The sequence below is a fragment of the Rhinolophus ferrumequinum genome, chromosome 11 (assembly GCF_004115265.2).
Source record: "Rhinolophus ferrumequinum isolate MPI-CBG mRhiFer1 chromosome 11, mRhiFer1_v1.p, whole genome shotgun sequence".
Taxonomy (NCBI): Eukaryota; Metazoa; Chordata; class Mammalia; order Chiroptera; family Rhinolophidae; genus Rhinolophus; species Rhinolophus ferrumequinum.
In genome coordinates this window covers 59,002,838-59,245,107 of record NC_046294.1, presented here as the reverse complement: position 1 = coordinate 59,245,107, position 242,270 = coordinate 59,002,838, and the positions used below count along the sequence as shown (strand labels likewise).

At 38.7% G+C, this 242,270-nt stretch overlaps 5 protein-coding genes and 3 non-coding genes across 9 annotated transcripts; 2 read left to right on the top strand and 6 right to left on the bottom strand.

The window, feature by feature from the left end:
* Positions 1-14,461: 14,461 nt before the first annotated feature.
* Positions 14,462-45,976, bottom strand: CCDC81 (coiled-coil domain containing 81). Its single transcript, XM_033120968.1, has 15 exons — positions 45,819-45,976; positions 41,618-41,679; positions 40,033-40,189; positions 36,259-36,515; positions 33,935-34,014; positions 32,190-32,311; positions 30,586-30,709; positions 28,182-28,275; positions 27,630-27,776; positions 26,877-26,981; positions 23,433-23,605; positions 22,175-22,253; positions 21,728-21,948; positions 17,025-17,150; positions 14,462-14,811 (listed from the first exon to the last, which is right to left on the bottom strand). The coding sequence occupies exons 1-15, from the start codon at positions 45,955-45,957 to the stop codon at positions 14,670-14,672; spliced, it is 2,028 nt and encodes a 675-aa protein (XP_032976859.1). The 5' UTR covers positions 45,958-45,976; the 3' UTR covers positions 14,462-14,669.
* Positions 42,929-43,141, bottom strand: LOC117031391 (small nucleolar RNA U3). Its single transcript, XR_004424534.1, has one exon. It is a non-coding gene; the product is annotated as a small nucleolar RNA U3 (small nucleolar RNA).
* A 13,097-nt stretch (positions 45,977-59,073) lies between the features above and the next one.
* On the bottom strand, positions 59,074-59,599 carry LOC117030509 (signal recognition particle 9 kDa protein). Its single transcript, XM_033120622.1, has one exon. The coding sequence runs from the start codon at positions 59,508-59,510 to the stop codon at positions 59,250-59,252; it is 261 nt and encodes an 86-aa protein (XP_032976513.1). The 5' UTR covers positions 59,511-59,599; the 3' UTR covers positions 59,074-59,249.
* A 9,054-nt stretch (positions 59,600-68,653) lies between these two features.
* Positions 68,654-105,467, bottom strand: HIKESHI (heat shock protein nuclear import factor hikeshi). The gene is made up of 5 exons (XM_033118804.1): positions 105,223-105,467; positions 102,101-102,338; positions 75,905-76,056; positions 69,606-69,724; positions 68,654-68,733 (listed from the first exon to the last, which is right to left on the bottom strand). The coding sequence occupies exons 1-5, from the start codon at positions 105,250-105,252 to the stop codon at positions 68,679-68,681; spliced, it is 594 nt and encodes a 197-aa protein (XP_032974695.1). The 5' UTR covers positions 105,253-105,467; the 3' UTR covers positions 68,654-68,678.
* On the top strand, positions 87,378-87,510 carry LOC117031367 (small nucleolar RNA SNORA61). The gene has a single exon (XR_004424514.1). It is a non-coding gene; the product is annotated as a small nucleolar RNA SNORA61 (small nucleolar RNA).
* Positions 105,468-106,271: 804 nt separating the features above from the next.
* On the top strand, positions 106,272-125,798 carry LOC117030187 (N-alpha-acetyltransferase 10-like). Its single transcript, XM_033120031.1, has 2 exons — positions 106,272-106,331; positions 122,210-125,798. The coding sequence occupies exon 2, from the start codon at positions 122,379-122,381 to the stop codon at positions 123,084-123,086; it is 708 nt and encodes a 235-aa protein (XP_032975922.1). The 5' UTR covers positions 106,272-106,331; positions 122,210-122,378; the 3' UTR covers positions 123,087-125,798.
* Positions 125,799-125,933: 135 nt separating this feature from the next.
* EED (embryonic ectoderm development) lies at positions 125,934-155,697 on the bottom strand. Of its 2 annotated transcripts, XM_033120029.1 has the most exons (13): positions 154,736-155,697; positions 149,493-149,645; positions 147,607-147,699; positions 145,841-145,906; positions 144,614-144,739; positions 143,871-143,952; positions 140,628-140,719; positions 138,797-138,930; positions 136,774-136,879; positions 135,358-135,432; positions 127,549-127,707; positions 126,735-126,808; positions 125,934-126,333 (listed from the first exon to the last, which is right to left on the bottom strand). In XM_033120029.1, the coding sequence occupies exons 1-13, from the start codon at positions 154,847-154,849 to the stop codon at positions 126,207-126,209; spliced, it is 1,401 nt and encodes a 466-aa protein (XP_032975920.1). In that variant the 5' UTR covers positions 154,850-155,697; the 3' UTR covers positions 125,934-126,206. The 2 variants fall into 2 exon arrangements, with proteins under 2 accessions (XP_032975920.1, XP_032975921.1); XM_033120030.1 differs by lacking the exon at positions 135,358-135,432 and having other exon boundaries at positions 154,736-155,336.
* Positions 155,698-156,369: 672 nt separating this feature from the next.
* On the bottom strand, positions 156,370-156,572 carry LOC117031417 (small nucleolar RNA SNORA73 family). The gene has a single exon (XR_004424554.1). It is a non-coding gene; the product is annotated as a small nucleolar RNA SNORA73 family (small nucleolar RNA).
* Positions 156,573-242,270: the final 85,698 nt, after the last annotated feature.

Below are 242,270 nucleotides of genomic sequence, written 5' to 3'. Positions count from 1 at the left end.
CAACTAAATGAACAAACTTTAGCTATACTGTCCCAGACAAAAAGAAGATATAAATTACATTTCCTTTGTCCAACCACAATGAACATCTTGCTGGCAGTAAACATATACACTCTCAGGTCTGTGTGACCACACATGCTAGGTCTCCACCTGGAAAGTCCTTCTCTCTGCTTCCCTGCCCTTTATCAGTTAAATTTCAGATTACCCCAGCTTTCTGCCTCGAGACATCATTCATCCTTGGAGTTCAAATGCAACTGACTCCACAAAGTCTTCCTGGACAGAATTAATAATCAAATTAGAAATCAACAACAGGGGAAATAAATGGGAAATTTCCAACTATTTGTAAATTAAACAATACATAACCCATAGTTCAAAGAAGAAATTGCAAGGTAAATTATATATGTTGAATTGAATGAAAAAAGAAACAAAACCAGAATTAATGCACTGTAGCTAAAGCAGTGCTTAGAGAGAAATTGTATAACTTTAAATGCCTGTATCAGGCCCAGCCTCCTCTATCCCGGAAGTTGATGCCCCACGCCCGACCGCAAGCTGCTTGCCAGGGGTGTCGCCTCAGAGATCTATTCAGGCTGGGCTTGCGACTACATCCGTCCTTGGAAGAGGAAAAGAAAAAAAAAACATAAAAAGAAACAGCTAGCTCAAAGTCAGAAAGTTTTAGTTACTGGGGGAAAAAATGCCTATATCAGGAAAAAAAAAAAAGATCTCAAAGCAATAACATAAAATGCCTCAAGAAACTAAAAATGAAAACCAAACACAATCCAAAGCAAGCAAAAACTAAAGCAGAAATCAATAGATCCATGCATAACAAGTAAAGACATTAAATTAGTAATTAAAAATCTTCCCACCAAGAAAAACCCAGGCCCAGATGTCTCCATTGGTGAATTTTATCAAATATTTAAAGTAGAAACAATACCAAGGCTTCACAAACTCTTTCAGGAAATAGAGGAGGAGACACTTTCCAAATCACTCTATGACAATGGTATTACCCTCGTATAGAAACCAGATAAAGACAACACAATAAAACTACAGAACAATGTCCTTCATGAATATAGATGCAAAATCTTAGACAAAATATTAGCAAGCCAAATCCATCAACATAAAAGAATTACATACTATAAACAAGTGGGATTTATCCCAGAAATACAAAGTTGTTTTAACATTTAAGAATTTATCAATGTAATATATGATATTAAGAGTGAAGGACAAAAACTACAAGATCATGTCAATGGATATGGAAAAAGCATTTGAAAAAATACAACACCCATTTACAATAAAATCTTCAACAAACTCGGAATAGGAGAAAACATCCTGAACCTGATGCAGAACCAAAGGCTGACATCATAATCAATGGTGAAAGAATGAATACTTTCTCCCTAAGATCTGAAACAAGGCAAGGTTGGTTTTTGCCACTTCTGGTCAGCATGGAAGCTCTAGCCAGTCAATAAAGAAAGAAAAAGAAATGAAAGGTGTCCGGATTGCAAAGGAAGAGTAAACTGCCTTTATTCACAGGTGACATAATCACGTATGTAGAGAATAGAATAGTGCTTCTCTCTTCCTTTCCTCTCCCTCCACCCTGCACCCCAATAAATGAGTTTAGAAAGCTCGTAGGATGCAAGGTCAATATACAAAAATCAATTGTATTTCTAAATACAAGCAGCAAAGAATCTAGAAATGAAATTAAGAAAACAATTCTATTCATAATAATATCCAAAAAATACTTAGAAATTTAAGAAGTGTAAGTCTTGTACACTGAAAATTGTAAAACGTTGCTGATAGAAATTAAAGAAGACCTAAATAAGAGTGTTCCATGTTCATGGATTTGAAGACTCAATATTGTCAAGGCTACAGTTCTCTCCAAATTACTTACATATTCAATACTACACTTACCAAAATCCTTGCAGCCTTTTTTTCTTTTTTTTTGGTAGAAATTGACAGACTGATCCTAAATAACAAACTATCCAATTCCAAAACCTACTATAAAACTACAATGATCAATACTGCATAGTTATGTCAATCAGTGGAACAGAGTTGAGAATTCATGAATAAGTCCTTTCATTTATGGTAAATTGATTTGTCAACAAAGTTACCAAGATAATTCAAAGGGGTAAAGAATGGTCTCTTGAACAGATGCTGCTGGTACAACTGGATAACTACATGCAAAAAACAAAAACAAAAAACTAGACACTTACTCACACCATACACAAAAATCAATCAAAATGGATCACAGACCTAAATGTAAGAGCTAAAACCATAAAATTTGTAGAAGAAAATACAGCAGAAAAATCTCTGTGACTGATTGAGTTCTTAGGTACAATTTAAATGCATGATTCATAAAAGAAACTGATAAATTGTACTTCATCAAATTTTAAAACTTTTGCACTTTGAAGCACACCATTAAGAGAGAGAGAAAAAAAAAAGACCAGAAGTAGACTAGGAGAAAATATTTGCAAATTATGTATCTGAAAAAGGCATTGGATCTAAAATACATAAATAAGGGCTGGCCCGGTGGCTCAGGAAGTTGGAGCTCCATGCTCCTAACTCCGAAGGCTGCTGGTTCGATTCCCACATGGGCCAATGGGCTCTCAACCACAAGGTTGCCGGCAAGGAACGGTGGGCTGCGCCCCCTGCAACTAGCAACCAGCAACTGGCAACTGGACTGGGAGCTGAGCTGCACCCTCCACAACTAAGAGTGAAAGGACAACAACTTGACTTGGAAAAAAAGTCCTGGAAGTACACACTGTTCCCCAATAAAGTCCTGTTCCCCTTCCCCAATAAAATCTTTAAAAAAAAAATAAAATAAAATACATAAATAACTTTTACAGCTCAACAAAAATCCAATTGAAAAAACTGGACAAAATATTTGAATCGACATGCTACTAAAAAAAATATGTGAATGGCTAACCAGCACTGGAGAAGATGCTTAACATCATTTGTCATATGAAAATTAAAACCCCAATGGGATATCACTTCACACTCACCAGAATGGCTATAATAATAAAGGCAAGACAATCAGTGTCGATGAGAATTGGAACCTCTTCTCCTAGCAAGACTTTGTCTCCTAAGCACTATGAGATTAAGGAAGATTTCCGTCTACGTTTTAAAAGTCTTCATTCTGACTCTCCAGCCTCTCACATAGTCCCAGAAATCAGCAAGTGTCATTTAGAATAGTGGATGTTATAGTTGCACCACCCAGATCCCTCTTCAGGTCTGAAACACTCATTCTCCCAGCTGCCAGGAGTATCTTCAGCTGAAAGCTTATAGGTGCATCTCTCCCTGGGAACTGCACTTGATAGAAGCAAGATGCTTCATCCAAAGTTATTCCCTCATCCCCATGGACAGTCTGCATCCAACGACTGGTTGATTCAGGTCCAAAGGCCCAATCCCCTTACCTCAATTGGGGACATCTCTAAACGGCCATCCCAGCTTCAGAGTTCTGTGCAAGATTGGCTGAGACCACTGTTGCCACTCTGTGTATCACCAATCAACTTCTTCCATATCCTGGTTCTCTTGCTCCCACAAAGGTGTTGTGGAAATGACTCATCAGTAAACCTCCAAATGCAAATCTCAGATTCAGTATCTGTTTTCTGAGGAACTCAACTTGCAACGTGTGGAGGGAACTGGTCAAGCTTCTCAATTTCCCGATCTGTTGCACCCACATGACCACCAAAAGCTTTGCTGGGCTTCTCTTTCCCTCAGTAGAGACCCTCTGCATGGACCGGGCCTGATCCTTAGTCCAAGTTCAGAATCAGTAAATGCTGCCAGCCAACAAAATGGCCACTCAACGCAGGAGAGCTCCTCACTTTCTGGAATTCTTACTCACCTAGTTGTTGTTTCGCAGCTCTCACAAGTCTTTAAATATATGACCTTTGTAATTTATCTGTATTTTTCTGGTTTGTGCAGGAAGGGGGTAGAGTTGCCATGACTTACTACATGCTACCTAGATATGGCAGTCTCTAGACACAGATTTTCAAAATCCAAATGTATGGACATTAACTCTTTTCCTAACTTAAATGAATTGCAGTCAGAAAAGTTATTTGTATTATTCAAACATTTTAAATTTGATGAAATTGTTATGTTAAATATATAGTCAAATTCAATAAAATATTTCATACGCTCTTGAGAAGAATATATAGATCCTCAGTGTTGAATGTAATGCCCCTTATACGTCCATGGGATCAAGCCTGTTCATTGTTTTGTCCAGATCTGTATCCTTACTGATTTGTCTACCTGATTTGTTTCTGAAAGGAAAGTACAATTTCCCGCCACTATGGTAAACTTGTCACTTTTCCTTGTAGTTCTCTCCATATTTGCTTAATATATTTTGGCCCAAAGTTGTTTGATACATAAAATTTAGAATTGTTATAACTTTCTGGTGAATTGAAACTTTAAATAATGATTTTCTTTATCTCTACTATGCCTTTGCGTACTCTTACCAATATTAAATTAGCTACACTATCTTGCATAGATGGTGTTTCTCCTGCAAGTCATTATTTATTTAGATGTTTAAGCTCTTGTATTAGCTGGTGAATGGTGAACAGTGACAAATTATCTCCTGCAGAACTGTATTCCCAGACAGAATGATTATATGGTTAAACTAACATATCACCATTTTATCAATTATATAACAAAGTATCAAATATCCAAATATTAAGTTACACAGTTGAAAAGCATATAAAATATTAGATGTCTGATCAAGTCATTATAGAAGTGTGTAGAAACCCACACTTCTTTTCTGGTTGGGAAGACAAGGGAAAAATACCACACTTCAAACAAAAATAATAGTTAAACAACGTCTAATAAGTATGGTGAAGAATTCCAAGATTTTCAGAAATTTTATAATTAAAAAATGTTTTAGCTAGAAAGCATTTTTAAAATGCATTTACAAAAGCATTTTAAAAATGTTGACTAAATAAAAGGACCTATTCTACACATCCTGCACAAGACAAAGGCAACATTTTATTAGGAATATTTCATAGCCTCATCCTATTCTGTCTTCAGGCCCTCCCCTCTAAGTTGCATCCAAAGTGTAAACATAAATTTTTGAGGCTTTTTTTTCTGAAGACATTACACACCTGTGCTTCTGTACAATGTGTACTTTATATAAACTTTCAACCAGAGACCTGTGATTTTTTTTCAAAATGGAGGTTTTCATTACAGCACAAAATGTTCAGCAGTGAGGTAGCACTTTTTCTAGGATAAATTCGCAAAGTTAAGTGTCAGACCTCATAACCCAGTCCACTAGATGGGGCAGAGCAAGGTAATTGTGCAGTAGGTGAGTATGCAGAGGATAACAGAATTGGGGGTGGGGGTGGTAAGAAGGGCATTCATGCAAGGGTGGCATCCTTGTGCAGACTGTCAAAGCCCAAGCAGAGTAGAGGAGACATACGTGTAGGAGAGCAGTCGTGATCAGAGATTACATAAGGTTTATACAGTAATACATGAAGGATCATGGAAATCAGATTTCTCATTGTCAGACAGGAGTTAAATATGGAAAAGGAGAAGAGTAGAATTAACTAGGATTTTGGATTGGAATTGGTTATATTGGTGTGAACTCATAATTTTCAATATAGTTATAGATGCATAGGTGTGTGTGTGTGTGCGAGAGAGAGAGAGAGAGAGAGAGAGAGAGAGAGAGAGAGAATTCCCTAACTTCATCTGCAGAGAGGCGAGAGGGCCTGAGGCAAAGACATCCCAATAGCAATGAGAACAAGTAGCACTCAGATCAAGGTTTCTTAATACTGTCCTACACTAAAAGAAATCAAGTTTCCTTGGAGAAATGGCTGATTCCAGAGCTTGATCAGGAAAAGTACAAGAGAAGCCTGGAACATCTTGTTATGACAGAAAATAAGGAAGTGTTCGAAGAATCATAGGAACGTGACAAAAGGACATAGAACACAGACCAAAGGAAGCTAAAGACACTTGACATCTAGATGTAATGTGGTTTCCTGAATAGGATCTTGACACAGAAAAAAGACATGAGGGAAAGGCTAGTGAAATCTGAATAAAGTATGAAGTTTACTTCGTGGTAAAGTACCAGTGTTGTTTCCCTAGTTGTGACAAAAGTATCATAGAAATGTAAGATGTTGGCAGCTGTTTACTCTAGACTCTACCCCTGGCAACTCTTCTGCCAGTGTTTCTCTTTGTGAATATACTTTCTAATTGGAAAGAAAGAAAGAAGGAAGAAATGGAGGGAGGGAAGGAAGGAGAGAGGGAGGGAGGAAGGAAGAAAGGAAGGAAAGAAGGAAAGAAAGAAATGTAAGATGTTAACAATAGGGGAAACTGGGTGAAGAGTATATAGGAAACTCTATAAAACCATTGTAATATATTTTTTAAATTTATTTAAAGTAAAACAAAACATAGAAGCCAGCTTGAAGGAATCCCACTGGCCACAAATTTTATATCAATGATAGGAGTGGATTAGAACTCACTGAATAAAATAGAAAACCTTAAATCTGTAGTGATATAAATAAATAGGGAGAAACAAATACTTTGCCTTACAGTAGAATGCCAACAAATAAATGTAGCAGGAATGGTGGAATAGAAAAATTTGTACTTAGCAATCATCATCACTATTATTCATCTAGCAAAGAAACATCATCAACAGATGCTAAAACTGGTGGGTGCAAGTTAATGCGGAATGGGAAATTCAAAAGTACTTAATACACATACACACCAAAAAACAAAAAACAAAAAAACAAAACTAAATGTTATATATGATCATAGATTAGATCCTTTTGCTTAAAGGATATTATTGGGACAATTGGCAGAATTTGAGTTGAGACTTTGGATTATACAGTAAGAATAAATCAATGTTAACTTATTTTGATGGTTATTTTGTGGGTTTATGGGAGAATATTCTTATTTGTAAGGCATTATACTCTATTCAGAAGCAATAGGGCACATGTCAGCAACTTACTCTTACTTAGTTACAGGGAAGAGGGGGGCATAAAGGGAATATTTGTACTAATCTTTTTTTTTTTTTTAGATTTTAGGACACAGCCCACCATCCCTTGGTGGGCAACCTTGTGGTTAAGAGGACGAGGACACGCTCCAACCAACTGAGCCATCCGGGAGGCAGCTCAGCTCAAGGTGCCGTGTTCAATCTTAGTTGCAGGGGGCGGAGCCCACCATCCCTTGCGGGACTCCAGGAGTTGAACTGGCAACCTTGTGGTTGAGAGCCCACTGGCCCATGTGGGAATCGAACCGGCAGCCTTTGGAGTTAGGAGCATGGAGCTCTAACCGCCTGAGCCACCGGGCCGGCCCCTATTTTTACTATTCTTGAACCTTGTCTGTAAGTTCAAAATAAAAATTTATCTTTAGCCTTAATTTAAAAGGCCTAGATTATAGGTAATTCACTGATGTTTACTTCTCTGGATTCTTGCTCCCATTTTGTATTGCAAATCTGGAGACTTATCTTGCAGCTTTACATTTTAAAAAGATTTTAGCCAGATTGTTAGGTATTTTGTAGCTCCCTCCACCAAAATTTCAGGACATGGCATACTGGTTGTCCACTATGATCCGTTTTCCCCATGTTTAGCACTAGCGATCCCTAAGTATTTCTCTAGACACATGGCCACTAAGCTAAAGACTTCATTTCCTAGGCTCCCTTGCAGCATGGTGTGGCCATGTGATTAAATTCTGGCCAACAGGACATGGGCAGAAATAACGGTGCCACTTCCAGGTTATACTCCTAAAAGAAAACAAAAATACACACTTGCTCTCTTGCCCTTTGCTTCCTATTTGTTAATTGGTAAATGATGAGAACTGGTGCAGCTAACTTAACCCAGTGTTAGAAACCACAGAAGCTAGTAGTGACACATTACCATCTTGGAGTACTTACCTTTAGACAGTTTCTTGAGAGAAAAATGCACTCTGTCTTGGTTAAACCACTATTATTTGGTCTCTGTTAAAGCTTTATCCTAATTAATAAAATTTCAATGAAAGGAATGAAGTGCCACCTGATTTGGTCAAAAGGTGAAAGGAGGAAGAATAAAGACTCAAAACCATACTAAGAGCCTTCTAGCGTTGGCCAAGATAGAGGAAACTCACTACAGCATTTCTTTCTGACTGATTATAACTGAACTAAAAATAAAAAGCAACTAGCTACCTGAGGACTCTGAAAAGTAAACAATAGCAGGGAGATTGTGTAAGGAAGTTACAACTTAAAGTATGACTAGCATAGTGATGAATTTACTGGTAAATTTACTCCCCTTCTGATTTTGACCTGAGGATAATCTGAGATCTAGAACTACGCAGACAGCAGACACTCGAGAGAACCCCCTTTCTAGTCAGATAATCAGGAAATGTGGCCCCTGTGAAATGGAATAAGTGAAGGGAGTGCCTCCCCCACCCCCAGCTTTTCTCCCTCCCTAGTGTGCCCCAAGACCAGCTGCAGTCATGAAGCTGCACAGCAGCAGGGCAGCATTGGTGGTAGTGACATTATAAGACCCTGAGACCCTGAGAGGTCCTGCCTTCCTGGCCAGAGGAACCAGGAAAAGGGACCCCTGTGGTCAGAGAGTGTGGGAGGAGTCCCTGCTATTTTTTTATGTCTTGTCTCTCATTGCTTCACCCCAAGGTTAGTGCAACAGTGAGAGAGCAAAGGCAGCCAAAACTCTGAGAAAAACCCTAGCTTTACAGCCAGAGGACTGGGAACAGGGGGCTGGAGAGTGTGGGAGAAATTCCAGAGAGGAGAGAACTAGAGAAAGAAATCTTCTAATTCTGTATCTGAATCAAAACAAGTCTCAGGTTTACTCCCAAGCTGCATGTGAAAAACCGATCCAAAGAAGCATAGGCTTGGAGAATTTAACTGGTATCATATCTACAACCCACAGAAAGTGACACAGAACTTGAGCTCTGAACTTTAAGATTTTGCTTGCTTAAAAAAATAATAAATAAACATTCTCCAGAGGATTTTAACAGAACCCTAATTTTCACAACGTAATATTGAAAATGTCCAAGATATAATACAAAATTACTCAACATACAAGAAAATCTAATTCTCAATGGAAAAGACAAGAAATGTCAACCCAAGGTGACCTTGATATTGCAATTTTCAGATAAAAACCTTAAAGCAGATATTATAACCGTATTCCATGAGGTAAAAATAAACACTATGAAACAAATGAAAAGATAGACATTCTCAGGAGAGAAACTATAAAAAAGCAAATGGAAATTTTAAAACTGAAAAATATAATGCAAAATTTACTGGGTGGATTTAATTGCAGAACACAGATGATGGAGGAAAGAAACAGTGAATTTGTAGATAGATTAATAGAAATTATCCTAGCTGAAAAGCAGAGGGAAAAAAAGGTGAATGTAATAATGAATAAAGCCTCAGAGACCTGTGAATCTATATCAAAAGGTTTAATACGCATTTCATTGGTGTCCCAAAAGAAGAGAAAAAAGATATTGGTACAGAACAAATATTTGAATAATGGAAGAAACTTTCCCAAATTTAGTGAAAGATATATATTTAAAGATTCAAGAAACTCAGTAAACCCCTAAAATAATAAACCCAAAACAGACCACATCAAAGATATACCATAATCAAACTACTGAAAACCAAAACTAAAGAAGGAAATCTCTGGGGCGGCCAGTTGGCTCAGTTGATTAGAGTGCAGTGCTCATAACACCACCATCACCGGTTTGATTTCCACACAGGCCAGTGAGCTGCGCCCTCCACAACTAGAGTGAAAACAACGACGACTTGACTTGGAGCTGATCGGAGGGTCCTGGAAAAACACATTGTTCCCCAATATTCCTAAAAAAGAAGGAAATCATGAAAGCAGGCAGAAAAAAACAACAACACAGTGCATATCTGGGGAACAATGATTCAAACGACTGAAATTTTCATCAGAAACCATGGAATCAGAAATAATGGAATAATACCTTGAAAGTGCTAAAAGAAAACAACTGTCCATTCAAAATGTTATTTTCAGCAAAAATGCCCTACAGCAATAAAGACAAAATTAAGACATTCTCAGATAAATGAATACTAAAAAAGATTCTGTTGCCATTGTTACGGGATGAATTGTGAGCCCTCTCAAAATTCATGTGTTGAAGTCCTAACCCCCAATACCTCAGGATGTGACTAGAGGTCTTTAATGAGGTAATTAAGTTAAAATGAGGTCAGTAGGATGGGCCCTAATCCAATATAAATGGTGTCTTTATAAGAGAAGGAAATTAGGACACAGATGCAAAGCAAGCAAGAGAGACAAAATAATAAAGAACAGAAATCAATCACATTGAGGAGAAAAAAACAATGAAACCAAAAGTCGGTTCTTCGGAAAGACCAATATTTTTCTTTAAAACTTCTAGCCAGACCCAAGAGAAAAAGAAAGCAAAATTTACTAATATTGAGAAACAAAGAGGAAATTTCACCATAGACTACACAGATGACATTAAAATAAAAGGACAAGAAGGGAATACTACTAACAACTCTAAGCCCATACATAAATTCAGCAGTAGCTGAAATTCCTTGATATTATACAACCCTCCAAAATTGAATTCATCATTGGAAACCTCACAACAAAGAGGAGTCCAGGCCTGGATGGTTTCATTAGTGAATTCCACTAAGTATTCAGGAAAGAAATAATACCAATTCTACATAATCTCTTCCAGAAAAATCGAAGAGGGAACATTTCCCAACTTATGTTTTGAGGTCCTCAACACGGTATTGAAATGTAATAAAGACTACAAAAAATAAAAGAACATTACAAAACATGACAAGAATACTCCAAGAAAACCATAAGCCTTTATTTAACGTTTGAAGTGTCGAATGTCCTTCCTTCTCCACCTCATTTCCCTCCATAATCCTGCAAAACCAAAACGAACTAAACTAAAAAAGAAAAAAAAAGGCACTCAGATACATTTATGCAGCTAAGACCCAAAGGAAGAATGCCAGCAGCTTCACGTCTCTTACCGCATGCCCTCTGCAGGGTTTGATTAGTGAAGTGCAGCTTGGGCTGAATTTTAGATCCTACTCACCGTGTGGTAGCTGATGTGGTCCAGATCCTAATCCCTGGAACCTATGAATGTTACCTTATATGGCAAATAGTAGTCTGCAAATGTGATTAAGGATTTTGAGATAACTTATTGGGGAAATTATCGTGGAGTATCTGGCGGCCCTTAAAGGAAATCACAACTCATTTTATAAAAGAAGTCAAGGGAAATTTGACTGGAGGAGAGAAGAGAAGGCAATGTAACAACAGAAACAGAAAGATAATTGAAAGATGCTGCACTGCTAGCTTAAAATAGAGGAAGGGGCCATGAGTCAAGGAATGAAGGTCGAAAAGGCAAGGAAGAAAATTCTCCCCTCAGAGCCATCAGAAGAAACCCACCCTTGTCAACACCTGGACTTTAGCCCAGTGAAACTCATTTCAGACTTCTGACCTCCAGAAATATGATGTTGTTTTGAGCAACTAGGTTTGTGGTCATTTGTAACAGAAGCCATAGGAAACTGGGAGCTGGGAGTCTGTCCAGAGCCCAATCTGCGCACACTTCAAGATGACCCTGTGTAATCTCCTTCTTCCTCTTCTACCACAAACTTGGGAGTTAAGACCTAGACTGTGCCTAATAAGCATTTCTTCTTTCTTTGGATTCCTAAGACCTCTCCCAGCCTGCAGCCGAGGCATTGGGGCTTTGTTTTCACTTGTTCTATCTCGGGCCTCAGACCATGTATGTATCAGAAATAGAAGTTCTGGGACTTAGCTTTGGGAGGTGGAGCAAATACCTCCGTGCTTTTCTGGGGTACCTCAAAAGGAGGAGGTCTGGTTATGGCAAGACAGGACCTAAACATTCGTCAGTCTCTCCTAGTCGAATACCATTACAATACCACCATAACCACTAACAAATTCCAGCAAACTACAAATGAGAGCATAGTAGAAGAATCAGATTAAAACTGTTTATAAAACTAAACATTATCTATTTACATTAGTGGATTCTTAAATCAATATTTTTCAGTCTAATCTCAATTTTTTAATGAAATAAAATAGAAAATATCAGAATGCATTGCAGATGGATGGTGTAAGTATATCATGGTAAAATTTTTGTCTCAATCATGTGTGGGCAGTGGGCACAGTTCCTGTGTGCTGCAATTTGAAATGTATTTCTTTTACTGAGTCTTTAAAAAGTTTGAAAAATACCAGAGTATGTGCTTTCTAATAGCCATTCCAGTTCTCATCTCACTATTCTTACGAAGATTCAAAGACGAAGACAAAAATGGATATACTTCTCTAGAATTGAAAAAGCATTTTCAAAAGTGAAGTCCTTCACTTTGCTCCTTATTGATCCCTTAAGCTTGTAATAATAATGAAGGAAAGCCACCTAAAGCAGGAGTTATTAACCTGTGGTCCAGGTGGTCTAGGAAACTTCTAATTGCATGTGGAATGTTGTACATGAAATGTACATCTTTTAAGGAAAGGGCCCGTATCTTTTTATCAGATTATCAAGAGTCCACGACTGTCCAAAACATTAAAAACCACCAAAATAGGAAATCATTTGATACACTAAGATGGTCTGGCAGTGCCATAGTTCTGGGAATGACAGAACTTCATGGTAATAATTCAAACTGGTTTAGAAAAAGACATTCTAATTTGAGTCTGGCCTAATAACAAGGTTGAACTAATGCAAGATTAGCAGTTATCAGTTAAGATCAGTGAAGGCTCCAAATTACGAAGACTTGGTAAAAAAAAAAAAAAAAAGACTGTCCTTTCTTATTGTATGAAATCAGCTGTTTTAATGCAGGACTGTAATAAAATTTGAATTTTAAAATCGTTAAATGACACACAAAAATATTAGATTTCATAACCTAACTCACATCTTAGCCTTGACAGACAGAAGCCCAGGGGCTTGACATCTATTGCCATGACCCCTCTTCACCTAGCATATTTCCCATTTATCCTTAAAAATTCACCTTAGGCCTCATCCCCTCCAAAAGTTTTTCCTCTCCACGCCAGGCTAAACTGACGACAAGAACTCCACCTGGCTCTTCCATAACAACAAATGCATAGCGCTCTTAGATATTGACCTTGTCACACGGAAATTTTCTAGTCACGCATCACCTCTGCCCTACACAACAAGGACGCAGAAGGTAGGCAGGGACTGATGACCTCTTGGTCTCCAGGTCACCAAATCAGCTTGTGCTTGGCACGCAGTCAGAACCACTACCGAGGATGATAAACTATAAGTGCAGTTCCTACAGTAAAAAATGTCTATAAAGTTAAATCTGTTCACCTAAACATATCAAAATTGCCTAGAGTATTTTTTCTTTAACAAAGCCATCTATATTTTTAAAAAAATTAATACAACACTATTCTAGTAATTTATTATATATTAGAGACAGAGAAATACTCCAACAGTGTAGCAGGTATGGACTTCGGGCAAGTCTGGCAGTCCTGGGGAAAGGCTATTGTTTTAAATATTGGTTGGTAATGACCGGACCTGCATGAGTGATCTGAGGAAATGGGTGGAAGTGGCAATGTTGGAAGCTTTAGGGGAGAGGTTCCAGACAATTCCAGTCACCAGCTGGCATACTTATTTACACAGAAAAAGGTAATACTCGCAACAAAATGTGTCCACTATCAATTTGGGTAAGTACTTTAACTGTTCAGGGCTCAAATGTTCCTATTTTGTACTTGTAGTAGGGAAAAACAGTATTTTAGATTTCTCCCCACGTATACTTTCCCCCCATTTTCTAAGAAAGATGTGGCAGGCAGAAAGCAAACGGTCATGGGACTCCCCAGCTTTTGTATTTCAGAAATCTAGACTTCACTCTACTTTGTTAATTGTTTTACCTGAGTTTGGTAAGACAAGGCAGGGAGAGGAAACATAAAGGATGAACATAAAACTTTTTTTGAGAAAAGTTTTTGGTTGAGAACACCTGTACCTTAACCGAAAATCAGTCCTTTGACAGGAAGCTATTCCTCTTCCACAGCACGTGCAGCTTAGAATGGATGCAGTGTAGCCATGAGAGAAGGCGGCGGCACCCGGCAGGCCAGCCGGACTCCCCTCCCAGTACACACTTACAAACAACAATACCTACCCGCACGGTGCAGAAATGGCTGGACAGTGGAATGGTAGACCAGAAGGCCACCAAGGGAATGATATCCCCTGAGGGCCCAACAAAGTCCCAGATGTGTCATCAACCGGAAAACTCAGGAAGCATTCCTCTGATCCCTCCACCTGAGGGAAACAGCCTAACCTGCTTCTGGGATGTTCACACATCCAGTCCTCTGGAAAAATCTAGGGCCAAGGGTAGGATGGTAAAACTTAGCATTATGAATTGTTACACACAGTCCGGCATGTAGAAAATATTTATTATGACATTATTCATTATAGATGAAGAAAAGATATAGTTTCTTACACAGAATCACAAAGGGGGTGTCAGGGCGAGATCAGCAGCAGCCCAGCAGCCAGAGTGAAGCAGGTCCCATCCTCAGCCCTGATGGCGGCAGGGTTCTGCAGGGGTGGGCGGAAGACGCGGGGAGAAACTGTCTTCATAAATTCAGTAAGCGGTTAAAAAGCAATCTCCCAAAAGCACCAAAACCACACAATAAATGTTCTTCCTCTAAAGTACAAATATATAGCTTCACTATCACCCCCAAACATTAAAATAATAAAAACTTTCCCCAGGAAACGCAGGTCCGAACTGGACTTCACACAAACAAGGAGGAGCCATGCAGGTGCTTGTTCAGGGGCCACAGGTTGCTCTCACTCCTGTGGGAGGTGCATCTCTGGCACTGCTTGCAACGTCGATACTTCTCACACTGGTCCAGGAGGAAGAGCTTGTCTGAGGCACTGAGGAGAAGCGAGGAAAAGAAGCCATCAGCAGGTGCTCCCTGAGTCCTTGCTGGGGCCTAGTTTCCAAGCCAGTGCAGTGGAAGGGACACAAAAGAAGAGTAACACCTTGTCCCTGCCCTCCAGGACTTACTACCCACCTGTCACCTCCCACCTGCAGTTTCTCCCTCTCCACGCTGCTACCTGCAGCTCACCCCAGCGCAGCTTGGCATCTCCTGCTTCCAAACCTCCAATGTCTCCTCCTTCCCCAGTAAATAAAAGGCTCTGAGTCTGGTGCCTTCACAACAGTCCAGCCCCCTCCCCCACCACAACTACCCAAACCCTCAGAGAACACATAACCTGCCCAAAGTCACCCAGCCAGCGAATAGTGGCTCCAAAGCCTCTGTGCTGGCTGCTTTGCCGCATGAATGCACCTATACCTGGCAGGCTCCCAGGAGACAGTGTTTGAGAGGACACCAGGTCATCAAGCTGCTGGTTAACAGTTAACACCCAAGCAGCCAGTGAAGAGTAGGCTTGCAATAAAACGTCCCAGGAGGCCTGAGGCATCTGGAGAGTTACAGACAGGCCAGGGAGTGGAGACCAAGAGGAAGAAGACCAAAGAGGCTCGAAGCAGAGATGAAGGGACATCAGTGACTGATTTTCCACTTGAACAATTTTTCTCGATGATACAAGACAGTGCCCCTGCCCAATCAAAATTTCTCGTACACGGGTGAAATTCTGTAAGAAAAGGAGCATCACAGACAGCCATAAAAGGAGGAAAACACAAAACCAATCTTGGCAGTGGACAGGAGAAGACCTACTTGACTTGCCTTGGTAATAGTACAGAGTATCATGTGCTAACTGCATACAGCTGAACCTTGTTTTTGATTTTGCTTTGTTTTCTTTTTAACACCAACCAATTCCTTCTTCTTCCCGGCAGCCGACTGAAGTCCCCTTGGCCTAGGTCTTCAGGGCAAGGTCCGCTCTGCCATGTCTCTGGAGCAGCTTCGTTATCCTCACTCAAGGTTATTACCTGTGTCTCCTCTATCCTTCATCACCATGTTGGCCAAGCATTCCCCCGAAATCCAACTAAAATCTCCCTGGCATTAATCTCACTGCTTTCTCCCAACATTGAGGGAATGGCTTGAAATTGCCAACTCCCCTTTCCCTCCCTCTTCCCAACAACCAAACAACCCTAGTTCCCCTTTGGAACCTATTTTCCGTGGCATCCCTCATACTTTCATAGTCACAAACTATGGGTTCTCCCCATTAGAAAGACAGGCGAGAAATGCCTGCAAAGAAAATCTAAAAGGAAAAGGAGAGTTACAGATCAAGAACCATTGTAACAAATTTTACCCATGATAAAAATTAGTTGATAATTAGCAATTTAAAATATTATATTGGTATATTCAGGTTTGAATAACATTTGATTATATAAGATTAGTCTGTTTCTTCAAGGTTTTAACATTCTATGAAATCATACATTACATTTGTAAAGTGTTGTAATTTTTTTAAGTGTAATACTCGTCCATCTCCTTATTTAATCTCAAAAACAAACTCCTCTGTTAAGCTAAGTCAGGCAAGTGTTTACTTTCCCCATCTTACAAATAAGAAAAGTAAGACAAAACTATGACCTGCCTTTCCAAAGTTAGTATCAATGTTCAAAGCCCTGAGCAGATGCGTTGACTCTAGATGGTAAGTAGATAGCTCATGGAGAGGGGACAGGGATATAATAATACATTTCAGGAGGGTGTCCTTGGTTGGTTCCATAATGGGCTTCTCACTTTTCCAGATGCCAAACTTACCCACCACCCCTTGTCTCTGCTCTTAAATGACCATGCTGTAAGCCTTGGATGTGTTCATATGGAAATTCACTCTCCCTAGTTCCAACTAGTTATTTTCAACGAGAATTCCCACCCTCCTCCTCCCCCACGCCTCTCCATCCTCCACAAAAAGAAAGCTGCCCAATGCAGAGGCAAAGCTTAGGGCAGAGACGGCAACTATATAACATACCACACAGCATCCTCCAATCCCATACTCATAACAGACATTTCTAATACATCACAGCAGTTTTTCCCACTGGACCCAGGATTCTTTTCTCCACAGAGTTCTCTAGGCAGACACTACTAAACACCTGGAATTAGCACTTGAAACCAGGATTACAGGAAAGTGAACCAAGAGCAGAGGGGATTTTCTTTGCAAGCAAAGAACTTCTGGATCCAACCCGGTATTACCGCTGGAAAGTCTTCTCCTCCAGGTCCCGCTGTCTCTTCATTGCAGCACTCCTTTCCCAGTCCTCCTGTAAGCTTTGCTTCATTCTGTTCGCTAGCTCCAGCTCAGCATTTCTCTCTGCCAAGCGCCTACAGAGAAAAGGATACTCCAATTCCATTCACAATACTGGGAAGGGCGTGCACCAACCTGCACAGCCCCGTTCCTTTTATGGTAAATTAAACAAAAACCTCTGGCTTTGTTCACTACTCTTTGAAATATACTAAAAGTCATGAACACTGTAAAAAATAGAGAGGAAAATCCTAGCTCTCAAATAAGTTATAGGTCTAGGACTTTTCATCTTCAATTCTGATTTAAGTGATTAGGATTGAAAACTTTTCCTAATTAGCAAATTCAGCTTTTAAAGCCATTATTTTCCTTTGAGGCTAATTTAACTGATCTGACGAATCATCTTAAATAGATTTCCAATACTTTATGTGTCTTTCCTTGTATTCCAGCCTCTCAGCTGTCAGTAATCAGCCTACCAGTTGCTATAGGCATTTTACAAGACAAAGTAGACAGGCATACAAAGGAGAAAAGAAACAGAAGTGACTGGGCAAAAGAAAATGAAATTGAGAAAATATCTAACATTGTGAAGAAGGTAGGAAAAAAAAGGAGCAGTTTTTGAAGGTCATATCTTTAAAGACTATAACATAATATCTCTCTCTCCAAGTACAATGTCCCAATATTCCCAATGTTAAGTGCTTCTATTACTCGTCTCCAAACACGTAGTCACTGCGGTTGTGAATCACCTTAAACCTGGTTCAAATTATTTATTTGAATTAGTTATTGTCTATTTCTTGCCAAACTGAAAGTCTTGCCATCAGTTCTCAATAAACACTAGAAGAGACTTCACGATATGAGACCATTGACTTAGCCTGTTCTGAAGGGCTTCGTGTTACAGATAGCAACCACCATAGGTGTCAGGACGCAACAATAAAAATCAATAATATGGGCCAGCCAGGTGGCTGAGGTGGTTGGAGCGCCTTGCTCCTAACACCAAGGTCGCCGGTTCGATTCCCACGTGGGCCAGTGAACTGCCTCCTCTACAGCTAAGATTGTGAACAAAGGCTCTCCCTGGTGTGAGCTGCCCTGGGCTGCTGAGTGCTGCCGCGGGCTGTTGTGTGAGATGACTGGCGACCGACTGCCTCAGTCTGGGGGAGCACAAGGCTCATAATACCACCTTGGGCCTGGGAGCTGTGCCCTACACAACTAGACTGAGAAACAAGGGCTTGAACCAGAGTGGGGGTGAGGGAAGCGGAAGAAGGGGGAAAAAAATCAATAATATGCTCTGCGCCGATTCACATTTCCTAAAACAGCCTGGCCACATTTGTCTCGAACTAGCATTGGTTCAACAGCTACTATGCGGTCATTATAAAGATCAAATGAAATAATATACAGAAGGGCCAACGCCTATCCCACAATGGAAACTCAATGACTGAATGGTACCTATTTTTTTTTCATAACTTTTTTCCTTTCATAGTTTTTTAATTGTAGTAAAAAACAAAACACATAAAATTAGCCATCTTAACCACTTTTAAGTGTACAGATAGTGTTAAATATACTAATATCATTGTGCAACAAATATCCAGAACTCTTTTCACCATGCAAAACTGAAACTCCATACTCAGTAAACTACTCCCCTTTTTTCCCTCGCCCTGACCTCTGGCAGCCATCATTCTACTTTGTTTCCATGAATTTTACTTCTCTAAATACCATATATAAGTGGAATCATATAGTATTTGTCCTTTTGTGACTGGCTTATTTCACTTAACATAATGTCCTCAAGGTTTATCCATGGTGTAGCATGTGTCAGAATTTCCTTCCTTTTTAAGGCTGAATAATAATCCATTGTATGTGTATACCACGTTTTGTTCATCCATTCATCTGTGGTTGAACATTTGGGTTGCTTCTATTGCTCGGATACTGATATGAACATGAGAGTACAAATATCCTTAAGATCCTGCTTTCAATTCTTTTGGATACATACCCAAAAGTCAAATTATTGAATCATATGGTAATTCCATTTTTAATTTTTTGAGGAACCGCCATACCATTTTCCACAGTAGCTATAACAATTTACATTTTCACCAACAGTGCACAGGTTTCTATTTCTCCACACCCTTGCCAGCACTTATTTTCTGTTTTGTTGTTGTTTTTGATAGTAGCCATCCCAATGGGTATGAGATAATCTCTCTCTCTCTCTCTCTCTCTCTTTTTAGTTTTCTTTATATTTCCCCTTTACAACATATCATATTTGCATTTTAGTGGTTTTTGCCTACCACTAAATAATCTATTTTCTTCCTTTCTAATCTTTTGAATAGTCTAAAAGAAATATCTGTTAAATGCTTCATGGTGTGTGTAGTTGTAAGAAAAATCTATAATTGTTCTTGATTTGGATATTTTACAAGGCAATCAAACCACAGACACCATAATACAAGATAAAAGATAACACATTTTATCTTTGCATTTGTGAAATCTTATTATATTGTTCTGAAAAGGTATAAATGTTTTCTTTTCATAAGGCCCTAAAGAAAAAAAAGATAGCCATCTTATCTATATTTATATCTATATCTATATATCTATACATCTATGAATGGAATTAAATTATGAATGGAATTAAATTATTAAATTGTATAATATAAAACACAGTTTAAATCTCCCTTTCCTTCTACCTTGCCATCTTTATTCACTGGAGTGGAGAATTGCTGTATCTCAGATTCATATAAGTAAATATCCAATACAACATGAAAATCTCTTATCTTGGACAGGGAAAAGTATAGTTAAATGCTAAATGACCTCTACTTCAAACAGTGCAAATGCTGACTGCTGATGGTTGAATAAGGCTCATCCGCACACATTCCACAAAATATAAAAACCATTTGTTAATGAGCAGCTATCATTGTGGTTTTGATTTGCAATTCCCTAATGATTAGCGATGTTGAGCGTATTTTCATATGTTTTTTGGCCATTGTTATATTATTTTTGAAAAGATATGTTAAAAAGTTAGTTTAATTTAAATACCTTGGAAGTAAGAAAATGAAGTGGGTCTAGACAGGAGACGAGTGTTCTCACAAGACTGATGGTAGAAGCAAATTGCTGTACCTTTTTAGAAAGCTACTGTGTTTCCCTGAAAATAAGACCAGGTCTTATATTAATTTTTGCTCCAAAAGACACATTAGGGCTTATGTTCAGGGAATGTCATCCTGAAAAATCATGCGAGGGCTTATTTTCCGGGTCGGTCTTATTTTCGGGAAAACATGGTAACTATCAGTATTTGGTAATATTTAAAAAGTGTTATACATTATACTTGAAACTAATATAAAATTGTATGTCAACTGTAATTGAAAAATTAAAAATTAAAATAAATAAAATGTGTCATACACTTGATCTGGCAACCCAACTTTTAGGAATTTATCTAATAGAAACCAAAAAAAGTATAAATTTTATATAAAACCAGTATATATTGAAACTGTTTCATGCAGAATTGTTATTATAGCAAAATATCTGGAAACAAAATGATGTTCATTAATAATGCAAAAGTTAAATGATAGCAATCCGTACTGTAGATATTGTGCTGTGATTAAATGGTAACAATGAATTTCATATATAGGTACTGACATGAATATAAATTAATGGCACATTATAAGATTAAAAAAAGGTTGGGTTGCAGAGTAATGCATAAGAGCTCACAGGTCTCATTTTCATTTATAAAAATGGAAAGGAAAAAAAATACATGTGCCTGTTGTTTGAATATATTTGTAAAGAATAGGAAAAAATGTGGAAGGCTACATATTAACCTTAACACGGACTACTTGGTGGGGGAGATTATTAATCTTTCTTTAATCTCTCCACTAACTGACATTTAATCAGATTGAATTGTTTTTGTTTTTGTTTTAAACAAAAGCAGAAAAGTTTAAAGAAAAAAAGTGAAAAATACTTCAGCGAGCCGGTTTGGGTCACACAGACTAAATTATTCCCTTTGGGGAAAAATGACCTTCAATTTGCCACACAAACACCTAAGATCACATTTTGACATGGACCAAAGGGCAGAAAGCTGGAAAAGATAAGAGAAGTGAGAAAATCTGGAATAACCCGTAAAAGATATCGAAACAGAAGACAGGAGTCTGACACATACCGAAAAGGGGACCTATAACCAGGGCTTCTACAAGAGAGAGATACCCAAATAAAGACCACAGCTCATATTTGTTCAGAGCTTTGTGGTTTCCAGAAATGCTCCCACACACGTAATCTCATTGAAGTCTCACAGTAAGGACAGGTAGGGCAGGTATGACTATCCTTACTTTTCACAGGAGGCAAAGAGGGCTCAAAGACAGCATGTGTGATTTGGTCCAGGTCGTACAGCTTGGAAGTGACCGCGTTTAACCATAGTGGTGTTAATAGTAGGTGTTAATAACTTTTCTTCATAGGGTGAATTGTGAGAACTAAACGAGATGAAGCAGAGAAGCTTAGAACAATACTTGGCACACAGTAACTCCTCAGTGTGCTCACTATTATTATTGCTTCTCTGCTGGAGAGAGAGAGAGAGAGAGAGAGAGAGAGAGAGAGAGAGAGAGAGAGAGAGAGAGAGAGAGAGAGAGAGGCGGGGAATAGGGGAGAGGAAGAAGAAAGCGGGAGGAGGAGGAAAAGAAATTACTGGGTCTCTTACTCTTCTTTCGTCCTCTGAAGCATCAGCAAATCCCACTTCTGCTCCCGCAGTTGGCGCAGGATGGCGTTTCTCTTGTGGTTAGCAGCTGCCTCCATCTGGTGCTTCATGTAACTCTGTTCTCTCTTTCGCTTTTCCTCTACCAGCTCAGCCCAATTCTTATCAAAGATGGGCTCAAAAGAGTCTGGATCAGACATGGGCAGCTGTGAGTGTTTGTTCTTTATCTGAATCAGGGACACACATAACGCAGATTACAATTATATCCGGGAATAAACTCTATGCCCAAGGCACAGTGAAACACCAATACCTTAGAGGGAGGAAGGAATGGGGAGCTCAGAAACCACCAGATGGGTAACACATACGGGTATTCATAACATACAGTATTTATACATCTTTTTAGAGTGCTGCTGAAGTACTGCACAATTTTGAAACTCATCATTGTTCCCATACCTGTGCATCCAAAGCTCTCTTGTAACATTCTATTTCTTCCATCTTGTCTTTTATACATCTGGCTCTTTGTGCAGCAAGTCTGGCAGCAAAGAAGAAGAGAAGGTGGGGACAAAGTTTGTTACAGAGTCTTCAGTCATACAGTTTAACATCAAAACACATCGAATAAGTATTAATAGGAATAAGAGCCCGGTAAATAAAAAGTGGTATTTCCTTCTAGGAGCTTTCATTTTAAGAAAGAAAATTTTAACCCACAGGCCAGTGAAGAATGTATTGAACACAGCACAGACAGGACAGGCATAATCAGAGGACCAACCATTGTACAAATGCCCTGACAACTAAGAGAAGCCCTCCTCCTCCCCCGTGCTTTAAAAAAAACCTAGATAGGAAAAGAGGAAGTGTCTATTAGTTCTATAAAATGATTCATCATAAGATTCCTTTTTAAGAAAAGTGATCTTTCCTATTATAAATTAGGATTCTATTACATACCACCTCCAGGGAACCCACATTATCTATAAAGTGAGTGTAACGGAACATATACATTTTACAGAAATACATTTTTTTGCTCACAGATACTAGCTTATGATTTGTTTTGGGAGTCTCTCTCACACTGGAGTAGCCTCCTTCATTGCTCTCCTAACCACAGCCCCAGAAGTGTGATCCCCTTAGGCATGTTTGAACTCTGTGGGCCTCATCCTATCCTGGGCCCCAGATCACGCAAGCAGGACCAATCAGATTCTCTTCCCTGAAAATTTGGAATTGAGACTAACACTTATCCACATTTAAGCTGGAATAAAGACAATGCCATTTAAGGAGCTGTGGGTGTGAGCAGAGGGAAAGCTTTTATTACATGGCTTTTTCGTCCCCATCCTTTCCTACCCTTGGGTAACATAGGACACCCCTATATACTTATAATAAAACCTCAGCTTTGCCTTGACATCACCTGGAAATAGCCTGAAATGATGTCCTGTTCAAGACAAGCCCCTTCCGCCATCTACCAGTATTAGTGACCACAAAATGATACTCTATAATTAAAGTAATTACAGGTTGGCCATCATTATTATAGTGATCATTATAATAATAATGGCCTTTTCACTTTTTTAATGGAATGTTATGCTACGGTACTGGCTGCTAGTTGGGTTAGTTTGCTCAGTTGGTTACAGTTGTGCTAAACTGCCAAGGCTGATTTAATCCCACGTGGAAATAAGCTTCACATGAAAATTTCGAATCTGTTTTTCAGAGAGTGTCTAGTTAGACTCACTCCTCTGTGAGTTGCACTTGTTCTAGGCGGTCCATCAATTCTTTGTTTTGTCTTAGCTTGTTTTCCTTTTCCCGTCTATTATCCATTTGTTTCAGGAGACTCTGTAAATATTCCTCTTGCTTTAAAGCATTAATCTCAGGACTGAATGGCCGTTTATCAAATAGGAAGGATTTCTAGAATGAACGAGAGCAATTTATTTATTCTAGAATACCAAAAAGCAACAAAGAACAAAAGTAAAAATTCAGATGACTAAAATCCATCAAAAAGTGTGGATTAATTTATAATATTTGCCCCATCCTCAACACATTAAGCACTTAAGTGTTCAGATAACCCAGAGCATCATATGAATGTGCTCGAGGGTGAATCTGAGCAGAAAGGACCGAAGCCCAATGTCTGATACTGAGACGAAAAGGGACTTCACGGACTAGGTAGGTCCTGACCTGGGATGTACATACTTGTACAGAGATGGCAAAACAGAATTCTGAGTGAGTGCAAAAGCATGAGCGAGGACAGGGAGTTGGGAAGGAGAAGAACTGAACACTCAGCTGTGGACCCGGCCATTTCAGAGACTGATGATTCAACAGAGACAAAGGACAGAGATCCACAGAGAGCCTCGCTCTCCTTGAGCCTGCATTCTGTTGCAGGAGACAGACAGGGGACAAACAAATAATACAGCAGATCACTTCAGGCAGTGATACGTGCTACGAAGCCCTTATAGCAAGTGACTGGGTGGGAATAGGATTAATTTGGTTGGGTATTGGGAAGCCTTTTCAGTGGAGATGATTGAATCACCTTCAGTGCAAATATCAGGAGAATTTGTGTCCCATACAGAAGGAACAAGCGAGGTGTGTTTAATAAGCAGAAAGGAGGACTATGTGGCTGAGGCATAGGGAGCAAGGGGAAAGCAGAAGTATATGAGCTCCAAGAGGGAGGCAGGGGCCGTACCATATAGGACCTGATAGGTCTGAAACAGGCCCAGTTGGGACCCCCACAAAAGAGGCCTTGCAATGTCCCTGGCCTCACCTCTCCCTGCCCTAGAGCTTAACAATTGATCAACCCCTCCCTGTAGTTTGAGCTTGGAATGTCCTGTCCCAGTTCCTAAGCTTAGGATGTCCCATCCCAGTTCCCTGCTTTAGATAATTACCCCGAAACTTATGCTTGCTTACTAGACTCGATGCCCCCCGCCCCTGTGCTTGCCGATTACATTCTCTATGGCCTAGCTTTCTTGCCAGGTTACTGTCATCACTGCTCCTGAGTTGATGACCACATTAGAGAGGCACATCGCCAGAGAGGAAGCTCCATTCAGACCCCCGGAACCATCACGCAGCCTCTGGAGAAACGCCCGGATTTTCCCTCAAATATCCCAAGCTGGTCTGAGAATGTTAAGGCAGTTTTTGGAGGTGTGAACCCTCTGCCTTCTCAGACCACCGATGCTCTGATAATCAACACATTCTACGACCCAACTCCTCTGTCGGTCTATTGGCTGACAACGCAGGCTGCACGAGCCCCGGACTCATTTGGCCTCAGGTTTCTGGTCCAGGTAAGCTTCAATTTTGTTTGCATTCAGTGGGAGCCCATCTGATATTTTAGACAGGAGGATGCTACGTTTTGGTTTATAGTCCTGAAAAATCGCTTTGGCTGTGGTGTGGACAACCGATGGTAGGAGGGCAAGAAGCGTACCAGCAAACCTCATTAGGGAGGGCGCTGCAGAAGTTTAGCCTTATAACGTGGCTTGGGCTAGGGTGGTAACATTGAAGATGAAGAGCTGTGAAGAGATGTTGGACACATTTTGGAAGGCAACTGGACTTTCAGATGGTTGGAGGTGGGGGACAGAGGAGGAGGAATCTGGAATCCCTCCTAAGTATGAGGTGTGGCCACTGTCTGGCTGGCGACACCACTTACTATAATGGGAAGGCTGAGAGAAGAACAGGTTGAGGAGGGGAATTACAAGTTCTGTTTTGGTATTTTTAATTTTAAGATATCTACAGATATACCAAAGAAGAGATACTAAGTGGGCAGTAATAAATATAATCTGGAATTTATGTTAAGAGGAAAGGCAGATCATGCCTAAATCTTAAAAGCACCACCTCTCCCTCCATCCCTCCCTCCCTCCCTGCTGCCCCTGCCTGGAAGGTTCTTCCTCCATTCACTTCTTTATCTAATTCCTGTCTCCTAGGAAGTCTCAGATCTCTGGTCTGGGTTAAGTGACTCTCTTTTTTTTTTTGCTCACATAGGGCCTTGTTCAACGACTTATCAACGTAGACTACACTCTTGTCTCTTTCAATCTGTCTCCCCCACTACTCTCTTTTGACCTCTTTAGAAAGGAACCTTGTCTAATCCATCTTTGTATCCCTAGCTACCAGCAAAGTGGCCAGCACGTAGGACCTACAGATCACCTCAGTATCTTACTCAAATGTAGATCCCCATTCTGGAGGGCTGGGGAGGGGCCCTAGATTCTGCATTTCCAGCAAGCTGCCAGGTCATGCTGGTTCTCTTTCGATCAGCAGTTCCTGGGGCAGGACGTTAGTATATTGCCCCCTACCACCTATCTCAGGTCCTGGTTGAGAATTTCTGTCATTAGCAAGCACTGCAGTGGCTAAGGAACTGTACTGTGAACAGTGTGAAGGCAGACACTGGACAAGTCCTGCCCTAGCAGGAAGCTTCCACCTTGCATACCCACATTTCACCTCTGCCACTTAAAAACCGACACAACCTGCCATACAGTGTGAACGAAAACGAGGCCATATACTACATCTGACAAGCTCAGGGTGGGGCCACAGGGCAGGCCTTATAAACTTGGTGACCAAAAGTTACTACACGGGATGGTCTGATCACAAATTCCTAACTGGGCAGGTGGTCACATCCCAGGCCTATAGCTTCCTTAGCAAAGGTCAACCTTCACCTTAATTAAGGGAGCTCTGTCCACTGTTTTTATACATCTAGGATAATGTACCTTTGAAATGTCAGAGTAATTTTCTTTTCCTATCCCTCCAAGGCACCATCATAGGCACCAGAGCAGAAGACCACAGAACCCCTTATACCATCTCTATGTGCTGTAAATGTTAATTATTGACTATCCTGTACCCACCAATGTAAAAGAAGTATGTATTTCTCCATTTTGCCTTTTATCAAATCCTAGAGACTTCCCTACTTTGCTTTCTCCCGCCTCCCTTATCTACCACCAATGGGTTTGATGTAACCCCCCTTACGTTCTCTCCTTTGATTATAATGTATTAAATAAGCTGCAAAAACTACCACTGTCTGGAGCATTTTCTCAACCCGTTGAGATTTTGCTTCCAGGCACATCCTCAAAATTTGGGCTCAAATAAACTCTTAGAACACTTTTCTATAGGCTGGACGTTCTTTCGCTGACAACAGAGAGTGGATCCAAATAATCACAGATAAGGAAGGTATTCACAGTAGAAATTCTGAAAAGACCCTTACATAAAATTCAGGTTTCTCATTCTTGTGGCTTCTCATAGCGTCGGCAACTCCAAGATTATAGGCAGCATTTTTTTGATTCTGTTGTCTAATAGCCAGGCTTCTCATCTTTGGGGGGAAAAGCATATATTGAAACAGAGCCTTTTAAAAATTTAGTTCTATTACATAAAACTAATCCAACCAAGGTAAAAACCTGCCTTTGGAGGCCGTGGTAATTCCTGATATCATCATAGACTTATAAAAGCTGTTCTTGGGCTTCAAGCAACACCTCTACAGGGACCATAAGGAGGAATGGAAGATTTCATAAGTGGTGACCTGATACCACAAATGCGGGAGAGGGCAACAGGGACAATTATTGGAGGCCACAGAAATCTGGACAGCGCAAATGTGAAGGCGCCATTCTGTCTTTGCTTCTTGAGAGGGGCCATGAATTTGAAGGAAGCAGCCTGACCAAGATTATATTTTACCAGAAATCAAAAATAAAGCCATATAAATCCAGGAATTCCACCTTTAACACTCAGTCCTTATGGGGGGAGAAAATCAGCGATATGTACAAACATTTAGCTGCATGAATATTCTAACATTGTTTATTAATAGTGAAAACGTGGACCCAATTCTAAGTTTCAGTCCTCAGTAAGTAAGTAAATGATTAAATATGCTACAGTACAGACAGATGATGGAATATTTTGAATGGCATTTTATAATCCTCTTCTACTGTCCCATGTTAAATACTCTTTAACTGAAGTGTTCAGCTACCTGGGATTTGAAGAGAGCTTCTCTATCTTTCAGTATTTGATATTGCTGTGTGAGCTGCTCGTCTTCTTTCTCTTTCCTCCTCCTCTCTTCACTGAGGAACAATGGGGAATTTCGTTGAGCTCGTTGCACACAGACATAACACATCTCCTACAATACCAAGTTTTACAACAAATTAATTTTTTCCTTTTCCTTTTTGGCCTTCACCTTCCCCTCATAAGCTCTCCAAAGGCTGAGGGTGTCAGAAGCCTACATTATAAAAGGATATGTTAATGACAATTAGCAAAGTGGGCCTCACAAATATTCAAAAGGATTTACTGAAACTCTCATTTGGTCAGAAGTATCTATAGCAACTGAAAATTAGTAAGACATTTCCCAACCCTATTTCTGTTCACTAATAGATTTTGACTAGTAGATAGATTTTTCACAGTCCGCTTTGGGGTCCTGAGTACTTAAGCCATACTCATATATGAAAGAAAGAGCAATTCCAAGAGCTCTCGTTAAGAAACAGAAGGAAGATTCTGTCTGGGTTTTATTTGTCTGAAGAAACTGTACCTGGCCTGCCTGATGATGATCCTGGCAAGAAGTAGCTGGAGAAATTTTAGGCTTTATTTCATTGTCATTTTTTAGACATCCTGGAGATGATAAGCTATAAAAAATAAAAATGCAACATTAGTTAATGTTTAATACAGTTTGACATCTAGAGCAATAATTTTAGAGGCAAGTGTAAGAGAAAGAAGAATATCTCAGTGGTTTTCTTCAAAGGATCTGTATGTATAGAGGTTAAGAGCCTATGCTCTGTATCAGATAAAACTGGGTTTGAACCCCAGATTTTTTGCTGTAAGCTGACTGGCATTAGACAAGCGGGGCAATCTTGCCAAGTGTCAGTTACCAATTCTGTGAAATTGGGATAAAATGTATTCATTCTACAAAAATTTATGGAGTGCTTGCTATGTACATTGTCCTCTGTATGGGAGGTGCAATGAAGAACAAAACATACACACACAAAAATCCCTGTCTTCATGGAATTAACATTCTCCTGGGGACAGATGGCCAATAAACAAGATAAACAAGTGAATTACATAGTATGGTCGATGGTGGTCAGTGCCACGCAATGCTGAAGGAATGGAGTATTAAATCATAAATAGAAGGGCCTGGAAATTCTCACCAAGAAGGTGACATATGAGTAAATACCTGAAGGAAATGAGGCAAAAATAATAAGAGATACTTGATTTTTTAAAAAGGCATCCCAGGCAGAATAAATGAGGGCAAAGTCCTTGAGGTGGAAGCATGCCGTGTTCAGTGTGGCTGGAGGGAGTTACGTTAGTGGGATAAAAGGAGAGAGATCGGGAATTAGGCAGGATGCTTGCAGGTCATCGTAATGTCTTCGGCTTTTGCCCTGGGTGAGAATGGGAAGCCACCGAGGGTACAATGTCCAGTATTAGCAAAGCTGTAGGGAAGACAGCAGGCCCTCATATGATTGCTACTGGAAAGATAATTTGGTATAATCTTCCTGAAGATAATTGGTAATGTGCATCAAAGGCATGAAAAATGGTCTCATCCCTTATTGCTAAAGTTGACTTTAAAGTTTTTATCCTATACAATATTCAGATATGTATAAAGAATGATGTTTAACTAGATTTATCACAACATTATTATAATATAAAAAATTTAAAATCATCTAAATATTCAATAGGAGGTTAAACAAAAGGTTTAATCAATGAGATGATATGTAATCATTTGTTTATGTTTTAGAATATTTAAAGCCATGGGGCTCTTCCTCACTTTGCTAAATGTACCAAAGTTTTATTAAAAATGTGTGTATACAAGTATATTGCAGTATAAATACATGTATTAGGTTCGTGCAAAAGTAATTGCGGTTTAAAAGGTTAAAAATTGTAAAACCACAATTACTTTTGTACCAACCTAATATATATTGCATGTGCATTAAAATGAAGAATATATACCATAATGTCAACAAAAACTTTCCTCTATTTAGTGGAATTATGGGTGATTTTTTTATATCCCTTGCTTTTTATCATTTATTCAAAATTTCTGTGATAAACATGTATGACTTCAGTAATCAGCACAAAAAAACAAAACAAAACATTTTTTGGTCAACTTTTATCGGAAACCTTCATTAACAATTAATTACTTCCCCCCCTTTGCAGCTTCTGTACTTTCTTTTGTTGTCTTCATGACATGAGTGCATTATTTCTTTAGTGTCAGTCTCCCTACCCGACTAAGTTTTATGAAAGTAGGTTTATATGTCTTTTATATGTTTTATAGCTCCGTATCTTCAATGTCAGGAAATTTCCTGGCACAGTGGTGCCGATGTTTATTGGATTGAACTAAATTAAAAAGTACTAGACATATAACTCTCAATCTTTCATAACAGTGAGATTATCCAAAACAAGCAGGCTTAGTGTTTTGAACATTTTAGTTATCCAGAGTACATAAACCACACATATGATAGCTGACACATTGTGACAAATTAGTAAACTGAAAATTGACAGCACAATACAAAGTACATAAAGGTACTCAATAAATATTTGAGTAATTTGAGGTCTTAAAAAGTATCCTACTCAAAGGGAGAAGGAGAAAATATAAATTTGTGACATAACATAACAAGAAGAAGACATGGCCATCATAAATTGCAATATATTCATTAGTTCAAAGAACATTTATTGAATACTAGCCAACTTTGGAAAAACTGCTTTCCAATTTGATCTCAACATGAAATTGTGTCATATCATAATATCCAAGCACTCGGAAAACAACGAGGGAAGTTTTCCCAAATCCAAAAGGAAAGTTAGATGTTTCCTCCTCTGTGCTATTTTGTCCCACTGAATTTAACCCTCTCTGCATGGCTCTTTCCCACTAGATCACGAGTCCTACTCGTGTTTACTATCCCCACCCCCTGGCATAAAGTGCCACAGGAAAAACACCAATGCATTACCTTTCAGGGCTCACATTCTTCCCACTATTCCCACTCGGCTCACATTTATTTGGCAAGTTCATGCCAGTCACTTTGGCAGAGGAGACAGCTTGTCTATCTTGAAGTCCCGTGGGTGATACGATCTCTGTAGAATGAAGGAAAGTGAGTTCACTTTCAACTTTCGATGGGTGGTTTGCACTTAACATAGATTTTTAAAACTCATAATTTTACCAGGGAAATTTTTCACCTAAGATATGCTTTCTTAATGTTCAATTATTGTCCCTTATCCTAGTGTGGTTTAAAAATATGTTTACTATATACTTAATATATGCAAAGCACATATGGCTGGGTACTTTAGAAAATACGAGGAGGCAAGTCTTTGCCCTTAAAGATCTTTCAATTGATATAGTTGGAGAGAAAAATAAGATATAAACAAAAAACATGAGAACTCCCATGTGTGGTCATCTTAATACGTGCCAACAGTGCTAAGTGCTTTATGCACGTTGCATAAATAGCAACTCGGGACAATGATGCAAAATGTCTCAATCCCAAACAAATGGTGCAATCTTTAAGAGTCTGACATGTTCAGGGTAGAGAGAGGCGACTCAGAATCCGGTGATGAAAGAACTGTTCATGGAGGAAGTAAGATGCGAAAAGGGTGCTAAAAAGGATTGGGATAGACTGTAAGAAAAGGAAGGGCATTGCAGGCAGGAGGGGAAAAGTGAACAACAAAAGCATGAAGTCAGGGGAGGACAAGCATGGTAGAATAGACAATTTTGCTCAAAGAAGTTGTCTGTAGGGAACAGGGACAGATGAGGCTAAGGAAATGAAAGCATTTGAATATTAGGCTAAAAGTTTATATGTAATCGTGTAGGCCACATGTCACAAAACCAACATCTACAAGACAACGTTTGCCCATTGACATGTTTTGTTTGGTCCAATCAGCGTTTTTTGTTTCAACGTCAATTAGTTGTCAACATTTAACAACCAGCAGGTTTCACACGTCAAGATCTCTGCTTCTCTTGAAAAATCAGAAAATGTGATACCAGTTGGCTCACATTTCCACAAATCAGCAATCTGATAGAGGAACAGTCCTCAGAGGGTAGTCTGGCAACGCCTGTGGATTCCCAGTACCCTTTCAAAAAGCCTTTGAAGTTCTAGTTTTCTTCATATGCTTCAACCAAAACAACACATCACAAATTTATGAAGACATAGATATGAGTGTCTTCTATGAAGCCAGATACTAACGATGTAAAATGACCACTCTTCGTTTTTCATTAAAATTATTTATGCTAACATGTTTCCCTATCATGTTACATCCAGACCACTTTATGCATTTACTACCTGCTTGGGCCCTACAGGCCTCTGAGGTTTAACCTCATTTAGCAATGGGGAGCCAGCGAAGAGACCATAACCTAAGAGCCTGAGAGTCATAGAGTGGTTAAGGGAAGATACAAGATTCCAGGTATAGGAGATGTTGGTTAGAAGAATACATTCGTGATAGATTCGTGATTATTCACGAATCTAACGTTATTTACTTTGGGCATAGGAGTTACTAAACAATATAGCTACAATCTGTCACTCAGTAAAGAGTGACAGATTATACCCAGAAACCATTGGCTTACCTCTGACGCCTTCTTCCTGGTCTGTCGGGTCTTTTAATTTGCTCTTCCTTTGTCTATTCTTTCTACCTTCTTCTACAATGGTCTCCATAGGTGGTTTGTTCTCCATCTCCTTGAGCTCAATCCTAGGAACAAGCCAAGATGTGTGCCCATTTGGACCTGAATAGGTGGCTGTGTAAACTCTCAATTCTGAGAAGCAACCCAGCTAACTCACTGATTCTGAAATAAGCCCACTTCTATCAAGGAGGTGAATGCTTTGATTTGCTGAGTACAAATCACTGAGTCACTATCTTTCAGGATAACTCTGGGGGCCAACCAAGACCTTCCTCCTCTCTACTGAGGGCTCAGAAGCAGCTCTTATATAAATTGCTTTATAGGTCTGGATTTTAAGTTTTTCATTTTCATTTTTCAAAGTGTCTGTCTTTTCTAGTTCTATAACCAGATGCCATTGGGATGATACAGTGAAAGGTAGTTGATGGATAGCATGGAGGCAAGAATTCATTCATAGCTTGATAGATAGAGAATGCCCAGAAACAACCATTGCTTTCTTCGTTCTTTCTCCTTCCCACTTCTCCATCCTTTCCCCCAGGCAAAAGTGAGGGACTTGTAAAGGCACGATGGGAGAAGGGGTCTGCTCAGTTTGTGTGTATAGTTGTAGATTTTCTTTGGTCTCAGGTATGGAGTGCTGGGTTAAAGATTGGGAGGAGGGTACTTCTAGTAAATTCAGGGGCCAAACTTTAAATACATAAAACACTTACAATTGTTTTGTGTATTTGAGTCCCTGTGTCCATTTGTAGGCTCTCTAATTGACATGGAGGTTCTATTCCTTGACTCCCTGCAATTATTTCCCTCCTAGAGTGCTTTAAGCCAAAATACGTCCAAGAGGACAGCCAACTTTGCCTTCCAAAATATAATTGAATGAAATTAATTTGAATCCATTGATTTATTTTTAACAAGTAAGGCAACATGGTACAATGGAAAGAACATTGTAACAGTCAAGAGCCATGGTTTTACTTCTGGCTTAGCCACTCAGTTGTACGGCCATTTCATCTGCCAGAGGAAGGGTATGGACTAACTACCTGATCTCTAAGGCTTATTCTGGCCTTGTTACCGATTTTTTGAGGTATGTGTCATTCGAGGAGGGAGTGGTTCCAAACCAACAAACATAAGAGGATGTCACAGACTCAACAAACATGAGAAAATAATACTGTAGGAAGCTGGTTGTTATTCCCCAAACTTTCTCCACTTGAAATGCACAGTAGGTAAGGGCACAGAAATTAAGAACTTGATTAAGATCACACAATGAGTGAATGATGGATACCCTGGAAATAAAACGCAAGTCACCTCTTACTCCAGTGCTCTTAAAACTACACCATGTTGCTACACTTGTTTTAAAAAATTTAATTAGAATTAACTTTGCACTTCTATAAAATGGATCACATTATAATACATATCTGAAATGACTGTAGTGAAGATTAAATGCAATTAATATTAAGAAAGTGCTTAATAGTACCTGGCAGCTAGTAAGTGCTTCATAGATAACTAGTCTTATTTTTATTCATTACTATTCTTAGCATCATTTTAATCATTGTCAACAGTGCCACCTGTAACACCCACTGCACTCTCGGGGTACAGCCATTACTGAAAGGAGCAGGAGCTACAAAAGGCTGAGAAACACTGCCGAATTAGATCCACAGAGCGGCAAGGATTGCTGGTGCCTGGAGGAACCTGGGAAGTAAAATACTGACCTTGGAAATGCAACGGCGCTGCTGGGCTGCTTCCCAAAGTTCTCTCTGCTGGATAACACCGAGTCCACAGTGCCAGGCCGCTGGAGGACAGGGACAGAGATTACACCTGGGCTGTGGTCCAGGACGCAGACAAATCGAAGCTACAGGATGTCTCAGAGGCAAGGTGACCATAATCATCTTCATTGTTAGTTTTGTTTTGTGCTGAAAGTCTAGAGCTTAAACTCCAATGAGGAATAACCTCATGTATCAAAATAGTCACAAAGCAATTTCGTTGATGCTGCCTTTTCTCAAACCATTTCTTCTTTGGAAACTGCCGTCAGAGTTGATGGCTTCTTTTATCCATCTTTAAGAGGAGAGCTGACTTACTGAGCTCTCAGGAAAATGAGCTAATTCTTTGGGTTTTAAAAGAAGGGTTGTGGATTCAGGTGGATTCATGTTCAAATCCCCACACTGCTAACAGCTAAGTAGTCGTAGACTCTAGGTATCTGGGGATAATAATCGCATCTAGTTTATAGGAATTTTATGAGGTACTTTATGGAAGTGGCTAGCACACAGTAAGCACTCAATAAATAGCAGCTATTAGAATTAATTATCATTACATTATATAATCCCATTATTACATTATACCAGTAAAGGATAATAGAATTATTATCCTATACTCCATTCAATATTCAAAATTATTCTTTTTGGATGAATGCTATGGCTTGCAAATGGCTTTGAAGGGAATTCACAAAAAAAGAGGTTTTAAAAATGTCTTGAGCAGAAGCAGCATCACTGAAATAAGCACACAGCTTCCCAACAGAACTGTTCTGAAGGACAGCACTCTGGTGTAAGTTATGAGTCATTTGGGGGGAAAAACAATCACTCTCACCACTTTATAGCCATTTCCCAAAATATGCTTTGGAGATGTTACTGAGCATTGGATCAACCTACAGTTCCATGACTAACTATACTGAGGCGGTCAAAGTGGCTTATTTCCGGCCAGACGGCTCAGATCCTTTGATACGCCACGTGCTTTGTGTATCTGTCCACGCGGGTGGTAATAGGCAGCAATTGCTCGTCTGCTTTGGCCTCCAAACCCTTCTTTCAGAGAAAGTCTCCCAGGACTAGTTCTTTTGGAAAATGCCCCCTTAAAAATTATGTCTCTGAGTGCAGCCGGACAATTAAAAAGTTATCCTCTCTTTTAAACACACATCAAAGCTACGCAGTTCTGTAGCAGCCTGGAGGTTAGACATAGTCCAGAGTTGGGCCTTCCTTCTGATTTCGCAGGTCTTGCCTTGTGTTTTCATGGAGAAGAGAGGGTTACACCTGTGCGTGTGTTTCCACTTTCCACACACAGGGCTGGTATCCCTCTCAGCAACCCTATGTGAACCCCGATTGTGGAGAAAACACTAACAGCCTCCATATGCACAACTCCATCTCCTAAATTCCTATCCCAAAGCTCCACGAAAGGAGAAATTACAAGGTACAATTAGACCATATTGGTAGCCTTTCATTTTTATAGAGTTTTCATTTAAAAGTCAGGCCTCTGTTCTAAGGGACATAGAACTAAATAACAATTGTGATCATCCAATTCACTGATACCAACTTTGTTAGTGCCTAGAGGTGCAGCTAAGGCACACGAAATATTCGATTAACCCTGTTGATTGACTATTTCATTGCCTCCTTAAACTGTGCCATGTACAACTTAACATGAAGGTCACACCAGTTACTTAATGGTTAACAAGGATGGAGTGAATTACGAAATTTCTTCCACAACACGGCATATAAAAGCTAAAAATCCATCTCCATGACTTCAGTTAGATTTTGTTGTAGATGTTCATTAAAATAAAATACTATAACCAGAAAAAAAAAAAACAACAAAGGTGATTAGAAAGTCTGGGCTTAAATTTCAGTTCTACAGCTTATCAGCAGCCTGCTGTCAGGCTTCTCACACAGCATCCCCGAGCCCCGATTTTTCTCATTTGTAAAATCGGGATGACAATAATGCTAGTTTTATAATGTTTTGAGATCCAAATAAAATAATATATGTGGAAGAACTTTTTAAACTGTAAAGTCCTATATATAACATTTTCAGAATTGTGAGAGTTTCTATCACTTTTTTATATTTTTTAGTTGGCATTGACTCAAAACTTAAAGTTCCTTTGCCCTTCTAACCTTTCATCAAAGAGTTATCATCTATAAATAAACACTTCTTTGCACTTGGGGTAATTGCCGTTTAAAACACGTCAGCCTGAATTTTCCTTAACGATGACACACTCACAGATGATTTAGAGCTATGAAGGGGAGAAGCGTTAGGAGAAGGAAAACATTAATTTGTTTACATTGGCTAGGGCTTTTGCCAAAGCCCCACTTCCATCCATTGCACAAAAGAAGTCCTTATAAAATCTCATCTTCACTTTCCCATATCTGATCACGAGGACCCCAATTCCTTTGAATGTAAACTCCACATTTTGTTTGATGGAAATAGATCGTGATAAAAAAAGCAACGTCTCCTTCACACATCCTTCCACTGTATCCCTCTTAAATGGACCCTCCAGGGATATCACGACAAAATTAAGTGGAACAATTGGGATATCACCTAGAGGAGAAAAAGACAGTTGGGGTGGGGAAAAGGAAGAGGAAATTACAACAAGGACGTATCACACATACTTACAAACAATTATCTGATTCTCACTTAATACTGAAAAATAGAATTGTCCATGTGAAGCCTTTAGTTGTACCCAATGAAACATTATCCCCACAGACAACTAACACTGGTTATTAATAGATACTAACAAGAACAAATTTTCTTAAAAACACATTGTTTTTTGCTCAACATAAGAGCAAATAGCTTTCTAAACAATACTCGAGATAAGTTTTTATTTTTCTCTTGGAGGCACGGTAATACCTGACTTCTCTTCATTGGAGAGTTTTCAGAATTTTTCAGCCTCCTTATCATTCAGGACATGCTGCAGCAATATTTGCCTATCTCCTCCAGTTATCACGCCATTTTTAAATGATAATAAATACCTACAAACATTAAGTGTTTTGAAATGCTAGTCACCTTCACTAGAAGTTACCATTCAAATGAAATTGGGTCTTATCAGAGGATATCCGACTGCATAACTTGCAGAAAGCTTTTCCATAAGAGACAGTGAAAAAGGAATATGACTATATGTAGCTTAAAGGAAGCACAGGGTCTATTCAACTAGAGCAGCCAGAGAAGCTATGCAAAGTCCACAAATCAGAAAAGGCGAACACAGCAATGATCAACATGATAAACCCAAAGAGAGACAGGAAACAAGGTCCACTGATAGAGGAACAGGGTAGAGAGAAGATAAGAACATTCTAAACAATCACTCAGCAAGCATTAACGTATAGCCTTCTGAATGTCCAACCTGCTGGATGATGAGGATTAACAGCTCTGCAAGACACAAGCTTCCCTCTATTAGCTCCCGGTCTCCTGAATAATGTAATGGGGATTCTATACCACCTCCCTCCATTTCTCTTCTTAAAATAAATTTCTTAAAAGACAAGGCTACATTGCCTGCCCTTAGATTTCCCTTCCCATTTGCCCAACGCCTCTCTGCAGTCTGTCTCCTAGCATACTTATCTCAGCAAGGACACTACCATCTCATGACGGACAAGCCACTGGATAGGTTGCAAATCTTATTCTCGTGACTTCTGGTAACTTCTGTTAACCATGCCCTCTCTTCTCTTGTACCCACCGCAGCACTCTTCATTCTCCAATTTGCTGGCTTCCTTCTTCTTCTACTTCTTATAAGATGGTTGGTTGGTTTTACAAGATTTTGTCCTTTGCTCTCTCTTCTTCTTACTTTATATTCGTTCCTGGGTAAACTTACTCAAATCTTGACCTCCAGTCTCCACCCCTTTCCTGAGCTCTGGAATCGTCTCTACCTAAATATCCCTACAGGAAACTCAAAGTCAACATGTCCAAAAGCAAACTCATTATTACATTTGCCACCACAACCTGCTGTTTCCCCCTTCACTCCCTATGGCAGTTAATGGCACGAGTATTTATCCATTCTCTGAGAAATCTGAGTCATCCTAAAGAACTTCCCCTCACTACCTAATACTCTCAACTAGTAACTGGCTCCCATCAATTCTACACCTCCGATGTCTCGTGAATAGATTCCCTCATCTTCCTCCTGACTGCCATTGCCTTCATTCGGCCTTTTACCATATTTTACCAAGCTAATATAACTAAACAAGCTATCTTCCTAAACTAAAAACTGGACCAGTACATATAGTCCCCTGCTCAAAAACTTTCAGTGGCTCCTTAGTGCCTCCGGATGAATTCCAAAGTCCTTACCACACCGTTTAAGGCACCTCACAATTTGACCCCTATGAACCATTTTTGTTTCACTTCCCTCCACTTGCCTCCACAATCATATGCCATGATCACACAGGAGCCCTGAACAGGCTTCACTTTTTCCCTTATTCTTGCATTGTTCATACTGTTCCTGAAATATCTTCCAGAACTTCTCTACCAGCAAAGTCCTATCATCCTTTCCTTTCAGACCTCCTCACATATCATCTTCCTAAATCTCCCCAAGCAGATTTAGGCAATCCTAGCACTTGATCCAGTTCTGATCAATGCGGCTCTTACCGCACTTAATCATTTTGTACCATTTGCTTATATATTTATCTCTCATGCTGGATTCTGAGTTATTCAAAGCATGGGCCACGTCTTAATAATCTCTAAGATCACTATATAATGTTTGATTAGATACCTAGTTAGTTAAATGATGAAGAATCATAACCTCAAAGCTAAACTGTAGATAGAATTATTCTTGTGAACTAATCCTGTCATATATGTTTAATTCTGAAATTTCCTCAACCTTGTGAAAAAATTAATTATAGAACTAAACTACTTTTTTGGACTACATTGCAAGATCCAAGATAGAAAATAAGCTCTAAGGCACAAATGTTTTTTGGGGAAAAAAAGGCTTTATTTTTATTTCATTTTGTAGGCTTTTGATGAATTAGGATATTTCCTCTGTCATAAAACTCTAGGTAAAAATGGCTGAAAAGTCCATCAAACCTATCATCCTGAATATATGAACATAACGAATTCTAAGTATAGCTTGTATTTTTCCAATATATAATTTTTTGGTGAAAATTTACTCTGAAAATTAATTTCCCGGGAACTTAATTAACATAAAAGAAAGTTTCAGCCTTTCCACCTTCTTGCATTGGGGGTAGACTGTCTCTCTTCCTCCAGATATGAGTTGGATGCATGAGGACATACTGATAAGGAAGGTCAAAAAAAACATAGCCAGACATCAAGGAGGAAGCCCCCAAAGGCCTCAGTAACTAGGGCAGGTGTCACAATGTCCACACACTGAAGATGGAATGTAAGTGTTCTGTGATAGGTATCATGTCTGTTTTGTTTACCAGTGCAACTCAAGCACCTGGAAGAAGGCCTGACACATAGTTCACCCGCAATAAATATTAGCAGAAGGAAGGAAGGAAGGAAGGAAGGAAGGAAGGAAGGAAGGAAGGAAGGAAGGAAGGAAGGAAGGAAGGAAGGAAAGAAAGACGGGAGGGGAGGAGGTGGGAGGGAGGGAGGAAAAAAGGGAGGGAAAGAGGGAGATTTTAGAGTATGAGAAGTATACAAGGTATTCATTAACCTTTCATGGAATTATTAACTTTCTAACTTTTAAATTTCAATAATTTTGATTATATATGAAAGGTATACAGTTATTAATCTTCTTCACAACTGATACTGATTGTAATTCTCCAAACCAGAGACCCTGATTAACTTTCTCATCTTTATAACCATTTTTAATTTCGTAGGGTCTGAAATACGAATAAAGTCTGCACAACTCTGTGATATGGCTTTTGTATACATTTGCCTTGAATGTCACATCAGGACTTCTCGTGCCTGTCTCCGAAGCTACTGAGGTTTAAAATGGCCACAAGATGACTGTACATTCCTACCTTAGTCCCACCCTCTGCCAAAGGCACCACGTAAAAAGTGAGCCCCTCAAATCAGAAACCAATAAAACAGCAACTGGCCAAGCTTTGCCCTTTCATTGTCATCACCAGGCCAGTCACCCTCTGGGAAAATCTAAAATATTAAATGTGTTTACCAGGAGTATATGCTTTGTTTTGTTTGAGTCCATGGATTTGTATTAACTTCTCGGACATGATAAACATGGGCCTCAGAATCAGAATAAACTTGTTGTTTCCCACTTCAAGTTTTTGTCTTGTGAAAGTGAAAATTCCAAGTCCTGGAATATGAACACCCTGAAAGGAAATATAAGGGGAAAAAATAGCAACAATTTCCTGAAGGGGTGAAGAAAAATAATCCTTAGTGCTATTATCCAAAAAGCATGAAGAGAATTAAGCTTAACCCTCAAAACTTCAATGAGCTCTACAATCCTTTATAGCTATAGCATTTTATGACTCCAAGTTTTCAAATAAGTTTAATATAAAATTTAATATATCAATCTGTGGTGTTTTCTGAGATCAGATTCCTTGTCTCCGTATCATTCAAATGCTGTGAGGACTAAGAAAACTTGTACAGTTTTCATTAGTCACTTGTACAGTTGCCATTAACTGTGTTTAATCTATATCTAAGATTCTCGTTTCCTAAACTGTGTAACATTTTAAATTTTAATCATTTGCCATGGGAAGGAGGGAATTGCAGGAGTCATGACGATTTATACTTCCTCATTCTTTCTTTTAAATTGTATGTCCCTCACTTAAAATCAGACAACCCAGCATCCAAGGCATATGCTACAGATTGGTGATCTTGGCTGATGGGTAGAAGCAAATGCTTTTGGGTCTCAAACGGGATCTCTGTCTTCCTGGGAATACCTTACATCAAGGGTTACAAAGTCAAATGCAAAGTCAAATGCCTACAGGGGCCAAAAAAGAATGCAAGCCAGTGAGTGAAGGTATGCAGTGGGGAACTCAATGGCTAGAGAGTGCATGCTCCATCTGAAGGGGGGAGCCCGTTGTCAGCTCCAGCCACGTACCACATGCAGGAATGGCAAGACTGGTGTTGCTAAGCGTGCTGGGTTTTTTGAGAAAAAAACCCAAACGTCTATATAAATGCTCCCAATTTTAAGTGGTGATAACTAATTCAAATTTTCAGAACAAAAATAAGTTTGAAGGATAAATTCAGCTCAAGGACTGTTACATTGGGACCTCTGAGTAAGGCATAAAAGTTCCACAACCTTCCCCAGCTCCCTCCAAATTCCCCAAATCTCTGTCTAGTTCTATGGCATCCAAATTCAAGATTTGACAGGAGAAAATAATCCAACCCTGGGCAAAGTTTCTCATTTTTGGCAAGTTTATTCCCTGACTGTCTTCTGATATTTCAATCAAAATCCATTCCTTGCAAGGAGTCAAGACAAGAAGCATTGTATCCTTCTAGAGCTATGTCAGGAACCATAGGATCAAACATAAACAGAATTCATCTAGTTACTTTCCACAAACCCAGGCTGATCAGTGATACAGTTCATATCACTACAAAAGCAGTGCTTACAAATTCATTACCTAAGGATGAAATCCATGCTTGTGAAATCTACTATTCACAAGTCCTAAGTATAAGCATCATAAAGTCACTGGGTGGCTCTAGCCTACAATGCTGCTCCCAGCAAAATTATATGAGACAAAGGCAGAAAGATTCTTTGGACTCCTACATTAAAATTAAAATATAAATCCTACCTTGTACAGGGATAGCTGCCGTTTCACAAAATCTGACACATGCTCCCAAATAGTAGAGACTTCTGGAATTGAAAACAAACAAAAATCATTTAACTTATGTAAGTACCCATGTGTTAGTGTCTTAGTGCTAATAAACAAAAATGCAAATGTGAAATGCAGACTCAAATAACAGTAATTCCTAATTAATTTAGAATTAACAGAAAATAAGGTCATTCCCCAAAGTTAATTTTCCAGGTAACTAAAGCTTACCCCTTTCGGTTCCAAAAGCGTAATTTAAAATATAATAATAATAATAATAATTAATAATAATAATAATTTCAAGAAAATCTTTCTAGAATAAAAGGAACTCTATCACACATCTCCCTTTATGCTATACAGTTAACCACGTATAATCTACCCTTTTCTTAAGGACCCATTCAACAAGCAATTGTGTACTCAGGGCCATCAGAGTAATGTGAACATTCATTCGTCCAATCTGTCACACAGCCATAAGGCCAAGGACACTAAGGCATGAAAGGCTGTTGTCTGTACATTAATTGTCTCAATACTTTTATTTTTGCTTAATTCCTGACTCTGCTTTTCGTTCTCATTTGTCACTCTTAGACTACCAGCTGTCACTTTTTTCTAACCAATGCTCTTCAGGCTCCTGGCCCTGTCCTACTTCACTGCTTCTGATCTGCTGTGTTCTTGATTTCAACAAACATACTAATATTATGTCTAAAATAATAATTTTTAAAAGTAGATCTTTGGGTAGGGACCCAAAGAGCTTTACTTTGATTCGGTGCATAGACTTCGTGTTATTTGCTTTTGAATGATCAGAGGGAGAACGTCTATGTTTATTTTCTGGTCCTGAGCTGTATTTCAAAAAGACTGTGGTGAAAAAAAAAAAAAAAGTAGTTGGCAATAACTAAAGTGTTAATGTGTGATATGAAGGTAGACTCTAGGTATAATATTTAGAATATAGAAAATGATATCCGTGTTGACATCTCCATTCCCAAACCTAATCATATATATTAAAGACACTGTTCAATGAGGAACTCTTTGAAAATGAAAAGAGTATGTTTTAATTCTCAAAATAAAGATCAAGGATGGTGACATTTACCAGGTTGCCACTTCAGGACATAGATGCAGTTGATGACAAAAGCCCAATTTTTTTGCCCACTTTGGAAACTGCTTGATTTATTCATATACCTTTTTTTTTTTTTTCTGGTAGTTTAAACCACTAACTAAAGCAGGAAAATGAGAAATTGCTGTCTTTTAATTCCAGTCTATTGAGATTATAATTTTTTTTTTTTTTTTTTTTTAACGAAAGCCACTCAGACTGCGTTCTCTCCCTCTTACTCTCCCAAAGGAAGAGAAGAATGATCACCAATGGCTAATAGCAGTCGCAAAAGCAACACCAAGAGCCAGCTTCCCACTCAGGAGAGAACACTGCTCCTCCTCCTTGTGGTCTCGGGTGCTCTACACGTCAGAGAAAGTTCTCTAGTAACAAACTATAGAAACGATCCCTGAAAGTATAGTCTTTATAAATATTTTTATAAATATTTTATTGTATGTCAGAGAAGGACAGGTTAGGCAATGAGAAGGAGCAGTGACTCTCATGGGCATCTGAGAACAATGTGGGCGATGGAAAGTCACTCACTGACCAAGAAAACGGGGGCTGCGTGCTACAGCGAGCCAAATGCCAAGATTCTGCCCTTTGCTCTGAATCATGGATACACAGTTTACTATAATTAGGTATTTCCTGTATTCTTCCCATCCTATTGTTTTCCCAAATCCTCCCCACCCCCATAGACAAAAGAATTCTGCTGGTTGCTAAGACCTAAGACGGTCTTTCACCCAGTCTTGAACTCATGACCAAAAATATTATGCATTCACTAATCATACAGAATCTCAATATCCAGCTTTACATGGAGACCTTTCAAAGTTATTAGGTCAAAGCTGTTAAGTCTTTCATCTAGACTCATGATAATGCAGCTCAAATTTCTGAAAAACAATTTACACCAAACAGAAATGATTTAATTAGGGTCAGGAAAAACTATATAGCGTGCAACCAAACCCTAGTGAAAAGACTTGGCTGAGCTTTATTGAAAACTTGAGGATCATCTGTCTTCATTTGGATGATACATTCAAGTCCACAGTGTTGTTTTACTCTATAAAATCTAACAGGAAAAGTTGTATAAGAGCAGAGTTCATTATTCTAAACTGAAATTTGCTATTTCCCACTGAAGAAAAAGAAAAACATGCAAATCATTCCCTTTAGATAGTTTTCAGTCCCTGCATTTCAACTGGAATAGATTTGGAAATTTTATAGACTATGAGTTTTAACTGTTCTGATTTTTCTGACACTTCAAAGTGTCAAGTTATAGAATATTTTAAGGAAAGCTGGTGTTATTTATTTTAATCAAACACTGAAATACCAAGAATCATTACTATAAAGAAATAATCCCTATATTCAGTTCAACCTTTTTTACTTCAAATTCTAAATATTTTGTGCAGTCTAAACTATATTTTAAAACACAGTACCAGTGTGGCCAGTTAGTTCAGTTGGTTAGAGCATGGTGTTGATAACACCAGGGTTACCGGTTCGATCCCCGCATGGGCCACTGTGAGCTGCACCCTCCTTTAAAAAAAAGAAAAAAAGAAAAAAAAAAAACAGTACCACGTAACAGGAATACTGTATCTTATATATGATCATTATAAAAAAGGACTATCATTATGTAAATTATAGCATAACATATGCTTGAAATAGATATTAATATAAAAACTGAAAAAATAAGTTCCTTGACTGTATAAAACATCTTCTAAAATTAAAATTCTGACATACAAACAGAACAAATTACTACAGAGTGATGTGAACAAAGAAACATATTCCCAAAACATAGTGCAGTGGAAAGATCAGTGTGCTGTATGTCTGAAGACCTTCCTGCCTCCATGGATTGCTAGCTGTGTAGTCTTCAATAGTTCTACCCAGTTCACATTTGTAAAATGATGACAGGACCTTTAAAATACTATAATTATGTACATAACATTAAACTTTGGTGAAACATATGGAAGCAGCAGGACTTCATATACGCAATGATGAACACACAACTTATGTGTTTTGCTGAGATTGGGAGTTTATCCTCATCTCCTTTACAATGAGTCATTTGTGCAAGTTAATAAATTGTAATTTGACTTCTACTTCTGTCATTCAATCAATAAAGCTTACTTACTAAAGTCACCAATGGTCTCCTGGTCAATAAACTCAATGGACATGTTCAATTTTCACCTCTCTGACCCTCTGACATCTCTGACACTGGTGACCACTTACTAATTGTAAATTTATATTTATTTCTGTGATTATTTGGTTAATGTGTATCTTCCCCACTAGATTGTAAATTCTAAGGTTTTTCTGTAAGGCCTAGCATACAGTAGGTTCTCAAAATTACTTGAATGAATAAATTATATATAAATTTATAAATATGGCAAATATTTTTAAAATCCATAAAACCATTATCTTTGATGATGCTTCTAGAATTATTTTAACAGGAAAAAATAGGAGTGATGGAGAGGAAAGAGAAAGAAGATGCATCTACTCTTATTATTTTGTCTCCTCAAATCATTTGGTTAAAGACTAGGCAACACCCCAAAGTTATAATAACTTCATAGTAACAAAAGCTTCCATTTCTGAAGTACTTTTCTTCTCAATGGCTCCTATCGGTTGCAGACAGATGTCGGTGTCAGTTTGGGGCGACTCTTCTAAGAAACTGTGCTTTTAACCAAGCCTAGTAAGTTTTCTATGAGAAGTTGCCAGGTCTTCTTCCAAACACCCAGTTCTTTTTATGATCATCTCACTTAACACAATCCCAAGATATCAAGGGCAACAGAAGGAGCGGTGTTTTTGCAGGAACTCTAGGAGCCGTTTTGGCATGGTTGTTTTTAGCTAACATTTACTGAGCACTTACTTTCTGCTAGTCATGGAGCCAAGCGCTGTATATACGTTATCTTGTTGAATCAAAACCCTCAGCTCGCCCCTGTCCCTTAATAAGGCAGTCAATAAAGAAATTGTGCCTGGGCATCCAGCATGAGCCTGCCGTGATTACCGACCGGCTGGTTGCCAAGGCAACATGGCCACTCCAGGGATGGGGAAAGAGGTCTTCCACCTCGCCCCCAAGCAGGTGAAGGTTCAGCCCCAGTGCCCCCACCTTATAGTGCTCACCTTCCTGGCTCAGTGAGGGCAGCGTGGGCATTACCTGCCTGCCCAGGTCCTGCAGGGAAGGGACAATGGTGTCCAACATCTCCAGTCCCCAGTCGGCTCTTGCTGGGTCCTCAACGGGTCTCTTTTCTTCCTTCTCCATATGGAGTTTGAACAAAAGTGATTTTCCCACCCGGAGATGTGGATGAGCCTTAAACTTAAAAAAAAATTACCAAATCTTGAAGAAAAAAATTTTGTTTGTTTCTTAAACGTGTTTTCTCGCTGTCCCTTCCTTCTGCTCCTCCTGAGCGGCAGAGACCCGAGAGCTGAATGGCACCAGAATCAGAGTGTGCAAATGCAAGCCTTGGGACCCCTGAGAAAGCCCAGGGAGTGAGCTGCAGCCACCCACTCGGGAGGGAGAGTAGGCCAGCCTAGGCAAGGGCGGGGTGCGTTGCTAGGACCCAACAAAGGGTCCCTGCGTTGCTAGAGCTCCAAAGTAGGGCCTTGGCCCCGCCCCGTTCTATGGGCCTCTTGTTGTTGGGTGATTTGGGAGCTCCAGACTGCCAGATTGGAAAGGAACTTAATGTTTTTCAACTTTGTTTTTTCCTTCCCCTCTTACCCTGGGCAGTGAAGAGACTGGCCACTTTTTAAATCACCTTGTACAAATCTGGGAATACTTTTTGCCCCGAATGACGGACATTTGAGTCTTCGGATCTGTTTGAGTATTTGAGTTTGAGCTGGAATTTGTTTCTCTCGTTTAGTTTTTCCTGGTCTCCCCTCCTACGAAATGGAAAGCTGGAAGATTGGGGAGGGAGCTGACTTTTTAAAAATCACAGTCATTTTTTTTTTTCCTTTCCTATACACTTTACAAATCTCATCCTGCAGAACTGTTTTCATACACTCCCCTCTGCTGATAACGAATTATCACAAGATCAACACCGGTGTAAATCCCACTCGGGTCACGAACCAGAACTCCATCAGTACCACAGAAACACACCTCATTCCCCCTCCAGCCATTATGCCAAAAAATAATATAAATTTGTTTTGCCTGTGTTTGAACTTTTGGAATCATATAACATGTATTCGTTTCAATGTGGCTCTGTCACTCAACATTGTGAGATTCCTCCATGGCTTCTGTGGTAACCATTTGTTCATTTTCATTGTTGCATATGAAATGATTCCTTTGTATGACTATGGCACAATTTATGTATCCATTGCATTACCGAGGGGACATTAGAGTTATTTGCATTTGGGACTACTAGGAATAATGTTGCTGCAAACATTCTTGAACAAAACTTTTGATGCACATATGTACTCATTTCTGCTGTGCATGTAACTAGAAGTAGATTGCTAGGTCATGGGAAATGGTGATTTTAACAGACAATGCCAAGCAGATTTGGTTGTCACAGTGGTGGTGGTAGAAGAGGAAAGCTTCTGGCACTTAGTGTGAACAGAAACCAGGGATGCTCAACCGCCTTCAATGTACGGGACAGTTCGACACAGTCAAGATTGTTCCACATTCTGTACCATTTTTAAACATCTCATCAGATTTCCGTGTAAAAAAAAAAAAAAAAGAAAAAAGAAAAGACTACTTATGAGCCTAGAAGAAATCCACTTTATAAATACAAAGAAGTTTTATTTATGACTCTAGGAAAAAATCCACTTTATAAATACGAAGAAGTTTTTGCTCAAATTCAGTATCATTTAATTTCCTAAGAACTCAATTCCAAATAAATTGGGGAAAGATTATGCATTTTTTCAGGATTTAAGAAGAATTCTTCACCACTTAGGAAAATTGTATCGTCACCATCGGTGAGGCTGGTGGTAGCTGAGTAGCCAACCTACCCGACCCATGCTGCTTTTGTAGCTGTTACATTCACTGTGGTTCTTCCTATAGGTAGAGGCATGTGGTGATTTCCTTTGCCTTCCAGCATAGTCATACCTGTACATATACAGAGGATGCCAAAAAAATGTATACACATTTTAAGGAAGGAAAAGACTGTATTAAAATTGCAATACAATGAATGATGTTAGCATTCATTGTAACATCATTGATTAATGCCATCTTTTGAGCAAACGTCATATTACATATTGCTACTATAATTCAATTCAACTTCAAAAGTAATACATGGATAACAACTCTTAAAATGTGTACATTTTTTTTGGCACCCCCGGTACATGTTAAAATATGTATTATTTTACTTACCTTTAATCTCTCTATTATACTAGATTTACGACTTTATATTCATTTTTAAATAGTATGGGTAGATAATACATTCAGGATAATAACAAAACATTACAAAATATTTGTTATTGAAAAAAACATCGTATCTAATAGGACTGAGAACCTCTGTGCTAAAACATGGCAAGCTCTATAACTCAGCCTCTTTATCTTGTTTACTAAGAAGGTCCAAACTAAGTTTGGGGCCTTTCTTAAGCTAGTTTCTTAGAAAAATAATTTCCTCCCATTCTCCCTTTTACCACCTGCCCTTGTCCTTTAGTCTGTTGATGGTGTTTAATTTTGAAGCACATGTCCTTGTGGAGAAAGCTGTCTCAAATCCTTTGGGGAAATGAGCAGAGAATATTGTTGAATGGATCAGCAGCAAGCAATGGGCAATCCCTCTGAGACACTGTCTTGACAAGAACTGTCAGGGCAGCTAATTTTTAGTGGCAATATCAGCATTATCATTCTATCTTCAGATAATCAGGAAATTATAGAAATATATTCATTTCTTAGAATAATAGATTAGATTTTGAATTAAACAAGGTGATGACACTTTTAGTCTCTAGAAAAGCTGTCTTCAGTTTCCGAAGATGGATATAAATGACTGCTAATTATTAGTGAAATGTAAGTGGCCAAAGGAGGAGCTACAAATAATAAAGACTTTCAATCTTTCAATCTTCTTTTCCTTTTGTCAAAGGCCTCTTGACAAAAGAGACTGTGGAAATACATATGACCCTGTGTTTACTAGCAACTTCCAAGGAGCTATAAACATTACATATCCTGAAAATATTTACCCTTCGGTTAACAAAGCACAGGCAAACCATGCAATTCCACTGCTAGGCATTCACTTGTTGGATATTCCTGCATGACCCACGCAAAGATACATGTATATACAATATTGTTTCTAATGCTAAATCTTAGAGTTAACCTAAAATAGTTATCATAGGGAAGTAGGTAAATTGTAAATCCATACTTTGGAATTCATTTTTGAGAGTTTGCTGAAAGCTGTACATTTATGTGCCGATATTTTAAAAGTCTCCCGATATATTAAGTGAACACCTATTGCAGAATAGTATTAATAATACAACCTATTTGTTTCAAATATATATACATATGTAAGTATACATGCATATTCCTATATATGTTTGTAAATACATAGAATATTTGAGGAAAGAGACACAAAAATTTTAGCAGTGGTTATTTTTGGATAGTGTGAAATTGTGTGTGAAGGTGGAGGCGTTCACAGAATTTTTACGTTCACTTTTCCCCTTTATCTACTGTTAACCAAGAGGATGAATTACTTTAAAATTTTAAAGTTAATTTACCAAAGAAAGAGAGATGGGGGCAAGGTGGGTACAGGCAGAGTACAGGGATTTATGCAAGCACTGAAGGAAATAAATTGGGCCAAAGTTTGCCAAAGTACTTCAATTTACATATACTTTTCTGCAAGCTCCAACTCACCTTGCAAAAGCCACATTGAATAGGCAGTCACTTTTACCCAGGCCCCAAAGCCCCAGGCCACAATATTCAGTGGCTTATATTAAGGGCAACTTGGAAACCTATTGAAAAAGAAAACATTTACAATACTCTTGTTTTGATATGAAACAAGATCAGAAATAAAAATTTGCAATAAATAATTTAACCTGCGTCTACTGAGTATCATTTGTGTCGAGCACTTTGGTATTTATTTGCTAAGAGAAATACAGCAGTAGGATATCCCTACACATGAAGAGTACACAACACAGTCACCGTTTAACAAATAGTTATTAAAGAAGGTTTTAAAACCAGGATTGGGTTCCAAAGTTAAAGTGTACATTGAAAATTGGATATGGGCAAAATTACTCTAGGAATACCTTCTTAGGAAGGCACCACGTGGGAGACCCACATACCATCTGTTGCTTCACAGACCCAACACAGCCAGTCTTTCCCTCCAGCATTGGATCAGATCACTTTCTTCAGGTGAGCACGTAATGAAATGGTCGGCTTACGGTTAGGAAACCAGTGTTGCTTGAAATACTCAACCAAATAGTAGAATTGCACTCACCACTGTGAGGTGCTTACATTATGAGAAGTACTTGGGAACCGAGACAGACTGAAAATATACCAAATGCATATCTTCAATCCGTTGTCTATCAAGGGTTTATGCAGAAGTGGACTTGGGTTTTTTTTCCATGTCAACTTAGCTAAGACAGAACTGCATTTCCCAGAATTCCCTTCCCTGTATAATTCTAGGTTAGGGTTAGTGAAAAGAGAAATTTGTGTGAGATTTGGAAGGCAGAAGTAAAGCAAAAGACAATTTTACGCTCTGCAGATTACCGTAGGGTCGGACACATCCACAGGCTCACTGTGTACGCGTGGCCCAGCGGCCTCGCCTGCAGCTCTCCAGCTCCTGTCGGACTGCCTCCTGCAGCTTCTCTGAATCTTCTACTAGGTGCTCGTTCAACACAGTGGCCAGAGGCAACACCTTATCCTGCAGGCCACTCATATCACCAAAGTTGAACTGTAATCAGAAATTTCTGAGAGAGGTGAGGGAAAGCTACCAAATAACTAAAAGGATAAATCTAGCTATGGGAAGGCTGGCCACAGGATGATGAATGTCATTGAGAGTGACAGCTGTTTATAAACGTTTGATGGATGAAATAGCCAAGATACATCCCACTGAAGAAAGATAACTAATGTGACAAATGAGAATCCTTTGAGAGTAAGTTATAGAATGATCTTGAGACCAAGGAAGAAATATAGGAACTCGAGTCAGACTATTTAAAAATACACCATACCAAGTAATGGATAGATAGCACACTTCTTATTCTGCCTGCACTATCTGTAGGATAAAAGTCACACAATAAGACTTTTCCATGTTGCATAGATGTGACCTCAACGAATAATAAATATGATAGTGATACCCATGTATATATAACATTATTTATTTATGAATAGAAACAATATTTATGCCATATTCATCTGACCTGCCCCTTTTATAAACATTTTGCATCTTTTTTCCATTTCACGTATGCTAAAATGAAAATCTGGCATTTGAAGACCTGAGTTCAAACCTGATATTAGCATAAATAATTTGTATGACTGAAAAAAATTAATATGTCTAAGCCTTAATTTTTTATTGGTAAAATAGGAATAATGAGGGTAATGCCAACAGAGGGAATTCCACTATACTTAAAGAAGCAATGGGAAAAGTTAAAATGAGAAAGATTTTTTTGGCTCCCCAAAATTCTAGTTACTCGTCCAATTTCACCATTATATTATACCATTCTGCACAGGCAAAACAAAATGTATATTCTACAGACAAATACCTCAACTATTTTTTTTTTAAATGGAGACTATTGATAAACATACTCAAAAAAACTAAAATGTAGGTGATTTTAGGTAATAGGTGACAAGTTGGTCTGCCAAATCATCTCACACAATGCTCAAAGATTAACTTAAAATGGATCAAAGATCTAAATCTAAAAGTAAAAACTATAAAACTTCTAGGATAAAATATAAGAAAAAAAAATCTCGTGATCTTGAAGTTAAGCAAATATTTCCTGGGAACACAAAAAGCATGAATCATAAAAGCTAAAAATCGGGGCAGCCGATGGCTCAGTTGGTTAGAGCGCGAGCTCTCAACAACAAGGTTGCCGGTTCAATTCCTGCACGGGATGGTGGGCTGCACCCACTGCAACTAAGATTGAAAACGGCAACTGGACTTGGAGCTGAGCTGCGCCCTCCACAACCAGATTAAAGGACAATGACTTGGAGCTGATGGGTCCTGGAAAAACACTGTTTCCCAATTTAAAAAAAAAAAAGTTTTTTTAAAGTTAAAAATTTGATAAATAGGATTTTATCAAAATTTAAAACTTTTACTCTTAAAAAGACACCATTAAGAAATGTAAAGGAAAGACACAGAACAGGAAAAAATATTCACAATACAAATATCTGAGAAGTGGTATACAGAATATATATATATATATACATATATATGTATATGTATACACACACACACACACGAGTTTTATGTATGTGTGCCTAAAACTCAATGATAAGAAGACAGCTCAATTTTTTTTAAATAGGCAAAATATTTGAACATACATTTTACAAAGGCAGATATACAAATTGCCAATAAGCAGATGAAAAGATTCTCAACATCACTGGTTATTAGGGAAACACATATTAAAACCACAAGAGATACCACTACAACATTAGAATAGCTACAGTTAAAAAGACTGATATACCAAGTGTTGGTGAAGATGTAAAGCAATTGGAACTTAGTTCTGCAGGTAAGACTGTAAAGTGGTTCAATGTATTTTGAAAAACTGGCAGTTTCTTCCAAAGCTAAATATACACCTACCATGTGACCCATCCATTCAAGTTCTAAGTATTCAACTGAGAAAAATAAAAACATAATGTTCACACAAAGTGTTATACACAAATATTCATAGCAGCTTTATTCACAATAACCAAAAATTTGAAATGACCCATGTGTCTACCAAATGGTAAATAGATAAACAACAGGTAGTATACAATGTAATACTGTTCAGTAAATGAAAAGGAATGAACTTACTGATAGAGGCAACAACATGGATGAACTTCAAAATCATTATATTGACTGGTAGAAACCTGGCACAAAGAATGCATACTGTTTGACTCCATTTATATACATTTCTAGAAAATGCAAACTAATTTTGAGTAACTCAAGCCAATCAGTGATTGGTTGTGGTCAGGATAAGAAGAAGAGATGAACAGCAAAGAGGAATGAGACATCTTTTGGGTGTGAGGGATACATTCTGTATCTTGAATGTGGTGGTAGTTTCACAGGATTATACCACAGTCAAAACTCATTAAAGCATACTCTTTAAATGGGTGCAGTTTGTTGTATATAAAATATATCTCAATGAAAATTTTTAAAAAAGTAACCCAGGGGCGGCCGGTTGGCTCAGTGGTTGGAGCACAGTGCTCATAACACCAAGGTCGCCGGTTCGACTCCCACATGGGCCAGTGATGTGCGACCTCCACAGCTAAATTGAAAACAATGACTTGACTTGGAGCTGATGGGTCCTGGAAAAACACACTGTTCCCTAATTTTAAAAAAAAGTAACCCAGAGTTTTAGAGGAAGTAAGCTTAAATAAATAATTCATAAGTAAAATAAAATTAAGAACTTGTTGGAGGGTTTTAACAGCAGACTGAACAAACAGCATATGTCAAGATTAATGAACTTGAAGAAATTATCTAAATTGAATCTCAAAGTGGAAGATGGGTGAAAAGAACCTAACAGAGTAAGAGAAATGTGAGACAAACGAAGTTCTAGGGAGAGAGGGAAGAGCGAATAAGAATAAAAAAGATATAGTCATTTGAGAAACAGTGGCTGAAAAGTTACCAAAGTTATGAAACACATTAACCACAGTTACACATTCTAAACACAAACAAATAGGCTAAAACTAAAGGGGTGACTAAAAGTATACTATGCTAACATCTATCAACTGGAAACTGGAGTGGTTCTAATAATATCAGACCAATTAGGTTTCAGAGCAAAGAATGTTACCAGAGATAAAGAGTGTCATTTCATCATGATAAAAGGTCAACTCAGTAGACATAAAAACCCTAATTAGTACATCCTATTATTCTATTACATTAATGCTCTTAATAACAGTTTCAAAATACATGAAGCAAAAACTGATTAAGTTGGGGATTACCAGTTTTCAATTTTCTTAATGTAAGGACATGTCTATTGCTTACTATTTTTATATAAACTTTTAATTCATCACTTAAGATATAATAAAAAATAATTTAAAAATACATACTACATCATAATCAAGAGGGGTTTACTCTAGAATAAAAGGATAGCTTAAAATTTTTGAAGTCCACCAGTGTAATTCACAGCATTAACAGAATAAAGCAATGGGGGAAAACACGATCCTATCAATAGGTAAAGGAAGCACATTTAATAAAACAAGCATTCTCGAGTTAAGAAAAAAAAAATCCTCAACAAAGTAGAAATGAAAGGAAATTTCCTTGATCTTAAAAAGGTTATATAGTAATAAAACCGTACAGCTACATAATTCTGGATGGTGAAATAGTCAAAGCTTTCTCCCCAAGATCAAAAACAAGATGAGAATGTTTTCTCTCACAGTTTTTATTCACCGTTGTGCTGGAAAAGCCCTAGATGGTGCTGTAAGACTAGAAAAATAAATAAAAGGTATACGATTGGAAACAAAAAGTAACACAGTTTTCATTTAAATATTACATGATTATAAAGGAAGAAAAGAAAATATATCAACTCTTAGAATCAATAAGTAAATTTAGCAATAAGCTCTCTATATAAAAGGTCAACGTATTTAAAAAATTATATTTCTATATACCAGCAAAAAATGATCAGAAAAAAATGGAATTTAAAAAATACCACTTAGAGTAGAATCAAAAGAATCAAATATCTAGAACAAATTTAAGACAAGTTCCATAAGGCTAATACTGACAACTACAAAATACTGTGTTTGTACCATAGAGAGAAAATACAGATGGACTAAATAAATGGAGAACTGTATCATGTTTATGAATCAAAAGACTGAGTATTGATAAGATGTCAATTTCCCACAATTTGATGTATAGTTTTAAGGCAAACCTAACCAAAAGCCCAGCAGGAATATTTATTTGGTGGATATTCACAGGATAAACCTAAAATTTATACAATGCAAATAAATGCAAAGAACCCTAAAATATCCGATCTTAAAGAAGAATAAAGTTGGGAGATTTACACTATCAGAGTTCGAGACTGTAAAGCTGCAGTAATTACGACCTGGAGTATTGGTGTAAGGATAGACACATAGACCAGTGTAACAAAATGGAGTCTAGGGGGTGGCTGGTTAGCTCAGTTGGTTAGAACGTGGTGCTGGTAGCACCAAAGTGGCCAGTTCGATCCCCGCATGGGCCACTGTGAGCTGTGCCCTCCCGAAAAAAAAAAAAAAATACACCTCTACTTAGAGAGTCACTTGGTTTCTGACAACAGTATCACTACAGTTCAGCAGGGAAACAATAGTCCTTGTCATTAAATGGTGCTCCAACAACTGCGTATTCATAGGGGAAAACAATAAGCCCTGCCTTGCACCAAACCCAAAAATTAATTCAAGGTGGATCATAGACCCAAATGTGAAAGCTAAAAAATAAAGCTCAAGAAGAAAACAGAGTAATTTGACAACTCTGGGGTAGGCCAAGATTTCTTAGACATGACAGAAAAAGTACTAACCTTAACAGACAAAATTGATTAATCTGACTTCATTAAAATTAAGAACTTCTATTATCAAAACACATCAGTAGGAAAATGAATAGGCAAATCACAAACTAGGAGAATATATATATTGGCAATACATATATCTGATATACCTGATAAACGATTGTATCCATAATATACAAAGAACTTTACAGGTCAATAAGAAATCTTTTAAAATGGGCAAAATAGTTGAACAGGCACATTTCAGAAAAGGAAGTTAAACATACCTTATGATACAGCAATTCCTTTCCTAAGTATATCCTCACCTAAATAACATATCAAGTGTGTATGTCTGTAAAAACTTTCACGAGAATGTTTACAGCAGCTCTATTCCTAACAGCCAGAAACTGGCAATAACCTAAACATCCATTAACAGATGAATGGATAAACAAATTATGGTATGTTTATACAATGGAATATGGCACAACAGTAAAAAAAGAAAAAACTACTGATATGCTCAACATAGGTAAATCTCCAAAATATTATGATGTGCAAAAGAAGAGAAACACAAGAGAAAAACTATATATTCATTTATATGGAGCTGAAGAACCTGCAAACTAATTTATGTGACAGAAGTCAGAAAACTCACCTCTGGAAAATGGGGTGTCAACCAGAAGGAAACACAGAGTTTCCTTGGGGGCTAACAATGTTCTGCATCTTGATTTAGGCGATGGTTACACAAGTATATACATCTGTAAAAAATACACATGCTTAAGATTTATTTTACAGTATGTACATTAATCTCTAATTTTTTAAAACTATGGGCCAACAGTGCACATATTATTTGACACATTGCAAGCACAAGGCTTTGTGCAGCCCACTCTTTGGTATCACGGCATTTAACAATTAAACCTTCTTAATCCTATCTAGGGACACAAGATAGCATAGAGGCTAAGAATTTGGGCTTGACAGTCCATCTTTCAACAAAAATTTTTGAGTTCCTTATTATATGGCAGGCTTTGCTCTGCACAGTGGGACAATAAACAGTAAAGAACACACCAAGACCCCGCCCTCACAGAGATCATAGTCTAGTGGGAGATACAGAAAACAAAATATAAATAATGTAAAGTAGGTACTACAATGAAAAATAAGGCATGACAACTGGACACAGGGTGAGGAGGCTACTGTAGAAAGGTTTCTCCGAGATTACATTTGAACAGAGACCGGGATGATGTAAAAAAACAATAACAACAAAAAAAAACAGCCATGAAAAACTAACCTCTAGGCCTTTAATTTTCTATTCTGGAAACCCTGGACACGCTACTTAATTTCTCTCAGTCTTAGTTTCATCATTAGTAAAATGGGGATCATAATAACTCCAGGTTGTATTAAGGATTGATTGAGATAATATATGTAAAGTGCTAACACTGTATCTGACATATCACAAGGACAATAAATAATAACTGTTTAAATCATAAAATAAGACACAAACAGAATGAGTACATCAGCGCTACAGTATATGGACTTTTTCATATTATTTTATATATACAATGTAACTGTTCTATAAACATTTTGGATTCAGAGTATTTGAATGTAACACCTGTTTTTGCAATGAGTCTGTTCCAACAGAGCTCTACCACAGAAAAAGAAAGGATGAGAAAATGGGGGAAATTGGAGAACAAGAATTGGATAAAGAAGCAGTGAAATAGAGTCAGAGTAGTTATTCTGAACAGACAGCTCACTTTTCCAAATCTGGGTTATAGGATACAAAATCGAGATGACAAAATTATCCTTCAAGAGTAAAGGAGAAATAAAGGCTTTCTCAGAAAAACAAAACCTGAGGAAATTCATCACCAGCAAACCTGCCTTACAAAAAAATTTAAAAGAAGTTCTTCTAGGAAAAGGAAAATGACATAGGTTAGAAACCACTTGCAATTCCTAGTAGATGGCACTGTGCTTTCTCAAGCCTCTCTACCTCTTTAGTTGTTCTTAAGTGGGAAGTCCCCTCCTAATTTCTATCACGTACCGGTGCCCAAGTCTCAGCTCTTATTAAAACCGTGCCCTCCGCATCTGTACAGGTGTCTGTTATCTGGGCTCACATTTCTCATTTCCAATAGGAACTCAATATTTCTTGAATGACTATTACACAAAAGCACTTTTTAAACAGCAGGTGTTTGGGAATGTCCCCAGGTCCCATGTCATACTACATACTGTATGTTATGTACAGTTTAACATACTGTATGTTAAAGCACCATCTGGTGGTGAAAGAAGATGGCTGTACTTGTAAGTCACCAAGAGGTGCTTTCCAAGCTCTCAGCTATCAGAGCTTTAACAATCATGTTAGACAAAAAAAGCCATGATGACTTGTATATAGATGTACCTTTGCCAAAACATAATTTTTCTTGAGGAAATGTTTCCTGCTCCTTCACCTACTCCAATTTTTTTTTCACCTTCCTCCCCATTTCCTCCCGTCCTTACTTCTGAATCCCTTTCTCCTGCATTTCGACGGGTCCATTGAAAACACAGTTCTGGTTGGCAATGGCTTTGTTTTGGCTGCCCTAAGAGCATCCAGATTTCCTTTTGGAATTTACACATCTAGACTGTGTGTAATTTTGGTGGGGCACTAATTCCTGGTGACCACATTCCATTGCCAAAGCTGAAGAAAACAGATCCCAGGGGCATGTGACCCAAGCTGTTATCACACGCTTTTTCTGAAAGGGCCCAGACTGTTGGGCCAGTGACAGAGAGACAACAGGAAAGTCTGGGATATACGCACTGCAGGTGGCGTGCTTTCCTCACGATCCTCCTTTGTAATTGTCAGGGTTCCGAATGCCCAGCCCCCCACAGCCCCTCGATTCCTGCCCGTGTCCAAGTCTGAGTCTCCCAGCCCCCAGTGCTCTGTGAGCTTCCTAATCCTCGTCGTAACTCCCTGCTCTTTTTTTTTTTTTATAGTCATATAACATTTTATTTACTGACCTCTCTGAAACATGTCAAAATTTGTAACAGCTAATGGAACTTTCCATCTTAAAATGTTGCTCAACATGACAAATTCCTAACAAAAAATATTTTAATGTACGAATCAACATGTGAACATTACATTCAGGTTACAAATATAAGCTAAATATCAAATAATATCATACTTTTGGTTTAATGGAAAATATTAAGTTGTACCAGTCATGCTTTAACACTTTGGTTAAGCAAAGAGCGAAATGAGCAGGGAGGTGAGAGGTATGCAAAGGTTTAACAGTTTACATAATCCATAGCCCTTCTGAGAAACTGGAAATATATGGCAAATATTTCTGTAATATGGTGCTTTCAGTCCATCAGTGATCGTTCTCTTCGTGCATTTAAAGGAACTGTTCGGTGTTTTGGGCACTGAAAACTAGATTCAAAGTAAGTCTGCTCAACAAGATAATACTATGAATCCTTTATATTCAAAAATATTGTTTAAATTTGGAAAGTTTAAGGTAAAGCATAGGTTTTCCTAATTACTTTGGGGTACAATCGAGACACTACTGTACATTATCAGTATACTGCTGTATAGTTAATTCTAGTTATATATTTGGTGGTCATCAACAGCACAAATTGTATGCTCTAAAAGAAATCTATTAATCCAGCAAAACTGGTTACATTTAATGTTTTTTAAAGATGGATATACTAAATTTAAGGAAGAATATGCTTTCCTTGACATCTCAATTTCAATTACTGATACAAATTTACCAAAAGAAATAATAATATATTTTGCCTTGGATCAAATAATCTGCAAAGTTTCCGAGATAGATGCATTTCTTGTTCAATTTCCAAAAATAAAGGCTTTCTAACTGAAAGCATTTACATTCCTAGCTCTCTAAAACACTTTTAAAAAAGTACAAAAAGAAAAAGAGAAGAAAACAAAAACAAACAAACAAAAGTACAAAAAAATGATCTCAGGTCTTCTGAATAACCCACTTAGTTACATAAAGTATTTTCGGTCTCAAAGTCAAAAGACATTTACTTCTAAGAACATGGCAAACAGTCTTCATTTCAAACCCTTCAGTCTGTTTCCATGGCAACACTGCGGGATTCCTTGGCTACCATAAGTCGCATTAGTTGACTGTGGAATTTCTCAATCTTCTTCACATCTTGAGCTTGGTCTGTTCTATACACCAAACAAACTAAATCGTCTGTTACTTTCATACACAAACTCCCATCAGCATGTCTATATTTGAGAACCACACGTGCCTTCATAGGGTCGGCGAGGTAGAGTTTCTCGGCCGCGCGACTGAACTCCTCCCAGGTCTGGTACTGCGGCATCGTGGGCCCCGCGGCGCAATGGGAGAAGGAGGCACCGTCGGGACCAGAGCCGGCGCAACCCGGCCCACCTACTACCCTAGGCACCTAGCTCCCACCACCGCCACTACCACCACCTCCACCCGATACAGCGCCCAGCAGGCCCCTCCCTGCTCTTTAAACTAGCCCAAGTCACTATCTGGGGTCTTGTCTGCTTACAAGTTTGTAAAACAACTCAACTGCAGACTAGAGTGTTGGCATAAAATGAGGCTACCCATCCTCCCACTCCATCATCAGGGAATAAACTTGAGGATTAAACCCTAGCTTTAGTCAGTCAGGTGGCTTAAGCCACACGCAGTTAATGGGAGAGTCCTTTGAAGTGAAAAACAGAAAAGGGGTAAATGTCAATAGGAAGACTAGACATTTCTAATGTAGATGAGATGAGATAATCCTGGAATGAAAATTAACCCGCGTAATAGCACACTAATTTGAGGTATTGTAGGAGAAAAGCGGCTGCAGCTAGGAAGCACTCAATGGACTTCCTCTGCTGTCCCCCATTGTATAGAACCTCTCTCCCTACAGAGACAAATGGGGGGAGCAGAAAGAACACCTGCATGCATCCAATGAGTACCTCATACAAAGGAATTTATGAGACCAAGAGAAACTAGAGGATAAAACCTGTTTACCCTGTCGGATGAAGAGCGTCTTGTCCAAAAGACAAAGAAATATGAAGGATCTCTCCTGAAATATTCTGTCACCTGATGGCGTATGCAGTGAAGTGAGGTCCTCCACTGCTGTGCAGTGAACAGGTGAGAGAGTTAACTAGACCAAAGGCCAAATGCGGGCTCCCTGATTATGGAATCTATGACTTTGGAACACTCATTGGACCTGTTAGTGAAAACAGCTTCAAGTTCCATAAACATCTAGTGTGTGAGAAAATAACCTATTAGGAGCAGGAAAACAGAACCTTACTCCATGACTGCTAACACCTTATTAAGTATTTTTGTCATGGATCATGATTTTGGTGTATCTAAAAAGTCATTGCTATATCCAAGGTCCAGATTTTCTGTTATCTTCTAAGAGTTTTAGAGTTTTGTATTTTATATTTAGCTCTATAATCTATTTTAGGTTGATTTTTGTGAAAGATGTAAGTTCTGTGTCTAGATTCATTTTTTTTTTTTTTTGCTTGTGGATGTCCAGTTGTTCTAGCATTTGTTGTAAGACTATCTTTGCTGCACTGTATTGCCTTTGCTCTTTTGTCAAAGATCAGTTGACTGTATTTGTGAGGGTCCGTTTTCTAGGCTCCCTAGTCTGTTTCACTGATCCATTGGTCTATTATTTTTGCCAATACCACACTGTCTTGATTATTGTATATTTAGAGTAAGTCTTTAAATTGGACAGTACCAGTCCACCAACTTTGTTCTTCTCCAATATTCCATTGGCTCTTCTGGGTCTTTTACCTCTCCATATGAAATTTAGAATCAGGAGCATTTGAGATCTTGTTCCCCAGCATATGTTGTCAGTTTGGCTCAAATAAACTTTTATACAAATTCAAAATAAAATTTTAGAATCAGTTTGTTGATATCCACAAACTAACTTGATGGGATTTTAATGCAATTGCACTAAATCTATAGATCAAGTTAGTAAGAATTGACATCTTGACACTATTGCATTTTCCTATCCATAAGCATGGAATAGCTCCACTTACTTCTTTCTTTTCTGTTTTGTAGTTTTCCTCATATGGATAGTGTACATATTTTGTTAGATTTATACCTATTTCATTTGGGGGGGTGTCAATGTAAATGGTAATGTGTTTTTTAATTTCAAATTCCACTTGCTTATTGCTAGTATAGAGGAAAGTGATTTGACTTTTGTGTATTAACCTTGTATCCTGCAACCTTGATATAATCACTTAGTGTTAGGTTGGTACAAAAGTAATCGCAGTTTAAAAGGTTAAAAATAATTGCAAAAACCACAATTACTTTTGCACCAAGCTAATAGTTCGGTTTTTTTGGTCAATTTATTCAGATTTTCTACAGATGAGCATGTCATCTGCAAACAAAGACAGTTTTATTTCTTCTTTCACAATCACAAAAGCATACCTTTTGTTTCCTTTTCTTGTCTTACTGCATTAACGAAAACATCCAATATGATACTGAAAAGGAATGGTGAGAGGGGATATCCTTACCTTGTTCCTGATCTTAGCAGAAAAGCTTCTAGTTTCTTTCAATTACATATGATGTTAGCTGTAGTTTTGGAGATGTTCTTTATCAAGTTGAAAATGTTCCCTTTTATTCCTAGTTTAATGAGAGGTATCATGAATGGGTGTTGGATTTTGTCAAAACATTTTTCTACACCTGTTGATATCATCATGTAGTTTTTAATTCTTTAGTCTATTGATGTGATGGATTACAGTGATTTTCAAATGTTGAACCATCTTTACATACCTGGAATAAATCCCACATGGTTGTGGTATATAATTGTTTTTATACAATGTTGGACTTGATTTGCTAATATTTTGTTGAGAATTTTTGCATCTGTGTTCATAAGAGAAACTGGTCTATAGTTCCTTTCCTTGTAATATCTTTGTCTGGTTTTGATATGTGGGTGATGGCTGGCCTCAAAATGAGTTAGGAAGTATTCCTTCTGCTTCTATCTTTTAGTAGATTGTAGATAACCTGTATAATTTCTTCCCTAAACGTCTGATTCACCAGAGAACCCGTATCTTAGAAATGACACCAAAAGCGTAAGTGACAAAAGAAAAAAGATAAACTGGAATACAATCAAAACTTTTGTGTTGCAACTCATACTCTCATCAAATAAATGAAGACAACCTACAGAATGGCAGAAAGTATTCGCAAATTATATACCTGATAAGGGACTTGTATCCAGAATATATGAGGTCTGACAATTAAGTTCAAGAACTTCTTGCGATGATGTTGCTAACCTTTTTTGATATCAGAGGAATTACTCATTATAAATTTGTACCACCTAGACAGTTAACCAAGTTTACTATTTGGAAGTGCTGAAAAGGCTGCATGAAAAAGTTAGATGACGTGAACTTTTCACCAACAATTCATGGCTCTTACATCACCAGCTCACAGGGCACTGTCTATGAGGGAGTTTTTAGCCCGTAAACAAATAACTGTATTGAAACACCCTCCCTACTCACCTGATTTGGCTCCCAATGACTTCTTTCTTTACCTGAAGATAAAGGAAATATTGAAAGGAAGACATTTTGACGACATTCAGAACATCAAGGGTAATACAATGACAGCTCTGATGGCCATTCCAGAAAAAGAGTTCCAAAATTGCTTTGAAGGATGGACTAGGCACTGGCGTTCGTGCATAGCTTCCCAAGGGGAATACTTCAAAGGTGGTCATAGTGATATTCAGCAATGAGGTATGTAGCACTTTTTCTAGAAGAGTTTGTTAATTTTATTGTCAGACCTCATATAATGAATGCTTATAACTCAACAATAAAAAGACAATCCAACTAAAAAACAGACAAAGGATTTGAATAGTCATTTTTCCAAAGATCATAAACAAATGGCCAGTAAGCATATGAAATGATACTCAACATCATTAGTCATCAGAAAATTGCAAACCAAAACCAGAATGATACCACTTTACACCCACTGGAATGGCTACAATCTAGAGAGACAATACCTAATGTTGCCAAGTACGTGGAGATATTGAAACCGTCCTACACTGTTGATAGGAATGTAAAACTGGGCAACTGCTTTGTAAAACAGTTTAGCAGTTCTTCAGAAAGTTAAACATAGTTACCATATAGCCCAGTTAAATCCACACTATAGTATATACCCAAGAGAAACTGAAAGCATAGACCCACGTAAAAACTTGTACAGGAATGCTCATAGCAGTATTATCCATAATAGCTAAAAAGTGGAAATAACCCAATGTTCATCAACTGATACATGGATAAACTGTGCTATATCCATACATTAAATACCAGCAATAAAAAGAAGTGGTTACTAGTGCGTTCTGTAATATTGACAAATCTTGAAAATATTATGCTAAGTGAAGGGAGCCAGCCATAAAAGAACAAATACTGTATGATACCCCAAAATACCCCAAAATGCAAATCCACAGAAAGTTAATCTACTTGTTGCTTGGAGCTAGTGGGGGTAGGTGGAGTGTGGCGTGCTGGGGATTAACTACTAATGGATAGAGGGTTTCTTTTAAGGTAGGATGAAAATGTTCTACAATTAGAACAATGAGTCTTGATTGTTGCACAAACCTGTAAATATACTAAAAAACATTGTACATTGAGTGAATTTGATATGTGAATTTTATCTCAATAAAGCTTTTTTAAAATAAGCAAATGCTGAAAGCAGGTGTATATACACAAGTTATGGAAATATGGAAATAGAAGATGCAGCAATGAAAAATAATTTAATCATTCTAGTTGATGGTTATAACCTAAAATGAAAATGTCTTACAACTATGGAGCTAAGATAGCCATCGTCTCTTCAGCAAAATTATTTGCTGTCAATTTTCAATTAATTCTTCATGTACTGCATTTTAATGATACAAGAACCATAAATAATAAGATAGAAGCTATCGGCAATGCATTCGAAATCTAGAATCAGCATTTTCAAGATGTGTATGTCCCAGGTTCATACATGACCATTGATGCAGCTATATTCAGAAGACAATGCCCTTATCTTGTACATATATCACCACAACTATGAAGCTATGAAACACATATTTGGGTTTGCTATTTTCTCATTATTGTAAATTCTAATAAATTTCCTTATTATCCTTTTTTGTTCAGTGAATTATTCAAAATGTGACTTACAAACATTTTAAAAATGGACCCACAGGTGGCAAATGGTGTTATTAGTTTTTCCTAGTATACTGAATATAGATATTGGCTGAGATTGTTTCTTGCCTTTGGATATTTTTGACATATTCTTGTCTCCTCTGACAACTCATGATTTTGCCTTTCCCAATCCAAGCATAATAAAACTGTTGTCTTTTTTGCCTGAATTCTTCGGGTTTCCTTCACTTTATGGAAGAAGAGGAAATATTAAGTTTGTTTGGCATTCTCCAAATTTTAATTAATTCAAAGCTACTGTAAGAGCTCTTCTAAAAATCAAACTCTAAAGAAAAAATCTTGACAATCAAGAGTTCAGCTTTCCTCGGTTAAACGGCATGAGTAAAATTCATTAATAAAAATGTTTCAATGTACCTCAGTCCGCTCAAACTGCTGTAACAAAATACAATAGACTGGGGAGCTTATAATCAACAGGACTTTGTTTCTCCCACTTTTGGAGGCTGGCAGCCCAAGACCAAGGTGCCAGTGTGATGAGGTGCCAGCCCGCGTCCAGGCTGCACATTTCCCCATGTATTCTCATATGGTGTAAGGGGCGAGTGCGCTTTCTGGGGCCTCTGAAGGGCATTAAATCTCCTTCATGAGGGCTCTGTGTTCAGGAACTAATCACCTCCCAAACCCCACCTCCTAATACCATCACATTGGGCATTAGGATTTCACTGGATGAATTCTGTGAGGACATATACATTCTGACCATAGTAAAGGACTGTACATTTCAGGTAAAAAGAAACACACTCAAGTTCATGTAAAGATTTATACAGTAACTGTCTACAAAAAGATATATTGTATGAAATAAACTACAGGCCTAGAGAACTGTCATTGTCCACAATGTTTGTTTGTAGCCTCATAATAATCATGATAATTTATAGTAATTGTATAAATTGTGCTGTACCTCAATAGTGGATTCTACTCTCCTCCATTCTACAAAAGCATCATCGTCTGTAACATCCTCAATTCAGCACATTTAGTCTTTTGGAAGAGACATCAGAGAAAAACTGCCCTCAATGAAAAATTAGCTTATCAGATACTATAACAACTGGCGTGGCAATAAAACTCCAACACGTTGATTCCTGGATTCATTTTCCAAACTAAACAACAAATATCTTCTCCAGACAGCTGGTCAACCATTCATTCAGGAGTCTTTAAACAAACAATTCTTAGGAATCCTCCAGAAGCCAATGTCTTTGGAGGAAGACTACTTACTGATCAAGACCCTCAAGTCAAGCAGATAACAGAAAGTGGAAAACTTCTGCCCAAGGAGAAAAGCAAGATTAATTTTCGAATACCTTTTACTCCTTTTGCTTCTTATGGTTTGGCACATCCTAGAGATTGCCTAATGGTTTTTTAATATGCTCCCACATATTTTTATCATTTTATCCTTAATCCTTTATGGTCTGTCTGGCCATTTTAAGAAATGCAAGACTTTTCAGCAGTTTTCTCAGACCATAGCTACTCTCTGAATCTGTCAAATTCCACCGTAAAAAAAAATGTAATAGTTAATCCTTTAAACTCCTGAGGTCAATTTCCTCCCAAAGTTCCCTTCTGTTGTTCGAATTTTCCTCATGTCATTCGTCTATCTTCATTCTTTTAAACCTGGGACTTTACTCTAAGTCAACAAAATGTGTCCGCTATAATCATTACAGCAGTCCCAGAACCAAGCTCACCAGGAGAGAACAAATGCTGAAGCTATTCTCCCTGCGCTAGTCATATTCTCCAAAGATTTTCCAGACTTCCATGCAGGAACTAAACTCCACTGAGAATGTGCCCACCTCAAGGAAACAATTATTGGCTCATTCCTGTTGTGATAAAATATATTTATATTCCTAAAATTATGTGTACTCACCAGGTATTATTTATGTCAACACCAGGCTTTCAACCACCTCATAAATCCAAACCTATCTTGGGTGTATGAAATAATTATTAAGAAGCTTTCAGGTATTTTCTCTCCCGTGTTGTTTTTTTCTTCTTTTTTGTAGTGTATTTCCTTAAGGGTATTTCCTTAGTGTTCCTTAGTGTATTTCCTTAAGGATAACCAGAGACTTCCAAAATGAAACAGGCCTTGGCTAACTCAGGAGAGTGTTCAGAAGAGATAACTGACTCATTTAATCATACTATGTAAGAGTACCTACTCCAACAGCAACAATTAGAAAAGGTGGTTCAAGTGTTTACTCACCCACTACTGTGGAAGCCCAACAAACCAGTTTCAATTCACTACCCAGGACTGTCATGGACAATCACATTCTTTTATTTCCTCTTGGCAGGCCAGGGGGCAGTTTATATTTAGTTAACACTTCCTGTTGTAGCTCTATAGAGACCACTGGACAAATGGTCTAGGCTAAAGGAAAAGGCTACCTGACTGTAGATTAGATCCAGCTGGACTTTGGGACATGTTTTTGTAGCTTGACTTGGTAACCTAGGTGCCTGGCTTTGCATTCTAGTACAAGAACGATCATTTTGCTTCTGTTACTACAGCTGACTGATGCTTTCTGTACATAGTCTTAAACGCTATTGAGCAGCCACTGTCAAGTCACATGATTCAACAATGATCCACCATTATTAACACGAAGACCTGACACTAATGAATACCACTGAATACTTGATATACAATCATAGCCCAGTAAACAGCAATACCAATCTGGATTGATTACAACTCCAGAAGGTAATGGCCTACCCTTCGACTTAGGCTAAAGAAAGACCAGAAGAGAACTGAGAATTGAAAGAGAAATTACAATTTACAAAAATGTACAATTTGCAAAACACCATCAGTCTGCCAACCTTTGACAATGCAAAAAGTTACCTAAGCTCAAACTCTTTACACCAGCTCAGATGCATGTTTTAAGACCACAAACTGATCTAACAATAAATCTGCATAGTTCATGTATTCTAAAGATACTGACTATACCAGTAACTCTAGTTTTCAAAGACAATCCAAGATAATCCAAAACTAACTCCAGGCCCTTCCTTTGAGGACACCCCACAGTTCTTCTGGTGTATACGAGGCCTGACAATTAAGTTCGCGAACTCATCCCAGAAAGTGCTACATACCTCATTGCTGAATATCACTATGGTCACCTTCAAAGTACTTCCCTTGGGAACCTAAGCACCGACGCCAGCGCCCAGTCTACGCTTCAAAGCCATTTTGGAACTTTTTTTCTAGAATGGCCATCAGAGCTGTCATGTTACCCTTGATGTCCTGAAGGTCATCAAAATGTTTTCCTTTCAGTATTCCCTTTCTTTGGGTAAAGGAGGAAGTCATTGAGGCTCAGATCAGGTGAGAAGGGAGGGTGTTCCAATACAGTTATTTGTTTACTGGCTAAAAACTCCCTCACAGACAGTGCCATGTGAGCTGGTGCATTGCCGTGATGCAAGAACCCTGAATTGTTGGTGAAAAGTTCAGGTCGTCCAACTTTTTCAAGCAGCCTTTTCAGCACTTCCAAATAGTAAACTTGGCTGTTTGTCCAATTAGTACAAATTCATAATGAATAATCCCTCTGATATCAAAAAAGGTTAGCAATATTGTTGCATCAAGTTCGCGAACTGAAATGTTAGACCTCGTATTCATATACTCATTTGGCGCAGCAAGCTAATAAAACCTAGCTTTGATTATACATGAGATCCTGGTGAGTTTTGGTCAATGGGAGTCACCAGTATAAATGAGTCAGAGTTCCCTTTTGAATGAGACACAACAGTTTTATCTTCACATGCAAGATAATGAATTCTATGTATTCTATACAAAAATGCCTAACAACATTACCAGTATTAAACAAAAAACAAAAACCTCATCAGTACTAGTTATGGCAATTTTGTTAAACAAATGCAAATGCATGAATTTGCAGATACAAAAACTGACAGCCAACCTGTTCTAATTGAAAAAGACATAATCTTAAGCAATACTAGCTGAAAATAATTTCTCCATATGTAAAAATGTGTATTGCATGTTTTTCAAAAATTCCCCATTTGATATAACTGATTTTAAGTTAACTACTCTAGCAAACCAGTATAAAAATACATGACAGATTATAAATGCAATGGTATTTGGCACACTATGGTTGTGAATATGCTTTATTTTTAAGTAAAAAATGAATCATAGCCAAAACAAAATGTTTTGCCTCTGAATAATATTTTCAGCTTAAGGGAAAAAAGTCATTAAAGAGGAACATATTTTCATTTTTCAATGTTTTTAATTTTTTATAAAGATTTTAATTAAGCTTCACAGTCACTAAGCAGTTTTTAAACTTAGGTTTCATAATGCTTTTGATTTCATGCTTTTAAATGAAACTTTATCTTTAAAACATGACAAATTTCAGAATCCATTAAAAATTATTTTATTCAAATTATGTTTTCCAAAAGAGAGGGTTCTGTGCTAGTCGTCTTTGAAAGTTTTCATACCTACAAAAGAAAAACATATTTACAAGAAAATTAAAATAGAATCTTTCATAATTTGCCAAATGACTTACAAAAGCAAACAATTTTACATGTCACTTCTAAAAAGCTAAGATTAAAAAGCTAAAAAGTTAATCCTAAAGTTTAAGTATTAATTTATAAAAAGATAACAAGTATAACTGGCTTGTATCAAAGAACACAAATCATAATAAATTTTATTAATTTTTCTCTTCTTCAAATCTGAGAGCTAGAAGGGAACCTAAGGAGAAAATCAAATGTAACTCCTCTCTCATTTCATAAATGAGTCAATGAGAGTAATTAGCTCAAGGTCATATAGCTAAATTGTACAGCAAACTTCTCAACAAACTCTCTCTATGCATTCCCCACCACTGGACAAAGTGAAAAGAAATACCTAGAAAACAGAAACATGGGAAAGCTAGGAAAATATATGTATTAATCATTCATGTACAGGATGCTATATAAACCACCCTGATGCCTTAATACATATTTACTTTATATCAAGACTCCCTAAACTTAGAAAAAATAAATTTTGATTGATATTTCAAGCCTCGTATGTAATACTTATAATTTAAAATATAAAAAAATGTACACTCTTTAATTGTGGTCCCTAAAATACAGGCAATTGTATTTTCTTGTTTTTATTAATTCAAAATGACTACTATCTAAGAATATTTAGGTAAGAACCATTTCTAATCTAAACTCTACAGTACATACTTTTTAATGACATGCAAATATTAATATATGCTGATGTCCACAATTAAAGAATATGTTTAGATGTCAAAGAAGAAACATTCACAGGCAAAAAATATATGGTTACTATAAAAACGTTAATATTAGTGATAAAAAGTACGCCATACCATTTCAGAACCACATTTGCTGGAATGAACATTTCAGATGGACTTGGTGTCATCTGGGCCTGAGAGATAGCAAATGATGAAGCAAAATTGTAGAAATTGTCCAACATCTTTTGTGTGAACTGCAAAGTTAATAATGAATAGATTAGTGGATTATACTAAATACTCCATTTAGACCTTAATATTTTAAATTTAAAATGTTCCCACATTAACTCGGTTTTAAGGACTGAGTTCTAAACTGTAATGTTGAAAGTTAAGGAAGGTCATAAAATGATATTATAGCACAAAACTCATAACAATCTCTCTTTAGTACTTTCTTCTTTATATCTCAAAGAACTTCTGTTATCAAATATTTTATGCTCCTAACATATTCATTTTGGGAAAAAAAAAGAAAAATGTTTTTCCTTCAAAAATATCTTCTTTTTTCTCCATCTCTGTATCAACTACGCCCATCTCCTCAAATACCACCCTCCTCAAATTAACCTATTTCTTCATATAAAACAAATAACCATGTCTAAGAAGTCTATTTCTTGCCAAAAAGATAAAACTTAAATATAATAAAGGAACTAGCTACTTGCCATCAATTGTAAAGAAGAGAAAGGTTAACACTCTTCCATTTCCCCTATTTCCTGGCCTGTTTCTTCTCATTGATCCTGAAATGGGCAGATCCACTAGCATCCTTCATGACTCCATGGTAAAAGTTAGAAGTAAACTGATGCATGTTTCTTGAGAACCAAATGTTTAAGCACTAAGCCCAAAAGTAAACAAACTATTAAGGATAATACTACCTTCTATTCACTCGATAATAATCTTCCCACTACCACTTTCTCAAAAACATAAAACTAGTCAATAAGGCTCCTGCTGTCTCTATTCTATATGAAAGGAAATGTCTCATTAGGGTTTTTGTTTGTTTAATAATATCAAGGTAATTTAATCAAATAGAATCTACCATTAAGGTACTTGAACTAATACCAGAGTACAGTAAGATCACTAAAAGATCAGTATGGGTGTGGGGGGGTAAAAACCAACAGCAACAACCCTCCACACTAGCAACAAAAATTTTTAAATGAACTTTAAAAAGATCTAATTCAGAATAGAAACAAAGTCTCCTAAATACTTAGGAGAAAAGCTAAGACAAGCTGATAATAAGACTTGTGGAAAATAGAAACTCTAAGACTCTCTTGAGAGACAGAAAACAAATGAAAGGACCTATATACCATGTCCAGGGGGAAAGATAAAACATGTTCACAGATGGGAAGACAATGTGATAATGGCAGCAATTCTCCCCAAATTAAACCTATAAATTCAATGTTACTTCCAACTCAATTCCAACAAGGTTTTTCATGGAATTCAACAAACTGATACAAAAATTATGAAGAATACCTGAGCCTAGGTATTTTTTTTTGATGACTAGGTAGAGGGGCTTGGCCAACCAGATATTAAGATTTTTACTGGCAAAGGAACAGGCAAATAAACCAGTTGGAATAAGAGAGCCCAGAAACAACCTAAGCATATGTGACGACGTGATATATCTATAACAAAGATGCTATTACTCAGAGTAAAAAAAAGGACTAACTATTCAATTAATGGGGCTAGGACAACTAGTTTTCCACAGGGGAAAAGTGAATTTAGATACCATCTCATACCACACACAAACATAATTCAAAAACTAAAACATTAAAGCTTTAATTAAGAACTATAAGAGAATCTAACATCTTATCAGGGTAGGAAAGGATTTTTCAAATACAAAAAAACTCACAAATCATAAAGGGAACAACTGATAACCCTCTCTACATAAAAACATGTCAATATGCATTAGATATTATAAACTATGTTACAGACAAGCAACATGCTAGGAGAAGAAATCTGCAACATATATAACAAAGGATTATTATCCAGAACCCGTAAAGGCCTCTTCCCAAAAAAGGTAAAATTAAAAAGTACGATAACACAATATAAAATTGGGGAAAATTTATAAACAGTCAATTCCTGTAACAGAAAATACAAACGCAGACCAAAATGTGAAAAGATGCTCAACCTCATTAGTAATTTAAAACTACAAACCAAAACAACAGTTATAATTTCACCCATCAGCTGGGGAAAAATTTAAGATCTGATAAATATTAGTGAGACTGTATAAACATTTATCAATATGGAAATGAAAAAACCCAATTGTGGCTCATTCATACAGTGACATACTATACAATAAGTAAAACAAACTAGATCTATGCCATGTATCAACACAGATAAATCTTTAAAATAATGTTGAGTGAACAACAGTTAAGTTATAGAAGTTTGTGCAGTATGATACCATTTATATTCATTTTAAAAACATACAAAAGAGTAAATCAACAAGAAGGAAAAGTAGAGGAACCAAAGAACAAGGGATTCAAAACAGAAAATAAAAGAAACTTGTACAGTGATGGTGAAAGAAAATATCCTGATAACAGCTAAGCAATAGTCGAATAATCAGTACACAGTAAGACAAAAAAAAAAAAAAAAAAAGGAGCATTCCAAAAAATATGTTTCTAAGGCAAACTTTAAATGGCTATATTTATATAAATATACTGAATGGGAATGTACACTTGGCAGAATCTGGGCATAAATTAGAAATGGAAACAGAAATCCATGCAAACGGGAAAAAATGAAGTATTTATTAACCAGGAAAAATGAAGTTACACAAGAAATGTAATCATAGCACTACACACAGCTCAGGTCTGAAAAATATTTACCTAATCATAATACTGAAAACTTTGAATATTAATTTAACAAAAATCTATATTGGAAAGGTGGGGAGAAACGATGTCTGTGTTCATTGAGGAGTAGAGAGCTAAATCATGTTACATTTGGTAAGTCAATGGAAAACACCTACAACAGACAAATTAATAAAGAACAGTTGAAGTTTTTCTGATACATGGAAGAAAATACAGGAAGAAATAAGGGGAAAGTTAGAAGGGGATGCTTCTGAGAATAAACAGAATATAAAAAGTAAAACAGAGGATAGTTGTTTTAAATGTACAACTATTTGACTTTTTAAACCATGTACATGCACGACCAATAAAAACTAAAATGAAATGAGAGTAACTAGAATCATAAATTAGACAAAATATAAATGTAGGTGGAAGATACAGGGAAGTCTTCATATATAAATCACTATAAAAGAGAGCTCTATGAAGACAGGTATTATTTTATTTTGCCTATTTTTATATATTTGTGCTTAGAAAACACCTGGCACACAGTAGGTACACAATAAATATTTGTGGAATATACTTTATAATATACTTAAAATATTTCAAAATAATATGTTTAATAAAAAATACACGTTTATAAAAAAGTTCCAAGACCCCCAGTGGATGCTGGAAACTGCAGACAGTACCGAACCCTGTATATACACTGTTTTTTCCTATCATACATACCTATAATAAAGTTTAATTTATAAATTAGGCAATTTGACACAAAATTCACTTTTACCATAGATATTGGCAACCTCAGCATATGATTTTTTTTTTTCCTTTCCTTATTGAGAACGTCCACCTCTCACTTCCAGTGAGCCCTTACTTACGGCTTCTTGACACATCCAATCGCCAGCATCACTGTTCTTGCCCTTTGGGGCCATGACTTGAACAACTATGATACCAAGACAAGTGAATCTGACAAACGAGACAGCTGCACACAGTGTGGCTACGCTGGGCCAAGGGATGATCCACATCCCAGGCGGGACACAGCGGGATGCTGAGGGACTTCATCACACTGCTCAGAACAGCATGCGATTTACAACTTATGAATTGGGCGGCCAAGTTGGCTCAGTTGGTTAGAGCGCAGTGTTCATAACACCCAGTTCACCGGTTCAATTGCCACCTGGGCAAGTGAGCTGCGCCCTCCACAACTAGATTGAAAACAAAAACGACTTGACTTGGAGCTACGGGTCCTGGAAAAACATACTGTTCCCCAATATTACCCATAAAAAAAACCCCACAAACTTATGAATTGCTTATTTCTGGAATTTTCCATTTAATATTTTCAGACTGCAGTTGACCACAGGGAACCAAAACCACAAAAAGTGAAACCCCAGACAAGGATACTATAATTTACAAATATATAGAGTAAAAGGTCTTCTTGCCCCTGTCCAGGGAAAAAAACCACTTTGGTATGCATTTTCCAGACATTTTTCTGATACAGTCTATATGGGATACTATAAGAAATATTTCACTGCTTTCTTTTTTCAGCAGTTATTTTTTTAATTATTGAAAAAAATTTTAAGACCCAGACTCTGACATTCTTAATTCAGCACATTCTCAAGAGATCATGTGACGACAAGTCTACTTTCAAATTCATGGCCACAACCCTCAAAAGTGTGTTGCCCGGCATACCCATGTGGTTTTCCTAGTACATTCACCCTCCTCCTCTCCTAGAGGACTTTATTTAATAATCTTTTCAATTTATATTTCCAATATTTCCTCTCCCCTAATTTTAGCTGATGACCTTGCTTCCTCTTTCAACTGAGCAAAGAGAAAGAACCAAGTGAGAACTTACACAAGTTCTAATCCCTTACCAACCTCCTGAATCTGTGCCTACATCCATTACTATAAACGCTGTCCATTATCCTATCTAAAGTCAACACCTCCAAATGTGCTCCCATTTCCTAAGCAAGGACACCCACCACTTGTGCAATTCTCTCTGCTCTTCTGCACCACCATTTTTTTCTCTAATGCTTTCTTCCTGTCAGTCAAACATAATGAAATGCTTCCCATTAAAAACAGGGGGAAAAAATTCCTTTTTCCCACAGCCCTCTCACGTAACCAAACCATTTATCTGCTGTCCTTTATGACAACACTCATCAAGAGTCATCTATAGTCACTGTTTCCATTCCCTCCTCCAATTCCCTCACACTCTCTGCAAACTGCCCTTCCACCTCTCTGAACTCTTGCCAGTCCTGAACGACCTCTACCTGCTGAATCCAATGGTTAACTCTTAGCTGTCATCTTCCTTGATCCATCAGCAGTCATACTATTGATGGTCACTTCTTTCTTAAAAACCACTCTTCACTTGGCTTTCAAAGCACTTTTTGGGGCCTCCTACTTCAGGCTGCTTGCTCCTTTTCTTCCATTTCTCCTCATTTACTAAGCTTCTCAACTGTGAAATGGCCCTGCAAGTGACTGGCCAACTTTCCTATTTACAGTTACTTTTCGAGTGATCACACCCCCTCTACAACTTTAAATACCATCTCTATACTGATGACTCCCAAATATTGATCTCTGTATCAGACCTGTCTTAAACTCTGGACTTGTCATATCCAGTTGGATATCTAACAGACATCCCAAACACAATGAACAAAAACCCAACTCCTGACTCTACTCCCAGCACATACTTGTTCTTTTCACAATATTCCTATGTTCCAGTCCTCAGGTCAACACCTCTGGAGCAACTGCTGATGTCTCTCTATCTCAGACCTCACTGTGATCCATACTGTGAAACACGACTGGTTCCATCTTCAATTATCTCCAGAAGTCAACTGCTTTCCACCTCCCCATACCCAATGGTTCAAATCATTATCATCTTTCATAGCAGATTTTCACAAGAGACTTCTAACTGATCTTCCTCCTTCCATCTTTGCCCCACTACAGTTTCTCTCCAAAGATGTAAAGTTGATACTTAAAAAATGCAAGTTAGATCATATTACTCTTTTGCTCAAAGCTCTCGTTTTCTCTTTCAAACAGAACATAAGCCCAAGTCCTTATAAAAGGCAATGAGGTCCCGTATGATTTATCCTACAGCCATCTCCCCTATAAACTCCAGCCTCATCTCCCATTTCTCACTCTTGCTCACATTACTCCAGCCTCAAGGACTTTCATGTTATTCTTCAAACATAACAGATTTCTACCTCAGGGCCTTTGTACTAGCTATACCTCTGCCTAGTCCACCCTCCCCTCAGGCCTGTGCCAAACGGAGGTTAAAAGTCAAACCTTAAAAAAACCTTAAAAAATCCATGAAGACAAAGATCTTGCTATTCAGGTTCACAACTATATACTCATAGTCTAGCATACTAATTGTGGGAGGAAAAAAGGAAAACAATATTTAAACCTGTTTTTATCATTATAAAAGCCTAAGTTCCATAAGAGCATTTACAAATTTGAAAATACCAATAGAGAAAACAGACAAACTGAAAATACCCATGGAAGCCAATAATTTATGTCATATATGTTTATGTTCCTTTTCACATGTTCTCTACCAGGCTAATTTCTAACATATAGAATAAGATTTTTAAATTATTTTAGAAAATGACGAAATGTACATTGCATTACCTGAGTGAATGAATCAACTGAGGATACAGCAGCATTACCTACAGGAGTCTGCTGAGCCAGACTGTCCAATAATTCCACGGAAATTCCAATCTGAGCAACAGATGGAGTTCGTACAATATTCATGGCTCCAAAAGGGTGTTGGCTTCCTTCTCCTGAAAGAAATTAACATGTGCCACATATTTCAAGTTCAACCTGTATCCATACAAATGTCTCATATGTGAAGAACCTCTGATCTACATGCTCTAAAAAGTTCTGCTACATGAAAGTTTGTCTCTTTTCAGATAAATGTAAAAAGCTACATAGTATTTTTTATATTAACAAAGAATAAGAAAACTGAAAATTTTCCCACCAGATAAACAGCTGTTACCTTTCTAAAACTTATGAGAGAAAAATAAATGAATAAGCATTAATTAGATAAAAGATTTTCAATGCTAACTCTGAGGGAAGGATGTTTTTAAAGATTTTTAGACTTAGTTTTAACATCTGATTATTCCACTAAAGAAACACCTTTAAAATTGCCATTATGACTGACAAACATGGCATATTTTACTAAATGTCATGGATCACCCCACTTAATACCTGATGATGTTATCAAATAGGCAATAAAGAAATCTGCAGCTTATTCATGAAAGATATTTAATAACGTTTGCCTTGTATATTGTATATTTTATATTTTCCCCTTTAAAATATATCAAGTGTACATCTGATCCTGTAAGTGCCAGCTAACTTATACATGGGAAATACAGGCCAATTTTCCACTAAGACATCATCAGAAAATTTAGCTTGATGAAAGGGAAAGAATCAGACAATAAATAGATTTTTTGATTATCTGCTGTTTTTATATAACTATAAAATTACTTAAACAAATAGTAAACAAAAATCTGGGACAACACACATTCTTAATAACTAGAACACTCATTGCAAGTAACAAAACTCTTAAATTTTCAAACATATGAATAAAAACTTACAAATGTACTTTTGCTGTATTTAAAATACACACACACCCCTCACTAAACATGACTGGTTTGGATATTTTCAGTATTTTTAAATTATTTGTTTTATTTAATTTTTACGTATTTGTGAGTTTTCCAGATTTACTTCTATTATTTCCAGTTTCTATCAGTATAATCCAAGAACATTCTTTGGATGATTTCAATCTTTTAAAATACCAGGGATGCCAAAGAAATGAATACACATGACTTGTATTCATCTTTTGTTATCAGTATATATTGACTATCACAATTTTAATACAGTTTTTTCCTTTCTTAAAATGTGTATACATTTTTTTTGGTACCCTCTGTATATTGAGTCTTGTTTTGTGGCTTAATATACAGTCTATCCAAAGAAATGTTCCATGTGCAGTTGAGAAGAAATGTGTAGTCTGCTGTTGTTAGGTAGAATGTTCTATATAAATCTGTTAGGTCTAGATGACTTATAGTGTTCCTCACATCTTCAATTTCCTTGATGATCTTCTATCTAGTTGTTCTATGCATTATTGAAAATAGGGCATTGAAATTTCCAACTATTATTGCTGAACTCTCTCTCTCTTCAATTCTGTCAGTTTCTGCTTTCTGTATTTTGAGGCTATTAGGTACATACAAGTTTATAATTTTTATATCTTTTCTATGGATTGACTCTTTTTATCGTTATACAATGTCCTTCTTGTACCTCTCCAACAATTTTTTTCTTAAGTCTATTTAGTTTTATTTTAATACAGCCACTCCAGCTTTCTTTTGGTTTCTTATATCTTTTTTAGCCTTTACCTTCAATCAAGTTGTATCTTTGAATCAAGTTAGATCATGTTTATCCATTCTGCAAATCTCTGCCTTTTAACTGGAAAGTTTAATTTTGTGTTAAAAATATACTTGTTAGTATAGTAAATTCTTCATCATTTCTTTTAGTATGTATTTTTTGTTATTTTCTTAGTGGTTGAAATAGAGATTACAATTAACATCTTAATTTATAACAACCTAATTTGGATTACTACCAATTTCAATAGTATACAAAAACTTTGCTCCTATATAACTCCGCTCCTTTATGTTGTTATTGTCATAAATTACATCTTTGCACATAGTATGCCCATAAACAAAGACACAGATTTTGTTTTATGCAGTTGTCTTTTATGTAAGATAGGGAAATAAAAGAGTTAGGTATAAACAAAATGTGCACTAATACTGACTTTTATAATTACCTACGTAGTTACCTTTACCTGTGTTTTTTCATTCATGTGAATTCAATTTATTGTCTCATGTCCTCTGATTTCAGCCTGAAGGATTCCCTTTAGCATTTCTTGTAGGATGGATTTTCTAGCAATGACTCTGTTTGCATTTATCTGGGAATGTTTTCATTCCTCCTTTATTTCTGATGTTTTGATTGATAAGAGAATTTTTGATTGACAGCTTTTTACTTTCAAGTACTTTCAATGTCATCCTACTGCCTTCTGGACTCTACTGTTTCTGATGAGAAATCGGTTGTAATCTTAAGGATTTTTGTATGTTATGAGTTGCTTCTCGCTGCTTTCAAGATGCTTTGTCATTGGCAGTTTGATTATATGTCTTGGTGTGGAGTTTATCCTTCTTGGAGTACATTGAGTTTCTTAAGTGTGTAGATAATGTTTTTCATAAAATTTAGCAAGTTTTGGGGCCTTATTTCTTCAATATTCTTTCCACTTCTCTGTCTCCTCTCCTTCTGAGATTCCTATTATACATGTGTTGGTACACTTGATTGTGTCTCATAGATCTCTAAAGCTCTGTTCATTTTTAATTCTTTGTTCTTTCTGCTCTTCAAACTAGTTGTTTCAACTGACCTATCTTCAGGTTTACTGATTCTTTCTGCCTATTCAAATCTAGTGAATTTTTCATTTGTAACTGTTACTTTTCAGCTAATTTACTTAGCTCCTTTTATAATTTCTGACATTCTCTATTTGATGACACATCATTCTCCTGGTTTCCTTTATCTCTTAAGGATATTTGAGACAGTTTACTTAGAGCCTTTAACTATTAAGTCCAATGCCTGTGCTTCTTAAGGACAGTTTCTGTTCATCTGTGAAATGGCCTTACTTTCTTGTTTCTTGCATACTTCATTAACTTTTTGTGGAAAGCTGGATGTCAAATATTACAATGTAGCAACTCTAGCAATCATGTTTTCCCCTTCTCATGGTTTATTGTTACTGTTTGCTGTAGTTATTCCCTTGTTTAATGGCTTTTCAGAACTAATACTGTAAAGTCTGTATTTTTTGTCATGTGATCGGTCAAGTCTCTGTTCTATTAGCTTAGTGGTCAGCTAATGATTGGAAAGAGATTTCCTTAAAAGTTTAGAACCAAAAACTTCTCCCAGTCTTTGCAGATGGGTTGTGTACTGGCACATGCTTTCAATACTCAAGCAAGCAGTTTACAACTCTGCCTTAGCCTTCAGTTCCTGCTTATGCAGAACCTCAAGGTCAGCCAGAGGTTGAGAATATAGGACCTTCCCAAGCACATGCACAGCCCTGGAGAAGGTCAGGTTAGATTCCCAGGTCAGAAAATTTCAAAGCCATTATTCCCCAAAGTACTTTATTCCCAGCCTTTCCTCCCAAGCTTTTGGTTAGTCTACTTTTTGCCCCAGCTGTTGTCACTGCCTCAGGCAGCAATGACCAATAGCCTATAAATATTTTTGACAAACACTCCCAGGGTAGTAACTTTAGCCCTGGAAGAGTTTCAAGTTAGGAGAGAAAAAGGCAAGTCTGTTGAATCAGTCTTTCGGGGAGCCACCAGACAGATCAAAACAAATTCATTACAATTGGTTGTGAATGAGGTCCATTCTGCTTCCTCTATACCATGGGCTGTTATTTTCAAAGCTACCACTAGGCTGAAGAACGGGATGGGAGCAAGGTTAAGTCAAAATACAACAAACCTCACTGTTCTAAGCTCAAGATTCAGTGGTTTTTCTTTACTAAATGTTCCCCTGGTTGCTACAAGCTTTGAGTTAGTTTCCAGAGTCCTGGAAAAGTTAATTCCGACAGTTTTGGTCTATTTCTTTATTATTGTTGTTGTTGTTGCTTTTGGATAGACTTTTGTAGTCCCTACTTCACCATTTTTATTGTTTTAAACTTAGAATTATGCTAAGTTCAGAAAATGCACTGCTACTTGCATAACAGTCTCCAATGATCTCAATCAAGGAAAGAATTTCAATACAACCTTCTATTGCTTTAGTTGTAACTATCTGCCCAAGCAGAAAGTCTTGTCATCTCTAACCTTCACATTGCATCACACACAATCTCTTGTCAAATGAGTAAGGCCCCTAAGTAAAACTGGCTAAGATGCACTGTAAGAGATGGAACTAAGGAAATATTCTGACTTCTTCATTTTAAGAGGAAAAAAAAGAGACTCAAAAGTCTTCAGCAGTCTTCACTCTATGTTGTCTGAGAGCTATTGTGAAATTATATCATTCTTTTAGTAACTCTTATCCTCAAAATGGGTTTGACAGTAATTGATACCCTCCAAGTACAAAGGTTCTTATTTGCAAACCATAAAATAAAATACTGGGAAGAAACTCTGGAATATATTATACAAATTTACAGTTAGTGTTTAATTTTGGAACTGAATTTATGACAGCCAAAGTGAAAAACAAAACAAAACAAAAAGACAACTATGATCAGTTATATTGAGTCTCATTGTCTGGGGGGGAAAAAACAGCTGAGAAAGTAAAACATGTGACCTGTTCTTTTTAAAAAATACATTAAAGTCCTCAATAACATTCCAACAGTAAAAGCAATGGCAATTTTTTTTAAAAAGATTTTTTATTGGGGAAGGGGAACAGTGTGTATTTCCAGGACTTTATTGGGAACAGTGTGTTTTTTCCAGGACCCATCAGCTCCAAACCAAGTTGCTGTCCTTCAATCTGGTTGTGGAGGGCGCAGCTCATCTCCAAGTCTCGTTGCCATTTTCAATCTTAGTTGCAGGGGGCTCAGGCCACCATCCCACGTAGGAATCGAACCGGCAAGCTTGTTGTTAAGAGCTCGCGTTCTAACCAAATGAGCCCTCTGGCTGCCCCGCAGTAGTAGCTCAGCTCAAGGTGCCGTGTTCAATCTTAGTTGTGGGGGACTGCAGCCTACTACCCCATGCAGGAGTCGAACTGGCAACCTTGTTGAGAGCACGCACTTCTAACCAACTGAGCCATCCGGCCTCCCCTCGGCAGCTCAGCGGCAGCTCAGCTCAAATTGTTGTCTTCAATCTAGTTGTGGAGGGCACAGCTCACTGGCCCATGTGGGGATCGAACCAGCAACCCCGTTGCTCAGACCTCGCGCTCTAACCAAATGAACCAATCGGCCACCCTCAACAGCAAATTTTTCAAAGCTATTTCTCAAAGTGTCCATCCTCAAGGTAAGGTCAAAGCCTAACACAAGGCTCAAATCAGAAAGAAATCCTACAGGAAACTTGTCAGTACACAAGGAAAAGCAGTCATCATCATTTACTATCTGGTTCTAAAGGACTCTTTTAAAAAATATATACATTTTGATTGAAACAACCAGGATGGTGCAGTAGATAAACACTGTGCTTACCTTCTTTCACAACCACATCCAAATTACAACTAATCTAGAAAACAACCATCATTGAGAATCACCTAAAATCAAGCTGAACTGAAGCCTTTCAACTAAGGACATGCAGAAGAAACCACCTCCAAAGTGGAAGGGCAGAGCTGCAGAACGGGCTAGTCCCACACCCATGTGTGACCATTAAAGATCTGGAGGGATATTTTGTCTGTGGGGGTCCGACCCCAAACCTCCAGAGGAGCGAGAGGTGCCAGCCGCACCCCAGCCCAGGGTTCCAGTACCAGGGAAAGAAGTCCCCATAATTTCTGGTTGTGAAAACCAGCGGAGACTGTGACTGAGACTGAGGGCGGCTGCACTCCCAGGCGCTCCTCTGAAAGGGATCGCGCGCACGGACTTTACTACCCACCAGTGGAATCACTCGCTCTGATCTCCAGGGCTGGGGCAGGAGCTGGAAAGGCAGCAGGGACATATGGTGGGGAACTGAGTTGTCCGGCTTGGGATGAGGGCTGGAGAGGCGGCTTTCTCCTGGACAGGGAAGCTGGTGGAGGCCATTGTTTCTTTGCTGAGCCTTCTCCCTTCCCTGCATGTGAATGCAGGTGACTATCATTTCTGAGTCTCTGCCATTCATTCCCACACCCTGGCGATTTGAGACTCGGCCGCACCCAACTTTCAGGCACACGGAAGCCACTTCCAGTGGCTTTTCTGTGCAAACTGCCCGCCTTAGCTCAAGCTACAGATTTTCCCAGGGTCTCTCAAAGGTTCGCGGAACTGAGACAAGCAGCATTTGGCTTGAGCTTGTCCTGTATCTCTAGCTTAACAGCACTAAGCTGGCACTAGTGGCAGCCGGCCTTGGTTTGTGGTTTGGCCTTTCAAGGCACTTCCAAGCACAGCACGGCTGCAGCTATCTGTGGATTTCTTTATGGCTCCAGCCAGGTGGCCCTGGGTGGGGCAAAGGCTGTGGCTGAACTTGACCTACAGTGGATCCCCTCCAAAGTGGTGCTGGGGCTGGAGCCCCCAGTAGCCAGCTTCAAAACGAGCTGGAGCATTACCCAACCGCCTCCTAGAACAACACACCCAAGGGGCGGATTGGGCAGATCCTGCTCCGTGGGGTCAGCCCCTGCACAATAACTCTTCCACTGTAGTCAAGGCCAGTACTCACACGACCAGTGAGCCCCAGGGTCAGTCCCTCACACTGATGTGCAACTATCAACCAAGGATCAACTACAAAAGGAAGGCACACACAACCCACACAAGGGACACACCTGGAATGCATGGCTCAGGTGACCAGAAAGAATGTACCACTGAACCCCACAGCACACCTATTACATAAGGCCACTCTACTAAGACCAGAAGACATAGCAGCCCTACCTAATACATAGAAACAAACACAGGGAGGCAGCCAAAATGGGGAGACAAAGAAACATGTCCCAAATAAAACAGAACAAAGCTCCAGAAAAAGAACTAAGCAAAACAGAGATAAGCAATCTGACAGACATAGAGTTCTAAACACTGGTTATAAGAATGTTCAATGATCTCAGGAGGAACTTCAACAGAGAGATAGAAAGCATAAAAATGGAGATGGAAACCATGAAAAAGAACCAGTCAGAAATAAAGGCTACAATAACAGAAATGAAGACTATATTACAGGGAATCAACAGTAGATTAGATGAAGGAGAGGATCTAACCAGCAATGTAGAAGGTAGCAGAAAATTCCCGACCAAAACAGCAAAAAAAAAAAGAAGAAAAAGAATCCAAAAAATTAAGGATTAAGGAGCCTCCAGGACAATCTCATTTGCATTATAGGAGTACAAGAAAAGTGAGAACAAGAAATTGAAAACCTTTTTGAAGAAACAATGACAGAAAGCTTCCCTACCCTGTTGAAGGAAACAGACATACAAGTCCAGAGACCACAGAGTGTCCCAAACAAGATAAATCCAAAGAGGCCAACACTAAGACATATCATAATTAAAATGCCAAAGGTCAAAGACAAAGAGAGAATCTTTAAAAAAGCAAGAGAAAAGCAATTAGTTACCTACAAGGGAGCCCCCATAAGACTGGCAGCTGATTTCTCAACAGAAACTTTGCAGGCAAGAAGGGAGTGGCAGGAAATATTCCAAGTGCTGAAAAGCAATGACATACAACCAAGATTGCTCTACCCAGCAAAGCTGTCATTTAGAACTGAAGAACAGATAAGGAGCTTCCCAGAGAAGAAAGACCTGAAGGAGTTCATCATCACCAAATCAGTATTACAAGGAATCTTAGAGGGACTTCTTTAAGATGGGAGGGAGGGTTAAGGATGGGTGAAAGGGGAAGGGATTAAGAAGAACAAGTTGGTTGTTACACAGTAGTCATGGGGATTAGCATAAGGAATATACTCAACAATATTGTAATAACCAGGTATGGTGCCAGATAGGTACCTGATCTATCAGGGTGATAGATGGGAATGGGGTTGGGGGCAGGGCGAAAAAGGTGAAGGTATTTCACAAATTGGTAGTTAATACAGTATGGGGAATATAATCAACAATGTTGTAAAGATCATGTAAGGTGCCAGATGGGCACTGGGGTTATCAGGGGGATCACTTTATAGACTGTGTAGATGCCTGACCAATGCAGTATACACCTGAAGATAAAGTAGAATAATATTGAATGTCAACTATAACTAAATATACAGGTATATATAGTTACAGGATGTGGAGTAAAACATAGGGAAGATAATTGATGGTATTGTAACAGCTATATAAAATGGTAGAGGGGTAGTGGCTTGGGGGGTGGGTTACCACTTTATGAGGGGTTTAAATGTTTAACTATTATGTTGCTTTGCACACCTGAAACTAAAAATATATATATATGTGTATATATATATATATATATATATACACACACATATATATATATGTATATATATATACATTTTAAGTAAATTTTTAAAAGTTCAGAAGAGACAGTGAAAAACAACTTTATTAGAATTTTTATTAAGTATTGAAATACAGCAAACCCATATATTCATTCCACATTTCCCCAGAATTTAAGTTATAGATAGGCAAAATAAGCCAAGTTCTCTGACTACAACATTCATCAACTGCCGTGGATAAATGGGGAAGATATCCGTCTTATAAAATCTGACTACTGATTTTAAACACATCTCTAATAGGTTCTAGTTTATCATTACTTCTGGTTATTTTTCTAGAAATTGCATTATCAAAATGTCAATACTTGAAACCTTGAAATTGTGAAACTTCTAAGGGCTCATAATTTGTTGAAAACATTATGGCCATCTTCTTTGATCTGTAATTTGTCATTTTTAGATTTATAAACATTATTTAGAATAATCAATCCAATTAATTTTTCATTTCTACACCTATTACCTTCTAATTACCTTTGTATAAACACCCACTTTCAGCAATGTCCACTTGTAAACTGTATCCAATTTTGGAGCACACATATAAGAGATAAAAGAATGCCAGCATACATCCTTTCTCATGTCCAAGATTTTGTCACAAAATATTGTGTGGTTACTTCCTCCTTGCTGAATTGTGAAAGAAGGAAGAAACATACTATTCAATTATCAATTTTTTTAGTTTGAGAAAATTCACCTAAGAGACCATCTGAAAATTCAGTCTGAGATTTTGCTTATATGATCAACTTCGCCATCATCAGAGCCCGGAATGCTGCTATTTCTCTCTTTGTATTCATTTTCTGATTCATGTAATAACTATGAAATTTATTCCTTTGTCAATTTTCTTCTCTTTGCCATTAAGAACAAAATATGAAAAATTATGAATTTCCAATTCTGTTCAATAAAAGTGAAAAGCAGATAATGAAGATGGTGTCTCCAGTCTCCTTTTATACTTCTTGAAAGATGACATAATCCTTTGAACAATGCAATATGGAAACTGGGATAATGAAATGGCAAACTAAGGTGCACAAGATAAATCTGTCCCACAATCTATTTTTGTATGATCTGGGAGGTAAGAACGGTTTTTACATTTTTAAAGGGTTGTTTAAAAAAAGAAAATGCAACAGTGACTATATGTGGCCCACAAAGCCTAAAATATTTGTTATCTTATATCTTACCCTTTACAAAAAAGTAATTCCATCATTCTTCTTTTTTATTTCATTTTTTTTTGCATAGTTGAGAATAATTGATGAGTAATGATGAAATAATTCTTTGGATGAAACAGCATGATGTAGGTAAAGTAAAATCACTAATACCTCCAAACACATCTAAGATTTATAGACTCGTCCAGAGCACCCATATGGTACTTGCAAGATAAAATGAGTTTAAAAAACATACAAGTAACTGTTGTTTGGAAGAGCTCCACAAAAGAATAAAACTACTGAAGTATCAATCTTTCTAAGAGTTTTAAGTATCCCAAAAAGAAACTGAAAAACTAAAAATGAGTTCACTGGGTAAGACATTATAGGTGTGCATAGCAGCAAAAAGAACTAAAGAAAAAATACTTATGCCAAAAATAAGTCATTCACAATAAAGTGGCATTTGAATATGACATGCTAAAAAAAGCATATGCTAAAAAATATGACATATGCTAAAAAGCTATATAGAAACAGCTTAATTATGCCTGCTTAAAAATCTTCCTAGTATTGAATATAAATATTTAGAAATTGCATATATATATTTCTAAAACTTCTTTGCTTTGCTTCTATTGATAGCCTGACAAGGCTAAATTACATTTTTCATATTCTAGGAGGAATGTGATTTTCAAAGGTTTACCAACAATATTTTAAACCAGATAACAATGGCTTATTTTTTGACTTATTTGACATTATGTCTAGAATTTAGATCTCTGAAATTTTAAATATTGCTGTATTTAAACAAGCAATATTTTCCAAGTATATAAAGTCCATCACTGTGCTTCTACACACTCTAAAGAACACAAAATAAAAGATACAAACAGCCCGTATCTTTCAGGAGTTTATACTCTAATGGGGCAGTAAGAATCACTTAACATTTCTGAATAGGTTTCATTATCTGGATGATTTTTAAGATCACTTCTAGAGCAATCTTTCTGTGATTTTATAAAAACATAACTATTTCTTCAGTACCAAATGTGCCAGGCACTATTAGTCATTTTGCATTCATTATCTCTAATGCTCACAAAAACACTTGCACTACAGATATTGTCATCTCCATTTTACCTGAATTCTCCTGTAAATAACTAGGTCAAGACTACCCAGCTCGTAATGAGTATCATCGGGATTCAAAACAGATCTATCAAGCTCCAAAGCTGACGCTCATTATCCTACTTGTTCATACCAAATTCTATGGCACAAACTCTTCACTGATTTTAATTTACTTCACAATAAGCAATTCAAGAAAGCGATTCAGGAAATATCAGGAAGTAAAAGGTTCCCATTCTCGGTCATTAGCTCCACTTCATGTGAACAGATTAACATTAGCATCTTGAGCTTTTTTTGTCCTTCCAAATCCTCTTGACAAGCTCAACCCAATTTTAAAATGAAAACTAGAATAAGTTTAAAAGTATCTTCTTGGCAACTGAGCTAGATGAAGTGAGAGGAGACAATTCATGTACAGAGAAAGCCAAAGCAAGAACATTAAAAATGGCAGCAACCCCAAAAATAGATGAGCAGAATTATAAAGAAGAAATCCAAATGATGATTTCGAACAAATTTTAATTTTAACATTCCTTAAAAATTCGTCTTTGGTGCTAAGCCTTTTTTCATGGGTATTTTTGTCACTGACTTGAAAAACAAAGAAAGGCTAAGCAACTGTACCAGACTGAAGATTAAAGAAGTGTGACAGTTAAAAGCAATGCTCGATCCTGACTGGATCCTAGGTGGGGGCGTGGGGGTGGAAGACACGCCACTGCTACAAAAGGCATTACTGGGACAATTAGCAAAACTTTAATGCAGGCTGTATATTAGACAAGAGTATTGTACTAATGTTAAATTTGCTGAATATGAACCCTCCGGTTCCCTTTCCCATCGTTTCTGAACACCAGTCTTGGTGGTTGTAAGGGGAGTAAAAGTAGTACTAAGGCTGGCCTCAGAGTGCTTATAGTCTGCTATATAGTGTGTGGGCTAGTTTCAAATAGGGTCCAAAAAAACAAACTGTAAGAAAAAAATTTGAATATTATTATTTATACTGTGATTATATAAGAGAACACCCTTGTTCTAGGAAATATATGCTGATTTAAGAGTAAAGGGGCACGTCTACAACTTATTCACAAAAGTTTCAGGAATACACACATACATACACACACACACACACACACACTTTGATCTCCAGAGAATGTAAATAACATGTAGTAAAATTTATGAATGTGGGAGAACATAAGAAATTTTTTATACTAGTCTTGTAATTTTTCTCTATTTATAAAATTATTTCAAAAAAAGTTGTTTTAAATCCCTAATACAAAAACATTCTTTTAAATATTAGAATTTAGTTAGAATTTCATTGCAAACTATCACAACCTCACAGTAGGACCTTGGTCAAAGAAAAAAAAAAAGATAAGGTGCCTAATTTACCCTGAAGGCCTGAAACATAAAATACTAGCTAATTCTATTACAAAGCTCTACCACATTCATTACTCTATATTATTTACATAAATATATAATCCCTCTTTTTGAGACGACAGGTGATTTGATCAAGTCTTTCTTATTCTTCTATTAAGTACAATCATATGTTAAAGTACTAAAGACACAATAAAAAATATTTGTTAAGTTCCACATAAGTGTTTTTAGTATATCTGACCTAATGTCCTACTCCCCCACCTGCTCTTCCAATCTTCGCCTCTTCTGTTTCCCATCTCCACATAATTCTCCACTGCAGATGTCACTGGAATTCTCCCTGACTGAGGCATTGAGCCTTTCCTCATTGTGTCTTGAAACACTTTACAAATAGTTAACCTACAGAGAAAAGGAAGGTTTTAAGTTGAACTTTCTGTGTATGAAAGAGTATGTAGATGTGATTTAAACAGATTTTTCAAATAGTATATGAACTCTACAAATATTTACCTTTGAAAAATGCATATAAACATGCATAAATATTTTAATATAAATTCTTTCAGTCACATATTTTTGATTAAGAGAAATTGCTTCCACCTTCCAAATTCAGAATCAAAAATTTAAACCATAATTTAAAAGATATTATACTTATGTTCGTTATACATTATGAACCAAAAAACTTCTTAAAGTTAACATTACATGGCATCTCGTAATTCATAGTTACAAGTTTTATTATAGATGTTTAAGTCGTTATAAGTAGACACCAGCATTCAGCTGACCTACTATATGAATGTTAAGTTTTCTTATACATTTTACAGTTTAATGACACTACTAAGGCTATATACCACTTTCAGAAGTCGGGTAAGACTTTTTAAGGAAAAATTTCAAAAAGTACTGCAAAATCTGACAACACTAATATCATAAAACTAGAAATACTTGAGTGTATGTGGAAAATGGATTCCCAATTCTAATTACAGGTACCTTTTATGTTAATGAGATGGACACACAGCGGAAAAGCAACCTATCTCCCAAAAAACTTCATTAAGAAAATTAAAAATGCGGGGCAGCCGGTTGGCTCAGTTGGTTAGAGCGCGATGCTTGTAGCACCAGGGTTGCCAATTCAATCCCCACATGGGCTGGTATGAGATGCACCCTCCACAACTCCCTTTAAACAACTACTACTTGACTTGGAGCTGATGGGTCCTGGAAAAACACACTTAAAATAAATAAAAGTTTAAAAAGTAAAATAAAAAATGCAATCCATTGAGAAAATTCCGAGTACAACCTGCTGTGAAGAATGTGAAAATTCTGAACTTAGAAGAAAATATACAGAGTATTTATAATAGTCCTTTTGGCTTCCTATTATCCATATCTGACTTTCTCATATGCTATTAAGAGTTGCAATGCTGAATTTTGGTATGAAGATGATGAGAACAGATATGAGAATAGTCCCCCAAAATAAGACCTACCTGGAATATAAGCCCTAGCATGATTTTTCAGGATGACATCCCCTGAACATAAGCCCTAATGTGTCTTTTGGAGCAAACCTTAATATAAGACCTGGTCTTATTTTCGGGGAAACACAGTAAGTATCTTTAACCCAACATCTGATTTTCACCCTAAGGTTTTTGTCATTATATTCAGAATTTCACTAAGTGGATTGAGATAGCCAGGAAAACTGAAGATGAGGCCCGATAAAAATGACCAAATCCAGATTCATAGTTGTCAAACAAAGATGTTTGTTAATATTAACTCAAGATACATTGTGAAAAGTTAATAATGCATCATAATCCTCAAAGAAACCACTAAAAAACTAATGCAAAGGTAGATTAAAAAAAAGAAAAAAAAAAGAAATATGGATTAAAAAAATACTCAAACCAAAACAAGGCCAAAAACAGGAAAAACAAACAGTAAGATAAAAATTTAAACCTAACCACATCAGTAACACTAAATATTTATGGACTAAGCACCTCATTTAAAAGGCTAGAAACTGTAAGAAGAGGTTAAAAAAGAGGCAGCACCTAACTATATTGATGACAAGAGATACACAGATTTATGTCAAAAGTAAACACACACAAAAAAAATATAGCATGAGAACTCTAATCATAAGAAAGCTGAAGAAGCTATACAAGGTTTAGATAAAGTAGACTTCAAATCAGGAGCATTACCAGAGATAAAGGGCATTTCATACGGATGAAAGAGCCAATTAATTAATCTTACACACCCATAAAACAGATGAAAAGAGAACAGTTGCTACATCTTTTATTTCTTTTTCTTGACTCACTGCACTCTTACTACTTGTATGCAACATGGTACACAAAGAAGGCCTGGGAAACGCAATAAAATAATAAAAAGAAATAAAAGGTATAAATATTGGAAGGAAAGAAGAAGTCTTTTCCACAGAAATCATGACCACCTATACAGAAAATCCTAGGAAGCTACTAGAACTAATAAGGGAAGTTAGCAAGATATTCTACATATGTCAACCTTTCCTTCATCCTTTGGATACAAAGTCAACATAAAATCAACTGTGTGACAACACCAAATGTTGGCAAGTATGTGGAGCAACGGGAACTCTCACACATTGCTGATGGAAATGCAAAATGGTACAGCCACTTTGGATGACAGTTTGGCAGTTTCTTACAAAACTAAACACTCTTACCATATGATTCAGAAATTGCACTCCATGGTATTTACCCAAGTTGAAAACTTTTCTGCACACCAAAACCTACGCATGGATGTTTACAGCAGGTTTTTTCCTAACTGCCAAAAACAAAGCAACCAAGATGTCCTTCAGGAGGTGAATGGATAAAATGTGGTACATCCAGGCAATGGAATATTGTCAGCACTAAAAAGAAATGAGCTATCAAGCCATGAAAAGACATGGAAGAACCTTAAAACATATGAAGTCTGACAATTAAGTTCGCGAACTCATCCTAGAAAAAGTGCTACATACCTCATTGTTGAATATTGCTACGGTCACCTTTGAAGTACTCCCTTTGGGAAACTATGTACTGATGCCAGCGCCTAGTCCACTCTTCAAAGCAATTTTGAAACTCTTTCTGGAATGGCTATCAGAGCTGTCCTGTTACCCTTGATGTCCTGAAGATCATCAAAATGTCTTCCTTTCAGTATTTCCTTTATCTTCAGGTAAAGAAAGAAGTCATTGGGGGCCAGATCAGGTGAATAGGGAGGGCGTTCCAATACCGTTATTTGTTTACTGGCTAAAAACTCCCTCACAGACAGTGCCATGTGAGCTGGTGCATTGTCGTGATGCAAGAGCCATGAGCTGTTGGCAAAAAGTTCAGATCATCTAACTTTTTCATGCAATCTTTTCAGCACTTCCAAATAGTAAACTTGGTTAACTGTCTGTCCAGTTGGGACAAATTCATAATGAATAATCCCTCTGATATCAAAAAAGGTTAGCAACATCGCTGCAACAAGTTCACGAACTTAACTGTCCGACCTCGTATTACTAAGAGAAAGAAGCAAATCTGAAAAAGTTTCATACTGTATGATACCAACTATATGACATTCTGGAAAAGGCAAAACTGTAGAAACAAAACAAAAAATCAGTGGTTGCTGGGGGTCGGAGTGGTTGGGGAGGAGGTAAATAGGCAGAGCACAGAGGATTTTTAGGGCAGTGAAAATACTCTGAAATATGTCATTATACATTTGTCCAAACCCATAGAAGGTATAACAGCAAGAGTGAACCCTAAGGTAAACTGTGGACTTTGGGGGATTATGATGTGCCAATATAGGTTCATCATTGGTAAAAAAATGTACCATTGTGGCAGGTGACGCTGGTAATAGAAGGCTATGCACGTGTGTGGGCAGGGGTATATAGGATATCTACGTACCCCCCTGCCAATTTTGTTGTAAACCTAAAGCTGCTCTAAAAAAATAAAGTCTTTAAAAAAATCAATTGTACTTCTATATACTAGCAACAAACAACTGGAAATATAAAGTAGGTTCAGAGATTTTGGGGGGAAAAGCCAAAATGTCCGACAAGAAATAGGTAATCAAACCATAATTTATCAACAAAAGGTAATACTATACTACCATTTAAAACATAGAAAAATGGAATGTATACTCAACGTTAAGTGTTTCTGAAACTCATGTCACCTTTTCGTTTTAAGTAAACATAAAAAGCTCATCTTCTATTCACATTCCAGCCCATCTGAATGTGTCTGTTTCTCATTTTACTTGGTTAATAGGAAAGCAGGGAAAGAAAAGAAGGGAAAATTAAACATTTAATACTTTTTAAATACATCACAATTTTATAACCCATTATGAAATAATATTAACTAAAAATGGCAGAACACAGCAGTTACAAACATATGGACTACGTATACATATAAAACACTGGAAAGGAGTTAGAATGCAGTTTTCTCCTTAAACTTACTTTGGGAGGAGAAAAGACCTACACTTACAATACTGAACCAAAAAAGATCTAATCCCTGCTCTAAAACTTTCTCGATCTCAAGAGTCTCAACAGTAAAATTATGGATTAGATTAAATTATTTTAGGGCCTTCAATTCTAATATTCCATGGCTTACTCTCTTATTACACTTGGCAAGAATATGCTGTATTAGTTTTTTATGTAGTACCAATTACACTGTACCTTTATTACGACTCTCTAAAAACTGCCATGACAATCATGATCCATTATCCACATTCAGTACCCTTTCTCCAGGGTTCCTATACATTTGTTTTAAAGGTCATTTTAATCCAGGAATTCAGTTCCACTTCTAGGAATTTCTTCTACAGAAATACAGTGCTAGAAAATATGTACAAAGATACGTGTAAGAATATTTATTGCAGCATTGCTAGTAAAACAATAAAAAATATGGAAAAAAACCAAATTTCCATCAATTTATTAAATAAATTATGGTATTACCAAGCAATATAAAACTGTTTGAAAGAGGTACATATATACGTACTGCCTAAAGGTTACCAGACTTTCTTTTCTGAGCAAAATATTAAATTTCTCTGATATCCAGCCTCTTAAAAACCAGAGGCTGATAATACCCATCTGTAAATGTTGTTAAAGATTAAATAGATCAGTACACATGAAAGTCTAGCACAGCGTATCGCACAAGCAGATATTCAATGTTACCCTTTCCTTCATCCTTCAATTATAAAATCTTCCTAACTGACTTCTCTGGCTCTAACTCAACAAGATTCTTCAAGCCATCCCAATGATTTTCCTAAAACATCATTTTTAATAATATCATATTCTTGCTCAAACACTTGCTTACCAGAAAAAAATTAAATCCCACATTGTATGACCATCAGACAACTTCATTTTACCTTTAACTTACCCCTGCCCATCCTCCCAAATGGGAGCCTATCATGCCACCCTCAAAAGTCTCCTCCTCACTGCCACTTAAGGTGCAGTGCATATTACTTTTATGAGTTTGATCTTCTCTAAATGCAATTCCCATCCCATTCAAATCTATTCATACTTCAAGTTCATGCTCCAGTCTAATCTTCCAGAGTCATTTTCAATTATCTCAGCTCACTAATCTGTTTCCTTTTAACACTGTCTTAGAGTGATTTTAACCTTCACACACTTATACAATATTCTAATTGAGAGCAGTCATCAATTTGAAAAGTATGTGCTAAGAATGAAGTAGACATTCAATAATTACTTGAGGAATAAAATATACAACAAAGTTTTAACTACACAGGCAGGTAGTTTTTTTCTGTAATTTTTTAATGGAAATGTCTAAAGTAATTTCTAGTGTATATCCCAAGCTTTCACAATGTAAATAAAACAACTTAAAAATCATGGTAAGGCAAAAGACCTACGGTACCTATAGTAACCCACTTTTTAAAGCTCCATACCATACAAATTTTAGCTTTGTTAATATTGCTGTTTATGTGCTAATTTGAGTTTGCATACACCTTCCTGTAAAGCAAAGAATCTCTTTATATAGAACTGTCAGTATTTCATAATTTTTACTGTTTTTCATTAAATGCCTCTTCCACTTTATAAAGAACATGGACAGCATCTGAAGACAAAATTGTAAGAAACTCATTTCAAATTCTCTAACCACCAAATTGTATCTCCTAAGCTTATGCCTTTTTTAGGATTTCTATATCCCACAGAGGGAGGGAGCAAGGAAGGAAGACGTTTCTTCTTATTTCTTAGTATCAAAACCTTCCTTTTGGTTGCCAGTTCAATTCCTCAAGTCCCGCAAGGGATGGTGGGCTTCGCCCCCTGCAACTAAGATTGAACAGGGCACCTTGAGCTGAGCTGCCACTGAGCTCCCGGATGGCTCAGTTGGTTGGAGTGTATCCTCTCCACCACAAGGTTGGCGGTTCGACTCCCACAAGGGATGGTGGGCTGTGCCCCCTGCAACTAGGAAACAGCAACTGGACCTGGAGCTGAGCTGCACCCGACACAACTAAGACTGAAAGGACAACAACTTGAAGCTGAACAGCACCCTCCACAACTAAGATTGAAAGGACAACTTGACTTGGAAAACAGGCCTGGAAGTACACACTGTTCCCCAATAAAGTCCTGTTCCCCTTCCCCAATAAAATCTTTAAAAAAAAAACAACAAAATACCTTCCTTTTGTATTTTCATGTTTAGTCCTATCCTAGTTCTTTACCATCACCCCAGATTGTTCTAGTATCATCCTAAAAGTATATTCATCATAACTCTTTTTGAGAACCTAAGAGTCAGAAAGAATCTTCTTCAATCAAAATAACTCAAAGTGACTGGCTTCAAGACTCGCCTACCAACTGCAATTCTCCCAACAGAGCTCTCTTGACCTTCCCCAACCAAAACTGTTCTATCCGATGTTAAGAAATCTGTTCATCATCCATCAGAGAACTGCAAACACTGCCAAAGTTTCTTAACATGAAATCAGTTTCACGTGACCTAATCTTCTACCCTCCCTACTCCCATAAAATTCTGCTGGATTTGTTATTTAAATTCTCAGTTCAATCACAACTGCCTAAAGTTATTTCAACAAGTCTCTCTACCACCTTGATGTGCCAGTTAGCTAGGTTTGCTCAATATAAAAATTTATAAAGGGCACCTCAAAGGTTCATAAGTATAAATCTATTACAAATCCACCTATTCTTGTATTTTTAATAATATACCATACCCTAGTATGAGTAACAAGTCCAATCTTTTATATATAAATGAAGAATTCTAATACTTTAAACATCCAAAAAGTGCTTTTCCAAAACAATACGAAAAAAAACCACCAAAAACATTTTAACATTTTATCATTCATTTAATGTTGATATGGACTAAGTCTCTAAATATTTTAAGCTGCTTTATTTTTCTTTAATAAAGCATTGTGATTTCCCCATTACAAATACTACCCTGACATTGTTTTGTTTGCATCAATAAAACTATTAATCACTATGTAATAATGGAAATGAGAAATTTATGCGAAAAAGCAGGGGGGAAAAAAAACTAGTCATCACCATAATGGAAATAAATCCATTATTCCATACTAGATCAAGTATTACTCTGCGATTAGGTTTTGGACTATTTTATCTAACTCCACAATAGAAAACACATCTCACTGAGTATTATTATTAAAGTTTGAGTTAGACCAATCGATTGACTCATTTTTGATTGCTGAATCAAAATTTCTCCAGATTGGATGAATCTTCTTAAGATCTCAGAATGTACCCCACATCCCCCCTCCAGATCCCAACATTCTGGGTGTCACAAGAGAAAAGGAAAAAGACAGCCAAAGGCAATGCAAAAAGGACAGGAGAAAGCATTTTTCACTATTCATCCCAAAGCATCTGCTGCAGGGAATATAGTGATGATAGAAACAAAAAGAGATGTTGTACCCCCTTCCCAATTCAAAATGCTGCCAAAGCCGGGGCAAAGGAAGAAACGGTAAGGTGGGGACACTTAAACTGACAATTAATTGGTATGTCTTGGAAAAGAACCAGAGTCCTGGTCTACAGATTCATGGCCAATATTAATCTTAATTAATGCAGAGGAGTCTGGGTACAAAATAGCCTATACTTTCCAACTATGCAAAAGGTTAACAGCTGACTACCAGCCCTATTACTATACAAACCACCTACCACTATTTTTAAGGCACTGCTATCATGTTCCATATAGGCTTCTCAAACCAAAACCAAAAATATTCTCTCTCTCGTTCCTTAAATTAGTTGCTCCTTTTCCTGTCTGTCTTATTACTGTATTTACCAGTATCCATCTAATCTTCTCACATGTTTCCAACCAGTGATTTATTGTTTAAAAAAACTGTAATATCCATTTCCATTTCTTTCCTTTTTAAATCAGTACATAAATACTCATATAAATATCCATTTGTATGTTTATATTTTACCTTAAAATGGAGCAGTTTTAGAGCTCCCAAGTATTAAGTGAATATGCTTGATGCTGGATGCAGAAGAATGTGTCATTATTTCATCTTTTCAACAAATGGTGTTGGAACAGTTTGATATCCTTTCGCAAAAAAAAAAAAAAAATTGAACTCTAATCCATACTTTGCACTAAATATAAAAATTAATTCAAATCACATCCCAGATATAAATATAAAATTTAAAACTAAAAAACTTGTAGGAGAAAACCTGTGTGACTCTGTATTAGGCAAATTTCCTAAACATAACACCAAAAGCACAATCCAGAAAAAAACAAATTGAAAAATTGGACTTCATCAAAACAAAAAACTTCTGCTCTACGAAAGACATTTGTTTAAAAGACAAGCCAAAGACTAAAAAAAAAAAAAAAATTTCAAACCACATATTCTATAACGTATCAAGAATATATACAGAATAGTCAAAACCCAGTAATAAGAAAACAACCCAATTAAAAAAGCAGGGAAAAGATTTGAACAGATACCTCACCAAGGAAGATATGGAGATAGCAAATAAGCACATGGAAAAAATACTCAATATTATCAGTCATTAGGAAAATGCAAATTTAAAACACAATGGGATACTACTTCACAACAATTAGAATGCCTAAAACTGACCATATCAAGTATTGGCAAAGACGGGAGGAATCAGAACTTTCATACATTGCTGGTTGAAATGTAAAATGGAACAACCATGTTGCAAATTAGTTTGGCAGTTTCTTAAAAAGTTAAACATACAAGTACCACATGATCCAACCACTGCACTCTTTGGTATTTACCTAAGAGAAATGAAAGAATATGTCTATACAAAGACTTGAAGACAAATGTTCCTAGCAGCTTTATTGAATGAATCAAAATTAATTAGAAATAATCTAAATGTCCATCAACAGGTAAATGGATAAACAAATTGTGGTATATCCAAACAATGGAAAACTACCCATCAATAGAAAGGAACAAATTACTGATACACACTACAACATGAATGACTCTAAAAATTATACTGAAAGAAGGCGAAAAAGAATACATACTGTTATGATTTCATTTACACAAAATGCTATGAAATTCAAAGTATTTTTATAGTCACAGAAAGTAGATCAGTAGTTGCCTAAGGTTGGGGAGAAGATAGGAGAGGAAATTACAAAGGAGCACTAGGAAGCATTTAGGGGTGAGAGAGATATTCATTATCTTGATTGTGGTGATGGTTTTACAGGTATATACATACACCAAACATTTCAAACAGTACACTTTAAATATATGCAGTTTATTGCATGTCAATTATAACTCAATAAAGCTGTTAAAATTGCTAACAGCCAAAAAAAGTTAATTTCTCTGTTCTTTGGAAAATTTCTTAAGGACAAAAATCATGAAATATCAATATCTGCCTAAAAAAGAAACTGAAAAATTTTAATTAGGTCTAGTGGATCCTGATAGTATACCAGTGGTTAGAATACATCAATATAAATAAATACACACACATATACATCCATGATTTTATATTTTTTTAAAAAAAAGACTGATTACTTCTGAAGGTTGTTAGGGATCGACTCATTTTTTTGAACACTGGTATACAAAGAGAAAGAGTCAAGTATTTGTCCTGCCTTTCCTTAATGACTCTACCCCTGGGTAACCAAATAGTAGATATGCAAGTGTCTCTTTCTAGCTAATAAATGATAGGATTATCATGTTGAACCTACTCTTAATTAACAAATCTAGGCATTGCACATAAATGGCTGTCATATATGTACTTCCTTATCAAAGAACACACCACTACCTATAATAATCCTGCCAAAAAATTTTAAAAATGAATTCGAATAAAATCTGATCAAACCTCTAAATCCAACTAATTTACTGAAAATAGAGAACAGAGAATATATTAAGTTTTTTATTTTTATAAATAATACTTGAGAAAGCTATCAACCAACTGCAATGTTAAGGACCTTACACAGATGCTGATTGAAAAGTATGTAAAAACTTTAAAATATATAAACATAAAACTTCTGAGACCTTTGGAAATCAGAACACTGATTAGATAATTCGATATTAAGAATTACTGTTTGGTTTTAGGTGTGATGACAGTATTACAGTTGTTTTTTTAAAAAAGACCTTGTGTTTTATAGACACATACTAACATATTGACACATTACATGTTGTGACTCTGCAATCTGCTTCCAAATAATATGAGGAGTGGGAATATAAATGAAATAACATTATCCATGAGTAGGCCATTTTTGAAGCTGGGTTATGAGCAGAGAGGAGTTCAATATCCCATTTGGTCTGCTTTTTTTCCTATATACTTGATTTTTCTATAATGAAAAGTTTTTAAAAATAAGATACCTTGTTGAATTCACTTCGTTAACTTTTTTATATACATAGATGTAAAAATCCAAAATAAAGTGGCTTAGGCTAAATTTCCTCTCTTATATTGGTCTTGTCCTTTTTGATATGAAGGTTATACCAGCTTCAAAACATAAACTGGTAAACTTTGCCTCTTTTCTATTTTCTGATAGTTTATAAAAGATAAGAACAATTTGTTTCATAAAGGTTTAGTTGAACTTCGTAAAACCATCTAGGCCTGACAATTGCATGTGGAATCGAGGTGTATTTTTAATTACTGATTTTAATTTATTGATATTATATCTATTCACGATTTTAATTTCTTGAGGCAGTTTTGTTTAGTGTATTTTTCTAGAAAATAGCCAATTTCACGTTCGTCATTCTCAAATGTATTGACATAAAATTCCTCATAAACAGTACTGAACCTCTACTATATTTATGATTATGTTTCCATTTTTATAGTTTTAATAACATTATTTGTGACTTTTTCCTCAATACATCTTTTCAGTGGTTCATTATTTTATTAGTCTTTTCAAAGAATCAGATTTTTATTTCATTAAGTCTATCGTTTCTTTGCTTTCTATCATTAATTTCTATTCTTAGAATTATCATTTTCTTTTACATTCTTTGGGTTACTTATGCTAAATACTTAGCTCACTCATTTCAATCTCTCTTTTCACACATATGCATTTAAGTCTATGAATTAATCTCTTTAGTACTCCCTTACCTGATTTCAAAAGGTTTGATACATGTTTTACTTTGTTTTGGTTTCTTATAGAAGTTTAATATCCATGATTATTTCTTCTACAACTCATGAATTATTTTAAAATATTTTTTAATTTCTAACATGACAATGCCTTATCTGCATTGTGAGATGTATATTGTCTGCCATTTGCTGCAGTTTGCTTTGTGATTTGGTATGTGGTGAAATTTCATAAATGTTCTGTATACTTAAAAATGTGTATGGGGGCCGGCCCGGTGGCTCAGGCGGTTAGAGCTCCATGCTGCTAACTCCGAAGGCTGCCGGTTCCATTCCCACATGGGCCAGGGGGCTCTCAACCACAAGGCTGCCAGTTCAATTCCTCGACTCGAGCAAGGGATGGTGGGCTGCGCCCCCTGCACCTAGCAACGGCAACTGGACCTGGAGCTGAGCTGTGCCCTCCACAACTAAGACTGAAAGGACAACAACTTGAAGCTGAACAGCACCCTCCACAACTAAGATTGAAAGGACAACAACTGACTTGGGAAAAAGTCCTGGAAATACACACTGTTCCCCAATAAAGTCCTGTTCCCCTTCCCCAATAAAATCTAAAAAATAGAAAAGTGTATGATCTAATTATTAGTTGTAGGGTTTTATAGATGTCCATTAATTCAAGCTTCCTAACTCTTTTATCCAAGTCTTCTATCTTTACTAATATTTAATTTACTTGATTTGTTAATTATCGGGAGGTGTATTAAAATATTAATATTAAGGCTGTTCATTTATCATTGTATTTTTCCTTTATGTATTTGAAGTTGTTATATACACACACAAATTCATGACATTTACCTTTTCCTAGAAATATTTAAGTCTTCTTAGTAAATTATCTCATTCCTAGTAAATAAATCCCTTAATCCTTGATAATGCTTTTGCCTTAGTCCAAGTTTTCTTAAGATTAATATACCTATGACAGTTTTTTTTTCTTTTTTTTTTTTTGGTTCTTTGGGTTACAATATTTTAGACCCATTACTCATAAACAGCAATACAATTGTCCGCTGCCTTAAAAAAAAAAAATCCCATTCTGCAGTCTGTGTTTTCTCTGTTAAGTTTAGTCTGTTTACATTTATTTTGATAATTGATATGGCTGAAATTATTTCCATCATCTTTGTTTTTAACATACTATGCTTCCTCTCACCTTTTTTAGTTTTCCTTCAAATTTTAACAGAACTACTTGCAAGTGCAATCTATTATTACTCTTTCTAAACAATAGGACCTTAGAAAGCTTTAACTCAGATCACTACCCTTCCTGTCATATGCATTGTTTTCTAGCACAGTATTTAATTCTTGTGCATTTATTGTGCTGTTTTATAAAATCAGGTTGTCCAGATTTGTCTACATGTTTATCAATTTCTTTGCTAACTTTGTGTCTTGCACCTTCCTCTACATTCTGGGTTCAATTTCCTCTTGTAAGTACAATACCTTTAGAAATTCTTTCAGTAATGGTCTATGAGTAGTAAACTCTCTATCTCCATCTGCAAATACATTTATTTCTCCTTCACTTCAAAATGACCATTTTCAGAGTTATTTTCTTTTTCCTTGGCACTCTGAGGATATTAACCTATTGGTTTTTCACCTCTTTTCATGCTCTTGATATATCTGCTAAACTGACTAATTGCTGTTCAGTTATAAATGACTTGTCTTCTCTCATTGGTTCCTTTATTACTTTCTCTTTATAGTTAATGTCCAGTAATTTTCACTAGAATATATTGAATTGTCTGTTTTTTTCCTACTTATAGATTGTCTATTTAGTATTTCTAGGCACAGCCGCAGAGAAGAGAAAAAGTGATCTGAGACTATTTCTTAATGCCTCTCATAGGCCTGATAAACCAGGAAACCGTTCCCAACATACTTAAGAGTTAATTGCTCCCTTTCCTATTCTATCTCAGCACTTTATACAAACATCCACTGTTACTTTACACCCTAACTGCTGGTCTACAGAACCATCTTCCTCTATAAGAATATGAATTATCTCAGGCAAGAACTTAATTACCTTTAAATATCCAAAGTAGATATCCCAATGTTTGTTAAATATATAAATATGTTGCCTAAACATAATTTTTCCTTGGACTCTATAAACAATCTCTAGGAGAATGTATATTTATATTCTAAGAATTTTTATGTCTTTTTTTATCTAGCTTTTCAAGGGAACCAGAGATTCAATGGGAGTAAACAGTACCTAGTTGCATTCTCACATTTCTTCACAAAATAACCCAAAGCATCAAAGAAGAATTATGTCCCTGTAAGGTCTAACAGCTGCAATATCAATACAACCAACAGAAGAACACTGAAGAGGTAATCAAATCTAAAGTTCAAAAATCTGCACAGAAAAAAGGACTCTCATTTTATTTCCTATACAAGTCTACTTGGTTTATCTGTTTATTTAAACATAGATGTGCATATTAGATATTATGAGAAGATTCCTCCCATTATTTATTAAAACACCCACTAATTCAGAAACATTCCTTTACGAAGGTATATACCATACAGAGAACAGAGAGTAGTTCTCTCCAGGGGGAGAGGATGGGAGTGTGAGGAGCTAAGGAGATCTTTACTTACTATTTTTTAAATGTTTTAGTGTCATCTAATTTTTTTTTAAAATGTTACATATTACTTTAGCAACCAGCAGAATACAATGAAAAGTTAAAAAAAGCCATATTCTACATTACGTTATGTTAGAAAGCAGTTTAATTATGAAACCATTTTAATATATTATTCTTACCAGATTTAAGACCTGAAATTTTGAAGATGGCACTTGGTTTCCCATTTGTGACAAATCCTAGGAGTTGCCATACTGGCAATCCATTTGAATCAGGGTAGGAAAAGTAGACAGATCCTCCCATTCCCTCAGGAAATGGAATTGTTCCCAGCATAAAAACGACCACATGGTTGATATTTTCATAATCAGGTATGTCAAAAACAAATTTATCTTCTGCCACTTGCTGTGCAACTGTTTGTACCTAGAAAATAAGAAACTGGTCTTAGTTCAGTAGTTTGATGAGTTTTCATAGCCCTTACAGTATTGGTATAAGCTGTTATACCAATATAGTCATATAGTCATATACCAAGTATAACGCTGGATTGATCTGATACTCTAATTATGGAATTACCAAATATACCAGAAAGAACACTAATATTAATAGTGAATCCTATAAAAATGGGATTTAGAGGATAGCAAAGGGCATATAGTCAATAATATTGTATGGTGTCAGATGGGTACTAGACTTACTGGGATGATCACTTCATAAGGTATAGAAATGTCTAATCCCTATGTTGTACAACTGAAACTAATAATTTCAGAAGTTCCCTGAAAGGATTTTACTTATATAAGTAAACCACTACAGCTTCATAATGTTATAAAAATTAAAGGTTGGTCAAAACACCACACCACCAAAGATTGATCTTCTACTTTGAAGGTAAAGAACCTCAGCTAATTAAAACACGTAATCGGGCCAGCCCGGTGGCTCAGATGGTTGGAGCACCGTGCTCCTATCGCCGAGGTCACCGGTTCAATTCCCACATGGTCCAGTGAGCTGCGTCCTCTACAGCTAAGATTATGAAATAATGGCTCGCCCTGGAGCTGGACTGCCATGAGCAGCCGGAGATCGGCGCAGGATACTGTATGCTGCCTTGAGCCACCGTGAGTGGCCAGCAGCCAGCATGAGTGGCCGGCAGCTGACGACTGGCAATGACTGCCTCAGCTAGGGGGAGCACAAGGCTCATAATACAAGCAAGGGCCAGGGACCTGTGTCCTACACAAGGAGACTGAGAAACAACGGCTTGAAGCCGAGTGGGAGTGGTGGTGGGGGGGGTCCACACTATTTGCTGATTCCATATTTGCTAACTGGCTTACTCACTAAAATATATTTGTAAGCCACAAATCATTATTCCTTGCACTTGCAAAGCAGCAAAACATTTGAGATGCCTGATGCACATGTTCCCAGCTGAGGTAGAACAAAGCTACACTTGCCTTGTTTCAGCTCTCATACTGTAAACAAGAGTCCTTTTCACAGTCTATTGAGTGCTACGTTTGCATTTTTGTGCTTTTTGTTGGTGATCTGTTTAAAATGGCCAAGCTAAAATGTTGGCTGCCTAGTGTCCTAAGCCCAAGAATGCTGTTATGTGCCTAACTGAGAAAATAGGTGATATATGTAAGTTTCATTCAGACATGAGTTAAAATGCTATTGGCTGAGTTCAGGGTTAACAATCAACAATACATATTAAATAGGTGTCTTTAAAATGAAACACACATAAAAAAAAGATTGATTAAAAAAATGTGATCAGACACTTGCAAGAACCTAACCCTGTCTTTCCCCTAATGATTCAGTATTTACCAATTCAGTGTTCACAGCAACTTTATAGAACATAACTGCCGCAAATAATGAGAACAGACTACATATAAAATGTAAAAATTCTACCTTGAATATGTTAAGTGGGAACTTTTAAAAGTGTCCTTTTAACTCATTTGGTAATCTAATTTTCTGTTTTAGAACTGAACAAGTTATACAATGAGATCTTGTCTTATTTTAAAGTTTGAGAAATCTTTTACTCCTTTTTACTTTTAGAAAATTACTGATAATTGCTATACCACATCCATTACCGTGTTTCCCTGAAAATAAGACCTAGTCAGATCATTAGCTCTAATGCGTCTTTTGAAGCACAAATTAATATAAGACCAGGTCTTATGTTAATATAACACCCCGATCTTATATAAGACTCTAGTCTTATTTTAATATAAGACCTGGCATAATATAATGTAGTGTAATACCAGGTCTTATATTAATTTGTGCTCCAAAAGACGCATTGAAGCTGATGGTCTGGCTAGGTCTTACTTTCAGGGAAACACGGTAGTTAAAAGAAGTATCAATTCTGAATGCACTCAGGTGAACAGGCCACTAAGAGTTTACCTTCTACAAGTTTTTTGGTTTTGTTTTTTTAATTGCTATTGCTTCTCTATTCACCAAACCACCAAATCTGTATAACTATCAGTATTTCTGAACTCTAGTCAATCTCCTGACCCAGAATGCAACTTCTTTTCCTTTCGTAATTATTTGCTGATTGTAACTAAAATGCTTACTTTTTTCCTCTATAATATCCTATCTACTACTACAATGACACTTAAGAAAAATATACTGCTATGTAACTGCATCTATGTATTAGTGATAAAGTATCAATTGCCTTAAATGTGTTCCCAAGACACACTCATCCTTCCTCCAGTGAGGAAGGAACACTCATCCTTCCCCCAATGAGGGAACTCGCTGTTCACATCCTTCATGGGTCATCTCAGATATGGTCACACTGAAGTTTCAGACTTTTCTATCACCCAACTTACAATTACGTTAAGCATGTTTTTACTAGGGCCCGTCCAAAAAACCCCAGCAGAGATGCACTTAATCTGTGAGAAACGGGTCGATTTAAATGCCAAATTTACGTCTAAGTCACTCTATGAGTTTAGGCAAGTACTTATCATGCCGATCGAGCTTCAGTTTCTCAAGTGCAAAAAGGATGGAATGTTAACCTTCTCTCAAGTTGTGAGATGCGCAAGTTTGAGGTGCCAAATATGCGCTAGATAGTAGACTAAAATGACAAGAAATGGACAAAAGGCGTGCATTGCCTAGTATACAATGCACACTCAATAAACGGCCGCTAATGCTGTGACTACTACACAAATGGATGGGTGCAAAGGAGAACCAACACCCCGGCGTCCCACTCTCCATCCCCACTCTCAGCGGGAAATCAGATATGACGGGTTTCCCCGCATCCCTCAAACCACACCCTCCTCCTCCGGGAGCTTTGCCCTCGGTGTCCTGCCCCCTTCCCGATACCACGCGGCCCCATCCTCACCAGCCTTCCCGCCACCAAGCAGCCAAACATGGCGGCGGCGGTTCCGCTCAGCAGGCAGGGACCTGAAGACCGGAACTAGAAGTCCTTGGGCTACTACGCTAGTAGAGCCTAAGAGCCTTCCAAAATATTTCGGAGAACGCAAGCCTCCCAACTACATAGCGACTATGCCAGGGGCAGGAACGCCTTCTGCCCCCGCGACCTCTGACACTTCTTCGTAAACAGCACGCCTCTCAGGACACAAGTACTTCCGGGGCTTATACCCAGCCTTCCCAATTAATGGAGAAAGGTGGACCACAGCTGGTGCAAGACTACAAGTCCCAGAGGGCCCTGCGCGAGTTTCCGGGAGGACTTGTTGGGATTGATAATAGGATTCCCTGTTTTGAATCCAGTGCTGGGAGATGTTTCTCCTAGTGCGCTTTAACAATCATCACTTCACTAGATCCTTACAAAAGCACTGTAAGGTAGGTATTATTATCTCCATTTTGTAGTAGAGGAAATTGCCCAGAGTGACCAATCCCAAATCTTTACACGGCACTAAGGGTTGGAGCCTGAATCCAAGTTCTGATCCAAATTAAGGGTTCTTTCTGCTACACAGTAGCTCAGAATTACTAATTTTTAGCCAGCTGTTTTGTATTGTAGTCTTTCCAGCTTCACTTAGCTCCATCACTTACTCTGTTTCCCGGAAAATAAGACCTAGCCAAGACTATCAGCTCTAATGCGTCTTTTGGAGCAAAAATTAATATAAAACCTGGTCTTACGTTATGTAAGAGCCGGTATTATTATATTATATTATTATACCTGGTCTTACAGTAAAGTAAGAACCGGGTCTTATATTAATTTTTGCTCCAAAAGAAGCATTAGAGCTGATTGTCCAGCTAGGTCTTATTTTCGGGGAAACATGGTATTTACTGTAACACTATAAGCAAGTTATATATTTGTGCTATAATGTCCCCATTTGTAAAATAATATTAATGTGCCTTTATCCTAGAGTTGCTGTAAGGATTAAATGACTGTACTGGAGGTGCCAAAAAAATGCATAGAAGTGGACAATTTGGTCAACATTGCTCAAGCAGTAGTTCACCGTAATCAGAAGTGTCTGGACGCTGATGGTAACCACTTTGAACACTTCTTGTAATTGCAGAAGTCAAATGTGACTTGTATTTATCTTTTGTTATTGGTATATATTGAGTATTACAATTTTAATAGTTTTTTGCTTTCTTAAAATGTGTATACATTTTAGAGGTTAAATGTGTATACATTTTAGAGGTCGGGGGGCATCCTCTGTATATACAGAATATTTAGAATAGAGCCTGGCGGTGCTTAATTAATTGCGGTTTTATTGTAAAATGTCTTATTTTTTTTCTATTGTCATTTTCAGAAAAGGGTCATAGGAAATTAAAAACAATAGCCAAAACAACTGGAATTAAGTACTGATTGCTACCAATAGTCATTGTACTTTTCAGAGCTTCAATTCCCTTTCCTTTTCTATAGGAAGGTAGGATATCTCCTCCAGGAGGGTCTCTGCCCAACCTGAAATATCAGAGTTTAGTAAACCAGCCATCAGCCGGTCTGTCCTCCCAGCCTCAGGTTATATGTAGAAGATAAGAGTGTTTGGAACAGTCCTCTGGCCTCCCCTCTGGTTCCATAAACTTGCACCACCTATCTTATCTCAGATACTCCTTTGAAATAGCCAACCCAAAAATGAAGAGATAGAAGAGGATCTTTTTACCAATATCTCCAACTTTCGACCTAAAGTATCCCAGAACTTTCAGAATAAAAAGGCCATTCATGATAAGACCATTTCATGAAAGACAAACTGCCTGGCTTCAGAGCCCATGTCTCATTTATTAGCTATATAATCTTAGGCAAGTTAAACTAATATTTCCATGCCTCCTTTTCCCCACCTGTAAAATGGGATAACAGTTTCTACATCACAAGGTTGGTATGAAGGTTCTTACATGTAAAGTATGAAATAGTAGCCAGAATATAGCTCAATAAAATATTAGTTTAGTACCTTTAGCATTATACCTTTCCTGACTAATTTTCCATATATTCATCCCGCCTGGTACCCTGTGAAATAATAAGAAATAGATATATAAGTCTCTGTCCCTGTTCCTGACACAGGGCCCCTGAAACCCTTGTAAATTCCTAAGTGATAAGAGTACTAGGAGCATCTTTTGTTCTGAGTCTACTCTGGGTGGCTCCTAGATAGCTCCTAGATGGGGTCTGGTCACCAAAAGACCAACCCTTGATTAGAAGATTGAGCTTCAGCCCCATCCCGCATTTCCCAGACAGGGGAGAGAGGCTGGAAATGGAGTTAATTGATCATGCCTACATGAGGAAGACTCCATAAAATCCCAATAGCATGGGATTTGGAGAGCTTCCAGGTTGAAGACATTCATGAACCAGAAAGGTGACGTACCCCAGCTCTGAGAGGACAGAAGCTCCTGCACTTGGGACCCTCCCAGATCTCACCCTATGTATCCCTTCATCTGGTCGTTCATCTATATATTTTAGTATATCCTTTAATAAACTAGTAAACATGAATGTTTTCTTGAATTCTGTGAGCTGTTATAGTAAATAATCTAATTCAAGCCGGAGGAGGTCATGGGAACTTCCTATTTGTAGCCATGTTGGACAGAAGTTGGGGATAATCTGGGGCCCTACTACTTGCACTGGCATCTGAAGTGGGGGGGCAGTCTTGTAGGACTGAGCTCTTAGCCTATCTCCAGGTGGGTAGTCTTAGAATTGAGTTAAATTACAGGACATTCAGCTGGTGTCATAGAATTGCTTAGTGTGGAAACAAAAAACCATCGGGTGTCAGAAGTGTTGTAAATATGGTAGCAATATAAAAGTAAAGGAGAAACATGGGAGCAAAAACAGGTTTATTTCCTTTACATACCCTAACCATACTTTTGGCTCTCTAAGCAACACATACTTTTCAACCTTTCTCTGCTTATGTAACTTGTTTTGTCTGCCTGTAACATTCATGGCAATTTCTTACACATTGTCCCAACTGAGTTGAATCTTTTTTTTTTTTTTTTTTTTTGCCATTTTTCTGCCTTCTCACCCCCACTCCAGTTCAAGCCGTTGTTTCTCAGTCTAGTTGTGTAGGACACAGCTCCCTGGCCCATGCTGGTATTATGAGCTTTGCGCTCCCCCGAGCTGAGGCAGTCAGTCACCAGTCGTTGGTCGGCCGCTCATAGCAGCCCATGGCAGCTTTCGCCAGCTGCCAGCCATTCACACCCGCGCTCCTGGAAGCACAAGGTAGCCCACGCTGACCTCCGGCTGTTCATGGCAGTCCAGCTCCAGGGAGAGCCTTTGTTCACAGTCTTAGCTGTAGAGGGCGTAGCTCACTGGCCCATGTGGGAATCAACCTGCGACCTGAGTGTTAGGAGCACGGCGCTCCAACCACCTGAGCCACTGGGCTGGCCCCTTGAATATTTTCTTCAGGAAGATTTCCATGATCTATCTGATAATTAGTCATTCCTTCTCTTTCTTTTTTTTAGGGTTTTTAAAATTAAATTTATTCGGGTGACATTGGTCAATGAAATTCTACAGATTTCAAGTGTATAATTCAGTAATCCATCATCTATATATTGTATTGTGTACTCACCACCCAAAATCAAATCTCCCTCCATCACCATATATTTGACCTCCTTTACCCTCTTTACCTTCCACTCTCCCCCTTTACCCTCTGTAACCACTAAACTGTTGTCTGTGTCTGTGACTTTTTGCTTGTTTATCTTGTTCATTACTTGCTTTCAGTTTTATATTCCACATATGGGTGAAATCATATGGTTCTTGACTTTTTCTGTCTGTCTTATTTCACTTAGCATGATGCTCTCAAAATCGATCCATGTTGTTAGAAATAGCAGAATTTCATCGTTTCTTATGGCTGAATAATAGTCCATTATATATATATGAAAAGATGCTCAACTTCAATAGCTATTAGGGAAATGCACATCAGAACCACAATTAGATACCACATCACACCTGTTAGAATGGCTATTATCAACAAGACAAATAATAAGCATTGGAGAGGTTTTGGAGAAAATGGAACCCTCATACATGGCTGATGAAAATGTAAATTGGAAGATCTAATACCTGTCCTACTCAAACTCTTCCAAAAAATTGAAGAAGAGACAATACTCCCTAACTCATTTTATGAGACCAATATTACCCTGATACCAAAATCTGTAAGGATAACACAAAAAAAGAAAATTACAGAACAATATCTCTGATGTATACAAATACAAAAATCGTAGAAAAAAATTCTAGCAAATCAAATGCAACAATGCATTAAAAAGATTATTCCTCACGACCAAGTGGGGTTCATCCCAGGGTCACAAGGATAGTTCAACATACGTAAATCCATCAATGTGATACATCACATAAACAAAATAAAGGACAAAAATCATATGATTATATCAATGGATGCAGAAAAAGCGTTTGACAAGATACAACATCCATTTATGATTAAAACACTTAATAAAATAGGTATAGAAGGAAAATACCTTAACATAATAAAGGCCATATATGACAAACCCTCAGCTAATATCATAGTTAATGGTGAAAAACTGAAGCCCTTTGCTCTACGTTCAGGAACATGACAGGGCTGTCCCCTATCACCTCTCTTTTCAAAATAGTGTTAGAAGTCCTCGCCAGAGCAATCAGGCAAGAGAAAGAAATAAAAAGCATCCAAATTGGGAATGAAGAAGTTAAATTGTCACTATTTGCAGGTGACATGATGCTATATATAGAAAACCCTAATGACTCCACAAAAAAAGCTATTAGAAACAATAAATGAATACAGTAAAGTTGCCGGCTACAAAATCAACATACAAAAGTCCATTGCATTCCTATATACTAACAATGAAATATCAGGAAAAGAAATAAAAATAAAACAATTCCTTTTGCTATTGCAACCAAAAGAATAAAATACCTAGGAATAAACTTAACCAAGGATGTGAAAGACCTATATGCTGAAAACTATAAGACTTTTTTAAAAGAAATTGAAGAAGATACAAAGAAATGGAAAGACATTCCATGCTCATGGATTGGAAGAATCAACATAGTTAAAATGGCCATATTACCCAAAGCAATATACAGATTTAATGCAATCCCCATCAAAATCCCAATGGCATTTTTTAAAGAAACAAAAAAAAATCATCAGATTTGTATGGAACCACAAAAGACCCCGAATAGCCAAAGCAATCCTAAAAAAAAAAAAAGAACAATGCTGGAGATATTACAATCCCTGACTTTAGCTTGTACTACAGGGCAACAATAATCAAAACAGCATGGTATTGGCAGAAAAACAGACACACAGATCAATAGAATATAATTGAGAACCCAGAAATAAACCCACATAAATATAAACAGATAATTTTTGACAAAGAAGCTAAAAACATACAATGGAGAAAAGACAGCCTCTTCAATAAATGGTGCTGGCAGAATTGGAAAGCCATATGCAAAAGAATGAAACTGGACTGCTATCTGTCACCATGTACAAAAATTAATTCAAAATGGGTCAAAGACCTAAGCATAAGACCTGAAACAATAAAATGCATAGAAGAAAACATAGGTAGTAAACTTATGGACCTTGGGTTCAAAGAGCATTTCATGAATTTGATTCCAAAGGCAAGGGAAGTAAAAGCTGAAATAAATGAATGGGACTATATCAAACTTAAAAGCTTCTGCACAGCAAAAGAAACCATCGAAAAAGAGGCAACCAACTGAATGGGAGAAGATTTTTGCAAACAGCACCTCTAATAAGGAGCTAATATCCAAAATATACAAGGAACTCATACAACTCAACAACAACAAAAAACAAAACAACCCAATTGAAAAATAGACAGAGTACCTGAAGAGACATTTCTCCAAAGAGGACATAAAAATGGCAAATAGATATATGAAAATATGCTCAACATCACTAATCATCAGAGAAATGCAAATAAAAACCACAATGAGATATCACCTCACCCCAGTCAGAATGGCTATCATCAACAAGACAAATAGTAACAAGTGTTGGAGAGGCTGTGGAGAAAAAGGAACCCTAATACACTGTTGGTGGGAATGCAGACTGGTACAGCCATTATGGAAGGCAGTGTAGAGGTTCCTCAAAAAATTACGAATAGAATTACCATATGACCCAGCAATCCCTCTCCTGGGTATCTACCCAAAAAAATTTGAAAACATGTATCCCTAAAGATAAATGTACACCTGTGTTCACTGCAGCATTATTCTTCAAGGCCAAGACATGGAAACAACCAAAATGTCCTTTGATAGTAATTGGATAAAGAAGATGTGGTGCATTGTCATTCCTTCTCTTGTACAGCAGTCGTTTTTTCATTTTTGTTTTTTGTTTTAAAGATTTTATTGGGGAAGGGGAACAGGACTTTATTGGGGAACAGTGTGTACTTCCAGGATTTTTTGCAAGTCAGGTTGTTGTCCTTTCAATCTTAGTTGTGGAGGGTGCAGCTCAGCTCCAGGTCCAGTTGCCGTTGTTAGTTGCAGGGGGCACAGCCCACCATCCCTTGCAGGAATCGAACTTGCAACCTTGTGGTTGAGAGGACACACTCCAACCAACTGAGCCATCCAGGAGCTCAGTGGCAGCTCAGCTCAAGGTGCCGTGTTCAATCTTAGTTGCAGGGGGCAGAGCCCACCATCCCTTGGCGGGATTCGAGGAGTCGAACCGGCAACCTTGTGGTTGAGCCCACTGGCCCATGTGGGAATCGAACCGGCAGCCTTTGGAGTTAGGAGCATGGAAGTCCAACCGCCTGAGTACACCGGGCCGGCCCCTACAGCGGTCTTATTTAATGGATTGAGGGCTGGCTAGCTTAGAAACTTTTTTTTTAAATTATAACTATAGTTGCTGTTTCTTAATTGTCTCAATCTTTGTTATGTGAGATTTGAGCTTTTTCTCCATTTTGCTGGTAAACTGTCTAGTTCTAGGTTGGACAAAGAATTAGAGGCAGTTTAGTAACCTAAAGAGGGCAGAACTAGATACAATGTATGAAAGTGAATAAAAATGTTTCAGAGAAAAAAAAATGTTTTCTGTAATCAGAGCTCTCTGAAATAAGACTAGACAGACATGGGATAGTGAATTCTCCCATTCACATTTATATTTTAACTAAAATCCTCTTATAATGCTAAGGAAATTCATCGAAAACCTGAGGAAAATGGCCTAGGACCTCAAATGTACCTACCAACTGTATGCTTCTATGAAGAAAGAACAAATAATACTTCAATTTTGACCAGGAGATTAGTTCTGAATTCTGATTTTAGCTCTTTCATTAACTAGCTTAGGGATGAAGTAATTTATTTGATCATTTGGGGCATTAGGTTTATACAGTTCTAAAATGATGGCATTGAATTCTGATTTCAAGAGAGCAAAAATATTTCTTCTTTTTCTGAAGAAAATTTTCCTTTCAAAAACAAGGAGAACAAGAAATAGAAACACAAACTCCATCTTCTTTGAACTAGGTGAGATCTAGAACTCCAAATCACAAAGATATCAATGGAAAGTGGATAGAAAAAAGGCAAGTGACTTAGCAGAGCACAGGAAGATTAAACTCAGGTACCTATCCAGAAAGAGAATAAATACCAGAGAAGCTCAGGAAGTAGAGATACAAGGGGCCACAGAAGGCAGAGGTATTGCAGTAGACTGAAAATAGACTGATTGCTTAAAATCTAAGTGAGATTTTATATCTGTCCCTCACCCACACCTCACCCATTGGCATGGAATCTCAGGGGAGAGGGGGTGCGGGGGGGTGGGGAGAATTGAATAGGAGTGTTCCCAGGCACAACTAAACCAGATAGTGAGAAAAGTGATTGTGGGACAAGACCATCATGTACAAATTAGGTCCTCAGTAAGGGTGCCCAGGTGAGAGTGGAGCACTTGGCTCAACAAGTCAAACACACCAATGTGGGACTGTGTCCACCTAAAGGGGGGGTGGCTTTTTCTAAAACATCCACTTAAAGGGTAGGATATGCCATTTTCTATATCATCCATGTAGAGAGAGATATCCTTTACTAATTCATCCATAGGGGAGGAGGGTCACTTTTTAAGGATCATTTAAAAATCTGATACCCTTTCATGATTAAAAAACATTCAACAAACTAGAAATAGAATGGAACTTTCTCAACCTGATAAAGAGCATCTACAAAAATCCCACAGCTAACATACTTAAATGTTGAAAGACTGAGTGCTTTCCTCCTAACATCAGGAACAAAACAAAGATGTCTGCTCTAGCCACGTATATTTTACATGAACTGGAGATTCCAGCCAAAGCAATTAGGCAAGAAAAAGAAAAGGCATCCAGATTGGCAATTAAGAAGTAAAACAATCTATTTGTGACATGATCTTGTATATAGAAAATCCTAATGTACCCACTTGAAAAATATTAGAACTAATAAACAAGTTTGCTGAGGTTGCAGGATACAAGATCAATGTATAAAATTCAATTGTATTGCTAAACACTTGCAATGAGCAATCCAAAAATGAAATTAAGAAGATAATTCCATTTACAAGAGCAGCAAGAAGAATAAAATACTTAGGAATAAATTTAACAAAAAAAGTGTAAAACTTATACTATGAAAACTACAAAACATAAGAAGTTAAAGATCTAAATAAATGGAAAACATCCCATATTTGTGGGTCAGCAGACTTGATACTGGAAAGATGACAGTATTCCCTAAATTGGTCTATAGATTCAATGCAATCGCCATCAGAATCCCAGCTGCCTTTGTTACAGAAATTGACAACTTGATATTAAAATTTATAAGGAATTGCAAGACACCGAGAAAAGCCAGAACAATCTTGGGAAAGAAAAAAAAACAAACAAACTAGGATTAACACTTACCAATTTCAAAATTTACTGCAAAATGAGCTAAATAAATTGGAGATGTTTTATTATGAAGCAAAAGCTAACTTTTATGTAGTTCCTTCACAATCTGTGATTACTTTATTTTCCTTCCCTATAAGAAATACTAGTAGTTATCTAGTTAATATCCACTTCCCCACTTCTTGTTAACAGAATCCCAGTTTTCTTCAGGAATCCATCCCTCCTCCATGAGACTCAGGAGCCCCAGAGGAAGCCCCTGCTTAATCTAATCAACAAGTTTCCATTCCCTTTGCTGTGGTTTAAGATTAGCCCCATAACCCAATTCTGGTCAATGAAACCTGAGAGAAAATCTACTGGGGGATTCTAGGAAAGGTTTCGGTTTCTTGGTATTAAGAAAGTTACACAAAGAGATTATCACTTTCTCCCTCTGTACATTGACGTACCTGAAAGTGACACCTGGAGTTTTAGCAACCATCTTCAAACTTGAGATAAACTTGAAACAACCTGAGATAAAAGCCAGCACAACCAGGAAGGCAGAACAAAGAAATGGAAATAACTTGAGTCTTTTTTTTTTTTTTTTTTTTTTTTAGAAATATACTAGTTTCAGATGTACTGCATACTGGTTAGACATTTATATAATTTATGAGGTGATCCCCCCCCAATTAGCCTAGTACACACCTGGCACTATACATAGTTGTTGCAACATTATTGACTATATTCTCTATACTATACTTTGCATCCCCATGACTATTTTGTAATTACTAATTTGTATTTCTTAATTCCTTCACCTTTTTCACCCCGCTCCACAACCACCCTCCACTCTGGAAACCATCAGTTTTTTCTCTGTATCTGTGAGTCTGTTTTCGTTTTGTTTATTTATTTTGTTCTTTAGATTCCACTTATTAGTGAAATCATATGGTATTTGTCTTTCTCTGTCTGACTTATTTCACTTAGCATAATACCCTCTAGGTCCATCCATGTTGTCCCAAATGGTGAGATGTCATTCTTTTTTATGGCCAAGTAATATTCCTTTTTATATATGAGTATATATAAATTTCTTTACCCAGTCATCTATTGATGGGCACTTGGGTTGCTTCCATATCTTGACAATGCTGCAATGAACATAGGGTGCTTATATCTTCTTGAATTAGTGTTTTGGATTTCTTTGGGTAAATACCCAGAAGGGGAATTACTAGGTCATAAGGTAGTTCTATTTTTAATTTTTTGAGGAAATTCCAAAATGCTTTCTATAGTGGCTGCACCAATTTGCAATCTCACCAATGGTGTACAAGGGTTCTCTTTTGTCCACGTCCTCACCAACACATGTTTCTTGATTTATTGATGATGGCCATCCTGACAGGTGTGAAGTAATATCTCATTGTGGTTTTAATTTGCATTTCTCTGATAATTAGTGACATTGAGCATCTTTTAATATGTCTCTTGGCCATGTGTATATTTTAACTTGAGTCTTTTTAATGTGCTGTTGAACCAACCAGCCCTGAAACATGTCTTACCTCTGTACTTATGGTTATGCAAGATAATATATTTGTCAATTGCTTAAGCCAATTTTACTTGGCTGTTGTTACTTACTGTTGATGTTATATATATGATTAACACAACTCTCACTAGAATATAAGCTCCAGGAGAGCAGGGAACACGTGTGTTTTGTTTACCATTATATTTCCAGTCTAGCCCAGCATCTGCCCCCTAGTAAGCATTTAATAGTTACTTGCTGAATGAAATATATTAATAATTACTTATTAAGTACATATGCAGTTGACACTTGACTGGACAGTCCAACGATCTAATTAGGGAGCCTGACTACTCAACTATGAGCCCTTCAAGAATAGAACTCTATCTTTGCTCCCCAGTACCCCACATACGGTAGATCTCTACACATTTGTTAAATACATGTTCTATGTCACAGAATTTTACCAACTCCTTGGCTATGGGCGCACACAACCAGGTGTTCTGGGCTCTAAGAACTGTCCTTTATCAGCTCATGAGCCTCTTTTTGGCTGCTTTCCCCTCCATTTTCCCCACTTGGAGCCAAAGACCACAGCAGTGCCTATGGGGAGCTCAGCAAAAGGGAATTTTTCATTTTCAGAACCTCAGTGTCTATCCTGTCCCAGCTTCCAGCACCTGTTAGAGAGGGCTGAGAACATGCTTCCATCATCAGAGAAAGTTCTGTTTAGGTCAAGGTCAGACAAAGGTTTTCTGTAGAAGGCCACATAGTAAATATTTTAGGCTTTCTGGGCCATAAGGTCTCTGTCCTGTCATGCCCTTGTAACACCAAGAACTGTGGAACCAACCACAACTGTGGAGCCTACTCTACCTCTGTACTTCTGGTTATGGAAGATGATATCCCTATTCCTTTATTGCTTAAGCCAGTTTTAGCTGGCTTTATTGCTACTTATAGCTGAAGATATAATTAACACAACCCACAACTAGAATATAAGCTCCAAGAGGACAGGAAACTTAATAAGTAGATACATAAAAGAATAAGTGAAAGAATGGTATGACTGTGTTCCAAAAAACGTAATTAACAAGAATAGACAGCTGGCCAGGTTTGCCTAAACCCTGCTTTTAGGAAAATAAGGGGCTGCCTAAGGCAGTGGTTTTCATACGTTAAGGTTCATCAGAATCACCTGTAGAGCATGTCAAAATACTGCTGGCTGGGCTTCACCTGAGTTTCTGATTCAGTAAGTCTAGACTAGGGACTAAGAATTTTAATTTCTAAGGCATTATGGTTGTCAAATAAAATACGTAATGATCCATATGTCTTAAATTTTAATTTCAAATAATTGGTGAATCATTTTTAATTATAAGTATGTCCCAAATACTGCATTATTTATTATCTGACATTCAGATTTAATTTGATGTCTTTCATTTTATTTGCCAAGTCTGGCAGCCCTAGACAAGTTCCCAGGTGATGCTGATGCCGCATTGTAAGTACTTGCCTAAAAAATTTGGCATTTGAATTTACCCGTTTCTCACAGATTAAGGTGCTTAAGCCATGCATCTTTGCTGGGTTTTTTTGGAAGGGTCCTAGTAAAGACATGCTTAACGTAATTGTAACTTGGGTGATAAAAACGCCTGAAACTTAAGTGTGACCATATCTGAGATGACCCTTGACGGATGTGAACAGTGAGTTTTCCTCATTGGTCAGAAGAGATAATAACCTTCCTTGTGGATCATTAGAATTAAATGAGATCAGCACCTGGAATTGTTCAGGAACACTTAGAACCATTGGCCTTTATATTAATACATATAGGAGGTTTGTTAGTTCAGAGGTCTTGAGTGGAGTGAAATCAATACCCACCACCCCAACTTAAGAATCTGAACCACTCAGTCTGTATATATGAACATGTACCGACTTCATTCACAAAAGAGTTTTTTGCCTAGATACTTTAAATATGAATTACTTTTCAATAATTACTTATGTGTTACGCACTTATGATGTATGAGCTTTTTTCCAGGCTCTAGAGATAAAGCAAGGAATGAGGAAGTTCAGGTCCCTTTCTCTCACAGAGTTGACATTCATTGGTTGTCTGGGGGTAGATATGATTGGGCATTCATCTGAGGAGTTACTGGACTGCATGTTGTCAGGTATTTACTTAAGACACGTAAACTGTGTTGTATATTACTATGGTTATAAACATGGACCCTGGAGTTAGAAATTAGTTCAAATCTCAGCCCCGCCACTATGACACTGGACAAGTTACTTAAAAAACTTTAGTCCTCAGATTCCTTATCTGTAAAATGGGGATAATAATTTGTTCTTCATGGGATTCTTGAATGACAAATAAAATAACGTATACAAGGAACTTCGCACAGTACAAGGTAGGGAGTAAAACAGTTAGTACTCATCTAATAATACAGCTAAACCGCTACTCCTGTTGAAAATTCAGTGTTTCTCAAAATGTGACCCCTGGGACAGCAGCATCAACAGACCTAGGAACTTGTTAAAATACAAATTCTCTGGCCCCATTCCAAACCTACTGCATCAGACACTGTCTTACGGGGCACAACAGTGTGTGATTTAACAAGCCTTCCAGATGATGTTAAAATTTGGAGAATACTCGTCATGCAGGGAGTCATGAAGGGTCTCTGGTCCCGCTCCCCCCATAAGAATGCAGGACATGGTGAAGCCAAAAAGGAACACCCACGGAGACATAGATAGGGGAGTCACACCACTATAGTCTCGCTGGCGGCTGGGTTGGAGACACAGGAAGCAGGAGCCACACAATCCGCAACCTGCCGACCGCTCCTCTGCCAACCAACCTCACTTGCTAGCTGCAACCCGCCGTGCTAACCACAATCCGCTCTTGCTAGCTCAGCCACCGTCTTCTTGCTAGCCCCCATGTGCTGCTAGCGTAGCCACAGCAGTTATATTAGTGGCCAATGGCTCACTGGTTACAGCTGACGGCCAACTAGCCACAGCTGATGGCCATCCAATCACAGTTGATGACCACTTACTACCCAAGCCAGCAACTTTCCACGTGAGGCCGAGAGCCTAGAAACTGCACTCCTGGCTCTGTTCCCATAACACTGTTAAAGAATATAAGAGGCTAGACTCTGTGTGTGCTAGGCTAAAAATATCAAGACCAATAAGGTGAAAATCTTCCTTGTTTTCCCAGGACAGCTCTACAGAAGGGAGTAGGCCTAGTTGTGTTCATCTCTCTATACACACACGTGCAGAGTCCATACTACCTGAAACTCATCAGAAATTCACTTAAGCAAAGATTTCTTAGTTTATTTTTAGTTCTTTCAATATTTCGTTGAATGCCTATTACGGTATGAACCAGTGTATTAAACACTGGAATTCAAAAAATGAGGACAGGCTCTATGTTTCAGGCTCTATGTTTCAAGAGCTATTAGTGTGGCACTGATTTTTATGGCATAGGAGAAGAAACCACAATAGTGCATGCATGCATTTCAGTGGGATACTAAAATGAGCAGGTTCGACCAGAGATATTAAGAAGGTAAGTGGGAGAGAGGCAGTAACTCAGAAAGTGGAAACTCTTTTCAGAGGACAAACATTTAACTGAGCCCCTGTCAGGTGCTTACAGAAAGCAGCTTGACTACCTGGAACGCCTCTGCCAGGGAGGCAGCTTGGCAGGAGCTGGTCTCTTTGCTCTACCAGAGGAAAGAGACAGGGGCATCAGCCAGTGAGGGACCCTTGACAGGAAGAAAAGAGAGACTCCAGGCTACGTGGGGCCTTGAACAGTTCCTGTCAAGTCCCAGTCTATTTGCAGTTGTCTCTCGTGGATGTCCTGGTGTTGGGTACAGGCCAGAAGACTAGAGAGGAAAGCCACAGAGAAGAGCGCTGGCAGGAAGCGGAATCTGACCCAGATCTAGGCCCTGGGACAGAATGCTAAATCCCAGACACACAGGTGATTCGACAGCGGAAGTATTAACAATTATCCACCACTCCCACCAGTAGCCTTGAACATGAGTTTGGCAGGCACTGGTTAGCCAGAGTGTGAAAGTTTGAAATGACTGTGGAAAGTTGTGCTGGTTGGGCTAAAATAAACTTAATCTGTCCATCAGAATCATCAGGGAAAGCTTTTAAAAAAAAATACTGAATTTCAAATCTCTCAGGTTGGGACTCAGATATCTGCCTTATGCTCCCTAAATAATTCTGGTGCACTCACTTTTTTATAGACCAACATTTGGAAACCATCGCCATGTCACAGGTTTATCCAGGTGCCTAACTAATGCAATGCTTTGCACACCTGGCCAATGAAATGTATAAATAAATGATTCTCTCCTGTCTATTAGCTCACATTTTAAGGCAACAGTAAGAAATTATTATTTTGGAAGGCCCTTCACAAAGGGTTTTGACCTCCGAGAGTTACAAATACTGTCACAGCCAGTTTTACTCAAGAATTTGAAGAAAACAATGCAGTTTTCTTTAATAGGTTGCTATACCAGAACTGGGATTATTAAGCCTTGACTCCAAATCAATCTTTCAGAGAGATAAAGCAAACCCTTTTTTTATACAAAATTTTAGTTTAAAAAGTAACTTTGCATCAAATTAAAAAATGAAATAATCGCCAATTCAGTACTATACATTTCTCACAAACTGATTTTCTGACAACGTACAATCAAACAGTTCTAGAATTAAACACAAATACACACTTCCTCACTCACTACACAAAACATAACAGAAATCACCCAACTTTTTACACTTCACATCAGCCTGGGGTAAATGAAGCAAGGACAGGTGAAATGAGTCTGCTTTCATTCATCAGAAGTCTTATTCTGCATCAGAAAATAACCACAAAATGCTAAGATTGTTTTTGAAATTCACCAGTTCAATTCCAAAATGATAGTCATTTCCTACAAATTATAACAGGGGAAACCCACAGGTGATAAATGAAAGTAGGGGAAGTTACAAACCTTACAGTGTTGGAGCTATGTTCTGTGGTTAGAGACCACACAGCATTTTTTACATATGCTTGTATTTCTGAAAGTCCTGTTCCCAGTCTTTTTGGTAAAAGCCATCTAGACTCATATCCCCTAGATCAGTGTTTCAAATTGCAGGTTGAGATCCATGATTGGGTTGTGAAATAAATGTAGTGAGTCACAGCTGCATTCAAAAAAAAAAAAATTACAGCATACATCCAACAGGGTAAGTGTATTCTTTCATGGAATTTTTTTTGTTTCAGTTCTGTATATGTATGTGAAAATGGGATATATGTAGTCTATTTCTTACTGTGGGTTGCATTTTTTTTAAGTTTAAAAATTACTGTCCTAGATGGTACCTCATCCAAGCTTGAAGATGCAGTTAAGCAGAATGACTCTCCCCTTTGCCTCAAATGAGCATTTTAATTCTTTAAACATTTCTGAACAAGGTGGCGGCCATAGCCCTTCTCAGGCTATGGCTTAAAAATAACAATTATAAAATCACCTAATTTCTATCCAGTCACTTTTCCAATGTTCTATAGGATGATACACCCAAAGCCACATCCCAGCCTTTTCTTAGCCCATTTTATTTCCTTCAGATCGCTCTGAGACTTCATCATACTTGTCCCCTCTGCAACAGCAACCATCCACTTACTGTGCCTCACAGATTTCAGATTCAGGTCTCCTCCCCACAGTGTACAATATGGATCCCAGCTTCTCCCCTATTTCCCATTGCTGAAACAAACACTAAATTGTTATTTTGGGGGCGGGCAAATGTGGGGCAAAGGGGAGGTAGAGAACTGTTCTATTCATTTTACTTAAACCAAAGAAACCAAGATAGAGCCAGAAAGAGACTGATAACAAGACTGAACAGTTTGGAAATCAGAACCGATCAACAGAGATGTCAGTGCCAGATGGAGCAGCTGGGGAAAGGAAGGCACAGGACCTCAGGTCAGCCCCAGGCAGGGTCAGCTGCAAGGGTACGTGACCTGTGCAGTACTACAGAACTGACCTTGGTTTAATGCTCTGCTGTTTCCAACTTGTCATTGTTAACAATTTTGTATTTTGTAAGTCAAGTCCAGTGAGACAATGCAGCATGTGTGTTAATTGAGGGGACATGTGCAACATGTATGTCTGCTGTTCCTTGATTTTCTATTCACATATTAGCATTTATGATTCCCCGTGAGCACAGAATTCCACCGGACCCATAACGTGTGGAATTTTCAGTAAGACTCCAAACAAGTGTAAGGTGTGTTACATCTAGAACTGAGTAGGGAAGGGTGCTGACAGCCCCAAGAGGCCATGCTTTCAGCTTTAACCAGAACTTGGTTTAAACAAAGACAGGGCCAGGGAACCTTATTCTTGCTTACGTTACTTCCTTGTATTAGCCGACCATTGACGCTAAAGATGACATAGAAAGGAAAGATAAGGCAACTGATAGATTTTCCTTTCAGATTGCCCTTACACATCAGTTAGTCAAATGCAGAGAATGTTGGTAGAAGGTGGGGTATCAAAAAGTGAAATAAAAAGTGACTTTTATCCAGTATTGCCACTGTACTGATAAGAACAAAATACATATGAATGTAAAAGCTACAAAATACCAATTATGTAGTAATTTCAATAATTCCGCATGGAGTGAAATGCTTTTTTTGCAATGCAAATCGTTATTGTACAATATAAATGGTAAGATCCATGCTAATATGAAATTTTAACTTTTCTTTACTTAGAATGGCATTAAAAAACAAATTTGAAAATACCACGACAAGTTGAGAAAGAAATCACAGAAGGCCCCTCTCCGCGAGCCTGGCCCCGCCGCCCCGGCGTCCCTTTGGAGCGCGTGGCAGCAGCTGACTGCGCGTTCACGACCCACTGGGAGCCCGGAGTCCCGCTGCCGTCATGAATATCCGCAATGCGAGGCCGGAGGACCTGCTGAACATGCAGCACTGCAACCTCCTCTGCCTGCCAGAGAACTACCAGATGAAATACTACTTCTACCACGGCCTCTCCTGGCCCCAGCTCTCTTACATCGCTGAAGATGAGAACGGGAAGACTGTGGGGTACGTCCTGGCCAAAATGGAAGAGGACCCAGATGACGTTCCCCACGGACATATCACCTCACTGGCTGTGAAGCGTTCCCACCGGCGCCTCGGCCTGGCTCAGAAGCTGATGGACCAGGCCTCCCGAGCCATGACCGAGAACTTCAATGCCAAATACGTCTCCCTGCATGTCAGGAAGAGTAACCGGGCCGCCCTGCACCTCTATGCCAACACCCTCAACTTTCAGATCAGCGAAGTGGAGCCCAAATACTATGCAGATGGGGAAGATGCATATGCGATGAAGCGGGATCTCACCCAGATGGCTGATGAGCTGAGGCGGCACCTGGAGCTGAAAGAGAAGGGCAGACACACGGTGCTGGGCTCCGTTGAGAACAAGGTGGAGAGCAACGGCAGCTCACTCCCAAGCTCAGAAGAGGCCTGTCGTGCGGAGAAGGGCCTGGCTGCCGAGAACAGTGGTGGTGACAGCAAGGACCTCAGCGAGGTCAGCGAGCCCACTGAGAGCAGCGACGTGCAGGACAGCTCAGAGGCCCGCGACTGGGCCTCCTAGAGCTGGCGAGTACTCCTCTCTCCACCCTGGCCGGCCCACCCCATCCTCACCCCTCAAGGTTTCACAATAAACTTCACCCAGTGGCCTTGGGGGGAAAAATCACAGAAGGAAAAAGCTTTGTATTTCAGTGACTTCAATGGCACCTTTTTCCTGCTTTTTAAACAACAGGCTTGCATGTTCACATTGCACTGGGCCCTGCAAATTATGAAGCTGGCCCTGTCTTCAGGTCTAGAAAAGGACCAGTAGCCTCCCATTACTCTTGAATTCCTGTGCTTTTCTTTCGTAGAGCTGGGTGTGGGATCCAGGAAGCACAGGGAGCTCCAGACTTCATTCTGCAATCCAGACAAGAATCCTCAGTGTGCTTTACCCAGCTCTGGCACGTATCGTGACTGTAGACTTTGGGGACAGTAAGCATGAGCTGTCCTGCATGGGCAAACGTCACGGTGTTGACACCTACACTTGGAGGCTGGAGGTCCTGGCGAGCTAAGTGTGCTTTCAGAAGTGCCCTCACTAACCCAAGTACCATTGTAATCCAGAAAAGCAAACGGACCCCATGATGTGGTAAATGGAGAACTTATGACTTACCACAGCACTGAATACCGGTGGTGAAGGACTGAAAGAGGGAGTCTGGATCAAGCATCAGGCCCTGGGGAGACCCACACGATCAGAATGCCAATCTTTGGTTCCCGTTGTTGAAGAAACAAATCCACCCAGGAACTCCCACATTATTGTCCTTCAAATTGTGCTGTGGGCAGCCTTGGAAAAACCTGCTGTCCTGGTGAGCACCTTGCCTCACCACAAAAAGCCACAATAGGGACGACACATTTGGCCCTTTGTCCAGCTTCAAGTATACTGTGGAGGCTTTTTCTCAGGACATGATAAAGAGCAGGGTGAAGTTCTGGGCTTGGTAGAGACTGAAGAGACTGATGTTTTAGTGGCTATGATTGCAATGGAAGTGGGAGTAAAGGTGATGGTAAGGAAGATGCCGGAACCACAAACGATCTCCTAATTCTATCACACATATACCCACATGGTGCTCTTAGATATCACCACGGTTAGCAAGTAAAGGATTTCTCCCAATATTGCATTTCATTTTCTTCTGGATCTCCAGTTAAATGTATTAGACCTTTTCATCCTGTCCTCTATAGTTCTTAACTCCTTGTATTCTCCATTTTCTCAATTCTCTATGCCACATTCTAAGTCTTAGGATTTCTTCCAGTTCACTAATCTCTACTCATCAGCCTCTAATCCCGTCTAACCTACCGAGTTTATCTCAACAATCATATTTTTTTTCATTTCTAAAAGTTCTATTTATTTTTCAAATCCTAGTCAGTCTTGGTAGTCTCTTGCTGCTCGCTCATTGCCATGTTTTAAGTATTTCATTTACTGGGCACCTACTATGTGCAAGGCACTGTTCTAGGTGCTGGGGTTGTATGTGAAACAAAAACAAAGTACACCTTCTTAAACCCTACATCCCAGTGGGAGAAATACAACAAACCAAAGTAAGTTAAGTATGCAGTATATTAGGTGATAATTGAAATGGAGAATAAGGAATGATGGGGCACATTTTTAAATGCTTTTAAAATATCCTCTAAATCCAAACTCTGAAGTCTTTGGTGGTTTCAGTATATTGTTTCATCTCTCAGGACAGCTTGTTTCATTGTTTATCTGGTGATCTTTATAGGCTATTTGCTCGACCTAAATTTTCAGTAATCTTAGGGCCCCCTTAAGGGTTATTTTAATAGCTAATAACCACAACAGGGGTTAGCAAACTATAGTTTGGGGGCTGACTATGGCCCACTGCTTGTTTTTATTAGTTTTACTGGAACACAGCCGAGCCCATTCCTTTACATATTGTGGCTACTTTCACATTAAAGTAGTAGAGTTGAGTTGATGTGACAGACTGTATGGCTCACAAAGCTTAAAATATTTACTACTTGAAGTTTAGAGAAAAAGTTTGCTGACCTCTGTCTACAGATATACACAGGAACTAAAAACCAAACAAATGGGAACTAACACACTGTTGGAGCAAGTGAATTTGGTACAACCTTAATAAAAATACCCTTTCACTCAGTAATTCTGACAAATGTGCCTAAGGAAATAAGCTGAAAGGTACACAAAGATTTGTATAGTGGCTGTTAAAATACTATTTATAATAGCAAAAACTTACCAAAAAGGTAATAATGGTATAGTCATGGAAATATATGGATTTATAGAAAAAGTCTTATGAATCTAAAAACTTGACAAAATTCAGTCTTTTGTATTTTACCCTGAACCTCCTCATTTTACCTACCTTATCTATCGTAAGATCACCCAGGTTTACTTAATTCCCTCTGCTTCAGGTTAACCCCTCCACGTCATCTTGGGTCCTAACTCTTTTGGGATTTTTCTAGTCTTTTAAATCTCGATTTCATTTTTGCTACTGCCTCCTGTCCATTAGTATAAGCTAAACATCCTATGTTTGAACAAAATAACCAGCTACTCTCAACCCTACATGACTCTGCAATCTACTTATTTCTCTTAACCAATACCCTTCTAGAAAAGGGGACAGGAACTCACTGTATGAATATACTCCCCATTTCCATTTTTCTTTTTCTATTTTTTGGGTTTTCTTTCATTTTTCAACTCATTACATTTAAAAGTTTCTATGTCCTATCCTCCCTTGCTCTAATGATAGTATTTCCACTAAGATTACTTAGTGGCCAAGTTGTAAATTGGATGGCAATATTTTTAACTGTAAAAATAGGTTATTGAAACACTGTTACAGTGCTGTAAAATTCTGAACATAATTACTTCTCACATTATACAGCTTTCTCCAGTTCAGCGACTTACAAAAATGATGATTACAAAAAGAAAAGCATAATTTTATTACCTTCAACATTTGTTTTCATCACAAACTAAAATAACACGTGGCTTTATAAAAATAAATTTTTATTAAAAGCAGTAGAGTCTGAGCAGGAGACAGTACAAAGAGTGTAAACAATGTAAACATCACTACATTCAGCTCAGCCTGATTGAATGCTGAAAGACAACTCTAAATGCTCTATGTGCCCTTACTAGCGAGATACATTAATTCTATTGTACACAGAAAACGCACTAATTTTTTTAGGAAAAAGGATTTTATCGAAGTCGGTCCCAACGCCAAATACTGGCATCATCACAAACAGCTATAAGAATGCTGCTATCCCTGCTAAAACTGGTTTGTCGAATAGCAGCCGCACATTTTTGATGAGTCAGCGTTGTACATCTAGGGAGAAAACATGAGAAGAGGTTAAATTAAATATCACACAGACACAATGTTGTCAGTATCTATCTTAAAACAATATACGTATTACAAATGAATAGCTATTGTAAGACATAGAGAAAGCATCTGAAACCAGAATATACTTCACTAAGAGCTCAATCTCAAATTTCATAAAATTGGGGTATATTTTAAATTCATGAAGCACACTGTATAAAAAGAGAAATAACTTGTTACCAAGGTACTCATGGAAAACAATTAGAATAAAAAAAGAAACACTCTGAGACATGTAAATGTTACAAATGATTTAAAGATGGTATTGCAACGATCAATTATTTCCTCCACATTTGGCGTAACATTTTTGGAAAAAAGGCAGAAATTATGAAGAGGAATTTCTAAATACTTACTTGGCCTTATGAGGATCTTCTACTTCTAAATCCCAAACATAAAGTTTGCCAACCTGATTGCCCAATGCAAGCATCTGTATAAACGTATTTTTAAAAACACCAAATTATTAAAATAAGCTATAAAGGTTTCAAGCAATCCTAAAACATCTTTCTTATTTCAAAAAAACTTCAGCTCTAGCCTCTGGCTATGCTCTTGATTATTTCTTGGCATCTTATATTTCTGTTTTGTAAGTGGGGATACAAAGCAACCAATGCTTCACAGTTGTCTTGAGTGAACTAAGAAAGCATTTTGTGAATTTATGAAGGGCTTTACAATTTACACTATTAGCATGTACACCTTATTCTGCCTTACAGACAACTGTAGCAAAAGCTATAGAAAGCCCTTCCAAAGCTTTCTTATAAATACCCAGGTAATTTGTTACCACAAAATCCTAACATCATTATTTCTTTAAAATTTCACATAACTGGTATTTTATCTCTATCTCCATATGATTTTTTTCGAAGTTTTTCTAGGAAAAAGCCACATAAAAATATAACACTCTAATTAACCAAATCATTAAATCTTAGTAACATATGTTGTGGAAAGTAAACACCTAACTGCCACCAACGACACCTGTCACCTTCACTTATAAGAAGCACTGCAGATGGTGTGCAGAGCCACCAGGGTAGAACAAATAACATCAAAGGCCGAAGCAAGTAATACAAAACCAGGTAGATTCTTAAAAGAAAGAGAACACAGATGCACAGCAGAGAAAACTAAAATCACCATGGGTTTTTTAAGTCAAATAATTTGGAAAAGTAAAAGAGTTGCTACCTTTTGCCAGAAATCCATAGAAAACCTCATGTACCAAATGTCACACTGGCTGTAATCAAATCGCCCAAGAATAGTCACATTAGACTCACTGGGCTTAATTTTATCTATATCATCTTCCATTTTGCCAGGTTTCCAGCATACTATGGCGTTTTCACAAGACTTTAAAAAAAGAAAGACATGAGAAAAAAAGAAATATTACTTGTAATTATAAACATTGAAACAAAGCTTTTTCTCTACCATTTTAGAATTGACAGCTCGTAGAATCTGCTTACCCATCTACTCAGTTATATACACACATTTATATTTACAATCACTGTCTACACGAGGACCAGAGAAGTCTGATTATCAACAGATTTTGACAATACAAAACTATTACATTGTCCGGAGAACATTCATTTTGAAAGTCACAATTTCTCTTACAAACCGCACCAAATTCAGCTCTGGATACTTTAGCATCCGGAGACTAGAAGTGTTTTATAGCAAAAGTAAAATTACATTGTTTTAGAACACAGAGCTCTTTGATATGGCCCCTGCTTACTTTACTAGTTTCATCTTTCCCCATTCAGCTGCTAACTTCTAACTTCTAACACTACATGATTCCACTTCTAACTCTACATGATTCCCTTTATCTGGATAACTATTAATCATCCTTCATCCCTGGTGTCTGTGCTACATGGTAGGTGCTCACTAGATGTCATAGGAAACCTAACAAATTCACAGAAAGGGCCTTTGAGATCAGATTATATAGAAGAAAAAGCAGTGGTTTAACATTAAGACATTGATATGGGACTGAAATAGGCTGAGCTATACTGTACCTTCCCTATCCTCTAAAATCAAAATCTTTGCATGCATTCTACTTAAGCATCAAGTGGTAAAGAATACAATGGAAGAAAATTTGCAACACCCCAGACACTATTATCCATATTACTGTGCAGGCCAGTGGTTTGCCAGTTAAGGCACAATGGGCAACGTGTCCCGCCTCTACTGAATACAGGCCAGAGATGCTGCTGAATACCTCACGATGCACATCAATAGGTGCCAGGACTGAAAATTCCTGGTGTAGGTGAAGAGTGCCTCCTGAAGTTTCACAGGACACAGCCTACACAGCCACATGTGGCAGCCCTGTGGGCTTGACTGGCCTTTAAGCAGCCTAATAGAGCCACAGAGGAAGATTGGGGGACAACACACTCCCCACCCCCTAAACACTGACAGACTATTGTGGGGGGTTTCTACCTGGGATCTCACACGCTTTTCTTCTTCTCTGCCTTTTTTAGATTATATAAATTTCCAGGCCTATATGTTATACAAGTTCTTTACTGTGAAATACCTTAGAGATTACCTAGTCTGAAGACTCTTAACTAAGTGTACAATTAAATCAATAGCCTGTAGTTTTCTCAACTCATCTTGGCCCCAACACCCTAATGAATTAGAATCTCTGAGAAAGGAGGCTGGAGCAGAATTGTAAAACAGTTGTTCAAGTGCTTGTTACTGACTATAATCGTCAAGTATCCTAAATTAGTAGAGTCGCCTCATGGAGAACTACAGCCTAGGTAGGTAAAAAGAATTTACCCACACTAATGGATGACTGCACTCGTTATCATCTAGAAAGCCTTTTAAAAATCACCAATTCTTAGGTCCTTGTGCCAGATTTAGAATCTCTGAGGGTAAGGTCTAACAATCTCTTTTTACAACGTTCTCCCAATGATTCTGATGCAGAGCCAGATTTGAGATCACCAATAGTCCATTCAGTTCAGCTTCCCACCTAAAATGCAGAAACCCTTTCTATCATCTGATTAAGTTCTAAGAACAGAAATTTTAGAGCTTTTTTATTTATGCTTTCAAAACGACGAAATAGATGTTCTTTTCCTTATTTGTCCCACTAAGTACGGCTTAAAAGTCTAAAAAGTAGAGAGGAGACAGACTGATTAGGAATCCTGGGACTGGAAGGAAATTGAGTTCCCTGGTTTTCTATTCCCTCATTTATGTAATTCAGACTGGATGCTAGAGAAGGCAGCAACTCAACAATGCTAATGGGTGAAGGGGAAGACTAAAACAAACAAAAGAACCAAAATTCAACAAAATCCTGCTCCTACAAGGGACCAGGAAAGTAGCACCTAGGAAGAGAGACAATTTTCAGACAAATGTTCTACTATAGCCAAATACAGAAAAAACTGTGGACTTGCCCCGTATGAACCAGCAAAGGCCCAGAAGGAAACCCTTCTCAGGTGGTAACTAAGCACCTGAAGTACATAATATACCCCCGACTCCCCACTGCCCCGTATGGTAACGAGGTGACTCTCCTCCTTTTCTCTGGCTGGGGAGGTGTGAGAGAAGGCCTAGTAGAGTCAGGATGATGTTCACAATTACCCACCACCTGCAGTATCAGTGGCGACCACCTGGGGAGCAGCAATAAGTGATGTCAGCCCCTTCTGCTAGAGTAGTGTCACCTGAGGCTTTTCCACCTGAGTGGAAAGCCTGAACTCCCACCCCAGCAGTAATGAAACACCATTACCAAGTCAGCGGAGTGGGAAACCTGGACTTCCCTTGCTACCTGCCAATCAGTGAGGCAGCGCTCCCCCCCTTCTGCAGCTGAAAATTTATCCGAGGGAGCCTGCTGTAGAGGCAATCTAAAAAAAGATCCAGAGTTTCATCACATAATAACCAAAATATCCGGATCTCAGTAAAAAAACATCATTGCCATATCAAAAAAAAAAAATCTCAACTTCAATGAGAAGACAACAAATGCCAATACAGAGATGACATGTTAGAATTATCTAACGAGGATTTTAAAGCAGCCATCATAAAAATGCTTCAACGAGTATATAATTATAAACACACTTAAGGATTCAAGAAGGTGAGCAAACCCCAATAAAATACACTCAAAGAAATCTGTATCACAACACATTATAGTCAAACTTCTGAAAACTAAACACAAAGAAAAAAATCCAAAAAGCAGTTAAGACAGAAAGAACACCCTACCTGTAGGGGAAAAACAATTCCAATGATGGCAGATCTCTCATCAGAAACCAGAGAGGAGAAAGAGGGCACAAGATTTTTAATTGTTTAAAGAGTTGTTAACACAAAATCCTATATTCAGTGAATATACCTTTAGAGAATGAAGGGGAAATGAAGACATTCTCAGACTCTAAACCCAAGAGAATTTGTCACCAGAAGACGTACCCTAAACAAATGGCTACAGGAAGTTTTATGAACAGAAAGGAAATAATTTTAAGAAGAAACCTTGGGACACCAGGAAGGAAGATCAACAGAAAAAGTAAAATGAGTAAATACAATATTCTCTTTTGCCTCCTGAGTTTTAAATTACGTTTGATGGCTGAAGCAAAAATTGTAACACCATTTAAGTAGTTCTCAATTGTAAAGGGAATACTTAAGACAATTATAAATGGAGGACAAAGTGACATAAAGGAAGGTCAGGTTTTTACACCTTACCTGAACTGGTAAAATGTTGATACACAGTTAAATAGACTGATATACAGTTGACCGTTAAACAGGGGTTTCAAATGCATGGGTCTACTTATATGCAGGGATTTTTTTGGGAAAAAAAATGTTCAATATGCAGTTTGGAATCCACATATGCAGAGGGCCAAATATATTTACACAAATTCTTGATAAATATATTTATCAAATATATTTATCAAAGGGGTTGACACCCCCAAACTCCCATGTTGTTCAACGGTCAAATGTATACATCACATATATAGTAATATCTATGGCAAATACCAAAACCTACACAAAGAAATATACTTAAAAATACTATAGACAAATCAAAATGGAATTCTAATATATGCTCACATAACCTACAGAAAATTAGGGGGGAAAAAACCAAAGAAATTAAGAAATGAAAGAAAAAAAGACAATGTAATAATTGATGTGGTACAGCTCAGATATAAATGGTCTGAATATACCAAATAAGACATTTGACAGGATGGATTAAAAAATGAACCTGGCGGGTCCGGTGGCTCAGGTGGTTGGAGCGCCGTGCTCCTAACACCGAGGTTGCCAGTTCGATTCCCATATGGGCCAGTGAGCTGCGCCCTCTCCAGCTAAGATTGTGAACAACGGCTCTCCCTGGAGCTGAGCTGCCATGAGCAGCCGGAGATTGGCATGAGCTGCCGAGGGATGCTGAGTGCTGCCGTGGGCTACCATGTGCTGCCATGAGCGGCCAGTGGCCAGCACTGAGTGGCCGGCAGCCAGCATAAATGGCCAGCAGCCATCCTAAGCAGCCAGAAGCCGGTGAGAGCTGCCGCGAGCTGCCGACTGACATGTGGCGACAGCCGGGGGGAGCACAAGGCTCATAATACCAGCATGGGCCAGGGAGCTGTGTCCTACACTAGACTGAGAAACATCAGCTTGAACCGGAATGTGTGTGTGTGGGGGTGGGGGGTAAGGGAGAGGCGGAAGAAAGGGGGGGAAAAAATGAGCCAGCTATATGCCACCCACAAGAAACTCACTTCAGATATAACAATATATACAGAGATTAAAAGTAAAAGGTCGGAGGGAACGGCTGGATGGCTCAATTGGTTAGAGCATGAGCTCTCAACAACAGGGTTGCCGGTTCAATTCCAACACTGTGAGTTGCACCCTCCACAACCATACTGGAAGACAACGAGCTGCTGCTGAGATGCCATGGGGTGGTCGGATGGCTCAGTTGTTTAGAGCACGAGCTCTCAACAAGGTTGCCAGTTCAATTCCCACATAGGATGGTGGGCTGTGCCCCCTGCAACTAAAGACTGAAAATGGCGACTGGACTTGGAGCTGAGCTGCTCCCTCCACAAACAGACTGAAGGGTAACGACTTGACTTGGAGCTGATGGGTCCTGGAAAAACACACTGTTCCCCAATATCCGCCCCCCCCAAAAAAGTAAAAGTTTTGTAAAAGGATATACCATGCAACCATTAATCAAGAAAGCAGGAATGGCTACCAGAGAAAGGAGACTTCAATGCAAAGAAAATTACCAGAGATAGAAAGGAACATTACACAATGATAAAAGGTCAAGTCACCAAGATATCTAGCAATACTAAGTGTGGAAACACCAACCAATAGAGGTACAAGATATCACAGAACTGAAAGAAAAAAGGGAAAAATCCACAATTACAGCTGGAGACTTCAACACCCCTTTCTCAGTAATTAATAAAACCAGTAGACAGAAAATCAACAAAGATAAAGACAAATTCAACCACACCAATAGCAGAATACACATTCTTTTCAAGCTCCCACGGAACATACCCAAAATAAGGTCATGAAACAAATCTCAAAAAATTTAAAATAATCAAAACCAGAGAGTATGTTCTGACCACAGGAGAATCAAACTAGAACTCAAGAAGAGAAAGATAACAAGAAAATCTCTCAATACCTGTAAACTAAACAACACACTTCTTAGCAAACTTTGTGAGATCCAGCTAAAGGAGTGCTGACAGGGAAATTCATAGCACCAAATGCTTATATTAAGAAAAGTCTCAATTGAATAATCTAAGAAATATAATCTCAACTCAATAAGCTCCCACCTTAAAAAACTAATAAGAGCAAAATATACCCACAGCAAACAAAAGGAACAAAAGATAAAAAGAGATTTAAAACAATTGACAAACACCTAGCAGAACTGAGAAAAAGACATGAATTACCAATTTCAGGAATGAAACCCGCACTAGAGATGTTGCACATATCAAAAGGATAATAAAGGAATACTATAAACAATTCTTTATACATAAATTTTACATTGGATAGAATGGACCAATTCTTCAAACAGCACCAACTACAACTCACCCAATATGAAATAGTTAGTCTAAATAACCCTTTAACTATTAAGGAAATTAAATTTGTGATTTCAAAAACTTCCACGTAAAATTTTCTAGGCTCAGATATTTAACTGGAAAATTCTACCAATCATTTAAATGTCATACAATCTCTTCCAGCAAACAGGAGGGGAAGACTTGCAATTTATTTAATTCATTTTATGAAGTCAGCCAGGATTATCAATACCATAATCAGACAAAAACAGTACAAAAAGAAAACTTCAGGTCAGTATCATACCTCATGAACACAAACACAAAAATTTTAAACAAAATATTAGCAAAGAGAATTTGGCAACTTATAAAAGAACTACACAGTATAACCAAGTAAACTTACCCCAGGGATACAAGACTCTATCAATATTCAATGACCAATCAATGCAACCCACTGCTTTCATAGATTAAAGAAGAAAACCCCATGATCATATCAACTGATGCAGAAAAAGCATTTAATAAAATTCAGCACCCATTCATGATAGAACTGTAAAAAAATTAGGGAAAGGGAACAGTTCTCAACTTGAAAGACAAGATCTACAAAAAACATACTAGTAAAAACATAAATGTGAAAGACTGAATTTCTTTCCCCATAAATATCAGAAACAAGTCAAAGACGTCTGCTCTTAACACTGCTAATCAACACAATACTGGAAGTTTGCCAGCGTAGTAAGGTAATAAAAGGAAATAAAAAGCATGTTGATAAAAGATAAGATATAAAACTATCCCTAATTGCAGATGTCACAATGGTCTATGTAGAAAACCCCAAGTAATTAACTGAAAATACTTCTAGAACTTAATAAGGTCTATTAGGTTGCAGGATTCAAAATTAACATGCAAAAATCAACTGTGTTTCTTATATACTAGCAGTGAACATAGAAATGGAAACTAGAAATACCATTTACAATCACTCAAAAAGAGAGAAATACTTAAGTATAAATCTAACAAAGCAGGTACAGGACTTGTACGCTAAAGACTACACAATGTCAATCATAAAAATCAAAGAAGACTTAAATAAAAGACATACTATGTTCGAGGATTAAAAGACTAAACAGAGTCAAAGTATTAATGCTCCACCAAATTGATATATGGGTTTAACACAATTCGGATCAAAATCCTCCCCACCCCCAGAACACCCCAGCAAGATTTTTTATAAATGTAGACAAGATTATTCTAAAATTTATATGGAAAGGCAAAGCAACTAGAATAGCTATAAATAATTTTGAAGAATAATAATAAAATAGAAGAACTCACTCTACCCATTCCAAGACTAATTATAGAGCTACAGTAACCAAGACTGTGCATGTAGTACTGGTGGAGAGAACAGAATAGAAAAACCAGAAACAGCCTCACACAAGTGTGGCCAAACAATTTTGACAAAGGTACAATAGCAATTAAAAGGAGAAAGAATAGTCTTTCAATAAAAAGTGCTGAAAACAATTGGATATCTATCTATAGGCAAAAAATAAACTTCTAACTAAACCTCATGCAAAAATTAACTTAAAATGGATATATTTAATGTAAAACATAACACTATAAAGCTTTTTGAAGAAAACAGAAGAAAATCATTAGGATCTATGGCTTGGTAAAGAGCATTCAAACACATCAAAAGCATGATCCGTAAAATAATTTTTTTAAAAAAATCAAGCAATTGAACCTCAGAATTAGAAGTATTTGCTCTGCAAAAGAACTTGTGAAGAGGATGAGAAGACAAGCTACAGACTTGAAGAAAATATCTGCAAACTACATATCTGACACAGGATTCATATTTAGAATATATTAAGAACTCTCAAAACTCAACAGTAAAAATAAAAAAAAAAACCAATCCAATTAGAAAATGAGCAAAAGATATGAAGACATCATCGAAAAGGATATATGGATGGTAAATAAGCACATGAAAAAGATGTTCAATATCACTAGCCATCAGGGAAATGCAAATTAAGACCACGATGAGATATCACTACACACCTATCAGAACAGCTAAAATAAAAAATAGTGACAATACCAAATGCCGGCGAAGATTCCGAGACACTCGATCTTTCATACATTTCTGGTGGGAATGTAAAATGGGACGGCCACTCTGGAAAATAGTTTGGCAGTTTCTTAAAAAACTAAACAAACTTAACCATGACCCAGCAATTGCCCTTCTAGGTATTTATCCCAGAGAAATGAAAACTTAAGTCCACAAAAAACCTGTACACGATTGTTCATTAGCAGCTTTATTTGTAATAGCCCCAATCTGACCAAACTGTCCTACAATAGATGAATGGCTAAATAAACTGGTACATCCCATACCATGCAATACTACTCAGCAATAAAAAGGGAAAACAATTGATACACACAACAACTTGGATGGCATTATACTGAGTGAAAAAAACAAATCTTTAAGGCCCCAAACTGTAACATTTTTGAAATGACAAAATCACATGTGATAAAATGACAGAACTACGCACACACATTGCACAATGTCAATTTCCTGGATTTGATATTGCATTAGTTATGTAAGACGTAACCATTGGGCGAAAGGCAACATGGGGCCTCTCTGCACTGTATTTGAAACTTCCTGTGAACCTAATCTCTAGATCAAAAGTTAAAAAAAAAAAAAGGTAAAACTGTATCTACAAGAAAAAAATAAATCAGGCTCTGACCAAGAAAATGTGAAATGTCCTGAAATCCACACAAGAAAAGAAACTGGATACCAATTTCTCCAAATTTGACAGTCCTAAGTAAATGTTCAGATGACATCACCAACAACTTCTCTAAATTATCAGAAAAAAAATATTTCTATATATATATATGTGTGTGTATATATATAAACATATATGTGTATATATATATATATATATGCTATACACGTACACACACACACATATATATACATATATTAACATGCTAGAGAAGGGGTTGGCAAACTACAGCCCATGAGCCAACTCCAGCTGTCTGTTTTATACATAAAAGTTCACTTTCATGAAATGGACACAAACATGAAAAAAAAAACCTACTGGCTTTAGATGTTGGTTATTTCACACTAACACTGATATCAGAGAACAGTATCATCTTACAAATTAAATTAACATTTTTCATTTTATTGGAGCACAAATTTTAATAATCCATTGGGATGTTTTTATGCCTAAAACAAGTTTCCAAATCTATCAAAATATCATGAGACTTTTTAAAAAAGCAATTTCCCATCTGCCATCCAATTTACCAAACTGCATAAAAAGCTGTGCTCCCTAAAAAGTTCTAAGTCACTCTGAGTGGTAAACACACAATGTGAGATATAGGTAACGTATCACAGAATTGTATACCTGAAATCTATGTAACTTTACTAACAATTGTCACCCCAATAAACTTTAATTAAAAAAAAAAAGTTCTAACTTACACAAACAATGGAATTACAGCTTAACAGCAGTTACCATACCTTCGAAAGTATTAAATCACCTAACCATCGCACACAATCGACATAATTCCTATGTATGTCTCTGGTAGAAAAATCAGGAAAGTGAATTTTCTGAGAAATAAACGGCCTGAAATGGAAATGTCAAAAGTTAAGAGAAAAAAGTATAGTAGAATCAATTTTTGGATTTACAGAACTTTGAAAAATTAAATATATAACTTGATTTTTGTGTTCCTAGAAAACTGAATACCTTGTGTGTTTATTGAGAGCTGAAGTCTCCTTCCATTTTTGTTTCTGTATTTTATTCCATCATCGGCTCTCAATTAAATTTTGGTTTTATCCCATGAACTTTCACTTATAAAAATTCAGCTTCCTATGTTACTATATGTAGGCCAAATCTAATCACTTCAATTCTGGCTACGCTAACAATTGAGAAGCAAAGACATCTGATTATAGAGCTGAAAGTTTCTCATACGGAAAATACAAAGCTACCTACTCAATTCTTTAAAATTAGTTTGTGAAAGTCAACACATTTGGATTATTTCAAAAGATAAGTCATTTTTCTAGGAACAATGACACATCAACCCAAAGGCTACTGCTAGAGAGTTATATGAGAGACCTGCCTTGAGGAACAATTTTTGAAAATAGTATCTGACAGGAATTTGACATTAGTTTTAAGACTTTTCCTGTATTTAGGAAAAGTAAAATATGGTGCCACTTTTTTTCCCTTAATATCCCTTATGATATTTGTGGAAAATATCATAAACTAGAAGTTGCAGATAATTCTGTAGTTTATTAAAAGTATACCTAACATTTTGTAAGCACTTCAGTATTTATTCTGAAATGACTGTAGAAGTTTGATATGCCATGAATTAGTTATGTCTTGGGCAACTCACATGTCCTCTCTTTACTTTTCCCTCATATGTAAAAAGGATGCTGGGCTGAATCATTTCAAACATTCCTTCCAATTCAAATTCTGGGGTCCTTTCCTTATTAAAACATTAAAATGTTATTAATGATCTGATATAAACTCTTAACTGCTATAATTACATTAACTGCTTTTAAATGAAATACATAGTATAATCTATGGTTGAACCCCTCTCAAGAAGACCAGCATAACTCAGTTATTTTCTGTAAACTGCGTAAAATATAACTTCCATGTATTTCAGAGCTCCAGAAAATATAAAAACATAAATTGGTGTTTTACAATAAAAATTTGAAAGCTGTACTACCTTAGAGACCACTGAGGTCTGATGAATGTTAGTGTACTGAAATTCTACTGATGGTTACAAATTTAACTAACAATCTATTAATAATCTGGCCTGATAACCAGAAAATAAACTCTAGCTCTTTGCTTCAAGCAAAAGTGCAAAAAAGTTAACGTACATAGACATATGATAGTTATAGTGAAAGTCTTAATAATCTGGTAAGATTCTGAAAAGATAGTTAAGAATTGAAAATACAGTTAAGAAAAGATAGTTAAGAATTGAGGCATTTCAAAAATACATTAAGAAAACTGCAAAGTTCCCACCTCTTAGTCCCATGGATCAAGGCTCCTGCTTTTGAATATTCCCCATTTAATGAAATGAGCACCAATAAAGGGAAATTATTATATTATCATATCATTAAGAGCTAAGAACCCATTTAAAAACCAAGATTTACTGTTTTGAATTAGAATGTACAGTGCTGACAAATAACGCTAATATTATCTTGAAGGGTCTTTTGCTCTATTCCACAGTAAGTTTAAGAGGTTTACAACTTTTATGTTAAAAGGCGAGGCATATGCAAAACCAAATAAAAATAAATGTGCTAATAAGTTAGTAAAAACGGAATTTAAAGATTTTGAAAATGAACCACAAAAAAGATTAAAAGTAAATGACTTCTATCGAAAAATCAGTGAATTTTATGGTATGTAAATTATGCCTTAAAGTTTAAAAGAAGGGCTTCTAAACTCAGTGTGGGGAACTTACATAATAATTTAGGAAAAGTAAACTCATTTATTCAACAGCATGAGGCAGAAAACTGTTTTAAATACCACAAATGTTACCTGTTAGTTTTATTTGGGTTATAATCATAAGATTCCTTAATTGCATTAATCATTCTCTTTGAATTGATCCTCCAAAGTTTAAGAGAGTGATCCATACCACAGGACATTATTTTTTCACCTAAAAGATCATAATCCTGTATGTAAAACAGAAAAGCTTAAGTTAAATGTTTAAGATTATTTTTCCAAATTATACTATCCAATTTTCACCTGATGCATAGTACTGTGAAAACTGTGTTTCAAATCACAACACTAACATTTTGGGTTTCATCTATGTGGGACATAAAACAGACATTTTACTGCTTTCAAGATTTTGTCCTCACCACAGTACATGAGCTTATACACTACAGAAGGCAAAAAAGTTAGAATTTCATTTTATCTATTCAGTTATCTTTAAAATATTTGCTTTGCTTGATTTTGGAGGTAAATAGAATGCTGAGGTATGACAAAAACCTGAACAGTTCTAGTTATATTACTTTTCTTTGTCTAGCCCTGATCAAACAATGAAACTGACATCTATGTGAAACTACAATGAATCCTCACACAACTGAAATTTAATTTTATCTGTACATCTATGTCAAAAACTTCAGGTACATTGGCTTTAGAGTTCGCTTTTTAAATGAATAGAAAAACTGAAAGGAAATAATATAAAGTTTGTCACTTGCTGTTTACTAGTTTTTAACAAGGCACCTAATAGGTGTTCTGTTGTTAACCTTATCCCACCTTATTTCATAGATAAGACACTGAGACACAGATACTATTTAATTTAGTACACAGTGTTAATGAAATCTCACGCAATCACTTTAGCAATGACCTCCTGTATTATAAAGACACACAGACCGTCTCTGCTCATTTTAAGAAATAACAATAGTTCTACTTAAAGAAATTTTCCTTAGTAATCTAGATATTCTATGTTAATTCAACCATTGAAATAATCATGAACAATATTTTGCAAGAGCCTAAGACCTTTTAGGTTGGTATTTATTGAATTCACCAGTCTGGTTTCTGCTACTTTTACTACCTATCAACAGCAACATGGCAACCTTAGAGCCATTAGCTGATTTAGAGTTTTTTAATAAAGGATGGTAGTTTTGGCTTTCACACATCGAGCCAGATGGAGAATGCTACTGCAACTTCTATAAAATCCCAAGTTGGCAGGTATCTTAAGGTAGGTATGATTCTCACAAAAGCATACAAATCCCAACTATAGAAAAATGCTATAAGCTTCAAAATATGGTGCCTATTTAAATAGTTTAATGAAACAGAACTGTGTAGCTGTAAAATTACTAAATAAGCTATACACAGAACATAAGTTAATATAATGTATATAAAAAAAGAAACCCGAGCAGAAATACTTGTATCATTACAATATAAAGATTATAATATAAAGATAACACCATACCATCAAAGAAAAGTTACCTACAATTCAGTGTGAGCACAATAAAACACTTACTAAAAATGGATAACATATTTCAAGTTCAAAGAAAAGATGCAAAGTTCCTTAATTGCTAACTAGTTGAACCTTTAATAACTGAGAAACAGCAAAACAAAAGGTAACTTGGTGATTTTAGATCAGTAAAGGAAAAGAACAATTTCATAGTATTTTCATGAGAATCCAGGCGCTGGTACAAAAAAGTGCTTGAGTACGGATAAAAGACAAAGAGTCTGACTTGCTTTATTCTTTCACCTGTAAAATAAAAACCTTGCATGTCACAAGTAAATGAACAGGCTGTATGACAAAAACGCACTTGCTGTCTTACAAGGGAAGAGGTCCATTGGGACTGTTCACAACTATGAGAATGCGGAAGTTACTGCCCTGTAGCTTTCAACTTACAGCACTTAGAACTTCATCTCTGTGCCCTTCTACACCTCCAAATATTGCCACGAGAGTGTCCGTTTGGATATTCCATAATCTTAAAGCATGATCTAGTATAGACAAAAAAATAAGATGAATTTATATCATTTATTTACTGTGGACTTTCAAAACCTCTTGAATAAAGTAAATATTACAAAAGTTTGGACTTATTTATGTGCAGTAAAGACTAAGAATGGAATCCATATTATACGGCAACTTAAAATATTTACATTATACATAGATTTAGCCATGTATGAGCTCTGTCAAGAAATATGTATGTGGTCTTAAAATAAATTATTTACCTCACACAATTTCCTTTAAATCTCCAATTTGGTGGAGATCTGACCTAAGGTTTACACTGAGCCACAGGACAAGATACTGGAGGCTCCTGTGCTCCCCCACAGCACACTGACATACTGCAGAGAACTCAGCAGATCTGTAAGATTTCTACAATAAATCCCAAAACAGGACTGGAACTTACATACATCATGCCATAATTTTATAGTATGACAGACCTTTTAAAAATTATAACTACAACTTGAACAATCTCATTTTCCAATAAACATTAGCAACAAAATAGTATGCAGCATTAATATAAATGCCATGCAGAACTTGAACTATTAACAATGTTCATGCTGTACATGAATATTACATATTACAGCAATTACAATGTACTTACTAATTACAACAGACATATTACACTAAATACATTATAATACATTGTGTTAGTAGTACTAGAAATTAGCATGGCCATGAAAAAACGATTACTTGATTCTAATTGTGTACAAATATTTAGGTGGACATTTGTTTTCATTTCTCTTGAATAAACATATACCCAGGAGTAGTAATTCAATGTTTAACTTGTTGCCAAAGTACTTTTCACTCTGGAACTGCCAAACTGTTTTTCAACATGCCTACATTTGACATTCCCACCACAATACGGTGGGGGGGGGGGGGGGGGGCGTTCCAATGTCTCCACATTCTAGTCAACATATTATTGCTAGTCTTTTTTGGTTATAGCCATCCTAAGTAGGTGTGAAGCGGTATTTCATTGTTTTGATTTGTATTTCCCTAATGATTAATTATACTGAGTGCCCTTTAATGTGCTTATCAGACATTTGTGTATGTTGTTTGGAAAGATGTCTATTCAAAACCTTTGCCCATTTTTAAATTTGGATGTCTTTTTATTGTTGAACTGTAAGAGCTCTTGACACAAGTCCCTTATTGGATATACGATTTCCAAATATTTCTCCTATTCCGTAGGCTGTCTTTTCACTTTCTTAATGGTACTGTTTGTAGAAAAATTCCTATTCATTTTGTAAAGCTATTTGATTTAAAAAAAAAAAATGACGGTGGCCAGTTGGCTCAGTTGGTTAGAGCGCAATGCTCATAGCACCAAGGTCGCCGGTTGTAGTCCCACATGGGACAGTGAGATGCGCCCTCCACAACTAGATAGAAAACAAGGACTTGACTTGGAGCTGATGGGTCCTGGAAAAACACACTATTCCCCAATATGTCTCCCCGCCCGCCCCCAAAATGCTGTTGCTGACAGCAGGGTTAAAAAGTTGTAATGTTTAGAATAAGTGAGGCATTACTGCCTCTGTCACTTGTAAATACCTGAGCCCAACAACTGTTATCAAGAAGAGGAAAAGTTGCCAGCTCTTCTCAGGTGCTGATTTCCGAACATAATATAAGTATTTTAATTTGAGGACATCTTTTAATATTAGCAGACTGTAGGGGGAAGTTACAGATTTGACAAGTCTTTAAGAATAAACTCAACTAGAATAATAATGTAGAAATAAGATGACTAGAATGTAGAAATGAAAGAAAGGGCAATCAAGAACAGAATGTAGCTATAAAATCAACCCAAATCATCTCAGAGAGCTCAGAAATTATTAAGAGGCCTGTCTGAACTAGAATGAACTTATAATGCTAACACAGCATGCAGAGCAAGGCAATGTCATAAGTATGGGAAACCTTCCAAAGGCTTATGCAGGAGAATTTAGCATTTTAAGGCATTCTATAAGGAATCCTTTATAAAACAAGTTTTTAAAATATACATAAATGTTGTCACGCAGCAGCCTAGCCGACTGTCTCCTCGTGCCTTTCCTTAGGAAAGGAGAGTCTGTGAGACTGTGCCTTCTTGGGACCCTGCTTCATCTTTATGCTTATGCTTTATGTCTCTGTGTTTGGCCCCCAAAAGATGGTTTGTCAGCCAAGGATAGGTAGGATTTCTCACGGGAGAGACAACATAAGACAGGCAGAACCATGTGGGGACCCCCATGAGCTACCATGAAAAATATGGAAAGGGGCATTGTCTCTTTCCCCTGTTCAAAGAGAGCCACTGCTGACACTGGCTTTGCCTCTCTCCTGATTGTGAGAGAAGTGAGGAGAGTGAAAACATCAGCTCTCCCTGTTTCGCTCAACAATAAGGTTTCAACATGAGAGACTCGTCCCCAGGAGGGTGCATACCTTGATTAAGTCCTCATGGAACTTTCTGCTTCAGCTGTTTGCAAGCAAGGATGATTGGTTTAAATCATTTTTCTTGTATGGTGTATGAGACTCACAGACCATGGAAAAAACAATGTTACTTCCTTGTATGAACAATAAAAGCCACCAGTCAGCCCGATTTGGGGCTCTAGTCCTTAAAACACTGTGAGACCCTTGGCCCTCTGTGATTTAATTGCATTAAGTCTCTGTTTCTTTCTTTCTTAAAAACTTAACCTAATGCTGCCCCTTCTCGTTCCCTCACTGCCCATGCTGCGCTGGACGCGACATATATAAAGGCAATATGGATTTTCAGATGCATTATTTCTTCTTACACGATTGGACAGAGTGGTAAGTTGACATAAAACTATCTTAAAAACTCTTAAAAATATCATTAATTTTGGTGATCTGCCCCTTAAAATTAATGAAGTTTAACATAATAATTCAGTTGAGGATAAAGTTCTAGAACTATCATAATGTAACATAATAAATAAGAAGAGCAACACAACTAATCCTCAGTACCAATTATTTTATTTACATCTGATGAAACAGTGTATTTCATGGTCCCTTTCCCCAATTCTTGGTTTGGGGAAGCTAATATTATTGCCTGTGATTTTTTTAGTAAAACTTACTGTTATAAATCTGGCTTTTTTATTTAGAACAGTTTGTCCCTTAAAAAAAAAAAAAAAAAAATTTCCAAAGAAATAGGACTAAAATAACATTTGCTTCTCTTACCTTTACTGACTGACAGGAGAAGATTTGGATCTCTGGGGTGGAATTTCAGCTCATTGATAGCATTTCCATGACCAACATAGTGCTACAATAAATTTAAAATATATATTTCATATAAAAATAATAAATTCTTTTTCATTCATCTTAAGAGAATGGAAAGAGTTTCACTTAAAGTAGTATTCTCAACCTTGCATTTTATGTCACCCAACAAACTTGAAGGAAAAAAAACAAAAAGCTCAAGTCCTACCTGCAGACGTTCTGATTTGATTGGATTGGCTGAGGCAAGGCAAAGATTTAAAAGATTCTCCTGTATTCTATTGTGGCCCCAAAGTTCAAAACTTCTAATGAAAGTGATTTGTAAAACATAACATCAAACTTCCAAGGCTTCAACTTTCAGTCCTCCATGGTATGCCCTCGACTCTATATCCCTAGTTATGGCATCTTGGAAAATGGACTCACTTTTCTGTTATTGTTCATTAAGAGCCTTTTAGAATAAAGCAAGGCAGAAGGAGGAAAATAATTTAAAAAGAAAATATTGAAAATAATATTTTCCCACTATTCCTTAATTTCCATTACCTAAATGTGACAAAGGTTCTCAAAAACCCATCTAAGGGATGCAATAAGCAAAGTATAAATCATATTAGACATTTACAGACATATTTTCCATTACTTTTAAATTCAACTTCCAAGTTTTCACAGTTGTGCATTCAAAAGAAAGCAGATCTACAATTTCCCAGAAAACCCACCTTTATGCACTGCATTGTTATGGGATTAATTATTCTAATTATGCCTCTAGATCCAGCCACAGCCAGCAGAGGATGGCTTGTATTGCTATCATATGTCCATGCACAAGTGTAAAAGTTTTCATCAGCCTAAGAAATGCCAGTTAAGAAATGTAATTTTTTTTTTTGAAAATTAAACACATCAACAATTACATCTCCAAAGAACTGCTGCTGAAGTCTTTGACATAGAACTTCCTTTTTTTCCTTATATTACCCGATTTAAACAATGGAGATTTTTAGGTCAAAAATCTATAACAAATGATCACACAAAACCAGTTCCTCCACTGAATCTTGATTACTAGTTAGCTGTTTGTATAACTCAACTCTGTTTTTACAAAGCAGCCACAGACAATATGTAAATGAATGGGCATGATTGTGTCCAAATGAAACTTTATTTACAAAAACAGGTGGCCCATTACCTCAAAAACAAAAAGCAAAAACAGATGGCCAGCCCCACCAACTGTACTCTGCAGACCCCTGCTCTATACCCCAATACCTCTGACAATGTGCTTCTAGATAAAAATGAAGAACTGTTCAGTTTTGCAACTTTTCCTGTATGAGACCTTCCCAGTATCACTACGGGTCACTTCCTTCCATATCATCTAGGGAAGACTGAATGTCCTTGTCTTTTCTCGTTTATTAAGTTTTGCAAATGGATCTAGAAGAAATATCTTACTATCAAGCGCGGACTGTTATCTAACCTTTTGGCTTTTTTAACCTTTTTCTTTTATGAACCCATGTTTTGCAAAATTTTATTCCCTAAACAAACTGCACGTTTATTTTTTCCCTGTAGGCTTAGTTGATCATATACTTGGTATGACTGCCAGTAATAACTTTTCATCAACCCAAGTTCGTCAATGTAACTACTCTGAAATGATCAAAATCTAAGCGAAGTCAAAAAAACAGGTTTTGGCTACTTGCTTATCATTTTCTATTATTGGATTTCCACTGCTCATCTCTAGCCACCCACACCCTCCTCCCTTGTATCTACCTTACAATGGATTTCTAGGGCTCAGGAAAGCTGGATAGATAGATACCAGAAATCTCCTGGGTGGTAGTGAAGAAAAGAGCATTGGTTAAGATTAAGAAACAATATAACTTTAGGGAACTAATTAATTTAGAAAAATTTCAGTATATGTGTTGAAAGTCAACTTCTTTAGCCAAAGACATAGAAAATCCAGGAAAGGATACATCAGCATCGATATAGGACTGTAACAGCCGAATTTCTCCTTGTGAGTGACATTCATATAAAGTAACCTAGTGGAAACAAAATACAGTGACTTTTATCTCAAATATAGAAATACATGTTTTAGCTTTCAAATATATTTTAGTCACAAGTGTATCTTTAAGATACTACACAAACTACTGCTTTAAAATAGCTCCTTTAACTTTAGAAAGCTATTATAAAGCCTGTGTTATATATATGTAATTTCCAGAATATATTAAATACTGTAATACTAACAACTCCCGTTATCAAGTTAATTTTGATTGAGAACAGAATATCAACACTAAGAAACAGAAAACAAATATAGGTGCATAAACGAAGATGTGAAAACCATCCCCATTTTGTGACCTTTGACTGACCTCACTGTCCTTAGTAAACATATCAAAGCCCTGGAGTCAATGATTATCTGTTCCCTAAACCTTAACCATAAATAAATATCAAACTGATGATAGCACTGACACTAGGAGGTATGGTCCCTGGCACTACTGCATACTTTGCCCCTTTTCTTATTGAGCAATAGTACCTGAGTTGTATTATAAAAACAGTACAGCAACAGGAGTCTTTAGTAGAGAAGAATTTAATTTGTGCAAAACTGCTGGGCTGGCTGTCCGCTCTCACCCAATCCTCCTAAGTTAAGTTACCATATAATGAATTCTGTTATATTCTACGGAGTTGCCTGCTTCGTCTTTTGTCCTGCACATAACTTCTTTTTATGGTGGCCATTACACCTTTGCTCCACCATCAGATAACAGGAAACAATGTGCATTAAAAGTCTCGTTTTTTTATTTCTCTAAGAAACTTAGCAATTACTAAAGCATAAAATTTTGTTTTATTCAATAAAAAGAAACATCTCTCAGATTAACGCGTCTTCCCCTCTTAGGCTGAAGGTAGAGTAAGTAACTTGGATTTGTTTGTCAATGCATATCCAATTAGTCTATTTCCTCCATCTTTCTTTTTCTAAATACAACCAATCTATTTCTATAGTATTCCTCATAACTCCTAGTACAGTATTGATGGATACCCAGAATGTTACCTAGTAAAGACTTAGGAGGACAATTTTTCTCTGAGGTGATTTCAATTTAATAGAAAACTCCTGAGACTCTCTAGAAAGCACTAGGGAGTCTTCCTGTTCTCCATTTATTTAGAAGTAAATGGAAAGAATAAGTAAGTCTTTGCAATTCACATGTTCAGCCTCTGGTACAACTAAAAAGTTAAATAATGGTTTACATTAAAATGTGCCCGACATGGTTTTTTCCATGCACTTCTCTCCAAGATACTTTTGGCTTCCTTAAATAAAAACAAACAAATGCTTACTGTAAATAATTAATATATTCTCAATAACTATTAAATCCACTGGATTTATGCTTTGCATTTATATAGTCACTAATTACATTTATTTTTAAGAAATCAGACTTCTTGTCCAAGTTAGAATAATAAACAACTATTACAATCACTTCCAAAAAGAGCTAAGTCAATTATTTCTACCTCTCAAAACAAAATATGAAGACAAAATATAAATAGAAACCTGTTTTGTGAACAATTGGGAGTAACGTGCAATAAAGATGTTGTTTTCAGTCATGAATACTGGATTTAATTAGTCAACTTCTAGAATGCTTCATTTTTACATAAAGGATTACTGTCACAGCTATACAAAATTTATTTCAAAATCATTACACTTAAGTATTATATTAACACGCGAGTCTGATAATCAAGCAGGTCCCTTAACACTCACTCTGTTGCTTCCTACAGTCGCAAACACTAGTGGGTCTCCTTCTTTACTGTGCCAGTTAAACTGAACTCCAAACAATGGTTGATTATGATCTTCCTAAAAAATAATCATGAAATAAGAAAAATAAAATTTAGAAACCAAAAAAATGGTAGTATGCTAACCACCCCCTTATTAACTTTTTTCCAAAATGCAAGCCACTACTATTTTGTAATATCATACATCAACTGATTTTTGACACTAAAAAGATTATATACTAGTCCAGTTTTTACATTTTAAAATACTGGTGTATGGTCAAGTTTTATAACAACCAAAGACTTAAATCATAAGTTAGGAACAAGTACTTATGTATGAAAATACTTTGAAATTTGCCTTCTATTTTCTTACACCCAACCGTATCTTTCTGAATCAAACTGGGTAATTGTAGTAGATGAATTTACTGTCAGGATATAAGGACACAATTTATTTTTCTGAAAGAGAAAACTAACAAATGACCTAAGAGTTACTACAGCTTCTTTAGCACTCACTAAACTTGATTGGGTTTAATTTTTCCCTTGTAAAATGAAACATATCAGACTCCACTCACATCACTGCTTTCTATTAGTCCTGTAAGATACAATTTTAAATAAGCTTGAATTTGGGTCCAAAAAGTAAAACATCCCAAGAAGTTTTATAATGAACAAGTTTTGTAATTGAATAGTGCGGACCCGTGGAGCCGATGGACAATGTAATTTCAGTTACTAGGAGGCTCTAAAGAAGTGAATTAAAAACAAGTATTCAAGCTTTGTTCAGTTATTTTTCAACCTTAGGATTTAACTGGCAATCTCTTGGCATTTAACAGTAACTTTCATATTCACTTTAAGGTACTGTTTTCACTTTCAAAGCGTAGCAACTTTCATTTCTTATCCTTTGAAAAGCCACAGCTTAAGCTTTGAAATATTTAATGGAAATATTTAGCCAACAGTTAAAACCACCTTCCAGACATATTATCTAAAAACAGGTTAATATAACTAAATACTAACATGAAACTATAATGGACACTTTGCCTTTTAAAAAAATACATACTGAGATTAATTTCCTTCCTTTTAAGAGTATAGTTTGACACACTGAGCAATGAATTCTGCTACACAAAGAGAAAAATAATATCCACATAGCTATAGTTGTTTATGCTTTCGGAAGACCATCGAAAAGTATACTTAGATATTTAGAAAAGATTCTTACATAAAAGATAATGTAATGTCTATTTCTGGTCAGCATAGGGAAAATACCCCTAAATTTAAAACAGAAAATGAATATATGTAAAGGAAAACATTTTATGTAAATACCAGTAATCCTTTTTATAAGTAAAAATACTACAGAGAAGCAGTAATTTAACTCCAACCATTTGTTTTCCACAAATATTGAATACTCAAAAAAAGTTTTAATTTATATACCTCTTTCTTTGAAAACAATTACAAATAAAGGATAACAGTTAAATTTTTTAAACTAAGAACTAAGACAGAAACTAAGACATCTGTTTCAATTTACGCTGGTTCAGTCACATTAAGTTCTTTTCAATAACAGGTACCAGGAAGTGGCCTGTGTTTTTAAGTTTTACCAAAATGTGAAGAGTAACATTTTCCAAAATCCTCTATTTGAAAACAAACAATAAAGAAAAACCAGCCCGCAATACTAAGTATTATCTATGTAAGTTAGAACAAAATAAAACAAGCTAAATAAATGTTTAATGGATTATAAATATGCATTCTGCTCTACAAAAAAATTTCAAAGTACTGTAATTTAAAAATATTTTTAACTTGACAAGATATCTTGAGCATAAAATATTTACCACTGAGAAATAATTCTGACGCATACTAGCATTCAGCCCACAGGATCTGTCTTTCTGCACATACCTTGAGACTATTTACACATTTGAAAGAATATTTGCATTTCTTTGACTTCCATTTTCCCTTCCCCCAGCTTTTCCTTCCAGGTGCATTTGGCGTATTTGTAGGTGTATCAGGGCGTTCAGTGTTTGTACCACTTTCTATACTGACAGCATCATCCTGTAAGCAGTAAATTAGAAAAAAAATTACATAAAACAGCAATACTGTACTTAGGCAGCAAATGACGGTACTGGATAGCTGCTGTTTCAACAAAAAGAAAGAATTAATAAATTCTGCAAGAAATGGAAAATTTTATTCCTATTTCCAAAGGATAAAAAGCAAACCGGCCACACATTAGGATTTGTGGATATTTGACATTTCATCAAAAATATAAACAAGCTAATCAGAATGATACCAGTAATAATAATAATACCTCCTTTACATAACAAGGTCCTGGTCCTCTGTAGCTCTTCAGAGGTACTGCTAGATGAGGACGTGTAAGAGGGCGTAGGTGGCCTCTTGCTTGTTAGGATTGCTGGGATTCAGATTCAAAGCTGTGATTCCTAAATCTGACTTAACTGCATGCATTCATAATTTATTTGACTGCTGCTCAGTTTGGAGCCTTGGGTGGGGGGTTGGCAAATTGAGACTGGAGTGTCAGTGCTTCCTACTTTAGATGCAGTTTCTGAAAATCCTCTTAACCATTTAAATGTTTATAACACTCAAACTATTTAGACTTTTTTAAAAGTCCTCCATATTCTGTACAAGTGAAATCTGACTCATAGCTCTAAAATAATTATACTTCTAAATATATTAGAAGTCCAGAAACGCTATGAAGTAAATTCCCTCCAGATGTAGAAAGGGCTGCAGAAAACGCTGGACATTTCACCTAATTTCACCTTATCTCCAGTCCAGATCTATTAATGGCCCTCTAATCTCTGAAGAGGATTTCACTACCTCCTTCCATTACATGGTCTAATGTGTTCTTTGGAATAAAGCTTTATTTAAACCTATTACCTTAGGGCAGAAGTCACTAAATTTACTACGAAGGTAACCATCTTTCATGGAGCGCCTGCTAACACAGCCTGTGAACCACTGCCTCTGGAGCTATTTCTAAATTATTGCTTCCTAAAGCTGGTTTTATATTGCAAAGGTTAAAATTAACTAGAATGGCCAAAAGTATATAAAAATTTCACTTAAAAACAAAAAGGTATCATACAGTAGTCTTGGGGTAGTTTTCAAAACTGCAAATGGTACCTACACCAAAATAACATGCTTTAAAAAAAAATACACCATTATTCTGGAACATACAATCTGGGGTGAAAAAAGGAATAAAGTATGGATAGATGGCACACAATAACTGCTCGATAAAAATCTGAATTGTAATTTAATGTAAATGTAAAATTTTAAAGTTCCTAGGTTGAAATCACTGTTTTTCTCTCCCAATTTCTCCCTACCTTTCCGTTTTATTTAGGTAGAATCGAGTGTAGAAAACAATTTTGCATTTCAATGGAAAATTATGCATTATCTTTATAATACATTCTTCCATGTTATATTATAGCCCTCTTAGTTGCCTTTAAACAATTTTTCATCTCTTTAAGTTGTAGATCACTGGTAATACAAATTTTCTCTCTAATGGTAGAGGTTCAAAATGTCTTCCCTTCCTCTTAAAAAAAATTCATTTTTGTCTCCATTTGGAATTTCACATTTACATTCTTTCAATCCATGTAAATTTGTATTGTTTGACTTACATTTGCCTGGTTCCCTCATGAATAAAATAAAATTTTAACACGTTCACTTACTTTTCTGAAAATTACCTTTTAACAGTACAGAATGAAATAATAGAACTAGCACAAATTTTTTCAGCAGCTTCTGTTTTTTTATTTAAATTTATTGGGGTGACAATTGTTATTAAAATTACATAGATTTCAGGTGTGCAATTCTATATCACATCATCTATAAATTACATTGTGTGTTCACCACCCAGAGTCAGTTCTCCTTCCATCACCTGATCCCCCTTACCCTCATCACCCACCCCCCACCCCTTTACCTTCTGGTAACCGCTAAATTACGTTCCCCAGATTAATTTTCAAACCCCGTGGCCATCCTGTGGTCACCGACTGCCCTTCAATCCCTTCACCCGCCCCCGCCCCCCCAGCAGCTTCTTTACTTTCTGGCTAAACTCAACTGCTAATCAAGAAGCCAAACAAAACACTGTCTATAACAAGGCACGTTGCATTTCTTTTCTTCCTTTATTTTTGAGCGCTTAATTTACCCATCTTCTCCAAAGGCATATCAAGATGGAATCAAATGGAAATGCAATGTATTCACAACCATTTCATTTTATCTTTAAATTAAAATCAAACCTTTGTTGAGTGTCTAGTATGTATACAGGCTGATTTTCACCTTGGCCCCTCCTGAACGTATAAAATGACACTGTGCAACAGATATGGCACTATCATCTTCATTTGCCCAACAAGGAAACGAAGTAATTTGTCCCTTAATCTTGCCACAGATTACTTAAGCAAAAGACAAGTCTCCAAATTTAGCCCTCTGATACCACCAGGCAACCATTAGTTCTCTTGAACTAACTACTCTGTAGTCATACGATCTTTAAAAAGTTCAATAAAATGGCAGATACATATATAATAAACATATTGAATGTTAACTAGACTTATTGTGGTGGTCATTTCACAAGGTATACAAATATCAAATCATTATGCTGTACACCCAAAATTAATGTTATATGCCAATTACACCTCAAAAAAACAAATGTCCTTTTAATCCTGATTCACTTAAAGTAGCAACTACTCAGGTTACCTTACCTCCAACTCAAAAACACCACATCCTTTCCCCACTTGCTTTTGGTCTTCTTGTCATCATTCAGCTCCCTCAAGAGTAAAACCACTGCCATTGTTTGCTTTTTCTGAAGTCATTTTTTTTTTAACTTTTATTTATTTTAAGTGTGTTTTTCCAGGACCCATCAGCTCCAAGTCAAGTAGTTGTTTCAATCTAGTTGTGGAGGGCGCAGCGCACAGTGGCCCACGTGGGAATCGAACCAGCAACCTGTTGTTAAGAGCACCGAGCTCTAACCAACTGAGCTAACCTGCCGCCCCGCGGCCGCCCCTAAAGTCATTTTTATACAGCATTCTCTATTCCCTTCCCTTAACCTGTGTCCAATATCTGTGTGATCCTTAGATAAATTCCTAGGGCCTGTGAATTGAAATGATCCAAAAGAAAACAAAAGGCATTTTAATTTTCACCACCTTTATCTGAAATTCAGCACTTTCTACTGTAATGGAGGTAACATACGTACTAATGTTATTGTAGCTGTGACTTTCTTACCAATGGAAACCAGGTATTTTTATATCATATAGCTGTTGCAGACCTCAAATATTATGTATCCCCCTTACTATCAGACGTGCCGCTAGATCTAGTTACTTAATGTGCTAAAGAAGCACTTTAAACACTTTATATTAAAGTAGTTCAATTAAAACAAATCTTAAATTTGTTTTTAAAATATTTTTATAACATATTTTAAAATTTTATCACTGATTTTGTATGTAACCTCATATACTTTATACACTTAAAAAATGTTATTCTGAGAAGGCTTCACAGTATTCATTAAGCTGTAAAGAAAGTAAACTTTCAATTTATTTGGTCCTTGGAAATCTTCCTCAGTCTGACTTTCTTAATTACATTTCTGCCTGATCGTTTGTTATGTGGAAGTCTACACTTTGTGATCACAAAATAACTAATAGTAATTAAATAACACTTCTATAAACTTATTATGAGACAGGCATTCTTTTAAGCACTTTACCTATACTAACTTCATTTAATCCTCACAAATACTCCACGAGGTAAACATATTACCTCCATTTTTAAGAAACTGAGGGAACTAGCTCAAGTACCTTGCTCAAGGTCAAGCAACCAGTAAGTAGCCGAGTTAAGATTTTAATTTAACATTTGGATCCAGTGTGTGCTCCTAATTACTAACCTAATTGCCTAAAAAAGGCAGAAATAAAACAGGCTCCAAGGACTGGAATGAAAGGCATAAAAAATGCTATTTTTTATATACATATATAAAATTGGGAAAAACAAACAAAATTTAACATGCAATGCCTAAGATTTCCAGAAATTTCAAGTCCAAATCCCACAAACTGACAATTTCCTAAATATCTTTCTTCTATTTACAAAAAGAATTCTTTTCCACGTCTTCAGTGAAAATTCTGGTCATGACACCATGCCACATATGCTTCAACAAGTGATGTAATTGAGATGCAGAATTTAAAAACTGGGTAAGAGGTTAGTTACATCTATTCCTAAAACTAGCCAAACTGAGAAAATGAAGAACTTAACACCACCCTCCTATAACACTTTAAAGATTTTAAATCGACACTCAGACATGTATCATGAAAAGGGGTTCACATTTTGGAGTAATTAACATCTCTGAATAAACTGTCAAGACATTTTGCTGACTTTATTGGATATAAACTTAAAACATGAATGAAACTGACAATTAATGTCAATTCGTTTATTACCTGCGTCTCACCTAAACACAATTGGGACTAGATGATTACCAGAGTTCTTTTTTAAAAATCCACGAGCCCACACCTAAAGACATGTCCCTTCACCACCGTTGCCTAAAATCTTCCAGTTTGTCCCCTTTATCTTTGTAAACTCTTTCAAAAGGCTAACCGTCCCTTCTCCTTCCTTCCTCAAGGAGGGTTTCCCCCTCAAAGTCAGAAGACGACCCTCTCAACTCTGCTCCTCCTTAAAACAGCCGACTAACCTCCACGGACAGGATGGTAGCAGACACAAAACCCCCTTTACAATAATCACCGAAACTCCTTAAGATCTCCTCTTCCCATCAGCTGTCTGCAAGGGTCTAGGAGTGACATGGTCCCTGAATTCCTGTAAAAGAGTCCGTAACATACCCTGGCCTTTCCTTCTAACTTTCTCAGAAAACCTCTAAGTTGCCTTTTAAACTACTGGAATCTCAGCTCCGCACTCTCCCCAAATCCCCCAAAGGCCCAAACACTCCCCACCCACGCAAAAGGATCTTTCCGCCAAGTTTCTTCTTGCTTTCGGCCCCAACTCAAACCCCCACAGAAACAAGTTCGATTTTCTCCTCCACGCCCGCGTTTTCCTGAGTAGAGGGTGACACCTCTCCCTCCCCCCACAGCCGCCCGCCCCCGCTTCTACAGTTTAAAAAGAATTTAAAACTTTCACTCCAGAGTCCCATCCGGACTGCTCAGGGCTCTACTCACATTCTCATCCCCAGAGAGGTCCGGGTTGCTGTTCTCGTCGCTACTCAGCTTCTGCTTCTTGGCCGCAGGCATGTCTGTTCCCGCCGGGGCTGTCGACACTTCCCTCTCGGACATATTCCTCCGCCTCCCTCCAGGTTCCTGCCGCCTGGGGCGGGGCCTCCGCCACACCGCCGTCAAGCAAGCCCGGCCGGAGCTTGCCGCAAAGTTGCCACTGCCGCCGCCACCTCCACCGCTCCCCCCACTGTCGCAAACCGCGCCCAGCCGCCGAGGCGGGCGTGCGTGCGACCCCGCCACACTGCTGAAAAAGGGGCGCGCGCTCGCGCGCCCTCCCACGCGGCTTCCTGGCTGCTTCCCTCTCCCTATTCCCGTCTTGCCCTTTTCCCGCCGCCCTCCCGGCAGTTTGCAGGGAGAGGTGTGACCCGTTGGCTTTCGAGGGCAGTATTTAGTAGGTCCCCCTTCCCCACTACCGCCTCGAAAAAGGAGAGGTGGAACTCAAAGGGATGTCCCCTCACCCCCTTCCTCCTTCCAAAGACGTTTCAGCCGCAATTGGCCCAATCCTTCGATCCCCGACCCGCTGCAAGGACTCGAAAGTCTGTGGAATGGACTAGACCACCAATGTCCCAGGGGACGGGGAAGATATGAGAAATCACCTCTTGCTTTAACGGTGTATGTCAAGTGTCCTTAATTTTGAACTCGGAGGATAACGCTCTCACATTATTCATGGTATTGTTTACTATCTAATTTTTTGTTAAGAATAGAAATTCAAAAACTATAGACTGCTTCTCATGTGCCTCCCCCGCCAAGCAAATGGAAGTTACCCGCTAAGATGTGCGCATGCGCCGGGGCGTATTCTCGCGCTGGGTTGCCCGAACCCGCCTCCGTCAAGCCCCTCCTCTTGGAAGTCTTACTGAACCAGGTAGTCTTCCACCGGGTTTCCGTAGCCTAGGGTGGATTTCAAAGCGCTACCAAATCATAGTCTATGGACGCATCCTAAACTCTTGATGAATATTTATTCTGATGAATATGTATTGCGATGAATGATTGCCCTCACCCAGTTGGTGCCAACATTGAGTAAGGTTTAAGTAGGAATATCCAAAAATTACATTCTAGACTCCAATGAGTTACAGCCCAAAGTGCTCTTTTTAACTGTTACACAGGATTATCAAGGCCTTGAACAAGGCCCAGGCCTAAAAATCAATGGTTATCTCCAACTATGTATGAGACTGTTAAACGATGGACAATATTTTTTGGCGCACCAGATACGATAAAATTTTAGAAGTAGGCAAGGAAACTATTCACCAAAAAAGTTTATCTTTAAATGTTACCATGTCTAGGCGCTTGACAGATGCCAAATACATTGGTGAGCCTCGGTGGATTTGTTAGATGGGTCATTAAGCCACAAAACCGAATGAACAGCAGAAAAAGGAGAATGACAAATAAGAACCCCTCTCCCTTTTTTTATAATTTGGTTGTGACTATTTTGGGGGGCCTCTTTGCCCTCATCTGTAAAAATGAGAAGACAGGAAGGGACCTAACATTTCTTGAGCACCTACTTGATATTATATTTTTTCTTTCTTAAAATTTTATTTACCTATTTATCTATCTATTTATTTATTTATTTATTTTTAAATGCGAGGTGTTTCCCGCATGGTTTGTCTCTTCAGTCATTGTCCACAGGACTCTGAGAAGCTGTAGGAATATGCAGGCGCAGACTCAAGGCTCAGCTTTATCTCCAACGTTGTGGAAAGGGACTGTACATCATGGGGCAGAGCCCTATGTTCCCCTACACCACTTGGACAGAGCCCCTGGGAGTGACCTCCTGGAGGTACCCAGTTGGATATATATTTTTCTCTTTTAAACCTCATTACATCGCCCAAAGGATAACCAGTATAGAGTACCCCAGCCATAAAATTCTAGGGTACTGAATTACTTCTGCATGATGCCTTAATAGAGAAAATATCTGCAGATTGCAAGGTACTCTTCCTTTTGGAGCTAAGAGAACTCAGTTAAGAATGAGAAAAGGAAGGTAAAGCAAAGGCAGGGCAGATTAAGAGGTTTTTTCAATGAAGACTCAAGAAAAACAAGGAAGCTAAAACAAATGAAAGTTCAAGTCTTAGTAATGTTAATTGCAGTAATTTGTTGAACTCTTCTAATGTGCCAGGCACTGCTAAGCACTCCTCAGTTGGTGAGAGAGACTGACTGGTATGGTGTCAGACTCGTACGGTATGGTATGGTTTCTTAATTTTGAGAAAGTAAAATGTGCCTTTGTATGACATTTTCATGCAGAGAAACAGCAGAGAAACATACTCCCCTTGTCTGTTGAGAAGAATGTTTGTGAATATATCTCTACAAATAAAGGATAATCAACTAAAGCATTTCCAAACCAAATTAAAATGTGTGACATCAGTGGGAGCTGGGAAGTAGGAAACAACTTTTAGTAATAAAGTTAGAAAAGTGCTGAATATTTGGGTAAAAGACACATATGGAAGGATAATGCCTTTCAGCAAGCATGTTATGGGTAGCAAAGCAAAAATATTTTTAACTATTGTTATTAAAACTTGGAGGGATATTTTTAAATTTTTCTGATGAGTCAGGGATCATAAATGGAAATCAGTTAATATTCATTATTACTAATGTTAAAAAAAAGATTGACACTTATTAAAACAGCAAGGAATTTTACCAGGGATTATTGTAATAAGTGTCAAGACTATTGCAGTGAGAGAGAGAGAGATAGGGCTCAACTCTGAATACAGAAAGGCGAGGGTTTTTTAATCCAGGAGCAGAGTCGGGGATGAAGGAGTTCAGAATGTGCCACCACAATATGCTGCTTGGTATATTGATTATTTTGAACTGAAGGTACTTGAGAAACAAGTATGCTCTGAACTCCCCTTATCTGCCTAAAGACAGACCCTCCAAAAGGAACTCAACTGTCATAAATCCCCTCCCCAGGAGTTTCATCAAACAGGGAAAATTGACTCTTATCACAGAAGAGATTAGAAGTCCATACCACACCCATTCATCTAAGGGCCCATTTATCTTTCCAAACTGTCATTTACTCTCCCTTACGTGGTATACATCCCTTGCTTTCCCCTACTTTGATGGTATGAGCTCTCAAATCTCACTGCTTTTTTTTTTTTTTGGCTATCCACTTTTTCCCCCTGTGATGCTCTTGCACATGCAATATTAAAAATTAATAAATTTGTATACCTTTCCTCCTGGTAACCTGCCTGTTGTCAGTTTATTTCATAGATCCAGCTATCAAACCTCGGGGGGTAAAGGGAAACTTTCCTCCCCTACAGGGATTGGTGGGTGGAAACTTACTAGAGGAGACATCAAGGAGAGGGGGCTTCTTCCTAAAGCAACTTGCCAGGGTGATCAGATACATCGAGGGTGAGGGATGAGGAATTTGATCAGTTATCAAGGGTGATCAGATAACAAGAGGGAAAGATTCTTTCAACTGACTTAGCAGAATTCTTACTACATCTGGACTAGGCAGGCAAAGACTCAGGCGCAATGCCTAGTTGAGAGGAGAACTCAGAGGAGCCTGACCAAAGTTTGTTCAAGGAGAGAGTCTTTGTTACTAATTTCACATATGTAAAATACCGCAGGTTTCCTATTCAGCATGCTATCTTTATGGTATTAATTTAATAAACACAAAAGCTTAATTACCTATTAAAAAACTGTAAATTTTTAACACTGAATTCTCCTACTGTAAAGGATTTCGGGAGCCATCATAGGTGGAGAGGTATTACTACCCACATTTCACAAATGTGTGAACTGTGGCTTAGTGAAATCAACCAATTAGCCCCCAAACACAGCTCTCTTCAAAATAGCTAGGGATCTTATTTAAGCATGACTGATTGAAAAACCAAAGTACTTTTGCCTCAAGATGGACCCAGTCATCTCTAGGTTTATGTAATTCTTTTCTCAGAGCTTGATCTTTAGACCATGTAATCTTTCATACACTATCGAAGGACATATAAAAACTGTCTTGCTTGGGACAGAGAGGAAATAACTGGAGAAACTGGGGAAATCTAAATAAAGTCTGCAGCTTAGTGAATAGTTACGTATATATTTCAATTTCTTAATTTTAACAAATGTACCATGACAATGTAAGATGTTAACAGTGAGGGAAACTGGATGAGGGGTATACAGAACGCTCTACTATCTTTGCAACTTTTCTGTAAAAGTATCCCTCCCCCCCAAAAAAACCTCTTTAGTTCTTTTTTTTTTTTTTTAAGTGGATCTAATATTAGACTGCTGAGACCTCTAGTCAGAAATGCCTTTTTGCCTTTAAATAAATGGTTGTTCTACCTTGGAAAATTTTCAAAGATCAATTATTTATAAAGAAAAAGAAAATTCACAGCCTCGGTATTGTCTTCTAGTATCTTTTAAGCTTCATATCAGGAAATGAGTTTCAAAAGCTAAACTAAATCCTTCCCATTTCAGTTGAAGTCTATTTCTCATTCACTCAACATTTTTTTGTCTTTTCAGCTTCATAGCAGCTGTTCATCATCACTCATGCAGTGTGTAATCATATGCTCACAGATCCAGTTTTCTATGGATCTGCGAGCATATGAACAGAACATCATATGGCTTCTTTGAACATTTTAAAATCAATCAGAAGGAATTTACTGAATGTCATTTATGTGCAAAGCAGTATGGTAATTGCAGGGGAAGGGAGGAGATAAAAAGGGAAAATTAGACACAGTCTCTAGTACCTTCAAAAAACCTAATATTCTTCCTGCACTACAAATGCCTCATGCATTTAATAAATGTTTACTGAGTACCCACTATGTGCCAGGCACTGTTCTAGGTGCTGGGAATCCTTGATAATAAGCAAAATCAGACAGTTTCCTATTGTCCTATACTCATAGGTTACTGTTCACTGGGGGAAACAAACATTAACCAAATGTTCGCACAAATAAATACACAATTACAACTGTGGTGAGTACTATAATATGATGGGGAAGTACAAGGTCAGGCTGCTGCTTGCCAACATTGTATCTTTGTACTATTTTTTAAAAGGTGCCCCATAGAAACAATCCAGAGTAGGCAGTGTGTGGCACGCAGACAATGCCTTTGATGAATTAGAAAAAGGCAGCCCTTCTGGGTTGGCACAGGCCTGCTCCTGTGCAAGGCTTTGTGTGTATAGCACAAGCTGGATTTCAGCCGTTATCACCTCAGCTAGGAACCCTTGTTTAGATGAACAATTTACACAAGCATACATAGCAGCCCTACAAACAGTTTCGTGGACACATAATCAAGTGAGATTTGGGAGGGTTTCCCTGAGGAACAGACAGAAGAATTAGAACTAAAAGAAGAATGGGAGTTAACCAGGTGGAAGGGAAGAGAAAGAGAAACATTCCAGGGAGTGGTAACAGCACGTGCAAAGGCTCTGGGACAGGCTAGGAATATATGCCACTGGGAAACTGAAAGGTTAGTGCTGGTAAAGGACTGAAAAAGCGACAGGAGCTTGGTAACAGGTAATGCTAGAAAAGTAGAGGTCAGATCATGCAGGACCTTGTAGACCATCTTAAGATTACGATGTAAAAATATATCTCTTGCACAGAAAGAATTAGATAAAACACAGAAGGAATTAGAATGGCATTTATTCTATTTCAATTTTTTGTTGGAATTTCATTTATAATAGTGAAACGAACAGGTCCTAAGTATACAGTTTGATAAGTTTTGACATAGGGGTTGGTCAGTGTTTCCCTAGTAGAATCTGAGAGGCAGAGACAATCCAGTGGAGGCAAATGCTGTTTTACAAACACTAGAAAAAGTACACTCTATTGTGGATTAAGGAAAGTTTATGGAAATCTATGGTAGATTTCAGTCAATAAAATCTCCCTTTACGACTATGGAATGCCTTTGCTTACCAAGAACTGCCTTCTGATTGCTAGTTAACTTTTCTTGTTTCCTTGGTAATAGGAAGGAAGTGTGCTAAAGAGTGGACATTTGTTACTTTAGTCATTGGAGACGTATATTCCACGGCATAACTTTAGTACTTTGGCATATGATTTGTAAATAGGTGTCTTACTAATCTGAAAGGGAATGGATCGTGAAAAGCCTTATGTCATTGGTCTGTAAGTAATGGGTGGCCAAAGAAGAGTTTTTCCTTTGGTAGACAGCAGGGCGTAAGACTGGAGACAGCGAGATGAGTTTCAAAGCTGTTGCGACATCGCAGATCTGAACCAAGGCAGTGCCAACAAAGATGGAAAGTAAGGGGTTGTTTCTAGAGGTATTTCAGAAATAATATCAACAAGACATGGTATGTGAGGGTTGAAGCGAGAGAGTCATAGGATCACTTGGGTTTATAGCTGGACCAAATTTCTAGATAATTATCTAAGATAGGGAAAATAGAAACAGGTGAAATTTTTAACTTTTAGTGTTGAGTAAATAGACTTGATGTAATTTTACTTTTTCCCAAATCCAAATATGGTCTTCAAGGATAAATGCAAATGACAATGACTATCATTAACCTAAGAAAAGAGTTTTGTTGTTGTTTTTTTAATGGAGACAATTCTATAATATCTACATAAGAATGTCCAAACCTCCTGAGAATTTTGTTTTACTCCTCTGTGCTTCTGTGGGTGCTCCTGGAATCCTCCCTCCTCCCCCATCCTTCAAAACTTATTTTAGACTTAACAATAAACAATTTTTATGAAAATTTCTTTGAGCCAAACAGAGGATCCACTCCCTTTTTGTCCACAATTCCAATGTCTTGTTCTTCCAGAAGAGGTTTGTGTGAGCATTAAATGAAACAATACATGTGGAAGAGCTTAAGACATTTATTCGTGCATGAAAAATTGTTGAATGATAAATTTATTTTGGTTTTTGAAATGAAACATTGCTCTTGTTTTAAAATCACCAGTCTTAATTTTAGGAATAATAATATTATCCACTATTTTCCTCTTGTACAGGTTTGTTTTTTAAAGTATGCAAATAATGTATTTTGATTACATGATTATTTTCTGAGATTCTCGGAGACTTTTCAAATGTAGATCAAAACCAGCAATGCCCTATTTGAAAAACACTAATAAAAAAGGATCTGGAAAGTTGAACTAAGAGTTAACATTCATTGAAGTCTCTATGCTAAGCACATTGAGCAATTTATCTAACTTAATCTTCATGACATCCTCGCACCTCTATTTTACAGATGAGAAAGCTGAGATAGAGACATTAAATTACTAGTTCAAAGTCACAGAGGTGGTAAGCGGTGGAGCTTAGTTTGAATGCACACAGTTCTCAGCTCTGTACCATACGGCTTTATAGTGAGTTGTCAACATATTTATCTCTGGATGGGTAGACCTGAGTATATTCCTTATTTCTTTCTTTCTGCCTCTCTGTATTTTTGGTAATAAGCATGTATGACTTTTGGGTTGAGGGAAAAAAAAAAGATTATTTGAATTTAAAAAGCAATCAGATAATTTATTTTGTAATAAATAGGCCATTCTCGTTCGTTCCGTGAAAAGAATATCTCTATATCTAAGTTGATTTTAAGCATTAAATCTGCTATTGTTCGAAGGCAAAGTTTTGTCTGATGCATGGTTCATATTATGCTCTTAATTCTCTGAAAAATAGACTACAATTATTGACAGGTTAATTAACTGTCATCTTAGGGTCTGGAATATTATCTGTAACTTTGCAATTCTGAAATAAGACTTAGGCTATCAAAGCCAGAGAAACACGAGTTTTTTTGTTTGTTTTGTTTTGTTTTTTAAATCATTTGTAATCTTTAGATTGTCTGAAAGATTGTTATTCAGCAATAAGACATTTACTCCCCAAAAGATTGAAGGGTTGGTTATCACTATGTGAGGGGTGAAATGTCTAGCTATTACATTGTTTTGTACACCTGAAACTAATAAAAAAAAATTTGGTTAGATTAAAAAAAAGAAGAAGAAAGAAATTTACTCCCACATGTAAGTTAAAAGTCAGCGCCCATATAGTCCTGATGTTTAATTTAGAACTGTGAGGTTAGCCCCTTAAAAGTGCAAAATTGCATTTCTAATTTCTTGGTCAATATTTGGTTTTCCTTTTCCCTGTGCTCATATTGGTTTGTTGTTGTGTGATGTCTCAGGAGTATTAGTCTGTTGGATTGGATAGTGCTGTTTTTGTTGGAATAAGGCAACATCAGGGAGGTTTTTATGTCGAAAGGGTAATTGCATATATTACATTACATGGACTTTGTAAAACAATATGAGGTACTCATGGGGAAACAAAAACCAAAAAACAGCCTCTAAAAAGGCTGCATTTGGATCCAGTGACATTGACACTAATCCACCATCAATACACCTTACCAAGGCACGAAAATAAATATACTTACTTTATGCAAAAATTACTTGCTGCTTTTGTTTTGAAGATATGTAGATGTTTTTAAAATATGTCCGAGAGAGAATTTTGAATAGATTTCAGATACCAGACTGTTTTTTTTTTTTACAAATGAAGATGTGATAAGTAAAAATAAATGTCTTGGTGTAGAATTAACCCCTGGTCATTCTCAGAATGTAAAAAGAATTTATGAGACTCTACAAGAGTAAGCAAAGATTTATTGAAAGTCAAAGAGGGAGAGAGAGAGTTCTATTTGGAACTGGCAGGAGTTTTGCCAGGGCAGTTGGAGAGAGAGAGCTGCAGAGACAGAGGGGTAAGAGCGAGATACTGGCAAATGGAGTTTAGCCAGGGCAGAGTCCGATGGGGGACAAGTTGCACTGATGAGGAGTGCAGGGGTTTCATATTTTTCCATGCAGGATGTAGGGTGCTTGTCAGCTTGCAGGGGGCTGCTGTTATAATTGTCTTCTCCTGGGAACTGTGCTGTTTCTGTCTCTAATGGATGCCAGCTTGCAAGGGGGTTGTTGTTGCAATTGGGAACTGTTCTGTTCCCACCCACCGTGTTTTCCCGAAAATAAGACTTAGCTGGACCATCAGCTCTAGTGCGTCTTTTGGAGCAAAAATTAATATAAGACCCGGTGTTGTATTGTATTATATTATATTATATTATATTATATTATAGTATATTATATTATATTATATTATTTAAGACCCTGTCTTATATTAAAGTAAGACTGGGTCTTATATTAATTTTGGCTCTAAAAGACATATTAGAGCTGATGGTCTGGCTAGGTCTTATTTTCGTGGAAACACGGTATGATGGATGTAAGATGCTTGTCAGCTTGCAGGTGCAATGCCAGCCACTGGAGTTAGAGCCGAGCAGTTAATGTTACGAGCTTGCTGCTGTTAAGTATTTACCTGTCCCATCCTGCCAGCTCACAAGCCCCCTCCTACTAACTCTTTACTTGTCTCATCAATAAATATGCTTTAAAAAGGGGGAATAAGGAATTAAATTAGTAACTGTACATTTTAAATTTACTCTAACTTCGATTCTTTATTTCATTTCTTTGAGAGAGAAAAAGGTGACCTATGTTTCTTAGAACAAAGACTTAATAGAGCTGGTTAAAGCATTCAGAAGGCTCAGAGTGACAACCGTGAAAAGAGATTTTGATGAGTTAAGTATAAATGCATCAGAAATATATGGATTACACTCCTTAAATTGCACATGAGTTTAAAAGTGCAGAAGAAAACGTGTTCAATAAAATGCTCAGGGACATTCTAAAACTCAAATACTTGAAATGCTTAAGATTTAAGGTGTGTACTTAATGAGACCACGGCTATCCATATCCAGGGTAAATGTGATAAACCTCATTAACTGCATTTCTCTGTCCCATGTTTTCTAATCTTATGGCCAAGAATAGGCAGGCATATTGTATTAGTCAGTCTTTTTCAGAAACACAGAACAGCTTTTGCTTTGTTTTTTGTATGTGTGTGTGTGTGTGTGTGTGTGTGTGTGCGCGCGCGTACACACACGAGTATATACATATATATGGAGAGAGAGAGGTATTTCTTTTAAGGACTTGGTTCCTCAGTTATGGAGTCTGGAACGTTGATAATCTAAAGTGTATTTGCTGGCAGAATTTCTCTTGCTTGGGGAAGGTCAATCTTTTGTTCTACTCAGGCTTTCCACTGATTGGATAAGGCTCACCCACATTATGGTGGGCGATTCTACTTTACTCAAAATCTACTGATTTAAATGTTAATCTCATCCAAAACACCCTCACATACACATTCAGAATAATATGTGACCATATATCTGATCACCATGGCCCAGCCAAGTTGACACATAAGATTAATCATCATAGATGCCTAGTGGGCTGATATTGTCTGCTTATTAAATTTGACATTTAGAATACTTAGCAACGCCAGTTCAAATGAATGAATAGAATTCACTGACAAACTTTTAGAGCTGAAAAGGCCACTGGAGACCATATAATGGTATTTGTCAGTGGTGATGCTATTAGCCCTGGAGGCAGAGTAATTTTCGTATGTTGGGAACTGTCCTGAGCATTGCAGGGCATTGAGTACCCCTGGTCCTAAGGCCTGAATGCAGATAGCTCTCCAATTCACTGTGACGACCACAAAACCATCCTGCAGATTTCCAAGCACTCTAGGGTGGAGGTGACACTCTTCATTAAGAATTACCCTCTACTCTCTTTTAGAGGAGGAAATAGATTTACAAAGGCTACTTTTTACCATATCTTATATGTAGACTATTACTTTCCCTCTTTTTTTTTTCCCCTGATTTGCAGCATAGTTAATTTTATCAGACCATTTTGCTGTAAATAACGTGTAAATAATGTGTAAATCTATAATTATGCTACCTAAAATAAGGTTTAAAATGTAAGCTTCGAATAGTATGACAAATTATAATGTACAAAGTTGGGTAAGGATTTCAGTTATATCAAAAACTCACACGTGTGAGTTTGGGGTATTAAACTAAAAGCATGAATAAATTACCTCCCAATTTTGGAAAACTTTTTGAAAAACTGATTAGTTGGGGAAGCATTCATCCAAAACAGTATACACGAAGATATTGTACGTCGCCATCCATACTGAAAGGGAGTGTTTCTGGGATGACAATTCGTTTTGTTTTGGTTAATGAAAACTCACTCTTTAGATATGAGCTTAGATGTTTTTTTGCTCCAGGAAGCCATTGTCAACCACACAAATGAACATCGACATCCTATATTGTCTTCATCACACAAATCATCATCACAGATTGCAGTTGGCATTGCTATCTCCCGCACTGAATTGTAGGCTCTGTGAGGTCAGAGACCTTGAGAAGTTTGTTTGCCTGCCTTTGTGCTCCTAATATTGAGCCAAATGCCTGGCATGGAATAGGAGCTCAATAAATATGTGTTGGGTAGGTGAATAGAACGGAGCAGCATAAAGAAAATAAACTTCTATCTTTACTGAAAACTATGCACATATTATTTTCAATTGTGAAGCCTATGGAACAATAATAATTTTATCATCTGTGTGTTTCACAAGTTCATAGCATTGCACCTGGCATACATAGTATCTCTCACACTTTATTGAGGTATAATTTGTATACAATAAACTGCATTTATTTAAAGTTTACAGTTCAATGAGTTTTGACATTAGTGTAACCCCTGCCACCAAGATACAGAACGTTTAAAATATTCCAAAAGTTCCCTAAGTGCCCCTTTGCAGACGTCTTTCCCCTCCACTTCCATCTCAAGCAACCACTGATTTGCTTCCTGTCACTATAGATTAGTTTCCATTTTCTAGAATTTTATATAAATGAAATCAGACAGTATGTACTCTTTTATACATACATACTTCTTGAGATTCATGCACGTTGCATGCATAGGTAGTTTGTTCTTTGTATAGCTGAGTAAGTATTTCATTGTATAGATATATAATAATTTGTTTATCCTTTTACCTGTTGATGGATAATTGGGTTGTTTATAGTTTGGGGCTGTTATGAATAAAGCTGCTTTGAACATTCATGGAGAAGTCTTTGTGTGGACCTGTTTTAATTTGTCTTGGGTAAACGTCTAGGAGTGGAATTCTGGATTATACGGCTAATATATATTTAACTTTATAAGAAGCTATCAAACCATTTTCAAAGTGGTTGTACCATATTTTTATTACCACCAGCAATGCATGAGAGTTCAACTTGTTCTGCAGCCTTCCCAGCACTTGGTATTGTCAGTCCTTTTAATTTTAGCTATGTTGGTGGCTATGTAATAGTGTCTTATTATGATTTTAATGTGCATTTCCCTGATGACTAATGATGTTGAACACTTATTGATTATCGATATATCTTCTTTGGTGAAGTGTCTGCCCAAGTCTTTAGTCCATTTTTTTCCTTTGGATTGTTTGCCTTTCTTTGATTGCGTTGTAAGAGTTCTTTATATGTTCTGAATACGAGTCCTTCGGTTGATATATAAAATGTTTTCTGTAGTCTATGGCTGTCTTTTCACTTTCTTAATGATGTCTGTTAAATAACAAAAGTTTTTAATTTTGATGAAGTTCAAATGGTCAATTTTAAAGAAATTTCTTCTTTTTTCTCTTCGGTCTGAGAAATCCTACCCCATGGTCACAAAGATTTTTCTTCTAAAATTTTTAGTTTAGCTTTTACATTTAAATCTATCTGACATTTTGAGTTATTTTTTTATATATGATATGAAATAAGGATTAGGTTTAATTTTTTTTTCCCCATGTGTGTATCTAGTGGTTCTAGCACCATTTGTTGGAAAAACTTTCCTACCCCATTGAATACCTTGACTCTTGTGTCAAAAATCAACTGACCACATATGTGTGGTTCTACCTCTAGGTTTCATTCTATTTCATTGATCTGTATGTCTATCCTTTTACCAATACAATAGTATCTTCATTACTGTAGCTTTATAGTAATTCTTGAAATCAGGTATTATCTATCCTGAACTTTTGTTCTTTGCTACATATATTTGTATGTCCTTTAAATGTTCATCCCAGAGATGACCCTACTCACCAAGACCAAATATAACCTTGCAGCTTTCATATCCCCTGAAGCCTTAAAGTATCTATATAGCTATAAAAAGAAAGGATCATGCTTTCTCTCCTGTCATTTCTAGTTTCTTCCTCTGCCCCAAGAGACTATTTTATGTTTTGGCCAGGAGACTCTTTGACTTACCAAGAGCTAAAACTTGGTTTTAACTAGAGAATGTAGAGGGTCGTGAGGATGGGCAGACGAGGTACTCCTACAAATGCTCAGGTAAATTGCAAAAAGAGATTCCTGTGTGGTATTGCAAAAATCATTTGGGGATAAAATTATAATAAATAGAAGAAACATGTCTTTACAATCCACAAGATAAGTCTAAGCTTCTTTACCTGGCATTCTTGTCTCCTCAAGACGTGTATATGTGATGATCCAGGTAAACTGTTTAACTCTGTTGTGGCTTCCTCACCTCTCTGCACTGATGTTGCCATCATCTGAAATGCCTCTACCTCTCATCTCAGATATCTAAGTTTTCTCCTTTTACAAAGCCTTTTTTAATCTTCTCAACCAGGAGTAATTGTGCCCTTTTTCGATCTCCCATAACTCTTTATTTTTATCTCTTTATTGTACTTATCTTAGTAACATTGTAGCTTGCATTTATTGATGACGTACTATGTGCCAGACCTTGTGTTAAGTACATAACATGCATTATAATTTTTAATTATCATAGACACATTATAAGGTTGTGATTATGGCGATCTTAATGACAGATGAGGAAATTGAGAGACAAAGAAAGTAAGTGATGTACCAAGATCATACAATTCATACATTTCAGTGTTAGGAGTCTAGCTACTCTTAGGGCCTGGTAGATGACAGAGTCTGTGGTCCTAACTGATATGCTATTTTATCTCCAAACAGGACCTATTTTACTTGCCTGTCTCAGAAACTCTGGCATAATACTGCAGGCCATCAATAATCCTGTTTGCACATAGCCACCTAGTATATTTGAAAAGTTGGCCAAGGCTTTGGCTTTGCTTGTGAGGTCCAAGGGATACCCTAATTAAAAACCCTTGAATAAAAAAAGATGTAAGAAGACTCCATGTAGGTACTAGTGAGTGTGCCCCAGACAGGGTGGGAAGTGACACTTTCCTTTGGGTCTAGATACAAGTTCTGTGAGTACTGTTTTGAGTTGGCACAGTTGGCATCACGAAAATAGCTTTCTGTTATAGTCCTTGGGGGAATTTGGTGAAACTTCTTTGTCAAAAGGAGCTACAAAATAGGAAGAGGTAGACTACTTTTTGGTCTTTCTTTTTAAAAATGTAATTTATTTCAAATAATGAAAGTAACACATGTACATTTTGGATAATTTGGAAAATACAAGAAAACCACAAAGAAGAAAACTCTCCTGTAATCCTACTACCCAGAGATAACTTCTATTAATATTTGAGTCTTCTGTTCTAGTTTTTTTCTGTGCACACACAAACATGAATATATTCGTATTTGGAAAATATAATTAATACCAGTTATAGTTTCAAGTAAGCAATTTTTACAACAGCATATGGTGAATATTTTCCTGTTTTCCTAAAACTTAATTTTATTGGCTGCATAGTATTATATCATAAGGATATCCACAATTTATTTAACCAAATTGTTCTGCATTTAAATTGTTTCTGATCTTTTCAAATAAATGCACATACATGTTTATATCCATCTCTGTTTCCTTAGGAGAGGGAATAGGGAGGGACCTTGAAATAATCATGTTCAAACTTGCATTTGGAATCTATCTAAATGCAACACACTTATATAACTTGGTTTTATAGCATACATATCAATTTTTTATTAAATCCCTGTTCATGTCAGCAGGATAAATGTGCTCTTTCAACAAGATTTGTGTTGAAACTTGATGACCAAATTTTATTTTTTCAGGTCAAATTCCGGTAAAACAGTTTTCACTATCACGAGATGGATTATAGTGAAAATATTCCTAAGCTTTTGCAGGCCCATAATAATAATGTTTGTCTAATATCTTTATAAGGAGATGATCTACTTATTTCTAACACTCATTCATGTCATACTTGTGAAAACTACATGGACCATCTGCCACAGCCAGTATATTTGCATAAAATAAAGAACTCTGTGGGGTAGAGCAAAGCCTTAAGAAGTCCCATAGGGTATCCAGTTAGCTCAGTTGGTTAGAGCGTGGTGCTGATAACACCAAGGTTGTGGGTTCGATCCCTGCTATGGGCCAGTGAGCTGCACCCTCCTTAAAAAAAAAAAAATGAAGTTCCAGTTTTCTCTTTAATGATCACAGTACAGAAAAGATACCACTTAGTTTTGATGCCTTCATTATGGAAGTTCTGAACACAGGTATCCTTATGCAAACAAAGAGTTAAGTCTCTGACTGTGAGTGCTAAAGGAAGGGATTGGAATTTTAAGGGAAGGTGTTTTTTAAACTTCTTAGGAACCTTAGTTTCTTGCTGTGTAAAAAGCTGGGGAATAAGGTGTATTGAGGGAGGTTGATATCGTACTAGTATCATCTCTTTCCTACTTCTGCTTTCCTGGTTTTGCTAGTGTGTGTATCTACAAACCATGAGAAATTTGAAGCCAGCCTGGTGGGAGGAAGATCTCTGGAGTGTGGGGAAGACTTGGGTTAAAATTCCAGCTCTGATGTTTAATAAATGCTGTGAAATCTTGGGCTAGTCATCTAAATGAGCTTAAGTTGCTTATAAAATGGGACGCTCATAGTAACATCTGCCTTAAATACCTTAGGGCTGTCGTGGGTTTCAAATAAGATAAAATTACTTGGATCCTTTGTTATGCCAGTAAAAATCTTCCAATGTTCATCAAAAGTCTTTTCTTTACATCTTTCTTGGGCTCCTTTGCCTCCCCCTATCACCTATCTACTTTTCTTAGGGTTCTGCATTTCTTCCTTTTGTTCCCATATCAATGAATATGTAATCCTCAGATGACCTATTTCATGCTCATAGCTTCAACTATTAAATATATGCTGATGTCTGCTATTGGTGTATAGTGCTTTTGTTGAGCTTCAGACCTGTATATTATGCTGCCTGTATGATATAACCACCTACGTGCCCCAGAAGGTCAAGGTCAAATGTTCAAAACTCAGCTAATCATTTTTCTCCCCATACTTTCTCCATTTTATTTTGGTGACTAATACCACCATTCAACGAATGGGCCAAGCCCCAAACTTGCTATCTTAGATTCAGCTCATTCAATCACGTCCCTACCCAATCAATCCAAAGTGCTGATTTTACTCTCTTAATAGTTCTCTAATATCCTATCCCTTACTGTTCTCACTGCCGTTGCTTAGTTAAAATCCTCATAAATTATTTCCTGGATTACTTGAATAGTCCCTCTGGTCTTTCCACCTCTTTTCTGGTTGCCTTCTAATCTCTTCTCTTCGTTGTTGTTACAGGAAAAACTTAACTATAATCATGTCATTGTCATTCTGCTTAAAGCCAGTCAGTGGCTCTGCATATCTTTCAGGAGGTCCAATATCTTAGGTTATCCAGGAGGCCCTCTATAATCTCCATCATTTTGAATTGAGTTTCCTTGCTGGTCTTTCTGCCACATTGACCCTTTCCAGGCACAGATTCTTCTCTACTTATGAACATATTTATTTCCAAGTGGCTGTTTTTCGGTTTATTTGTCCCCAAGACTAAAAGGACTAATAGATGTTTAAGTTTGCAGGCCTAGGATGCAGTTCCACCTAATAGATTCTTTGAAGATTTCAAATCAGACAGACTTATTGTTTATAATAGGAAAAGACTACAATATAAACCCATCAATGGAGTATTGATTATATAAATTACGGTATATTTTTATAGGTTGCTTTTAAAATGAATAAAAGGTATCTACATGAATCTCCAAAATACATTAAATGGGAATACAAGTTGTAGAATTCAGTGTGTAATACGCAGTTGCTTGTATGAAAGAAAACGTAAGAAACTCTTAATAGGGTTGTTGCAGAAAAACAGCAAGGACTGAGAAACTCAAGCGGCACGCAGAGATCAGGGAGAACACAGCTTGATTATGCAGCGGGCTCAGCGGGATCCTTCCCAAAAGACTGAGCCCCAAGCAAGGTTTTGAGCAGGTTTATGGGTTGGGGACTTTCTTGAGTCAGGGAAGGGGTAGGTGTCATCTGGTGATTGGCTCGGGGTGTGGCTTGGAGGGGGTTATTCGGAAGTGGGCTGGGGTTTAGGCTGGGGACTTCTCTCTTCTCTCCGGCCACCATTTTAGGTCAGTTCCACGTGGCAGGGAACCATTTTAGGTCAGTTTCCCCATCAGGGTCACCTCTAGGGAGAACTGAGGGTCTAGGGAGGAAGGAAGACTTGTTTGCTACTATGTATCTTTTTACATGATTTGAATTTTTAAACATTTATAATTATTGCTTAAAAATCAGTTTGTCTTTAAAATCACAAACCCGACATTGCTCTTTTCTTCTACTTTCTGCACAATCTATCAGCTATCTTTTCTTATAGACCAGTTTCTACTACATTGAACATATGTTGAGGTAGGTAATTCCTCTCTGTGGTGATGGCTATAAGTATAGAAAACTTGGCTGCTATAAAGTCTTTAAACTATGCAACTTAACTGTGGCTGTGTCAAAAGTTTCAGGAGCAGCATTTTTAACAGGTCCAGACTTTAAGTTCCTAAACAAATGCTTGTCTTTGTCCAGAATTAACTTTATTTACATAGGCATCTGACACTGATCTCCCTCTTTCAGCTGCTGTGGATGAAAACGGGTTCTGTGGAAAACAGTCTCACTGGGTGATCTGCTCTTAAATTCCTAACTGGGCAGGTCATGGTGGGTAGTCACGCCCCAGGCATACCACTTCTTTCCTAAAAATTTTATTTTTGCCTTAAGCAAGCCCTGTCCATTTTTTCTGAGTATCTAGGTTAACACACCTTTGAAATAACCACCCTAAAGAGAGCACATCTTCTTAACTATTCTGTAATCTAATCCCCACCTTGCTTTCTCCCACCTCTGTGTAATCTTCCTTAGTGCCCTCCTTAATTTCAAATGCATAAAAAAAGCTGCAAAACTGTCTTCAGAGCATTTGAGATCTTGCATCCCTGCATATGTTGTCAGTTTGGCTCAAATAGACTTATAAAAATTCTGTACAGGTTTGGACATTTCTTACATTTACACTCTTAAAGCTTTTCATGCTGACAATCAATGTTCATTATTCTCGCTCATTATTGTTGATGGCATAGATATACGCACGACTGGGTCTTTGTTCTTCAGAATTGTCGTTATTACTGAACAGTTTATCCCATAAGTATTATATTGGTCATTTACAGTTGTTTTTATTACCTCTATTTTTGTTTCGATACTAGTTGTATGTCTCTCTACTAGCACTGTAAACACTCTAGCTGCCTTTGTTCTTACTGAACATGACGGTTAATAACATTTGTAATTTGTGTAAAACACTGAAAATTAAAAGCAAACATATGAAGTATACAAAGATCACAAAGGTTGCAAAGTGGTGGTCAGCAGACTGAATTCAGCCTACCTAAATTTTGTTTGGCTGGCAAAAAACTTTAAACATTTGAATTAGGTATCAACATTTCAAAATTGAAGGAGGTTTTTGGTTTGCCTTGAGAGAGGAAAGGCATGGCAGCACGGAGGCTACATTCTGGCAAAATAAAATCAGCTGGTACCTTGGGCTGCTCCACGCTGTAGAAGGCTGCGCAGTTCACCTCACCCTTCACTCTTCACCTCAGTCCCTGCCCTGCCAGCTTCACTCATGAGGCATTTGAGTTTGCCATCCTGCAAATCAAGGAATTAAATGGATTAAGGAATAACCCAATGGTCACGTGACTGGGACTAAAATGACCTCACCTGACCACCAACTCCTGGCATGTCTGAAAGAGTTAGTACACCTTTGCTTGGGAGCATAGCTTTGTATTTATGAATATTGACAAGCTGCAGGTGTTTAAGATCTGGAGTGAATTACTTGTAGTTTCCTGATTAAGTTGTGACCTATTTTATATTTACGTGTATATAGATTTTTTTCCTTTTTTCTTAGAATTATAGATTTTGTTCCATAATTTCTTGTTTGTTTTTTTAAGTGGGCAATATTGGGGAACAGTGTGTTTTTCCAGGACCCATCAGCTCCAAGTCAAGTCATTTTCACTCTAGTTGTGGAGGGCGCAGCTCACTGGCCCATGTGGGAATTGAACCTGTGACCTTGGTGTTATGAGCACTGTGCTCTAACCGACTGAGCCAACCAGCCACCCTTTTCTTTAGTTTTTTTTTTTTTTTTTTTTTTAACCAGATTGGGAGCTTCTTGAGAATAGTTGTATGTTGAGTTCATTTTATATCCTATAGGCCTCCTATTTTCACTTTATCATAGAGGTCTCCAGTATGCCTAGTGTCAGGCATAGAAAAGGCTTTCAACAAATACTTGAGGGAATGAATAACTGAATGTCGCAATCAGCACCAATTTTGAGCTGGAGTGTATAGATTGACGAGACTTGACTTATTCCCTTAAATTATCAAATTACAGTTCATACTGGAAAGTATTTTTTGATATATTTAAGTGTTGGAGAATAGGAGACGCAAAGAAAGTTCAGATCTAAACTTACAAATCTTGTGTGGAGACTAAAGTTGTTAAAAGGCATCCACCTCCCTCTTCCTAGAAAAGCTATCCCAGCGCCAGAATATTGAATTCAGCTGCACATTCTTATGAGTGTCTGTAACATCTAATTATCAAATAAATGACTCAGAATAAGATGGTATTGGGGCTAGATGAAATGGGGGGGGAGTGCTGTAATTACTAAGTGAAGACCTGCTGATGTCATTAATTTGCCTATTTAAAGTTAGTGGGAGATAAAGTGGGATGAAATCTAAATGTGACCTAATGACTTAGTACATTTGAAAACTTGGTTAACAACACTGTCGGCATGATCATTATAAACTGCTTATTAACTGTATATAGCCTTAAATTTACACCCTTAAATTCATTCTCACCCTCTGGTATCATAGAAACATATTTGTTTTTTTTCTCCAGTCCTGGCACAGAACTCCTAGAACCCTTGGAATTTCCTGAGTGATAAGGGTGATGGGATTGTCTTTCTGTCCACTCAGCCCCCACCCCCCATCCTGAAGCTTCCTAGAGATACTCTAGATACAGAACAAGTCTTGATTAGAAGCTTAGAACTTCCAGCCCCGCCTCCTGGGAGGGGAAAGGGGCTAGAGACTGAGTTTAGTCATCTATGGCCAATGATTTAATAAATCATGCTACCTAATGACACTTTCATAAAAACCCCTAAATGATGGGGTCCAGAAAGCTTTCAGGAGGTGCTGGGAGGGGCCTGTTTCCATAGGGACAGAAACTCCCATCTGGACCTTGGACTATGTACCTTTTTCTCTGGCTGTTCATTTGTATCCTTTATAATAAACCAGTAAATATAAGCAAATGCCTTCTTATGTTCTGTGAGCTATTTTAGCGAAATATCGAACCTGAGGAGGGGGTCATGGGAATCCTTGATTTATATTTGGTGGGTCAGTAGCACTGGTGGCCTGGAATTAGAATTGATGTCAAAGAGGGGGCAGTCTCGTGGGAAGGAAACCGAAGGCTAACGGAGACTGGGGCTCCTCCTGCTTGCGAAGCACAGCACCCGAGCTCTGAGAAGGCAGTGGGTTAACACTTCCAAACACTGCCTGAATGTTCTCAGCCCGGCTTGGGATTTTAAGGGAAAATCTGGGCGTTCCTCTAGAGGCTCCGTGACGGTTCTGGGGGTCTAATGGAGCCTTCCCTCTGGCCACGTAATACTCTGATGGAGTCAGGAATCCAGGAACAATGATGGGAGTAGCCTGGAAAGAAAGCTTAACCATAGAGATTGTGATCAATACGCCTAGGGGTATTAATCATAAATTTCATGGTAATTTTCTAAAACAGGGAACTGAGTGGGACAGGGGCCATTCAGAGCTCAAGCCGCAGGGGGATGATCTATTATTAAGCTGTAGGTAGGTCCAGGAACGGGTGAGCCCAGGGACAGGGAGAGTCCTTTCCTTTGGGGTGCCGACTGGGCCCTGTTTCTCTAGAAGCAGACACCCATCAAAGAAGCACATATACAGATTTACTACAGTAAATGCTGTAAATGAGAGGTATCAGATGTATGATTGTTCTCATCAGAAAGAGCATGACACACTTTCCCATGACACACTTTCCCAAGGAAGCTGAGATCTGAAAAACTGTAGGAGGATAACTAAGTGGAGATGTGGGAGTGGGTAAACTTTGACCTTGCTTTTTGCAAAGTCTTCTGAGGCTTAAGATTCTTTATCTTCACCCTCCTCTTCTAGATTTCTTCCTACAGTGTAGTTTCTATTAAGAGCCTCTCAGAATATACTCAGAATAGTGTCAGAAGAAAACATTTTGTATAAGGGTTTTTTGTTTTTTGGTTTTTTTTTTAGCATAATGGCATGAGATGCTCAATAAAGAAAGGCCTCTAACTTCTCATAACTGAGTGCTGCTGTTGTAACCAGTTTCCTTCTCCCTTGCCATGCTGATCCCCAAGTGGGTACACCTGGCATTCACCAGCTAGGGCCCCAGCATTGAGAAAGTAATAGAGCTATGAGTCAAGACTGTTGGACGGCAGTGGAAGCAACTTACTTTGCTGACTGACTGTGGAGTCAAGGATGTCTTCACCGAAGTCTAAAATAAGTTTTGAAGGATGGGGGAGGAGGGAGGATTCCAGGAGCACCCACAGAAGCACAGAGGAGTAAAACAATACCATATATTTGCAGGGACAGGGGGTAGTTTAGAATTCTCTTAAATAAGTCAGGAAAACACAATAAACTAGTGAAATTAAATCAGCATTTTAGAAATACGAAGAGCTAAATCTTAGTGAACTCTACAAGTCCCATTTTTAAAAAAAAGTTCCCATAGCTAGAACTCCTTTGTCTAAAATCCTTGATAAACATTACTGAAACCAGAGGACAAACAAGTCCAGAGCTCATGCTGACTGCACCGCTCCACCAATAGACCAACACAGGAGTTGGGTTATAGAATAAGTGTTTATTATTAGAGAACCGGTGGTCTGAGAAGGCAGCGAGTTAACACCTCCAAACACTGCCTTAATATGCTCGGCCCGGGTTGGGGTTTTTAAGGGAAAATCTGGGCGTTCCTCCAGAGGCTACGGGATGGTTCCAGGGGTCTGCATGGAACTCCCCTGTGGCCACATGATTCTATGGTAGTCAGTAACCCAGGAACAATGATGGGATTAGCCTGCTAGACCATTGAGACTGTGATCAATAAGCCCAAGTGAATTAATCATAAATTTCAGGGTACTTTTCTAAAACAGGGAACTGGGTGAGACAGGGGACATTCAGAGTTCAAGCTGCAGGGGGATTGTCATGCAGGGATTCTGGTCCGGCTCCCTGCAGGAGAACACAGGATATGGTGAGGCCAAAAAGGAACACCAACGGAGCCATAGATAGGGGAGTCATACCACTGTATTTTCGCTGGTGGCTGGGTTGGAGACACAGGAAGCAGGAGCCGCAATTTGTCCGCTTCTCTGCCAACCAACCAACCCCCTAGAGTAGCCACGGCAGTTACATTAGTGGCCAATGGCTACCTGGTTACAGCTGATGGCCAACTAGTCACAGCTGACGGCCATCTACTACCCGAGCCAGCACCTTTCCACGTGAGGCCGAGAGCCTGGAAACTGCTCTCTGGGACTCTGTCCCCACAGGGATGATTTATTGTCAAGCTATAGGTAGGTCAAGGAAAGGGGGGCCAGGGACATGGAGAGGCCTCTACGAAGGAGTGCCAGCCGGGCCCTGTTTCATTACTACATGTATTGACCTGAACATCTGCAGCTGTCCTAGGTTCCAGAAACTTTAATTAATTCCCTGGAATCTGTTTATTTTCCTGGCATACCTTATTTAAATTCTTTCCCATTTTTTATTGGCTTCCAAGTGTTAGCCTTCTCCTTTCTTGCTTACCATATAGAACAATTTTTGTCAAGTGATTTTCACATCTTCCCAGACTGTTGGGGTTCGGAATGAGTTACCTCAAGATGTGTCCGTGTGGTATGGGGATTGTTTTGAGCTAAAGGCAACTTTAGCTGTGGGTTCAAGAGAAACTTCTGCCCCTCGGTTAACTACCTAGAAGAACTTGAATTTAGGGGCTTTGCCCATAAGAAGAGATTACCAAAGATAACCTCTTTTGACCTACCTATAAGGCAGGGCAACCTTCTATTTACTAAACATCTGCTGTGATCCTCCTGCAATGACGCTTTGAAGCCCCGAAGATGCATTACCTCATCCCTGGCTCAGAATGTCTTATATACCTCAATCCCTTTTTCCATCTCTGAACCTCTTCTGCATGTGGGTTGTCTGACTCATATATGCGGGGTTTCCATATGCATGTATGTATTACATTTGGTTATTTTTCTCTTGCTAATCTGTCTCATGTTTGATTACTAGACCAAAAGAGGGTAGAGGAAAATTTCTTCCTCCTACACACCATGACGTGATTGACTAAGAATTTGTTTTGGCATAGTTTTGTTTTCAGTTTTCCTCCAATTGCCGGAATGGAAGCTTCTACCTGAAATGGCATATGACAAGAGCTAGAGGAAATAAACTATAAGAACACATTTTCCGCCTATTAAGAGACCCAACCACCAAAAAAAGGTTCTTTCATAAAATATATATCCAGAGGGAAAACAAATGTTTCTGCAATATTTTTGATTAAATAAGTTGTACAGTTCTCCAGTACCATGTTGTTATCAGGCAAATATTCTTGTATGTGCTCATCCTCAGTGGATATGAGACAGGTTAGTTAGCATGTTGTTAGGTAGACAGGAAAGTCCCTGGTGGAATAAACAAAGGCAGCCATATCGTGAAATTCCAGGTTCTGAAATAACTCATTCACTCCAGGACAAAAATGTAATTTGCCCTCTGAAGTTAATAAGTTATCTCGTAAATTCCTTTAGGCCGGACAAACAGAACAAATCTGATAGACAGAAATGGGTTATTTTGTAAATCCCTTCAGGCTGGACAAACAGAGCAAATCTGATAGACAAATTCCATTAGAAGGCACCAGCTCCCTTCCTTAAGCAGGCAAGGGAAGGTATAAAAATAAGAACCTTATGCCTTAGCTAGTGGGCATCCCAGTTTCGTGTACCCCCTCTCTCAAAGAGCTATACTTTCACTTTAATAAAAATCTTTGCTCTTCTACCTCTACTTCCGAGTCCACGTTCTCATTCTTTGGGTACAAGAGACCAAGATCTCTGGGCACCAGACATCAGAATCCTATGTCATTTGGGGGATCGTCAGATCCCTATATCAGATAAATACAAACTTTCCCCTTTCTTAAAATTGAGAATGTTGCAGAACATTTTCATTATGTGTGAAGATAAGGAACTAACATTTATTAGCACACACATTATGTCAGGCTCTGTAGCAGGTGCCATCTGAATGCTATCTTGTTTAATCAGCTATCAGTGTGCTTAAATGGGGAGATGGCAGCTTTTTTAATGTTAAGGCAGTTTTTGGAGGTGTTAACCCGCTGCCTTCTCAGACCCCCGGTGCTCTGATAATAAACGCTTATTCTATGACCCAACTCCTGTGTCGGTCTATTGGCTGAGCGGCACAGGCAGCACGGGCCCCGGACTCGTTTGGCTTCCTGTTTCACAAGACTGCCCCCACTTTGATACCAATTCTACATCTAGGCCACCAGTGCTTCTGACCCATCAAATATAATGGAGGATTCCCATGACCCCCTCCTCAGGTTCGATATTTCGCTAAAATGACTCACAGAACTTAAGAAGGCATTTGCTTATATTTCTTTCTTTTTCAAAATAGGATGTTTGAAGTCATCCTTCAACAACTTAATTCAACATTTATCAAATGACTATTTTATGCAAGCTAGATCTTGACCTACTGGGCATTTGGTTGGACATAGTAAGATAAGCCATATAGAGATAACTGAAATACAAAGCAGCAAACATAAGTGCTTTGTAAACAAGTTCTTTAGGATTTCAGAGGTGGGTCTGGGGACGCTGGCCTGAGACTTGGGCTTTTAAGGAAGGAAAAGATTTTCATAAATTCATAAGGGCTGAGGGAAGAAAAGAATTCTGGGTAATATGAAAAGAAATAATAAGGAAACAGAGGAGAGAACATGTTGAAGAGATGTCAAATAGAATCACACGACTAACTGTTTATATTAGAGGAGAAAATGGAAGACAAGACTGGGAAACATAGTCTGTGCTGTTTAAGCATCAAGCCTTTCTATTATTAGGACTAAAGTAACTAAACCACAAAGAGGATGGAAGCCCCAGTCAGGTGTCATGGAGACTGTAGACAGGTCACCTAGAAGCTGACTGGAAATGAGTGAAAGTCAGCAACCAAGTTACCCATGGTTGCTGCTCAGGTGAACTGGGTGAAATGAGTGAAGAGCCACAGTTCAGACACTATTTCTAGGCAAACTACTACCTCCAGGGGGAGCTCAAGGTTACTGTCCTTCATTCCAAAAAAAAAAAGGAACTGTGAAATAAATTGAGAACAAAATGAATGGATATTTTATAGAAACGCTGATTCTGCAGGAGATTCTGTTGGAATGAAGTCATTATAAATGGAAGTGGACTGCGAATATTTTCCCTGTCAATCATCTCTGGAAATTTCGGCTTTGGTCAGCTCTTGTAATGGTCTTTTCACTTTTCTCTGCCTTATGATTAGTGCCTGGGACATTCTTAAATCAGAGGGCAAAAGTATCCACATTTTCTAGCCTAGCTGCCTGAGCAAGACACTTGATAGGATTCGGGGCCAGCATGAGCTGGCAGTAAATAATGGGCATTAACCCTGCGTGTCGTTTTTGCATGTGCCTGGTGAGAAGCTTGTGCATATACATGCATGATCCGGGACCCTGATCGATAGTTTTCACCTAACTGTGTGTGATTAGCACCTGGTGTGGCCACACAGGGGACTAGGATTAAGGAGGCAGGATTTCATGGGTAAAATTCTTGCTGAGAGGGGATCTTGCGCAAAGCTTCAGCTAGTGATTACCAATAGGCAGAGATGGAGAAATATTTCTGGCACCAGAAAAGGTACCCTTGAGAGGATACCGGTGCAGCTCCATCCCGCAAGGGGAGAGCAGAATCCGGCTTCACTGGCATTTGCTTCTTGGACTAAAACAGTCTCATCAGCAGAAGCCTGGAATTTGAAGAAATACAAAGCCAAATGTGAGGCATGTACCTTTACTAAAATGAAGGCTGTCTTCTTGGATAGCGCTGGCCTTCACTTAATTTAGGAGTGAGGAGCTGAAAATGTCAAGAGTAATGGCATAAATGTAGGACCCTGGAAAGGTGTTTAATTTACAGAAATGAAGGAGACCTGTCAATGACCTAGGGAAGAGAGATGCCAGTATTGTAATTCTCAGTTAGCTAGCTCATAGTGGCACTTAGATGCAAATCTCTGGGAGGTCAGACAGCCTGCACAGGTATTGGACTTACCCTGAGTCTTATTTTTTCTACATGCATTCAGAGAGCACTTTTTTTTTTAACTCCTTTCAAAGTTCCAGTTATAGGAGCCACATTAACATTCCAGCATGCTATCTGATATTCTAAGATGAAGGCCTAAGGATTCTGGCCCAAATAATCTCTTATTCTATCATTTATGTTCTTCTAATTTTTCTAAATTTATTTAATAAGAATTTATTTGTAAATTTCATTATAAAATTATTGATTAATGCAGAATATTTGAAAACACACACACAGACACACACACACACACACCCCATAAAGTAAAATAAAAATTAGCCATATATTTTTACTACTCAAAAGTAAGCACAATTAACATTTTGGTGTGTGCACTTTCACCGTTTCTTCCTATGTAGGTGCATATTTTAAAATAAAAATCATAACATTCTGTTTTGTAGCTTTTTTTCACTATTTGTGGGACTATTTCAATGTCAATAAGTAGTTGACATCATGATTTTTCTTTATAATTCTTTTATTGTACAAGTATTATCTTTGTTATGAGGTTAGACAATGGAAAAAAAATGTACCAAAGGAAATAAGTCATCTAGAATTCTCTCATCCAGAGACTGCTTATGATATTTTACTTTACATCCTGGCATTCTGGTTTTCAAAGTTCCATACATAATAAGTAAATGTATTCTCACTATAAAAGTTCAAATAATACAGAAAGATTTTAGTCTTTATTCTTTGCATGTAATAAATAAAAATCATTTTGTTGTTTCTTTGTGTAAAAATTTAATATGTCCACATATTTTTAATTAAATACAGAAAAGTATAAAAGAAGGCATAAATCACACTGAAACCCACCATCCAAAGGCAACTATTATTAAAATTTTAGTAATTTTTCAGACAATTTTGTTTGCCATTACTGTACTTTGCTTAAGCTACGCAATTTTTACAACATCCCTAAGGGGTAGATACTATTATCCTGAATTTACAGATGGGAAACTAAGGCTTGGGGGAGTTACATAATGTGTCTGAGTTTCCACAGCCAAACAGCGTCTTAGCTCACAGTATGGAGTGCAGGCATCTGTGTGATGCTGAAGCTTTGCCCTTGACCTATTATGTAATACCGCCCCTCATATTTGAGAGCTGATGTGACACAGGTTGTCGTGTAACTTTTTATGATTTGACAATATGTTGTCGAGATCTTTTCATGTCAATGAATTCTAAAATATTTCATAACCATTTTGATAGCTTTATAGTATTCCATTGCATGTTGTCCTAACATTTATTTAATTAATCTCCTACATTTAGATTATTTCTAGCTTTTCCTATTATAATTAATACTGCAATATATATGGAGGTACATTGCTAGTTTCTCTGGATTATTTCTTACGAATAAATTTCTGGGAGTAGAATTGCTAATCAAAGAGCATATATATTTTAAGGTTTCTGATGTGCACTGATAAATTGCCCCATGAAAGGTCATAGTCATTTATGCAGAGATGACCTTTGTAGGAGTATGCTCAGTTTCCCCACACCCTCTAGATAAGTGAGTATTGGCATTTTTCCTTCATTTCTTTACTATTCAGTTTGAATGTTTTTGAATGTTAATTGGCCATTTTGTATTTCTTTTTTTGTGACTCTCCTGTTCATATTCATTGCCTATTTTTTATTAGAATATTTGCTTATTTCTTCAGAGTATAAAGTCTATATTTACAATTAAGATACCAACCCTTTGATTGTTACATTGTTGTAAATTTACTTTGTCAAATTTCATACTGATTACCTTAAAATTTTGTCCTTTAAAAGACATTTAATATATTTACATTATTTAGTTTTTAATACACTGCAATAATGTTGTCATCATTTAATTTTCCCATTTTATGGATAATTAATTCCATTGTAAAATTCTTAGATTTCTGCTTAATATTCTGTTGGGAAAAAACTGTCATTTAATTTGATTATAAACCAATTGATTCCACATTTGAGGGGTGGATTCTGGTTTTGTTGTTTTGTAATTAATAGGCTATATTTTGAGCTGTTTTAAGTTTGTAGAAAAATGTAGCAGAAAGTTCCCACATACCACCTCACCTCCATCTCAGCCCAGTTTCCCCTATTATTAATATCTTGCTTCATAGTGGTACATTTGCTACAATTGATAAACCAATTTTGATACATTATTATTAGCTAAAGTTCATAGTTTACATTAGGGTTCACTCTTCGTGTTGTACACTTTATGGGCTTAGACAAATGTATAATGACATGTGGCCACAATTACAAATGCAGAGCAGTTTAACTGGCCTAAAAATCCCCTGTACTTTACCTTTACATCTCTCCCTTCCCACTTACCCCTGGAAACCATCGATTCTTTGTCTACAGGTTTGTCTTTTCCAGAATGTCATTTATTTGGAATCACGCATATATGGCCATTTCAGATTGGTTTCTGTCACTTAGCAATATGCATTTAAGGTTCCTCTATGTCTTTTTGTGGCTTGATAGCTCACTTATTTTTATTACTGAATAATACTCCATTGTATGGATGTACCACAGTTTGTTTATCCATTCACCTACTGAAGAGCATCTTGATTACTTCCCAGTTTTGGCAATTATGAATAAAACTTCTATAAATATTCATGTGCAGGATTTTGTGTGTGTGTGTGTGTGGATATAAGTTTTCAATTCATCTGAGTAAATATCAAGGAGTATGAGTACAGATAATATGGTAAGAGTATGTTTAGTTTTGTAAGAGTTACTTTATCATTTTGATTAAAGTGTTTACGGTTGTTTTTTTTCTATTTCATTAACCAGTTAGCCTAACACCATCATAAGTAATCTTTTGATAGAAATATTCTTTGGGTTCACAGAGGATGAAATCTAAACAACTATCATAGATTGATGGAAAATCTGGAGAAGCCAAGTCAGTAAAGACATTCGTCCTTTCTCTTCTGTTCTCGCTTCCTACAAAAGTTAGTAAGGTCATGGATAACCAACCAACCTGGCTTGTCTGGAACATGGGATTTCAGTGCTATAACCAAGACAGTTGGTCACCGTGGCTGATAATAGCAGCGTGGTTCTAGGTTGTAATGTGGAGGGTAGATCAGTTCTGGGGATTCAGCATTTGCTTTGGAAATTTTTTATGTAAACCAGGCAATTGTAAGACATTATAGTTGTCTGTGATTTGGTTCTTTGATTTCATTGTGTTTATATTTTGATCTTACATTTATTGGTGATGTGGGTCTTGTGTTTGGAAGAATTCTAATGGGTCTTATTAATCCACTGGATCTTTGGGTCACAATAGAGACTTCTTTTTCTCTTGAAATTAATCTCTTGGGTAACCAACTCAACCAGGTTTGCTTAGGACTTTCACAGTTTTAGCACTGACAGCCCACAATCCCTGGAAGCCCCTCTGTCTTGGGTAAAAAAAGAAGGGTCTTGGATCACTTCCTTTTGGGTAGTTGTCTTAACTTCCTGCTTATACATGATTTTGACTAATGTAGTGACATACTCGTAATACATTTAAGGAAGGTTTGTCTGGTGATGGTACACAGGAGGACTGAAATGGACTAAAATTACAATCAGGGAAACCCATCTGCACACAAGGCAATAAAGGCCTGAACTCCTTTAGAAATGGAAAGGAACGGGGGAAGAGTTAGGTAATAACCTCTAGAACGCTAGCATTTTTCATTATGGGCTAACTGCTTTTTTGAAGTTCACTGATAACCCCTTTACCACAATTTCAGCAGCCTCTTTTATAATTCTCCTGGTTTTACTTCTCTCATTCATTTCACATTGTTAAAACAAACAAACAAACAAACAAACAAAACACTCCTTGAACTCCACCTCCAACTCCTCCTTGATCTAGCACATCCTTCAACAACCTGATCACTGGTCTTTCTTCACTGAGACTTTTTTCATCCTGGTGGCAGTGCTCCTCTCGCCTCTCTCCCCTCTATGTCCTACATGTGTGCATCCTAGACAAACTCAGCACCCATTGGAAGATCACCCCAATGCACTGAGGTCCCAGACACTCCTGACAACAATCCCCTTTGCCATCCATCTTACGGAACCTACTCAAGTCCTCCCTGAGTGACTGAACGTCATCCACAGCAGCTCCAACTCCTACGTTATGTCAAGTCTTAAACTCTTCTAATCAATCTCTTTCCAGTCCAGACTTTTCACGCCTTGGCTTTTACTATTACCTCATTAAGATCTCCAATCCCTTTATCGTTTCATTTCTCCTCAATCTGTCCGCCTCCTGGCTTTAAGACCCTCCCTACGTTGCATGAAGACAGTTCAATGATCCGGACAGGTTAAATGGCTATGCCTTTTCTAAAGAAATAGTGAAACTGGTAAATTTAACCTTTCTTTTGGTGTCTCAAAACACTTTCCAGGGTTTTGCAAGTCTTAAAAACACCAATTATAAAGACCATCATTATACTGAAGATCTCGGAAGTACTAGTTAATTAATGGAGAGTTGAGACAGTACCAAGTATACTAGCTTTTATAATACTTTCTTTTCCATTAATTACTGAGAGAGAGAGAGAGAGAGAAAAGAGATGACCATATCCCAGAAGTCTAAAACGCCTGAAGGACTTTTGGAAAATGTCATACATGCTGCTGTTGGCAAAAATGATTTCCTTTCCTGGAAAAGAGGAAGGAGGGAGATAGTATTGGGTTGGTGGCAGAAGTAATTGTGGTTTTGCAATTATTTTTAACCTTTTAAACCACAATTACTTTTGCACCAACTTAATAATTAGAGTTACTTGAAATTAAACTGAGCGCATGCTCAGTAATGAATAAAAGGCAGTAGAAAGATGGTTGGGGGCATAGCTGTTGTATTAGTTTCCTGTGGCTACTTTAACAAATTACCACCACATGCTGGGTGGCTTAAAATCACCACCCAGAGAGTAGTTTTCCTCTCACTGTTCTGGTGACCATAAGCCTGAAATCAATATTACTGGGCTAAAATCAAAATGTCAGCAGGGCCACTCACCCACTAAGAGAGGTTTCTATAGGAGAATCTGTTCCTTGCCTTTTCCAGCTGCTGATGGTTTCCAAAATTCCTGGGCTTGTGGCTATGTGGCTCTAATCTTCAAAGCCAGAACTTCAAATCTCTCTGTTTTATCTTCACATCATGTTCTCTCTGCATCAGAGTTCCCTTTGCCTCTTTCATAGGACACTTGTGATGGCATTTTGGATCCACCCAGATAATCCAGGATAATCCTCCCATCTCAAGATCCTTAACTTAATTACATCCGCAAGGAACCTTTTTCCAAATAAGGCAACATTTTCAGGGGCCAGGCATAGTTTGGGGCCATATTCAACATACTACAGCTGCCATCACTGGGCAGGGATGGAAATTCTGTGAAGAAATAGGAAGAAGGGATGGGAGAGAATCTTCCAAGAACACCAACCCTAAAGCCAGTTCCATTTCCTGGGAAAAAACATGATAGCCAGGGTCCATACGTTGGATCCGAGAGAAGAAAAAGACAACTATCTTGAGGGAATTGAAGTACAGATTTTGGACTTATCTGTCAGTCAAGAGTTGGAGTGTTTTGCATGTAGGCTGTGAATTTCAGAAATTTTAAGTTGTTGAACACTCAACTGACAATGTGCCTGAGATGGCAGAACTATAAGTGAAGCTCACAGCTGTGGACTAAGGCAAGAGTCAGAAGCAAAAATGGATCAGGGGACACTGGTGGAGGCTATAGACAGAAGCCTCAGCAGAAATGAGACAGGTTAGTTGTTAGCATGTTGTTAGCATGTTAGGTAAACAAGGAGGTCCCTGGTGAAATAAAGAAAAGGCAGCCATATCCTGAAACTCCAGGTTCTGGAATGTCTCTTTCACTCCAGGACAAAGATATGAGAATGCACTTTGAGGTTAATAAATTATCTCATAAATCCCTTTTGGCCGGACAAAGGAGCAGATCTGATAGATAGGGGTGGGTTGTTAATCCCTTTAGGGTGGGCAAACAGGACAAACCTGATAGATGAATTCCATTAAAAGGGGCCAGCTCCCCCCAAGCAGGCAAGGGAAGGTATAAAAGGAAGAACTTTTGCCTCAATCACTGGGCAACCTGGCAGGACTCACTCTCATTCCAAGAGCCGCGATTCTTTACTCTCTACTTTTAATGAACTATCCTCTTTTACAACTCCTCACCTCTCCTTAGTCCGTGTTTTCATTCTTTGGTTTCACGAGACAGGATCCCAGCACAAAGAAAATATTCTACATTACAAAGATTCCTAATCTCATCAACAGCCATGAGTGAGGTGGAGGGCATTTAAAAGATAGGGACTTTGGCGGCACAGGTACTTTTTAGCTTTGTCAGTCCTGATTTAATGCTAATTATTGATTATATCCTACCAATCAAGCTTTCTAATAACCTTGTTTTAAGTGGCCCAGCAAGAGGTTGAGCCAGACCTGCCTGTTTCTTCATGCGTTGAGTCTCAGGAGTGTGGGAGAGGAAGCTGATAGGGTGACCATTTTAAAAGGTGACTGGTGACTAGAGGACCTTAAGAGAAGAGTACAACAAATAACTGTTCCACGTGTATACCCTTCTGCAGGCTGAGTCTGTCATTCTGACTAGTTTGGGGGATTATTGGGCTGGTGCACTTTTCTCTGAAGGGATAGAGTATTTTAGAGGGTTTGAGTGGATGAGTGTGAAATATTGGGTGTGGGTGGGGACAGTTGTTTCAGCCACCTCTCTCCGCTAAGGGCAACCACAGAGGAAGATCAAACTCTTGATTCAAAGGTCTTCAGAGATGGCTGAGCTGGATTTCCCCAGCCACATATGGAGGAAGCCTCAAGTAAGAGGAAAGGGGGAAACTCTGTGGGTGACACCGACGCTTTCACCCAGCCCTCACCACTGCACTGGGCATTTCCTCCAGAGAGAGGCCCTGCTTCTGGGCCTGTGCTTCTGCTGCCCTCAGAGGGGCTCAGCTATTTTCTAGGTAACATGGGGAAATGTTCGATGACTAAGGGAAATGGAGAGGGGGTTGTGCTGGAGCAGTGACAAGGCCCTGTGGCGGGACCTTCCAGCCAAGAAGTTAAGAGGAGAGGACTGATAGCCGCTGTGTGTGTGGTGGGGAGCAAGGGGGGAAGAGGAGGAGAGCACATGGGACTCAGAGCTTCGGGATGGCTTATAAACTTCACCTAATATTAGATGCCAGAGAAAGGAGGACGACGGGATCTCTCCTTTACCAATCTCTCTCTTCCCTTATTAATCTACTTTTACATCCTTACTTGCATTGTATTAATATGTCAACATTAAAAAATTCCAATGAGAGGCGGCCGGTTAGCTCAGTTGGTCAGAGGGCGGTGCTCTTAACAAGGTTGCTGGTTTGATCCCCACATGGGCCACTGTGAGCTGCGCCCTCCACAATTAGATTGATACAACTACTTGACTTGGAGCTGATGGGTCCTGGAAAAACACTTACAATAAATAAAAGTTTAAAAAAAATTATAATGAGAAAATACATGTGATAATGCTTTGTGAACTTTAAAGCCATAATAATAATAATAATAATTAGCCGTTATTGTGAATTACTATATGTAGGCACTGATCTAAGCATTTTACGTACGTTCATCTCATCTAATCTTCATAACAATTTTGTGACATGTTTTATTATTCCCGCTTTACTGATGAGAAAATCAAGGCTTAGGGAAATCAAGGTTAAGGAGCTTGCCCAAGGACATATAGATTAGTAAATGGTAGAGTAGAATTTGAACTCTTTTAACTCCAGAGCCCAAACTATTAACCATTTTGCGATACTGCCTTGCCAAATAAATGACTGTTAAAGTGTTTATTTTAAACCTCACTACATAAGAGTAAATATAAGTAAAATACAGACACTAGCAGAAATCAGATTAAAAGCAACAATAACAACTACCCAGTACACAATGGATGAGAACAAATCAATGCCAAGTCACTGGAAGGAAAATGGTACCCAGGCCAAATTCAGGAACCATGGTCCCTCGTGTCTCTCATCCCAGGCAGAGGCCTGGGGTGGCCTCTCCCATCCCAAGGCTCCATGAAATGCCCGGAAACTGGACAGTCCATCTCTCAATTGCACTGCCTCATAGGCTCTGCTCTCTTTTCCTGCTGTGCCCCCAAATACAGTCTCCCGCTGTGGGGTCAATTAGAATTCAGGCCCCCTGTCTTCAACCACACTGCCCTGCTTGCTGACGCTGCTTGCTCTAAAGTAGTGGAGAGTACTGGGTAACTGCTAGTCTCCCAAATATGCTAATCCTGCTCTTGGGCTTCCATAGCCCCTCTCTACTAAAATTTTTGTTAGGTCCATTTCCTTAGTTTCTTAAAGAACTTTGTCAAGGAACTTGGGAGGCCGTCCCTCTAGCCTGAGTTAGAGAACATTCGAGTTACACTACTTCGTGTCTGACTAAAGAGAATGCCTGCCTGTTAATGTTCAACTATTGTCCCAGGATTGAACAAGCACATCTGATGACTTTCTTGTCCTATGAGGAATCCTTCTATCTGTCGGGATCATTCCCTACAGGTAAGGACCAGAGTCTCTGCCCTGGACCTTCCGCTGCTTCTGACATGTCCTGTCACTAACTCCCCAAGGCAGAGAGTCAAGATTTCATACACATAGCACCCTTGTACTCATGTCCAGCATGCTCCTGGATAGCAAATGGAACCAAGAGAAGGGGTTAAAGCCCAGGCTTTAAGGAAGAGGAGTCCAAAGAAATCCCTCCACATACACTCCAGAGTTTTGAATCTGTCTGTGAATCACCTCCTGGCATATGGAGCAGCGACAGCGCTTGGTCCAGGCAATGCTGCAGTGTGAGACTGTCCTTGGGAGATTTCCATATCCTGAACAGAGTAGAGTGTCTTATCATACAGTCCTTTTATACTCGAGATGGGTATACTAACTAGTTTTCCATCCTATCCTCCTCCTTCCCATATCTACTCATGATATTTGGGAACTACCTAGAAAAATTTCTCAAGACTTTTGGCCTAGTTTTAGTATGGCCTAACAGTCTCGGAATCTAATTTTGAATTTGACCTTGATTTACTTTTTGGTTGTCAGTTCAATATTATTCTTATCCAAGTTCGCACTGGCCAAATTAACCGTTAATTGCTAACACAGTAAGTCACACTGTTTAGAAGTAACAGATTGAAGGAATGGCCTAAAAAGAACCAGTCAAGCAAAATGAGTCCAAAAAGAAAAAAAGGCCAACCTGAATTATCAGGCTTGATCATCATCATTAATAAAAACTGACACACTTTCACTTCCATTTGTGCTCACTGACTCCATCATAAACTATATTTCTGAGAACACAAAATTAGTGGTGAGAAGTTGATCAGGTTATTGCAGGTTGACTGCAGATGACTGCAAGTTACTTCAGGATAATCTATTAGTTTAAAGTGAACATTTTGAGGCTGTGTGCCACGTGGGCTGTTTGTTGAACGGTCACTTTTTAATCATTCAGATCTGGCCTTGCTCATGGATTAATTGAGTATTGTACTAACAACCTGCCTAGCCTTATAAAGGGTTCTGTGGGCAAGCCCAAGAGGTAGTGTAATGCGAGGAAAAGGGCCTGGGCTTTGAAGAAACACAAAGCTCTGTCCAAATTCTGGGGCTTCTACCCACTGGCCACGTGATCTTGGACCTTGCACCTTCAAGTATCAGTTTCCTTATCTGTAAAGACAGTGGTAGGAGGGGGAAGATTATTTTCAAGATTGATGTAGTACTAAAAATGACATAATATTCCATAGATCAGATCACAGATATAAAGTACAGATCCACAGATATAAAGTACCAAGCATGTGGTTGGTATTAATTAAGTGCAAACGTTCATTCCCTAATATTAACTTATAAATATCTTTTTTTAAAAAACAAAGAAATTAACACCTATAATTTTGAAAACAAATAGAAAAATAGAAGGCCTAGAATATAACAGAAACTCAATAAAATCTTGTCAAATAAATGGATAAATTTGGAATATTTCAAAACAGAGTCATTAACACATAGACAAAGAACAGGTGATCAGTTTCAGGCTTTGCAAGTGGCATTGAGAGGTTAGCTTGCCCCCAAATATCTCCCGGTGCTAGGAGGTTAGAAGGTGTCCGTATCACCAGGGACAGGGAATAGGGTCAAGAAGGCTGTATAACTACGTCTTGTTACTTGACCATTTTACTACACCTAGCCCAAATCCTTCGTCTTGTCAATGCTACAAATTTATTGTTTGTCTAAAAAATATAAAAGTTTACTGCTGTGGTCACTTCTGTGAGTCTCATATTTTCATGGTGTTACGGATACCAGGACCGGAAAGAACCCAAGCGGCACTCAGAGAGGTAGGAAGGTCAGCTTTATGGCGGGCTCAGCGGGATCCTTCCCAAAGACTGAGCCCCCAGCAAGGTTTTGAGCAGGTTTTTATGGGTTGGGGACTTCCTTGAGTTGGGGAAGGGGTAGGTGGCATCTGGTGACTGGCTCGGGGTGTGGCTTGGAGGGGGTTATGTGGAAGTGGGCTGGGGCTTAGGCTGGGGACTTCTCTCTCCACTCGGGCCACCATTTTAGGTCAGTTCCATGGGGTAGGGAACAATTTTAGGTCAGTTTCTCCATCAATGGGTCTCTGAACATATGAAATTAAGTTTGTCTTTCTCTTGTTAACCTGTCTTCTGTCAATTTAATTATTAGAGCAGCAAAGAAACTAGGAGGGAAGACGGGAAAATCTTTCCTCCCCTACACCGCCCAATATTCCCCATTTCTATCACCTTTGTACTCTCAACACGAACTTTGGTTCTTCTTTACCCTAGCTTATCAATGAGGAAGGTTTAGAAATTTTTTAGGGAGGTTTAGAAATTTTTTATATCTGAGTCCCTCCCAGATTTACTAAATGAGGTGGGACACAGACATTTGTAATTTCTAAAACTTCACAAGTGGTTCTAATTCTGGGGCTGAGAGTCGCTGATTGTATTATAGCGTAAGCAAAATTTGAATTACTGGAGTATGGAGATGATACTGCTTTCATTTTGTTTCCTCAGCTTGTAGCATCTTGTAAGCAGCCAGTAAAAAATGTGTTGAATAAATTGAAAAAAATTACTAAGCAGACAGAGCTGGAAAGTATGATGTGGCAGAGTAAGTTTTCATGAAGGATTGACTTGTTCTAGGAGGGCAAGGCAGGGGTAGTGTGAGTGGGTGGCACTAACTGAGGTATGAGTTCAGAAAGGGAAGCCTGAATAGGGTCTCAAGGGCACTGAAAGAAAGAAGAGGGTGTGAAAACCAGTTTGGCCTAGTCTATATTTCTTTGGCATAAAGTTGTCCCACAGTTGGGATGGGATGACCTTCTAGTCAGGATTAGGAGACAGACAATATCTCAGGTGCCCTTAAATGGGAAATAAAAGAGGCAGATGTTGATGAGAAATTTAAAATCTCACTAAGACCCAGCTGAAAAACATTCATAGAAAAACATGGCAATTTAAATTAAGGTTGCCATTTGTCAGTCTTCACATTAAGCACTTAGTAATAAACATGACTTAATTGAAAACCATTACTTTTGCCCTTGATGAAGAGATGCAGTCTTGGAGAGGATAAATAACTTGTTCAAGGTTATATGACCAATAAGTATTAGAAACTATATTTGAACCCAGGTTTGGCTGTCTACAGAACCTGTGCTTTTGTACACTACACCAGTAACCTCCTTCCTCAAATCCATCTTCTACATAGCCTCTGGCCTAAGTGATTACCTAAAATCATGTGGCAAATTTTACCATGTCTTCAAGGTTTAAAACATTTTCTTGGCTCTCTACTGCCTTATAGAATGGGTTAGAAAATGGAGTATCTGGCAAAACAAAGTAGAGAGGCAACTGAATGGGAAAGGATTGATATTGGTTTCCAAAAGCAGTGAATTAACTTGAAATTTACTTGAAGGTGCATAAGGAATATGGAGGGAAAAAGAACAGAGCAACATTAAATGTAGACCTGGAATGTTTGAGGGAAAAAAAAAACCACCCGGATTCACTGCTATACCTACCAAAACCATTATTCCAAACGTCTCATGATCACACATACACACAGAGAACCTATGAGATTTTGCTAAATAATAATTTTTCAACAAAGATATAGAATAGTAAGATTAGAGATATATATTTAACTAGGGGTGAGCTGTTTTTACTTATAATACTTCTAAAACCAAAAGTATGTTTGTTTGTTTTTTCTCACACCAATCAATTCTCTGACTCTCTGGACACCGACTGGTCCGACTGGGTATCCTCCGATTTGATTCCGTTCTGACCTTAATGAGCTGGCATTAGTGTCAGACTCCACAGGTTTAAGGGCTCAGTCCACCAAGACTCCCCTCACTTCTGAGGCCAGTCACAAGAATTAGCTCACCTGGATGCCTGACCATCCAGCTGTAAGTCAGGGATTCCCACTACCCTCTCCGCAGGTTCAATAATTTGCTAGAATGGCTCTCAGAGCTCAGGAAGTCACTTTACTTGTGTTTACTGGTTTAGCATGAAGAATACAAATGAACAGCTAGACGAAGAGGTACAAAGTGCAAAGTCTGAAAGCGTCCTGAGCATAGGAACTTCTGTCCCCATGGAGTTGGAGTGTGCCACCCTCCCAGCACTTCGATGTGTCCACCTTCCTGGAAGCTCTCCAAACCCCGTCACTTAGGGGTGTTTATTGAGGTTTCATTACATAGATACAATTGATTGAATCACTGAACTCAATCTTCAGCCCCTCTCCCTGACTGGAGTTTGGGGGTTAGGACTGAACGTCCTGGTCTTTCTGGCCACTAGCCCCCAACCTCCATGTTGAAGCTATCTACATGGTCCCCAGCCACCAGTCACCTTATTAGCATACAAAAGACGCTCTTATCACTCAAAGGGTTTTAGGAGCTGTGTACAAGGAACAGGGGACAAAGACAAAACTTTTTTTTTTTTTTTAATACCGTGAGGTACGTCTTTGCAAAAATAATAATAATAATAATAATAATAATAATAATAATGCTCCTTTCTGTTCTCTGCTGGTGTTAAATATGAGGAAATCATTCTGAAACCTGAGACAGAAAGCTCATTTAAATAACAGAAATCATAACACAGGTTTAAATGCCTGTTGACTCAATTTATGATGCACATGTACTCGACTGTCACAGATGCACAGCCACAAGGTATATTGGATGCCTGTGCTATGCAAAAAGAGCAATCCAAGAGTCTCTGCAGCTCTCTGCATTTTGTACTTCCTCCCTTGCTTTGTATATTACATGGACTTGTCTCATGATGGCACCATTGTGACATGTATAAAGGCTGGTCACACCCTGTTTTCCTGGTATTTTATTTAAAACCTTCTCTCCTGACGCCCTGCCCCAAAGCTTACATGTTTCCCCCAAATTTTATTTATTTAATTAATTTTATTTTCATTCCCTCCCACCCACCCCGACCCCCAATTTTAGAATGGCAGGCAAATAGTGAAGCTTCTCCCCAGGAGATTCTAGCTTTTGCTATTGCCACCATTACTTTTTTTTTTAATTTTTCAATTACCATTGACATACAATATTATATTAGTGTCAGCTGTACAAAAACAACATAGTGATTAGACATTTATATAATTGACAAAGTGATCACCCCAATAAGTCTATTTCCCATCTACCACTGTACATCGTTATTATAATATTATTGACTATATTCGCTATGCTGTACTTTACATCCTCGTGACTATTGTTTTTCAATAGTTGATATTCAGTATTATTTTATATTAGTTTCAGATGTACAGCATACTAGTTAGACATTTAAATAATTTATGAAGTGATCCCCCTGACATGTCACCAATACTTTTAGCCACCTGACTTCAGTTATGGTTCACAACTCACACACATAATACACACAATACTTGTGAGCAGCTTTGTATTGTTTAAATTTATGTGTTACAATAATCTCAGCTACTATCTCTGGATTACTATTGTTGTGGAGACTTATACCATATTACTGCTAAACTACTTGTATTATATTGTTCTTACATTTTAGCGGATTCTTCTTATAGGTGTTTCTTCTTTATTGTTTTCTTTCGTAATGCGTATGATTTAAATTTGCATGCCTGAGACCCTGTTGAAAAAAGAGGGTAGTGTTACATTTGAACAGCTGGTAAATAATATGATTTCAGTTGATGTTGATTAAAATAAATAAAAAAGAAGAGTGAGTTCTTGTGGGTTTCTATGAAATCAGCATTATACTCACGTAACATATGAATAGACTAAACAAAAGCATTCCTGCACTTAACAATGAGCATTATTGAGGACTGACTCCGGGCCAGATCCATATGGGGGAGGCTCACTGGACAGAACAACATGTTGTGTGCCTCGAGTTAAGAGAGCAACAGTCCCTATCACTCTTCTGCTTAAAATCCCTGGAGGGCTTCAGGTCCATACTGGTTCAGAATATTCCTCTCCCCTCCAGAGACCTAGCTGAAGGAGTCCAGAAAGGGGAGAGGAGGCTTTAAGAAATCACACCAGGGTTTTTTGCTCTGTTTTGACCTATTTGCTCTGTCCTAGTACCTTTAGTTCATGTTTCATATTCATTATTTCCGATATTTCCTCTCAACGTTGAATAAATCTTGGATTTGCCCCTCAGCCTGCACTGTCAGATAATCTTAGTTCCATTCCCTGCACCTTATGGGGAAGTCTCACCCTACCTGTAACAAGAGCCAGCTTTTGGAACTATATTCCCAGAGTGGTATCGTAGATCCCCCTGGGAGAGGAGTTCCAACATGCTCCATAGCTTTGAAGTTAAAATCCCTTAGCTGAGCACACAAGCTCCTTTTTGATGATACCTGTTCATCTTTCTAGCTTCGTCTTGTACCATCCTTCAACTTGTATGTTATGTTTCAGTCATGTTGAATTTCTTGAGCAGTTCCTAGAATTTGTGATTTTATTTCCCATCTCAGTGCCTTTGCACATGGCATATTTCCTTTTCATAAAGAGCCCTTGTTTCACCCCAATTCCCTAGCTATCGCCTTCTCTTAACCTCAAAGCTAGTTCCAGCGGTCCCATGTTCCAGAAAGTCCCAGTCTGATTTAGAGTCTTCTTCTCTATGCCATAGCACTTACCACACTGTAGCAATTGCTTTAGTTATCTGCTTCCCACCTGCTGCCAGGTTTTGAAATAGGCAGCCGTGTTTTATTAGACTTTCTATTACATCCCTAGTTCTCATTGAATGACTATTGAATAAATCAGTGAATGAATAATTTAATTTACTGCCTCATATGTATATTCAAAGCCCTTTGGGAGGTAGGTGTAGCATGAATTGTAAACAAGCAATAATACTACAATCTAAAATGAGAGGTGAAATAGAAAAATAATGGAGAGGTCATCAATAGAAAAATACTGTATATTCTCTTTTTTCCCAGATATGAACAAGAGTCTAATAACTGCCATTTGCTAAATCAAGGTAATCCCAAATATTACCAGAAACAATGATCAGTTCAGTCAAATATGGTATTCATCAATGAGTTCACAATTATTTAATATCTATTAGGTGTAAATCACAGCTTACTCTATAAGTGTGTCACGATTTAGTGAGGGAGCATATACAAAACTAACCCTGAGTCAGGGCAGACTGTGATAATCATATTAGAGATTCAAACAACATTCTTTGGGATTTGGATGGGAAAAAAGATGAATTCTAATTAGAATTAATCAAATCAACAATTTATGGGATGTGGACAAGCTGTGAAAATGAGGACAACTAGCTAATTATGTTGGACAGAATAAATAGTGGATTGAGTAATATCTATTACTTGTCAGCCGGTTATTTTGCTCAGCAGTGGCCTTAAACGCTGAGTGATAAGGAAGTGAAAAAGTAGAAGAAGGAAGTGTGATAGAACCCAGGGGGAAGGAATTTATTCTTGAGAAAGAAAGAAGCAGAACTACAGGGATGAGAAAGAGAAGCAAAGATTGTTTTGATTATAGGTGTAGCATTTTCTTGAGTCTCTTCAGTTCCCAGAATAGGGAAAGGAAGGAAAAAAGAGAGCCAACTATGGAACAAAAGGAATACTTAGCATCAAAATAAGGAAAATAAAGAGAAAAGTAGCAGAAACAACTTGTTCTCATAGGATTTGTGCTGTATTACCACTAGTTATAAAATGCTGGTACCAGGAACATTTAGTGATGATACAGATAAAAGAGTGGAGGAGGCATGGCTGCAGATATAGAAGGAGCCTGAGAAAAAAATGATTCTTATTATGGTTATCGCTAGAACTGTTCAGAAATATTCCCACTCTCCATTAATGCACAGGGGAGTATTGTACTTCCCACCTCTTTCCAATATTGATGTGGCTATATGACCTTCTTTGGCCAATAAAATGTGTGTGGAAGTGACATATTTATAGAGTGAATGAGGAAGGAGTACTTTTCAGTCACTGAGATTTTGAGTGTAAGTATAAGCTAATCTATCTTACTTATACAGTTACCCTGAGATAACAAGATTGCTAACTAACATTCATGCAAAAAAAGAGATTTCTGAGACAGGTCAAAGAAGTACTACAAGAGATGGAAATAATACCATGAAAGCTAACATAGAATGTCTGGGAATTGTAAAAGACTTATGATTCCTTTTTTCCCTTCCAATAATTTATCTGTATGTCTTTCTCTTTATAATAATTTCCAATAATTTATCTGTATGTCTTTCTCTTTCACCTTCATACACAACATCCACTTTTATAGTTTCAACAACTGCCTTGGTGCAAATGATTAAACATACTATACATCTGGTTCTGACAATCATATTCTCATTTCTAGGTGCTTACAAAGACACGCACATCTTAGAGGACTTCCAGCAAAACTATTTGGACATGTTCATGTCTAAAAATGAATCTGTAAAACTCCCCAACAGACCCACTCTCCCCCAAAGAAATACCCTTCCACCCTTGGTGGCAAACTTAGGTAGCTTCCTCTTCGTTTTCCTCTTTATTCAATCAATCGCTTCTTCAAAATGCTTCTCAGACTTTCCACTTCCTCTTCATTTACACCTCAGCTACCCTAACATTCAGCCCAAACTTACCTAACTCACACCTGGACCACTGTCACAATCTCATCTCCTCTCCAACGTATTCTCCTCCCAAGCCTTCCTGCCCACTATTCCCACAGCCTTCTTCTCTCCTCAAGGATCCTCTACTACCCTTTGGTCTTGCATCCAGCATCCTCCATAACATGCCCACCCAGCTCTCTCCCACTGCGTTCTAGCTGTTGTGCTCCGGCGTATGTGTTTGCTGTGCTGTAAACTACTCTGCTCATTCCTACCTCCCTACTTGACTGATGATTGTACCTCCAACTCAGCAAGTGTTCTTAATCTTCCCAATCAAAAATCCCACCTATCCTTAAGACTCATCTTAAATTCCATTTTTTTCACCCCCAGAAGACTTACCCAATAAATGCTACCCAAACAGATCTCTCCGTTTCTCCACCTACAGAGCACTTAAGTCACAGAGGTCTAAGTTCTCTTAGAAATGATATAGAACAATCCTCCAATTTTATGGTTGAGGTTTAGAGACTTGGCCGCTCCTGCAACCAGAACAAGATCCCAGGTGTCCTGACTTTAGTTTTCTTTCTGCTGCATCTTACTGTCTTTACCAACAAATGTATTTTAGAGTTTAATTCTATCCAATCTTGCATTTTGCTTAATGTTTATAAATCGTGCATCCCTGATTAGATTATAAGCAAGTTAGGGACAATGAGTGCAGTCCATATTAGGTGACAAACCTTTATTTTTAGGCTTCTGAGGTGGAGGTTCAGAGTAAGGTTGCAATGCAGAGCCAACACATTAAACCAATATGTTTTAGAACAATTGAGAATCAGCTAGGAACACAAATAGAACATCAGAGGAAAAGTAAGATAGTAATTTAAGGTCAGGAGCTTAGAAGACCAGAGTCAGGAAAATTTAGAGAGATTCCAAAGTATAAACTTCTTGATTGAATTATAGATAATCAGAGAGTCGGATCAAGTGACAGGTCCTTTACTCAACCCCTAGAATAGGGGGAATAAGGAGAAGGAAAGAAAGGAGACTCACCAGAAATCCCCACAAATCTCCCCTGACTAGCTATAGAAGGTGACCTCAAAAGAGCACACCAAGCATGAGATAGCCTGACTTTTAATTATAGAAGTTCTGCCCTGCCAGAGAGAGGCTGAAGAGGGAGGGCAGAGCTGCTCTAACCCAAAAGGCAGTAGTTGTTCTTAGTTAGCTGTTGGTGCAGCCCCAGCCATGCTTCTCCTGGGAGCTCCTGCTGTAGGCTCCTGAGTGCTTCCTTGCCAGATCCCATCCTTCCTGAATACTGGCCTAGACCCTTGGACTGAAGCCTGTCCTGGTTGCAGGACAGTGGACCCCATCTCCCAGATTTTGCCAACCTGTGCAAAGTCTTATTAACATAAGACTCCCTGTGTCATATTAACATAATCAACTTAGCATGGGGGATACAAGCTTTTGCCTGCTTTTACCCCAGTTTTTCTTCCCAGTTTTATTTCCCACTGTCATGGAGGGTCTCTGCTCCCACTCCCGGTGGGTAGACACAGAGTATGGTGAGGCCAAAAAGGAATACCAATGGAGCCATAGATAGGGGAGTCATACCACTATATTCACACTGGAGGCTGGGTTGGAGATACAGGAAGCAGGCTCCACACGGTGTGCAATCCGCCGTCCACTTCTCTGCCAACCAACCCACCCCCTAGCATAGCCACGGCATTTATGTCAGTGGCCAATGGCTAACTGGTTATAGCTGATGGCCATCTGATCACAGCGGATGGCCATCTACTACCCGAGCCAGCACCTTTCCATGTGAGGCCGAGAGCCTGGAAACTGCTCTCTGGGACTCTGTCCCCACACCCACTGTATTCACTGCAGCCACACGGGCAGCCACCATGCCTCACCTCGGTATACACTTTCATGCTTCTATGCCTGTGCTGTTCCCTCTGTCTCGAGTGCTCTTCCTGTTCCCTTGCTACACTATATCTGACAAAATCTTATTAATGTTTCAAGATCCAACTCATATGTTCTTGCCTCAGTCAAGTATTCTAAGATCCACTAAACAGAACTGAGGAAATCATTCCTTTCTCTGGTCTCTCACAACCAGTTGTCTGTGTCTTTCTTGTAGCACTTTAAAAATTCTGTTTTATATAGTATGATATAGTGTTATATCTCCACCATCTTATATTTAAGCTCTTTGAGAACATGAACTCTGTCTTATTACCACTGTATCCTCACAGTACATAGGCCATTGTATTGTTCATAATAAAAATTGAATAAATATGTTGGGCTAAATTTCGAATTGGTGTCATTTCTTTTATTCTCTATTTTTTTAAATCAATTTTATTTTTTTTTAGAGCAGTTTTAGGTTCACCACAAAATTGAGTGGAAACAACAGGGAATTCCTCCCTACTCACCACATGGCCTCCCCCACTACTGACGTCCTGCCCCAGAGTAGTATATTTGTTACAATTGATAAACCTACATGGACACATCATTATCACCCAAAGTTCATAGTTGACATTAGAATTCATTCTTGGGGTGCCGGCCCCGTGCCTCAGGCGGTTGGAGTTCCACTTCTAACGCCGAAGGTTGCCAGTTAGATTCCCACATGTGGCTGTCAACCACAAGGTTGCTGGTTTGACTCCTTGGCTCCCGCACGGGATGGTGGGACTAGCAACAGGCAACTGGACCTGCAGCTGAGCTGCGCCCTCCACAACTAAGACTGCAAGGACAACAACTTGACTTGGAAAAAGTCCTGGAAGTACACACTGTTCCCCAATAAAGTCCTGTTCCCCTTCCCCAATAAAAGAAAATCTTAAAAAAAAAAAAAAAAGACCAGGATAATCACGTCAACAGGTCATAAGGTTTAAAAAAAAAAAAAGAATTCATTCTTGGTGTCATACATTCTGTGAGCTTTGACGAATGTATAATGATATGTATCCACCATTATAGTTTCACTGCTCCAAACATCCTCTGTGCTCCGCCTGTTAACCCTTTCCTCCTCCCCCACTAACCCCTGGCAACCATTGATCCTTTTACTGTCTCCATACTTTTGCCTTTTCCACAATGTCATGTAGTTAGAATTATACACTATGTAGCCTTTACAGATTGGCTTCTTTCATTCAAGAATATGCATTTAAGTTTCTTCCATGTCTTTTTACAGCGTGATAACTCATTTCTTTTTAGTGCTGAATAATATGCCATTTTCTGGATGTACCATAGTTTATCCATTCACATACTGAAGGACATCTTGGGTGCTTCCAAGTTTTGGCAAGTTTTGGCAGTTATGAATAAAGGTGCGATAAACATCAGTGTGCAGGTTTTTGTGTAAACATGATAAAGTTTTCACTTTATCTGAGTAAATACCAAGGACTGTGATTGCTGGTTCATATGATAAGAGCATGTTTAGTTTTGTAAGAAACTGCCAAACTGTCTCCAAAGTGGCTGTAGCACTTTGCATTCCCACCAGCAATGAGGGAGAGTTCCCGTTGCTCCACATACTCACCAGCATTTGGCGGTGTCTGTGTTTTGGGTTTTCACCATTCTAATAGGCAGTGGTATCTCATTTTTGTTTTAATTTGCATTTCCCTAGTGACATATAATGTGGAAGCATCTTTTCATATGCTTACTGGCCATCTGGATATCTGCTTTGGTGAGGTTTTATTTTCCATTTTTTACCTAATAAAAATAATACATACCAAGTATTCAAACAATGCACAAGTTTACAACATAAAAATCCCATGTGCTCTCTGCCTCAATCTCCCAACCCAAAAGTAATCACTGTTAACATTTTCTTGGTTTTCCTTCAAGACATTTTTTTATGTATCTACTTATCTATACACACACATATATATGTTTACATAACCATACCGTCTTTCCGCACAGTCCCTAGTAACTGGAGGTTGGAAAAAGATAATTTAATTTTTCCAGCCTTTAGAGAGGAGGCAGGCAAAAGACAAACAGGTTAGGAACAGATACTGGGTGAGCCAACCACTAGGCTCTGCCACCAAGTACTCACCAATCAGAAACAAGATAGTCCTTACTCTTGAAGTGTTAACAATGGAAGACACACACATAAATAAACAGTTTTTATTGCAATAAACATTTCATTGCATAAAATGGTGCAATAAAAAAGTGAAATTGGTATAAAAATACGTAGAGCAGACATAGGGGTCTAAAGGAGAGAATGGTCGATTGTGTCTGAAGTGGGGAGGGATGGGAGGAGGCCAGGTGAGACTTCAGGAAGTGACATTTAAGCAGTCTTAGACAATGAGTATAGACGCTCACTGTGTACTCAGAAGGTGAAGTGCATTCCAGGTAAAGGGAACAGAGCACGGAGGCACCATCCTCTGGGTGCGTTCCAGGAACTGCAAGCGTTCATTATGGCTGAAGAGGAGGGTTAGGGGCAGGTGGTGGCAGGGGAGGCCTGACTAGAGATGAGGCTGGAGGTTTTTGCTGGGGCCATGTCACAGAGGGACTCCTGTGTGCCACAACAGCGAATCTGGAGACGTATGACCTGAACAGTTCACTGAGATTGTGTCACCTAAGCTGTCTAGTGTAACCACAGAGTGAAAAACATGTGAAAATAGTTTTAAATACATAGTCCCCTCTGTTGGAATTCTCTCTTTCATCCAGATGCACCCACACCTCAATTCTTAGTGACCTGCACACCTACTAGCCCCACTGAGTACTTGTTGAATTAAAAACTTGCCACCAACTCTTAAGGGAAGGTACAGCACAACTCCGGGCCTCAGTTTCTTCATCTATAAAATAGTCATTATCCTGTGTGGTGAAAAACTTTACTTTTATCCCCCAAATGTGTTCAGATGCATGATTCATGAGCATCAGCCTGGTTTAATTAAGTGGAAACGAACAACAAAGATTTTGAGTCAGAAAGACCTGGGTTTGAATCCTGGCTCTCTGTGTTAGCAGAATAACAATGTGACAACTCCCTGCACCTTGATTTTTCTCATGTATAAAATAGAGAAAATGCACCTCTCAGTGCTTGGTGCATAGTTAGTGTCGTGCGGGGCAGCCTGCAGGGTCTCTGCTCCCGCTCCCCACATAAGAACGCAGGACACGGTAAGGCCAAAAAGGAACACCCCCAGAGCCATAGGTAGGGAAGCCATATTACTATACTCCCACTGGCAGCTAGGTTGGAGACACAGGAACCAGGAACAACACAATCCGCAACCCACCGTCCACTTGTCACTGCCAACCAACCTCAGTTGCTAGCTGCAATCCGCCCTGCTAACTGTAATCCATGCTTGCTAGCTCAGCCACCATCTTCTTGCTAGCCCCCATTTTCTGCTAGCGTAGCCACAGCAGTTATATTAGTGGCCAATGGCTCACTGGTTACAACTGACGGCCAACTAGCCACAGCTGATGGCCATCCAGATGGCCAACTAGCCACAGCTGATGGCCATCCAGTCACAGTTGATGGCCATTTATTACCTGAGCCAGCACCTTTCCACGTGAGGCCGAGAGCCTGGAAACTGCACTCCTGGCTCTGTCCCCACACTTAGTGCCCAGTAAATACCAGTATTTTTACATTCTTTTTTTTCCTTTTTTTAATTGGGGAATATTGGGGAACAGTGTGTTCTTCCAGGATGTCAAGTCATTGCAATGTAGTTGTGGAGGGCGCAGCTCACTGGCCCATGTGGGACTCGAACCAGCGACCTTGGTGTTATGAGCGCCACACTCTAACCATTGAACCAGCCGGCCACCCCTATTTTTACATTCTTAAAAAATTTATATCTACCCTATAAGGAAGGTGAAATAGATCTAATGTTCTCCTGAATTTGAAGATCCAGTGGCTTACAGATACTGGTCATTTGCCAAAAGAGCAGCCAGCCAGGTGATAGACCTGGCGTCAAAGCCAAGTCATGACTCTAACGTTAGCACTCTTTCCACTAAACTGTGCAGCGTCTCTTCTCCAAGAGAAAGGGTGGGCTTCAGATCTCTTTGCTGCCTGTCAAGTGAATACTTTCGTGAGTACCTTAGCCCCATAGCCTTCTCAAAACTGTCCTCAAGGAGATCAGGCCTGAGTTGCTTTATAATAATTTGTAAGTGTGTGACGAGGACTCTGGGTCTAGCTTTACCATGACTGTAACCTGCAGGGAGGAGTGAGTACAGACTCCATGACAAGTGTCCAGATATCCTGGTGATTTAAAGGTCTGCAGCACAAGGGGTAAAGGGCAGGGTGGGCCTTCCCTTGTTATGGGTAACATGACACAACTTTTTGCAAAGCTTGCCGTCTTGCAAATTTTAGGACAAAGACCGTCACTCCTAAAAAATAATAAAATGATGGGATCATGACACAGAAAGAGATGACACAGGAAAGAGAAGTAGAAAGAAAAAAGGAGGAAGTGGCTAGAGCAAAGGAAGACAAAAGGAAATTTGACACAACAGGGTTGGTTTTGTTAATGCTGCACTTTTATTTAAGTGGAAGGTAAGCAAATTAAATATTTTTAGACTGGTCCTGCAGGAAGACAATAATGGAAGGAGTGCTTTACAGAAGTGTTCTGAGAACAGAATGAGCACGTGTCCTCCTAAGAGTTATTTTCCTATTTTGCCTCAATAAACACTAACCTCTAGGTACAAACCTGTGCTAGACACTAGGGATATGGAAATGAATGATTGAGTCCTGATCTTAAAGAATGATTAGCACAGCAGAAGAGACTTAACAAATGAACAGGCAGTTTTAGGGAAGGCTGCTACCTTCTCCGCACTGGTTGCTCAAAGGGGGCAGATGAGGAAGTTATTAAATCACATTTGGGGGATGGTCAAGGAATAGTCACAATGATAATTACAGATAATTAACCATTTGGCAGGCAGTCCTTCATGGTGATGTCACTTGATTCTTACAATAATGTAGGTAACTTTTTATTATTTAATTCTTTAAGTACAAAAATTGAGAGTTAGGGAAGTGAAATAACTTACTGAACATCACAGGTAAGTGGTGGAGTAAAGGTTTCCCAAGATGAAAATTTGGGCTGAGTGTTAAAAAAAAATAATTATTAGAATTAGTGGGGCGATCACATTGTAAGGTATAAAAATGTCAAATCACTGTATTGTACACATGAAACTAATGTAACAAATATAACGTTGTATACCAACTATATTCAAAAAAAGAATTGAAAAGGAAGAAGGATGCTGAAGGGGGAAATGGGAGAGCATATTTTGTGCAGCAATAACAGTAGGAAAAATGTGGTCAGCAAGTGACAGCAGGTTGCAGATGAAGAATTACAAGTGGTTCAATGTTACTGGAGTGTGTAGTGAAAGTGAGGGAGCAGAAAGAATTGAAACTGCAAAGATCTTGAGATGGGGAGATTTTCTGGATTATCTAGGTGGGACCAACGTAATCACAAGGGTCCTTCTAAGAGGGAAGCAAGCAGTCAGTCAGAGAAGGAACTGTGCCAAGGGAAGCAGAGATCAGAAAGTGAGAGAGAGATAGGAACATAACTACACGGCTGCCTTTGAAGATGAAGGAAGGGGCCATGAGCCAAGGAACGCAGGCAGCCTCTAGAAGCTGGAAAAGGGAAATGAATTTTCCTTGAGAACCTCCAGAAGGCACGTGGCCCTGCTGACGTTTTGGTATTAGACCTATAAGACTCCTTTTAGATTTTCGACCTCCAGAACTACGAGACAATAAAGTTGTGTTCTTTTAAGTTACTGAGTTTATAGTAATTTGTTATAGCAGCAATAGGAAGCTAGTACAGTTAATATAGCTTCAATTTAATGAACATCTCTTCTGTACAGAGTATGTTATATATGTTAACCCTAATTCCAGCACCAACTTCATGGGATTACAACCTGTGCAATCATGCAAGGCCCGATGCTCAGAACGGTCCTGCACTAGGGTTTAATGCTCTGCTGTTGCTGTCTTGAAACTCTCTCTTTTTTATATATATTTACTAATTTTTATTTTCATATAATACACCCTTAGTAGTTTCATAACTTTGCCTATGCCATTAACAATAGCAACTCTAAAAATTCCAAGATTTCATTGCAATTCCTCGTGTGTGTGTGTGTGTGTGTATGATTATTTTTTTAAATTAAATTTATTGGGGTGACCATGATTATAATAATTACCCAACAAGGGGCCTTTCTGCATTTTCATATTGCCCTGGGCCCCACAAATTATGTAGCCAGTCCTGCCGAATCCTAACATCAATCTTGATAAACAAAGGCTATCTGCATTTCACACATAAAGAAACTGGCATCTCAAAGAGGGAGCATAGCCTAGCAATATACCTTGAGTCAGATGGTGGCTTCTCCACTTACCAGTCATGGACCCTAGGGCAAGTTTATTAATTCCTCCTGAGCTTCAGTTTCCTCTTTTGCATGGTAATCATGATATCCACTTTGCAGAGCTGTCATAGGGAGTAGAAATAATATATATAAAGAGTTTACACAGTGTTGGCAAAGAGCAGGGACTCACATAGATGGTAGTTATTATCACTTAAAGTCCCAGACTTAGTAAAACCTGAATGCGGATCTCATGCCCGTTCTTTTTCCACTACTTCTCTTTTCTCTCGGACTTGTATTTTGGAAGATCATTCTGGCAGAAGAGGGTTGGTGGAGGGTAAGATTAGAGATGGGGGGACCAGTTCAGAAATTATGACAATATAGTGGACAATCCTAAAAAGACTGTCCATATCACGCCCTCTCTTTTTCTCTGATAAATACCTCTACTGCATGAAGGTCATCGTCCGGCAGCTGTGTTTCCATCACGTGACTCAGCCTCTCTGCCTTCTTGATCTTCATCAGACTCTTCCAGAAATTTAGTACTTTGAACTGTGAGATGCAGAGGCCGAGCACTGTTGGATCAAGTCACTTTCCTAGTGGACCCTCGAGAGAAGGTCCTTGGGCAACCTGCTTTCTGCTGAGGTCCCTGGAGCTGCCCTAGCACCTGCCTTTCCATCGTAAAAGCTCCTTTCATTCCATGCATGTATCCATTCAACAAATCTTTCTTTTCCTTCTGAAAGTGACAAAGTTACAACCAATCAAACCCCAACTGAGACATGTAATAATTCCAAAATTATTAGGAGAAATGATGAAAACATGAATCAAATTAGTGGTACGGCTTTGGAGAGAAGAAGATGTACTAAATGAATAGAGACATTTAGGAATATGTAGGGTGAGGAAGGGGTTTGGAGTGACTTTCAGGTTTCTGGCTTGGGTGATTGGGTCGATGGGGTAGTTGGAGGAGGAAATACTAGGCTTGAGGGGACTAGAGGCTATTCAAATGAGGATGTCCAGTAGGAGGTTAGATATGTGTATCTGAAATTCAGCAGAGAAGTCTAGGCCAGAGGTAAATATTTGGGAGTTTTCAGCATTTATCGTCATTGCTGCCATGGGAGTGGATAAGATCCCCCAGAGTGTTAAGTAAAAAAAGAAGGACCCCAAGAATGAAATCCTGGGGAATACCAATCTCTAAAGAGGCAGGCAAAGGGAAAAGACACTCTCAAAGGAGATTGAGGAGATGTGGTCAGAGAGAGAGAGGAGCAGAACCAGGAGTGGTGCCAAACGAGGGGAGTGTTTGAAAAAGGAGGTGTCTATGTCAGTCCAGCAGTTTAGCAGCTTTCTCGTCATCATGGCTGAGGCTACAACCACCCAATGAAACATAACTGAAACTATGGTACCCAAACCCAGGGAATTCCTTTAAGCTCCATTTGCTACCCTTTGCTTGGACCCCTAGATTCTCCTGCTCTTCCTGACCTCTTTGGATGAGTGATTCAGTTAGACTGAGTGATGGCTGTTAATATATGGTAATTTTACCAACATTAAAGAGATGCAAATTGGAACAACCAAGGTTCTATTATATACCTGTATTATTAGTGCACATGAATAAAGCAATAAAACCTCATGTTGGCAGAGTCTGTGGGGGTACAGTCAAGCACAAGCTTTGTAGGGGGCATTTTGCACACAATGAACCTCTGCAAAATAACCTGGGGAGCAGTAACAAGAGCTGTGTGTGCCCTTTGTTCCACTTTGGAACATACCTCAAGGAAATAAGCTAAAGGAAGAAAATAGTAAGTGGTACAGATCCTAGTCCCACGACTTATAACAGCATAACACTGGAAACAATACAAACCTTCAGCTTTAAAGTAATATTTAAATTGCTTTGGAACACTGTGTAACCATTAAAAATGATAACCATGTGGAATAATGGTTAAATGAAATAATGTTAAATGAAAAAAAAAGCCAAGTAACCAGGTGTTGGCAAAGGTGTGGAGAAACTGGAACCCTCATATACTGTTGGCGGGAACGTAAAATGGGGCAGCCATGTTGGAAGCAGCCATGTTGGAAGCCATGTTGGAAGGTCATTCCCCAAAGGGTCAGAGATAGAATTACCATTTCAGCCAGCAATTTCACATCAAAACCTGTTTACACAAAAAACTTGTACATGCATATTCATAACAGCATAACTCATGATAGCCAAAAGGTGGACACAACCCAAATGTCCATTGAATGATGAGTGGATAAACAAAAGGTGGCATAACCGTGCAATGGAATATTATTTGGCCACAAAAAGGAATGGAACGCTATTACAGCCTTCAGCATGGATGGACCCTGAAAACATTATGTTAAATGCCAGAAGCTAGTCACAAAAGACCACACAGTATATGATATCACATATATGAAGTATCTAGAAGAGGCAAATCTATAGGAACAGAGAGTAGCTTAGTGGTTGCTTAGCATTTGAGGTGAGGGGTGGGAGAATGGGAAGATTTGGGAGTAGAGGGTTTCTTTTTGAGGTGATAAAAATGTTCCCAAATTGACTGTGGTGATGGTTGCGTAACACGGTGGATATGCTTAAAACCATTACACTGTACACTTCAAATGGGTAAATTGTGTAGTATATGAATTATATCTCAATAAAACTGTTACAAAAGTTTTCTTTTAAATCATTGAACTATATGTTTACAATGGGTGAATTTTATGAAATATATATATATATATGATACTTCAATAAAGCTGTTTGCTTAAAAAGCAAAGTACAAACTTGTTGCTCATTTGTACACATCTGTATTTTTATAAAATAAAGACTGGAAGGGAGTGGGAGTCAGTGGAGATATAACAGAAAGACACCCACAAATCTGGACTCTAAAGGCCTGATTCCATTCCTCCTCTTGCCATTTCTAATTATGTGACCTTGGTTGGGCACATCATGGAAACCCTCTGAACCTTCGTTCTTCCTTTTGAGCCATAGGAATATTAGTTCCTACCTCACATGGTTATTTTAAGGCATAAATGTTTAGTGCGTTCATTTTCTTGCCCTTCTGGATTGCTTAAGCATGCGATTTTTAAAAATGTGGCCATAAAAAGTGAGATCACATGTGTGAAAGGGATTTGAAAGTGAAATCTGCCGTAAAAGAATAAGATAGTCTGAGTCTTGCTTCTATACTTGTGGCTTAGGAGGCAGCATCAGCATAGTCTCAGCCTCAAACAGAAAGGACCCTCCCTTTGTCTGTGTGCCTTGGAAAATGCCTTGTAACTGGCTGTGTGGAAATTAAGAAAAGCTTTCCATGTTCTGGAAATGTACACTAGTTAAAAAGGTAATTTGGGGGCGACACAAAGGAGCCAAGGTGTGTTAATGCCAAGTTACCATAGCAACATATTCTGCTGCTCTATCCTTCCCAATCCTGAGCTACCCCCAGATGAGATGATGAGCCCAGTGAACACCGGAACTGAGCCATTCTACGTGAAATTATTTTCTCTAGATGCAGATGGAGGAGACAGTCTCACTTCCTCACAGATACTGTTTCAAAGGAGAAGCCCTCTGAATTTTTACAAAACAATCACCTCTCTTTTCTTCAGAATCAGAATCGAGATCCTATACACTCTTCGCAGTGCCTGGCATATGGTAAGTATTTAATATGTAGTAGTGTAATGAATGAACGATAAGAATTTACCGAGAAGTCCAAGGTTTGTAAGTAAGAAGAGACTAATAAATTGTACACCAGGAATTTCAGAAAGGAGACCTGAATTCATACTTCACATAATTTAGTGTCTGTTCCAAACCACACAGCATTTTCACATCTGCCCCATTTACTAAAGTGCTTCAGCCTGTAGCAAATCTCCCTTAAATATCATGCTTATTATCCTGAAAGGACACAGTGTTACTCCAGGAATGCTATTCAACCTGTCACATCGCACGCATTTCCGAATGCTGTGAGAAACAATATGTGAAAACAGGGGCTTATTAGATATGCTGTCCTCTACCCTTCCGAGCTCCGAGTCCTGATCTTGATAGAGGAGGGAGCCTGGCCAGGCCTGCATCTGGGTAAATCGTTTCCTTTTCATAAGGGGCAGAGGAAAACATCCCAAGTGCTAGGAGGGCTGCTTTTGAAATCATTCTTGTGGGATTGGAAACCCACCCTCAACTCCAGGAGCCAGGCTCTTGGTCCCACCATGGAGTCAGGCTTTGAAAGGGGCTCAGAGCTCAAGATAAACTTCATTATCCACTCCATCCTCACCCCAATACGATTCTCACATTTTGGGCACAACCTATGGGCCCCTTCTCTCCTGGAAGACATTTCCTTCATGTGATCTGCTTGGCCTCTGGATGAAACCCCTTAGGTCCAAGGAGGAAGAATAGAGAGGCATCCTCATCATCACCAGTCTTGCACAGAACGGCCGCAAACCTGCAGTTACAGCACCGCTGAGCGATGGCACGTGGCAAGGCCCATCTCAGGCCATCCCCACAACCATCCTGGAAAACAAGTAGTTTTGATTCCCATTTTACTTCCTAGGAAATCGGGCCTCTCTAGCACAAAAATCCTCATTGCTGCGAGGTTACAGAAGAAATGTCCAACTTTCAAGCCAAATGAGAAGTTTTGAGTTCCTTTTCTGTCATGTACTAGGTGAATAACCTAGAATAGAGTCAGTTCATTTTGAGCCTGTTTCCTCTACTGAAAAATAATGATAATACCCCTACTTTGAAGGTTTGTTTCCATTCACTTATTTAAAAAAAAATCATAATTGTACGGTTTTTGAGATGAGCACTAGGTGAGACACCAAAAATACAGAAGTAAAAGACACCGCCCCTGCTGCAGAGACGTTCACAATCGAATGAAGAAGGCATGTGAGAAAGCAAATAATCACAGTTCTGGGTAATACGCAAAGAGCATGAGAAGCATGCCTAGATTAGGTGCTCTCCTCGCAAGTGCCCAGTGTGTGTGTGTGTGTGTGTGTGTGTGTGCGTGTAACAGAAGAGGAAGAAAGGAGAATGGGATGGCTTCCTACAGGAGGTAAAGCTGGGTGGAGGCTGGCTAGGTAGGTAGGCATTATGAGGAGACCAATGTGGGAAGAGGGGAGTACACCCAGGCAAGGAGGGGAGCGTGTGCTAAATCACACACTCATAAAAGAGATCAGTCATTTCAGAGATGTGCTCATGGGAGACCAGGGCTGATGTAAAGAACGCACAAATACACCTTTTCTAGGGCTGCTGTAATAAACTACCACACACTGGGTGTCTCAAAACAACAGACACATGTCGTCTTACAGTGCTGGAGACCAAAATTCAAAAATCAAGGTGTGGGCAAGGCCGTGCTCCCTCTGAATCCCATAGGCAAGAAGCCTTCCTTGCCTCTCCCCAGCTTGTGATGGTGGCCATCAGTCCTTGGTGCTCTTGGTGTGCAGTTCATTGCTCCCATCTCTGACTCTGCCATTACACGGCAGGCTCCCAGCATAGCTGTGTCTCTGTGTCCCCCTATGAGGACGTCACTCATACATATTGGACTGGGGCCCACCCGAATGACCTTGTCTTAACTGGATTACATCTGAAAAGTCCCTATCTCCAAATAAGGGCATAGTTTACAGGTACCAGAAATTAGGACTTCAATATATCTTCTGGGGGATACAATTCAACTCACAAAAGTGGTCTTCTGCCTGGAATGCTCTTTCTCCAGATGTCTGCATTGCTCACCCTCTCACTTCCTTCTGATGTCGACTCAAATGTCACTTTCTCAGTGAGGTCTTCCTTAGCCACCTGATCTGAAATGGCAACACCCATCCCCCAGCATTTTCTAGTCCCCTTCCTGGCTTGCTTTCTTTCTTTAGCAGTTTTCATTAGCACACTCTTTGTTATAGTTCACTTAGTTATATTGTGCCTGGCCTGTCTCCCCGGTAGAATATAAACTCCAGGACAGCAGAGATTTTTGTGGGTTTTGTCCACTGCTGCATTGCCAGAACCTGGATGAGTGTCTGGCACAAGAGATGCCGAATGTACACAGGAGTCTCCCTGAGCAAAGCCCTTCATGAGGTGTGTTCTGAGCTCTCAGACTGCTGCTGCTTCACTAAGGGTTAGAGCTCTACAGACCTTCTTCTACAGCCGTGGAATTGGCTCATGCAGTTATAGAGGGTTTTAATTCCCTAGGTGTGAAGCCAAGTGTCAAGGTGACCCACACAGAGAGTCAGGAGGGGAAATATGCCAACCCCAACAGTCTGCTTGTTAGAACTCTGGCCCACAAGCGTATCTGAAGGAAGAGCAAGGCAGTGTCTCCTCCTCCCTTACCTGCTCTTTGGTCTCTGGATTTTCCTTCTTTTCATCTATGAAACAGAACAGTAGGAAAAGGATTAGGGCTAGGGAGTCTCTAGGTTTGCTAAAACAAACCCCTCTTCAGATGGTCTTTTCCGATTGTACTATTTCTGTCCACCTGATGGTTTTGCCATCTCTGCCAGTTTTTCTTCCTTCTCCCTGATGCCGGTCTATAGTATCATGAGGCCTTTACAGACATGTTCTCCCAGCAACTGACACCCATGCAGCTACTTCAGAATTCTGATATGACTCTTGGGGTGGTAAAAATTTCAACTTATAGTATTGGGATGGTTAATTTTATGTGTTAATTTGGCTGGACCATGGTGCCCAGATATTTGGTCAAACATTATTCTGGATGTTTCTGTGAGGGTATTTCTGGATGAGATTAACATTTAAATTGGTGGACTTTGAGTGAAACAGATTGCCCTCCCTGTGGTGGGCCTTGTACAACCAGTCAAAGTCCTGAATAGAACAAAAGACTGACCATATCCTAGCGAGAGGGAATTCTGCTGGCACATGAACTGCAATACTGGCTGTTCTCTTGGTCTCCAGGCTGCTGGCCTACACTGAAGATTTTGGATTTGCCAGCCTCCATAATTACATGAGCCAATTCTTGAAAATCTCTCTCTCTCTCTCTCTCTCCTATTGGTTCTGTTTCTCTGGAGAACACTAATACAAATATTACCAGTATTTGTTACAGCATAAATCTTTTTGTTTGTTTTTTTAAAACGTTTTTATATTGGGGAACAGTGTGTTTCTCCAGGGCCCATGAGCTCCAAGTCGTTGTCCTTCAATCTAGTTGTGGAAGGCACAGCTCAGCTCCAAGTCCAGTTGCCGTTTTCAATCTTTAGTTGCAGGAGGCACAGCCCACCATCCCATGTGGGGAATTGAACCCGCAACCTTGTTGTTGACAGCTCGTGCTCTAACCAACTGAGCCATCCGGCCGCCCAGCATAAATCTTTTAGACAACAGTGAAACAGAACTTCATGGTATTTTCTGACAGCGAGTTAACATCTTCTGCTTCCTGTGAAAAAAATAAGACTTAGGCAGCATGATTTTCCTGGTCCTTGAGCTGTGGTTACAAGACTGAGCGCCTCTGTGGAGAGAGGAGTGTACAAAGGACACAGAAGATAGCGTTCCAGAGAATGAGGAAACTCTGGTTTATTACTAACAGACCATGCTTAGTTCCAGAAAAGACAGAGTAGGAAAACATTTACTTTCTCCAGTAATCAAGAAGCCAAGGAAGAGATTTACTGAGTTGGGACAGAAGGGAAGGGAGATAATGCTTTTCTTGGCCTTCTGGATAACTTTAGATGAGGATCTTAATTGAAAAGTAGAACTATTTTCTTTATCTGGCTTTGCCATGGATTAACTGTATAACCTTCAGTGAGGTTCTACCCTTCTCTGGGCCCTCATTTTCTCACTGTTAAAATAAGGCAGCTGAGTTACATAGTCTCTGTAGTCTCTTTCAGCCATGCCCGTCTATTCACCTTAAACTCTAACCTCCGTGAGGGTGGCCATCTCTTGTTTACCTCTAGGTACCCAGCACCTAGCGTAGGGCCTAACATATAATAGCACCTAACCCACACTGGGCCCCACAAATACTAGTATCAATGAATAAATAAGGACTGAAAAAAATCTATCTAGGTAACTTTTGAAGGAGACGAAAAGAAATCAAGGACTTTCATCTGCAGTCATATAAAAGATGTTGTTGTTTTTTTAACAAACTTGAAATTTTTATTGCAATCAAAAGGTCATTTCCTGAAATTTGTTGTATATATATTCAGAGAACTAGACTGGGGGGGGGTGTCCAAAGTTATTTAAACCAACTATGTGTCCCTCAGGATTTTTTGTTGGGGCAACAGGAAACGTATACCAAAGACGATAAATGACAATAGAAGGACTTTTTTGCGGAGCCTGGTCAGTGGTATTTATATTCTAAAGTCTCAGTTTCAAAAGTTCATGGACAGGGGAGGCTGGTTAGTTCAGTTGGTTAGAGTGTGGGTGCTCTTAACAACAAGTTTGCTGGTTCAATCCCCACATGGGCCACTGTGAGCTGCTCCCTCTACAACTAAATGGAAACAACTACTTGACTTGGAGCTGATGGATCCTGGAAAAACACACTTAAAAACAAATAAAAGTTAAAAAAAAATGTTCATGGATAAATCTGAGAGGGAGAGGACAAATTGAGCGACCTCTTGTGGTCCCAGCTCTTCCACTCCATCTTCCAGACACTTTCTCTCTCCTAAGCTGACCAAAAAGTGCAGCAGCCTGGTACTCATTTGTTGTCCCATAGATCTCCTGGACCCACAGGCAGATAAAAAACAAACTCCTGCCCCAGATTCTTTAGACAAGTTATACTTTTCCCGGTTCAAGCCAAGAATCGCTGTATATCAGCTACTCCCCACAAGTAAGCTGACTAATGGCTTTTTAGCTTCATTTTACAACAGCCTAGAAAAGTCCTGAGTTTCTGGAGAGTCCCTCGGAGTCATAGCTCAGAACAACCTCTACGTGTCATTCTATTGGATTTTATCAAGGCCTTCAGCTTTGAGACCAGAACTGCCTTCCTGTTCTCAGATAAAGTGAATGTGGCTCTGGACCCAGAGACAGGCAGGCCTGCTTTCTAGTTCCAGTGGCATCACTTAGGGACAGTGGGTGTTTGATGTCACTTCTCCTCTCTGAGCCTTAATCATCTTCTCTGTAAAGGAAGGACGGTAACAATACCACACAGACAGACAGACAGACACACAACTTCTACCCCAATCCCAACCCCACCCCTGCCACATAGTTATTCTGAGAATTAAATGAGATTACGTATGACGATATTCTGAGCTATGCAAATGTACGTTCTTTTTATTATCAGATTTCAGCTTTGATGAGTCATTTCAGACATCAGTTCTTGCGGTATACTCGGATGTCCTTCCTTAACTCCACCACCAACTATTTCTCCTTCTTTTCCTTTTCTTGTTTCCTGGAGAAATTATAAAGTTGGTCTTATGCATACTCCTGATGGAGTCTATTCCTGTACTTTAGGAGCCATATTTCTGGCTCCATTCTCCCTTCCCGGTCGGGCCTACCTGCTCTTACTCCCTCACTCTGTCAGTAATTAATCAGGCAGGTTTTTCCCAGCACATGCTGTCATCACACACACCTGCATATCTGACACTGGCGTATTTCATGTTTGATCTAGTTGTTGTCATGTAGAAACCCAAATAATGCTGGACTGAAAATCTAGAGTCCTGTGTTCCAGAATTAGCATTGTTTTTGATTATCCGGAAGCTTTGGGCCATTCAGTTTGATAAACATCTATTCAGGTCAGGGGAGGCAGAGAGGATGTTGTCTGCTGTGCTCAAAATTTTGTAGGTCACACAGATAAGTAAACCTCCAACTATGAATGATGTGCTATATACAGTGGCACACACACACAAATAATATGGGCGCATAGAGGAAGGAACAATTTAATCAACCTTCGAAAGTTGCAGGACACCACTTCAAAGAGGTGGTAACATCTGAGCTAGGCCTTGAAAGATGACTGAGAGTTTACAAGACCAATAAGGAGGCCAGGTAGAAGGAAGAACATTAAGACATGAAAAAAATAGCATGAAGAAATGGGAAGAGTTCGGTGTGGCCAGAGCATTGGATATGTGGAAGGGAGGGCAGGAGATGAGGCTAGAGGGAGGGTGGGCTGACGTCGTGTGGGACCTAGTATGTCAAGCTTAGACATTTAGGCCTAAGGCCTCTTGACTTAAGGCATCCATTATGCAAATCAATGTCTCCCCTGTATACCTAGCATGATACCAGCTATGTACCATCCTGGAAAGAATTGGGACAATAGTCACTCGAATCATTTTCTGTAGGGTTAGAATCTCCCATGGAAGCCCGGTTGAGAAAGGCTGCTACGCAATGGTAAGCTATCCAGTATTTATAGAAAGCAAGTGACATCTTCACGTCACATAGAAACATCAGTCTGGTGACAATGAGAAGAATGCGTTAGTACAGGCAGAGGGTGGGAGATGAACCAAAAAGCTGTGGCAATAATTTGTGTGGGTGATGAGCCGCACTCAGGGTGACGACAACAGAAATGGAAGAAAGGAACGTTCCAGACACATTTGGGAGGCGGAATGGATGGAATACTTCAGTGCTGTCTGCACCGGCTGCCCAGATATGATCTAGAGTTGCTTGCTCCGTCCAGCTGCAAGACGGAGTCTTCCCGAAGAGGGCACGGAGTGCATCAGCCACAGCCCACCACGGGCGGGCGTGGGCTGTGCTGCCACGAATCTGGGCTCTGTCGTGCCTCTGGTGAACTCTGCACTAATAGCTTGAGTTATGACTTTTGTCATTGCCTTCTTGGACATGTCGGTCCAGCCCTCATAACTGACCCTCAGCCTGATTCCCCTGCACAGCCCCACATTTCCCAGGTGGGACAGCAGCCCTGCCTTGAACACCTGACTGCTTGGCTGAGATCCTGACACTCTGCTTCCCTATTCCAACCCATTCTACCAGGAGGCTGGGTCTGCTCCCTACGACCCCCTGCCCCCATGGCCCCAATAATCCTGCAGGGCAGTCAGTATTGCCAGCTCCAGTACTGTTTAACCCCAGCTTCCTCCTTCTGCCCAATAGGCCCGTGTTGCTGAGGTTCCATCATGCCTCACACCTAAATCTGCTCGAGTCCAGACATCATCAAACCTTATCTGGGGCCCGTTTTCGCATTTGTAACATGAGGGGTTTATACCAGGTGACTTCTAAGTTAGTTCCCTTCCAACACTAACATCCTGTGTTTCTAAGTAGGCCAACTGTAAAAGAAGTCTGCATTGGCACAGAACAATTGAGGCTGGGAGCGAGTGAGTCAGACTCAGCAAAAATGTCAAGCTAACTGTGAGGCCAGGAGATTAGAGTGCAGCCTGCCTCTGGGCAGACAGCAGCTGGAGACTCAAGCCCCAGATTAGCCAACCCAGACAGCTGTGTGGACAAGATGCCCGAAGCCACACCCAGTGTATTAGTCACGTTGACGTTCAAGAAATTAACATCACTTTGTGTGCTCACAAAGGACAACATGTATTTATGGCCTAGAGCTACTTAGTGTTGTGATTGTAATTCTAGCTCTCACATAGTTAGTGCTGGTGGTTTTGGACTCAATACTATCCCATTAGTAGTTTGCCCAGTTTCTTGAAATAACCATCCCGAGAGTATTCCTTGAGCATCTGGCTTTTCTCCCAAGATTTCCTTCATTTCTCCCAGGTGCTTCTCGGGGTGTGTGAAGGAAAGAACGCAAGTCTTTGGAGACCAAGCTTTGAACCCCACAGCTACTTACTAGTAATGGGATTTGGAAAAGTGAGTTTCTCTCTCTGAGCTTTAGAAATAGGATAATACCTGCCTTGCAAAGTCGTAGTAGCCCTGATTGAAAGTGCCTGGTACACAGAAGGTTCTCAATAAAGGAGTTCTCCCTCAAACCAGCTTTGCTGCCTTCCACCTTCTGAAGTCTCTTTGCCCTCAGGATGGTTTCTCCTGGGATTGCCTGGTTCTTTCTCTTTCCTACTGGAGCCTGCAAGGTCCCTGCCGGTCCACACAAGTTCCAGCTTCAATTCCAGACCTAGAACGTGCTGACTCAGAACCAGTGCTTCCTAGGGGCTTTTTCATTTTCTTTTTTTCTGGTCAGGGCTGAGCCATTGCAGGCCAAGAAAAATGTTGGTCAGAAGATGAGATCATAGCTGAAGTCTCTAAGAGCTCCATTGTCTCGGCTCCAGGGTCTATTACCCTGAAGATGTAAACCAGGGCTGTGATTCAGGGCAAGGCCAGTCAGGAAATTCCAAGAGACAGTGCTGCAGTGGTGAGGGTGGGTAAAACAAGGATGTCTCCAGTCTGCTGAGCTCAGGAATTAGCTGCGGGACACATATCTTTGGCTGGCGAGGGACTAACATTCTTCTCTCAAGAGAAATCCAGTATCAGGAACCAGTAGAGACATGGCCTGTAAGAGCCTTAAAGGTCATTTAGATCTATCTTCTTTTATACAGATGGAGAAACTGAGGCCCAGAGGAAGGAAATGACTTGGACAAAGCCACAGAGAAAGGGCCCGAATTGCACCTAAACCCATGTCTCTAGATTCTAGGTCCATAACTGTGTCCATTATCCTGTGAAAAAATAGTGATTGTTAAAAAATTCAACCCATTGTGGCCACTTAGTAATTTTGATTATTGAATAAATAACAAGGGGAGGGAATGCATGCTAAAAGGGTATCTAAACAGGAGAGCATTCACTAATTCGCCAAAAATTTGTTGAGTCCCAGAAAGTAAGGAAAGGTCAAATTGTGAAGGATATTAAATGCCATGCTTAGGAGTGTGAATTCTATTTTGTAGGCAACATGAAGCCACCTAAGAGATCAGAGTAGAGGGTTGACATGATTTGTTTTAGAGAGATCATTCTGGCAGCAGAGGAAGGATGGATTGGAAGGTGTTAGGTTAGATACATGAGGACATAGGGAATTTCTAGAGTAGTCTTGGCAAGAGATGACTGATGGAGGTCTAAAGAAGGGCAGTGGCAGTGAGGGCAAGGAGGAAGCAGGGGACCCAAAGGCCACTTCTGAAATGTAGTCAGTGGGGCCTGTGCTCAGTGGGATGACAGGTGGGGCCAGGTGGGACAGAAGGCCCTAGACTCCTGCCCAGGGTCCCAGGTTAACCAAGCAGGTTCCACTCAAGGAAAGGTAGCTGTTTGATGATGAGGCATTGGGCTGGCCACAGGCTGCTAGTAGCCACTAAGAGTCACTGACGCTCTGGCTGTGTGATAAACCAAGACAGACCGGGCATCTGTCTTCCCAGCAAAGTGCAGCAAAGCTGGCTGGTTGTGACACACGGAGAGGAAGTCCTGGAAGAAGTATTATATACCCAGAGGCTTTCAGTAAGGGTAAAAATTCTTAACAATTATGCCTTCTTGTTTCTACACCTTGTCTGGATACTGAATATTTCCTGGTAAAAAGGTAAGTTTCACTCACTCCTAGCTAAGGAGGTCATGCATTGTAATCGTTAATAACACAGACTTTGGTGTCCGGTAGCCCTGGGTCTGAGTCCAGACTGGTACTCACTAGCTGTGTAACCTTGAGCAACTCGCTAAAGCTCTTTAAGTTTCCTCAACCATAAAATGGGGATAACAGTAGTACACTGTGAGGGTTGTTGTCCTAACGATATGAGATAACGCGTTTTAAGTGCTCAGCACAATGCTTGCCGCTGTGCAAGTATTTGAGCCGTGTCAGCTATTGCTTATTTTAATAATTCTACTGAATTATTTTGAAGCCTGATGTATTTTTTTAAAGCTCACTTTCTCAGCATCAAAAAATTTGTGTTCAACATATTAAAATGCCTCCTCTTTGGATATTGTGTTTTAACTACAATTTAAAGATTCATGGATGAATGGTGGAAGAGCAGAACGTTGAACAGATCCACATGCAGATTTTATAATGTGCAGTAAAAACATTTATGTTACTTTCCAAATATTTTGTGTTCAAAAGTGATTTTCTGTTAATTTGCTGGATGACTTCAAGTAAGTCCCTTTAACCTTTTTAGCTTTTTTCGGCTTCCTCTGCAAAATAATAGATGACATAGTTTCTAAAGATCCTACCAATTCTGAAATAAATATGTAAGTTTATTTTATATTATAATTACATATTATTAGGTTGGTGCAGAAGTGATTGCAGTTTTTGCAATTTTTTAACCTTTTAAACTGCAATTACTTTTGCACCAACCTAATACTTACATAGCTAGCTGTAGCAGTAAGAGTAAGCCGAACCCCAATAATTTCTAAAGAATCTCTAGGATACTTCGTGATCATCAAGGATTATTGCCAAGAATCTGACTGCCATCCAACATAATGTTTGCACTTATTTATCTAATGGTTTGACAGTGTACAGTTGACCTGCAGCATCTGTAAGGACAGTCATAGCTGACAAGCAGAAAACTGGAACCAGAATTTGAGTCCCTGTGCACTTGCTGGTCCTTGGGGAGAATGCAACTTTTTTTTTTTTTTTCGTTCTCATTTGTCCATTGTATTGTCAAAGCTTCTCTCTGAGAGTAGTTTTTGGTGATAAGGTGATCAGTTTGGCAAAGTACTGGGAACAGGTTAATAAAGATCACCTTCATGTGCTAACAGTCAGGTCCAGCTCTAGCTTACCCCCCTAGCCTTTTTCCCCACTACTTCGCTTCCGCACACTCTCATACAGCCAGACTGATATGGACTGTTTCCTTAGAGCCTGTGTGTGCTTCCTGTTTCAATAACACCGCTCTCAATCAGGAAACACTTCTCTCCTTTTCTCTGAATTCTTCCTCCAGTCTCACTGCCAACATTTGTATGTCCAAATCCTCCCCATCCTTCAAGGCTTAGTGCAAATGTCACCTCTCCACAAGATGTGGGTAATTTTTCTCTTTGGGTGCAGTGAATATTTCCCTCAGCTGAGCTCCCAGAACACTTTTGATATGTACCTCTCAGATGGTCCCTGGCAGGCAGACTAGCACAGTGGTCAGGCACCCAGGGTCTGCTGGAGTTCAAATCCCTATTGGCCCCTCAGCTGTGATACTGGGCAAGTTATAAACCTCTCCATGCCTCAGTTTCCTCAGCTGTAAAATGGAGCTAATGGGAGTACTTGCCTCCTAAGGTTTTTGTTAGGTTTAAACGAGCCAATAAATGTAAAGCATTTAGAATAGTGCCTTGCCCACAGTGAGGATTTAATAAACGCCAGTTATCGTTATAACTCCTCTCCTTCTACCTTATTTTACAGATATAATATCCCTGTCTTATGGTTCCTCCCAGACTCTACATTCCTTGAGAGCAGGAGGATTTGTGCCTGCTTTGTTTTGTCTTTGTAACGCCTGTTGTACCTAGACCTTAGCACACCAAACTAGTTATCTGACAGATTTTGGAACACTGCGGCTAAGTCCTACCTCCTTTTTCATCCCTAATAGTCACAAGATGACTTTAACCATGAAATAAACGTTTCCATGAATTCAAGCAACTTATGGTAATTAAATGTCAAGTTGGACATTAGACTAAACAATCTGTAGCAGTTGCAGGCTAATGAATGTGGTAAGGATGGGGATTTTTAAAGAACGCTGCCTGTGACGTCCCGTTACTTGACCCAGGGTGCCCAGATCCTGGCCCCATGCCACTGCTCCAAGCAGCCAGATTCTATCACCTTTTCTTGCCACGGTTGCGGGTCAACCTGGCTCCAGCCGGCCATGCATAACGATGAGCAAGGCCACTGCCGTGCACAGTTCCTTCTGCAGGGAGCAGCCTCACCCAGGAGCCATTGGTGAACAAATATATACTCAAGGAAAACGTGATGGATTATTCCTGCAGGACAAAGTTCAGGTGTAGACAAGATTTCAAGTCAAATTCAGATCTGTTTCGGAGATATTTTCCACAGATATTTCCCACATCTTTGCAGAGACACTTCTTGGTCTGCTTTCATGGATTGGTGCCAAACAGCAATTTACCCAACACTGTGATTCATTTATTTGTTTTCTATACACTGTTTGACTTTTCTCGTATTTGGCTTTGGCTGAGGACTCTCAGCATATGCCTTATGTGGCTAGTCAGTCAGACTTTTTAGTATTTTTGGATCTTATTACAAAAAAAAGAAAAAATCAGACCGAAGGCCAGGATTTTTCTAATAATAAACCAGGGACTACTCATCTTCTTTTTAGTGAGTATTAACTTCAATTTAGTTCTTCTCTTCTGTGAAATTTCACAGCATTAATGTTAAAACATAATTGAGGTCAAGTATACTATCAGCTCCTGGTGTGTCACTAATAGTTGCTAGTTCATGAATAAAAACCATACAAAGTAGCACAGGCCCACAGAAGTGGGCCTGGAGAAATTAGGCCAGACAGGCCTCAAAGAAATTAAAGTATGAGATCCTGCCTTTTCCCTGTCTCAGGAGCAGCATTTGTCTTCTCAACAAACCTTAGACGCAGGCAAAGTAAACACTGGCCTATAGCAGAGAGGGGTGCTGAAGGGCTCAAACATTGGTTCTCCAACCTGTTCCTACACGTGCCACTCCTACCTCTGGTGTGGCATTCCACTGGTGGAAGTTTTTTCCCCGACTTCAATCTCTTCCTTCCTTCTTTCCTTCATCATATGTTTGTTTGTTTATTTATTGATTGATTGATTTTAAACTTTTATTTATTTTAAGTGTGTTTTTCCAGGAACCCTCCGCTCCAAATCAAGTAGTTGTTTCAATCTAGTTGTGGAGGGTGCAGCTCACACTGGCCCATGTGGGGATCGAACCGGCAACCTTGTTATTAAGAGCACCACTCCCGAACCAACTGAGCTAACCGGCTGCCCCTCATCATATGTTTATTATTGCCACTATGTGGAGGAACTGGAGAGAGAAAAACTGAGTAGGATACAGAGCTTTTTGTCTGGTGTGAAGACCAAAATAGGGAGATGGTTAAAACTCTGTGTGCTTGACAAGCATCATGATAGAGCTTTACCTGTGGAGCTGCTAGAGAGGTAGGAGGTGATCTCAGAGAACGAGATGTCACTGAAAACCTCGGGTAGAGGGATGAAATGATGCATCTCACAGAAGACAAGTAAGATTGAGGAAAGAAAATGTTGAATACAGACTCTTCTGACAAGCTAAAGCTTTACGCTCGCTACTGGTTATGAACAAAGTAATGTAGTTATGAGCAAAGTAAAGCCATCAAAAAGCTGGGCAGAATTTGACCCACAAGCTAAGACTTGACAGGGAAGTGAGCGAGAATGGACAGAGACTGGGAACCTGGACAGCTTCCCAGGAGGGACTGAAGTTGGCTCTTGGTTTTTGAAAGAACAGCTTAGGTCATTGAAGCCAGAGGTGGAGGTGCCCTGCAACAGGCACTGAAAGGTCAGAAAATGTCAAGCAAACTTTGCCTACTTGGTAATTTTGAGAAAAGTGGGTATTGGCTTAGTCTTGTACAGTGATATAACAGAGGAAAGCTATAAATTAAATCTAAATTAATGTGGTTTATGTAAGTAAAATAGACAAAGCAAGTGTTTGGCTTCAGTAGGTAGACTGTTGTATTCTCAAATTCTAACCACTCTCACCACTGCACGGTAACCCCAAATAGCATATGCTCTTTCCTTCTTCTTAGAGAACCGCTTCTTTGACCTTCAAAGCTTGGCACAAGTGTCCCCTCCTTTCAAGATGGCTCAGACTATTGAGTATGCCTGCTTTAAGCTCCCATAGCAATTAGCATATCCCTCCCACTGGATTGGCACTCATCACATATGACTGTCCCTGTCGATTGACTTTTCTCTCTTCCACTCCATGAGTCTGTGAGCTCTCTCTCTGAGGGCAGAGATTACCCTCCTTCTCTATATCCTGAGGATGTAGCCAGATTAGAACATAGTATCTGCTAATACATTTCTGTGGATGGATGGGTGGTTCCAGGGTTTTGTGGATATATGGATTGACTGAACAATTGGATGAATGGTTGGCCTAAATCAGTAAGGATTTGCATTCACCTTAGGAATACAGACCTCAGGGAGTGGATGCTCGGAAAAATGCTAAACATATTTTAATTCTATGGCAAATCATGGATAAAAAGCAGGTGCCTCGGGCTGGCCCGGTGGCTCAGGCGGTTGGAGCTCCATGCTCCTAACTCCAAAGGCTGCCGGTTCGATTCCCACATGGGCCAGTGGGCTCTCAACCACAAGGTTGCCGATTCAACTCCTCGAGTCCCACAAAGGATGGTGGGCTCCGCCCCCTGCAACGAAGATTGAACACGGCACCTTGAGCTGAGCTGCCTCCCGAATGGCTCAGTTGGTTGGAGTGCAGGCTCTCAACAACAAGGTTACCAATTAGATTCCTCGAGTCCCGCAAGGGATGGTGGGCAGTGCCCCCTGCAACTAAGATTGAACACGGCACCTTGAAATGAGCTGCCAGTGAGCTCCCGGATGGCTCAGTTCGTTGGAGCGCACCACAAGGTTGCCGGTTCGACTCCCGCAAGGAATGGTGGGCAGCACCCCCTGCAACTAGCAAGGGCAACTGGACCTGGAGCTGAGCTGCACCCTCCACAACTAAGATTGAAAGGACAACGACTTGGAAAAAAGTCCTGGAAGTACACACTGTTCCCCAATAAAATCCTGTTCCCCTTCCCCAATAAAAATCTTAAAAAAAAAAAAAAAAAAAAAAGCAGGTGCCTCGGTCCAATTCAAACCTAGTTGTAATTTTGTGTGCTTTATTTTCCTGTTCATATGAGCACTATAATTTTAGGTCAAGGTTTGCTTAGTAGGCAGGTTTCAAAGATGTGGAAGTAGGAGCAATCTCATCGAGGAGCCAGGAGGTCTAGCCTCCCTTCCTGATGCCCCACCAGCTTCCTGATTATGTAACCGAGATGACCCTGTTATCTCTGGATGCTTCCAGTGTCCTCCCCACCAGTCTTTCTCCTTGGCACTCCGTCCTCCATCCAGTTACCTTTCCTGAAAACAAATTAATCATCGTGTTTTTTGCTTGAAAACCCCTTTGATGCCTCCAGAGCGAAGTCCCAACTTTTTAGCAAACAATCAAGGAATTTTTAGTATCTCTCCAGGCTGATTGATCTTTTATCATATCCTTTATATTCAGTTACTCCATGGTTCTCATTCCCCTAACCAAGCTGTTTGATGCCTCTGTGTTTTCTTCACAGGCTGTCTCTGACATCAGCAGTGATCGTCTACTCCCATTTCACCTGAAAGCTCCTGTTTGTTCATCTCTTAAGACTCAGCCAATGGAGCCCAAGAGTTGCTTTCTCAGCAAGGCTCTTCTAACTCTTGTAGAGAATGTAAGCACCTCGTCCACTCTGCTCCCTTAGCATTTTAACTTGTTTGTCTCAGACCACTTATAACCCCAACAGAAATTATTTGCTTACTCATCCATCTCAGTTGCAAAACTCTGAGTTCCTCTAGGTCAGGGGCCATTGTCCTTGTATCTCCCCTCTAGTTGCTAGCACTTAGGAGTTTCTTTAATATACACTGGCTGAAAAAAAAAAATCAAAGTTGTATGAAATTTTACACGTACTGTCTCCCTAACTGTGGCTATTACTCACCTCTCCTCCATCTTCCTGTGAAACCTAATAATAAAGATTGGGTTTTTGAGCACTGATAAGCATCAGGGACTATTCTATACCCTTTTTTACACAGTAATTTCATTTAATCCTATCTCAGCCCTGCAAAGCGGGCATTACTATTACTTTCCAGATAAAGAAACTGAGGCCCAATGAGGTTAAATATCTTTCCCAAGTCATAATTAGTAGATGGTGGAGCTAGGATTTACAGAAGCCTTGCAGACTTCAAAGCCATGCCCTTTCCACATCACCTGCTTCCTCAAACGCTGACATGGTATGTCCTCACTTGGTTGTGTAATTGCTCGGAACTGCATTGCCTCGGACCGCAAGAGCCAGGCTAACTCTGACTTGCAGCTGGGGCTGGCCATCTCCACAGCCCATCCATGAAACTCCAGACAGCCCCACCTACATCCTGGCGCACATAGAGACAAAGCCCAGATCCTTTTTCTGGCAGGAAGCTGTGTCTTCTAATACATGGAGCCAGTGCTCCACTTCCTGGGATCAGATGGAGTCCTCAGCACAGAGGCCGTCTCACAGCTCATCGGTTTGTCCCTGATGTCCAGCCCAGAAACTGTCTGCTCCCTGGATCCCTGGAGAATGAGAAATTATTGGCTTCTGGGTTGTTTTTCTGGTCACTGGGCCCTCAAGGTGAAAGGTCTGTTGGATGGAAGTGAACAGGCCAAGTTTATCCAACCCAGCAAGGCGTCAGACAGCCTTGAACCACATTCCGTTAGGGCCCACAGAACAGCTGGGGCTTCTTCTCCTCAGCATGATACCTGCCCTGTAAGGATGGAGGTCTTCCTGCCCCACCGCGCAGCTGATATAAAGCAGAAATCCCACTGCGAGCTCCCTTCAGGCTGGAGACTGCGCAGAGCCCTCAGAAATTTCCTCTTCTCCTTCTGCTTTCCCTGCCACTGCGAAGCCTTCAGCTTATGGGAAGAAGAGAGGCTCATAAAAGGATGTGTCTTCTTGTCTTGAAAAATGTCAGGACATTTAAGAGAATGTAACACAAAAATATAAAAGACATAGGAATATAAGAGAAAGCGAGAGGGGAGAAGAGTAGTTATGTTCTCACGAATACCTGTTATGGGCCAGCCATTTTACACACATCATTGCATTTCGTCATCAGTGTAACGTGTTCCCCCATTTTAAAGATGTGCAAACTGACTCTAAGCACGACAGTATATTTCCTTTTATTGATAAAAGGGATGTTGTGAAACCTTTGACCTTTTGCCCGTGAATTAGTGACGAGCTCAGCCAGAGGGTGAGGTGGCTGGGACATAGCCCTCCAGGTAGAATCCTTTCATTAGTCACATCTGATCATTGTCTGAGACCGTGATTTCTTGTCCTGTGTGCTCCAGCTGGAATCAGGAATTTTATCTGGACTCTAAACCTAGTTGTCAAATACTGGGAAAAGGAAGTGGTTTGAGTTTTACAAAAAGAGCCTAGAACTAGGAATTTGAATACATTTGCGTGAGTCTCAGCTCGTTACTTAACATCTGTGAGATCTTGACTTGGTTTTCTCCTATGTAAAGTGGGAATACAAATGGCTGATTTATGTTAGGATTTTGTAAGGATAAAATGAAATAGTGAATGTGGGCTGAGAGACCTGGCCTATTTGTAAACGAGCCACATTCTTGTTCCTTTCCATGGAGCTCCATCATGATTGGACAGCACCTCATGCTCCAGATTAGTTTTTCTCCTATTCTCATCCTGCCCTCCCACCACCCAAGCTACATGAAGAGCAGTTTGGTATGGAGGAAGGAGCACAAACCAGGAAATGGCTGATGTGGCTTTGAGATCTGATTTTATTAATTGCTGGCTATGGGATGTTTAAGTGAGTCACCGTGTCTCAATTTCCTCATCTGTTGAATGGGGATGATATTAGAACTTACATCCTGGTGTTCCCATGAAGACTATATGAGAGAATGAATGCACTACTGTTTTGTCAGTTCTAATGTGCTATACGAATGGAAGTTACTCATTTAACAAAGTGTTCTGATGATAGGCCAGGCATGTGCCAGGTGATGAGGATACAAAGACAGTAAAACAAGATCTCCATTAAGCTCACAGTCTTAGGAGGAGACAGACATGTGTGCTAAGTGCCATGACAGGGAAGGAGCAGAAGTCTCGAAGCACACAGGAGGGGCACTGTATTAGTTATCTATTGTTGTAAAACAAATACCCCAAAACTGTATAGCCCTTATAGTCTCACATATATACTGAGAGTCAGGAATCCGGGAATGGTTTAGCCAGGTAGTTCTGGCTCAGGGTGTTTCATGGGGACAAGCTATTTGTCAGGGCTGTAGTCTCTGAAGACTGGACAAGGGCTGGAGAATCCATTTCCAAGCTCATTCACATGGCATGGGTCTGCTCAAGTCATGACTTTCCCCAAAGCAAGTCATCCAAGAGAGACAGTGTGTGAGAGAAAGCACCCAAATTATAACCTAATCTTAGAAGTGCCATGCTATCACTTTTGCCATTTTCTGTTGGTCACAAAGACCAACCATGGTACAACACAGGAGGGGAATACACAAGAGTGTGAATTGCAGAGGTGGGGATCGTTGGGAGCTATCTTGGATGCTTGCTACCACAGGTAGTCAACACACTGGAAGGAAGGAGGAGCCAGGAAAATTTTCTGAAGCTGAAGCTCAGATACAGTTTTACTACTGATTGTAGTTTCTGCTGGATGCTGGACTAGTAAGAGAGAACTTTCATTTCTATTCAGAGTATTCTGCTATTAAATGGAAATTATATTGTAGGTCATATAGAGCAAGCTTAGTGCTGTTAAGAGGTGGTAATGACTGGCTGGTGGGAGCATCTTCCAGCTGGGTCTCCACGGAGGCTGTTCCCTGGTGAGGTCTGGCCCCACAGGCCCTGGCATAGTCCTTTAAATCCATAGCCTGCCCAGAGCTGACCACTAATAGCCACTACCCATCTCCATTAACAGTGCACCTCACATTGTACTGCAAGCATGTGTTTGCATGTCTGGCAATCCCTTGACTACCTTGAGCAGGTGGGGAGCATGTTTGCAATGCAGGGTCTCAGCCCCCTCTCCCTGCACAAGAACGCAGGACATGGTGAGGCCAACAAGGAACAACGGAGCCATAAATAGGGGAGTCATACCACTATATTCTCCATGGCGGCTGGTCGAGACACAAAAGCAAACATCCGCCAGTACCCCAATGAGGGGTCTTCCTGCACTCCAGTCTCGCTGGCGGCCTGGCGAGACACAGGAAGTAGGATCCACACAATCCGCAATCCGCCATCCACGCTTGCTAACCCCACTTGCTAGCCGTAATTCGCCGACCGCTTCTCTGCCAAGCAACCAACCCCTTGCTAACTGCGCCGCGCTTCTCTTCTCTCCCAACCAACCAACCAACCCACCCCCTAGCATAGCCACGGCAGGTATATTAGTGGTTAATGGCTAACTGGTAACAGCTGATGGCCATCTAATAACCGAGCCAGTGCCTTTCCATGTGAGGCCGAGAGCCAGGAAACTGCTCTCTGGGACTCTGTCCCCACAATGTTTGGTACATGCTTGTGTCCAGCATCCAGCAGGGTGCTCGGCACTGTGTCTCACTGTTCGATGAAAGAATTAATGGAAACTGAGTGAATATAGGGTACACTGTAAATGTCATAGGGTCCATGCAGTTAGGTAATTAGTACAACATTTAAGAATCCATGCTAGGTGTATCCTGAGTGTCTGGCCCTATACTACATGTTTTTCATGCATTCTTTTATTTATACTCATAGCAATCATATGGTAGGTAGTATTATCCTCATTTAACAGATAAGGAAACTAAGGTCACATAGTTAGAAAATGGCAGAGCTTGGATTTGACCCCAGGTCTGTCTGACTCTAAAGCCTGTACAACAAATCATGTCACATCTGGTAGCAGATCTTCCCAAACAAAAAATTGCAGATCAGAAGGACTTGGTGATTAACCAGATAAAAGAAAATTAGACAGCTTTAAGGAACAATTTGATCAATATCTAAAAACCAGGTGTCTCCCCTTTGGACACACACACCCGCACACCTACCTCTTATTTTTCTAGGAAAGCCCAGTGGAAGTCCCATGTCTTCCAGGAAGCCTTTTTGACTGACAGAGATGCTCACCTCCCTAAACTCCTGGGGTATTTGTTACAGTGCTGTTCAGCTGATAGTTAAATGATATGCAGTCTTGATTTGTAGTTCCTCTGTTTTATAACTCAGGTCCGTGGTTTCCTTCCCTATACAGGGAGGGAGGAGCTGGACTTCTCAAAGGCATTTTCTGGCTTGTACACTGGAGGAGGTGTTTCCTGACTCCCAGCCGGCACAATCACCACCTTGCAGGGACAGCACGTGGCAGGAACTCACTAGCATCAGAGCTTTTGTCTGATTATGTTGGAAGAGCTTCTTTCTACTGTCTCCTGATTACCCTGTGCACTTGGGGACTCTTCCAGAGTCCCAGCCAGCACCTCGCACAAGGCCTGGATAAACACATGAGTGAATAAATAAATGAAGTAGTGGTGATGACTGTAACCTTAATGAAAACCTCTAATGTCATTGGCATTATTAAAGCGACAGGAGTAATTTATTTTACTTGTTTGGTGCTTTGACCTTTCCCAGGCAGCATCTCCTTCAGGCTCTTCTCCTCATCCCAGGGCTTCCTGTTTCCAGAACCAGGATGGAACATGTGGAATCGGAGTGGACAGAGCTGTAGACACATGGGCAAACTTTGACTCGGCTTGTTCCAGACTGCCTGCCGACTCATCGCCCTTCTGTTTGGACTTATTACCACATCCTTTATTGCAGATAATTTCATAACATGAGGCAATGCCCCTGCCTACAGCTTTACTTGCACTGGTTACATATGGGACTGGCTTGCTCGCGGATGCCATTACCCATCTCTGGCAGTTGGGATGGGGGTTACGACTTCACCTCCACAGTGGCATTGCCCCTGGGTCACTGTCACATGGGAGCTCTTTAGGAAGCCCCGTCCAGCAGCTGCTCTCACACAGGGAGACAGGAGACTAGGAGCCCTCCTACTCATCTCTATCCGTTCCTCTGACAGGACCTTTACTTGTTTAACCTTTTTTCTCTTTTCTGCCTTATTATTAGGGAGGCAAACAGTGCAGAGCAAAAGAGCATGAGTTCTGTAGTTAGAGCTAGATTTTCATTCTGGTTCTGCCTCTTATTCTAATAGTTAGGCCTCTTGGGCAAATTATTTCTTTAAGCCTTATCTTTCTCATGTGTAAACTAGGAATAATAGTATTATCTACTTCATAAGGGCGTTGTGAGGACGGAGTTAATACCACAAAGGATTTAGAACAGAGCCTGCAGATAATACTCCCTCAATAGATGTCAGCTCTCGTAATCTGCTATTATTTGGTGGGGCCACTGCTCACACTGAGGACGGAGTGGGTCGTGAGAGGCTACAGCTGAGTTTTCATCATCACCATCTGCATTTTGATGGAAGGAGAAAGGACTTCAGATTTCCTGAATGTTGGCCTGAAAGCTTGATTCCCCTGAATTCATTTAGTGTTTAGAAGAACCCCCAACTTACAGGTAAAGCTCAGGGGGTTAACATCTTGCTGGATGTCACATAGCCAAGGCAGGGAGCAGGTCTTCCTGACACATGTTCTTTCCCTGTTCCCCAATACAATGTTCTGGGGCCCCCTGGAGTCTTTTATTTTCTCCTTGTCAGTGATGAATCCATGTGTGTACCTTGATATCCTTTTTCACACTTAGAACTAAAACTACCGTGCACATTTAGTTCTTACCTTTCTCCCACTTCCTTTCCTGGCCCCAACATGGTGTGTGAGTCCTGTGCCAACTTCTCTTTTCCACTCAGCCTGTGTCAGCCTGGTTTCCTGGCAAATGCTTTCCTGTTTCTCTGGGTCTGTCACCCCCATCCTCTCTGTACCCAGCAACTTCATTTCCATGGCCTCAGCTTACCCGGTGCCTGTCTGTGCTAGCCTCAGCACGATGGGTATCAGTGGCCCAGGCCAGGCTGGCTCAGCTGCACACAAGCGGTGGGGTGGAAGTGGGGAGGGTGGGAGAGAGAGTGGCATTTGTGTGGGGTGCAGAAGATGACCCAGCTGGGGATGAGGGAGACCAGTAGGGAACCAGGGGGCTGACAGAGGGTCAGGAAAACAGCTACCCGCTCAGGGCAGACAGTGTGCTGGGATGCTGCTGAGGTAATAAGAAATTCAGAGTGCTCTGTCAGGGCTCCTAGCAGATTCCAGGGGAGCAAAGGCTGCGAGGCGTTGGACTTGGGGGAGTTAGGGTAAAGCACGCTGAATGCTCGGTTTAAGCTGGCAGATCAGGAGGAGTTCAGTTCCAGCAGGATCCAAAGTTGGAGTGGGATTGAGGATTTATGGACAGGCCGTTTCAAACAGTCTCATTGTAATAAGAAACCATCAGATTGTCCCCGAAAGTCCATTATTTTGGCATCCAGATTCCCTGTCCCAGGCTGTCTCTCTTACTCATAAGTTGCACCAAAAATCCTTTGGCAGACACTGGGTTTTGATTTTTAGTTCTGAAAATGCAGTCATTGTACCTAACCCATATTCCACGATCTAAAATATTTGGGGTAATTGTTACATGCTGTTACTGGACTCAGTTTTTCTGACTTCCTGGAATAAATCCTTTGGCCAACCATGTTATTTATTTTTTTCAAATAAAAAAATAAACACATAACTAGTAAAAAGTAAAAATCATACTCACATACCCTTACTTCCTTCTGTAAATTATCTTTCTATTTAGTAAAAGTACTGTAGGTAAGTTTCTGCTATAAATTTTTCTATGCGCTTAGGAAAATTCAGTAGCATACAGGGTTAGGAGTTAGGGGAAAAGGGGGAGCGAGCTACCCTGGCGGGAAGTAGTATTTTATCGTTGACATTGTTTATTTTCACTGTTCATGGTGATAACAAAAAGCAGACCAAGAAGATTTTATTATTACTTATTATTGTCTTCAAGTTATTGTTTAAATTTATCCTCAGTTAATGCTCCTACTTATCTACACCCAGAGCAGACAGCTCATGGAAAATTTTGATACATACTTACAAGTCGTCCTCTAAAAATGGCAACTGCCACAGATTTTCAGTGCCATTTCCCCTGAATCCTTGCTGGTGCTGGATTTTATTAAGTTTACTCATTTTTGACAACCTGAAGGGTAAATATAAAATGTCTTCATTTTGTTTTCTCATCTGAATGCTAGTTCGGCTAGCATTCGTACATGCTTCTAGGCTCTAAATTATTTTCTTTCAAATTTTGAAATTATTGCTTCATTGCTACCTAGCATTGAGCTACCTTTCAGAAGTCCGAAAGCGAAGCTCACTTTTGTTCTTTGTAGGTAAACTGTTTTTCTTCCCTGAATACTTTTAGGCTTTTCGCTTTGTCCTTTTGACTCAGAAACATCCCTAGTATTTGTCTAGGTAAGGATCTTGTAAAATTCATCTTCCTGACACTTGCAGGCCCTGTGCAGTCTTGAGTGTTTCGTTGGGTCAGGGAAATTGTCTTTTATTATTTCTTAGTGGATCTCTTTCCCACGAATTCTCAGTGCTCTTCTGGCATTTCTTTGAATGAATGGAAACACGTCTGAATCAACCCTTTGTGTCTCTGTATTATTCTGCTTGTGCTGTCACAACAAAATACCGTAACTGGGTGGCTTAAACAAGAGAAATCTATTTTCTCACAGTTTTGGAGGCTAAGATCAAGTTGTTGGCCATTCAGTTTCTAGTGAGGGATCCTTTCCTGGCTTGCAGATGGCTGCCTTCTGGCTGTGTCTTCCTCACATGGACATAGAGGAGAGATACCTCTAGTGTCTCTTTTGGACACCAGCTCCACTGAATTAGGGTTTCACCATCATGACCCAGTTTAAGCTTTATTTATCACCTCCTCAGAAGCCCTGTCTTCAGATACAGTGACAATGAGTACTGTAGGTAAGTACTTAGGGCTTCGACATATGAACTTGGGGAGACACAATTCAGTCCATAACAGTCTCTTAATTTTTTTCTCAACTTTCCCATTCTTGATCTTTTCTGTATATTCAGGGAGATTTCCTCACACTTAGTTTCTGGATAACATACAGTTTTTGTCATATCCATTCTATTATTTATCCCATCTATTACTTTTTTCGTTTTACTGTCATAATTTTTCATTTCCTTTTTGTTTGTTTGTTGTTTTTCCTTTGTGATAGTAGTTGTTTGTTTCTTTCTCACAGCAGCCTGCTATAAAGTCCTCAAGCATCTTTCTCAAGATGATGTCATTTAGAATTTTTAACATGTTCTTTTCTGTTCCTTTATCTATTTTTTCTCTAAGGTCAGTTTTCAGATTGTTCATCTTAGAGTTGTTGAATTTCCTCAAGTATCTGGGATCCTTGGTTTTCCATCCATATCTATGTTTGAAGGATAGGTTAATTAGTAGCTATTTTGTTTACGTTTCCACTTCAGTCTTGAGCTATCCCCTACAGGGATATCATTTCCCCTACAGGGATATCATTTCCCCTACAGGCTCCTTTGATGCATGGGGGGTTAGTTGGGACTTTGTGAATAGGACATTGACAGCTGACTTCACTGTAACGTTCTTGGAGCAGGCAGAGAGGCAGGCTGGGGACCCTCCTCCCCACTCAGTCCTTCACCCATCCTCAGAACCACAGTAAGGAACCTTTTACTTCGATACAGCCACAGATGACAGCCTGGGTAGGAACAGCTTTTCCTTTTTCCTCTCTGTGTCTGTGGAAGGTGAATGGGGTTACTTCCAGCGTGTCTTTCTCACAGATCCTTACACTCCAGCAGGCGCTCTCCCCCTACAGATGATTTCCTCTCTTGGAGTAAAGGTCTATGCTTTATTCCCACCACACAAATCCCCTACAGCTCCCTAAAGTGGAGGGAGGAGAGAGGTCTGCTGTTCAGAGGGCAGTTTAAAGATTAATAACCCTGATACTGCTTCACAAGTCCCTCCTATTCTTTCTATTTGCTTCCTCTGAGCTGGGGGATTCTCTACTCCTATCTTCAAAGTAACTTTCTCTTAAGAGTGTTTTGGAGTGTTAATACTCCGCTTTGGGTTCTCCATTAGTCCGATCCCAACTGCTTTCTATCCAGATTTTTATCATAACTTCTGCCTCCTCTTCTGTTCGCTGGAGCTGGTAAGGACCTACTGTCTTTTAAAGGATTTGTGGTGGAAGGGCAGGTATATATATGTTGGTGCTTAGTTCTCTACCTTGATTTGCTTCTTCCTCGTCCATATTATCTCTCCTCTTGATAAGGAAATTTCTGAAAACAAAGTGTGGTGTTGGAATACAGCTTCTTTGTTCATTCAAGTAATTTAATTGAATAAAAAGTGCCAGAGATTTACACATATTATTGCTTTGAAACCTCACAACAATTGTGTGATTTAGGTACTCAAATCCACATTTGGTCAATGAGGAAGCTGAAATGCAGGAAGTTTAACTGATGTCATACAGATAATTAGAAATAGACTTAAAGTCTGACCCCAAAGCCCACTTTATATTTCTATACACTGTTTAAATGTTTCTGTTATATTTGTTTTCTCTAGTTTTTAGTATGTCTATCTTTACTTCCCCCATGAACATATAAGTTTCTTGAGAATAGGGGCCCTGGCTACAGTTTCTTATTTCTACTGTGAAGTCTCTAACTTAATGTTCTATAAGCAGCAGTTTAAATTTTGTGAGCCAACTAGGTAAAGCAGTTAATTGCAATTATTTTATTATGCACATAATTATATATTTGAGTGGTAAAAATACCTTATTTGAGGTCTTTAAATGTTTTATTATGTCTACTATACTAAAGATGAGGTTGCAAAGCAAATTTAAAGCTGGAGGAAGGGTCAAAGTTCAGCTTCAGATGAGAGTTGTTATGGGAACTCTCTAAGCAATAAGTCTGAGTAAACAAAAAGGAAGAACAAGAGGAAATACATATTGATCTCTAATATTAGCTCTAGCTAATCATTTTTCTCTCTCTTTTGTTCAATAGTGCAATATGTTGAGATACCTAGAATTATAATTCTTTCTTGTATTCCATTATATTCACTGTCATATTATTCTCTTGAATCCTGCCCCAGGAAGAGCCAACTTTCTGAAGGAGAAGAATTGCCTTGACATCCCTAAGGATGGAATAAACCTGGTTTGTTCATTTTGATCCCATCTGGTTCATTCATTCAACAAATATTCATTGAGTACCCATGACATTGGCTGCATAATAAAACCAGCTGGGAACTTTCCCAAAATACCATGACCAGATTTCACTCCTAGGTTAGTAGAGTCCAGGCCCATGTATTTTTAAAGCTCCCTAAGCAATTATGATGCATAGAAGGTTGAAAAACCACTGACCCATGATATGCTACAAACTGTGCTAACCACTGGGGGTACAAATAAAAATAATAATTGCTAATATTTATTGAATGCATACTATATGTCAGGCACTCTTCCATGTGCTTTATATTAACATACGTAATCCTTAATAAGTATTAACATACTTAATCCTTAACAACCTTAGAAGATAGGTATTACTTCTACTTATAGATGAGGAAACTGAGGCACAGAGCGGAAAAGCAATTTCACCAAGGTTATACATTTAGGAATTGGTGGAGTCTAGCCCTAGAATCTATCCTCACTGCTCTACAGCCTTCCAATAGTATCACAGTCCAGTAAGTAATGAAAAGACAGGAGATATGTATCAATAATACCTGAAGTGGGAGGTGGGGGAAGGAAGGCGGGGCATGAAGGCTTCCTGTAGGAGGTGGTACCTCAACTAAGGAGAGGAAAAATGGGAACCAGTAAGGAAAAGTGGGGAAGAGTGTCTCAGTTTCCTGCCTTCTTTGTCTTGCTAGACAACCTGCCTCCTTGCCTTCCCAGGAGTTCCTTCCTCCCACTTCCCTACGCTGAAAACCCTGGAGTGTCCACAATTATCCTTAACATGCCTAACATTTCAACTGGAAAGACTGAAGTCATGCACAATTACTCATGCAATTTTTCCTCCTGACAATAGGTTCTTCTGTGTGCTTCTCATTCAAACATATAAAGCTCCACTCTGTTGTTTTTTAAAAAAGCCTTTGTTGTAGGAACAATTCACAAACGTGTCAAACACACATTGGTTCCCCCCCACCCCGCCCCACCTCCTGTCTCCTCACCTGATCGAGAGGCTAGAAAACAACCCCCTGGTTTGCCAGGGACCTGTGCCTGCTTGCCGACTCTGCCCCAAATGGAAGCTAACCCTGCCTTTCACACTGCCTCTCACCAAGTATGGTTCTAAGTTTGAGTTTGAGGTTAACCTCAGGGAGCATTTAGCCACACCTGCCTCCCCCTCTGCCTGGCCTCAGGGACAAGCACAGACTTTCTGTTGAGGAAAGGGAAATGCTCTGATGCTGCTAATTAACTGTGGGAGGAAAGGAGGCCGTCGCCAGACACCAAAAATACCAAGGAAGCACATTATAAAAGCGGCCTTTGTACCAGCCAGCCCCATCATTCAGCCCAGCCCAGATTGGGACTGAAGGGAAAAATACGTCCTGCAGCCTGCAGGTCACTGCAACCCAAGTGGGCGCCTCAGGAGGTCCGCCCCGAGTGCGTGTCTGCCAGGTCATGGGGTCTCAAGAACATGGATGGAGGCTAACTACCCCTCCTGGTTGGTTTAGGCAAACCACAGGACGCTGCCTGAAGCTGGCATGTTTGTAGGTGACTTGTGAGCCTTTGCTAGAAAAGCCACAGGCCTGGTTAGTAATTTAAAGGGCAGGGAGTACAGGTCTATTGAGGGGTAAAGGCTTGCTGCAGGAGATTGCTTCAGAGTCTGGGTAATCTCTTCCCAGCAGGTTCCCTGCCCACCCTGTGCTTATCAAACTATAGGGTGATCCCCACATGGAGGACAGGACTATCTTAAATGTCTCTGTCTGCCCCATCCATTTCCCTTAGGCTTGGCAGCTACAGGCCTGAATAGAGGCTGCAGTGTCTGGGTGACTCGGGGTCCCACGGCTGCTATTGGGAGGAGGGTTGAGTTGCTACGAAAGTTGGATTTGGCCACTGGCTGGGGATTGGAGGCTTTCCCAAACAGGAAGGCAGTAGGGCCATTTGGCTGGGACCTTAAGCTCAAGTGGCTTCAGAATTTGGCTGCTGATCAGTGTAGGGGAGTGAAGGTGGAACCTTGAGGGTGGCCTCAAGGATTGAGAACCTTAGAATCTAAAAGCTGCCAGAGCCACAGTGAGGTTCTTGGAGGGCCTGTTTACACGGCCTGCCTTACTTTACAGGGGCTGGGACAGAGTCCCAAGACTCTAAGTTGCCAAAACCAGGAAGTCGGGTACTAGGATTTCATACCAGGCAAGTTTCCCAGCCTCTCACTCCAATAACATTTTTGCGTCTGGGCAAACAAGGGGAAAATTCCTCCATTATTATATCACATGGACAGGATCCTTGGCAGCTATGTGTGTGGTGGCACATCTTTCTTTGCTTCCCGTCCTGCTGATGTAGGCTCGCCTTTACAGATTCCTCAAGGGTCAGAGCTAAAAAGAGTTCAGAAGGCGTGTAGACCAATTATTTTATTTGACAGAAAAGGAAACAGAGAACTGGCGAGAAATGACTGGCACAAAGGCACACAGCTAAATAATGAAACCAGGTCTGCTGACCACCAGTCCAGGGCTTTATCCAGGATACCGCACCCTTTATACCCACTAACATTTGTATATCAGGGACTCCTGCCCATTTCAGATTCTGTTTCCCATCTAACTCACTTCCATGCATAGGGACTGCAACTGTACCTTGTAATAGGGTAAAATGACATTCTGAAAAGTTTCCACTGTTTGCAGTTTTGACGAAAAATCTGTTAGGTTAGAAAGAAAGAGGTTATCACAACCAGAAACTTCCAACGTGAAACGCAGTTGGGCCAGAGTGGGAGAGCTAACTCCCCACATCTGAGGCCGTGTTGCTCAAAGTTGTCCACAGACCAGCAGCCTGGGTATTATTGCCTGGGAGGTCCACCCCAGCCCTGCTGAATCAAAATCTGCATTTTCACACGATCCCTCCACTACCTGAATACACACTACAGGGATCCTAGCAGCAGGTGAGGCTGTGCAGAAAGCCCTCCCCTGGCCCTTCTTGTCCACATGCTGCACCTTCATCCCACTGTCCTCTTGCTCTCCTCCTCCCCCAAATGTTGCTGTGTTAATCTAGTGCTGCCTTTTCTTGAAATGTAAAACTAGGGTGGGGGTCGGGGGAGGGTGTTATATTTTAAAAGGGGACTCAGACTGGAATTTCTTTTGGAAAAATAAAATATAGCCAATTTGAAGGAACCTTTGCAGTTCCAATGTCAGAAATCTAAATGGAGAAATATAAACATCTACTGTGTTTATATTGGCTCGCTTGTAAAATCATCATCTTTGGTTATATTTAGAAACTTGATGGCTTGGAAATGGTGCTGAAAAAGTCTGAGAACAAAAATTTCCCCTTAACTCTCTAGAAATAAGAAAATCTCTTTAAAAAAAAATCCCAATTACATCTTTTCCCTGCTTCATGATCCCTACCCACCACTATGCATTTATTTCTTCCTCTTACCTTTCATCATTCCTAGTTCAATTTCCTCATTTTATTTTCATTTTTTAAAATAGAATTTTTCCTATTACTTAGTCTTTATAGAAAAATTGGGAAATAAAGAAGCAAAAGAAAACATAACCAGAATTCCACTGATGTAAAATAACTATAAACCTTTTATATAAAATTATCTCAAACCTTTTTGTGCCTATATTTGTTAACAAAAATGGGGTAATTCAGAACATAATAATTAGTTCCGACTTCCTTTTAAACGGAAGTATAAATTACTAACTTCTTTACATCTGTGAATATAAAAATGAACAGCATCATTTTATTAAATTCTGCCATCTGGATTATGCCATGATTTATTTAATAATACTTCAATTCTGGATATTTAGGTAGTTCAAACTTTTCACTATTAAAAACAGTACATTCTTAATGATCTTCTTGCCTTAAAAAAATTCTTTAGTTAAATCATGACTACATAAATGCATTTTTACACTTGTGAAAAATTTAAATACAGGTAACACTAAATTATTTTTGACCATCACTCTCAGTCCTGGTTCCCTTCCCACCTTCCCAGAGGTAACCACTGTTACCAGTTTCTATGCATTTAATGCTTATGTATGTAGGCATCGGAAACAAATTACTGTTTCAGGTTGTTGGTTTGTTGTTGGTTATTTTTTTAACACCAATGGCATAATATAATACCTAACATTCTCCAAATTGCCTTTCTCACTAAACAATCAGTCTTGGAATGCTTTCCGTATTAATGCTTATAGATGTACTTCATTCATTTTAGCCATTACACAGTATTCTGTGTTATAAATATATCAGGGTTTATTTAGCCTGTGTTGTACTGACTTTTTTTCTCTCCTACAAAGAACACAAATGCTTCTTTGTGTACATGCGTGAGTGTGTCTGCAGAGTGGATTCAGAGAAGTGGCATTGCTGGATCTTCGGATCACCTGCTTCTTTCTACGTGTGAATGAGAAGAAAAGTTCTTTTGAGGATCCTGGAGGAAAAAGCGTAGTTCTTAGAAGCCCCCCAGATGATGATTTTCCCCCAGCTTTATCTTTGGCTTCCAGCATTCTCTTGAGGTTTTTAGCTAGGGTGGATGGGTGCAACTGAAAAAAAAAAGGGACATACCAGGCTTTGCGGAAAAACAGCAAGTAGGTTTGGCGAGTCTAAGATGCTGCCTACTCTCTCATGGGAGGGAAGAGTGCCTAATGGTGCAAGGCAGAAGGGGAGCCCTGCCCTTCATTTCTCATTCCGCCTGCCCCACTCCCACCACAGCTCAGGGAATCCAAGTGGCAACTCAACTTTTGATGGGTGAACACGGTATACAAAGCACAGACTTAGGTGCCATAAGGATTTCAGTAGATGACGTGGCCTCTGGTTTTGTGAAGGAGAATAGACATCCCTTCATGGAGAGATGTCATAGCATGTACAAGCTATACACTGTACTACCAAGTGCAGCTTAGTCCCAGGCAAACAGTACAGTCAGCATTACTGCTGAGTGAACATCAAGGCCACTTCACCTTTCACCTGGATTATTGCCCCAGGTTTTTTTCTTGGTCTCCTCGCCTATGACCTCTCCCTTTCAACCCATCCAGGTGACTGCTGATAAAATAATCTCATCAGACCACTTTTATGGTATATGTGATCTTGTTCATTCCCTCCTATTCTGCCTGATAAGCTGCCCTTTCATCCTTCAAGGCTCAGCTCAATAATGCTATGATGGCAATCATTTGCAGTAGATAAGTGTATCAAATCAACACGTGGTAAACATTGCACGCACGCATTGTTACATGTCAAGTATATCTCAATAAAGTTGGGAAAAAAAGACTTAGCTCAAACTTTATCTACTCAACATGTATTGGCAACATACCATGGGCCAATCACCTCTTCTAAAAACTTCCTCTGACTCTAGGCTCTGTGAGTCACTCCCTCCCTGCTTCCTTTCTTGTGATAGATACTACTTTATTGTGGTTACTAATTTATTCTTCTGGCCTACCTCTACCCCAAACTGTAAGTTCTTAAAGTACAGGGCCACTATCTTATCCACTTCTGTACCCACAGCCCCCAGTAGGTACGCAGTTGATGCCTGACAAATGTTTGTTCAACACAAAGAATGGATAAATGAGCTTTCCAGAAATGTGAACACCAGTTTTTAATGCACTTTTAGGATTTGGAGGTTAATTCTTGCACAGAGAGAGAGGAAACTGTATTAGGTTGAAAGAGCAAGAGATAGTCTTTGAAGTGACTTGTCTTAGATCCTAAAGGTAGCAAAGGGAGGGGCTGGCATTTGCCTAAACCCTTTGATCACTTCCCATTGCTCTTAGGATCAAGTTCAAATATTTTAACTTGACTTGGTGTGGAGGCTGCCTACCTCACCAGCATCCTTTCACATCATTCTTCCTGGAGCTCTTTACACTCCAGGCACACAGTCATTTCTTTGTTCCTCAAGGGCACCAAGTTTCCTCATCAATGATGCTCCTTATGCCTGGAACCTACACCCACGCCTCCCACCTCACCCCACGTCACCTGGTTAATTGCCATTCATCCTTCAGATCTCAGTTTGGCTGTCACTGACTAGGGAGGCCTTCCCTCCGTCACACAGAGACTAGCTCGCCCTGTTGTACTACTGCATCGTGCTCTGCATTCTTCCTTTATAACACTTATTATTGTAACTCGATCATTAAGTGTGTAACTATTGAACGTTTTTTTACTCTCCACCTCCTAACTCCAGACTTTAAGGTCCACGGGGCAGGATTTGCATCTGTTGTGTTCACTGCTTTGCTGAAGGGGCTTTACCAACATTATTTTATTTAGTTTCACAATCCTGTGAGATAGATATCTTCATCCCTTATTTGACAGAGGAGAAAACTGAAGGCTCAGATGGGGGGTAGAGTCAAGATTTGAACACAGTTCCATCTGCATTATTGAAGGATTAAAAGGCCTAGAAGTTCATTTATTTGGGATTTGGATCCTCAAGACCTGAACTGGAGTCCCAGTTGTACCACTTAGTAGGTTTATGATTCTGGGCGAGTATCTTCACCTGTATAATAGAGATATTTTTTACCTTACCTACTTCATACTTTTCCTTAGATGATCGAATGAAAT

What these genes read in the sequence shown, in the direction of transcription:
- EED (XM_033120029.1), bottom strand. Translation starts at nt 154,849, where the DNA reads ATGTCCGAGAGGGAAGTGTCGACAGCCCCGGCGGGAACAGACATGCCT. An exon ending in ACCTCTCTGGGGATGAGAAT is followed by an intron (nt 149,646 to 154,735) that starts GTGAGTAGAGCC and finishes TACTGCTTACAG; the next exon opens with GATGATGCTGTCAGTATAGA. An exon ending in AACCCAAATAAAACTAACAG is followed by an intron (nt 136,880 to 138,796) that starts GTAACATTTGTG and finishes TTTCCATTTCAG; the next exon opens with GCCGTTTATTTCTCAGAAAA.
- LOC117030509 (XM_033120622.1), bottom strand. Translation starts at nt 59,510, where the DNA reads ATGCCGCAGTACCAGACCTGGGAGGAGTTCAGTCGCGCGGCCGAGAAA.
- HIKESHI (XM_033118804.1), bottom strand. Translation starts at nt 105,252, where the DNA reads ATGTTTGGCTGCTTGGTGGCGGGAAGGCTG. An exon ending in GCTTGGTGGCGGGAAGGCTG is followed by an intron (nt 102,339 to 105,222) that starts GTGAGGATGGGG and finishes CTTATTTTCTAG; the next exon opens with GTACAAACAGTTGCACAGCA. An exon ending in GCAAATGTGGTTCTGAAATG is followed by an intron (nt 68,734 to 69,605) that starts GTATGGCGTACT and finishes TTTCTTTTGTAG; the next exon opens with GTATGAAAACTTTCAAAGAC.
- LOC117030187 (XM_033120031.1), top strand. Translation starts at nt 122,379, where the DNA reads ATGAATATCCGCAATGCGAGGCCGGAGGACCTGCTGAACATGCAGCAC.
- CCDC81 (XM_033120968.1), bottom strand. Translation starts at nt 45,957, where the DNA reads ATGGAGAAGGAAGAAAAGAGACCCGTTGAGGACCCAGCAAGAGCCGAC. An exon ending in CAAGTGCAACTCACAGAGGA is followed by an intron (nt 22,254 to 23,432) that starts GTGAGTCTAACT and finishes CTTTGCTGCCAG; the next exon opens with ACTTGCTGCACAAAGAGCCA. An exon ending in AGAGAGCTTTGGATGCACAG is followed by an intron (nt 21,949 to 22,174) that starts GTATGGGAACAA and finishes TCCCTGATTCAG; the next exon opens with ATAAAGAACAAACACTCACA.